We start from the raw sequence: 250,824 nt of genomic DNA, 5'->3' as shown, positions 1-250,824 counted from the left end.
AGTACAAGCTAAGATGGCATGGAAAGATCAAATACCAAACTTCTCATTTTTTTGTAGTTCTCTAGTTGCAGACAGCAGTGTGCTATATCTTATGGGGAGCATGGGAGAAGAGGACTCATGAGGTAATGGGGACAAAAAGTTAGTTTAAAGGAGTTTGTAAACTGAACAGTTCAGCAGACTGAGGTGAATCCTAGGCTATGATAAAATTGTGAGCTGGGTTCTGTTCATATGGGTAAAATTTGTAAGTTGTCTTTATTTCAAGTGAGAAGTCTGAAGGAAAAGGAGTCTCCTAATGAACATTTAGTGCTCTCCTAATATATTTGATTGAAGTTAACAAATCTATAAAGGCTGTATAAATACTAAACCTTCACAATCTGAAAAGATGTGAAAGGATGCTCCTGTAAACACTTTTAACTTGAGATGGATAAAATAAGTGCTTTGTGTATACTTCTGAAGGTGTACAGTAAGCGCTCAAAGTATTACAGAATGTGACTGCTCTACTGCAGTCTGAAACTTCAGGGGAGAGATGTTCTGTTACATCCTACTAGCTATTTTATCTGTCTACCAAACAACAGACTTTGTGGTTCTATGATCTTTATTTACAGCACCCTGCTGCTGCGTAAGTGCGGTGTTGACAGAGGGAGTCAGTAAAATGGGAAGATGAGGTGCTGTATTCCAGTTCTGAAATTGCATGTTGTCGTGCATAAAGTGCACAGTGAGTTAAGCCCTATTTCTTCAGTCCTGCTAAATGAAAAAGAAAAAAAAAGTAGCAGCCTTACAGAATAGTAGTTTTACAATGGCCTGTTAGTGGTGGTGAAGCAACCGCTATCTGTACATCAAGTATACATAGTAGTTCTAAGCTTCCAAAACCATTCCTTAGCTTGTAATATTTTGTAAGAAAGCATGGTTTATCTTGCCTAAGAATCAGCTTAGAGTTCTATTTTAAAACTACAAAATATTTATATGGCCCTACCATCATATATGTGCCTCTAACAGAAAATGCATACTAGCTAAACTGTCAATAACTGCATCATTGCCACGAGAAGTACTTGAGATTTCACTTGAGTCTTGACTGGTTTTGACCAGAGAAACCTTTTATCCAAGTTGTTTTCAGCATGTTTAATTTAAAAGGGGAGGGGGAAAAGGGAATTTTTGTATATTCTTCACAACTTTCAGTTTTGTTTACTTCTGTTAATGTATACTTTTTGACTGAATTGGATTTTGCATTTCATATATTTGTTTTGAATTGTTTCTTCTTTGCCTTGACAGCATCATAAAATTATTTAAAGAAAAGACCCTTAGTCTTGCTTTAACATACATAATTTTTAATACCTATTGTTAAAGGGATGCGATCAGATGAGGCTCTCGCGTATCTTAATTTTAACACATCCATCTTAGTACAGAACTTGATTTTGCAGTTAATCTTTCTTCTCCACATATCCTGGTAATGATGAATCAATCCCTTTAGCATCCCCTAGTCCTGGGACTGCAGATGGTTCAGCCTGTAAGAACTACAGAAATGCCTTTGTTCTGCTAGCCAAAAGCTATAAACATTGTCATTTTCTAAGTATGTTGATGGACACCGGCAAATCTAGAAATGGAGAGACTACCACTAGGCTGTTGTGTCTCACAGATGTGCACTTCTTGATGCACTTCAAACTGGCATGTAAGTGCGTTCCTGTATTAGCTGTTGGTCCATAGCACGCAGCATTGCTTGAATAAACAGTGTTAATCAAAACAAGGACATTTAAACTTCAATTTCAGTCTGAAAATGCTTCCTTAGTGACATTTTTCAGAGATCAGTTATTGATACCCCAGTCCCTAATGTTTTCTTTCCTCCAAGTACTTAACTTTTGTCAAACCAAAATGATAGGTTAGGAACATGACTTCAGAGGAGGCTGCTAAAGAAGTTCCAGACAATTACTTTCCCTTAAAGATTTATCATTACCTTTGTAATACAAAACAAGTAATTGAATCTTGGGCTCAAGCATGATGTGAAACAAGAAAATTCAGTCTGAGAACAGCAAGTCTGGAAGAGTTTGGTCAGGTAAATATTTGGATGTTATTTATAGTTCTAAATACATACCTTTGTATCTATACACACACACAGCTGCTGCTGTTTCCGTGCACCTTTTTTGAATGTTCATTTCCTAATATATATTCATAATAGGAGAAATTCAAAACTGTTTTGGAACAGAAGCGTGTTCCATTCATTGTAATGTAGAATGTGAACACAAGTTACTGGAAAAGGTTTGCTAGTATATTCATAGGTTCTATCAGTACAGAAATTGCAACTTTTTCAGGTCTGGAAGAAAGAAACACTTAAGCATTTCTATCTAATTAGTTACTTTAACAACACTATAGTATGATTTTTTAGTAGAAATATGGAAGTCACAATTAGTATAAGCACTAGCAGACTCATTTGTGTATCCCAGAACATTATCTGCTGGCAGCACCAGTGCAGGCAGCCCAGCATTCTGCGTGCCGTCTGAGTGAGAGACTATTGGCCAATATTGCAAAAGAATAGTTACTCATTTGAGAATCCATTTTCCAGGCAAATCTAGTGAAAAGTGATAATTCAGATGTATTGAGAATTACATACTCATTAAGTTTTTTACAGAAGTATTTAAAACCATGATAAGAAGTATATACGTATATATATATAAATAGCTGTTTTAAGTTAGATGTATATAACCTGTATTTAAAACTTCACAGCTATTTCTTGCACTAATTTTTTAGTATTTCTTAGATGGAAAAAACCTATGTTGACACATACTCAAACTAATGTTTGGAAATAAGATGTTGGGGATATTTTGGCAGGTCTAGACTATAGAATTGTCTAGATTATTTCATTGGAACTACTTACAAAGTAAATGCTAAACACCAAGACTAAAAGTCTAGTCCACAGTATTTGTAGCTTCATCATGTTTCTTTTCTTTTTGCCTCAACTGACAAGGCATCAGAAAAACTGCTTCCTGTCTGCAGGTAGCGCCTTGTTTGTTCAAAGGGTCAAAAAGATTAAGTATGGAAGCAATGAAACAGTTTTACTGAGAGTGTCTGGTTTCAACAAGTGTGGAAGTTTGTGCTGTCTTGTCTCTAGGGAACTTGATGGAGCGTCTCATACATCACACTGAAGCAAACCTTCAAAGACACGAAGGGCTGTGTCACGACAAGCCCTGAGTTGCCAAGCGGTAAGTGGCCGGGCTCCTGAATTCCCCTTCTGAAGCTTGTGACTAAGAAATACTCATGGGGAGGGCTGGGCAGAGTTCACGAAGCAGCTGGCTTGAGGAGATGTGCCAGGCTCTCTCCGTTCTCCTGAGTCAAGGAGACATGCAATGCCAGCCTGGTCCCAGCCTCTGCCGATAGCAGCGTGGAGAAAGGAGCACGGCCCATGCTTGACTTCTTCCCTCGGAACGACAAGCCCTGCTGACATGAAGAAAATGCCAGGCAGCCTCTTCTAGGCCAGGAGCCAGGACTGCTTTGTGGCTAACCCGCTAGGTAGGGCTTGCAAATATCCCCTTCCCCAGAGACCCGCAGTGGAGGAGGTGCTTTGTTTGGGCCAGCCTGTGCTGAGCAGGTTTTGTGGCTGAGGCGGCAGCGGGTAACATCAGGCTCACAGCCGTGCTACAGGGAGGGAAGAAGCAGCCAGAACTGCTGTGAAAACCAGCTGGTTTCAAGCTGCCTTGCCTAGTAGCAAGATGGAGGACTAAAAACATGATGCATGGGAGAAAACTGTTCAAAGGAGCCCACTGAAGGAGCGTGTTCAGGGACAGTAATTCCCCAGGCCAGCTAAAAGCAGCAGCGGCACCGCTTTGCCTCCAGCCATAGTGGTTGTCAATGCAATCTGGTGGCTGGATTCACGTAGCCTGCACAATGCAAGGCTCAAGCAAACAAAGTCTCCTCAAAAACTCTAGCTCTGGTTTGCATCTCATTGCCACCAGAATAAACAAGGAGCTTCTTTAAAAAAACCCACATAGTCTAAAAAAATTAATTATGCTAGGCATCAGAAGGGACTGAAAAATAAATGCCTGCCAGGGACATGGTTGTGAAGACAGGAGAATAACAGAAACATCAGCACCATGAACTAGGTGCAAACTGGCCCTGAATAGAGAGCTAACTGGCTGAAAGTTTATAAAAACAGTGCAGGGCTTTGAGGTGTGGAACTATTTTCCACAGGGACTCTGGAGAGCAAATTCATTTTAAACATTTTTGAAAGACAGCCTGGTTGGACAGCCCTCCTCCAGCTGACAGCCTTACAGAATTCTTTAAAGCCAGTGTTGAGGCTGTGAGACGTAGCGCATACCAAAGCTTGCCTCCAGAGAAGCATCTGAGACCTTTGCTGCTGCCTCCAGCGAGGCCACCATCTCACCCGGAGGTCCATCCCAAGCAGGACTGACCCACTCAGTTCCCGCTGGAGTCCAGGCATTTCCCAGCACCTGCTTCTCTGAATACCAGGGACAAAAATGGAGTTGTTTGCATTCTCTCTTTCTCCAGCCCGCTTTCATTTAAATAGATTCTGGTGTGGGCTCTAGCAAAACTGTTGTGTGAAAAAACAGGTAAGAAATACATGCATAAGAATTTCTTACACACTTTTTATGCATAATATTTTTGAGGGCTTCGATATTTTTTTTTAATTAAGTTTTTTTTTTTTTTCCTTTTCAATACTTTCTTCCTACTTAAGCAATAGCTGTATGTAGACAAGGGTCAAATCTCAGTGGCTTTACCTGGAATTGCTTCAGTGTTACAAAATACTTAGAAATTCTTTAGCTGAAGGCGTTTTTGTGAATAAATACAATCCTCCTCCCCCCCACCTCAGTTCAAACACATCCTACTTCTTCTCAAGTGGATTTCTCCCAGCACATAAGAGTGGTATCTGAGGGCAGACTTGTTGGATTTGAGAACTCTATGCAGACGAGTACATTTCTTTACCTCCTTTATGCATCACCCATTTGCTGCTCAGCTCTGCCCTCTTACCTCCTACTTCCCACCAGACTCTCCCCACCTCTTGTGACTGAGACCTTTTTTCTACGCAGCTTTGCTGTTGTTACAGCCATCGGATCTGCATGAGAGCGCTCATAGCCTGTACTGTACTAAAAAGCCAATTTCATGACACACAAGGAAAGATACGAACAGCAAGACAAAAATAATCTGTGCAATTTGTAGAATTTCAGCATTTCCATTCACATCGTGACCTGATTTATCTGACTTGAGGATCCATCTGTTGTGCTGAGATGTTTTCCAGCAGTAATGACTGTTGGGAGCCTTTCCTAATCTTCTTTCAATTCCCAACATATTTCTTTCCCGTTTCTGCAAGGACAAACATTTATTTATAACTCTTTATTCTTTCAGCAGTGAAGAACTACACCCTAGGCATTGCAGTAATACAAATAAATACTCATAATGAGCATCTTGGGGGGTCAAAACCCTCCTGTGTTTTCTGAACACTTTACCCACACTGTGGATAAGGGTGGCTAAAATGCTGGGAACTACCCAGTGCAAAACCCTGCAGTGTCCCCCAGCCAGCGTCGTTTAGAAGCCACAGGGTCCAGCGGGTCCCATCACCCTTCCCAGGGTGTGCAACAGCCCCAGCAGTGAATTTAGCAACTTGCCCCTGTTTCCAGCCTCAGGACCTGCAGTCACCTCACACACCACAAAAATAGCAGCCTACCAAGTTACTTGTGTACATACGAGGGGAGGGGAAGGAAGTAATAAATCGGACTCTTCTCCCCGTTAATCACACAGTGTGGTACCACCTTTTTACCACATTGCTCCTCAGGAGTGGCCCAATACACACCACACAGCTGCAAGTGCATCAAAACCATAAGCTACAGTGCATCAACAAACCTATCTCTACAAAGTCACTTCCTATCGTAGGTAAAACCAGCCATCTTCATTCTTGCAGTGAAATCTAACCCCACTTCTAAGGAAAGAAAAGAAGAAAGAACCCATGTAAGCCACTTGTTTCATATCACATAGCAGTGTAAAAGAAAGACTGGGCCAGGAAACTAATCTTTTTACCAATTAAGAGCACTTCCATAGTTTAGGCACATAGGATATACCTATACAAAGAGAATTTGCCTTTTATATCTCGTATTCCTGAAGACAGAAAGAGCATTGTTAGTCCAGGACTGAGCAGAAGACCATATAGCAAATACCAGACTGTATTGTCTGCATTAAAAACATTTTTTCCTCCTTCTTATTAACTGGTAAATTTGTGGCTTATATTTAGATTAGCAAGCATAGCTTTTTGCAAAGACATCAATATTGTATTGTTGTCCATAGAAATTACAATTTTTAAACAGTATTTTGAATCTGAATACATTCATAGTGAGATCAATAATAATTTAAAATTTTTATTCTACCATTTTTTCCTCCAAAATGCCATATGAATTATACATTTGAGTTTAATAGGCAGCCTTTGAGGAGACCATTAATTGAAACGTTCTTGCAGCAATTAGCTTTTATCTGCTATGGATCAGTTCAATATTTTCTACTTGAGATAGAAAGTGGTAGTAAGTTTGCCCAAGTAAAGGCAAATCCCAGCCAAGATAAAGACTTGTAAGAAAAGCAGATGCCAGGCAAAACCAGTTTTCTTTTTTGTACTGTCTGCACCCCAAAACACTTCTTGATATCCCCCCATAACCCTCCTCTTAGCTTGCCCTAGCTTGAGACAGCCCTCAGCTGACCAGTTTGTGCTGAAGCTTGCACTGGGCTTGCCAGTGTCTGGGATAAGCTGGAAGCATTAACTCCCCACTTTTAAAAACATTACCTTCATTGTTTGCAGGAAGCATCAAAGTATAGCATGTGTCACTGATTTACTGTCACCAATCCCCTTTAAAGCTTCCAAGCACGGTGAGTTAACTCAATAGGTGGGTCCCCAGCTGGTATTGAACTACAGAAACTACTTAATTAAACAGCAGATTTCCAAATCTGGGTTGTTTTGATCGTGTTGATTGCTCTCTGTGATGGCTTTAAAGGTACCACCTGAAGTCCTAAAGGTCTAATTAGTACCTGAGTGTCCCTCTCTGAGCATCAGGTGAATCACGGATTGTCTCCCGGAAAACACTAACTGTTTAGGAGTGATTTATTAGGACCCCTCCTGTTACCTTTGTTTAAGAAAAAGTCAATTTGGAGGGATCAAGGAGCCCTGAAGCATATGCTGCATGTTCTGTTTCACTATTTTTATGCCTAAATTAACAAGAAATGCCCTAGTGTATACGATGACATGGTTTTGCTGCATTTATCATGGATCTCTGAATGTTAAATTATTAAGGTAGCAGGTATTCAAACTGTCTATTATCTGTGCTCCTGAACACGAACGCTCCCATACTGAGAGCCAGCACCAGGCTTACTTCTGCTGTGGGCAGGTTTACTATTTTTTGTCCTATTAATTGCACTGCAGAACATACCTCACTGTATATCCTCATAATCCACAGACCTGATAAAAAATTCTCTTTCACTTTAACTAGAGTTTCACTCTGTCATCACTGGCAAGAAAGGAAATAGTTTCAAGTTAGTTTCTCTAGAATTAACTTCAGGCTGTCAGATAAATACCCCTTGCAATCTCATGTTTCCTTGCTGAGCCCTGGAGGAGTCAGTGAAATGTAGTAACACGTGCTGCATGGTTATGGGATATTTTGTGGAGAAGCCAGGAGAGATGTTACTTCAGCGCTATGGTTTATGGCACAAAAATATTTAACAGGCTCTCCCAAGAAACGCTGCTTTTCATCAGCTTCACAGCAAGCAGAGAGAAAAGCCCCTGGTGGATAATTGCCCTCCTCCTTTCCTCTTACGTGTTCGCCCTTCACCTGCAAGGGCGGCAGCAGTGTGAGCAACCAGGCCTGCTTTGAGAAAATCCCAGTTGCCAGGTGCTGTGCAGGTCACCATGATAGCACATGGATGGGCCAAAAACGGTCCGTCACAAGAACCTTCTATTAGCACAGGAAAAAGTAGCAGCTTGATAGCCTTTGTCCTTACTGAAGGGACCTCCAGCATTCCAGGATCTCAAATGGTAACTGAGCAGCATCCATGGTACCACATCGCAGGAGACTACCAAAATGCTATTTTTCAGTGCATTAAAAAAAAAAATTAAAAAAATTCACACTTGCCTTCCTCCTGGGCAGGTCCCTTCGCCCTTGGCTCGGGGCAGGCAGCCATGCTGCTGGCAGCCACTAGAGGATGCCCCCAGGGCGCTTGGGCGGCAGCGGGTCAGGTTGGTTTGGGTCTGGGCAGAGCCTCCCGGTCCCTCTCCTGGGGCTGCTCCTTTCTCACCTGTGGCGTTAGCACCCACGCCATCACACACCTGCAGTCACTTTTGCATCGCTGGAGGTTGCCTGAGGTTAATTTTGTGTTGCTGTGGCAGGTGGTGAGTGGAAAAAGGACTTTCCCAATAGCTCTGAACCTCTGCAGGGCAAGGGGGGTGGGGGTGGCAGGAAGTGATATTTCCAGGTGAGGAAAACTCCTAAAGCACTGGAAATAGCAAAAGCCCAGGATCTGTGCTCCCTGAACGGCTGTGCGGCAGAAGGAGGAAGGCCGCCGTTGAAGAGGAGGGTTGCATCCCTCCTTTTCTGCCTACTACAGTGTGGAAGCGGGACCAGGCTGCAGGTCACTCAGCCAGACCCCGGGGACCCCGGGGTGCTTCCCTTACACTGCTAGTGACAATGGCCGAGGGTCCCTCCCCAGCTGCTCGGTGGGATTCCTCCCTGGTGTAAGCTCCCGGGACACCCAGGCAGCCCCGCCAGCCCTGCTCTCCTCCCTAGCCCAGCGATTAGCCCATAAGCTGCTCATGTCAGCTCGCTTTTTGTAAAAGCACCTCTAAATTTCACCCCAGGCTTTATTTATTGAGTTTCTCTGAACTTTTCCTTTCTTTTTCCCTCCTGCCAAGGCCCGGAGACAGTACGAGCCCTGGAAGTTAATAGAAAATGCCAAGCTTAGGTTTTTTAGGTCACTGTAAACTACACGCTTATCTGCTTCCAGAACACATAAGCCACGGGATGTCACCTCATGTCAACACAGAAGGGTAAGGACTAGAAAGATGGTTTTGGCTGTAGATATGAATAGGTCAGGATCACGCAGGCGATGTATATTTTTCCTGTTTCCCCAAAGGATCCATACTCTTCTGGCAGCAAAGGTCTTTTTATATCTCTGGATTTTCATATTTTGCCCAGCAGCCTACCATAAGAAAGCACAAATCTACTAAATGGTAACATGAGGGATTATTTCTACTCATCTGTTGACAGACATTTCTCCAGATTGGATCAAATGATTAAAGGTATTAGAATGACGTCTTGCAGATCCAGATCAAATCATTTGAAACCTTGAGACTGTTTCTCCTTTGCTTGGAAGGAACTACCAGAAATAGTTGTAGGTGCTAATTGCCCATTATTCTCACTAATGTGAAATTGTTAATTGGGATCCTTAAATATTTTACTTGCTCAAATCCTGACTGGGGGAGCTCAAGATGGAAGGACTGTGCAGTGGCTTGCTTCCCGCCGTGCCGTTCAGGGTCTCCTCCAACGCCTGAATGGTTCTTCCTCCAGTTGCTCACACCGAGAAGAGGGGTCCAGGCTGTGAAATCTTCCAACATCTCACATTGCAAAGATGGCACTGATGAAAGTCAAATTCAATCAGAAGAAACGGGTAAAACTAGCACAGGGACTATGGCTCATGAACTGGTTTTCAGTGTTTGCTGGAATCGTTGTTTTTAGCATGGGATTGTTCCTCAAAATTGAACTCCGGAAGCGAAGTGAAGTGATGGACAATTCTGAAAGCCACTTTGTGCCCAATTCTTTGATATTGATGGGTATATTATCCTGCGGCTACAATGGTTTTGCTGGCAAAATTTGTTATGATTCTCTGGATCCCGCTAAATTTGCCAGGTGGAAGCCTTTGCTGAAACCCTACCTGGCACTATGTTTCTTCTTTAACATACTTGTTTTCTTCATTGCTCTGGTTTGCTTTCTCATGCGGGGCTCTCTGGACAGCACGCTGGCCCAGGGGCTCAAGAATGGCATGAAGTTCTACCGGGACACAGACACCCCTGGAAGATGCTTCATGAAGAAGACCATTGACATGCTCCAAATTGAGTTCAAATGCTGTGGGAACAACGGCTACAAAGATTGGTTTGAAATTCAGTGGATCAGCAACAGATATCTGGACTTCAGCTCCAAAGAAGTGAAAGAGTAAGTGCCGTAGTGGGGTTTGTAGTGCATAGTACCGTTCATACTAAAGAAATGTACATCCCAAGAGGCACTGGCCAGAGGGGGTTTTGTATACAAGGGGGTTTTGTTCTGCTCTTGCTTAATAAGGACTCCAAACGATCAGCTAGATGGCTTCCTCCCCTGACAAATTCCTCTAATGTTATCCAGAGCCTAAAATACAAAGCATATACAATTCTCACTTTTACTCAGTGCAGCGTGAACAGATTTAAAGTAGTATTTTTTACTCTTTTACCTCTTTGTAAACCCATTATGTTGAGCCACACCTACCTACTCCCAAAACTACAGGAAAGTATCAGAACTTCACTAATCCTAAAGCACATTTCAATGTGGACTTACCAAGTTCCTAAAACAAGACTTCCCTGGATATATACTGTCAATGCCACTTTCAAAACTCCAATTAGGTATTGGCAATTAATCAGTCTCATGGAAACAAATAGGAACAGTAACACTTTACCAATAACTTGTGTTTTAAATCCTTAAGATTTAGAGTTTGATTTTTATATTCACTCCATGGATTCCTTCAGCACTGTGACACTACCGTTGATGTTCCTGGCTTTGCACAGTGTCCCCGGTAGCCAAAGGCATTTTAAGTTCTTCATTGTGTAAAAACATGTGCAATATATATACTTGTGCCTAATTTTTTTTTAAACCTCATGAGAAAACAGCACTAGTTTCCTCTGTACAAACCAGGACAGATTGTTGACCAGAAATATCTTAATGGCTCTGATGTCAGTGCCTAAAGAGGCAGTAATCTCAAAATCAGGTTAGGTGCCGTAAGCACAAGTAAGAAATAAACAACGAGAACAAAAGAACTTCTGAAATTAAAAACTGAATGTTGAGCACAAATACCCACAACTTTAAAAAAAAATAAGTACGAGGGGAAGAGATCGTTATTCAGAGTTCTTTGGGAACATCATTCATTAGCGTTCATGCTCTGTGGTTGCACAAAGGGTCTTGCAAACTGGAAGCAATCTGCCTTCTAAATATACTGCCTATGTTAAAAATGTCTGAAGTAATTTTGTAAAAAGCTTTGTGTATCTCTTGGGATCCCTGCCTGACTGTGTAAGAGTTACTTCATGTGTGTGTCTCTCTGCATATTGTTTTGACTTGCTGGGTGGTCTGATTGTTTTTGCAATTCTGAACTAGGACGTTATAGTGAAAACTGTTGCAGGCTTAACCTATTGCACTGTGGGGTTATAACAAATACATCACTATTTAATAAGGGAGTATTTGCATTGCGAAGGTATGCCCATGGGTATAAATAACTACTTGAAAACACCTTGCCAGCATTATATGGAGATTTGAGAGCTGTAACTTAATCCACCAGCAGTGGAAGGGCAAAGCACAGAGGCAAAACAAGGTTATATTGCCCTTAATAACTGATGTCTTGTTTGGGACTGAGACTCAGGGCAATTTCTTTGTACTACTCAGGCAGGAAATAGGCCATTAAAAATCCACAAATGGATGTTAATGAGTCAATTCAAGGTTTGAACTACGCTGTGGTGCACAATGTCTGCTCACCTTCCTGGCGCGATGTTCCGGCCCCTTTGAAGTCAATAACAAAGTTCTTAATTCCAGGGAAGGTGGGAGTCTATCCCCAGCAATGTGATTCTTATATTATTTGTAGAACGAAGGCCTGATACAATCTCTCTGAAGCTGGTGGAGCATTTACACATCACTGGGAATTAGACCCAACTCAGAGCACACTTTGCACCTGGAAATAAAACCTCAACTGCATTTGGCATTTAGGTATATTTAGGTCATGACTGCAAAGTGGAATTTTGCTTCACCAGGCTGTCACAATCACCTCTCTCTCTCTATGACACAGCTGTAAGATATCCGTATAGAAAGCTACAAGTGACTCTCAGATGTTTTTTTCACCTTTCTGGGTCACTGGGGCTCTCCATTCTGTCATTTTCTAAGCAAAATGGCATTTGTTAGAGTTGCAGTCCTCTTATCATAGTCTTTTACAGTCTCAGTGGAACTATTTGCCTTCTAAGTATCTCTCATCTAAGTATCTCATAAGGCACCAGACTGAATGGCTGTTTATGGAGAGCAACCACAGTCTTAAATGAACAACAGCTGGGGAGCTCCTGCAACGACTTCAGAGATTTTTCAGCATCCTGTTGCTGAAGCACATTTCACGTTTTAAATGCTGGCTATCTTCCCAAGCCAGGAGTAAATGCACAACCCCTTCCTGGAGCTATTATCATCCAACAGAACCTATTAGGTTTGCCAGATCCATGGTCTGGCTGAATATGGTGGGTCCTAAGGCTGTTGCGGGTCCTTTTCCAAGCTCGGGTCACCTCCAGCATCTCCCTTCCACCCTAACTGTGCTGTGATCACTTTTTTCTGACTGCCCCTCCGGAAATTTCTCCCTGCCATTTACTTTTCTCAAAAAAATAAGTTTTTTTTTAAGAAGTGATCTGGAGGGTGCATTTCCATCATGAAGAGTTAATTATAGATTTGGTGTAGCCTTGACATAGAAAACGATTTCAGAGAGGAAAAACACCTGGGACAAACACTGCTATATGAACAGAGGATGCAGAGAAACGGCATGGCCAGGAGGCACGGTGGAAAATCTGTGTTGCCTTTGCTTTCCTTTCTCGAGCAAGTTTGCTCCGGTATATCTTTATGTATGTGTGCATATGTGTGTGTATTCATGCTTCCTTCTGCCCTTGCCCATAGTCGGATAAAAAGCAACGTGGACGGACGGTACCTGGTAGATGGTGTCCCTTTCAGCTGCTGCAACCCCAGCTCCCCGAGACCCTGCATCCAGTACCAGGTCACCAACAACTCGGCTCACTACAGCTACGACTACCAAACAGAGGAGCTCAACCTCTGGCGCCGGGGCTGCCGGGAAGCCCTCCTGCACTACTACAGCAGCATGATGAGCTCCATGGGCGCCGTCGTCATCCTCGTCTGGCTTTTTGAGGTAACTCTCTCCCCCCAGCCCCGCTTTGCTGAAGCGCCAGCTCTGGACGGGCAGAGTGTTTTTCAGCATGGACTTTTAAGTTAAAGATCAGATCTATTTAAAATAAATCATCCACCATGGTTCTTTGGCAGAGAAAACATCTAACAGTGAACATCTGCGTAAAGCCTAAAAGGTCCCAGGCTGGAGACACAGCTGGGAAGCATGGGGGGGGCTGTTAAATTATGGACTGCCCCTTCAGAGCAAGGGGCCAGAGCCTGGAGCATCCCACGGGAGGGAGGGGAAACAGGACTCATTTTCTGCCAAATGCAGGGTGGAGCGTGCAAGGGCTCAGTTGTCCAGATGCATTAATTTCACATGTGTCACCATTAGTGGGGAATGAAAAGTACACAAAGCAGCGCATCGGAAAGAGATGGCAGTAATTCGTGGGACAGAAAGTGCAATTAAGCAGTTTATGTGCTGATGAAAATAAGACCTAGAGCTGTGTGCAGTGTCCAGCTTCAGGGCAGCATTTGGTTTAAGGTCCTTCATCAGCTCCACCAATGTTTTTGGTCACAAGAAGCGGTTTAGGTGAAGCAGGTGGATTAATTTTATTTTACTCTGCTTCCTGAAACCATAGTCCATATGCAAACAGGTGCCAACACTGCCCAGTGCAGATGTTTGTGGGCACCATAACCCAAAGTGCAGCTTTGCTGCTAAAATACTGTTCATCCAATGTGAGGAAAATGCATCCTTCTGCCCCTGGGAGATGGCCAGTTTTCTGGCCAGGGTGTTTAATCAATGCTAATACGCAGGGAGCGTGAGCTGGCAGCGGCACGAGGGCTGGCGCGTGAGGTGCTGGATGTGGAGGTAGGGCAGGACCAGGTGGGGAGTGGGGAGGGTGCAGCTCACTGCGTGACATGGAGGGAGCAGACCCTTTTGAACCCTTCAAAAGGCAGCTGCAAATGGCATTGCCTGTTTTAAATGGTTCAGCTGGGTGTTTAAAAATTTATATGAACGCAAATCAAAAAAAAAAAAAGATGCATCGTATTTTGATAGAAGCACTGGCCTACACCCTTCCAGGAATGAAGATGCTTTTTAGGAAATAAACACCTACCCAAATAATCTGTGAACTGGAAAACATATCATAAAGTTACTTCATGTTGTGTTATTTTTAAAATAACTGCTCCACACGGCAGAGAAATGTACTGCCTCCTTGGAGTGCTGTTCTGCTGGTAAGAAAAGAAAGAGAAGCTCGTGCCTCAGCTCAGATTCAAATGAAGAGTTCTTGAAGAGAGGGGAATTTCTGCTGTATATGAAAATCAGAAGGAACTTCAAAAACTCAGGGGGAAAAAGGCACAGAAATACTAATGCCAGCAGTGAGAAATCATGACTAGGAACCTGTAACATTCTGACTTGTAGGAGATTAAAGACATTAACATTAACAGTAGCGATAAAAATACAGTATTTTATGTCTAACTCTTCAAAGTACACCCGGGTATTTTTTTTTCAACCTGTGGCATAATGAGAAATACAATATTCTCTGTTTTTCTTCATCTTTTTCCAAATATAAGGTGAGATTTTTTCTCAAGCAATCAGAGGACTCTCAGGGCAAAGCTTTAAAGAAATATCACAATCCGAGGTTATATTAATTGGCCCTCCTGAATATTTATGACTTGCCTGATATTCTACCCTAAAGGGTCTAGATGTGGGTCTCCCTCCACTTTTAAGGCAAACTTTGAAGGGAGGAAGCAAAGCAGGAGGCAGACATTCATTTAGTCCCCCTTGAAATACAACCACTTTCTTTGAATTCCAGTCAGGTAGGAAACAATTTTACACTGTGTAGGAGTGCGGCAGAGGTCCCGACTCCTGGCCGAGGTAAGGTGCCGGTCTGACCGGGGTGCAACCCAGCAGGCGGTTAACGTGCTGGCCCTGCGCTTCTCATTTTCCCTTTGGCTTGCTGAGAAGTTACAGAAAAGTGCCAAAGCAGAGGAGCATCCTGGTTTGCTTTGCAGCTGGAGCCGCTTTGAACTCAAGCCAAGCAGTACGGACACAGCATCTCCCCAGCAAAGCCCTGCTGGGAGCCGGCAGAGGACTCTTCCAGCCGGGTTGGTGGTCCTGAGGTGTGGGAAGGGGGACAGAGCACGGAGGGAGACACTAATCACAGCTGTTACTTCGAGCTGTGGAAAACTGTAACATGCCAAACAGGTGTAGGGACCTCAGGGAAGACCATTTACGTCTAATGTTTCTATATTAGGTGCAAGGGAGAATGAACCTATTTTGAAGTATCAGAACTTCTATTGGAAAAAAATGTCGTGTGTCGTATTTTTTGGTAATTACATTATTAACCACATGTTGCTTTTACTAGCAAAAGCTGTAGGCTTCCCATGAGTGACAACTGGTCATGAGGGGGACAAAAAAAGATCACACCCTGCTCTAGCTAAGCCGCCTCAGGCTAAACCCTGACAAACAGATGGGCTTCATCACAGAAGGTCAAGCGGAGGAAGCCTGGCTGTCTTCTCGACCTGCCTCAGCCAGCAAAGAGGAAACGAGGGGTTCAAGGATGCCCTGGAGAGAGAATTTCAAAACGAAGGGAGGGCAGTAGCCATTTCCTCAGATCCTCCAGGTCCTTCACCTGTACAAACACATGGCTCTCGACAGGTCACAGCTACTGCAACAGCAGAGACCCTGAGATTCACCTCACATGTGGTGCCACAGGGAGCCCAGCACTGAGCTCCAGGAGGTGGGAACCCAGGAGAGCGATGAGACACGAGCGGGAGGTGCATTGCACCTCACGCACTGGAGAGTGAACTCTCCGCTGCATTGAATACCAGGGGTGAACTCCCTATAATCTCCAAAACCAACCCCCAGGCAGCAGGGACCCCCCAGAAGGACAGTTGGCTCTGCTGGCACAGACCGAGGGGCTGAGCGTGCTGTGGTGCAGGGGGATGCACCAGCCCAGCCTGTCCATGCCTAGCCCTGGAGGAACACCGTGGCCTTGTTCTTCCTGCCGCTGTAAAGCTGCTGTAAAAGGACAGGAGTGTCATGATGGTTTGTCTCTTGGCCAGGGGAAAGCATCGCTCAGAGACACCGGGCTGGCTTTGGGACCCTGATGCCCAGGCCTGCTCTGCTGGGTTGTGATTAAACACAGGTCTGCAACTCAGAGTCACAGACTGGATGAGTTTGGGAGGGACCTGTGGAGATTATCCCATCCAACCCCCCTGCTCAAGCAGGGCCACCTGGAGCTGGGTGCCCAGGACCATGTCCAGGTGGCTTTTGAATATCTCCAAGGAAGGAGACTCCAACATTTCTCTAAGCAGCCTGGGCCAGCGCTCAGTCACCCTCACAGTGAAAAAGTGTTTCCTGACATTCAGAAGATCCTGCATTTCAGTGTGTGCCCATGGCCTCTTGTCCTGCCGCTGGGCACCACTTAGAAGAGCCTGGCTCCATCTTCTTCACACGCTCCCTTCAGATACTTGTACACATCAATGAGATCTCCTCCAAAGCCGTCTCTTCTCAAGGCTGAGTGTTCCCAGCTCTCTCAACCTCTTCACACAGCAGAGGTGCTCCAGTCCCTTCACCATCTCAGTGGCCCTTTGTTGGGCTCCCTCCAGCATGCCCACATCACTCTTGAACTGGGGAGCCCAGCAGTGGACGCAGCACTCCAGCTGCGGCCTCACCAGCGCTGAGCAGAGGGGAAGGATCACCTCCCTCGGCTCGCTGGCAATACGTTGCCTAATGCAGCCCAGGATACCCTTCCCCAGCTTTGCCACCAGGGCACGTTGCTGGCTCATGTTCAGCTTGGTGTCCACCAGGCCCCCAGGGCACTTTACTGCCAAGGTGCTTTCAGCCAGCTCCCCCCAGCACATGCTGGTGCCTGGTGCTGTAACTTCCCTGGTGCGGGACTTCGGCAAAGCCAACGGTCTGAGGCTCTGTGCTACCATGTAGGAGACAGACTAAATGACCAGACAGTTGTCTCCAGCTTCCTGGACTCTCATCCAGCAGAGAAGGCAGGCTTGGGCCAGCGGAGGTGATGAGAGCCAAATGTTTTGCACTGCTTTTAGAAAATTTCAACCCAGGGACCCAAAATCTTTCTAAGCAAGATTTTTAAGAAAATGAAGTCTTACACTGAGAGAAAATGTCATGGAACCTCATCTGAGGGCAGTTCAGCTGCTCCCTTCTGCAGAAACACCTTCCTTTTTTAAAGCATGACCATATTCAGTGGCTTAGAGCCACCTAGGAAGCCTCAGCTAATTCTGCTGTCAAATAGTGGAACTTGGCCACCAAAACCAGCTCCTGCTGACACGTGGTGAGGTGGCACAAGTAGAGAGCAATGCGGAGGCATCTTTTACATCCAGTCCCATTAATCTTTACTTGCAGCAGCCTTAATATGAATGATATGAGTCCCATGACTGATGGCAGCAAAACTGGGACTCAGATTGAAGGGAAGATGTCAAAGGCTTTAAATCCCAAGACTAGTGTGATGGGATTTGTCACTTCTTGTGGCTTTTGTTGAATAGTGTTTCAACTGATTTAAGTCATCATCATACTGGGTAGATCCACAACAAAAGGAGACCATTTCTAGATTCACGACCATTAGAAACTTCTTTGAGGGCCAAGGTGTGGCAAGTCATGCATTCCTATGTTAAACAGGATGAAAATTTGCCTTTGGATATGGATGTATTTGATGAAGCTTGTTTGTTTGACCAGTGTTTTTCCCTTTCTAATCTTGAGTGAAGGCAGAGAAACATGAACATCTGAAAATTTTGAGAGCAACCAGTGGTAGCTTTAGTCTTCCAAGAGTTTGTAGACACTGACCATACACAAGCAGGATGACCAGGGTAGATAGGCTAACGAACGGTCCACAGAAGCACATGCTTGAGCAGCCCCATGAGCCCAAAAATCCAGATGTGAATTTTGCTTTGGGGCATGCTGTGTGGCTGAATCCCAACTTCAAATCTGCCCAGCTACCTGCTGCTGTAATCCTGCATGACAGTTTGCAAGCTTCCTCCATCTTTAATTCAAAAGCCTCCAGAGAGAGCAGCACCTTGCAGGTCCAGGGCAGCTCCCCGGGGGCCTCAGCTGTGCCAACAGGTAAGCAACACAGAGGGATGCTGGCCTCTTCAGCCATTAGTGATTGGGAGGACCAGAGCTAATCATTTCCTTGGGAATTTGGATAGGATAACAGAGGCATCATATTTCCCTTACAGAACAAATCCTATGAGGACTTAGACAACAACGAGTGGTCTCAACCCTAGCTTTACCTAGCACACGAAAGACTAAACTAGTCTTGCTGCTGCCCCATCCCAACCACCTGCTCCACCACCTCATCAAGCTGGCTCTTCTGGGTCCTGCCTTTTCTTTCCTTCTCCACTTCACGGATCAATCACTTCTCTTCATAAGCACCACAACAGTGCAAGTCAGACTGTTCTGCACGGTGCTAGAAGGCAGAGCACTGGTGAAAAACTTTCTCTCTGGAGGCAGGTTTGGAGTGTCGCTAGTGTCAGGGGTGTTACACTAGCATAACAGAGTTGAAGAAGTCTCAGTCAGGGCTGCTGGGACTGGTGAATATTTTATCAGAAATAGAAATTTGTTTTGTTCTAGATAGAGCCAGTGAGAGATGCAGATCACCTGCTCCCTTGCTTTCCTTATTTGCACATACCTATATAAAAACAAAACCAGAATTCAAAGTAGACAAGCTGATGGCTCAAACCCTAATGCTGCTGTGTTCTGCACAGTTGCTGATTCATTAATATCTCTTGGATCAGATTAATATACTCGCCACACATATTGAAGTCAACATGAATTAGAAATATTTAGAGTTAAACCAAAGTGGATATTGTTGCGCACACAAACAGCTTTACGGACACGTAGTGCACAGGAGCAGAGGTTTCATCAGCATCTCCCAGGAGGTGCCACCCCGTGAGGGGGTACGTGGTGTTCACTGATTTCAGACCTCCACCGTCTCCTTTCCTAGTTGCAAAGGGACATTTTCCTGCTGCCAGCTCCCCTTCAGCCCTCTGGGCCCCAGCTCAAGGGGGAAGGCTGCCCAGCATCTCCTCTCATGTGGAGGGTTCCTGCAGCCCTTAAGCTGTACCTGTGTGGTGCCTTTAGCATTTTGTCCACACAGCCAGCCCAGGCTGCTCATAGCGGAGGACGGTGAAGGTGTGGGCAAGGGTGTAAAGGTTTGCCTGACACGCTCTATCTTTTCCATTGCACGGCGCAGATATCCGTGATGGTTGGCTTGCGTCTCCTACAGACCTCTCTGGAAAGCATTGCAAATCCTGAAGACCCTGAATGTGAAAGCGAAGGGTGGATCCTGGAGAACAGCCTGAAGGACACTTTGAAGTCTGCGCTAGAGAGTTTGAAAAAGATTGGAAAGTTCAATCAGGTGGAAGCAGATGCTGAAGGGGCTGAAGGAGGGGAAGGTGGGAAGACACCAGCCATCACAACAGTCAGTTGAGCTTCTAATTGATGTAAGATTGACTTTTTATCAGAGAGGAATCAAAAAAACTGAGAATTGTGAATAACTACATTTTAAAAGCTATGTATCAACCATCAGAATACACATTTCTACGCATACTTTTTTTTTGTATATGGGCATATACAACATAGTGCACCTTGGGATAATACCTTTACCACAATGTGAGTACACCATATCCGTATCTTCTTGGGGAAATGACCTCACTAGGACTTGCAATATTCACATGTTCCCTTAACAGGGACAGTTAGTTTTAACACAAAAAATAAATTGCTGGCATCACAAGGTGATCCATTCCATCTTATTTTGAAATTGAAAGTGGAATTTGAAAAGTTAGCATCTTTTGCTCATGTTGTTTTATCAGCATACTTTATGTACTTCAAATTTTAAAGACAGATTGGTTTTCTGGGGAATAACGTGTTAGAAGTCAAAGAAAGCAGGATTTCCAGAATTGTTTATAACTTAGTATACTGGTATTTTGACAAACCTCTCATATACTGTGATTTTTGTTAATGTGCTAAGCAATGGTATTTTCTGCTGTATTCTTAAGGTGTACATAGAACAAAATGCAAACTTATGCTGAGAATTTACGTACTAAGCAAAAATTGTAATTTAATGAAACAGCACAAGTATCACGAAAACAACATTAAGGTAAATTTATGGGGTTTGTTTCTCAGGGTTTTTTTCAGTCTGTGTATCTTGAATGAGTGTGCTGTAGACTTATGCTTCACCTTGTATTTAAACAAGCAGAAGCTTAGAAGATTCCTCTTTTAGTGAGTGGAATCAATGCTATGGGCATGTGCCAGTTCCAGTTATTCTTGACATTTTTAAAAGTATGTAATCTCATAATTTGCCCCAGAATATTCAAGCCCAACTATTTGCAAGACAAGGAAAAAAAACCCAAACCCAAACAAAACTAAACAAAAAAAGTCTTCCTAGAAATAACACTTCAACTGTTATTCAGGGTCCTAGTAAATGGGTACCATTCATCCACAAATACATCAAACCTCAGACTTTGAGGCCAGGGAAAAGTAAATTTACATCAGTACCCAGTGTGCAAAATTTTACAAGTTTCATTTTTCTTTATCAGTGATAGGGCACCCATCATTCTATCTTTTACGTTGAAGGCACACTTTGCATATGCTGCCATCTGTCCAAACATACTATCGTAGCTGGAGGACCCTATTCTCATATACAAAGTTGGAATAAGACATGGAAGTAGTTTGCTCTGGTGTGCGGCCTCTAGTAAGGGCACAGAGTGTCATCTTGAGTTTAGATGCCAGGTAATTTCAGCTAAAGGGAAAGAAACCCAAGAGAGCAAGCCCCAACCTCCTGCACAAACGATTGCAGACATCCCAGTCCCTCGGCTACAAGCCCGGCACCACACTTATTTCTACCCTGGCTGTGCAAAACCTCTGCTTCTCTGCGGCATGCCCGGGAGAGCTTTCTCAGAGGGTCCTTCCCACCTGGCTGGTGGTGGCTCTTCAAACGCAGCCATGTTTGCAGCTGCCTACTCATTGCACAGCCTGTTAGTTTTCATTCTTAACTTGTGCACTTGCCCCAGCAGCACTCAGCTCCTCTGGCTTTTGTTCAAACTCCTTCTAGGCTGGACAGGCCAGTTCACAGCAGATCAGGGAGGGACATGTCCGTACATCAAGCCATAGTCTACACCTCCGTGGCCAGGCTGTCTTGGGCCATCTGCACACAAGGTTTGATTTTGACAGGTATTCATGGCATCCTTTCACTTTTTCAAAGCTGGTCAAAGCTTTTAACTTCAGTTACCATTATGGATTTAGTTACAACACTGAACTAAAAAGTCAGCTCTCTTCTTTTGTGTGTAAGATGGACTAGAACAAGGGCACTAACCTAAAAGCCAACTTGCTACTCACCACAGCCTATCATTTACTGCTTTGCTGAGGGCCACTCTGCATGGCAGAACTGTACAAACCAGACCAACTCCTTCCTTCTCAGGAGGACATCACTACAACCAGCTGTTCCTCTCAGCTGGTCCATTACAGAAGAACAGGATTGTGGATGGCGCACGATGTGGCCACATATATCAGAGAAGAGCTTTTTGGAGGAGTCACATATGGGTAGGAGCTGCACTACAAGGATTAATTACAGTTTTTCCTTGTGAGGCTTCCATGTGCTGTGAGCTATACCGGTTACTTGAATAGACATCAGACTTTTCAGAGACCTAGATTCATTGCTGCCCTAGAAATCTGGTTTAGGCCAATGATTTAGACAGGATTTTCCAATTATTTGTGGTCTCCCTTTTTATTTTTTTTATTTTTTTTTTTTCCCCAGTCTATTGCTAAAGCAACATAACGAATCGTCAAATTATTCTTTCAATGCCACACTGGAGAAACCAGTTCCCAGAGCAAGAGTCTCATGGTATTTAGCAGGTAGAGAGACCATCTGAGACAGGTTTATGAAGAATAGTTTTGGAATCAGGGGTTTGTACAAATAAGAACAAATAGTGTATGTGCTAATGCCGTATAAAATAAAGCCTCCTGGTTAATGAAGATCTTTATGACATCTTATGATTACCACAAGATTGTAATATGACTGCTTTGTAAAATATTACATGTAATATATCATTCATCCAATCTTACATACACTTTCTTGTGACGTTGCAAATGCTGTTCTAGATAAAGATATCTCTGCTGCCTGCAAATGTAAATTTAGGTATTAAAAATTGTATTGCAAGTAAAGAATCTCTTTAAAGAAAATGTTTAAATATATACAATTTAATACAGATTTCTTTAATTTGCGTTACTGCTGACTTTTTGCTTCTGAATTCATTTTTTGGACCCATTCTATGTGATCCTATAGGTGGGAAGCCTCTCCCCACCCCTTATATAAAGCTCTGAAAGAAAGCAAACTTTCCTCTTCTCATGTGCCCAGCTAAGCTCAGGATGTGCACACAGACCCCTTCATCATTTGCCTCTTACTACAAACAAACTTTGCTGGGCCATTTTAGTGGTATCCTCTTGTAGTACATAGGAATTAAAGCATCTTCACAGGCCTTGACTTCTAGACATGCTCAACAAGTGAAACCACCAACATCCTCAGGGCCCTTGAAAATCAGCTAAACTGGGTTTATAACCTCTTTTTCCCCCCATTTAAATCTGACTTGCAACAGACATCCAAAAGAAAGCATTGTTGTTGCTTTAAATTGAAGACTAAAGCTCATGTAGTCAAATCTGCCTGCAGCAATCCAACAACTTCCAGAGCTGTGCCCTCATTTTCAAACTAATAAACTTCAGAAGGATGTGAGCTTAATTCATACAAACCAGGCCACTTCTTTTTAGGTACCTCCATACGGATTACCGGCTTAAATCCCGGTACCCAGATCTGAGAGCCAGCCCAAGGCCTCGAAGTTTCAACTTTTAAGAAATATCATTTCTGTTTTAAAAGAAATGACAAAAAGTGCGTTATTTTACTGGTGACATTTATTTGAAGGGGCACAGAGCATTCACTAAAGTGTTTTAAAGGAGGAAATATAAACAGCTTCCTTAAAGCTATTAATTCCCAAGTAGCCTTAATACAATTGATAAGATTAGCCTCCATGTGTTACATGAGCTCGGACATTCTGTAATACCAGACAAATGCATGTGTGCAGCTTAGCAAAGAGCATGGGAATGCTATATCGGGCTCGCAGGCATTGCGCGCTTGCCAGCTAACGGTCAGGGAAGATTTTCAACACTGATGTAAAGAAAAAGGGATCCCGGCAAAACAGTTACTTGTTTCCACCGGACTTGTTTGTTTTGTAAAAAAAAGCCAAACACTGCTTTTACCATAATCAGTGTAAAATGGGGACGGATCCAAATGCTTATTTAAAAAAAAAAAAATAAAGAGCATTATTAGAGATTAGTTAATTAAGAGATAAGGCCAGAAAAATAGAATGGAACCATGTGATAACAGCCCCCTGTGGGGAGATGAAGGCTTAGGCAAATTTATTTCTGGTAACAGCAATGCACCTGTCTCAAATCCAAAGTAATGCATACATGAAACTTTTTAAATTATTATTATAATATCAGCCCTACAGCGTTCAGTGACTGACTGAAACACTGTAGCAGTAAAACACTTCTCTCAAAGCATCTGCGTTTGCTGACCTGAATTTTGATCCAAAGCACAATTGTGAGGTAGGAGAGCTGGAGGAAACCCTGGCCTGGAGCTCAGGTTTGTGGGCTCTCCATGTGGGCACACCACTGCAGCACCCCTGCCCAGGGAGCGTCCCCCCCCTGCTCTGCAGTCACCCCCTCAGCGCAGTGCCAGAGGATGGGCTGAGCAGGGCTCCCACCCCCCATCCACCAGCCCCTTCTGAAGCCATACACGCAGAACAAGTCTTGCCTGATTAACCTCTTTCTACTAGAAAGAACAGTCCATGAACATGAGTCAGCTCTTCAGTTCTTTACAAGGCTCATTTCCATAGTGTTGTTCTCCAAACCAGTTTTCCCAGAGCAAAGGGCGGTGCGGGAATCAGAGGTACCACTCAACCTCAGCAGAACAAGGACGAAAGGACAGGTCTGCAGCCAGGCCACCCAGCTCGCACACCCTACATCACACGCACAGGCAGAACAGGGTCAAGCATCACTGATCAGAAATGGGGAGACACGGGCACGACTGCAGCTGGACGGGCGATGAGAGGAGGAGACCAAAGCAGCAAGTCTGAGGCACACTATTCCCCGGACTGACAGTCTTGTTAAGAGTGTGAAAATGAAGGTTAATTCTTGGAAAAAACCTACCCTGTAGAGGACACTTTGAAATATACAATACAAAACTTAGCAGCATCAAAGAGCTGCCATCCCTCCCAGCTGTGCAACCCTCCCAGCTGTGCATCCCTCCCGGCTGGAGACACAGGGAGCCCGCTCTCCAGCCAGGCAGCGGCACCAGCGTACCCAAACTGGCAGGAGGTTGCTCGCTGCCTCCCGTTCGCAGACACGAGGTCCCCAAATGCAAAGCTTTCCTTGCAGGAATTGCTTTTACCTCCCCAGCTGCCCAAGCAGCCTGCTCAGAATGCAGCACAGCTCTGCCTCAGGGAAATGCTTTTCCAGATGGGTGCAAATTTTTCCATTTGCGCACACGTTTCCTCTGATACAAGTAACAGACTAAGGTTAAACAACACAGGTGGAAAATGCAAACAAGGACAAGGTGAATTCACAAGTTCATATGAATGAATCTTTCATTAATTACATAAATTAATCAACAGCAGAAGTAAGATTGATTTTTAATGCTGCCGTAGGCATATTTTAAGTAAATTACGTCAGTGTTTCTTATTTGCACCCTTGAATTTTAAATGTAATTAGGACCTAAAATGTAAATTTATTCTATACTTGTCTGCTTGGTTTTTTTTAATTATTATTATTTTAGAGTACTTCAGATTATTCTTGAGATTAGGTCATGTTAAAAATGGATTAAATTGATTTCAGGAAGCATTCTGTTCAGGAAGAGGCTCTTATTGGTATGTCTAGATTTCAAATCACGATGACTGCAGCATGTCCCTGACTCCAGTGGGATAAATGACTTTCTGTCCCCTCCCTCTTTGCAAGCTGGAGCTCCACCAGGAGTGCTGCTCATGCAGGTACGCATTCCCAGCGCCACGTACCCTCCTCAGGTATTTCACACAACTAGGTCTCTGCCACTGGGGAAGACTTAAGAAGTGGATCTTGAAGCTCTGAGAGCAGGAAACAACCCCATCCTCCTTTCACTACAGTCACTGCCCCTGCAGCCCTGGGAAGCCACGCGCGCCTTGCTCGCCATGCCTGCAGCCGGGCTTCCCACCCTTGGCATCTGTCACGCTCCAGAGCAATGAAGCAACTGTGTTGATTCTTGGGTTTGCCATCTTAGACAGACGTGACACCTTTCAACACCTGCTTAACTTTTATTCCACATCTGCCCAAACATTTGAAATGCTACCCACACTGAAAAGTTTTATTTCAATATCTCACATATGCCGGTATTAACAGTAGTCACACCCTAGCCTCCAAGCTGAACACCGCATGCTTCTGCATGCTTGAAGTTCCACACACATTGCTATCACACATTTAAGTCTCCTTTAAAAAAAAAAAACAAAACAACAAACACTCAAAATTCCTTATTTTCAAGCTCCATCCTGTTCAAGCTGACAGTAGAGACAGAGGGGAGCTTGAAGCCTACACTGTGAAGTAATACACAGAAAAAGAAAATTTAACACAAAGTACTTGGTTTCAGGGTTCACGCAATGTTCTGACATTGCAGCTACTAGAGCACCTCATGAATTACCAAAGCTTGACATGGAAAGATTTCTAACACACAGACGAGACGCCTGACTATTTCAACAGCATTAAAAGGATGCCTAAAAATTACTGCAGATTTTTTTTCTTCTTCTAGTGTATTTGGTGCCAAACTGCACATTTTTCCAACAGACTCTGATAGAGTCATTGCAAGAAAATGCAGGCTCCTTGGAGCTGTCTTTATGGGAAGCAAACATTACCTATTGCAGGCATCTCTGGTTAGAGGACACCAGTGAATTACGTCAGTGAACATATTGCTGATCTCCTTGCCTTATTTTTATATAACCTTTTCTCCGATTTATTAACACACTTTAGCATCCTCCTTCTTTAGAGTACTGTAAGTACAGAAATGTTTCACACATTATCCCTCAAATATGTGACTGATTTCAAATCAACACCTTGGTTTTGTAAGTCACTGAAACATCCCTCAGTGGTCTGCACAGATGCCATCACTAACCTGAGCTGAGTGGTCCCACCCTGCCTGGGGCTCACTAGCCCCTCTGGCTTTCCTTGCAGGATCCTACACAAAGGACAAGCTGGAAAACTTAACACCTACGAGCTCACACCGTCTGGAAGAGACTGTGAAAATACATATTTACAAGCTGATGAAAAAGTAACATTTAATCATTGCTGTCATGGAGATGATCAGTACTTGCCATTTCTTAGCTCCTACACCTGATGCACTGCAGAACTCCTCATAGTCTCCCTCTTCTTTCTTCCTCCATCTGACAAATCTCTCCATCAAGACACAAAGATGTAAGATTTGGGCATCTAATGCTTGCAAGCTGGGGGAGGGGGAAAAGTGGCAGAGGAAGAGGAAAAAGTATGAATACGCAACAGCCTCAAGGTAAGAACATGCAAAGCAGTTTTTATACTTGGTACAAAGATGTGTGGAAGAAATGTTAGAACTGCTACGAATGAATATAAATAGAAATGTACGTGTATGAAACAGCAGAAGAGACAATTGAGCAAGCCTTTGAAGAGCAGCATGTGTAGATGAACAGAGATGTCACTGATGGAATAAAGTGAGTAGATGCTGAGACTCGTGCTGTTTGCACCCAGCCCAGGAAGCCTGAGCTCCAAATGGCCACAGTACTGTGGACTTCTCAGAAGCAGACCTGCACTTTGGTAACAAGAGGGAGGGTATGAGGGTATAGCATGTTGTGCATGCTGTTCCTCCTCACATTGTTGCACACTAGCCAAGGCACCCCAAAACAAGGCAAGACAACAGGCAGCCTCAAGATTTAGACAGGCCAAGTAGGATACTGAGGCAAACCACCACAGTTACTGCTGAACCCCAATAGGTGCAAGAGACCTTTCCAAAAGCCAGCCTGCCATCACCACCCAAGTGGTACACAGGGCGGACTCGGCAGCCGTTGCTCCTGTCCTTCATAGCAGTAGCTCTGACCAGACCATCCGGACACACGCAACTTGGCTCCTGTGGGTGTAAGCGTGTGGGTAGATACACTGAACTTGAAAAGTTAAACAAGATAAAATCATGCCGTTCCGTAGGGTCTCAAGCTGAAGCAAGAGGATGTTTTAGCACAGAGCTTCCACCTGTCACCATAAACACACAGCCGCTTCTCGGGGTTGGCTGGTGGCAAGGTGTACTGAGCAGCATGGAGACACTCCCTACGTGTTCGGAAGGTCCATATTCACAGGGCCCTGCTTTGCAAAGCTCTGAACTATTTCACTGCAGCTCATGTTGCTGTATTATCAGCCTGTAAGATGTTTAACAAAGTATGTATTGATTAATGTAAGGTAAAAATAATATCATTGACAGAACTAGCTCAGTACTGCTGCATGTAAGTCACACCTGAGTCAGCCACCACACACTCAGCCGACTCTCCCAGAAAAGAACCAGGAATCACTCTTTCTCCTGACCATTGTTAGCCTCAGAATAACATAGTCAATGATAAACCCCTTCTCCCTTACTGTAAAAAGCTGTCCAACAGCCTGAAGAGCACAGCTCGGCGGGGCTTTCAGTCAGGCCTTGGAGGGCTTGCCATGAACGAACTCCCAGAGCCTGGCCCGGGGGCACGCGCTGACTGCCCGTGAGCTTCAGCCAAGCCTGGGAAACCCAGCTGCCCCCCTGACGTGCTGTTTGTCACTGTCCCTTACCCAGCGGCTCAAACTTCCCCGTCAGCAAACCCCCAGACTGCATGGGCCCTGCTGGCTGGCAGCAGGAGGCTCCAGCTCCTCCCGGGCTCTGCCTCCACGCTCCGGAGCTGCCGCGGCCTGGGCTCACGCTGCAGCCCCAGCAGCCAAGCAGGCAGCCCGACTTACGTTATCCCAGGCCGATAGCAATGCCCCTCCATCAGTCACTGCTGGTTCCCCAAACCAACAAATGACACTCCAACAGGGTGAAGCTGCCTTCTGTTAACTAGAAGTTATCAGCAACTGGAGATTAAGGTGGGCTATCCACACCGCCACCCCTTCCATCAGGCACTAATCGATGGAGAATTTCTGCCTAAGCAATACCTGTTTGCAATGTTCTTACTGTGGGACTCTTCCCACCTTGACTTGAACGTAGCCCAAAAGGAGAAGCCAACTCTCCTCCTTCCCATTCTTCTAAACATTCAAACCCCATGAAATAAAAAAAAAAAAAAAACAATCAATCATGGTAAGGAGAGACATTTCCCTAGATACAACTTGTCTGTAAGACTTCCCATCACTGGTAAGCATCCGTTCTGTGTGCCTGTCCCAGATCTGTTGCAGCAGTACCACACAACCCGAACCAGTCACCCAGGGAAAGGGGACAGTCAGATGGTGACTTGCTAGCTATGGACACCCAGGTGTGGCTGGCAGGCGCTCTGGCTGTCGCCGCTCCTGGAGCACCTAGAAGCATTCGGGCAGAAGGCAAGCCTTGATAGTAATGGAATTACATTGTTCCCATGATCTCCAACCTTCTCCCCATGCAGGGTCAAGCAGGACGCTGGGACACTCACCATAAGGAGCTGAGGAACTGAACAGCTAACAGTAGAGAGTTGGGATTCCTCCCTAAGTCAGTCTTCCTTTAATGCCAGTTAAGATGTAAAAAGCACCATCCCACTCCCACTAAGATGCAGGATTAGCCAGGTAACAGTCCTGGCTCACCAAAAGCAGAGCAGACTGCAATATGAAAATATGATCAGAGACCCACAAAGATCAACGCAGTATTTCTTACTACGATCAGAGGGAGCCTCCCGATCCTGGCCATATACAAAATCATTTAAACGTTGGGTTAGTTTAAAGGCCTCTGTTCCTCTTTCACTTCTTAGTAAATTAAAATTGCTGGCTGTAAAAGCACTTTCTCTGTACACTAGATGTCTTTAGAAAATCTTTAAATATGATTTCAGACAACACCCTTGTAATCAATCTGGGGAGGTGCAGACTAGGCAGACTGCAAGGTGGACAGCAATCTGGCTGCATTTTCAGGCTCAAAGGGCAGCAACACACAGTTGGAAACCAGTTACAAGTGGCATTCCGCAGGGGCTCATATTCAAGCCAAAACTGATTAACAGCCATATTTGCCCTTATATAATCCATAACCTCAACAGTGGAATGGAAATACAGAGCCACTACTACTTGCCAAAGGCAATTCCTAGAAAAGAGAAATCTCTTAGAAAAGGAAATTCCAGGGCAGAAGGGAGGCTGATTGCATACTTGGTTGATCATAATGGGACCCTACTTCCTTTGTGCAATTTAATCTTCCAGAAAGGAAAACAGCTGGGATTTTGTGCTTGAAGGTACTGGCACAGTAAGTCAAGCATCCAGCTTCTCTACACGTTGTGGTCATAAAGAAAATTATCACAGTTATGGAGCTTCTAAAACAAAACACCAAGTCACATAGCATAAAATAAAATGCACCTAAAATGAGGTGCCAGGGCTGGAGCATGGGAGCTGGCATGGCTTCATGTCAAATGTAAAACAACAGAATAGGGTCTGTGCGGCTGCACGTGCAATGTCTGCTGTCCCAATAAAAGAAGTTAACCATATAGTGCAGGAATATATTGAACACTTCACTTCAGGTTGTTCCCAGTGCTAGAGTGGGAAATGAGGCCCAAATTTTAGTTGCTCAGTCATCAGCATGCAGATTAGTTGGAGGGGCATAGAAGGAAGCTGTACGGAATTGGGGGAGCACTGAAGATGCAAATAGCTTGAGAATCCACAAGGGCTTTATCTCAGCCAACAAATCCCCAATAACATTTCAGATGAAGTAGAGAGCTGTGGGGAGCACTGGCTCTTGGCACAAGTCAGAAGGCATCAGCTGTTTATCTCTGTTATGTACTTGATCCATCACAGTAAGAAAGAACCTCTTATGGCAGACTGGGGGGGAGTACAAAGTGTTATCCTGAAGTAGAACAGAGTAAAAAACATTACTGATGTGAACCTCAGCCCTCAGCCCTTTATAAAATTTACAATCCTTTAACAAGAAGATTGGTATAGGTCAAGAAAGGTTTAGCTGACTGAAGCAAATGACACTAATAATATAATCATCTTACAGTTGTAGCTGGGAAACTGCAGATGTTGCACATCCAGGTATTTCTGTTAGTTTGTGATTAACAAGGTGACACACTTGAAGGAACAAGATCAGCAAAATTCTAAGAATGTTTAAAAAGTGCTTCTTGAATGTCAACACCAAAAGCATTTACCTGATACTTTCACCTTTGTATTCCTTTATGACGGTTTCAGGTTTGGGGATTTTATGTTTTTTTTGTTGATGGGGTTTTTTTCTCTTCTCATACATATAACGCATTCTAGATTGCACACATAATCCATAAATATTAAAGTTATAGCCAATTTATTACAGATAGTATTTCCCTGATACTGAAACAATGTTATAAATATTTCTACATTAATATAAATACATGCAAAACAAATCAGAAAATAGAAGTCTTCAATAAAGAATGACTAAATTGCAAAAAATGATAAACTGTGTACTTTGCAATTATTTGTGGTTATAACATTACCAACCTATTCAACCTCACAGTCTCTGAGAATCACCCCAGAGGGAAGAAAAAAAAAAAAATCCTTCTTGCTGTCAATATTTTGCTTTGCACAGAGAAATCTGTCAGTATCATCAATTACCTTTTTAATATTATGCTTACAGGAAAAGAGTTTTTCAATGCAGTTACACATTATTTGAAACCATGGCACACAGCTTAAGAAGCAAGACTGCAAAGGAACAGTAATGTCACCAAAAAAAGTGTCATTTCTAAGTACCATGCACAGAAAACTGTTGATGTATCAACCAGCTAAGTAGGGGAAGGCAGAGATGAAACATTAATGTCATTTTTTCCTGCAACTTCTGCATGTCTCTCTGTAAAAAGTGACAGCAAGATTATAAATGATTCAATCTACAACAGGTAATTCAGACATGAGTAGCCTGTACTGCTTTTAAGAAAAGGAAATCAGCATTGGCCAAGTTTCTTTATTTCATACTTCACATCTTCACTCAATACTGTTACTGAATGTTTGAAAAATTGTCCTGTACACCATGAATATACAAAATTTATCTGAAGCATTAAATCTGTAAAAATAGAAACAATTCAGTCAGACCAAGTGTAACTGAAGACACAGCAGACAGTAAAAGGATTGCTCATCTGGGCTGAAGACGTAGTCAGAAAGCAAGACTTAATCAAAAGAACCACAGATTATTAAGGAAACAGAACTACATAAATTAAAGATTTTACTAATTTGTCAGAAGATAGAAGAGATAAAGGTAATTGATTTTATTTTAAATCAGTAAGCATAATGTCACTTTTTAGAGACACCTTGGCGGTCTAAGTACATACAACTAGAAAACTCACTGCCTTCAGGCACCCTCATATCAAGTGCAAATCTGCGCAGTTATAGAATATATTTATAAAATATACTATATGCAAACATCTTTACAGAGCTTTAAATCAAGCCAAAAAGTAAATATACTTGATGGGACAACAGAAAAAAAAATTAAAAATTAATGCAAAAATGTGGGCAGTGTGATTGTGGCCCTTCAAAGCCAGAGGAAACCATTCATTTTGTCTGCAACAAAAAGGAGATAGGATTTGCACCTTAAAAGTTGACTGTTAACAAAAATGAAGAAAACATCCTCTGCGCTTCTGCAAATTAACACAGAATTAGCTTTTGTGACATTTTACATATTGTTGTTGTCTTAAAATATCTTCTAAAGACACAATGTCAACCCTTGAATACCAATAACCAATCACATAAGTGAAAGTGAAAGGGTTTCCCAGCTAAATTCAAATTACAAACTACGTAATTCTAAACAAGTGCAATGCTCTGGAAAAAGCTTTAAATTAAATTATTTTACTTGTAAAGCTAGTGTTAGGTTTTTTTTAGTTAAAAAACAACCGGAAGCAAGAAAGCTGCAAGAGTACAAATGACAAACTTGTTTTAGGTAACACCAAGTGAAAGAGTGAATTATCCACTGATGCAGACAGAAACACCCATTTGCTACATTATTTGCTTCCTTACTTCATTCCATTGCATGTACACACAGCTTAAGTATTAAAATGCAGAATAATAAATAAAACGGCTCAGATTACTAGCAAGGGGCAAAACACAATCCGTAATTGTGCTCTATCTAGTTTCTGTTTCAGCAGTCTTTTTCTCTTGCAGTTTATAAGAAAAATCATAGTCAGACTTCCAAAAAGAGTCATTCTTTTTTTTTTTTTTTATCAGAAACTCAAGTTCATTTGCCCAGGTTTATAACCCAAGACTTTTCTGTGAAGGAAGCACAGTGCAAATTATATGACCAATCAAACTTGCTTACATAGAAAGAAGTTTACTTGATTAATGTTAACTTGGTATCTTTATGAAATACATTGTAAAACAAAGATTAAATAACAGGACTAGGTTTGTGGGGTTTTTTCCCCCCTCAGGCTTTTTTCCTAATCCCTCTTTTGAAAAGCTTACTGAGTTACAAAAACCTTAATAAAGTTCCAGTCTTCAGCAGATAACCACTATAAATGCTGCCAATCAATGCCAACTAGTGTTTGATTCGCTTCTTGTGCATGTCCAATTTCCTCCGTGATACTGTGCTGCTGCCAGAGTTTTTGAATCTTTTTAAATCGTTCTTTGCACAGATGTAAGGGATTCCCACGTCTGAAAAGGAGATAATACTTATCAGGAATGATAAAACACTGCAACTAAACACAAACACTAAGGCATGACATATTAAGTATTAGATAACCCTTCAAAATAGTAATATATTTAGATAACCCTTTAACTTCATTCCCTTATCAGAACCAATCAACAGAAATTTGCATTAGTAAACCGGAGTGCTACCTTGCATGGTTCCCCACCCTTATTACTGCTCAATGGTTCCCTCCAGCCTTTGGGAATCTTATGGACACCCCACCGAAGTATGAACGCAGGTTTCCAGCAATCTTTCCATGCTGAACAAGTTCATATTCTATGGTTTTGACCAGTTTCAGAAGTAGCAAGCATTAACAATATGAAGTTCCCAAATTATTCTCACGGGAAGCAGAGGTAGGAGTTAACACAAAGAACTGATATTAAATAAAATACTCTCATAGTATTTCCACTTGGTATTAAATTAACACACATACAAAAAAAATGTACTATATACAAATAAAATTTTCAGCTTCAGTTTCTAAGCAACTTCTCAGATGTTAAAAAAATTCAAGTTTTTACACCTCAAGACGAATGTTTGTAACGTGGGAAAGATCTTCCATTAAATATTTTTAACCTAACCCCCCATATTAGTATTAAAATGTCTGAAGGTATTAAGACGCAGCACCAATGTCAAAATATAACATTCCCTATATAATTAAAATAAAAAGATAATGTAGAAAGCATATTTTACAAACCAGACAGTTTTCAAATTCCTGTCTTTAAAAGATGTATTTTTAAATATTTACCTGAGTCCCTGGTCTGTCTCTCCATAGTCATCAAGATAAGGAGGAGGATAAAAGCAGCCCTTTGTTTTCCCAGCTAAAAATAGCACCTGACATTCTCGTACTCTAGAGAGAAACACAAGGAAGATTTTGTTTAGGTGAATAGTTTCATAGACACAGCTTTTCCAACTCTCACCTACTTTCATTTTGTATAAATTGCATGTACAGATTTTTAAAGGACTTTTTTTTAACTGAAGATCTTATTCTCTTCCTGTTATAACTTCTTCGTAGCAGTTAAAAACAATGTAGTTTCATGTCATATTATCTGCAGTCTGTGTGAAATACTACACACAAACATGGTAAGAAAATAAAACAATTTCACTTCTCACTAATCCTTGCCAAAGTGAAAAATGGACATTATTCTAACCTTTCCTTGTACGCAGGAAGACTACTAAAATGAATTCTCATGTTTTCAGCAGCAGCAGCAAAGTCAAGATATTTACCTTTATTGTTTTGTAGTATTTGAGTGGAAATAAATGCACAGAGAAAACAAATTAAAACTCAGATTCCCTATGACACTTTATCTTCAAAGAAACAACCTCTGAACCTTATACCAAAGGAAGAGGAATACTCTAGTTTCTAGGCAATCCTGTTACTAACAAACCACCCCTGCAAGCTCACTGCTATAACCATTCATTTCATGTCTACACACACCACCTAATCTAGCGATAGAAGTACAGGTGTTCAGTTCCTTACCTAAGGAATATGCCCACTCCCGAACCACAAGTGTACGTATGTGCAGTACAGGCTCCAACATCTTCTCCTTCTAATTCAGTTTGACAACAGTAGCTCTGAGAACATAGCATGGTCCCACACACAAGGCACAATGTTGGGGCTCTGCTTTTATCACCACCTGATTTTGGACACCTTTTGTTAGGCAGAGGGGGGAAAAAAAAATAAATCCATTGTATGTATCAACTCTAGATGGTAAAAAGATTCAGAACTACTTTGGAACATTTATACAGTTAACAGTTATACAGATCCTTGCAATTTCTATTTCACTGAAATACACAGCAGCTTTGCTGGAAGAGACGACTGTCAATTATGTGCCATTAACTTCATGATTCTATAAAAAACTCCCAAAGGCTTTCAGGTTACAGGTTTCCCAGGTCATCAAAAAGAGACTACTTTAGTGGTCCTCACTGTAACTGCATACAACTTACGAGAAATTGGATGCTTGGTTAATGAGGCAGCTGTAGTCGTCCGGAAGGTCTATTAATTTGTTGGATTCTCTTGCATAGCTAGAATAAAGCAATCAAATTAGACACTCATATTCCAACGAATAATACACAGTTATTTCAAACTCATTCATGTTTTCCTTACTCATCTAAACAGCATCTGTGAATAATTAAATTTTTAAAAGTTTTCCTCTTCTCTGTGATTCATAGAGTAAAATGATAGCACATGAAAAAGGAACCCACACCTCTCAACTATACCGCCTCCAGGTTTCTTAATCATATTTTTATGGATTTGAGAAAATGCACAGGCAGAAAGTCAGAAAAATTCATGTCATATGCATGCTTTTAGCAAAATCTCATGATGAGGTTATTTCAGATTTAACTGGATATTTGTTCTGCTACCTTATCAGTTTGCTTTGTGTTTTCCTTTTGTCACTAATAATTAATAGAAAATATTCTGACTCTCAGGTTCAAAGAACTTGTATCCTGAAGAGGATGAAATACTCATGCAATGAAAAGGACCTATTCGATAGCAAATACTTTTATCTTTAGAAATAACAGTTAAAAATTAATTTTTTTGGCAGATGCTATACATACACTACAGTTTAATAATCTTCAACTCTAGGAATAATACAAATTAAGACTGTGAAATGCAAATATTAAGTTTGTAACAGAGGCAATGTATAATAAAATACTGAGAGAAAAAAAATCACTGTCAAAATAGACATAATCTTGGGAAGAGCAGTTAAGAATCAGCAGAAGGAACACATGGAAAAAACCCAACAATCACATATAACAGGAAATCAACTATGCAATCAGAATATTCTTTCTGTATATGAAATTCTGTTAATACCCTGTTTAACAGATGAAGTGACAAATTCTTATTTTTGTCACTTAGCCTTGTTGTCTGCACAACACTGAAAGATTGACTTTATGTATTCAGCATGAGAGATTAAAATGCAGAGATGTTTTTAACAACAGCACTTTGAACCTTGTATTAATTTATAATTATCTGGATAATTCATAACTACTATTTTTACCCACCCTTCATAAAGAAAAACACCCCAAATACTTTTCCACGCCCACTACATATTAAATGCATTTTGAATTAAAAATAATTGCTTAGTATAGTAGAAATGTATGAAAAACAAATTTTCTTTTTAGCAACTGACTTGAGTGTTGTTTTCACTGAAGAATTTGGATTCTTTAAAAAGATAATTTAAAAAGCTCTTCAATGCCTGGCATTTTTAAACACAGATTATATATGTCTTCTAGCAACAGCGTATCTTTTGAATCAGAAGGTACAAATCTACTATAGGAAACATGAGAAGAAATGTTATGGCCTCTGATTTCTGCAGATCAGCCTAAATAAAACTATACTATTTAACTTTGCCTTCAAAACTCTACCAATTTAAGCAGTATTTCTCTTCTCTTACAAAATTCCCAAGGTCTCTTTGCTTGTTCCCTAATATCTTTGTCATTCAATAAAGCAGAACTGAAACTATGGTATTATAAACATCCTTTAGAAGAAGTATTTGGAGAAAACTACAACATTAAAGTGTCTCTCCTTTCTCTGCTTAAAATTTCTCCATGTTTACCTGATAGCATTTCTCTTGCCTTCCAGGTATCTTTTCACTTCATTGTTACTGCACCAGCTACAAGAAAGAAGAAAAAAAAAATAGGCTTTTAACATCAATGGATGATAGTTTTCAAAAGCAAATAAGTAAAAAATCCACAGTACATCTATTCAATAATCTCTACAACCACAATGATTTCTTCCAAAACACTTCTTTCACAAATGCTTTTAAAAGTCTATGATTCACTTCCATATATGCACTCCTGGGAGAATACTTGTATTACTATCTAGGTGCAGGATTCTTTATTCCATTTATACACAAAAAGGAAGCCTACAGAGGGTGGAAGCAAGACCAGGTAGCCTGGGAGGAATACAGAGAAACTGTCCAAGCAGCCAGGGATCAGGTTAGGAAAGCTAAAGCCCTGATAGAATTAAATCTGGCCAGGGACGTCAAGGGCAACAAGAAAAGCTTCTACAGCAATAAAAGGAACACTGGGGAAAACATGGGCTCTCTCCAGAAGGAAATGGGAGACTGGCTACCCGGGACATGAAGAAGGCTGAGGTACTCAGTGACTTTTTTGCCTTAGTCTTCATGGGCAAGTGCTCCAGCCATACCGTCTAAGTTACAGAAGGCAAAGGCAGAGACTGGGAGAAGAAAGAACCACGTGCTATAGGAGAAGATCAGGTCTGAGACCATCTATGGCACTTGAAGGTGCACAGGTCCATGGGCCCTGATAAGATGCGTCCATGGGCCCTGAAAGAAGTGGCTAAGCCGCTATCAATCATATGTGAGAAACTGTGGCAGTTCAGTGAAGTACGCACCGACTAGAAAAGGGGAAACATAACCCCCATTTTTGAAAAGGGATATAAAGACGACCCAGGAAACCACAGGCCAGTCAGCCTCACCTCTGTGCCTGGCAAGATCATGAAGTAGACCCTCCTGGAAACTATGCTAAAGCACGTGGAAAATAAGGAGGTGATTGGTGACAGCCAGCACGGCTTCACTAAGGGCAAGTCATGTCTGACAAATCTGGCGGCCTTCCACGACAGGGTTACAGCAGTGACAGGTGAGGAAAGAGCAACGGACATCATCTACCTGGACTTGTGCAAAGCTTCTGACACTGCCCCGTACAACATCCTTGTCTCTAAACTGGAGACAGTGGATAAGGAATTGGCTGGATAGTCAAAGAGTTGCAGTCAACAGCTCGATGCCCAAGTGGAGACTGCTGATGAGTGGCAATCCTCAGGGGTCCATACTGGGATCGGTGCTGTTCAACACCTTTGTCAGCGACATGGGCAGTGGGACTGAGCACACCCTCAGCAAGTTTGCCAGTGACACCAAGCTGTGTGGTGTGGTCGACACGCTGAAGGGAAGGGATGCCATCCAGAGAGGGACCTTGACAGGCATGAGAGGTGGGCCTGTGCAGCTTGTGAGCTGCATCAAAAGAAGCGTGGCCAGCAGGTTGAGGGATGCGATTCTCCCCCTCTACTCTGCTCTCATAAGACTCCACCTGGAATATACTGTGTTCAGCTCTGGAGCCCCCAACATAAAGACATAGACCTGTTAGAGAGCAAGTCCAGAGTGGGGCAACAAAGATGACCAGAGGGCTGGAGCACCTCTTCTCTGAAGACAGGCTGAGAGAGTTGAGGTTGTTCAGCCTGGAGAAGAGAGGGCTCTGAGGAGACCTTACAGCAGTCTGACAGTGCCTAAAGGGGCCTGCAGGAAAGCTGGAGAGGGACTTTGTACAAGGGCATGTCACGACAGGACAAGGGGGGATGGCTTTAAACTTAAAGAGAGTAGATTTAGATTAGATATTGAACTGTGAGAGTGGTAAAGCAATGTAACAGGTTGTCCAGAGAAATTGTGGATGCCCCATCCCTGGAAATGTTCAGGGCCAGGTTGGACGGGGCTCTGAGCAACCTGGCTAGTGGAAAGTGTCCCTGCCCATGGCAGGGGGGTTGGAACTAGATGGTCTTTAAAGTCCCTTCCAACTCAAACCACTCTATGATTCCATATTTAAACGAAGCATAAAACCACAACAACTTACCTTTCTATTAATGTGTTCAGAATCTCACTATTTTCTTGAAAAAGGCAAGTGAGGTTGTTTGGCAAGGAAAGATAGCTACATAAATGTTCAAACTGGTTTGTTCCACTTACTGTTGGAAAAAAAAAAAGTGCAATTCTCATAATTAGATGTTTTAAAATGATATTATCTACAATAAATGAAATTTAGCTCTAAATATAAAAAGCTATCCCTTCTATTTTTTAACTGTATTCCCTCACACCGAAGATTTGGTACAAAGTATGAAAGTGCTAGTAAAGGCAGCAGGCAGCTATGTTGAAAAGCTGCCAGTAATGAAAAGCAACTTTCCTCAAACGTCCCCCCAAGCACAGTTCAAGCCTAGTCGTGTAAGAACCATAACAGAGAGTTCAATGGCCTTTACAAATTGGTATGTGATTGTTTTAATGTCATCCATTAAATGGCTGCTTTGTGCTCCTTGGAATCTGTGCCAAAACCCCAGACAGGTGGTCAGCGACAGGCAGCGTACCACAGCCTCAGAAATACAAAAATTGCAAATACCTGCAATTTTAAACTCTACTAAAATATGTAGGACACAACCACCAGATTACCATATTTATACTAGTCTATTGGTTTGACTCCGTGGGCCTCTGCTCTCCCAGCTTTCAGGACAAAGAGTACCAGTACCTCTTCCATGGCCTCTTTTGCTCCTGAATAAAGAGTGAAGAGCATTACAATAAAACCTGTGCTCACTTCCTTCTCATGACCAAGGGAATGCTGTTTCACAATCCCCAGTAAAACACCAGAGAAGAGCAATACAGGCCCGTTGTGGGATCAGTGGGTGGTGAGGGAATGGGAAGGGAAAGCTGAACACCCAGTACCATGGCCACTGTCAGGACATCCATCGGTGGCAGGGACCTGCAGGGCCATGTATGCACCTGGAACTTGAGGATTGTAAAAGAAGGTGAAGTAAAGCCTTCCTCTTCCCCTTTCCTACAACTGACTCTATAAAGACCCATGGACCTACTGTCTGGAAGTACACATTTGTAGCTCATCTTTAGAGTATTGGAAACAAAGAACTCAAGTGGTCACTACTGGTCCAGACCGTGAACTTGGAAAACCTCACTATAGAAAATCAAAGTTCAGGAAAAAGGTTTCTTTTCTTTTGGCCCAAACGCTTAAGTATTGTGACTGTTAAATGGAAGCGGGGGGGGAGGGGGAAAAAAGAAAAATCTACATTTTAAACACTATTTGTCAAGGAAACATTCTACAAGTACCAAACCATGAAGACACCCATGACAAGAGACAACCACTGTTCTCATATCATCTCGGCACCAAGTATCAGACTTCGTTTTAAACATGGGAGTCCTGAAGCAGTGTGGACCTACTTACTATCAACATCTTCAGATTTACGTTCTATCCCTACATATCCCATAAGAGGAGGACAGAAAAATGTTACTGACATCCATTACTGGGGTGTAACGTAGCACAGTGTATTTATAGTTATGAGAGATACTAATTCCCAGCAGATGCTGATTTGAATGAGATCAGTGCGAGCAAAAGCAGGTCTACGTGAAAACAGTAATCAATAGGAGATTTGAAATAATCAAAATTTCACTTTTTAACAGAAGAGCATCAATTTCTGTTTTAAACAATCTAGAATGGCATTTGACTCTATATTAAAAACACGTTACTAAAAGTGAAATTATTTTTTCCCAAAATTTTCATTATGGAGATATGGTTCTGCACTGGTAACAAGCCCACATTCATTGCATCAGCTTCTTCAAAGGAGATATTTAAATGTAATTTATTTTGTCCATAAATATTTGTATCTTGAAAAGCTGACTTAACACAAAGCAGCCAGTACCTTGAATTTCTGAGGGTGCTGGGACTCCATTTAAGTAATGGAAAAACAAAGCAGAACATCGCAGGAAAGGCATGATTCCAGCTTTTAGATTCCTCCACAGGTGCCAGCCTGAGGTAATTTCTTTCAAGGCACTTAAGAGAACACAACAATAAAACAAAATTTCAGTTTCAGAACTACATTTAGTAGGTCTTCAGTCATATTTTGTATTATATTATGACTTCAGTTGAAACTAGTGTTATGCAAAGTGTTTATTTCAAAGTTAACTCCAAGAAAAACAAAAAAATAGACTCATAAAAATGTAACCAACTGGGATGGTGACAGTAAACAAAGGAAAATTTTGCACAGAAATTTCAGATCCTAACAAGTTTTCTGTACTCGGACACCGCCAATTGCAGATTTTACATATCTACAAACTAATGAAAAAAAAAAATGTCCCAGAGCATAATCTTCCTGAGCAGGTACCTTTATGAGCACAAAGGAATTTACAGGAATAGTTACTCAAAAATTGAATCTAGTAGACAAGTGGATAAAGATATCTAGCAGATAAGAAACAAGACACAAGGGTTCCCAAGTTAGAAGTCTCATCTTTGATAGCATTAGTATATAGAACTCTGTCAGTAGTTAATGTTGAGTCCAGAAGGGAGAAAATACTCTGCAATTTTATCAAAAGATTGCACTTTTACCTTCCTGTACACTGGCAAAGATATTTATACAGTGTAAGCACAGCTGCTTCCTCCTCACTGTTACTGTTTTCTTGATCCATGCCATTCTCTTCTGAAGAAAAAAGAAATAATAAGCAAGTTACTTCATATATACATGTTTATACAGCAAGAATGTATTTTTTTAAGTTTTGAGAAAAAGGCCAAAACTAAGTGAAACATTCCACTGTACTACAATATGACATACTGGGAAGAAGTTTTCTGCTGCATATCTTACATGGTAAATTTATGCTATTGTCAATTCCAGTGAGGTGCTGGTTTACTCGTTCAATTGGTTGGCTTTCTTAAAATACTTGGTTAGAATTCTTCGCTTTTGGCACACTACACCTTATCCAGTTCCTCTGGCCAGGAGACACGTTGATTCCTAACCTCAATAACTGCAGCTTACACATCATACAATGCCCAAGCCAAGTCTCTGCAATAAACACTTCCAGGCACTGTTCTATTAGCTGGAAAGCTAGGATTCACGGCTAGCTGTGCTCCAAAAAACCCTCTAGTGTTTAAGCAATAAAAGCTAAAACCTGAATATTCATGAGCACAATTTATCAGTATTCTCTACGGGCTGAAAGAGAAAGCACCAATGATTTTATTTTACAACTGTAAACTGCATACATTTACCAATAGCACCTTGGTGTTTTCCATGTACAGATTTGAGGAATTACTTCAATAAAAGTTGAAAGAAAGTGGCATTACCTGTTGGTGAGGTAAGTAAAATCTGTATTATGTGTGCCATTGTGACAAGATGAAACAGGTGAAGATCTCCAGTGCCGAGACTAATCCCTGAAAAATCCTGACAATGTATGGCAGGGAAAGAAAGCACCAAGCTTACCTGTAAAAGAAAATAAGAAAGTTGGTATATTCCCTTTCTTTTTGAATCTTTCCATTTTCTATGCTCATGCTGCAACTATACCCTTTTAAGGCAGCATACCTTATAAGGCTAATTCTGAGGTTAATTAGCCAGCCATTATTTAAGGGATCAATGATTAACTATCAGGGTGGTTTGGGGGTCTGTTTGTTTGGGTGAGGTTTATTTTTTCCATTTCTTGTCTGTGGTTTGCTGGGGAGGGGTTGGTTTTAGTTTGGGTTTTTTAACATCCAAAGAATATACATTCCACCTCATTTTAACTATTTATAGATAAGGACACTTGAAACAAAAAGAGTCTTTTAAGTTGTATTAGGTAGTGAAAAAATAATAAAAACCCAAACATTCTGAAAGGCTCCTTACCCAGAGTAAAGAGACACTTTCCAATTAAGTTTTTTACACAGTGCCTACTGGATCAAAACATTATTAATACATATTATGGAATACTTACCAATAAATGAAACATGTCAATATCAAGTATGCAAGGAAGATTTCCATTTTTTTCATTAGGCACCAGTGCTGAGTATTTCAGAGAGAAAAATAAATTTATTAGTTGAACATTTATATATGAAAAGATTTTAAATGTACTTCAGTTACAAAATGAGAGCCATCTCCTTGGTTTATATGCTTAAAAGTACTTAAAATACAAATGTACCTGTTTTGGCCAGAAAGGTGTGAATTCAACAGTTGTTCAACATTATTGGAAAAGACGCTTGCCTACTTGACTATACTGTTTTGAAATGAAACAAGCTCAAAGTAACACTAACAGAGTAAGTGCTGCCATTCACTACCCTGACAGTGACTGACTTTCATTGCTTAGGTTTCCAGGGGGAGATGAAATGAGACAGTATCTGAAGCTCTGACCCAGAAAAAGCTCAAACACTAGTGACTAAACAGAAACACTAATTGTTGACTGTTGCACAACTGTTCAGAGGAAAACAAATTGCAGAGGTTAACTTCAGAAGGTTCACTAAATTTGCCTCATGTAAGTCATCTGCCTTACAAACTCAAAAATACATTGCTGAAGAGTCTTGAATCCATTTTTTTTGATCTCTAAAAAAACTAGGTATTGGTCTCTCCATCTCTGAAGTGTTCATATTCACAGTAACCACAAAGTATTAACCAACGCACTCCAGCTGACAACAGAAGTTCACACTTAATAAATTTCAAGTACCTCCATCTAAAGCAAACAAAGTGTCTTGAAAATTTAATAACATTTAAAATAACAATCAATGAACAGTTGCAAACTTCTTTACTCCAAGCAGTAAAATCTGATTTACCATAAAAGTTTCAACTGCAGCTGTAAGAATAATTTTACAATGTAGCTACAAGCACTTAAGCTGCCAAGTTTAAAAACACTACTACAGTAAAAAATAGCCTCATCATAACAATTTAAAAATACTTCAGCTGAAGACTGCCTTGCTGGCCAAAAATTAACAGCTGAAGATCTGTGACATTTTGAAGCTATTTCTATTAGCAAACATTTCACCAGCACTCATATTTCAACTGCTTTTACTTTTGTAACCGTATAGCCACAGAACACAACCCAAAAGTGTGAAAGAAACACAGACTCAAGTTTTCAAGAAAACCCAAACCATGCGTAACACCATATACTACAAATTTCCAGTCAAACAAGCTAGCAACATTTGCTTTTCTGCTTCACACAGAGAATGGCTCAATCATTACTGCTACAAACTGCCAACCAAGTTCCTCCCCATAAAGCTCCCAACTGTTTGCTGAAGTAGGCAGTATCGATTTACCAGTAATTTCAGTATATTAATTCACTTTGAGAGTTTCCTGTCTCTACTGACTAAATTTAAAATTATTCCATTTTATAGTATCCTTTCAAAATAGTCCTCTCATGGATAATTACTGTATTACGCTGAACTTCAGACTTCTCACCTATATCTACAAATGTTTTACACTTGGAACATTTTGGCTGATCTCATTAAAATTCTCAACTAATACATGACATTACATAGTAAGTCCTGTCTTACCACAAATCCTAGTTTTCAAAGACAGGGAAGTTTGAAGATATATTACAGTCCTCTGCAAAGACCCTATTTCCTTTCAAAACTATATTGTTACATTTCCTCCTTTTTGAGGTTCCAGCCTATCGTTTTTCTTCTGTGAAGGACCATGCTTCCTTCTCCTTTGCTCTAGGTATCTTTCTCAAAGCAGTAATATAAATGCTGGGAAGAGTCAACAGAACTCCTCTGGAGCAAAATATGCGTGGTTCTCTTGAAATGTATCTTAGAACTGCAGATCAAAAGAAACACCTTTTTTTCCCCACAGTTATGACAAAATACGTATAGGTACAGATGGGAAAATACAGGCTCTTGGTCTATTACTTAAAACCAGTACATAAAACAATACTCTCGTAATCAAGACTAACTATCTTCCTGTAAGCATTTTTCTGTATCTGTATCTTTGAAAAAAAACAGCATAAGGTGGTGACTTACATGCTAAGAGAGTACAAAAGTGACCCTGTACTGCTGAAAGAGATGAAACTGTCCAGTGAGCTGCTGCAAATCTTGTTAATGATGTAAGGCAGTCATCCTTTAAAAACAAAGAAAAAGAGACACTGCCACAGTTAACAAAATTCCTCAATATGAAAAGGTCTTTTGACTTACAGCATTCTTTTTAGGCTCCTCAGCTGTAGTTTATGGGAGCAGTTTGAGTGTCTACATTATGACAGATGTTTATGTTTATGCAAATATAGGAGTTACCTTTGGTATTCTTGACTGTTACCATAAGAAACCCTGGCCTTACTAAAATATGCATTTATAGGAAAAAAAAAAGTAATAGTTTTGCTAGATTTGATTTTTCAATAGGTTAATAATTAGATACTAATTGACTAAACTGTGGGATCCAACAAATAAAACTATCAGATAATCATAACTTAGTATTTAGATATTCTGCATTAAAGCATAATTCCCTCTTTTTCCATTGATTCAGAGAGAAACTGCTACTTCATCCTTACCTGTCGACAAGGTAAATGACCAAATAACGGTTTATCTTCATCAGCTAAAATTCGTTCTGGAAAAAAAAAAAAACAAACCCCCCAAAATATTTCAATGCTGTGAATTTAACTGAATTCTGAAATGCACATACAAATGCGCAAAGACGTGTAGATGTGCCACTGAGGGACACAGTTTAGTTGTGGACTTGGCAGTGCTAAGTTAACAGTTAACCTTAAAAGGGCTTCTCCAACCTAAACAATTCTATGACTCCATGAAAATGAATACATTAGTACCTATAGTCTGTATCGTGTAAGCACAGCTTCCCCAGCACATTATAGGTACACGTGGATCTTCTTCATTTGGATGAACCTTCAATCCTACTTTGTACGTAGCTGTACCAAAAGTTGTCAACATTTCTTTTATGCTCTCAGAATAAGGGTTCCTGAAACAAAGAAAACAGTATCACTAATTCATTATTTTCTCCACTGGCAGCATACTACTTTTAATGATGAGCATTCACCCCAACAGCTGAACACCTGGTTTCTTAAAATTTGAGAACTTCAGAATCTTTCTTTGAATCTGGTATTCTGTAACCTCTTTTCTGTGACAGATACACTCCCAATTATTTTTTGAGTAGTTGACAGGAACCAATCACATTTCTTAGTGTTAAGAATATCCAGTCTTCAAAGATAATATAGTTAAGGCTAAATTAAAAGAAATGTGTGTGACTGACAGAAAAAACCTGTCATCAGCTGGGACAGGCGTCTTGCATTCTTGTGTGCAGCTGGCAGACAAATGTCTGTACCATGTAATGAATTTTATTACTTTCTCCTCAATGGAGAAAGGATAGACTCAAATATAAGCCCGCTGTAATAGCTGAAATTACACATCAGCATACTCTCTATTTCATAGCCTTTCTTCATGTCTTACTTGTAGTGCTGAGTTACAATGATGAACCCTTCACACAGTTACAAGTAATAGGGAAACAAAGCTTAATCCTGATGTCAAAATTTATACAACTGCAGCACATTTATACAACTTTATACAATTTTACAATTATAAAATTTTATACAATTTATACAACTCTGCACATCCACTTACCACATCCACCTCTGAAATTCTACTGCATTATTTACTACTTGTGGGTTGGACTTCAATGGTACCATAAAAATAGGATCAACTTTTCTAATTAAAGGAAAATTTATGTATTTGTCTTAATTGTTGCGACCTTATAGCACAGAAGTCACATTCTATTTTCACGTTATTATTTATTGATGAATTTTTAATGATTTATGAAGATGTAAATACATACTTCGGTTTGAAATCTGGTCTAAATCCTTCCGGTAATTGCAGCTGATCCATTTTTTCCAAATTACCAGAATTGTCTGTACAAACAAGAACAGAACACTGATTATTCACCAATACATAATTTTTGTATTATAAAAAGGTGCAGGAACGCATCACCAGAAACTGAAATTCCAAGCTGTTCTCACCGCTTTTGCCACCATCTCTCAACTCCACTGTGGCAGAACCAAAACAGTTGGTCTTTTCTATTAATATTATAACATTTTCACATACAAATTTACACATTTCTTCAGACTTACTTGCACAGTCTTCATCTCGAAGTAAATACAGCGCTTTTATTTGCTGGGATATTGTTTTGATCCACTGAGTTAAGTTTGGTTGTCCTGAAAAGTCTAACCTGTCCAAAAATATATGTAAACAAAATACATACATTAGTTACAAACAAACTATATACAGAATTCGTATTTCATTGGCATTCCATGTACTTCCATTTCTCAATATGCTCTTTTCTCTGCTGTCCATATATTCCTCTATGTTCAGTTCTTTTCCTGCAGGTCCTACACTTTACTGCCCTTTCACACTCTAAATTTCGTACTATACAATAACCAAGGAAGGTCCACAAATGAAAATATACAGATGGGCAATCCATTTGAGATTATCAAAAAAGAAGATAATAAACATTTTTAAAGGGGTTTTTGGGGTGTGGTTTGTTGGGGATTTTGGTTTTTACATTTACTGAGAACATTTACAAAGCAAACAGACCTGTTAAACAAAACTCTCGGTGGAGGAAGCAGAGGAATAACGGTGTTGCTTAAGCATTCACAAAGTGGGCAAAGGAATTCACCATTTTCTACATCGTAACTTGTGTGTACTCGTAATCTTTGTTGTCTTCGCTGCTCTTTTGCTTGGACAGCATCAAAATACCTTTAGGAAAGAGCAAGATATTAGCAGCAAATTATTAAAGCACTGTTTAACATACAAATTCATCAGTTCTCCTGAAAACACCATTTTGCCTTTTCCCGGATATACATCAGAGAATGATCTGAAGGAAAAAGCTCTACCCTCTGATTGAAAGTATTACTAACTGCAGGCTATCCCCAGTTTTTGGCAGCCAAAATCCCCCAAAGTGCTGAAGTTGACTGAGCTATTAAAAACGTGGTTAAGTCTGAGCTGTAGCAACTTCCGTTTAGGAAAAGAGGTATAGAGGAAGTTAAAGGATTAAAAAAAATATTCTTTAGTTTCACATAAAATGTTAAGGGAGGTGCCGTAAGCGTTATCCATGTGCATATTCCATTACAGGCCACAACACAGCAGCAACTGGAAAACCTGGTGGCTGATCTCCAAATCCTATATGAAAAGGAACCGAATTCACTGCTTTACTAAACGTAACTGCTATTCCAGAAGCCTCTGAGATGGTTTAGCACACACCCAACGATGACCCAAAAATGGTCTGAAAACAGGCATCTAAGGACATTTCTAGGAGTTAACAGCAACCACATGGGACTGTACATGAGCTACACAAGAAGATGAATAACACATCTTCAGTGAGCAGCGATATCAAAGACCACATACGAAATTTAAGTTTACTACACAGTAGTAATTTGGTCATTAAAATTGGTGCAATTAAGCAAACTGATGGCATGACATGCTATTTGGACTAAAAACTTAAATATGGGTTTTTACCTTTGCCAACAATGAGCATGCATAATATGTCCACAGCTACCAGTGTGTGTTCCGCATGACAGATCTGGGTGCATGAACAACGGGTCATACTTTTCTGTATTTAAAGTAAAACAAAACAGCCTTCAAATAAACATTTATCAAAAGAATTAACTGCACGTCAATGTTACTGCATTTGCATAATTATTAAACTTTATCACAGAAGCATAACTCATTTAATGAAGTATACTGCTAATCCACAACTTAAACTGTTCAGATCGTTTACAAATATCATGCAATTTTGTTTTGAGCATGTGTACCATACTGAGACTTCAAATCAAGCTTTCAGAGGTACTGGGCCCTGGCAAAAGTCCCCAAGAACTACCCGCAGGAGTAGGTTCAGTACCATTAAACAATGACTCTAAGAGCATTAACCTTCAGAGCGAGAGTGCAAAACGATTCAGTGCAGAAATTTTCTATGTGTTTACATATATAGAATCAAGATAAACCTTTGTAACAGTGCTACAGGTCACCGTGATGTGTTTAACAAAACTACCTAAATCTCAGCATTTTTTTTATTATCATTAAGAGGCATTTCAAGTTATGTACCTGAGAGGAAAGAAACGTGTATCTCGTGCTTTTACAGCCCTACATCAACACCTCCTCTCTCTATAATGTTACGAGTGTAGTTTAAGAACAAACACCTCTGCTAAGGGTTTTTTAATAGTTACAAATAATTTGTCATAAATGGCTGGCAGAACATTTAAATAATGCCTTGCAGTGATTTTACACTATTTAGAACACACATTTCTATCTCACTAGAAGTATGGGAGTTTCACCACTGATTACAATGAAGTCATTCACAATTATACAATTAACGTAAGAGGGTGACACCATTTCAAAAGAAAGCATGCAGTTGTTACAGTGACTCCCAACATTCATTTAATATTAAAGACAACTATGAACACTACTTACCAGGGTCTGGAGTAATTTTGTTTCTATTTTTAGACAACACAGTTGATCGCTGAATAAATGCTGCCAAGACCATAGCCCTGCTGTCCACTTTAACTTCTTGTTCCTCCTGACACAATATACACATAACAACCTGTCTGTGTTCAGCTACTCTAGTTTGCTCTGGTCCCAAGGCTGTGAGTTTTGCATCTGAAATTACAGGGCTAGAATATTCAAAGAATACTGGTGAGCAAATTATTTGAAAAACATTACAAATCAGATTATGATTTAAATGTGATTAATGAGCTTTCTAGCTTTATTATAATTGCTTTCTCAACAACAACCAGTTTTGGCATTCATACAATCCCTGTGTCCCCAGAAATAGACAGTATTTTCCTGAAAAAAATCATACCTCACAGTAGTATTGCCCACTCCAGTTTAACACAGAAACTACATCTGCAACTCTCCATCATCATCTACTTCCTCCCCAAAATCATTAGCATGCTTCAATTCGTATTTCCACCTACAAGCAGATTTTCTTGGAGATCCTGAACAGACGTATAATCAACTAGTTCCAATTCACTACATTTAATAGCATAGTCTCTTCATTGTTATTAAAAATTTACTGGATGATTTTAAACAGGCAAATAATTTTTTTGTTTATGTTGAACACAATGAGGGAGGAATCAATATTTATCCCACCATCTTGTCAGAAAGGGGGAGGAAAGAATTCCATTACTGCTGCTTTTTTGGTCTCAAAAACTTACAAATAGTTTTCCATCAAGACTAAAAAAAGTGCTTTTTTAAGCAGTATCAATAGGACAGTCTCATGTAAAAGTTAAAGGAAAAAATTGAATGAGATTCCTTTACCTATTTTCATGTACTCTGGAGGTTGAAGTATCTAGCTCCTCCAAAGTTTGCTGAAAGAGTTCTTTGTTTTCGTTAATGAAGTGCCGTTGCATCTCAGACATCTGGGCCATGATCTTTTCCCTGCGCAATCTGGCAATCTCAGCTTTTCGCTTCCTTTCAGCTTTGTCTTTATCACGTGAACTCTGAAATTGTATTGTTCACTCAGTCATTATCAAAATCTTGTTGCAACAGACAATTTATTTTAGCAAGTGTTATCTGTAACTGATACTAACCTCCAAACAAGGAAAATCTCATAAAAAGAAAAAAGCAAAGTCTACCAAAAAGCTATTTTTGTGCCCTCTTTAGCTCCTGTTCAATGCCAGGTAGAACTGCAGAACCAGAAAGGTACCTCTCCCACTCAACCTTTAATTGTATTTTGTATTTCTCTTCCCTTTGAGCATTCATAAGAAAAAAAGGTGATTGACAGGTCTCATCTCTAGTGCTGCTCTTCCTCTGTACTACCCATGTTCCTTAATGTACCAGTGCTCCAAGGTCTTTGTGTGGTACCTAGAACGTCATGTCAAGCTAAGAAGACTGGCAGAGCCTATCTGGAATGACCTGCATGGTCAAAATACATAGATACCATTTGTTTAACAAGTTTCCATGGAGTCTGAAATTACGGGAAGAGCAGAATCATTAAATGCTGTGATCAATACTATGAACCATTCTAAGGAGTCAACTTGCAAAAGATTTGGAGACTACAATATACAAAGCAAAGAAAAACAGTCCACGGACTCTCCCAATAGGTCTTTCAAACAGATAGGTATGACCTATAAGCTGTGAGACAGCATTTCAGAAATCACCGATGTTTCCCATCTTTGATTTAAAGCTGCAATTAAAAATATAGTCCTTTGTTTGTCACAACCCAGACCTGTTCCAGATCAGCTAACTGTTACAGCTTGCTTTTACCTCCTCCATAATATTTCCTTCTGTCTCGGCCACAGGACTTGTAGAAGAGCTTTCTCTGAGTTTCTTAATAGTATTAAAAGTCTGTAAGAAAAAAAACCCAACACTTAATTTGTTTGCGACGTGAATATTACTATGTACACTATAATGCTGGACAGATAACTCAGTGTTGGATTCTAGAAGAGGGAAAAAAAGTAGGTAACACAAATCAACATGGGAAATCATCACAATATAACTAAAGTTTAAAAAAAATATTCCATGATTTTCAACAATTACATTAAATAGATTTACCTTCAATATCCATCTGATCATGTCTTTGTGTACTTCCAGATGAGGTGCATTTTGCAGTGTTTCTAGCATAGCTAGTATACTAGGGGAATTATTGGGTGCCTCTCCTGGTCCTGAGAAAAAAATTTATGTAGACAATTGACGATACTGTTACCTGGCAAACTAATCATTCACTAACATTAAAACCAACACAAATCAAGAAATAAGACTTTTATATGTTCAGCAGCTGAAAAATTCCTTCACCAAATAGGCACAATATGCAACTTTCCCTCCTCAGCAAACATTTTCATGAGTACACTCTAAACCCTGGGAAGTCAGAGGAAATATTCTTAAAAGTCTTGCTCGTTGACTATATTTTCTTACAAGACAAAAGCACTGTATGTGCTCCCTGGCTGTTTTCATCTTGGGAGCTGCCATGTAGAACTTCCAGTATTTTATTTCCAACCTATTTGACACGGAAGAATCATACCTTCCGTGTCTCAGCAAAACTAGAGGCACTAGTCAGAGGATACAAAGGAAAGTCAAGATTGGAAGTCCCTTTAAGAACACAACTATGGATTTTGCAACTGTAGCATCTGATCATGTATCGTGATCATCACCAGCACTCTTTGTTGAAACACTACTTAAAAGATACTAAGAATCAGATTTACCAGGAATTACTCAACTTTTGGATTTCTCCTCTGGAAAAGGCCTTTAGTATTGTTACTATCATAGAATCTACACATATGTAAAGCTTATAAGTACAATCAACTTGGTAAAATTTTGATGGATAAACAAATACAACCTTCCAGTAAAGACTGTTTCAAAATAATAAAATATGAAATACTGGCATTTTCAGTTGCTTAAAATTTGCTATACATTTGAAAAGAAATGCATACTTGATATTTTCTGAGTGAAGGTAAATGTTACAACGTTCTCCTCACTGAGATTCTCTAGATGTTGTTTTTCTTCTTGTAGTGCCATTCCAAGCAAATGCAAAACCTAGGTAAAAGTTATAAATTTTAGTTCTTTCCTTAAATACTTCATATACTTCTTTATACAGTTTGGGTAAATCACTAAGAGACAAGCAAGTCATATGGTAAAATTATAAAATAAGAATATATGTGAAGTTATTTCTACATGCATAATTCCAAAGATGGATTACAAAGGAGTAACAGCGTTTGTTTACAAATGCTTGAAACTTTGCCAGATAAAAAACACATTATATCACTTATATCTTTCTGTTTGCTGTCCTTTCTAGTGAGCGAGAAGTCTGTGCTTCTTAGCTTTCTCCCTAGCAAATGCACGTTGATATCGCAAGTCTCTGGACAGAAGCATGATGCACACTTTAAATCCTTTTTTACATACAAAATTTAATGGAAAAAAAGTTAACATTATTAAACTAAACTTACTCTAAACTCTAGCAACATATTTTAAAACAGTGTTAGCTTTTAGGTCAGTAAAAAGATGTAATCTCCTTGAAGTTAAAAATTGAAATTACCCTATTTGGCACTGAAATAGTCTGAATGGCATTTTAAATCTGAAATGCTTAAATCTTAGTGGTGACCTCTGTCAAGCTGTATCAACCACTTTGCCACCTCATACAAATTGGCAGGATGCTCTAGACAAAAAGCATTAGTGAATGCCTGGAATCAACACTGAAACCTGTGTAAGGAGAAAAGATAATCGCCAGAAAATCTGTAGCACAACTGGAATGCAACAGCATAAGTATCTACAATAGTGGTGAAACCTGATCTGATTCTTGGAAGCTTTTAAAAATTGTTTTAATAAGTAACAGTCAATTTTTCCTCACACTACCATATCTATCTAACAAGGTCTCATCAGGTATGGGCCACCTCTTCCAGATGTCTCGTATCAACTTTTGTGTGGCACTTCCAAGACAAGAGTGGTTGACTGGGGAAAGATGCAGTCCAATTGCATGGCACCAGTGAATACAAAATGCCATGAGCTTCTGAGCAAGTGATAGATTCCTAATGACTCGCACATGTTTGAGAACAACACAAAAGGCACTCAGCTGGCTGAGCATGTTTTAGTTCAGTTTCAGAAAAATAAAAATAAAATCTTACTCTATTCAACCAGTTATTCCAAAGCCTAGTACTCTCACATTACCTAAATGTAACTACATTCTTCAATTTTTGCGGCGATATGTAATACTGATACACTGTTCCGTTTTCAACTTTGTGTTATACAGAATTGCTAATGTTAAACTTAGCTATAAAAAGTAATAAACAGTAAGACTGAATGTCAAAAAAATTAATACTCAGTTTCAAAGCTGGTGTTTCACTGCAAAATGTTATTTAAAAATCTATCAATATTTTCGAAAAGTTTGGATTTGGACACTAAACCAACAACCCTGACCAGTATGAGCAGCCCTTTGACAGCAGTTCACCACGTACTTCTGCAGACTCCAAAAAGTTACCTTCATTGAGAACAAAATCTACAGTAACCCTCCAGGTTTCTAACAATCATTATAAACAGTGAGGAACAAACAGCTCAGTTGAGTTTCCCAGAACAGATACATTTTCAAGTTAGAAAATTATTTTCTGTATTTTATGATTTTTTCTAGTAACTTAGTCTAAACTGAAAGTAAGCAATGTCAAGAAAAAAGCTGACATGCTTTATCTGAACATGCAACAACTCAGATAAACTGGTTCTCTACCACAATAAACACAAACTATTTCCACCAATTCAAGCAGAATTCTTCCCTCTTGTGTGCATCCCATTAGAAATTCACTTCTGTCCTCCACTGATTTTTAAAAATATATTGCATTGGAGACAGGGGTTTCCGTAACCTTGTCTAACAGAAAACACCATTTATTTCTTATTCAGAGTATTCTGGATACGTTAGATACCAAGTACACAACCCGAATCTATAAAACCACATTAAAATGCTAAAATACATATTCTTTCCTTTAACATAAGCATAATTTTAAATAAGGAGACATACCCTTTGCAGCATGGACTCTGACCAGGCATAGCCATTGTGTTCTACTGCCCACTGCAGTATAGTTCCCATAATGCACAGCATGATGTCAGATTGCAAAATATTAACCAGACTTGCAAAAAGTGGGCAGAAAGGAGGAAGAACTGGCGGTGGAAGTGCTGAAAGGGAAATTATGTGTTTGACATTTCAGCATCTCTAAAATTTGCAACACCCATATAAAATGGCCAACTTTCAAACAGCTTAACCCAAGACAGTACACAGCTGCTTGGCGAGCAGTATCACAGGTAACAGGCTGCAACATTCAACATGGCTGGCATGTAACAGGAAAGCCAAAGGAGTAAGCTGTTCAGAAGGCTGGTTCCACAATAGATCAGATTCCTACCTATAACCAGGGAAACGTAAGGGAAACTGCTACATTTTCAACCAATTTCTGGCTAGCCCCAAAAGAGGATATTAGTCTGTCAGGGCAATACACAGTTTGATAGGTGCTTCCCATCTTCTCTCAAAGAAAAATACCTGTATCTTCTCTGTTCTGTCTTTTCAGCTTTCTTTGTGCTTCCTCTGCCTGAAATAGAAGAATGAGGCCAATGTTACCCAAAAGCTGTACAAACATAAACCCAATAAAAAAGCACTGATGCTTTGTTATATTGTTACTGTTCTTTTCCCTTCTTCCCAGCCTTCAATAAAACAAGAAAGCTTCCATGCCTTTTCAGTTTGTCTTACATTCTACTTGTAAAGTAGGGCATGCATCTTCAAAATTAATCTTTCATCTTGAGCCACCTTGGATTCTTTTTCTAACATAAAACTGTAAGACAAGTCTGAGCTAAAGTGGCAATTTCCATAAAGGTAAGCAAAAATACAGATTGTTTGAATATTTTCAGTCAAATAAGATGTAAGGGAACACGCAGACAAGCTCTTCAAGGCCCACTGATTTCAACAGCTCTGTATAGGACATGGGATCTGGTGGCACAGAAGTCACTGCAAAATCTTGGCTGAATTTTGTTAACATTCTCAAATATGTTGACTTTAGAAGTTAACTCTTAACCAGCTGATAATACTTCTTCACAAAATTAAACTTTGGAAGAAAGACACAAAACAAACCCCAGGAAGTTAAATTCCTAGTTACCTTTGACTGCTCTGCCCTGGAAAAGTGATAGAAATACAGATTGAAGTTCCTGGTGCACTCTGGTTTCAATTCATAGAGCCCTCTGCCTGTTAATCCAGGTTTCCTACCAAAAAAAACAAGCAAAACCCCCAAAACTTATGTTTATTGCTTATTAAATTCCAAGCATAAATGGTTAACTAGAACAGCTAAAAAACTATTCAATGGGTATTCTAGAAATCAAATAAGTGACAGTATTAAGAATGATGCACATGAATAAAGCCATGGGAACACACCATGATGCAGCCCCCTTTATTCTCTCATTTTCACTAATACAGATTTTCCATTTTTAAAGCTGAAATATTAGAATAAAGGGAAACATACTTGAAGCATGCCACTTCTTCAATCACACTTTCCATTCCCGTCTCTCTGTTTTCCTACATTGAGTAAAAAGGCAAGACACTGTGTTACTGTAGTTCTTCGAATAAACACATTCAAATATCATACAACACTAGATACGCATGTGAAACAAATGTAGTACAAAGTCATTATACTGGCACTCAAGAGAACGCTAAAGAATGGAACATAAAGATACATTCAGGACTACCACCTCTGCAAAAAATATTTTTACAAAATCATGATGCCACCCCAAAATTTGGATTTTCAAATTGTTCAAGTTTGAAGTATTTAGAACAGTGAAAATGTGGAATTTGTCCCTGCCCATGGCATGGGGTTGGAACCAGGTGATCTTTAAGGTCCCTCCCAATCCATACCACTCCATGATTTCAGAATTTATCATTAGAAGTACTACAACTATAGTAGATTAGCTTTTCAATTTTGACTGTCTTTGGAAATCATGTTTAAAAGATTACTTTAAAAATATTCTAAAAAAAAAGAAAAAAAAAAGCAGCGCTTTGCTATCCTACTAAACTGCTCATACCAGCATTCAGATTAATGCTTCTGTCCATGCAAATTAAGCATTTATGTTACACAAATCATTATACTGTGCCTGATTCCATGCCATTTCAATTATTGTTAGGCTTTAAAATATAACAGCTTATATTTCTGGATAGCTCTCACAACCCACTTCCATACATCTATTCAGGGTTTACAAGCAGACTGCAGAGACTGCTGGCCAGATGGCCTGATAAGATACATATTAAAAAGAGAAAAGAGATGAAGAAGCTCTCAGAATCCTGCCTCTTTCATATGCTGTTTTTTCTTCTATAGCTCTTTCTTACCTTCTCCATGACAACTATTCATCTGTATTCAAGCTAACCTTGCTCTTAGGATAATCGTGCTGCTCCCATTCCACATTAAGCAGCATAAACTTCTGTAAGAAAATTTTTCAGCAGTCACCCTTATAAAGTTAGTTTCTTCCACCCCACGTTACTTACATCTTCAGGTAATGCCTTTACCAATTCACTGTGAGCCATTGGCCTGATGCTCAGCTGATGGATGATCTCTCGTTTGATTTCATCTGTTGCATTTACTTGTCCTATTCCAGGACTGAACCTTTCCCCTGTAAAAATAAAATATTTTTTTTTTTTTAGGATTTTTAGTATTTATCTATCTTCTTTTGAAACTTCAAGGAAAAGTATGGGAAATAAATGTCTTCTGTGGTATCTCGTGTTCACCTACCAGTGTTCAAAAATTCATTACATTAATCTAGTGCTAGTTTCATGGCTTTTCTCCTAGGAAAGGAGTCAGAACTACATGAAGTCCAAAGTACAACTGCATTTGGGATGACAATGAAGAATGCTTATTCCAGACCATTCAAGAGACTAAATTTTGAAAATTAAATGTATTCTGAACTTACCAACAATCATTATAATGAGGTATAGCATCTCTTCTATAAGAGTGTTATTTTGTTGAACAACATCCTGAATTAAAATAAACAAAGAAACAAATTTACATTTTTCAATTAAGGGCAGACGAATTATTCCATATGCTGAAAATATTTTTTTCAGCACTTCAGATCATTGCCTGTTTTCAACCCTTAGCACTCCCAAATTAAGCTATGCTGACATGCAATCACAGTTGCCTTAAACTTCTTAAACAATGCAAAAATTATGCATCGGTGACATTTACCAGTTTGACAGGTAAAAATATTTATGCATATTTCAAACTGATCAAACAAAATTAAAACAGGATAGGTTTTGGTTTTTTAATCAAGAAATTGCAGTGTCTCAGTACAACAGTATCTGATACACTTTCACAAACAAAACTGCAGATTTTTTATTGCAGTAGTACAATAAATACCTTGTTAGTATTTTCTGTGCTAAATCTTTTGCCATAGTCTGGAGTACTAAATATCTGATACAGTTCAAAGCGACTCAGCATTATCATTAAGAAGTGATTTGGATCCATCATAGACACACCTGTCTATTAAAGAAAAAAAAAAAGCATTATAAACCGAAAATAGATTGGGGATTATTATAAAATATTTATATATTTATATACAATGTTCACAGTACATTCCTTATGAAATTCATTCCTCTCTCTATTCTGGGCATGAAGATGTAGTTACTTAAGTTTAACCTCTTAGGACTCCAATAGCACAAGTGACTGCATGTTTGACAAGCAAGATCCAATGCTTTATCAATAATTTCTGACACCCTTTTAAGTGTAGAATATTCAGGGTTATTCCTTCTGTCTCAAATACTCTAAATATAATTCAGTGAAAGACTTCTGGTTGGTTCATTTTTCTCTACAATCCTGTTCCCACTGGCTCAACTTTTAGAAGGTATAATACCACTTCGTATATAGCACAAAGATTTTAGAAACAAATTCCAATTCTCAACACAACAGCTGAAGACTTTAGCAAGACTTCCCAAACCTTCCTAGAAAGAATACTAATGTTTCAATGTAGCCGCAAACATTTACTTCCATTTCTGAAAACTACTGGCCAAAGATTTTTCTGATTATTAAAGAAAGTGTATAAGCTAGCCCATTACAAATATTTGTTCTCAGTTTACAGCTAATGGGACCATCTTTAAAACAGAATAATTTTCAACAAAACTGAATGATATCCAGCCGAATGGGCAGCTGCAGGTGATTGTTAAAAACTAGGGGCAGATCAAGCCTCAGAGAAACACATCTGAAAGCAGAAGTAACTCAGGACATATGCATCACATTGAGCATTGCTAACTCTAGGTAAGATTTGAGTGACTTCCTGAAAAAGGATTTTGCTGTCTACATGAACTATGCACCTGAAGCTGCAAATTTTAGCATTCATCACCCTCAACAGATAAGTAATGCATCAGACCTCTCTGTGTCAAAACTAAGTAGACTGCCAGATTTGTAAAATTTCTTCTGAAGAAAAAAAAACCCAAACCCATAAACTACTATTTTTCCAATGGGGTTCCATTTTCTATCCAGCGTTTTAGACACAAACTTTGAAGGGAGGGAGAAGAAGCAACACATACATACAGTACATTACTGAAGACCTGCAGACTCACACAGCTGCCAGAACAGCACGACTCAGTAATTAAAATGTTACATTCTTGAAGATTTAGCATTACATACATGTTACACTGAAAATTCTGCACTTCCTACAGTATATTTAAAAAACAAGGATTACAACAAAGGTATTTCCTTTATAAATGACCCCATAAAGACACAGATGCAATAAAAAAATATAAGTCCTTCCACAAAAATTGACTTTTTTCCTTGTCATCAGAAGTTTCTGATGGAGCTAAAAACCAAATGCACACGTATCCTGAAAATGCTCGATAAGAATGCAAACTGCTACAAGTGGTTACCTGAAGCATTACTATGTCCTTGTCAAACATCTCCCTCCTGCACTTCACATTATGATAGTAGTAAATCTGAAACAAAAAACAAACCACAATAATTAACAAACATAATATTTAACCTAAATTGCTTTTCATTCTGGAAAAATAAATTTTGTTATATAGTATTACCAAACAAAAAATGTATCTGAGCTTTGAAAAAAATTATACATTTGTATGCAAAAAGCATTTTTACATACCACAAAACAAGCACAATTGCTGGCCGGATTGTATCGGTCTAACATCTAGATTGCGAACTCTTAGAAGGAAAAATCTTGGGCTACGTTTTAATATATCTATTTGTTTACCACTATATATCTGTTATATACTGCAACATATCTACTGTTTACTTGAAATTCACAAAAGAGAAAGCCCTTGCAGTTGGAGAAATGTTCTTTCTTTGCTCCTCGAATTGCTCTTAAAACATTTGAGATAGGACCTTTCAGGAATTGCCAGTTTCAGCAAAACATTAATATTGTGACGGAATCATACTTAACCCAAACCATCCTGGGAGTGAGCTCCACAGGACCACACCATGCAGCAGCAACAATGCAATCACTGCATGGCACTGAAATGTGGGCAAGGTTGATTCTACCACAACTAAGCAAAAATAAAAAGGACTGTAAAGTTTCTACCTGGGACTGGGAACTATCTTCAGCGTGCTAAACTTTCCTTTAGAAACACACCACTTCTCACCAGGATTACCTGGAAGAGAGCTAGGCATGCCTTCCCTCTCTTCCTCACAGATATAGATGCCCATTCCTGTCTTCTGGGAAAGTATCCAAAAGGAGCTGACTGAAAATAAGCTCTCCAACACCAAAGGAAAGAGAAAGGACTTCCAGGCTGTGGGAGCCATATTACCTAAACTGAACTAGGCTCTTAATTTTCCTTGGTTTTCGGCATCTTGAAGTTAACAGAGACTTATTTCTCCACCAAAAACTATGGACACTGCTATAATTGTGCATAGCTAGAGCTCCTTTTCCTTTAATAATGGCAATAAAGGACATCACTTTATTAAGATCCTTTAGGTTAAGAGGCAAGAAAAATGTAATATGTTTAGGCAGCTTAATTCAGCCTCCTAGTACACATGCATTGCAATTATCTAGTGAAGATGGGGTCTTGTGGGAGGGAAAGAATTTTCTTGCACATAAATCAAGTTAACACCTCACAGAACTAAATCCTATTTCTGTTATAATTATGTCTTGCTGAGAAAATTACTTTAGACTATCACCGTGGTGGGTGGCACTGACACTACAGTACCCATTTTATAGTTTTTAATGCTTGAAATACCCAAGACCTAATTCATACAAACACAGAGAATGTAAGTTTAGAGATGGATGGACCTAGTCTCCAGAGTATGAAAGAAATATGAAAGATAAAAGCCAAGAAACACTCTGTTCTATGCTGCTTCTAATGCTTCTGTGTGGTCTTTGGATTTCAACTAATTTATAAACATAAATGGTAATAATATTTAATAGTGCATATTTGAGACACTTTTATGTGAAGGTTATGAATGCACTACCGAAGATGCACAGATCTAATTCTGCACTTCATGCTGCTGGCTATTGGACAGTCCACAGCAAAAAGGCCAGGAGTCATTAACTGTATTATACTGAAACTTCTTTGTGCACAGAGCACCAAGTTCACTGAGCACTGCAGCAGCCCTGAAACAAAAAAGCAACTTCTGACTAAGAAATCAAAGACCAGTGCAAAAGCCCAAATTTCAAACGATGTGAGTGCTGATATAAGCCTCCCTCACATTGCCTTCCATAACATTTATGTAAGTGACGTTTGTAAACTACAGAAAGGGGAGGTTCTGAGATCCAAAATCATCTTGGGGGAGTTATCAGAAAACAGTGATTCTACAGCTACTATGCACTTACCTGATTAACAAGAGAGAACCCATTTCTTCTCCACATCCCTGCATGTACTTGGGCACACAGGACTAGGCATCGTAGAGGATGTTCTATTAACATAGGTGGGCTAAGTTCACTCTGCATTAAGAAAATGAGGTATTTTGATATATAAAGAGAAAATAAAACAGGACTGAAATGGAGGATTATAGTTATGATCATTAAAATATTTTGGCATTAGAAAACAAAGCAAATCCAACACACATATTACAGAAGTTTGATGAGCCTATTCACAACTTATCCAATTGTTGTTAACCAACCTCACGTTCTGTCTTTGCTCCACAGCAGCAGTCCACAAGGGCTTTACTTTATTCTTAAAAACAGTACATTTTGTATTTTAGAACATCAACACTACCAATTTAATAGCACTGTCATTTGGTTTCTTTCATTTAAAGGTTACGTACTTCTTTGAAAAGACACTGAGATTTCTTGTCCCAGTTATGTTTTCTCCTTTTTTATCTTATTCTTTTAAACTTCCCCTTAAGGAAACAGTGTATCAATAAGAACATGCAGGAAGCAAGAAATAGCTGGGGAAGAAAATTAGAACCTAGGCCAAGCCAAGGACAAGGAATCAGATCCTGCCAGGAGTTCCTGAAAACAGTTTCTACTACAAAAAGAAGATAATGCATGAAGAACAAAATACCAGCCTTAAACCTGAGTCTTGTTATTTAAGAGAGCAATACCGATCACTTATGCTCCGGTCATGAATATCTAGGTATTAATCTTTCAAGAGGTAATTTTTTTCTACTAAAGAGAGTCTCTCTGAACAGAATTCATAGCAAAAAGGTCCTTTGTTTTATTACATAATATCCTACACTTACATGACCAATTTCACGTTCAGCATTAATTATATCTAATGAATAAACTACATTTAATTACGTACCAGGGGTAGCAGCTCTGGAAACTTATATGCCACTTCAGTTTTACTCAGCAAAACATGCAAGCCTATATAAATACATGAAACACATACATAATATTACACACAATATTTTATGTAATTTGAATAAGACAAGAAAAGGTTATTTAATTTACTATTGGACCATTTTCTGGATACAGCTACAAGTCAGTCCGCAGATTTATCACCCTGGAGCTACACAGCTATTTCCTGAAGAGACATATCATAAAGCATACATTTTAGGAGAATTAAAGTCTTCCCCTTGTGTCTGTATAAACTTGCTGTGCAAGTGAGATTTTTGACTTTTGACTGTCATGTCCCCTCAGTGACAGCCAAGAGTCTATCAGGACAAATTACAGACAACAGCTACCTCATCCTTGCTATCAGCCCTTAGTTATGAAATCCCTCAGGAACTCCTGAATACCTCATGGGGCCCCTACAAAATATTTAAGAGTTTTCTAGTTTGCTTAGTTTTAAAGCTACAAGGGTTTTGCTTAAATATTCAAACATTCAAAGTTATTTGAAAGTGAGCTGCATAGTATTTTGCCTAAGAATTCTCTCTTTCACTTCATTACCTGTGAATTTATCATATCACTTTCTGATTAGTGAAATTCATCAACCTTTTTTCAACACAACTGTTAAACAAGATAGGCACAATATAAAGAAAAAGTTATAGCTTAATTTTCTGGTGACACATCTGTTTGATAAATCTGTTGTCTAACAGAATGTTTATTAGTCTATTCCATCTGACAGCTAAACATATTTCAAAAGTCAACTACAGTCCGTATTTTGTTGCATTTCTTTTGCGTCACTCAAGTGGCAAAAGCAGCAGTAACTGCCAACACACCCCCAGTCACAAATCCAGAGGGATGAAACAATCTCCCCCAGGCCTGAAACAGTAACAATTTCTCCAATGCTTGGGAACACTTTGCCTAAAGGCTATCGAATAGCAAAAAAACAGCCAAAATGCATCCTATTCAGGCTATTGTGTGGTTCCTTATGTACACACAAATATAAATCATGTTTATACAACATTTATCATTTCCTGAAATATTTTAAGTTAGTTCATACCTGCAAGTAAACGAGAAACTGGGAGATGAATGCTAACTTTTTCCTGAGAAACACAGTATCTGATGGTCTCAACTGAATGTCCACACATACTGAGAACAATAGGCTGTTCTCCATCAGTAAAACCACTATGACACTGCATCAACACAGTCAGGCATTTCTTGTAAGCTTCAATCAACACTTTTTCCTAAAGGAAAGATCACAGTTTACAGAGATTATGAAAAAATAGAGCTCTGCAAAATAATACAGCCAATGTAAAAAAGTCTGACGGGTTTGCCGTTTCTAACTTTATCAACAGTCCTGCAAAATTAAGATAAGGAATCCAACAAAAAGAGCTGAATTAAGGGCAGCACAGATTGCAAAACTCATACCAGTATGTATGATTAGAAAAATACCCACTATTTGGGTTTTTTGGAGGAGGTGTTCGTTTGTTTGTTTTGTAACCGATATTATGGAAACTTTCTGAGCAACAATCATATTAGGCCAGTAAAAACTGCACATTAATTAACAGCAAAAGATTAAAGCCAGCTTGAATATAAAATATTCTAGGATCACTTGCTCTACGGCCGTATTTTATCATGCTGAAGTTCTGGACTCCTAAAACTTGAAACACTTCACAGAACGGAAACATGATTTATGATCAGGCAGCATTTGGTAGATCAAGGGCCTGCTCCTCTCCTCCCTCTTCTCTGAAAATTATAATATGACAGTGTTGTGACAATCATAACTTCCAGATGTGTGACAGAACTCTCTCTGCAGTATTTTTTAAAAGGCTTAAGCACATTCTTATGAATTGGTCAGTTCCAGCCACAAAAGATGTATTTACATACAGAAAAGATTTGTGCTTGCTCAGCGAAGATGATCTTCACTTATGGTGGAGTTACATGTTTAGTGCAGTTGTTACACATATTAATGCTTGGGTTTTTTTCCCCCTTCATATATTCACATGGAAAAACAATTCAGAAGGAACTTACATCTAATGCACACCAGTCCTGCATCATTGATATAACAAGCGTTAATTTCATCTGCAATGTAAATGCTGCTTCCCATTCTGGTTCCATTTCTATGTGTTGTCCTACTTGACGAGTTATTGGATCCATACCCTAGAACAAAAAATACATTGACAACATTAGCGTAAGTGTGAGACAGTGGTTACCTGTTCTTATAAATATATTGTTGCTTCAACAAGAAAAAAGAAGCTTGGGACTACTTGAAAAGGAATTATACACATCAAAATAACAACAACAAAATGAAACAGGAACTGGAAGAGAAGAATACTGATACAAGAAAGGTTCTGGATATGAGCATGAGCTCTGTTTATTATTAACACCTGCAGAGATTTTAGTAGTATAAGCAGTACAACAACATTTGCATATATACATTATCTTACACATACATCTTGTTTTTTGAATGTTATTTTCTAGGGATGTGCTATTAAATGCAGTTAAGTACTAACTAAAGACTGGGTACTACAATACCTAAGCAGCTCTTGGCGTAAGAAGAAAAAAAAAAACCAGCATGATCTGAGGATTACAATATATATTCAAGAGGTTATCATAAACAGACTAATGAAAGCTAAGTACTGGAGAAAGGTACACTACCGAAGTACTGAAAAATGGGAGTGATTGACTTATACCTTACTGACTGTACAGTCAATTTGCCCTTGTAAAAGCTGCACTGCTTTTAAAATACTGCTCTTAAGGTAACATAGCACATGAAAAGGCTGGGGGGAAAAAAACACCACAGTGAAGACATCTATTTGTATGTCAGGAACTATATATTCCTCAATACAAGGAGCAACTTGGCTGACACTTAAGGAGTAACTGGAGTTCTCACTATGAAGGAAAGTTGGTTAAGCCGGACCAGATTTCACTCAATTAATTGTCTTGCCTGTCGCTACAATTGCAAAATATGCCCAAAATTATAGTCTTCTTTTTGAACCACTGTTCCTTTTTATTGCCCTCTACAACAAACTAAACTTAAGAAAAGTTAGGTGAGAAGTTCTGTTACAGGAAAACAAGAGAACTCCAAAAGTTATACTGCACTGAAGTTATAAAAAGGAGAGTACATTAAATTTATTCCATTTTAGTATCATGATAGCCAACTTCCTGCTTTAAATTTGCAAAATTATGCAATTCACAGATTTACATACCTGCATACATTTGAGTAATTCTAAGAAGGCATCAAAACCCTCTAGGAACTTGTGTCTCAAGTCATCTGACCATTCAGTTGGCTTACTTATCAACACATACCTGGGTACATTAGAAAGATGCAGGTGTTAATTTTATTTTCTTTTTTTCCCTCCTCAGTTGATCAAATCAGCACATAGTTAATATACTTACTTGAGATCCAAAATAAGGCTCTGAACACGCCTGAATTTGAAAGCCTGCAGAGCAGTGTAACGTTCAAACTGAAACCTGCCTTGGATGTCACGGTGCCTTAAGTGATCCATAAAAGTTTTGATGATAGTGGTCATGAGATTTTCTTCTGTTATTAGCATTCGAGCCTATGCCAAAGTACATTGAAATTTGCTGTAATTAACAGACACATCTAACAAGAGTTTCACACTGCACCATGAAGTTTATAAAATACATGAACTTTTATCCAAAATAGTTACATCAATAATTAAAACAGAAGAACATGTTGAAAGCCAATCTTCCAAACATTCACAGAAAAAAAAAAAAAGCAATCTAGCCAGAAATTATCATAACCCAGATCTCTTTCTTCAGATCCCTTCCGTACAGAAGTTTGACTATGGTTAGGCTCCTGCTAACCTATATAATTATGACACAAGACATATGTTATTACGTGTCTTATAATTAACTTGAACCTCCCTTTAAGTATGTGTTGTCTCTTCTCATATAATTTAAGTATAAGCCCTTCAGGGGAGCGGCAGCTCTTCTGTTTTCTGTTTACAAACTGTCAAGCGCTGTGGTGAACATAGCGTCTGCTGAACTACTAAGGATAGGTATAGTGCAATTTCCACATGGAAATTACGTGAAAAGACTTATGATCCTCCTCAAAGGCTACTACATACATCTATGTGTTATAGGAAACAAAATCAACAGGCATTGCAAAGTCTGATGAAAATCATCTTCCATGCCCAACATAACCTAATACAACCCCACAACAGAGTAGGGGGCACTAAGAAGTTACTTCCACGTCCTACTTGTGAGCTCTTCCAGAACTCCCCCATTCTGTTGGTTCTCAAAGGAAAATGGGATGAGTCTTGCAGTTCTCAGGCCTCATGAGGATTTTATTGTGTGACTGGTAGATTCAAGAAGACTGGCCACTCTGCTCTACCTTAACACCACTGTGGTTGTTGACTACAGCTTCTGGGTTCTACAGTTGCTAATAATATTGCAAAATACAGTTTCTAAAATGCTACTGCAAGGGGAAAAAAATATTATCTAATAGTTCACATTTTCCCCCAAAAAATCACCATGAACACAACCATCAGTCCTCCCTCAAACCAAAAAAAAACCTCAGTTACGTGAGAGCTCAAACTCTTAAATTACTAAGATCAGTTTGAAAATGTTACTGGGGGGCAGTGGGGTGGTTTTACATTCTTCCACTTACTCATTCAGTAAAGAATGAATGGCTCTAAATATATACAAAATAATTCTTAATTTATATGGTAGGATCTTATTATAATTACTTGCACATTATCAGTCTATTCCATCCTTCTACAAAACAGCCAAAACCAATTTGCTTTACTTTTTTTGCAGTTTTGAAATAGAAAACACACAAAAGGGACACTGTAATTATTCTCCTCCAAGGAAATGTCTGAAATTACATCTTAAAAAAAATTCATGTATTAATGCACTTATTCCACCACTCCATTTGCCAAATGAAAAAATAATAAAACAACCATCTGAATAACAGTAATAGGTTAAGTCTAACTGTAAGTCTAAATATTGGCAACATTCTTATTGACAGTTTCAAAATTAAAAAAGGTAACACAATACTGCCCTGAACCATGGAAACAAAATCCTGAGGTCCTATTGAATTCCCATGAATAACATCCACCACTACAAAAGTGAAAAACACCTTTGCTCAGTATCATGACTACCATGCTACTACGGATTTTTAGAGCTGAATTCGGCTGATTAAATTTGGAAGGATACAGAAGCATTCATTTTTTAAACAATTCTATCTGTGAACATCAGACTTTTATTTCCAGTACAGCTCCAAACTTGTCTTTGCTTGTATTACGACCTAGACAAATCAAGACTTATTTGGAGACCGGAGGAAAAGAAGAAGTTTCCCAAACAAGGATAATCTGGTGAAAGACCAGCAGAGTCAGTGAGCTGGGAGAAGTAACAGTGGCTGAAGCACTGGAACAAAAATTAACTGGAAACCTGAAAGAAGGCATTGTCCAAGTCCAGAAGCACCAAAGGAAGTAGGGAGTATCATGAGACAATTCTTTCTTGCACTTGTATTGACTGGAAAATTACCATGAAGTGGATTATTTATAAAACTGTACCAAAACGGTATGCCCTGAAACGATGATATGCAAACCATAACGTAGATTTCTACAAACAGAAACTGTGGCTCAGCATGATGAGGAATTTAAATGTTACGTGTGTGTGTTTAAATAAACATTTAAGTATCTTTCTAAAAAAAGTAAAAGACAAACATAAAAAGAAAAACCAAAAACACCCAGCCTACTCTGGGAAGTCATACTCAAACTGTACAATGCGAATGCTTTAACTCCTAAACCCACAGCAATGCATGTAAACAGCCTGACTGCTGTGCAGCAGCAGCGCCCTGCATTTCCACAGTAACATTAAAGATATCTGCAGTCTCGATTCAAGAACCTTGAGTGGCTTTTAACAAATAAAGATTTCCTTTTTTGGTCTTTCAGTACTTACAAGAGAAGGCACTGTGAATATCTGTATCGAGAGGTCAGCAATTGAGAACTCTCTGTCGTGGTCATCTTTCATAAAATCACTCTGCAATCGCTCATAGTTCTATTAAGAAGGAGGCAAAAAAAGGCAAGGAGTGCCAACTATCAGTTTTTAAAAGAAAGACAGGCACTACTCACCAGAGTAGGTACAGTGAAGAGTTGGACAGACAGAGCAGCCACCGATACTGCCCGTTCGTGATCATCCTCCATATAATCTCTCTGCAACTGCCGGTAATTCTAAACAACAAGGGGAAATTCACCTCTAATCCACACTGACCTGATTTTTTAATTTAAATGTCTGCTCTGGGAAACTTTAATGCCACGATAAAGGGAAGAGTAGCTCTTACAGATTATTATATAGATATTTTGTACAAAGCACATGACAATTTAATCTGCTCACGCGTGAGATCTACTCACTCTCATTCTCACAACAAAGGCTGATACTTTATTTTCTACTCCAAAAAATTAATTGTCTTCAGCAGAGTGAGCAGAATTTTGCACTGCTGATTTAAAGCATTTCAAATACTAGTTACTGCAGAAATACTAATCAGCATAACTGAATTTCAGCACTATTTCTGAGTAGTGCTGTCACAGCTTACACCTCAATAATGAGAGGCAATAAGCTCTTAAGAAGTGATAGCCTGCACAGTTGACGGTGAAGACAAAAACATGTGAACTGTTTTAGTTCTGGGGAGCCTGGAAAGCTCATTTTCTTCCCAGGAGATGAGATACCATTATAACTAATATTTTGAAGACAGAAATAAGGTAGTCAGCATTTCATTTCAACTTTTCGCTTCCAAAAAAAAAAAAAAGGAAAAAAATTCTGGATAACAGTTCATTTGAAGCACTGTATGCTAACTAAACTCTCCTCGCTAGACAGTTCAAGCATTTATATGGCTCTTTGTAAGAAAGACACTTACTCTTGCAAAGCGGATAGCAAAAAGTTTCTTGTATTTCAAATCCATAAGTAGACTGCTCATGAATAACTGGTGATACACATTTCTAGCTCCTGTCAAGAAAAATGAATGAAATATTGCATGTCACTATTTTCTATCAACATATTATGGAAACATTTACAAAAGTAAACTTTTACAGAATGAGCTAAGTGTGCATCTCGGAACAGAAGCTGCTTTAAGTCTGTCAGATGGTAGCAAAGGATGAAGAAGAATACATAAAACAAAATTCTTCAAGTGGCATTATTTATTACTCCTGCATAAGATAACACAGAGCTGTTGAATAAGAACATAAACCTTCAAATATAAGGCAAGTCAGGCAAACAAGAACAGAACTCTATTCCTCCTCAGGGTAAACATAGCATTTGGATGGCCCAGGGAGGGAAAAAAAACCCAAAACATACTATTATGAGAAGCCGGAACTGCAATAAATTTTACTAGCTGTAAGCAACTCTGCAAAATAATCAGTTTAGCTCTCTGAATTTCTAGTCTGTCTGAGCAGCATCCCAGAAAATATTATCAATACGAATGAGAATTGACAGTATGTAGCTTGGAAACATATGCATGTATGTACCATTTCTTTCCATAGGTCATTTTTAAGTCAAACACCATTATGCTATTAATGCAGAGTAGTTATGGAACAGATAATAAAGTAGAGAAATACCAATGTTGAAATAGAAATTTAAAAGTTACTCCTTGCTTATATGAAAGACATTATCCCAAAAAAACCTGTATTAAAAATGTAACAGTCCACAAAGCAGTACCTTTTAGATAAAATTTATTGTTAGGAAAAAAAAAAATAAATTTGGAGTGCCAGGAACTCATTCACACAAGATAAAGGCATTAGATAAACATAACCTAGAAGAATAATTTTCTCCATACGACATCCACTTTCCATCTTACTTCTTTTATTGCTGCTTCAAGAAGTTCCAAAACAGACCACAAAGAGATGTAACTACTCGCTAGAATACTGGTACCTCAGAACTGAAAAACAACAAAAGATACTGGAGGAGGGTAGCAATCTTCAAAATACTATCTTCATGTTTAAATAAGGAAAGGACATATATATATTGCATCATTCTCTGCCTTTTCTTTGTGCTTCTCTTTCTTACATCTGGCCTTACATGCCCTTTCACAGTACCAAATCAGACATAAAATCCATAACAGAAAAGAAATTAGCCACCTCCACTTCCTCAAAATGACAACTTTCTAGCCAATCCCATTATGTCAATTAGGCTTTAAAAAATTTAAGGGTTCTAAAATAACAGAACAGTCATTTTTCCTGAATGTTCTCAGAACGAACACTTCAGAATACATCATGAACATAAACACAAGTCAATGCAGAAAACCTCTGCCTTATCCCTTAAAATGAGGCATTTTGGTAGGTAAGCTATAGATGCTGACATCCTATAAAGCAGACAACCCCCAAATCAATGTTTACTCCATTTCCCTTAACTATCACTGCCATCTGCATATTCAAGTCAGCCTTAGTTTCAGACTACTTTGAAAAATGAGATCTAAACCCAAACCCATCTCCAAATGGTCTCCTTCTATCTTCCTTATATGTCTTCAATATATTTGGAGTGCATCACGAAGGGACAGACTATAACAAATCAAGCAATTCTATCCATAATATACCACAGCAAAAATGATCAAACATTAGCAAATACAATAAAGGGAAAACTTTTATGCATGGCATTCTTTAGTATTTTCCAGAAGTTTGAGAAAACTCACCTTTCCACAGTTTAGAATCATATAGCATCAGCTTATCCACAAGAGAAGAATTTTCACCATCTGGCCCCTCCTGTAAACCAACCTGGCACAATATTCGACGAAGACCATCTTAATGAAGAGAAATTATATGTTAGTTATAGCTTAAGAAAACCTTGTACATTATTTTGACATATTGGGATTTTCATAAGACACAGTAGAAGCCATAGGGCCCTCTTTTCCTTGACAAATGAGTAACACTGCTCATACTTTGCTGACAGAAACATAAATATTTTATACCTTGCAAGCTTCAGGCTAACCTTATGGAACATTAGGAACCTTGTGAAAATTGCCAAACACAATGATTTGTTTCAAGGTTATCAAACAAAAATGTGTTTCTTAAAAGTGCTGCTGGCTTATTAATATAAGAAATAATTATACAGCAGGCTATTTTTCCACGTTATATTTTTCCTGTTTAGAGTCCTATCAGAAGGAAAATATAATTCATACATGAAACGACTCATACACTCATAGATGAGTTTTTTGTTTACACTTCTTTGTTGCTATTAAAGCCTATCTACATATTTTTTTTCTAATGGAAAGCAGTAATTATTATATGAACATGCAAGTTATGATATGCTTGCAGAAAAGCCTGCACCTGCAACAGAACACAACACAGGAATGCTCATATTAACCATGTTCCACCTAGCTCTGCACTGCAGGTAACGTATATTAACTAACACAACTACATGAGTGACACGCGAGCCCTTATTGCTGCATGCCACTCAGCCATCTCAGCTTCCCAGGCAGAGCTGCCAGTGGATTAGCGCCAGGTGTATCATACCATGCACTGCACGGTGCAGTTCTATACAGTCTGAACTCCTATAGCAGTTTGGGGTTGGGTTTTTTTGCCTTGCAGAGTTCCATTCCAACCAGGGTTATGAAGGGTAACAAATTAAGGGGAACTACTGCATTGTTCAAATAATGACAAACACGTGTTTATTGCTGAAGAAATTACATTTGCTAAAATGGATGTGGTAGTGAAGCTTGTGATAAAGTTCCATAGTAAGGTTTTTCCCTTTATTCACTGACAAAGGTTTGACACTCATTTCACAGCAATCCTCCAACCTAACTTTTCGGCACAGCAGAAAACCCCTCCACCTGCCAACTGCTCTTTGGTCAGGGACATTTAAGTGTAACCACCAGCGTAACTCCATCAGCCCACATTACAGATGAACGGTAACAGGCTGTATAAAAGACTGAGCAGAATCTAGATGTTTGGGTGTGTTTGTCAAAAAGCTAAGGGAAACCAACTTTTTCAGAAGCGTATTTCACAAAACCAGACTGCAGAGTATACTGCAAGACTGCAACCCAAGCTGTGTAAGGCACTTCAAATAACCAAGCACGTAGGTCACAGACAAAACGTACGCATACTGCTTCCTGTCAAACATTATTTTTGCGCTTCTGAATCATAAAGGCCACTACATTTAATGAAATGAACTCTGCAGAATTTCAGAAACACTACACACACACGAACTAACATATTCAGGTGGGGTTTTTTTTGCAGTGGTAACTTAGTGCTGAAAATTAGTGACTTTGGCACCTGGCACAAATGACATGGCACAAAAATGAGCTTAAAGAACATGAGAAAGACAGCACCTGCCTACAGGTTACACTGAAAGGAAAATTCATCTCAGAAATTAAAGATCGTCATGACTCTCCCTTCTATTAATACCTATTATTTGCCAGCAACACTGGCAAATAGTTGCACAAACTGCTACCATAACTTTTCAAAAGTTTGATTTACATAACTTTAAGTAGTCTTATGTTTGTGTAAGTTAATTTTTATCTTTCAAAAAAACCAAAATGATATAGAGATCCTGTGCCTGAAATCTTGGCTACTTTTTTAACTATCAGTCTAATAAAACATACAATCTCTGAAGAAATCTTGCACCTATATAAAACATACATGCAATACTATAGCCGAGTGTGCTTTGCTAGTAATTCTTGTTAACATTTACAGATACACAGAACACAAAGTGCATTGGAGACTGTACCTACACTTCTACATATCAGTAGTTTGACACATTTTCCTTGTATTTCCCCTCATGTGCCACATCTTCACAACCTTATGATTCATCAGGACAAAGGAAGAACTCAAACACTGAGCCTTCCCATGAATATGATACCATTCATCTTGACTCCTTTGAAGAAACCTCTTTCTAAATGTCTGATTAATGCTTCGTTGGCTTCTATACTTACCCAAAAACCTCCACAGATCCTTGCATTTCCTCCGTTCTACTTAGCAAAAAATCTGAAGCAATCACTTTCATCATCATTGATCAAATTACTTCTGAATAATTTTGTTTTATCTAATCAGGTTATTTTCAGCTTACTGCATCTAGGGACTAGGTACTGAAAAATAGCTTATTGGCATACAGCATTTGACAGCGATTCTCAGCTTCTGTTCAGCAGCAACTAAACAGACAACAGCATCCGAGACTGTGAAGTAAGATTTCATATGGCAGTCAGAACTCAGAACAGCACTCCAGCAAGAGAAAATAGCATTAAGTTTGACAAGTTATTTATAGCTTTCCCTTATATATATATATATATATATAACATATCTGAAATAAGTAGACAAAATTGCTTCAGGAATTCAGTTTGCCTCACAAATGCTCCCCAAGTTATCTCAAAGAGTTCAAGTTTGCCCACCTGAATATCCAATAACACTGCCAAGCCAAGTTAGGAGCTTCAGACCAAAGCTCTGATGGGCAACAATAGATGAATGCATAACTTGTACTTTCAATGGCTTTGTCTGACGACTGGTATTTCTCTTAAAAAGAAAAGGAAAAAGGAAGTAATGTATATTTAAGTGAGGACTGCATATATTTCTGTGCAGAAACACAGCATTCCTATGATTGTTTTCAATAATTTATAATATTAATTCATATTCTAATTGCTAACGCCTCCTTAAGGAAGGAAAAAACCCAAGAAAGTCTAAACTTTGTTTGCCCTATTAATATTTGAAGGACCTTATTACGCTGTATCAACATATTTAGGCCACTTCATTTTCCACTTTTGGCCTCTTATCAACGTACACACTGATCTGCTGCATTTTACCGATAAGCAGTCCCACGTGAAACCTAAGACAGCTATGCACATTTGTTCTTCACAACATGACATGGAAATCACACAGCCCACCAAGGGAAGAAACTGATTGTCCACCGACTATTTTTAAAAATACAAATTAAACACACAGAGTTAAAACAAGAAAGCATTTCCCCTTATCTCGGTGATGGAAACCTTAATAGACGTTACATGTAACAGCCGTTTCTTCTTTGCCTGCATAGGTGGCAAGTTAGAAATACTGCACAACTTTATCTTTAAAGGTGTGTTAATGTCTTCGAAATACCTTAAACAATTAAAGGCTGGTAACTCTACTTGCAGTATTTGTTTTTCAGTCGAAGCGGCATTATACATGAACTATTTATTTCATGTGATTAAGTACTGCACTGCAGTAGTTAAGAAAAATTAACCAGAAAATATTATTTCCATGTTCTTAACATGGAAGAATCTTGAAATATATAGATATTATTAATATATATATACACATCTAAATACACACGTGAAAAATGAAAGTGTATTTGTAGTTTCACACTTGGATTCAATCAGTAGCAATTTCCATAGTTGTGACTATGAAAGACACAACTTCATACTGTAGGAGAAAAACTAAAGATAGTTTAACTTCACTGATCTGAAGTGACATGCAATTCTAAAATATTACACTTGAAGTTCCTGATCAAACTTTTGTTTTCTGAAAGGAAAAGTAGCCTAGGAACTCCTTTCTAGAAAATGGTGCAAGGCTGTCCATAGTAGGAAAAAAAACCCAAAAAACAAAACCAACCAAAAAAAAAACCAGCATAAAGGTGAATTTTGAAATTTTGAAATGTCTACTGTGCATATTGTAAATAGTATCTCCAACACTGTGTATTATTAAAATATAAACAGCCATTATGGTAGCAGTATCACAAAACTTCACAGCAAAGCCTCTTTTTGCTCAAGATGAGGCAAGTATGTAGATGATATTACTTACCACTATTACTTACCACTATTACTGATTTTGCTTGATCACAGTACTGAAAGTCTCCATATCGAACAGACCTACGTCCCTTCAAATTTATAAAGGAGTAACATTACCACCAACTTCTAAACAAGAAGTTCAAATGCTGTGTTTTACATTAGCATAAACAATACAGTAAAAGTTTCAGATGCACACTGACCACTCTTTCATGTTAGTTTCCTTTTTGAAGTACCGTATATAGTTACATACTTGCATTTCCAAAATGCACCCTGTACTTTTTAAAAGAAAGTAAAATTATATCACATAAGCAGTTACCTCATATCAAGTTTTCTGTGTATAATACTGTTTTGAAGATGTAACCATCACACTTCTTTTATTTAAAATACTGAAAACTTACCTTCAGTACTAATGCATTGATGATTTTGGTAGAATTTAAGATATTTCAGACATGTCTATGCTTTTCAAAAAGTAGATATTAAAAGGTAATTGGATTTCTAAACATACATCTAAAGCACTTGGTTTATTTCAAAACATTTCCAGTCTTTCTGCACTGTCAATACATAAATTAAAATAGATAGTTGATTCAATTTATAGTGTATTATCAACAGAATAGCTTACTGAGATTTTAGATCTGGTGTGATGCCAAATCATTGTTTCAGGCATAACCTTCTCATGTCTTTTACATACATACACACATGCATATGTATATATGCATTAACATACGTATTTATAAGTAGGACAGGGATCAACAGTAAGGGAAAATCTCCAAAGCACATGATACAATATGCAGCATGTGCTCAAGTCAGCACATCTTCAGGAATCAGACAGGAATCTTTTGGTTACTGATATCACAGAAGTACAGTAGTGATAATACAAACTCAAAATCTAGGTCAGTGTTAAGTAATATACAGTGGTTATATTTCCGTTTCCACTGAGCTTCCTGAAGTACTTTAACAACCCAAAATGAAACTCTCATTGCCATTTTGGAAGAGACTTCCTCCCCCCCCAAAAGACATGAGACAACAAAACCATATAAAAGGAAGCTCATTTTCACAGCACCTGCTTAACAGCCTCACAGAACCAATAACAAAATGAAGCTGTCCCTAGAAAGTGTCCCTTTCTTAAAAAAATGCACACAAGCCACAATACAAGCACAGCTGACAGTGCTTACAGGACTGACATATTAGTTAAAATTATATTCAGCATGTAGTGATTCTGAACTCATTGTTCTTTCTAAACACTGTATGAAATGCTTTACCTCTTCCTGCAATTATCATCTGACAATTATGAAAAAAAATATTAAATTTAAAAAAATCCACAAATAGTTCCATAAGCACTGAAACAAAAGCAGTCAATAAGGGATTTTATCCCTCACTGGCTGTTGATGGTGTTGACTGGTGTTTCTTTGAGAAACATTTTGCACGCTTGGAGCACATATAGGGGCTCCTTCAACGTCAGCTCCCTGGTGCACAACAAAGGACGAGCTAAAGCTGCTGCCTGTCCTTGACAGAGGAGTGAGAGACACCCTGCTGTCTACACTCACAAGACTTACTGGAATATGGTTACACTGAAACATATATTCAATATTAGATCTGGTTTGGATTGGCCAATGAGTTAAGAAGTTTTAGAGTGGCCTGACACACAGGGCTTAGTCACGTTACCCACAGCCTTTGGGAAAACAAACTACAGTAAGTATAGTCATATATAGTAAACATTAGGGTAACTATAATTAAAAGTTCTAGCAATTAATGTACTTACATCTCTGTCTACTGTTGTTGCAAAACCAATAGCTTCTTTCTGCGTGCAGTTGACAGCCTTCTGAAGAGTATAAATAACTTGTTCATAGGTATGGACTTCATCATTAAACAACATGCAGTAGTAAGTGTCATTCTTCTCACTTCAAAGCAAGAATTGAATTTATATAATTCCAAGTAATGTAATAAAAAAAAAATAAAAGTCAACTTGTAGTTTCACCAAGTTTTCCACCAAGCAGGGAATCCAAGCCTGGGCTTCCTTTGCTATATGGAACATATCTCAGCAACTTATTTGAGAAGGACTGACCACCCCTAACTTTTATAGGAATGTGCATCTTTCCTGCAAAATTAAGTCCAAAATGACAAAAGACAATAGTCTTTTTTATTTTTAAGTCCAAAATCTTAAGACAATACTTAAGTCTAAATATTATTTTTGAACATCCGTTGATTATGAATTAATAGTTTCCTACTATGGAAAACACATTTCCTTCCAGTGCAGCTGTGCTCAATACATTCCCTCACAGCTTCTTTGAGATTTCACCGGTCTTGGCATAATTTCACCACATCTGTTTCCCCAGTATTGCTTAAAGGTCCATCAGACAACAAAGACTTGGCAGTCTCTTAAAAAATTCGAACTTCACAATCCTCAAACCCACAACTTACTACGCTTACATAGAATCAGTGCAATCTTTTGATTCCCATCATTTATTTACACAGCATTCTTACTTACACAACATAAAGTAAGATACTAACAAGATGTCACAAATGAGTCCATAACTACAATGCCGCAGTACACCTGAACATTCTGTCTGATCTGTAATAAGTGGATCACTAAAAGTACAAAATACTTTTACCATCAGAATTTCAGTAACTTTGACCATAAGAAATTAACCTGCCACTTATTTCACAGTATTGTATTTTACTAATACTTCCTTTTCAATACTAAGAAAATTAAGGTATAATAAGGACATTGTTTCATCATTGCTATGGAGAGAAGTGGGCTGTATAATCAAAAATGTAAAAAATATGAGAAAACCAAATCTACTGAAATTGTTTTAGTCCATTGTCTAGAAAAAAATCATGACAGTTTTAGGAAAGGCAGAAAAGATACTTAAAATCAGAATTTGCTTTTTCTATTGTAATTATCTGCAGGCCTTTAAAAGGTAGAAGACAAACACTATACTTACATCATTTCTAAGCCAGGCAATTCATTTTCCTTTTCCCAAGTTAATATATCTACTGCATATTTAAATGTGATGGCAAAAATATTATAAGCTCTTGCCACCATATCTTCTGGTAAGTGCACAAGAGGATCCTGGAAAATAAATATAAATAGCAATTGAGAAATTAAATGACATTCAAAGCAGAAATCGTCAAATTTGCACCTCTCTGTCAAAGACAATGTAAGCATCTTTAATGATGTCTTTCATTAAATGATTTTACATTTAAAAGTAACAGAGTCAATAATCATCCTGTTTTCCCAGTTCTTCACTGACAATCATCAAAGCAGTAATCTCACATTCAATATCTAAATGTTAACTTGCCTCTGGTCACCCACTTAAATTTTCACACACTTCTCCATTTTCATTGTTCCCACTTCTGCATACCTTCAAAGATAGTTCTTCTGAAGAGCTTTTAACCTAAGGTGTATTAAAATCTGTTTTTTCTGCGATGCCTTCAAAAACATAATTGGAAATCACTGCATCTTTTGTTCCACTTACCAGTATTAGTAAACTGCAGAATACAAATAACTATGCATCTACTGCCTTGTTTTATATGTAGCACACATTTAGAGACAGTCTTACCTATCCAAGCTTATACAACATCCAGGACACTGGGATCATGATTTATGATGCATGTCTCTTAATTGTTGTGGTATATAAATAATTAAATGCCTAAATGTAACTATGTATTTCATGATGATCTGCCCATGTCTCAGCCTTGTTCAGACAGCTGTTGCCCTTTTTTATATGGAACACGTACCCACTTGTGCCCATTCCGCACTCTCCAGGGTACCCTTCATTTGACATCTGCAACAGCCACTATAAACTCATCCTCCTCTCTCTGCCAGAGCAGAATGGCTGCTGCTGCAGGTGGGGGAACTGAGATGAAGAGGGGGAGAAAGAGGAGTGCTGCCTCAGCCTGCAAAGTCAAACTGACTACTTTTTGGAGCAGTAAATGAGAACCACCACCAACTCCCAATCAGGTAGTACAGGTACCACTGCCATTTCCTTCCAATCCGTTTCAAGGGATTTGTTTGTTAACAGAAAATATTAAAACTTCTTCTCTGAAAGGATTCTTCTTCTACTATTTCACATTTTTGGTGTTCAGAATCCCTGTTCTACAAAGCTGGAAAGGGAACACTACGTGCCCTGCCAGTCACCTAGACATATACTATACCTTGGGTCACTGACTCAACTTGTCATTTGATATTTTGAAGTATGTGTAATTGCTTGCCAATTAAAATACCTAACAGTAGCCCAATCTCTGTTTTAGGATTACCCAATACCAAATTCTGTGTTTCACTGCAGTTTATTTGTATAAAAATCGCCACAATAAACTTTTCAGAACTTAAGTCTGTGTTACCTGCAGAAGGCCCTTGACAGTCAGCAATTCACCTGTACTAAGTTTATCCACCTTCTCCCCAAGATTCTTTGGGAATATTTGGAAACTTTTCAGGAATGTTACTAACTGCCATTTCTCTTTTTTGGCTTCATTTAAAACTTTTCTAGGGTACGGAGAACTATCAGTCACCAAAAGCAAAGGCAAACCTTAAGCAGCAGCACTGCCTCTGTTCCCAGCACCTTCAACACAGACACACATCTGGGCAAGGCAGGAAACAAACTCCAATAATTCTCAAACAGTCCTTGGCCTACCCTGAACACAACACCGCAATAGATCTCAATCCCCATCGCTCACGGGGAAGAAACACAAAGCCCTAATGTTTCTGTCAGTAACACTCACTGTGTGAGTATCTTTGGACACAGAAGTAGCAGTCCACCCAAGATTTCAGAACAAGAGTTTTCTAAGGTTGCTGGCTAAGGTAAACTGGCATGTAGATCAAGTGGTGAGTCCATGCAGAAGTGCTAGCCTTAGGGCTGAAATAGTGAGAGAAGGACCACTGCGACTGCAAATACAGTTACAGTTGCTTCACTTAAACCATCACATCAGCAAAATTACTACAAAAATTTGCCTGTTTTCCCTTCAAAAAAATCTCACACAAATTAATTACATAAGAACATACACAAAGGGTTAAACCAGAAGCTCAACTAGCCACTCACACCCCCGAGATGAAGTAACAATACTAAGGGAAGAGTATAAGAAAAAGAGAATGCTCCTCTAGGTCTCCAGCAACTCAAGACGCTAATACTTCCCACACCAAAGATGGTACCTGCAATTTTAAATGGCCATTGATCATTTTTTCCCCTCCAAACATGTTAAATTTCCTTTTGAACTATATAAACTTTTAACAATGGTGCTTTGTAACAGTTAGTCCAACAGCTTGAGTTCATACTGTAATAAGTAGTATGTCTCTTTGCATTTAGCATGTCCAAGTAGTTATGCTATGAGAAATGGTGAAGATATGTTCTCTATTTACTTTCTCCATACCAAACAAGATTTTATAGACCTCTATCTTATTACATCTCCATTATGGATTTCCTGTAACAGCAAGCTATTTTGATTTAAAAAATCTGTGCACTTTACTTTGGTAAGAATCGGAACATATGTTGCACAGACAGCTTAATTTGGCTTCTTCATGCACATGATTACATACAGATTTTTTTTTCACATGGCAGACTCCCTTCACCTTTCAGAGTAAGACAGAAAAACAAAGAAACAGAACTAAAGCTGCAGAGGCGACCAAGAGCATACAAATGGAGATATAGCCTTCAAGTGGAAAATGTCATTCTAAAGAACTCCTTAAGTTCGACGTTAACTTTGTCTAACATAGTGTGGTTCAAATATTACTACTAAATTTCTTCCCATCTCCCATGCATGGTATACAAGACCAAAAATAACCTCATATGAATGATTTATACATATATACACACACACACAGATAACAGTGTTTTGAAACATGCCGCCTCAATCGTTACTACCTCTTCTTCTGCAGTCTCTGAAGTGTTAAGTTCATGCTTTTGACAGTAAGGACCTTCCTTCCAAGCTTCTGTATCACCACAGTCACAGAAACCTCCTCCACCTGATGTTGTCATCTGAAATTATTTTTAAAAATGAACCAACAGTTCATCTGAATATTCATATACATACATGCAAATTCAGAAATAAGTCGTTATAGCTGAACTACAAAAGCATGTTCTAACCAGTACCCTGTTAAAATAGCACAGTGAAACCATGTCTGCACTTCCATGACAGCTGAAAGCTCATCTACTTCATCAGCCTGCATGTGCCAAAAGAAAAGGAAAAAAACCGCCAACCTTCAAACACCCACATTCTGCCCCACCTGAAGGCTGTGGGTTTTTCCTGGTTTTCAGTTTTTCAGAATCTATTACTTGCAAAGCCATCTGTACTATCTCAGATTCTCACATTTCTAATCTGAACAAAGCTAAACTGTTTCATATAGGACTATTACACAGAGAGAAAAAGATACCTTGTTTACAGTAGAAGGAATTTACAGGCAACACTTAAATTGTTTACGTAAGTCTTACTAATCACAGAGAAAAGTATTGGAAAACTGTTATATTTACACTGTTTTAATAAAATTTATTCTACAGCTAAGACCAATTTAGTCAAGTGTAATGATACTCTTTTTGAACCACAACTATTAGCTGATCCATAGAATTCTTTCACCTATTTTTGGCATATAGATCCATTCTGTACATACTGTAGGAAGTACCTGTATCAACAAAATTACACTTCTGGACATCACCTAGACTTGTTAATTCACTAAGCTTGCCAACTAAAACCTACATACAAGTATAATGATATCAGCAAATTGGGTTGGCTTTCTTGTGGCAAGTTGTTGTGTTTGGGGTTCCCCGCCCCCCCCCCCCCAAAAAAAAAATCTTAGTGGTCACTATAACCATGCAGTGATCGGATTTACATTAACAGCAGTGCAGTATTGTCAAACACAGATTTACAGAAAGGCTGCACTGGTAATTTTCACTTAGCTTCTTAGTTTAAAAACACACCAAGGCCCCCTTGGTTTTGTTTGCAGGGATTTTTTAACTAATCTGTACTACTAATAACAGTATATTACTAAAAACCAGCATCTACAGTTTTATTTTCTGTTTTAACTTTATGTTTAAAAACAAGCAAAAATCCTGCTATTGTACAGAATTTGATAATTCAGCTGTTTAAATGAAGCAAATTGTAAATAAAAATGGTTTCTTAATTAAGGATTTTAATATTTTTTGAAATCAAACATCAAGGTCAAAGCAAGTAAAAAAGCAGCTCTAATGCTGTAAAATTCACTAAAGGGCACATGCTAAAAATAACATACATTTGTAAACTTAACTCTTGCGCACAGAATTTAATTGCTTAATATTTCAGAAGTGTTAAGTTTCAGAATGTACACAGATCAAAACACTCAAGTACTTGTGAGATTATTTCAGACATAATTCAAACCTTGTGTTCATCCAACATTTTAAAATTATGTATACATTCTTAAACGTTAAACAAGGAGTTTCATACACATACAAAATTATAAATGACTACACCCTATATTCCAGCAGTATTACTAACCCTGTATCGGTGCTCTCTATGAATGCTTCCAAGAAAGCACTCCATGCATAACACGCAAGTTGGGTCAACCGCACAGTCTCTGAAAACAGCAACAAAACACACACAGAAAAAGAAAAAGGGAAGCATTAAACAAGTAGTTTTTCCTTTAATTACACATTTTACAGCAGGTAATTTTCAAATATCACCAATATGAACCTTATGACTAATATATACATTCTTCTGAAAGACAAAAGGGATGGCTTCCAAGGAAAGGGAAACAAATGAAGGAGAAAAAAAATTTTATAACAGAGGAGGCTTTAAAATATTGTCTGGGTAGCATGTATATTTGGGCAATATAGCCATTGCCTTCAAGAGGTGAGAGAAGTATATAAGCAAGTAAACAGATGAATTATAGAACACAGTACGGACAGGTAAACGGTATAAACTCAAGCAAGTTCTCTCAAGTACAGCATTAACAATCTACAGTCTCAAGCAATCAGAGAAGACATCTTTTTCACTGAACACTGGGAAGAAAAACAGCACACAACAGATTAGATCAAACCTCTGCTTCTAAGTTTAGCCCTACAAGCTCACTGAAGAGGTCCAAGATCACAATGTTGTCAACCAGGAGATAAGAGACCGTAATAAGGTCCTGTCTACAAGCACTGCTATATTAGAGAGAAGTAATATTTCTCTCAAAAGGGGCTAAACAAATGAATGATAGGATTATGATTTACATTAAGTGTCTCCCTGAGAAATACTGAAAACACATGAACTTGTGTAATGCAACTGACTTCAAGGCACCTCCAGATTAAAGGAGCCAGGTTTTGCAATGTAAAAATAACTACCAAGAGAATGAATGCCTTATGATGGTTATTATTAAAACAAGAATTCAGAGAAAGAACTTTGTCCAAAACAAAATACCAGCAATCTTATGAAATATTATTACCAAGAATTCTCTTAATTTCATTTCAGCAAATAAATTAAATCAGGTGATCACTGAAAGGTAATCTGGCAATCATGCCTAACTATGCATAAAGTACCATTTTCACATTCGTTTTCTCCACAGGAGCCATTAAAGGTGAAAATGGCAAAGCAAACTTATACAAAGCTCTTCTGTTTCAGAATAATTTATGTTCATGGTATTTCTTTTATTTTAATTATTAAAAAAATCAAAACCACATGTTGCAACAATATGCCTACAGGATTGGGTAGATCAGTTCTACAATATTGGGTATCGATTCTTCAGAGCTCTAAATGTGTGGCAATGTACTTACAAACCCAGTACCATCTGCCAAGAAGTAAGAGTGCTTATACCTAAACCAGAGGCAAACCTTTTAAGTTTCACAACTGGACAGAAAAGCTACTGCTTTTAATGTATGTCATGGACTCAGAAAACAATTACTTTCTGTATCCCACAAAAGTTTAATTTAAACTCTCATTATTCTTCATTATCAGCTATAAGTCAAAAAAAATTATTAACACACAACAGGAAATATTAATGGGTTTATAGCTACGTTCAATACCTAATCAAAAGATGAGAGACTCCATCTTCACAGCAGCAACAGCAAAAAATATTTTGTATTCACTGCTGATCCTGACTTGAGCTGAAGATTGGACAAGATGGCCTACCAAGGCATCCTTTCTAATCTTAATGACATTATGATTATATTGCTGCGTTCAAATAATTTTTTCTACTGAAAGAAAGACCCTGAGTATGAACAGTACATTCATTCTCTAAATCCTACACCAATGGATTGCATTTTTCTATGTTTTCATCATAACTGACAGTATTTGCAAGGATATACTTTAGATACTGGGTTGTTTCTCTTGAAAAATCAAGCATTCAGTACAAACTAACAGAAGTCCCACAGTTTTCATTAGTCCATTTGAAGAGTATTTGATCATTAACACATTACTTCTAGGCTACAATGCGATTTGACTTAAAACACTAGTTCTGCGGTTTGGTTTTTTAGGACCAGATTTCACGGAAATCCTTTTTATAGCCTCTGATATTCTTCAGTCTCCCTACACAGATCTCTCCACTTTTTCACAGGTATGAAGGAAGACCCTAAGAACACCTGAGAGGAAATGGAGTTTTCTTAGTGGTTGAAAGTATCTAAAGTACCCATCAGTTTAATCCCATCCACCTCCAAATAACATGTCTCAAAATATTTGCAAAACTACCTATTCTAACTGATCGTTGAAATAGAAATGCAGAAAAGGCAGCTTGCTGAGTTAAGTGTCTCAAGTCCGCCCTGAATCAGAACTTCAGTAAGGCCAATAAAGTACCATCTTTCCAGAAAAGGAGAGATCTAGACAGTAAATTCTTCTATAATCATCCTCTCCTTGTAAATGAAGGAGATGGAAAACCAGAAAAATAAACCCTCAGAATAAGACAGATGTTCCCTCCCCCCATCACCCCACCAAGTGTTCAAGTGTCCAAGAGAGTGGTAGGAACCACACAAAACAAGAAGAATCTGTGTGAGAGAGAGTACAAACTCAACTACAGATGGTTCAGGAACGAGAACATGATGAGTATACAGCTAGCTAACACACTAGCTTAAAACTGCAGATTTTTTAAATACTTGTAATTGGTTAGTAATTTCCTGTCCTCTTTCAGGTAAAAAGGTATTTTCAGAGAGATCTAGAGATAAAGGTAGGGAAGGAACAAGAAGCTGGTACGCCTGTTTTAGCATTCAATAGACTGGTTTATCAGGTCATGGGAAGAGGTCTAATATACAGGAATAACAGCTGGTATTAAACACCTGCGTTACACATGCATACATCTGACCACCTACTTCTGATTAATGCCCTTAAATCACACAGTTCACCCCCCATTTTCTTTATCTTTTCTTTTGTGCAGAAAACACTCTACATTATAGTAATTAATATTTTTTCATTTACAAATCCATAGCACGTTAATTTTGCCCTGGCCCCACCTGTCATGAAATACTGCAAGATTACTTTAAAAATACATTTGGGTATTAACTTTTCATTAGGCCAGAATATTCTTATCAAAAACTGTTCATGACTTCAGATTATAAATACTTCACAATGCTAAAGTTGAACTACCTGCAAGAATATGTCGGCTCTCCCACTTTAAAAACACGGCCACAAAGATGGGAAGGTTTGTTCGCTTGCTCAAGCTTTGGAAAACCAAATGCAGGATCTTCGCCACAAAGATACCATTCCATCGGTCCCAGCAAAACGTGTTGTGCCAGCATGTCTTCTCTCTGTGGGGCAGGGTTAGGACCCCTGCAGTAAATTTTTGGTACATAATAGGCCAGATGCTGGTATACTTCCTTCTGAAGGTCATTTGCTTGCAGCCATTTCTTTTAAATTAAAAGGAATAAGAACACAAATTGATCATTAATAAAAATACCAAACATAGTTCTAACCATCAAGATGAATTTTTTTATTGCTAAATCAAAAATCTGAAATGGTATTGCAAAACTAGAAAGCCATGCTTCCTTCTAAGTGCTAAATCTAGACAATCTCAGAAGAAAGACATTCAGAATGGAATAATTTGATAATCTGCTTGCAAATTTTATCCTTTTGACACACAAAATGCTTTTCAAAACCACAAGATTTGAAAGACCATATTTTTAAAAAATTTCCTCCAGGATGCATGACAAGTGAAATATCCCAACATTAGCTGTGACTTTTAGGATAAGCCCTAGATTGTGCTGATTGCATTTCTCTGGAGTGCAGGCTGATGCTGCCAGCTGGGGACACAGAGCAGCACCAAAAAACTGGAGTTGGCAAGGAACAGGCAAAGACAAAAAGTACAAGAATGGCAAACACAGCATTAGGTAACAGTCCTCCTCTCATTTAATTTCAACAAATTACTTATGAAAGGGGGGGGGGGGGGGATCTCCCACCACCAAAATAACTTCTCTGAATTGCTATTTCAAGTGTGGTGTTAGATCCATGAATTCTTGTATAAAGTTTGCATGCCAGGGCTTTGGTAGCAGGGGGATACAAGGGTGGCTTCTGTGAGAAGTTGCTTCCCCTGTGTCTGATAAAGCCAACGCCAGCCAGCTCCGACAGACCTACAGCTGGCCAAGGCTGGTAGCACCTCTGGGATAACGTATTTAAGGAGTAAAAAAAACCAAACAACTGAGCAACTGCAGCCAGGACTGAGAATATGCAAGAGCAACCGCTCTGCAGCCCCCCAGGTCGGTGCAGGACGGGGGGCAGGAGGGGCTCCAGGCACCGGCGCAGAGATGCCCCGGCAGCCCGCGGTGGAGCCCACGGTGGGGCAGGCTGTGCCCTCAGCCCATGGAGGTCAGCGGGAGCAGATCCCCACCTGCAGCCGGGGAGGACCCCACGCCAGGGCAGGGGGTGCCCAAAGGAGGCTGCGACCCCGTGGGAAGCCCACGCTGGAGCAGGCTCCTGGCAGGACCCGTGGCCCCATGGAGAGAGGAGCCCAGGCTGGAGCAGGGTTGCTGGCAGGGCTTGTGACCCTGCAGGGACCCACGCTGGAGCGGTCTGCTCCTGAAGGACGGCACCCCGCGGGAGGGACCCACGTGGGGCAGTTTGTGAAGAACCGTGGCCCCTGGGAAGGACCCATGTAGGAGAAGTTCATGGAGGACTGTCTCCTGGGGGAGGGACCCCAGGCTGGAGCAGGGGCAGAGTGTGAGGACCCTCCCCCTGAGGAGGAAGGTGCAGCAGAGACAGCGTGTGATGAACTGACTGCAGCCCCTGCTCTCCATCCCTCTGCACCGCCGGAGGGGACGTAGAGAATTCAGGAGTAAACCTGGGCATGGAAAGGAGGGAGGGGTGGGGGGAAGGTGTTTTTAAGATTCAGTTTTATTTCTTATTATCCTACACTGATTTGATTGGTAATAAATGAAACCAATTTTCCCCAAGTCATGTTTGTCTTGCCTGTGCCAGTAATTGCTGTGTGATCTCCCTGTCCTCATCTCAACCCACGAGCCTTTGAATATATGTTCTCTCCCCTGCCCAGCTAAGGTGAGGAGCAATAAAGCAGCTTTTGGTGGGCACCTGGTGTCCAGCCACGGTCAACCCACCACAATTCTCTTAATCAGTTGTAAAAAACAATGTTGACAGAGCATTTAAAAGCCAAACCACTGTACCTGCTATAAGCCACTGAAAAACTCACAGCTCTTTCTAGGTTTCTTTTTTTCCCCTTGTATACATACACAAAGTAAAAAAAAAAATCCCCTAGGACAACATTTGTTTTATTTCTGCCTTGTGGATTACAATTTTATAAAGATTTAAACTGTAAATTAAGGCTGCAAGGTTTTTATAATAAACAAACAGGAGCAAGCGCGTACTGCAAGCATGCACTGATTAAATCCTGCGTTACATAAACAGCCTTAGTATGCCGTTTCTCACTCTAAGTATGACAACCAGATACCCTCTGGCAACTTCAAAGAATTTAGAATCAACCTAAAACTGTACATGAAAACCAAGAATTAATTATACCAAAATAAATGCGTTTGGTAACCAAATCTTAAAGCTTGATTTACTCTGAATTATTTATGACTTACTCTAAAGAACTTGTTTGAGGCAACACAGTTGTAGTAAGTTCTTCAGGATACAGACATAGAGTCAGCAGAGTATTTGTACCATTTAAGAACTGCTGCATTTTTGCCCTTTTTAAAAATACATCATAGTATTTTCATTTTCTAGACTACGTTTTCTAAAGCAGAACTTCATATTAAATAACCCTTATTTGTCAGTACAGCTCTTTGTAAATAATATGCTTTCTTCACTTCTCTTTTGCTAAATTTGACTTCTTAAAATCATAATCAATACACTCAATCTTTCTGTATTTATCTAGCTTTGATAGTCAAAGCCCAGATTTTTTCCAAGAAAGTCCATGGGAAAAGGTTGCCAAAAAGCCTTATCCAACAATCAAGAAACATATAGATAATCTCACCATTCCCACCAGGACTCAAAAAGTACCACACAAAAATGAAAAAAGTAAAGTTTTCATTACTAAGAATTTGATTTGGTTTTTCTTTCTAGTTCATTAATCTTTTCCTCTCCTTTCCAATTAGTAAATGAATTTTTAGATTATTTTCTAGGGCATATATTAGTTACTATGCCTGCATTTTTCTCAGCAAAATACCTTTAATTTCAGCCTTTTGATTCAGCAGTACATTAGTAATTTCTATCTAGAAAATACACAGTGCATATTAGCTATGCTACAAGCTCAGACAAATACCTAACCAGAGAAAATTCTTGTTCCTCGAGTAAATGGCTTTCCCATCCCCAAAATCCTGGGAGTACTTGCCTGAAAGTTAGGTGTGGCAACACTGAACATCATCACACCTACAACTCTTTGCAGAGCCAGTTCTATACACAAAACTGTGCATATAGTTTTGAAAATCAGATCCTGGCTAAAAGAGTATCAGAAGGAAGTACAACCTACTAGGACACAGAAACAGATGTCACTCCAAGAGCTATCAGAAAAGCACTAAGTACTGTTACGCATGTCAAATTTTTACTAGATATATATAAATATGCAAACATATGTTGTGCTGCCTTTCTAAATCACTACCTGGGAGGCACTGAACTCCAGCAAAACTACTCAAAACTTTGGAATTTGTTCTGTAAAAAAAAACATTTTGTATTTAGGCAGGTCTTCAATTAGTATTTGTCTATCATCTAACCTGAAGTCATATGTAAGAAAAGCTAATGTTTAGCTCTCCCAGGAGAGGTTTTTATTAAAAAGGGAAGTGTATGCCTCTTCACTTCCTCCTCCCTCAGACTTACTCTCCTGCAGCAATTTTTGACTGCCCTGGGAAGAAAACCAAAGAAACCCCAACAAAACAAAACCAAAAACATCAACAGAAAATTGATCAAACAACATTTTATGTAAGTAAATATCTAACGGGCCATCAGGGTTTCTAACAAATCCACATCTAAGAGATACTAGAACAAAATATATAATACAAATAAGCCATAAAAGAACACAGTTTACTGTTTCAAAAGCTAAAAGGTAGAATTTATGTTTTTCTTAGCTACACAAATAGATACTTGTATTTGAGCAACGTAGGCTCATGTTCTGTTACAGATAATTTATTCTTTTGATCGCTGTTCTTTGGCAGTTTATCGTTAAGTTGTTGCAATGAGAAACTGAAGCATAAATTGCTGTAACTATATCTTTGGACTGGCACTTGTTTTGTTAATATTGTGCTATCAACAAAGTAATGCTATAGGCAAAGGAAGGAGAAAAAAACCGCTAAAACCCAAGTATGTTGTTTACATATACAATCAGGCAGTGCCAGCAGCATTTAGCTGATAGTGCACTGTAGATATGAGTGATAGATTTCAGAATTGTAAAAATGAGAAAGAACTGACTAAAGTTAAAGTTGTACCTATAGTGAATTCCTAAATGTGTTCCACTTGGAGCACGTTTGCCTGGGGGCTACCTACAGTGTGACCCCAAAAAAACCCCACATTTGTTACTCAGGCAGACAAGGTAGTCTGGGCTGTTTGGACTACTTTATGAAGTGTTTGGTGGAATTACTGGGTTTGCTGTTGAGGGGGAGGGAAGACTAATCCTGGAGCTAAACTAGCTATGACATAGCTAACTATGCACATTTGCCCATCTAATCATACCTTCGACTGCACTGTAGATACACCAGCACAATCTGAGAATTATGTGAATTACAACATTGTCTTATTTTCTTTTGGAAAGCAGACAATATAATTCTCATCAACACACACACAGCCAGCTCTTTCAGGTCTTACCCTACAGATACACACACAAGCAGTCCCAGGTGCTGTCTCAGTATTTTAATGTATAAATCCAGTTCCTTAAAGGCACAAGCGTCTATGAGATGTGGCATTTATGCCAGAAATAAAAATTTATCTGAAAACTTTACCCTCAAGACTTCAGTTCCCTTAAAACTACTCTTCATAAAAGCAGGAAAAGTATATAAGCAAAAGTAGATTGCTCCAAATATTACATTGATTTTACCAATGTTTCCTCTACAAACGTCCCATTCCAATAGTCCTGGGCTTAACTAGTGCAAGCTTTTGCTAGAACTGCATCTTAAATACTGGGAAGAACAGAAGAACCCTGCAATGAAACTTCAGCACTACCGAGCATATTTGGGGTCACGCATCCACCTAAACCAGCATCCACCTAAACCAGCGAGGGGATGGGGGGTCTTCTCTGGACGAGGAGATGCGAAAGGCAGCAGGCGAGGCCGGAGAACCGAGCCCGGCTCTCTGGAGGAGGCGAGGAAGCAGCAGAGGACGGAGCGAACACACCGAGCCGCGGCCCCGCTGCCCCCGCCGAGCCCCCGAGCGGCGGGGAGGCGCGGCCGCCCCGGGCAGGCGGTGACCGCGTCCCGGCGGCGTGCGGGGAGCCACCTGCGCCAGCCGGAACAACAGGAAAAGCCGGCTGCTCGCTGCCATCCATTTCGGCTACCGCAACAGCGACGCCGGCGACAACAGCGGGCTACGGCCGGGCACCGGCGCCCGCTGCCGCCCAGGGGTGCCCCTGCGGCCGGCCCGGGCGGCGACACCCCCTCACGGACAGCCTGCCCGCCCCCCCGCCCCGGCCGCAGCCTGGTCCCGGGCCCAGGAACGGCCCCCGGCCCTCCCGGCCACGCCGCCGGCCGGGCAGGCCGGTGCCGCCCGCCGGCCTCGCGAGCCCCCGCTCCGTCCCCGCCCCGAGCTCTTCTCGCCCTTCCGCCCCGGGCCCGTCGCCTCACCACGGCGATCTCCTCGGCGGAGCACTCCAGCAGGCTCTTGTCAATAGCCTGCACCTCCGCCTCCAAGTCCGCCGCCATCTTCTCTCCGCCCCCCCGCGCCGCCGCCGCCGCCGAGGCAAGGACGCCCGGAACCGGGCCCGGCCGGCCGCTCAGCCCGGGGAACCCACTTCCGGCCCGCCCCCGCCCGCCTCGTCACCGCTCGCGGGGCACTCTGGGAGTTGTGGTCTGCCCGCCGCCGCCCTCTCGCCGTCCTTCGCCCTTCCCGCCTCCTTCGGCGTGAGGGGATGCCCGGGACCGGGGCATCTCCGGCCTCGCCGCTAAAGCCGGGCCCGTGAGGGCGGGGGGGCTCCGGGACCGCCCGGGGGGCCCCGGCACCCGGCGTGGGTGGGAAGGAAAAAAACCTGAACGACGTGAATCGGGCAACTACAGCTTTAGGGCAAATGTTACAAAGGGGAGAGGGTATAAACGCTGTTGCTCTGCCGCCCTCCACCCCCACTTCCCACAGGGGCCGTGTGCCGCTCAAGCTGTAGCACAGTAGCAGCTCAGCCTGGCCTATCCCAGTAGAGCTCCAGGTTTGCAGCTCCAGGAGAGCCTCACCACCAACAAAGCCAGCAAACGATGATCCTCAGTAACCCTGCTCCATTTAGTTCATGCAGGCTCTGTTTCTTACAGTGTCTTCTCAAAAACCTGTTGTGCCACTGTTGTACCCAGGGGCTGCTCTGCCCGTTGGCACTGCACCGTTGCAATGACAGCTGGGCCGCCCAAGCGCCTGCTGGGCTTTGTACCACACCTTCCTTTGCCTGCTGGAAATGTCTGTGTGGACTCAAGCATCATGCATGAACTAAATATTATTTCCACCTCGCACCCTCTGTCGGCCTTCACAGAGATAAGGACCCACCCTACAGGAGCCTACCCCGGCAAATCCTGCTGAGGAAGAAGTCTCTGCTCCAGACAATTTACACTCCCAAGTCTAGGCGGTGCATGGGAGGGGAATAAACAGGCAGGAAAGACAAACCTGAGTTGTAATCGCCTGAAGCACGAGCCAAAGATGGCCATAAATGTTACCTTCGCCAAGCAGTACTAACTTAGAACAACTGTGCCTTGAAAGCAACTTCTAGTTCACATCTTATGTTCCTTAACAATTTTTAAACATTCTCACAGGAGGTATGCACAGTTGGGCTTTGCCTTTTCTTGTCTCATTTCTCTCTTCTTCCTTCCTCATTGTCCCCTCAGCTAATATTTTAAATACCGAATTATCGAAGGGAGATACATTATCTTATATCTGTCCAAGAAGTAACAAATACATCTATGGCCATATGTTAATATAAGAAGGTGGGCCGCACGCCATTGCCTGGCTACTCTCAAAGAGATTTAACGTTCTTTGCATCAGGGGGCAGTAGCGCACGCTCACACGTTCGTCATACTATATCAGCACTTGTTTCTGAAACCTCAAGGGTTTATAAATCATTGCCTTTACTTACACGCTGTGCTTGGGAGTTCTGGGGAATTTTGAGATGAAGGGAAGATACATGTCTGGAAAGACTGATTGTAAGAGCTGAGAAAATTGGGTTTAGCCAGCGCTATGTGGGAATCACAGAATGGGAAAAAGATGGCCTTTAGAATATTAATTTTACCTCCTAATAGGCTAAGAATAAGGGTAACTTCCTTTTGTCTGCTTTTACCCTTAAAATATGCAGGCTATGTATTTTTATTGTATTTGTTTTTATATCATTAGCCACTTTTTGAGTAATTGTTCTTAGAACACAGAAAATAATTATATATTCCTTAGAAGATCAGTAAAGCCCTTGCTGTTTCTCATTCATGTGCTGTCGATGCCTAAGAAATGCAGAAAGAACATGATGCTTCTTTGGAACAAGGCAGAGGGTGAAAGAAAGCTGTATGATTTAATTGTCTCTCCTTCTGGGCTGCACGAAGAAAATGTTAGAAAAATCCTGGGGTTTAGTAATGTGAAAGGCATCTCTTTTTACCTAGAAAGGTGAGTGACCCAAACAGAAATCCGGCTGCAAAGACATTATTTCAATATGAGCATGACAACTTCCTGGGTATCATTTTTTATAACTTTGGGTAGAACTTTCCATAACTTTTAGCCTGTGCCATTAACTTCATAAGCAAAGATATTATTCAAATTCAGGAACAATAATTAAGGTTGAGGAGACTGCCTTTATCTTCTGCCAAAAAACCTAACTCTTCCCAGGTCTATTATCAGATAGAAATTGGAGAAATGAAATCTGGAGAATTTAATGTTTCAACAGTGTTAACAGTAAAACTTTATAGCATTTGTCTGCTCTAGCTGATATGCTTCTGGTCTCACCTTGCTTTTAAAATACAAGATAGCCCACAGAATACTACAGACTATTGTCATGAAAGACGCAGATATCATCTATATCTCTTTCGCCTCCTGACCCATCTGTTTAAGCACTGTTTGCCTCTGTCAATAAAACAAACAAACAAAAAAACCAAACAAAAAAAACCTAAATGGCACTTCGACTGAGGGTCAATTAACTTGATTATGTTCCGGTATTTTTAATAAATGTCTCATCCATTAAAAATGCAAATGAGTAGGCATAATTGAGCAAATATTAATTGTGGCAGTGGAGATAATGGTTCCTTTCTAAAAACTGTTTTAGAAGGTACTAATGAAACAGGATCTTTCACACTAGAACACTGCCTCTCGATCCCAGTCTAACAGAAGTCACCAGTGGCAGCCAAGCTGAAGCCCAGCTGTTTTGAAAGAGAAAAGGCATCCAATAAAGCATGCTCCAAAGAAGTGCCCTGCTTACAGAAATTATTGTTGTCTTGGCTGAGTACTGCTTGAATGTGATCATCTTCAGGGCATGTTGCATTTGTGACTAGGAATGGATGAAGTCATAAGGTAAAGGGATGATGGAGGGAAATTTTAAGTGGCTGGTTTGCTGGCGTGTTCATTGTACCTTAAATGCAGTCAATTTAATATCACTGTATTAATTTGAATATAAATAGAATACTGTTGTGTATCTAGGCTGCAGGGAGAGATGTCTTCTTTATAGACTCAGAAAAATAAAATGCTATTTAATTTTCTCCCCATTGATGGAGTTTTCTGGCAATCATTATGAAAGGCAAGTCTTGTGAGAAGGATTCAGAAATTTTCTGTTCTCTGTGAAAGGTTCATCTCCTGATACTGTTAAAAAACATTTTAAAAGCATTTGTTTCCTTGTTTGCTCCCTAAAACAATGCTGTAGTTGTAACTTAATTTCAAAGTTTAGCTATTAAAGCAAATGATCGGCATTTTTCTGCATTAAGTTGATATTATGTAGCTATATCTAAGATTATCTCCTTGCAAAGGCGCTTGTATTTCTTCAGTCTCCCCTAAGTCAGCAACCTTTTCCACCAAATAAAGAATGTGTCAAAGTGTAAGATTCAGGTTTATATTTTCAATAACAGTAATTTTGATAAAACAGTTTGCCTAGCAGATACTGAATGACCAAAGCAGTTATTTTTACATAGCAAATATAATTTTTAAAGCCATTACCATTTACATGGTCTCCTTCCCTTCCTCTTCAGTGCCAGATGAGGTAGGTTTGTAGTCACCATCTCCTGCATTGTCTTCAGATAAATTCAGATGGTAATTCTTTTATTTCTGTACTGCCGATTCCAGTGACAAATTATGCTGACCAAAATAGAATTTTGCCTGTGATAATGTTAATTAAAAGATGAATTGTGAATGAGGTGAACAATGACACCCAGAACTTGGTGGATTGATAAGACATAGTTCACTAAGCAAGACATTATTCAGAACAAAAGAGCACACGGTAATCTGCAAACACAAGTTATTTTAGGAATTAGGTTCAGAATTAGAGTATTAAAAATACTATCTGACAAACTGTAGGCGATTCTTTGTTCCTTGGAGGCACTAGTGCTTTAATATCAGCCCTTTTAGCAATATATCAGAATAACCTTATTTCTTTTCCCTGCTTTGTCATTGCATGATCTTAGATTATAGGTGTATAATACTCTAAACATGATGTCAAGAAAAATGCTTAAAAAAAGGTACTAAAAGCAGAGCATATTGCATGATAACAGTGAACGTAGGAGACATGATGGAAAGCATAAAGATACTGTGGCCATCTTCGTGTCTGGTGAATGCTCTCTGCAAGTCTAGCAAAGGCAGTTACATAACTGATTTTTATTGCATTAGGCAACAGCAATATTGCTAAGCAAACCGATGGGCAGAATTAGAAAGCTTCTTCCACAGTGGAAATGAAGAAAAAAGACTGAGGAAGGGTTCTCATTTAACATCCAGAAAGAGGGCAGGGCAAGAGGGTGTGCATCTTCATTAGTGGATCATGTCAGGGTGACGACATGAATTATCCTCATCACGCAGTGTCTTAGAAAAAATACAGTGCAAACTGACTCTGTGATAATTTTGTTGCTTTCTGCAATGTAACATGTCAACAGCATAGAGCTCAAGCTGGTAAGTTAAAATGCCAACCTCTAAAAGCGATTTAACAGGAGCTAAGATAATAGTAATGAGTTGTAGAGGGGGGGGAATAACATGGGAGCAAAGGAAAAGAAAATACACATGCAAAAATGCGCCTGATCTCATTTGTTTTCACTGTAAATTCAGAACACTACTAGTGTATATGTAGACATAGCAGTTAATACAAAGAGGTCTGTGAGCTGGTACAAAGAAACCCTACGTTCGTGGCGCATGGGTGGTCAGCTTTGACACCTAGGAAGGTGCAACTTGAAATTTTTGCTGTAGCTAACCCCCCACCTATTCACTGATGCCGGTGAACATACAGGCTTGTGTTGCAACTTTCCCCTTAGCGGGCCTTTCTTTCATGTGGTTGCCTATTTTTCATGCTTGAACAAACTTAATTATTCTTGAGACTTCTGCCACTTGTGTTTATGTGGCCAACAAAGTGATGGGAGGGAGGGTATACAGACAGGTAGCCACCCATATGAAGTGTAATTGTATATGCTACGTTGCTGTAGCATCGGACTTTTAAAACCCCAGCACTAAGAAAGCGCAGTCACGGGTATTTGGCATCAACTGCAGCACAAGAAAGTGCATTGTCAAAGTTCAGAGACCTAAACCTGTTCTCATGGGTGTAGGATGTGGTGAAGTAGGCAGGTTAAGCAGCGCTGCTCCAACCGAGGCGGACCTTCTGAGTCATGACCGCGTCTGGGTCCGGAGCAGCAGAAAAAAATCTTGCTTTTCCATATTGGCAGCACTAGGTGGCAATGCGTTGCACAGGCATGGCAGTGCAGAAGTCCTCTTCTGCTGCTTCCACTCCCAGCCCTCGCCAGCTCCCACTCGCTCCAGTCTGCAACCGGAAGGGTGTGGGCGGTGGGACTGGAGCAGCCATCCGACTTCAGAATTTTTTTCTCTCAAATTAGGCTTTAACTACTTGGTGACTCGTACTTTGGAAAATTCAAGACATTTTTTGAATGTCAGGTGTTAGAAGACGAGAGACATGATGTGAAAGACGTGTCTGGGGGCCACGGATGGGGCCTGGGGTGGTGGGAGAGGCAGGAGAGAGAGAGAAGCCGGAGTGGCCAAGGAGTTGCCCGCAAAGGTGGATGGCAGGACGAGCGCAGCCGCAGTCATCCTGTGGCAGGAGAAACTGGAGCAACCTCCTCTAGCAAGGCCCCCAGCCTACAGCATGGCAGAGGAGCTTCTGGGTGTCATGAACAACTGGACACTGCGATGGTGATGCTCAACGACATTGCTTGTTCTTGGCTGATAGAGACGAGAACTGATTGTGAACCCCTGGAGGAAGAGTTCTGGGCTCCATTTGAAACCGCTTTTATGTGTAGTTACAGAGGGGATGCACAGAGGAAATGGGAACGTACAGCCCACAAGCAAAGGCAGGGTGGATGAAAGATTTATCTGGGAATATGAAAATGCTTTGAACAAGTCAACTAACTCTTCTTCTTTTCCCCTTCATTCGCACAACGGAGCAATTTTAAATTAGAACAGGTTGTAACAGATTTAATTTAGATCACCATGGTGCCTAGTGTAATGCTACAGCATTTTCTAGTTTATCTTTTCCCCTGATTTTAAAGGGCTAAACAGTTTTTAAATTGTGAATTTGTTTTAGAATGTATGGCTGCTAGACAGTCCTAACCAATTAGAAATTTTTTTACCGCACCATGATTAATTTTGTTAGATAAAACTACTGAAATACAACTGAAGGTAGAAATAAAAAGCATTTAAGTGCTGTACAGCCACAATTTACTCTTCAGAGATGCATTTAATGCTGTTTCCAGCAGAACAGCTTCATCCATTTTCCAAACATTCATTTGTTTATTTCAAGATTAGTCTCAGTTATAAACAGACATTAAATCACCTCCAGGCCCTAATACATTGTAATGAAGTATTGTAAACCATGTAGTATGTTGGTTTAAACAATGTAATCAGAAGGCAACAAAACCATTTTCTCCTGGTTCTTGCTGGCTCCCTGACTTCTTCTGTCTGTTCAAAGAAAAGTTCTTTTTAGTCTGTAAATGTCAAGGTCAATCAGAGGTCAAGTTTGTGCTTTTGAGCTGTGGTTCCTTTCAGGTTATTGGCTTTGTTTTATTACTGAAAGGAACCATCCATTTTGGCATATAGAGCAAAGAAGTCATGTAATCCTATTAAATACAAAACCAACATGTACAAATAATGGTGAGGGTTTGACAACTGCACAAAAGCCCCCTTTTTCTGCCCACGGTTAAGCCTGCGCTGAGTAATTAATGGTCCTTCTATGAGCCTGTCTACACTGGGAAAACTGCCTAACTAGTTTTCAAAACACTCACTTGAAAACGGGTTACAAGCACAGCTGAGAGCCCCTTTTAGGCAAGCTGGCATCTTTCTACTGCGATGCTCAGGAATGGGAGGGGGAAAGAAGCAGCTACCTGTCGCCTTCCATCTCAGAGCAGAAAATTGCACAGAAGGAGACAGGCACAATCCTAGGCAGAGGATCCTTGGAAGCAGAGAGACTTGAATTAACAAGGAAGAAGGAGGGAAGCATCTGCAGAGAGTTAAGGATAAAAGGAGGTACTTTAAGTTACTAGAAAATAAAGTTGCTTTGTTGGCAGTAGAGGGAAGAAGTGGAAAGCCAGGGTTACAGCACACAAGTTCAGATGTAACTGAATCATTATGTACTACGCACAAAATCTAAGACAAAAAAAATTAACTACAAATATCTCGCTGATTTCCTTATGAAGAATGCTTATGCATAGGGCAAGCTCAGTAGAAGAAAAAATTTGGAAAAAGAAACAAGGTATAATCAGAGGTTAAAATGGAACAAAGAAAGCATAGGATAATTTAAAGAAATCTGTCCTCACAGTGGTATCTACACAGAGGTAATCGAGGGAAAATGCTGAGGATTTTCATGTTCAATTAGTTATGAACAAATGTAAACCATGGGCTTGCAGCGCTGTCAGTTCTATGTGTCACTTCTTTTGGGGACAGTCAACTGCAGTGCGTGAAAACTACTGAAGCTGTGCAAAACCCCCTTTTCAGAAACAGCATTCATAACATTATTTTCGCATCCCTCAGACAAACATATAGGTTATCACAACCTTAAAATCTCTGTCTGCTGGCAAGACAAGACATTACCATCCTGGAGCGTATGCAAGCATATGAACCAACTGGATCTATTACTAATAAAAAGAGATGAGCTGATTGAGAGTGCAGATTGCAACTGCAGATAAGATGAAGAACTGCATGAAACATAGGCAGGAGCTGCAGAAATGAGCACCAAAGCAGACATACAATTGAATATAATAAACATTACAGAAGTGGAAATGGGAAGCAGAGAAATCTACATTACCCAGATTGTGAAGCAAGCCTTACAAAAAGCCAGACAGTAAAAGTTTCCAGCCTGTCATATCGCAAGGTCAGATAGACAACAAAGATGCTTGGAACTTAAGTGTGGAACAGGTTTAAGATCTTCAGATAGCCTTGTGATAGGAAGGGAACAACACTGGCACATGGCTAGGGAAGGACCTCCACACAGGACTGCTCCTTCAACACAGACTCAAGAGTATTTCAGCAGACACTTCAGTGAGAATGGCCTCGAATGGTGCAGTCTTAAAACAAGTCTGGAAGAAGCCTCACTCAGTCCTGGGTTTGCTCCCTTGGTTGAGTGTATTTTAAGAAGGCCACAGGTTCACTATGCGTAATTAGGGCTGAATTTATTTTCTTGTTCTCCTTTGTTCCCAGCGCATCACTCAAGTAGTGCAAAGAAAGTGAAATACACCCACAACTCATCTGGGGATTTCCTCAACTGATACACAATCAATGTGTAATAAGCATCTTTGCCTTTCTCTGGGGTGCAGAGGAATTATCAGTGTCTCAATCTTCAGCTATCACTAGCTGCTAGATTAGTCACCTAGCATGGTACTCAAAACAAAAAGCCATGGAGCTGTACCTGTCCTCCCAAGGGGGTTTAGAGGAGATGTTTGCAAAGTAAGAGGACATATGAGCTGTAAAATATATACCCAGAGAAACACAAATGCATGCCTTGTCACTGTTAAAATTTCTGAATAAAGGGAAATGGATTCTGCAGATGAACACATCAACTAAAGCAAATGTTGATTTCAGAAACCTCCGTTCCCTCCCTAGATGTGACTCTCCACATATCTTCAAGCTTTTCTAGCAAGCGGGCAATGCTGTGGGTGCTGCAGGCTATGAGATGAGCCTTCTGGTCCATAAGTTATCCACTCGTCACTGGTGGGTCCCCAGGGAGCTCTCAGATATCAGAGGACACATTGGTACTACACATGGCTAAAAGAAAACTTTGGTGACTTTTATAGGAAAATTCCACACTTAGTGACCCAGAAGAGAGGGTTTTATTTTTTCCCCTCCGAAAACAATCTCATTCCCAATTTATACCATAAGCTGTCTTCTCAACAGAACAGACCCTGAAGTCTGAGACCTTAGCCTCACAGACCTAAGCTTGCATCTGGAGCACCACATGGAGATTGTTTGGGGGATACTGTGTTTAATTTCCCAACTTCCATATTTGTTTAGAGGCTCACAGGTCATTTGAATGGGATGGAGGTAGTTTCTTCATGCCTAGAAGCAAAATCAGTCCATCAGAAAGCATACTATAAGACTTCACGTATTTACATATCCCTGGATTTACTTGTCATCTGCTGCCCTTCAGCTGCTGCTGGCAAAACTATCTCAGCTATAGAACAAATTGGTTTTCCTCTACTGTTAACTTTGTTAACCTGCTTTATAGGGGCCCCTTGCAGTTCCCTGTCTCACTGCAGCTATACAGTAACTGCATTGCCTTTTCTGCTTTCTAGTTTTTGGTGCAGCTTTCACCTTCTCAAGTGTTTTGGGGCCACTAAAGAAAACCACTGAGACAGAAATGTAAATGTGCTTGTCTTCTATTGTAAGTGCGTTTCCATCACTATAAAAATGTGAAACGATACAGCTTATTTCAATTTGATGGTTTAAGTGCCTTAAATCACTATAAATAGAATATACTGTGTACATATTGGATATACAATATGAGTCTAGCTATGTTAATTAATATTATTTTTTAAATCATGACAGCTGCAACCTTGCAGCTTAAATGTGTATCTGCCCACTGTCACATATGTAAGAAACAAATAAGTAAGATGCAGCAAGACCTAGAAGTGACCGGTATATATGACTATAACAGACTTGCATAAAAATTCAGGTTACAGTTCTGAATGGGAAAGTTCAGAGCAGAAGTAGTGGATGGTTGTTTTCTTTTAAACTCCCTCCACAAACCCTATACAGGGTATATTCAACTCTGCATAAAATCAGAAAAATAATTTGCTTCTTTGCTGAGGAATATGAAATAGAATACTGAGAATCTGCTGAAAGGAGGGCGATATGATGACTGGGATAGGTCTGATCAGAGATGGCCGCCTGAGCTCTTTCCACACAAGATGCGGTGTGCTATTGCTAATATCATATCCACTTCTGACAGAAAAAATCCTGAAAAAATAACACTGCTGCCATTGCACTGAAGTTCACTACATACACTGGAAAACTTTAATCTTGATCTCAGTTGTCAGCATAGACTTGGACATGCTGCACATTGTGGTAGGGAACCACACTGACTTATCATTTCTGTATTTCAGTATTATCCTTCTGTTACAGAAAATGATTTAGATTAACTGCAACTTAAAGTTAAGATGTCAGGCTTCCTTCTACTCTCATCACACATCTTTTCCATAACTGTTTAATCTTTAGAAAATTTTTGCATGCAATCGGCTTCATTTTTCCTTCCCGTACTCAAAAGTACGGTTTCTCTCATTCAGCAAACACCTCAGAAATTAGTATAGCTCTGTGTAACAAGCCATCCTAAAGTCTCTTTCTGTATATGTCAATTTTACCGCATAACAGATTTTCAAAGTCAGGAAAAAACAATTCACAAAGATTGGTGGGGGCATTCAACAGAAGTCGTAGGAGACACTACCTTCAATCTGTCACTATATTTCACTGGGTTTTAAGCTGATGGTGTCTCTGTCAAGGTAGTTTCCGTTGAATACTGTAATTGACTTGAATCTTTGTCTGCAAACAGGACTATGTATTTCTTCCCAGTAGTACATCAGCAGGACATTTAGAACAAGGTGTTTTTCTTTGTACAGCAGTTTTCAGCTGTTACTACCGGGACTGCATACAAAACCAGGAGGATAAAACTTCTTGCACATCAGTCAAAGCTCCAAACATTTTGAGTTGAGTGTAAGACTGACTTGAAAAATACTGGCCTGCCTTTAAGACACAGCAAAATGCAAAGACTTAGGAGACTTGGTTTCATACTTTACCTCTGTCACTACTTTCCTAGATGATGTTGGACCACCTCTGTTCCCTAGTTTACCACCTGTAAAATGGGGACTGTATTACTGGCCCCTGACTGTAAGACACTCTCAGGCCTACTTACACAAAAAGCTGTAACAGAGTGAGTGGTTTTAAAATTTAGAATGGCTCAAACCACACCATTAACTTAAAATCTGGGAATTATTAAAAAAATAAAAATATGAGATTTTCTCTTATGTTAGTTTTATAAAGATACTTGAGTTTTATATGTTTACGCATTCACAATTTGCAAATTTATAATTTATACAATATGTATATATAATGCTCATTTGTAAATTTATAAATATATATGTCAGTGTATTTTATAAAATAAAACATTTCCTCTTCTCCAACATGTGAAAAAGCCACACAAACTGGAGCATTGCTCACTAGGATGTGATCTCACAAGATGGGCCATGTCACTGTATCTCTTGTGTGCACATGTACATTCCCACAGATTATTCCTGACAGCATGATGATATATGGGACTTTTCCAAGAGGAACAGGAATGGACACAAACCAAATGAAGCAAGAATGTCCCCTTTAAAATTCCCAATGTCTCTAGCTCATTTTCCTCTCTAGCTTGCACACAGTTGCAAAACAGTGATAGCGTCATCAAAAAAAAATCTCCAAGTCGTCACTATTTGTAACTTGCCTGTCTGTAACTTCTTTACCAAAACATTCCGAAGCACTTTACAGGCTTTAATTTGTTTCAGAACATCCCTGCAAAGCAGCATCGTACCTCCCATGTGCCCAGCTGCCGTGAGAGCCAGGGAGGTCAAGGCTGGGACCCACCGAGGGCTGCCAAGAGGAGCCCCCATCCAGCGGCACCCAGCTCCATCAGCACTGGCCAGAGCCCCAGGGGCTCAGCAGCTCCCACAGGCTGCACCGGAGGAGCAGCTCATCAACCAGCTCATGGACAGGTGGCTCTAAGCTTTGTTAAAAAGTTCCCTCAGTTCAAGCTGAAAAAAAACCCAAACAGCGCATGTGGACTTCCAGAGCTGACTGTGGTGTGAACAGCCACACGGGTTCACTTTTCCATTATTTTTTTTTTTCTGTCCACTGCCTGGACTGACCTTCTTAAAGAGCATCTTATCTCCTAGATGCAACAGTAGCCATGGCTTCATGAAAATGCAAAGCTATTTAAACCGGTGCGGCTGCAAATCCCGCTTTTGGGCTCAGAACCCTGCCTCCTCTTCTGCTAATTGTCTGGCTGACTCAGTGAAGCAATTCAGGGAAAAATTACCCAGGGTTTCTGCTAGCGCTGGGGGGGATCTGGCTCACCAGGGAAGCGGTGAGCATCTGCGTTGGGTGCAAACAGAAGCAAAACCATGCAGCTGGAAGCAGTAACTTGCAGAGGGGACTGCAAGACCTCAGCCATTGCAATTTACTTTGGTTTTAGCCTTCATGGAAAGAGACCCAGCAGGCAGGGCTTTCACCAGCCGTCTGAGTGACAGCAGCATGCTTTCGTACTCTCCTCTCCTCAGCGCAATTTCTGCCCTATTCCTTATGCTGTGCAATCAGCAAACTGATATGGCTGAATGTGAAGAATTAAAAAAAAGTCTTACTTCCAGGATTAGTTTTCAAATGGTGGTGGCACGGTCTGAGATCAGATTCAGAAATCCGTCACATCTGGGGTCAGAGCAGCTGCTCCACTGGGCAAGAGGCCGCTGGGACCAGAAGCACTGGGATGCTGCTGGTCTGACACAGGCCTCTCCTCACCCAGGCGGTGGGAGCCACCATAGGGAGGTACGCAGCAGTTCGTAGTAGCTGGGGTCTCGGTGCATTTCTACTAAAAATTATTCAGCTCCATTTCAACCTTGGCCATTGTTCATACCTTGCAATGGACATGGTGAGAAGTGACACCGAAGAGCACAAGCTCTTTCATCCTGGAAGCTCTCAATGTCCTGAGCTTCCCTGGGAGGGGACCTAAAGGGGGGAAACACCATACTTGAATGCAAGGAACATCAAGGCAAGAGCGGGGTTGCTCACATGACCTTCAAACAAATCAGAGACACAAAGTTTCTTGACCACAGATGTATCTGGAGTAATGTATTTGCTGATCTGTGAGCAAGCCCACCACCAGCTGTTATTTATTTATCTTGTGTTCAGGTACGTGGGATGCTGTGGCTACTTTCCTTATGATGCACAGGGAATGTGATCGCAGAAAGCACACGTTCAGCTTTTTAAATTATTCTGATGCTACTAATGCCACTTCTGTAAGGCCCCGGTGTTTCTTTAATGGGAAAAAGACAAAGGTAAATGAATGACTAAATCGAAGGGATTCAGGTGATACCAAACTAATTTAGAAGGGAAAGAACCAGCAATGCCATGCTGCAAAACTCACAAATTGAAACGACAAACCAAGTTCAAACATTTAACCAGGAGGTGATTGGTAATTACACCACAGAATGACTGGTAGCAGAGGGCATATTATCCATTTCTTGAAATTTCTGGAATGACTTTTTTTTCCTGGAAAATTAACTAAGCAGGTAATAATCTCAATTACAAATACTACAGTCCACATTATGTAGGATGTCAGATTCTAAGACCAAATTTGCTTCTGATTCTAAATCCTCTATCTGTACACTATATGTCTCAAAAGCTCCATTTTAAAACAAAACTAAGCCTGTCACTGGTTTTGTCCACCCAACTTAGATAATTAAGGTCTGATCATTGTTTTTTTAAGATAACATCCACAATTCAAAATTCAGCTGGAAACGGGCATCCAAAACTGAGAAACTGGATGGACATCCGTATTTTGGCTGCTGTGACTTCGACCGCTAAGAAATGCGATTCACTGAGTCTTAAGGGGTTTTAGTTTAAAGACTCCAGCTGTTGAACAAAGGTATATTGCCTTCCACTGCAGTCAGACTATGTTTTTCTTCAGCATTGTCTTTCTTAGAAAGCCCACAAATTCAAGGCAAAGAGAGCCTCCTTATAAGAACTGAGACATTTGGGAAGATAATGACACAGCAATCCTGTGTCGGAAAGGAATGAACCACGAGGATGATCAGAGAGCTCTGTCACTTCAAAACTCCTCTAATTCTTTCCTTTCCAAAGCAGCCCCGCTTAGAAAAAAAATTAAAATGCATTAACCTCTAACAAAAATCTGACAGAGCGATGGCAGTTACCATAAGACAGTTGCTCCTTTTCTGTTGTTTGTCAGGTGTGGGAGGTTTCGGGAGGCAGCTGAGCCGCCCTGCCAGCTTGCTGCTGCTGCTGCAGGTGGCAGCTCCCCAGGCCCACCCTGTCCCGTGTCCCCCCCAGGCTCTCCTTGCGCTGCCCCTGGCACCCAACTGACCCCCCAGGGAGCTCGCCAAAATGGCAGGAAATTAGCCCAGAGAGGGCACAGCCTTCTGGCTTGGTGAGCTGAACCAGCTCCGCAGGGCAAGCCAGCGGGCAGGGGAGAGCAAGGTTTCCCTCTTCTGATAGCAGCCGGCGGGCGGCTCGGCCGGCCAGGACCTCGCCCCAGCTTCAGGGCTCCCAGCGCTCACCCACTTGCCAGCCATCACCGCCAGAACCTTGTCAAACAACATCGCGACAAGCCCGTAAAATTATTCTGAGGTTTAACGCTGAAATAGTAATATGATTTGTTATTCAAAACGGGGAAGTTTGATACTCAAATCCTTGAAGATTAGAAGAAGGATCAGGAAAACAGAACATAAATTAAGGCTTTGTGCTTTTGATGGAGACCAATTCATAAATTGCAGGATAAGTACAAAGAATGCAGTCTGGCTATAGCCAGTCCCCACAGTTGTCTTGAAACGTCCAAAGCTAATAAACTAGTTTCTCATTCAGAAGAGTTTTGTGTAGCTAAATTTAATGGCAGAGTAAGACGGGCCCCATTTTATAGTATGTCAGAAGGCTGCTTGATAAGGATTCTTTGTTCAAATTTTAATTAGACGTGCTTCTGTTTTGAGAGCTACAGCACAAACCTGCGTTTTCCAGGTAAATCAAGTAACACCTAGCTGATTCAATATAGATTTGTTTGTATTGATTAGTTGGACAAACCGAGAAGCTGAGACAAACCTAGAAAGACTGCGTTACATTCCATTGCTTATTTTCAAAGGTCATTTTGGAAATCACCAGTAATATGGGCTACTCTGGGTTTCAGGCTAGACACAAAAAACAAACAGAGGCAAGACACATGTTGAGTTGTGGTTTTAATTCTATTTTCCACATAGTTTATATGACTTAGGACTCCAGCAAGCAAACAAGCCAACCATTGACTCCAAAGCTCAGCATAGATTTTGCATAGCTCAGCACGGAGAAGTTAAAATATCTGAATGGTATTTTTCACTTAAGTAAAAATAAAATTAGAAAATGACTAGCTGGTCGGGAGGGCTGGGGGTGGGTGGTGGAGAACCTTTCTCTTAACATTTTAAAAAACTGAGACCTTTGCGTATAGTACAAAGGAGTTTAATAGCCAATGGGTGATATCATACTTCTTTGCTTTTGCTCTAATCTACACTGTAAATCAAAACAATCTCATAAAAGGTTAAATTATTAAGAACAGTGGCCCAATGGAAGTGTCATGCAACCAGGAAACCAGGATGACCATAAAAAGAAAATGAGGCTGCTGGTAACCATTATAATATAAGGCTGAATCAGAAATGCTAACACCAAAGACCTTTTTCTGTTCCAGTTACAACCCTTGAGAGTTTTGTCTGGGTTTTTTTTTTTTTTTTAAACCTCTCTGAAGGCAGAAGTAGGCCCTATAACCACCCCCGTTTCAGTTTCTCTCTTCCCAGCTATGGCTTCTTACAGCAACTTGTCTGTCATTGTCCGTGAGCTTAAACAGAGCACAGCATAAGCTCCATGCATCACATATCTGTCCCCAAGATGCAAAATCCTTCCCTGCAAGGGAACATTTTGGTGCAATCTAATGCAAATTCTAAGCTCAAGGGAGGCAGGGCCTATGAGGTATTTTGCCAGAACATTTCTGTAGAATGAAAGGGGGGAAAAAAGAAGAAAAGCTGATGATTTAAGACTACCGGTGGCAAAGATCAGTGACCACAGGAGCAAGTTCCTACGAGGCTCGCCGCATTAAAGAATTAACTTCCAAATTAACCCGGAGCGCTGGAGCCCGGCTGGGGCCGCGGCAACCCCCGCAGCCCTTCCCCGCGCCGGGCGCACGCCTCCCGGCTGGGGGAGCACCCTCACCGCGGCGACTGCCCGCCTCGGGGCTGGGGGAGGCCCGGCCGCAGCCCCCGCCGCCCCCGGCCCGGCTCCCCGTGACACCCCCTCTGCGGCCGGGAGGACCCCCTCCGCAGCCCCTCGGCGGCGGGGAGCACCCTCCTCTGCAGCCCCTCGGCGGCGGGACCCCCGGCAGCCCCCGGGCTGGCGCGGCGTCCGCCCGCGGCGCCGCTGTCACCCCCCGGCGCCGCCGCCCGGGCGGGAGCGGGAGCCGGCCCCGGCCCCACCGCCCTGCGGCATGCGGCGGCGGCGCCGGGAGCCCGCGGCAGCCCCTCTCCCGCCTCCCGCCGACCCGCGGCCCCGGCGGCGGGAGCCGCTGACAGGTCGCCGCCGGTGGCCCCGGCACCTGCGCTGCGCTCGCCGCCCTGAGAGGAGGGGCTGCCGGCGAGACAGCGGCGCGGCGGAGCAGGAGGCGGCGGCGGCGCACGGCCGGCGGCGGGCCCCCGGGGGCGGCGGGCGCCCCTCGCCCTCGCCCTGCCGCGGGGCCAGGCGGCCGCGGCGCCACCGACACCTTACTTCCTGCTTCGCTACCCAGGGCCAGACCCATCGCGGCGGAGGGATCCCGCCGCCTCCCGCAGCCTCCTCCCCCTTCTGCTTCTGCTTCCCCCCCGCTCCCGCTCCCCCTCTCCCCTCTCCCTTCTGCAAGAGAATAATTTGACAGCGATTTGCTGACACCGGGATTTTTTTTTTTTTAATTTTTTTTTTTTTTTTTTCATCACGGACTCGGCAACGCAGCGCGGCGGGAGGGGGAGGCCGTGGCCGGAGGTAAGTGCCGGTGCTCGGAGCCTCCCCCGGCGCGGGGCGGGGGGGGTGCGGCGGGCCCCCGCCCCGCTCCGCTCCATGTGCCGCCGCCGGGGTGGGTGCCTGGCCGCGGGGCCGGGGCCGGGCCGGGGGGAGTATGTTTCCTGGCGGAGCGATATTTGTTTACAGGATGAGAGCCGTACTGTAAGTGAAGTAGGACCGAGCCCGGGCAGCTCCGTAATAAATTAATATCGCAACTGCTCCCTCCTCGCCGACACCGACATAAGCCCCGCGCCCGGCCCCGCCGCTCCCCGCGCCCGGCCCCCGCGCCTGCACTTGTTGCAGACTCCACGCCAGGTAGGGCAACGCTCCGCAAGTTTCATTTTTGCAGGAGCTGGGGCTGCGCTGGAAGGGAGGAAAAAAAAAAGGCGGGGGGGTGGGGGGAAAGTTTGCAGTTCACTTTCGGTCTGCAGCGCCGAGTAGGCGAGGCCCTGCCGCCTCCTCCTCCTCACCGACCGCCGCTCCCCGCCGGCCGGCCGCGGGCAGGGAGGGGGCGCCCGGGGCGGCGGGAGCGGGCTGGGGGCGGGCGCGGCCGCGGGGCGCTGCCCCCTACCTGGCCGGGCGGGCGGGCGGGCCGGTCCCGGGCGCCGCGGAGGGGAGGCGGGGAAGGCCGGCACGGCACGGCACGGCTCGGCGCGGAAGTTGTCCCGCGGTACCCGCCGCGGCCCCTGACACGCGTGGCCGACCCACGCGCGCCTGCGCCCCGCCGGCAGCGGTGGCCGTGTCAGCCGGTGCGGGACGCGGAGCCCTCCCCTGCGGCCGGGCGGCACCGCCGGGTGCGAACTTCTCCGGGAGAAACGTGGCCGCCGCCGCCTTCCCGCGGGAGGGACGCGCGGCGCGGCTTTGGGGCGCGGGGGGGCTGCGCTTCCCGGCCCGGCGCGGGGGGAACGGATAGGAACTCTTAGCCAGATGTTTTAAATAGCGGAGGGGTGATTTGCAAGTAAAATTAATTGGCAGTTAACCAGTTAATAAATGGATAATGCCTACTCATCCCTCGACTGACTTTACCGGAGCGGTTTTCGCTTGTGCTGCGCACCGGCCGGGCTCGGCTGCTGGCGGTGCGCGCTGGGCGGGGGTCGTGCTTCGTCCGGTGACACCCGCCGGTGCCGAACGCCGGTCGCTGTTGAGGTGGTGACCGGTGCGGTTCGTGGGTTTTTACTGGACTAATACGATGGGAGTAAAATAAATATGTTGACCCATAACTATTTATGGAAAACATTGCACGTGCTTAACTGTGCAATGAATGTTTTAGGCGGGTAGTCACAGCGGGTGAAGTTTTATGTCATCACCAGCTGTAATTTTACTGTAAGTATGGGAGGAGGGGAGAGTTCACCTGGTGAGCTTGGGCCTGGCCTGGGCCACCGTCCTGCTTGGGCCACGGGCCCACCGTGGGGGGCTCCCCTGGGGACCTGCCCCCGCGGGCAGCATCATAGTGAAGTGACCTGTCTGCACCGTGTGTGTGTATGCGTGGACCATTCCTGCGTGTGGTACATGCAGCTGTTTGCTGCCATGGCTTAGCTACTTGGTGGTCTTCTTATGATGTTGGATTGGATCAGAGCGGAGTCCTTTCCTTGATGAGGCGCGTCTATCAGGAAATAACCCGTTGAACTCTGTTATTCCCTGAAGTGGCGGGGCGTGATGTGCCCTAGTGGGTATATCACCTCTTCTAAGGCTTGTGCAAGGTGGGTATGTTACCTTCTCTTCTAAGGCTTGTGCGAGGCATGTACTTGACACAAAGGTGTTGCTTCATCAATGCTCTATGCATGCATGCGTGGCATGAAAGTTAAGCTATGCAGCCTTGCTTAAAAAAAAAATGTTCAGAATTTAGGTGAGTGATTTTTCATATGAAGAAAACGTATGCATTTTTCTTGTACTTTGGAAAAATTTAGGGCTTAGATATACCCTACTCAAACATTTTGGTGGAAATAAACGCTCTTATGATCAGTTCTGCTACCACTAAGCAGCTCACATTTCTGAAGTTGGGAGACTCCAGTGAGGAGCTGAGCAGCATTGTCAGCGTGGTCGTCAAAGCAGTGTATCTTGAAGAGCCAAAAAATCTCCAATACAAGTAATGTACTTCACTGTGGAAGCTGGCCGGAGCAAGGAGTGGAGAGTCAGCGTCTCAGTGAAATGAGGCCAGAGCTTAATCACACTGCTATCAATGTTATGTCCTGCTGTTGGCATCCCTCCCTGGGGGACAGGGATGAGGCTAGGGAGTAGCTAGGTAGGCATCCTGCCTCAAGTGTTTACATCACTCCCCTATGGGCCAGCATGAGCATAAATAAACCACAGTGTGACTAACTTCTCTACTACCTAATATTGACTCATGTTGTATTTGGATAGACTGAAAAAAGCCTCTGATGTCGTACCCATTTAGTTTCCTCCACCTTTATGTTACTGCTGGTGACCTGTCCCTTAAGAATAGTATGCATTCAAGACCATAAAGCCAGATCTCATTTCAGGTTTGTTTCGCTTTTGGGTAGTACTCAAGTAGCCTAGGTAGATAAAAATAATTCCTAGATTTAAACTCTAAACACTGTTACTTCTCTTCCTCTGGCCATTTTAATTCTTCCAGTAGTGTAGTGAGGCTTGCCGTTATAAATTGAGCTTGTAACATGGCATCTGTCAGAGGGAGTACGAGAAAAGTCTAAGAAGAACAGTCCTGTAGTGTACTGTAGGTTTCCTAAAGGAGTAAGATAATATTTTGCTGTGAATATTTTAATTTTATATTTTTGTTTGTTCTAATCAAGCAGTGAATATGTCGCTTAAAAACTTCCTCAGCAAAGTGTTCAAGGAGGCTCTTCTCTCCCTTTCCCAATGCTGTAATGGGACAGTAGTAAACTAAAGGGAGGGGGGGCCCTGCGATCTGTAATGTCATCATGAATTTCTGATGCTGTAAAGTCGTGTCTCCTTATGATGTGTCATAATATCTTGCAAGATAAGGCAGTTAGATTTTAGTTTCCTTAGAAATACCTTTTAAAAGAAAAGAAAAAACACAACAAAACCAGCGGTGTTCGAGAGTTACAGAATAATTGTTGATATGGAAACAATTTGTTTCTTCCCCTTGCGTTTTTTTGGGGGCTGCATAGCTTCCAATGAAAAACTATCATCAGAATTGTATTTTTTTCTGTTCCTAAAATTACTGAATCCTGTTGCCTCTCATCTGCTTGGAAGCAGAAGCATCTTTAAGTGCATCTATGAATTCTGTGTGGCACAGCTGCCACGCACTTGGTTATTTACCTAAGGTGAGCAGCACCAGTGGTTGCACTGACTCCCGTGGCACTGCCTAGAGGAGTACAGTTACTGTGCATGTGAGTATTTGGGGGGGTGGGATGATGAGGAGTGAGGGCTCTGCACTTGAAACTAGAACAAGAAAAGAAGGCAGCAAATTCCATACGTTTTGCTGCATTTGAAGTTATAAAACCTTTTCTTAACTTGTCCAGCTCTGAGAAACCTATTATTGTAATCAATTGTGGGGCTGTGAGGGGAAATCGAGCCTTCTAAGATAAAGACAAAAATAGCGCATTCAGATATATTTTAAGAAAGGCGGCTCTTCCTTCAAAGAGCAGGGCTGAGCGTGGTTCAAAGAAAGGTAGCAACAATTCTATTAGGTTTGGTTTGTTCTTTAACTCTTCACTTGAATCCAAGCAGATTTAAGAGATCTGTTGAATCTGCTTTTGAGCAGCGTGCATTTATGTGCCAAGTTACCTTGCAGAGCCTGGGGGAGTATTTCCCCTTGGGTCTGGAGATGCTGAGAATGGGTTCTTGCACCATCATCTCCTTGCTTGCTGCCACTGCATGTGCGTCTCTAGGTAGCGTGTGGTTCAGCCAGGCTGGGAGGATGAAGTGACATAGTCGGTGAATTACATCGATGCTGCTTCTTGTTGGATATTGGTTTCTGTGGGCAGAAGGAAGAGTATTTTTGACAGTGGCTTATTTTCTCTCTTTCTGGCTTGGCCATGTTGCTGCATGGCGGTGGGGGTGCAGGCTCACCTGGCCCTGCTCAAAGCAGCAGCAGAAGGAAAAAAAAGAGACATTGATTTGTGTGGGGAAAAACTGGAGAATGTGCTCAGGTTACCACCTGCTGCTGCAGAAACTAGAAGGCAAATACATTGTTGATGTTACTTTCTTCTTGAGAGGATAATGGTTTGGGGAATCCAGGGCATGCTTTTAATATGTGCCCTATTACCCTATAATAGTGGTTTGTTTTTTTTTTTTTAAAGTTTAAACTCTCCATATTAGATTGGGGATGTTGCAGGGTTTTGGAGGAGTTGTGTAGCGTTGGGTATATTTGGAGGTTCTGAGTGAAATGAGTCTTGCGGTTTCGGCTTACTCTGTAACACAGATAACGTGTCTCTCATGAACAGCCCACCTAAGTTTTTGTAGTTGACTGGTGATTTGCTCTGGAAAGACCCAAAATGCTGATATGATGCAGGCTCAAAAGATGGTTGATTTTTATATATATTCTTTTTTGTTTGTCTTTCTCCAGTTTGCAGTTCAGATTTTGTTAGAATTTCACATGAATCGCTGATCTTCAGCTTCCCATCGGCTGGTCAGCTGAGCTGGGGTAGGCTGTGCTCCAGGCACTTGGCCACGAGTGCTGAGTTTCCCTACCCCATGAATTTGACCTTTCTAAGGCAGCCATCCTGGGCCTTATCACAAATTTTCTCCTGTCTTTTTAGTTCAGCAAGGAAATGGTTGCTGTATTTCCCCTCCCTCCCCTCATCAACTGCTCATGGTGAGATTCTTGATAGAGCCTGCATTGTGATATGTCCTTGAAGTGCATTACTGCAAGGTTTTGTTTTGCTTTGTTGTTTTTGTTGGGTTTTTTTTTTCCTCTTCATGTTTAAACTTCATTGCATCTGTAGCAAAGCAAGATTGTTGTAGATGGTCTTTTTTAATATTTGGGGTTGGTTTTTTTTTCCCATTTGTCAAAAATCTCATGTTCAGTAATGAGGAAAAGCTCAGATTCCAGTACTAAAACCTCCAGCTAACTCTGGAGTGTAAAGACTGTAAAAATATGGATTGGGGGAGGATTGCCCCAGCAAAACCGATAGAAGGTAAATGTTAAATTATCAGCAGCGCTTTTTAAAAAGGTCCCTGATGGTGAGAGGTTTTTGTTCACGCTGTTTGGCTAGAACAGGGCTTACCAGGACTCTTAAAGGACAGGGTCCATTTGAGATGTGGAATTTATATCAGGTACTTTCTGTTTAAGTGAATATCAAATCCTAAATAACTTGAGCATGAGACTGTGGGGGAAAAAAGTACTCAGCCCTGTGAAGCAAGGGGCTATTAAGTTTAAAATTTGCTAATGGCTGAAGTTCTTTGTTTATAAAAAAAGTCACTTGACTCTTAGTTGGCCATAAAAGATGCTGTACAGACCCATTTTTGTCTTTGTTCTCCACTCCCCACCACACACTATTTTCATTGATGGGGAAGTTTCATTTCCTTTATTTATATATTTTTAGTGTATGTGCGTTTGGGGGGGTGTTGGGGGAGGATAGGAGGGAAGTTTGTGTTCTAGTTTTTATATTTAAAAGAAAAAAAATAGTGAATGATGGTGTGTTTGGAAATTACCTTAAATACATTCTCCCCTTTAAGCCAAAAAATCTGCTGGTAAAGTAGTGCATATTAGGGGATTGAGGGGTCTTGCAACACTTCTGTGTGGGTAAGAGTCCCATCTGAGTTCCAGTTGTACTAGCAGAAAAGTGCTTTTCCCAGTATTGTAGTGTTTCACATGCCAAATCAAAACTGGAAATGCCTTTTCTGGGAAGGTTCTCTATTTACACTTGGAGGGTTATGCCAATTACAGCTGCATTAGTAAGGCTTTTTTTTTTTTTTTTTTTTAATTTTACACTTGACCTAAATAGTAACGTCTTTCGTTTTCTTAACAGAATACACTCTACAATCTTGGCATGTAGTTTTGGACTGGTCAGTAGGGTAAACCCTGCTGTCCTATGGCACAAATGAATCTGGGCACTCTTGTAAGAGTATGATCTTAAGTGGGTCCTAGTGAAATGAATGCTGTTAAAGCTCTGCATAAGTTGAAATAGCCCTCTACTGTGCACGCAGAATTGAAAACAAATTTGTGAAAGTTTGGAAGCATAAGATAAGATGCTATTAATACACATTTTCATCAGAGGCTAGAGATTATTTACTCCTTTGAACGGTGTAGCAGTGCATGAAGAAGGAACAGGTAAATGGGGTTCTTTGGCAAGAGTCTGTAGCTGCTGCTGCTGGCAGTGCTGCCTCCTGGGCTTGTACCACCAGTGCTTCATCTCTGCTGCTACCCTGCTCTCTCTCTTTCTGCTAGTACAGAAGATGTCCTGGTGGAAGATTCCATTTGTACCAGAAAAAACCTTCACCCCGACTAGTAAATAGTGTCATTGTTATTTCATAAGCAAATTTGCTAGTTATTTGCTCCTTTAATGATAAGATTTGCATTGTTAGCAAAATAGCGTGTATTAAGTAAAAAATGGTTGCTGACCAGCCTTTAAATGGTTCACATCTGCCACAAGTATGAATACTTGGAAGACCCTACCTAGCTAAACTGAGCTTTCTTTTCCCCAAAATGTAGGTTGTTGAAGCCCTGAAATATTTAGGATATTGATTTGGAGTTCTGTAAATATCTTCCCAGTTGCTTCTTTTTGGTCTACCTCTTCTATGTTTTGTTTTGTCCTGAGCATCAGAGCAGGGCTTACCTTGCAGAGAGGTGCTGGTCTTTCAGTTGGCTACACGCTGCTTTCAGCAGGGAGAGGGCTGCATGGTGCACTCTCTCTGGAGGCTGAAAGCATCACCTTTCTAATGGCTTTTAGGTCGCAGCACAACTTTAAATAATGGGCTCTGAGGTCATTACCAAAGCTGTGTCTGCTGAGTGCAGGATGCTGTAGTCACCTGAACTGAAGGTTTCTGTCATGTGTAGCTCAGCATCAGGTGGAGCAGTTTTGTTGCTGCATGTGCCCCTAATATACAGGGGGAAATGAGTAGAAGTGGTCCAGATGCTAACTTGCTGGCTTGCTTCTTGGGGTTTGTTTGGGCTACTTTTCAAAATCTTATGTTCGGTGTTGCAAAGGAACCTCTTTGTATTTTGATAAAACAAAAGAAATGCTTAACATTAAGCTACGTTGAATAGTACAGCTTTGCAGGAATGCTGGTACTCCAGCTGTCTCTTTGGCCTGCTATGCAGTTTGAATTCAAGTGAAGGTCTCCCACGTGGTTATTTGCGTGTGTCCTCCTATCTCTGTTTTGTATCTGCAATTTCAATGTGTGCTTCCAGAATTATTTTTGCTCATTTCCAATCATTCCTCAAAGATAATTGGCAAAAACCAACAGGCTGGTTATGATTTTACAGCAGTAGAAGGTAGACAACTTTGATCTTCTTGTTAAATGAAATTTCTTCATGTGTGGGCTGGGTGTGTAGTGTGTTGATTTAGTTTTTATTGATCAGTGTAAAAACGTGAATTCAGCATCACAGCAATGGTATTAAGTACTTGCAGTGATATTCTAATGAGTTCCTGGCAAAAATAGGGCAGAAAACCATCTCAGAGACTGACGTGCTTTAGTGGTGAGATGCTGAACCAGGATACTTCATATAAAAGGATTGAGTCAAGCTGTTTGAAGTTTCAACTTTCTTTGGCAACACAATTGCTGCGAGCAGTAGCATGCCAAGCAGAGCAGGATGCAGCCTTTTCTGTAGGCATCTGAGTGTCAGAAATGGCATGCTTGCCTCTGTCGGGAAGGACTTTCACCCTCCTGATCATGCCAGGATAAGACAGATTGTAGGAACCAGGTATCTGCTTTGTTGGAGGGTGTCTCTGAACGCAAGCAGTGAAGCACTGATTACCTTTCAGTCCTCATCCGCAGCGAACCAGCCCCATGTGTTTCAATAAGCCTGCATGGCAAAGCATCAGGTACAGAGCAGGGGGGAGTGGAGGGAGGTTTCTAAATTAGCAGACAATTTATGTCTGGAGAAGTGAGATTCGTATTCATAACTACATTAAACCCATATTTCTGAGTATGGTAGGGACACATCTCTGTTTAAGGTGGCAGTAATTCCTCTAAGCCAAAACATTTGCAGGAGCATGGGCAGTTAGCTTCTCCCTCTCTTTTCTATTGGTGCTGTGTCTCCCAAGACTGGAAGAGGCTTTTCAGTCGCGGTGATGAACAGTAATTCTCTGTATTTTTTCATCAGGTAAGCTTGTTTTATGCTGTCAGAGTTCAGTAAATTGGTATCTGAGCTGCATGGATCATGATGAAAAAGTATTGCTGCTGCCTGCATGTGTTTGATAAAAGTAGAAAATGAGAAGCGAAATTTTTCTGAAGTGAGGAAAAGTGGGTTTTTTAGGACTATGAAATTTTGAAAGAGCTGGTTCATAATGAACTTTAATACTTCTCTAAAGTTGCTGCTATTATAATGAAAAAGCATGAATAAGAGAATATGCCTTGCAGGTAAACTGAAAAAAGGTTTCACCATTTATATGCTTGAAAACCAAAGATGCATTGCAGAGGATGAATTTTACCTTTCATTTTGCTTGTAGTAAAAAATTAGTCTTTGAAGTTAAAAACAGCTTTAGATTTAAAGAAATAATACACCTGAAAAGGGAGGTGCACAGAAAAAAGAGATTGGGTTAAGTGCTGTTTTGTTAATGAAAAGAACCTAAGTTAAGCCAAATGTGGCTGCCTGCGTAGTAAGGTACTGCTTAACATGAGCGGGGGTGATAAAATAAGGTCCTAGCAGACTTTTATTTCAACGATTTCCAACTTTCAGAACTTTTCATCTGGATGTTGAATGCCCGTATATAAACAATAGACTAATACCACAGAATTCCGATAATTTATGAAAGGAGCCATACTTCTATGCTGGAAGTCTGTCAGCGTATGATCCCTAGGCTAACTACTTGATCGTTAGTTAAAGTAGGGGTTCATTAAAATAACATGGGCTCATGTGGTTTTAAAGACTAGCTCTCAGCCAGTAGGCGATGGTCCAAAACTAATAAGGTTGCAATGCAGACGTTGAGGCAGTGGCACATAGATTGCTGCATAAAGCTGGTTGATGGAAAGGCTTGCTGTTGGGCTAAGTGTGCTTAGTATTGGCCAAATTTTTCAATTTTTACTCATTCTGTAGCAATGCCTGCTCATATTGTAGTCAGTTGAACTACCTGTGTGACTGTTTGGAAGAAGGTGCAAGGTTGGGTCTGTTTGTGAATGCAGCTTTTTGGTATAATTATTTTACTCTGTAATAATTGTGTTCTTCTGGTTGAAGAATCATAATTACAAAGTGGGTGATAGGCTTCTAATTATGTAAAGAAAATCCTTAAATTTAAGCCCCTCACTATCCTTAGCATAAACATCTTTTTTTTTCAGGTAGAACTTTTACTTTCAGGTTATTTGGGGAAAATCCGTACTGCTAATTATGTAAATTGCAAGAAACAAGAAAAGAGAACAAAATAGCAGGGCATCTTTTTTTAGGCTTCAGCAAATGCAAAGTCATATGTGGCCATTCCAGCTATCTATAGTATATGCCTGTGTTCTGCTACTGCTTTTGTTACCGGTAAACCAGATCACTTAAACTGAGCATTTCTTGCAGGCTTTGTGCAATCAGATTGCCAAATGTTGGGGCTGGGAAGTTTGTCCAGTAGCAGGGTCAGCTTGTGTGCCCTTCCTGCAGTACTCCTTCCTTGCATGCACAGAAGTTTCTTGCTGAAAGAAAATGTAGGGCTTTTTTCCGCCCCCCCCCCCCCGCCTGTTTGCTTTTATGCTGCTGTTGAAGGCAAGTCCGTGTTTTTTAGGTCAATCCTGCACAATAGCAGTATGGTTTTGTACCTGCACCTATTTCCTATTAAGGCAATAAGAAGCTCTCCTTGAATGAAGGGAAGGCAGATTTCAGATCTGCTTGCAGATCAGAGAGAGAAGAGAATGGAAGAAGCGGTGTTCGAGTGAATGAACAAACTTTCAGGCTGACTCAGTGATACACATACAGTATACGCTGTAAAGATTAGTCACCACTTACTGTAAATCTTTCTTTATGGTGCTTGGTGGGCATGTGCCTCTAACAAGCTGCAGTTCCGCAAGCTTTGTGGACTGGGAATGCAGGTAAATGTTATTTCCACAGTATTTTCCCATTGAACAACAGCAACAAAACCCAGTGAAACCTGAAGACTTGTAAATTACTGAGCTAAAGGCAAAAGAAATCTTTTTGTTATCTCATGGTGCTGCTATCTTAATCTGTGAAACTAGTAGGAAAGTGAATACATTATGCAACAACTTTTTTTTTTTAATTATTATTTAGGAACCTGTGCTTACATGTTATTAGTGCTGTTCTGCCCTGTCCTGTGCAGGTTGGTTTTATTTTTTATTTATTTATTTTCAGTAGGTAGGTTTCAAACTGCATTTGTGTAAAACACCAATTTACATGATGGTAACAATAACAATTACATTCAAGGATATTCATCTGTTGAAAACACTATTTTCATTTGCCAAGCAGAAACTTTGGGTAAATTACCCTCCAGGTTGAATTTTCTCATAAATGTTCTCTAGTTATAAAAGTATTTACTGGCAGATAGATATGGATAGCACTTAAAGCAGCGTTTGTAGTAAGGAGTTACTTTGTGTGAGAAAGTGTTGGGGTTTTTTCATTTAAAAATCAAAAGTTAATATTTTTTTTTAATGGTAAAATTACTCTGCAGCCTTTTCTGAGTTACCTAGATTCGGTAACTTTATTTTTTTTTTTGTTTTTCTTTCAGTAATTTCTTCTCTTTGGCTGAAGTTTTATTTTTTTGTTAAATTCAGCTGGGCATCTTTTATAATTCTTAGATGCCCTTTCTTTCTGATCTTCACCTGTTTTCCTTGGCTTGTTTAATCTGTTTGATTTTATTTAATCTGAGAATTGTTAATTTCGCCCATAATCATACCAAAACACCTTTAGAGTTGTTACAGCAAGTTTTTTGGTTTGTTGTTTTTTGGGGGCTTTTTTTTTGATAGTTTGTTTAAAATTACTTCCTCCATAATAGTAAAAAAACCCCAAACATCTTGTTGAAGAGTGAGAACCAGACCGTCCTGGCAGGGCTGGTGGGAGGGCAGCTGTGGCTGCGTGCCTGTACAAGTGGCTTGGCTCCCTGCTCTCCCAGTGAGCTGATCCTGGCACGGGCTGGGAGCCCTCTGAAGAGTGGGAATGAAGGCTTATTAAGTTTTTGGGTTATCTCACACTGTTTATTTGAAACGGAGGCCAAGCCATTTACATATCTCTTGCTTCTTGGAGCTGAAATAAAGGGTTGTTTTTTGGTTTTTTTTTTTTTCTTCCGTTCACTAGTCTGTGTGTGGAAATGACATCACGCCTTACGTCAGCCATGGTAAATTCAGAGGGATTTTTCTCCTCCCTGTTGGGTTATTGAGTGAGCATTAGCTCTGTGCTGGGAGTCTTCCCTTGCTAACTGTGGCGCATTGATAACTTAACCATAAACACTCTGAATTTTGTACAAGGAAGAGAAATAAAAGACCTGGTCTAAAGACTTTGGAAGTGGTTGGGAACGTGCACGCTGCTGCCGTGCGTGTGGCCGGACGGGGTGACCCCCTAAGGCTGTGCCGTCCCGGGGTGGCCGGCGCAGCGTGCGGAGGTGAGGGCCGGCGTGCGGCCTGTGGCCGGGGCTGCTGCCTGGGCCTGGAGCTGGCCGCTGCGGCCTGTCCCCTCAGCCCTGCAGGTTAAAGCCTCCTGCCCTTGTGAGATCGGGTGGGTGTTTGAACTAGAGCTCTTAGGTTGTGCCCGAGTGATCCACACGCAAAGCTGAGCTCAGCAGCAGGGAACAGAGCGCCTCGTCTCTACCAGGAGTGCCGAGGTGTTGGGGCTGGCGCAAGGGCTGCGGCTGTGGCAGAGCGTGGAATGGAGGCGCAGGGCTTTCCTCGGAGAGCCTGAGGAGCTGGGAGGAGGGAAACAGAAATCAAATTACAGTTGACATTTGGAAGAGTTGATTGCTGCCTTTTTTAATCATAAAGCAATTTTTAAAGTAAGTCACTTCCCAGTGGAAAAATAAAGACATGAAGAAGAGAGAAGTGAGAAATGTGTTGTTGAATTTATGCATTTGAATGTATCAGGCTTGGTGCTGTGATGGTGGTGGTACAAAATGTGCACAGAGACAAAAGCAAAAGGATAACAATCCTCCCGACTCTCCTCTTGCTAAATTTCCAGTCATAATGTCCTATATGCAGAATGTTTTTGTTTGTCTTTGCTGTTTTGGGAGGTCTGAGGAAATAAGGAAGGGACTGATCTCAATTACTTTAAAAACCAACCAAACAAAACCCAGTGAAACAAACGCACCTGTTGCTGCAGTTGACATGGAGAGATTTGCCTTCTGGTCCTGTGTCTTGCCATGCTCTGCTGGGGGAGGAAGGTGAGGAGACCTCCGGGCACCTTCAGCGGGAAGGGTTCCAGGAACAGCTTTGGATCGGGCTCTTGGCATGCAAAAGCTATGGATATCCATTTATACTCTTTGATATTTTTTTTTTTTTTGGTCTCTTCTGGCTCAGCTTTTCTTCAGTAGCAATGGAGGAGAAGGGGATGGAGGGAGATGTGCTGAGGGATACCCTGGGGGGGTGCGTGTTGGTGTTACTTGGTGTTACCCCGTGTGTGCGAGCGGTAGGTGCTCACACACCCGGTGGAGGTGGCCCCTTGGAAGACTGGTGAAATTACTTGTCCCTTTTGGAGCCTGTGAGGAGCACTTCATCGCTGTAGTTACTTGTGTAGCCATATGCTATTCTTTTTTCTTACATATGTTCTCTGATAATTATCAGTAGCAAGTGCCTGTGAGCTGAGGCGGAGCAGTATTTAAAAATCAGACGCTTAATGGGGATAAAGAATTGTGTGAGGTTAGTGCCAGCACAAAGGCCAGGGAGAAACTGTTGGCCTCTGAAGGTCATGTTCCTCACAGAGCAACAGCATAGTTGGTAGCAGTCTTGGTGCTTCAGCTCCACAGTTCCCCTGCAGAGAGAGGTGCGACCTTCAAGAAGGAGTCAGGAGGTCTGGTTTGGAGTCTGTGTATCTGGTTTGGCTGAATCATGGAAAAAGCACCAGCCCTTTTGGTGTGTGCACCAGCCCACAGGAACTATATTGGACATGGCATTGCATGCCTGCTTGGTGTCTTAGGTGGTATGGGCTGGTTGGAGATGTGACATGAAATCTCTTGTTTGGTAGTTTCCCACTCTTTGAACTCACCTTTCCCTGTATGTTTGTTTGGTATCCTGAGATATTCTGGTTGTATTGCAGGTTGCTGTTGCATTGCATGCGTGTGTATTAGGTCCCCATTGGTTGCTTCTGTGATAGTAATTGTTGATCTTGTGTCTCCTTCCATCATCTGAAGAAAAACCACTGAGATGAAGATGTGGGGAGAATTTTAGTCACCCTGGACTTGGAACAATGAACTGTGTCCACTGGAAATCATTCTGGGGCATTGCATGGCCAGAATCCCCCAGTATTCCCAATACTGCTGTCACACCACCTTCACATCCTCACAAAGAGCTCTCTGAATTGCTATTCCTTTTGCGTAACAGTGGGGAAACTTATAGCTTGGTGTAACAGATTTCTAGGAGACCGACAATTCAGAAGTATCTTATATTTCAAAGTGTCAGGGAAGACATAATGCCCCTAACATTCTTTTTGTAGAGGGTTTGTTGGTTTTCTTTTTTATTTTATTTTAATTTTTTACATTTCTGGTAAAGAACTAGTAAAATATAGAGCACATATGGAAATGGCAGACGTTGTTGTTGGGGTTTTGAATTTTTTTTGTTGTCCTTGTTTCTAAAATTAAGCACATGGAATTTGCAAGATCCTGCAAAGAATTCAAATGATATTGCACAGTCATGTGTTCAAGGAATCTTTTTAATTTAATCACATATATAGCGAACAGATCCAGATTTTAAAAATTACATTGTAGTAAGGAGAGACAAACCAAATGGGGTAAAGACAAAAGACTGCTGAGTATCTATGATTGTACTTATTAAGTTTAGGTTTTGCTGCTGGCATTCTGTTGTTTTTCCTTTTTTTGGGGGGGGGTGGGTGGGGGTGGGGGGGGCGGGAGGTTGTCCTTCATGTTCTTCCCTGTGTAAGAAAGTAACCTGTGGTATCAGCTGTTCTGCTTATGCCTTGCAAAATGTTGGTAACTGAAAATGGGGTCACGTGAGCAAAGTAGGTCCCTCGGTGTGTCAGAAAACTAACAGTGCCTTTTTTCATGTGGGTAAGTTATGAACCCATTACACTTGCATTCATGCACGTGGGTAGTAAGTTTTTACTCTGCCACTGTATGTTTCTTAGTATGTTTCTGAGCTGGGTGGTAGGAGGAGTAGTGATCTCACAGCTTGACCAGAGATGCACCAAATTTGGGTTGGCGGGACAGTGTTCTGATGAGTTGTCTGACACAGGACCCCATAAGACCAGCTAACTGTATTAACTTATGCTAGCTCTTGCTGCGTATACACCATAAAACCCCCTTTCTTGAATGTTTTAACTTCTGCACCTGCAGAACCTAGGCTAGACCTTGGAACTACTACAAAACTTTTTGAGGTAATTTTGGTGGCATGTCCTATACCACTTCAGAGCAAGCGCTGCTCAGGTCAGACACTGAAGTCAAGTTTATGCTTTGTAACTGAAAAAGATGTGCAGCACGTGATATACCTGTATATGATAGTCCTTTAATAGTTTCTGACACTAAGTTTAATGAAGAAGTCGGAGAGAGAGAGAGAGGTGCACAGAGAGTGCAGATCTGAAAAGCAATGAACGCAGGCGTATATGCATTATATTACAGTTGTTTTCCCTCGGGGTTTTTGTTATTGTTGTCCGTTTCACAAACTGTGAACCTGTAATTTTTCATGTTCTGTTCTTTGGTCCTCTCTGCCAGAGAGACTCAATCTATCATGTTAAAAAAAATCAATAAAAGGTCTAGAGGTTTATTTATAAAGTAGAGCATGGAGAGAGGGTGCAAAAATGCCATTAAAATGGCAGTTTAGCGTTAGCTACATCTCTTTGGGACTAAGCTCCAATATTTTAAACTATTAAAATTGTTACAAGAGTTCTTTCAAAGTACCACAAATCACAGTAAAGCTTTCTAGTTGAAACTTGCCTTTATGTAGCATGCTGGAATTCAGCATATATATGTTTTTGGAGTGTCTGATGCTGCCCTCAAACACCATTTTAGCATACATTTTAGAGCTTTATTACAGTTAATAATCTTACAGGTTTATGCTCATGTGAAAATACATGGATGCAAGAAGTAAGAATTTATTTTCCTTCAGAAGCATGAGTATATCTGTCTTTGTGCAGACACAGCTCTTAGCAAATTAATTATTTCTGAGAAGTCTGCAGGCTTCTAATGTAATTCATCAGGATTGCCTGGCTTGGCACATGCTACTTTGTCAGAGGAACTTACAAATTCAGGTGGCTGTGGGTTATTTTATGACACAGCAGTTTTCACCAGTGATGTGATGGTCATCTACTCCACATTTCCAATCCAAAGAAATAAATATGTCCCTCTGCTCATAAATGTGATGCTGAAGAGTTTATGGGGTAGTATCTGTATTAAACCACTCAAATATCAGAAGCAGTATTTTGAAGTGTAAGTTTTGCCTCCCCCCAGCACCTTCTGACTTGTTTTAATAGCTGAAAAAGATTGATCTTGAAACTATTGAGTTTTAAATACAAATGGCATTGTATGATTTTGTGTTGTTACATTCCTTTATCCTGGGACGAAAAGAATTGTCAATATCCTTAATTTACTTCCAAAAATGCCCAGAAAAAAAATTGGTGAATGCTATTTGGGCCAAAAGCAGGCTTTTCCATCTCCAGGAGACAGCACAGACTGCCGGAGAGCTTGGCTCTTGGTAGGAGCTGTGGGAGCAGGCTACATAAATGAACATGACAGAAGGCAAAAGAGAAACTCCAACTCACCAAACATTTGTGTGTGGTATAAATACGCACCTGTCACACAGTCCTATTCGTGCATAGAACTCAATAACCCAATCCATCATTCCTGCATTATTCATCCATCAATTTTTCATTTTCTTGCTAACCCACAGCCCACTTGTAGCTTACTTGCCACCATTGTTTGTGTACATTTTCCCCTTTCCTGGCTGTATGAAATTGGAGTACAGCAGTGATCCCAGCAAGCTGAAAAAAGTAAAGCTATTAACATGGCCCTTTCACTGTTAATTAACATCTGAAGTTTCAGAGAAAGGGACCTAGCCTGTGTAATTACTGTGTGGTTAAAAATCTGTGGAAAATTCATGCTGGTGCTTGGAAAGTGAAGATGCAAAAGTGAAACCACTAAAGCTGAAAAGAATACATATTTTTCTATGTAAAGACAACTAAAATGTGTTTTGCAAGGTGCTTCTCAGTGCAAAAAGGAAAGACTTCAGTTTTGTTATACAGCTCTGAGTAGAAATGATTGTTAGCTTCCCTGCTTGTGAAAAAACAAGCAAGTAGTATTAGTGAGGGTAAAGAAGAGCATCATGGAGTTCCCTTGTGAAGCCCTTGCAGTCTGAAGTCACCAGCCCCTCGGAAACCAGGGTTGCAGGTGTGTTAATTGGGTTTGGCCAGATTGTCATTGCTGCCAGCTGAGGCTGGCTTCCCAGCTCAGCTCTTCTGCCCCAGCTCCTGAGCTTGCTGTGGCCAAGGAGGGGGACACATTGGCTCCCTCACCTCTGGGTGCCAGGCAGTGCTGCTGTGCCCGGACCCTGTGCCCAATACCACAGATAGGGAAGGGAGACTAATGGGAGGTGTGCAAAGAGGCAAATGAGAGAAAGAAATGCAGACCAAAGCGTGAGGCTGAGTCTTTTGGAAGGCATTTGTTGGCAGTGATATGGAGGTTGCCTGAGACTCTTTAGGAAGGTTGATACCATTGTAGAGAAATGAGGGTCTTCTCCTCTAGTCATCCTGAAGCTCTTGGAGCTGTTGTGGAAGTTACTCCCAGCCTACGTCTTTGTTCACAGAGCAGCTATCCACCAGGCTTCTGATGCCCTGTGAATTCAGTCCACTGGCTTCCACTTCTCCCCCTCTTGGTGCTGGCTATGTTTTTGGGTTACCGGGAGGCCTTTCTGCGCAGCTTTCCCTCTGTTTCTCGCAGGATTGTTTTGTTCTTTTTGTCATCCTCTGTGAGTGATCTGGAAGTGTGTGAGGAAAAGCAGGTTTTTGGTGCTGTCATTGAGGACCACAGGCTTGGAAGGTGTGCTGAGCTGGCACTGCAAACAACTGGTATGTGCTCTGGGTAATGGGTGAGATCTGTTGGATTAGCTGAACAGCTCTGTCTTGGCTCTGGATCGTACCCAAAATTAAGCTGCTCAGGTTTGTGTAAGGGGTAGTTACTGAGTGCTTTAGCTCCTAAAATTTCTTTGGGAAGAGCACTGCCTTTTGCTGGCTGCCTGCGGGGCGAGTCCACTCAGACATGTACCTTTCACTGCACAGTCTTTTTGCTGGGGCTGGGGCATGGACCAGCTCCTGGAGGAATCACCCATTCCACCAAGTGAGTTTTTCCTGCTGTGGTAATTTGGGACCCTCCTTTCCTCGGGGGGTGGGGTGGGTGTGTGTGTGTGTGCGGAGGGAAAGAAGAAGCCTTTTTTTGTGGGTTTGCCATAGGGAGGAGGTGGTGTGTTTTAGGATGTTGTGCTGACCCTCCTGAGGTAAACAGGCTGGTGACTGGAAAGCACTGTCCTTCTGCAGGTCTGATCCCTTACAGGCTGGTGGTCTTGTTTGTGTAACAGCTACTCTCCAACACAATTCAAGAAGTCACCATTTAACCAAAATGGTGAAGTCATCTGGTTTTGGCTTTGAGGAATTTCCCCACCAGATCTGATCTGTTGGTCTTGCTCAGGTTATGCAGGAATGTCAGCCTTAGCCCTCTGCTGTGCCTGGGGCTGAGCCTGCAGCGACGGGGAAGGGCTCTCTTGCCTCTTCTAATCTTTCTGGCATAAGAGAGGAAGTGGTAGATACCAATCTTCTTCTCTCCACATCCTTCCACGTGTGTCTTGCTGGTGGCCACCCAGGCTGTCCCCTAGAGATGCTACTCTACCATGATTAATTTCCTGACTTCTATTTTGAAAATGCAATCATCAAAGTTGTACAGGTCAGCTGGGGCAAGCTCCAGCCGCTTCTGTATCTGAAAACCTAGAAAGCGTACTTCAGGGCAGAGGTGTTGGGGATGGGTTCGGTTTTGGGTATTTTTTGAGAGTTGAAGACAGGGAGGACAGTAGCGAATGTTGAGGATTTTAATAATTTGGGTAGCTTGATTTCATATTCAAGACTAAGGGCATTGGAAATAGGTGCAAACTGCCAAGTATGAAGACGAAGGCTGTGATAGTTAAAAAATTATGGTGTTAATTGTAATGCCTTAAAAGCTCAGAGTCTGACTGGTGAGATGATACACCTGTCTAATAAACATTACCCTGCCTTTCCTCTGCTGTTTATAGAAATATTTTTTGTTGGTAATTATTTTGTGGACAGCACTACTTACGTGACTGTGCGTGTTAGATATAACTCTGGTTAAACTTCCTTGAAGAAGTATTTTAACTAGTAGTGTACAAGCATGTGAATATAGCCAATTCTTTATGCATTGTTTTCCCAGCTATGAGAATGTTCCAGTTAAGGAAAATACAGACTTTTCACAGCAAGTAAATGCTACTCTAGGGAGAGGATTTTGTGTTTTCTTGTGTTGGGTGCTCTCTTTTTGGAATGTGTGTGTTTTAAGAAAGCTAACGGAATAAAAATCCTTGCTTGGAAGTACTGGTGATTTGGTAATGTAAGGTTAGATATTTATATTACTTCTATTTATTGTGTGCCACCTGTTTAAAAACAAACAAATTCTAGTTTGCATTTCATGGGTGCATAAAACTGCACATGTTGTAGAATACAAAGCACAGAGCAGAATGACAGAAGTAAGCTTTAATTGTAGTAGATGCTCCAAATTAACTGAGGTGCCTGGGGAAGCAAATTTAGAAAGACAAGAATTAAGACAGGTCCCTCCTTTATGAGTAATTCAAAAGTCAGGAATCAGCTAGAAGTAAATCTTTAAGGCTAGTACAGTTTCAATATGTGAAAACCATTTTTACCAGATCTTGCATTTATTGACAGAACTATAAATAAATGCAGGATAATTTTACTGAGCTCTGTGGAGTTTCTGCAGATCGTCACCAGCCCCATCATCAGTCCAACAGCTCTTGGAGTCTTGCCTCACTTCCTCCTTGGGTGGAAAAGCCAACCCAGTTCTCAAAAACTATGGGGAAACAGGGTATTAATCTTAGATAACAGAGTTCTTGATTTTTTGTTGTCTGTCTTTTTTTTTTTTTTTTTTCTTCCCCTTAAATTGGAAAAAAACCAAACCCAAAACCTTCCTGGCAGATTGTTTCTTGGGAATGCTGGGAGAAATGGTTAACTGAGGAGTTTTCTGTTACCAGCCTTAGGTCCAGTGTTTGACTCCAAAAAAGCAAAATATAGACTGACCCTCTCGCCTGCCCCAGCCTCTCGGAAACCTGCCTGAGCCCTGCAGCCAGCCCAGCCTGAGCACCCGTAATGGGGGGCTGGAGCACAGGAAAGTTAGTGGTTTGGTAAATGAAGTAAAAGGGAAAGTAAAGTTCCCACTGTTTCAGTGTGGCAACCAAGAGAGAAGCAATAGGCTTGGCTGTACGTTAGTCTAAAAACAGGGTTGGGAACTTCCTTGGATGGTATGAACTTGGCTTTTTTGCAGGGTACTGCTTTTTGATTGCCTGGCTCTTTAGGAATTGTTTCATTATCATTTAATCTCAGGGAAAAGTGCTACAGTCAGTTACCTAAAGTAACATTTTTGTTAAAGCCTTGCCCCAGTGTAAAACATTTGAAGCTTAAAAAGAAAAAAACCCCAAACCACAGCCCACTTTTTTTCTTTTTTTTCCCTTCTTTAAAATTGTCTTGAAGATCTGACAGCAAGTTGTGAAATGGTTGTGACGCTATCTTGACTTAAGCCACGAGGTATCTGAGACTTAAGTATCAAGACTGAACTCCAGGGAGTGCCATCATGCAATAAGCAGACCAGTCAAACACATCTGAATTGCTGCCTACTCAATTTAGATGCTTTCTGGGGCCTTCTACTAGGGTTTTGCAGGATTGGGACCACAAATTAGCTTCTCCATACACTGCAGGTGACCCTTGGCTGAACAGGGTAAAGAAAAAAAAAAATAGCATGCGTGCTCATGGAGACAGAGAAAGTAAGAAGGCAGCTGGCCTTTAACTCCTGGCAGCGCAGATTTTATTGAATTGCTGTGAAGAGGCTTTTGGTGAGATGCAAAACCGACTTGTCCTAGCTTCCTCTGCTCATCCCAGCACTGAAGTGCTACTGTGCCCGTCCTGTGTTTCTTGGGTTAAGAAAAGTTAAGCGAGACAGCAGGAAGGGAGGATGTAAACTGTGCTTACTTCTCGGAAGGAGCAGGAAAATAATGACATCACTGCTTCCCCCCCCCCCCCCCCAGCTCTGAGCAATCTTAACATTTATGTAGCTGTTTTCATCGTAACTATTTCATGAAGAAAAAAGTATATATTCTGTAGTGCTTGATGTGGTCATATTCTTAACTTTTTACAGTGGTGGTTTATACAGACATGGTAACTGCTTTGAAATGGTATTTGTTTTATTACAGACCTGATTAGTTGGGAGGAAATGGGAATTACAAATTTTAATAACAAATTTAATAAGTACTGGTAGTGTCTTCCCCCCCCCCCCATCCGTTGAAATGTCTTCTTGCTTTTTTTTTTTTTTTTTTAATATGGCATCTATGCATGTTATCCACTGAAATAGTGTATGAGGCAGTTGTAATTCAGCGTTTTGTGTGGTAATCCATTTCATCAAAAAAGGACTGTGAAACTTTTAATAAAAAGTTTAAAAAGTTCCAAAAGTTCTGGCTCTGGAATCTCACTTTTTTCTTATGAAAATTTTGCTTGGTGTAATTCTTTTCAAGAGGTTCTGCTGCTTTCAGGAAAAAAACGATGCTCAATGAATATCATGGGATAATACAGAAGCCTTTGTAGGATGTGCACTGACCTACCTAAGAAACCCAAGAGAGGTAATTACAACCTTTCTTAGTCTACATGTAAATGCACTTTTGGAACGTTTTTCCATGCAAAGAATGTGAAACAGTTACATTTTGGAATGTATACCTATATGGAAAATGGACTGTAAAACGTAAGATGCATATTTCAGGTGATTTTTGATGAGTTCCTGATTAAAAAAAAAATAAATTATAGCATATGAAATTATTAGGCATTTTTACTAGGGTGTAAGAAAGATTTATGCTGTAATTTATGCTGTAAAATATTGCTGCAACCCAGTTTACAGCTTGACAAATCTGGTTTTATAGGGCTGAATTATAAGGGATACCTCATTATTTGAGGGGAAAACTTTATTGTTGTTTTTGGCACCCTGGTCTCCTCTTTGGTTGGGATGTGCTCTGCAGGAGCTGCTTTGGGCAAGATGTCTCAGCTGATGGTTTTTCAAGGGAGCTGTGCAGGATGAAGTCATAATTAAGGATCACATCCTGGCAAGCCTTTCTTACCACATGTGGTCACTGATTTCAAGTTGAATGCTTGCAGTCCTCATTGCTCCTCTGGGTCAGAATGTAGGTGTTTAAAGCATGGTCTTCTACTTTATTGTCAGCTATTCTTTACTGATAGTCTATATCAGATGTTGTCTACTGATAGTGTATATCAGGTAATGTATATACTGTATCTGTAGCTAAACAAAATACAGCTACACCAAAATTACAAGTACACTGCTGGCCTTTTTTTTTTTTTTTTAAAAAAAAAAAAAGCACCTGTATTCTTTCCTTCTGCACACAGACCTCTTGATTGCCTCTTGCTTTAAACTCAAAGCAAGCCCTGGTACAGTGTATTTGGAGTGTGATCTGGCATTATGGCTTGCAGCAGACAGTAGGGAACATCACAAAATTCCCATTATTTGCTCAATTTAGGAAGTCTAACCAAAATTTTGGGTAGCAAATACGTCTTCAACCATCTTTTGAGACTGTGGTATTCTTACGTTGTTCACAGGTTCTTAGTTGAGAAACAACTACAAAAAAGTTAAGTTTGTGCATTTGACTGAACTGAAGAGCAAATTTTAGCTGGAAATAAGAATCTCATTACCTTATAAAGAAATACTGTGTGAGGGGTTTCTGTTTCCCCTGCTGCCCTGGCATGCAAAGTGATTGATCTTAAGCAAATTATATATACTTGTAACTACAACCATATATGCAGACATATGAGACCATGTGACAAAGGAAAACAAAAACGCAGGGTTTGAGCTCAGCCAGTAAATATTCTGGGAACCTTTTCTCCTTGTTCCTGGGAGAGAGAAGTCTCAGCTTCGCCTGATGCCGTCTATGTGCTACCTGGCCCTGGTGGCTCCACAAATGCTCTTTCTAATGTGTTGTGCCTGCCACGCTGGAGGAGTAAGGCATTGCCGGATGGCTTATGTGGTCAGGTACAAGTAACAGATGGAGCATTTACATTAAGATGAATCTTGTATTTAATACTTAAAATTACTTTGTGGTAAGCACAGCTTTAGAAGTTTAAGAAGAGTCAGTTTGGTGTGTGGTGAATGTGCAGTATGTTATGTGCTTAGCTTCAACTATAAACCATTTGCTGAGTTTTAGTGACTCTGATGTTTAGCCTTTGCCCCCTCCCCCTTTAGACATCAGTAGCCAAGTGTTTTGCCTCTGTATGTAGCCTCAAGCTGCATTTTTCTGATGTCGTCATCAGATCAAATTATTTATAAAATGAGGACATCCTTTTGGACCTCACGTGTAAACAGTCTTAAATATGTGCACAGGCAGTGAGATTCTGGTCTCTTTATCCATAGCTGAAGCCCAAATATTAATAAATACTAACATTAAATAGTGGGGGGTTTTCCCCCTCCGAAACTTTTAAGTTTTTCCTTTAAGGCTCAGATTTCTTCTCTAGATTACCTGGAGAAAAACTTCCACCTTGCCCATGATCAAGTTGCTGGTTGCAGTATGTCTCTGCTGCCATGATTTATCATGAGTTACGGTAAACAAGTGAATTCTTTCGGAGTGGTTCCTAGTGGCCAGGTATTAGCGTAATTGAAACCATGGCTGCAATTGCTGACGCATGTGTTTGAGGGTAGGATCTGCCATTTTCGGGCTGTGTGATGACTCCAGGTCTGTTAATTTTGGAATTAATGGTGAGATCTGGAAGCCTGCTGCCAGCCCACCGAGGTGCCATTTAAAATTTCCTTGGAGCCAAGTGTGGTATTGGACTTCGCTTATATGTAAGACATCTGAACAGGCTACAAAGTGTTCCTCTTACAGTAGGGATTTGGGGGTGGTGGGGAAGGACTCTCAAGATCAGGCTGGTGTTGCCTCAGGCCCCTGCAGTGGGGAGACACTCTTCTTGTTCTCTCTGCTACATCTTTTTGCATGCGATGTGCTGGAGTCCTGGGAGGTGCGCATCGGAGCGTTTGCCTTCAGCTGGAAGGGGAGGTGGGAAAGCAGGAAGCAGGATGCTGTAAAACAGGAGCTGAGAAAGGTACATCTTACATAGGTTTTAAAGGTACTGACTGCTGCCAGGGCAACTTCATTTGTGTGTTTGTTTTAGCTTTCTGGCTTTCTTTTTTGGCTTTTTTTAACAAAACTTCTAACATCTTCTTAGCCAATGATGGCAAGCTTTGCAAATCAAAGTCAAATCTGAGCATAGCACTGCTCTTGAGTGAGCTGTGCTAATCTAAGATGAGCTTCTGTTTCCTGCTTAGAGCTTCTCCCCCGTGCTCTTGTTTGGCACATGTACAGTACTGCGTGCTGACAGACACCTTTGAGACACAAATCAGTTAAAGAAGTGTATGTGGCAGCAACTGCTCCAAGCTCAGTATTTTGTGTGCTTATTGGCTACCTACTCATGGTTAGGATGCAGGTGCTCGGAGTTAGGTAGGGTAGAGAGGAGTTCTACATTTGAGCGTTAACATCCATAACGGAGTGGTCTTGGGTCCTTTTTGTGTGTTCCCGTGATCAGACAAAACATGTAATCCCCGTAAGGAGTCATACAGTGCAAGCGTGCGAGCAGAGTGTTTTGGGTAGCAAATATGTTGAACTGATACCATTGTGAGTAGGTCAGCTCTGTGGTTTGTGTAAAAGCAGCACCTTCAAGACCCTGTGGTCTCATCTTCCATCAGCAGCTCAGTGGCTGACTTTCACTTTCTTAAGGGTAAGAGAATCGATAGAGAAGAGAATTTGCCATCGGTTCTGGCTTTCTCTCTACATTTTCCCAGACAGTTTGGCCTCCACAAATTGTACAGCCTCCCTTTTCTCTGCGTGGGAGAGTACAGACTGCTGCTCACGGCAAGGGGGAGAGATTAACATTCATCTGTTCTCTCCTCGTTCTCTTTTCCATCCCGTGGGCATGGGAGACTTATGAATGTACCATACCGCTCCTTTGGGGAGTGTTTCTGCTCATTGCCCTGGTGACAAGACCACAGAGACACTGGTAAGGTTGTGTGAGTTTCACGTTGCTGATTAAATAGGCACATGAAAAAGCAGAGTGCAGTAGCTCCCTAGAAGAGGTCAGAGGGGAAGATGGAAGGACCAGCATAAGCCTTAGGTGTTTTGCTTGCAAAGAAAGAAATCTCCTTTTCCAGAGTCAGGCGCATTGAGGGCTTAATGCAAAGTCTGCCTCCTCACTTGGGTCTCTCATTAAAAGTGGTATGAGTTTATTTTGCAAGAGCTCTTCTCTGAGCAGACATATTTATGCTTTTGATTCTTACTCTGTGTTTTAATGTTGCGCGTATAGCCAGGAAATCTGATAGGGAATATAGAGAAACAAATGTTTAACCAAAAAAAAAAAAAAAAAAAAAAAGGCTTTGCTGGTGTGGAAGCTAAAGCTGATACTGTACATGCGTGTGCAGTCATAGCGGTAGTTAATAACGCTCAAATGCATGATCAGGAGATTCAGTTTCACTTTGGCAGGGACAGGCAAGGTGTCTTGCAAACACATTTCCCCATAGCCCTGCCGCAAGGGGACCTCTCTGACAGCGTTGCCCTTCGGTGTGTGTTTACCCTTCACAGAAGATGGGTACAGAGGTGGGTGCATGCTGTGAGGCGTGATGGATCTGCTCACATCCACTTCCTTCTGTGTGAACACCAGCCTCAGGCTGCCTATGCAGAAAAAGCGGTTGTCCCCTTGTCGCCAGTATCTCCTGCTGCTACCAAATTAGAGGATTTCTGTCAATTAACAGGCATTCTGTCTGCCCACTGCCCCCCGTCTCCTGCCCTAACGCGGAGTGGTTGATAGCATTTACTAATTTACGACTGTGGAAGGTTTGTTCTCAATGAACTGCAATCAAGAGATCTTGCTCCTCCTTAACTTAGTAGCCTCTGCAGGAAAGAAGGCAGTGGGCTTCTTCCCATCCTTTCCAGCACTACCTGCTGCCTAGTGGGATGTGATGAGCCAAGTGCCACCACCACTGTGGCCTGGAGGTGAGAGAGCTGCTAGCGTGGATGGTGGCTGCGAGAACTGCAGAATCTGGGAAGTCTTAGGAGTGCTCAACCAACATCTCACATGAGGCAGTGGAAGGGTACCAATGCAGTGGGTTTTTGACAGATACAGTGAAAATTTTACCTGGGGTAGCATGCGTATTGCTGACAGTGGCAGGGAATTTCTGTGGAGCGGCTTGTTGAACTTCTAGAAGGATGTTACTAACAGGCATCAAGTGTGGTGAGGTCAGTACAAGAGGAACAAAACCTCCCATTCAGGTAAAAGCAGGGGAAGGGAAACACTGCCATGTGTGGGACTGGTTCAGGCTAAACTGGTCTGTGCAGTAGTTTCTGCAGCTCTTCAGAAACACGCTATAGGGTTGAGCTTCTTAGCTCCAACAGGTCTACGTTCATGTTCCGGTCAGGCTTTGGGAAAGCAGGAACAGCACCATCTGTGTCCCACTTCATTTGAAAAAAAAAAATAAATTAAAAAAAAATTTTTGAATGCCAGCCATCTGCTAATATTACATCCAAGCTCTACCCCCATATCTGGGGGCAGAGGAGGGAGGTGGTTTCTGTAGGGGGAGGCACTGTTTGGAGTGGGAGAGCTACCTGTACCTGGAGGTGCTGCTGGATCCAGAAACCATCAGAGGAGCATGTGCAGGATGGCCTGGCATCTCTGTCCAGCCACCTTCTGTGGTACTGAAACAGTCCTGCTCAGAGAGGGTGAATCCAAGTCCCACCCTGCTAACAGAGTCCATGGCGCTTGGTTTACGGATCATTAAGAGGAGATTTGAGCATTTCTGTGATGTGGTTGCAGAGTAATGGGAGTGGTTACGAGCCACTGCGTTGGTGGCTGAGGTAAAAAGACAGTCGTTGCTTTTTGCTTGTAGCCTGGTCATCGAGTGTACAGTGTTTTGGAAACAGATCAGGTTGTGGTTTTCTACAAGTTGGCTATTAAAATAGGCCCGCTATCTTGATGGGAACTAACACGAGCTTTCAGCCAGACTCAGGAAATGAACAGCCTCTGTTCTCTGTAATTCTTTTCATCCCAGATCTTTACCAGCAAATGTCCAGTGAGTTTCGGTTTGCTTATGAAGGTGCTTTTGCTGAAGTCAATGTGTCATTTTTCTGTGATGTATTTCTGTCTTCCTTTCTTTTATAGAAGCTGAGTGCAGCTTCTGTCGTAGTAGCTCTGTGTGAATGTGAACACAAGGCAGTAGAGAGTTAAAATAAAAAAAATCCATTAATTAAAATATTTACATTGGAAGCTGCAAAACATTTACTCTTCAAGTAAAACAAACTTCCCCATTGTTCTTGCATGATTGCTGCAGTTTCTCTGAAAATAGCCAGGAAGAGGTTGTGTTCTGAGGAATTTTACTGGGTTGGCAGGGGAATAGGAGGGTAGGGATACTCAAGTGGGCTCTTGGTCAGTGTCTCTCTTTTGTTCAAATTTTTGTCACATGGGCAAAAGATCTCTTCTTCATAGAAAAAACAACAACAAAAGAATCCCCACCCCCACCCCAAATGGTGGAAGTATATTGTCATACTGTTCTGGTAATGCAAAAAAATAAACGAACATCAGTAGAAGATGAGAATGGTATTTAATGGTTGAAAGGTTTATTTATAGTGCTTGAAGTGTACACTTAAAGGGAAAATAGAGAAGCATCCCTGAGCAGGCAGTCTGGACCCTGGCTCCCAGGCAGCCCTTCTGGCTGGGGACTTAAGTGCCACCATCCCCATTTTGCTGGCAGGGAAATGGAAGTGCAGCATGGTGAAGGATGTCACCTTTCCCTGGTGCTGAGCACCTGTGGTTCTGGCTGGGGTCTGTTGGCATCACGGCTGCTTGGTGTCCAAGGAAAATGAAGCGAGGGTGCAATCTGGGGATGTCAGACCACTAAAACATAATCAGGTTTTTTGCATCTAGTTTTGTACTTTAGGCACAGGGATACTGTCAGTAGCATCAGTCCAGGACAAGTAAGCAAACATGAAAACTACTTGCTTCAAATCCTTCCCTTCCTGCCATATCTCTCCCCAGATAAGTGGACTGAAAAATTAAGGGTTGGTTGTTTTTTGATTTCTATTGGCTTTTTTCTAAGTAGTATTCTCTCATACAGTGTACTCTTTCACATTTACACAGTTCTGGCCTTTTCCATCCTGGCACTGGACTATCAGGCTTCTAGGGCTTGTGGGCAGGATGCTGAAAAGGCTAAAAGGGTGTGTGGAGGGATTGGTAGGTTTGATTTTTTTAGATGCTTGATTCGCGTTTCTCACTCTAGGCAGACTTACGCTTTTCTAAGTTGCCAGATGAGAGGTCACACTTCTGCCCTAGTGACTTGTGGACTGGCTGGATCGCAGCTTTATAGATATATATATATATATATATATACACACACACACACACAGAGACTATAACTTTGCTTAATAGTGCCATAGAAAAGCGTTTGTTCAAGCCCAAGTCTATCGTGACTGAATTTTATTGACAATTCCAAGATTGCAGTTTTGTTGGTTAGGTGTGTGGTATTGTTTCCTCTGATCCTAGGTATGCGTCATGTTTACCTATATTATAAAAACATCTTTGTTTCATTGAAAGGTGGGTTTGTAAAGGTGTTAAGAAATTATATGTCCTTGTTCAGGGTAGGCATCATTTAAACTTGTGCATGAGTGCTTTGTTCCATCTGTTTCTTGCATGCTTTACTGTATTTAAGAAAGGCTGTGTGCTGACAGTTTCTTGGCCTGGAGATAAAAGGTGCTGCATACCCAGGTTTGATACACTGATGGAAAATTGTCTCCACGATGTATAACACTGCTGTGATTATTTCTAGCCATTACCATTGGTTTCATTTTACAACCATTCACATTATGTAATTTGATGCTCATTTAATTTAATGAGAGGATGCTGCAGACTTATTTATGACTCGGCAAGACAACCTGTACTCTTTGGCCACCTCTGTTATCCTTGCTGAAGGAGGAAAAGTGTGTTTCTTAGAGAACATGTTACAACATCTTTAATACCTTTATATCCAGGTTTCCCAGATTGCCGCAGACAGGAGGGTGACTTGCCTGGGGTGTAGATTATACTGGAATGGCAGCAGAAGTTTAACTTTTTTTTTTTTTTTTTTCCCCTTGAACTGTTTATTAGCCTTTTGTGGTAAGGTTATCAGGAGGTATTGATGGACTTTTCCTTTTGTTACAGATGGAATTTTATGACTTGCTGGATTCTAAATAGGACGAGGAGATGTGTCTGATAAGGTAAGAGAGGGTAAGATAAACATGTTCTTATACAAAAAGTTTCAGTGTTTTGCTGTTTGGGTTGAAGATGACAGTTTCTTTCCCTGACAGAACCCTGCAAATAATAGAGAGATTTATTTTTAAGTTGCATGTGCTTCTGATCCTCAGAGCAGAGACCATCTCTGTTCTGTTCAGCTTCTGTCCCAGTCCTTTTTCCTGGTGAACTGATGTACTAAGTCCAGAAGACACAAACGCATGCCTTTCCAGGCATGGAGGTTAGAAAGATTGTTCATACTTATCTTACTATTTTAGAGCTTTTTATAAAGTAAGAGATGAGGTAAAGAGGGGTTTTTTTAGTTCAGTTTTGAGACAAGCCCACTTCCCCCCCGACATTTGAAAAGTAAAAAGATCTGTGCTTTAAAACTTTTTTCCTGTTGCAGTATTTTTTAATTTGCACTGCTTTTATTAGGACAGAACGTATATGAGTAGAAAACCTCTTAAGTTTGAGTCTGAAATGAGTGTTTGAAATGAGTATTTGCTGTCACTAATGCACTGAAGGAAGGTATAGGCTTGCTGATTTTTTTTATTATTATTTTTTATTAATAGCAGTGTTTTTAAAAGGCAGTGTTTAGTTTTTTTTTTCTTTTGGTTTCTGGTTCAGAGGCTTCCACTGGTAGTGAGGAGTTAGATGTCTTTAAAACTCTTAGGTGTTGGGACAACTGTATTCAAACAAGACACAGCCAAACACAGTAGTAGTATTACATAGGATTGTCAGTCTTCCAACCTATGATCTGCCCTGTGACTGTCCAGCTCATTAACTTACATGTTTAATTTTGTCTCCTCTGTCTTCCTGAGTGCTGTGTCATTTACAGGCCTCAAAAATCCCCCATGTTCTTTTTGGCTGTTGGTTGGAAAATGTAGTGGAAACAGCTACACGTCATTATGTGTAGGATTACCAGGATTAAATGACTTCTTTCTTGGATTGAGAGATTTAGTTCTTGTAGACAGTCTTGGGATATTTTTCTCTTCCCCTCCCCTCCCCCTTTAAGTGCTGTTTGCTAAGTAGAGCCACCCTTTGGAGCGTGGCTGCCCAAGCAAGAACTGAAAATTTTGAATGGCTCTTGGCACTGTGTGGAGCATGCATGCATCAAAGGCTTGCTTGATGCTTAGGTTTTTTTGTGAGTGTTGGGCATTTTGTCCATTTGGACTATCCTTTTTCATGCCACTGTTGAATCATGTGAGGAATATTTTATTTAAAGGCTTACTCTCTACCCAAACGTGGTCTTGTGTGTGTATAGTTGGTGAAATAGCTCTTCAGGTGAGAGGTCTTGCAGTCTGCAGTACTATTACACAAAGCACTTTGCATGCATACCTCATTTGTTATGTAAACGAGCTTCTTCACTTGCACGTGTTCAAACCAGTCTACCTATGCTCCAAGAATGAGTAATTAAAATTGCTTTCAAGACTTCTTAGAGCGTGTTCAGCCCAACCTGCACTGGCACCCCTCTGTGCACAGGCGGTTCAGCTGCTGTCCCATCGCACGCTGGCCACGGGCATCGCTGCGGCCGGAGGCCCTGCGGTACCCACCGCAGCATCGCTGCTGGCGTGCCTGTGCTCTCGTTGAAAAGCAGCATGGCCAGGATGGGATAGGGCTGTTTTTTCTAGCAGATTCAGTTGAGTGAAAAGTGTATTTGTCTGGTGTCAGTGTGGTGCTGGGGACTTTAGGTGTGCATGTGGGCCAGCGTTTTAGTCATACTTATTCAGCTGCTAGTGTTTTCCTAAGATGCTACTCCTTGCGTACTATATGTATATTATATAGCATATAAATCTGATATTACTTAATTTTAAGTACTGTTCCTTGTGAAGCAGATACTGATAATAGAGTGCTGTAACATGGGCAGCTCTTGTGGCACAACAGCTGGATGCTGTTGTACCGTCTCTCCCAGGGCGAGCTTGCTCTCCCCTCGTAAAACAACCATCAAGGAGGCTCTGTTTCTAGCAGGTTCTGCAGCCTGAGGCCACGACACCTTCTCTCGCCGCAGCTTTATTGCCAGCCCCAGGCATGTACAAATTGTGAGCCAGATCCATAGCAATTGCAGGACTGGCTTTAAAATGAGATTCTAGGAAGAAGAAGTAGCACTTTCCACTGGCTCTCATCTTTTGCCTCTAGAAGAAAACGTCCTGTCCTCATTTTGTGTGGTACCTCCTCGTGGCTGAAATGAATCCCCAGCTATGAGTGTGTGTCACTCTCCTTCCTCTGAGGGGCTTTGTTTATCGCTTCCCCAGCAGCCTGGGCTGGAGAAATGCCATCATCTCACTCCCAGTCCTCCTGTGTCACAAGAAGCACCTGACCTGGTTGTGCTCCTTCTCAAGGCCGAAGTTGTCAGGTGTCCCTCATTCTTTCAACTACCCCTTACTACTATGGCATCAGTGTTATTTTATTCAAAAACATTTATTTTTTTAACCTTCTGCTCCCTTTCTGCATTCTTTCTCCCCATTTGCATCTGGGTTTCTATCCTTCCAGACAGGCATCTGGATCCTGCCTCACATGTGCCCTCAGGTTCTGTCTGTGTTTTCCCTTGGTTGCTTACAATTTTCATGGATATTTCCTGACCCCTTCCCTGCTGTTTCTTCTTCTGGGGAAGTATTCTGAAGCATTCCTGTGTTTCTTGTTGCTGTTGCAATTAAAGGGGTTGCTATCTTTTAGTCCCATTTAAAGCAATGAGAGATGGTCCAGTCTGTCCAGGGAGTAATCTTGCTTTAATCCTAGCCATGGTGACTTCCTTGTAACGGCTGGCTTTTGGCATCCATCCTTTTGATTGCGTGACGAGGCTGAATAATAATAAAAAAAAGAATAATAGCTCTTTTAATATGCCTGAAGCCTAATAATGATGAAATTATGAGACTTGGCAAGCTTTCAGCTGCGTTGATAGGTGCCAGACCTCTCACCCAATATTTTCTTTTCCTTCCCCTGTATTTCCCTGTGCCTTTATCTTACTTCCTTCCAAGGAACCTGGGGCCCTTATGAACTGCAAGTCAAGTTTCACATGAGGTCTGCCCGATAGCTCAAGTCATAAATATAAAATCATTCTATAAGGCCTAATCTATTTTCAGAGGTTTGTTTATGAGATAAGGATTACTTTGATCACTGAAATAGCATTGTGTCATTTTTGGAAGGAAATGACTAGGAAGTAACTGTTATCAAGCCTATTTTCACCTGCCATTAGCTTGGACCTGAGGAATTGCAGCTCCAAGGTCACTTGCCTTAACAGTTCCAAATTAGGTTGCCAATTATTGATTATCTGAAAAACTGTCGGTTGATGTATATTCTGTTATTAATAGCTGTTAATACACTTTGGCAATCTGTTTTGCAAACATTTTCTTGTTGTTCTTTTTTAATGAGTCTTGGCAGTGAAAACCCTGGTTTAACACATGCAGAACTACAGTAACTCATTGAAGTATTTGTGGGGTTTGCATTTTTGGTGTGTTTTTGTTTTTTACTGGGAGTAACACTTGATTTTGATAAGACCAAATTGAGGTAAAGTCCAGGAATGATTTCTTTTTAAACTGGCACATTGTGGATTCTTCTCGTGTTAGTGCATATCAGTGCAATACTCTTGTATCACTGCTAGATGAGTTTTAATAACTTCCTTTGATGTTGCCTATGAATATTTTTGTCTCCACAGAAGTCATCTTAGAAAAACTTCCAAAATAAGAAAGCTAATTCAAATAAAACAGTAACAGGTAATTTGAGTTTCTTTTCTTGTATTAATAAGCTGTTTTGTCACAATAGGAGGAAAGTACCTGGAAAGCACAGGGAGGAAAAATGGGAAATCTCTCATGCATAAGGAAAAGCCTCTTGATAACAAAGTTTGGAGGGGGGTGGGAAATACCTACATAAATGTAGACATCAAGGTAAATGCTTTTCCCTTTTCTTTTTCTTCCAGAAAATTTGAATATTTGCACAATCTGATGTTGCAAGTTGTAAATGCTTAACACTTCTAAAAGAATAAATTACTTCAGTGCCTGAATGTGTAGATAACTTGTCAGCTTCAAAGGATCAAGTGAGTTGGAAGGAATGTCTGGATAACTCGGTATAGGCAGGTACCAAGCAGAATATAGGAAGCAGGGGAATACATTCAACTCATACGGCAGAGGCCTAGATATAAGTTTACATTTAAGATTAATCATGTTATGAAAAGCAAGTTTCTGTGGTTCTGCTTTTAATGTAAAAGTACAATACTCACTTCCCCCTCCCCATTGCTGTCGTGCTGGGTTTCCCAAGCTGCTTGTTGTAAGAATTGTGCTACTTCTATAAAAATTGAGATGGAAAATAAACCGATTTAATGCTTTTCAAACTACCTTTACAAAAAAGGCCACCTTTCACTGTAGAATATCCTCAATGTGAGCCGGCCGGTTCTGTAAGATGTAAGTAGCTTTGCACTCTTTGACTAAGCAGTTAAGAGAAACTGAAATCAGTACTGTAAAATGCACATTAAAGCTGTAGGGCTAAAATGGAAAGAGATGTTTCAGCTCTTGCTTGGGAAGTGAACTGATCTGAAGTTCCCCTCGGAGTACACAAAGCACAAACAAGACCGGGTGTAGTTTAGCATTGCAGTCTGGGATGCGTGTTGCCCATTGTTCACCCCACCCCACTTAGTGAGCCAATGCTCACAGGTACTCTACCTGGCAAAAACTACTAGTTTTGACTTCTCCCATAGGGTTATTTTTCTGACCCAAGTTCTCTGAGCTCCAACAGGCACGCAGGCACGAGGGAAGTGCCAGGGCAGACACTCGGTGTTGTGGCTGCCCCTTTGGGGTGGTCACCCACCAGAGCAGGTCTGCGGGGTGACATCACTGCTGCTGCTCATCATGGACTGGATGCACCCTTCATTCTTCCTTTTCTGATGGTGGTGGCGTGACTGGAGCTTGTAGGCGTGGTGCAAGGCGCAGGTGACCCTCCACCTGGCAAGTGCACAGGGTACCAGCTCTGTGGCTGCAGGGCAGCCACCAATTTCAGTGTTTGAAAATGGCCCTGGCAGCCAGGAACTTCTAACTGCAGCTCTGCTAATGACTAGTGTTGTGGTTTTGGGCAACTCCCCTGGTTGTCTTTGAGTCAGCTCCCCTGTCAGTAAAAAGGGGATGATCCTCCTTTGTAACTTACTGTTGAAATGATTAATGGTTGTGCTTTAGAGGTCAAGGTCCGTCCATGTAATGTTGCCATTGGTATGGAGAGGCCTCTCGGCTTTTGCTGAGAAACCTTGACTCCAAAAACACAACTGGTTGTGGGGACTTGTTTGGCTTTTTTTTTTTTTCCTCCTGTTAACTTATGAAACAGATCAGATTGACTCTCAGTACTGAAGTGTTAACCACCACTACCAACCATTTCAATCTTGGCCCCCTCTCCTCACCTATTCCTTCTTCGCTGCAACTCCCTTCTTGACTGTCCACTTCTCATATCAAACCTTTCCTAAACTAATTCAAGACAGGGTGCCAGACAGAGTTAAAAGGGAAATTTGAGGTAGAAGGTGAAATCCTAGCAGTGAGGCTGAGGGTTTGCCACTGGTGTAGCAAGATAGAGACATGTTCTGCTTTTTTCTCTGAAACCCACTCTGTGTGGAGGCTGTGCAGTTTCCAGGCTCTGGCTTGGTTGCCAACCTGAGATGTGCCAGTAACGTGCTGGGTTTTTTTATACAAAAAAAAAAGTCTAAAAATAATATCGGGGGGAGCCCAGTAACTGAGAAGTTGAAAACTTCACATATGTCATTAAACTTAACTTAAAAGCCACTAGATATTTAAATTAAAGGAAAATATTAGTTAAGGTACCCAGACAAGACTCGGAGAATGGCAGGAGCTTGTTTGCTGTTGATCTTATGCAAAAAATGTGCTCTTTGGTTCATGATCGACCTCCAGCTGCTGCTGGTAACTTCCTGCTCCTGTTGAACAAATGAGCTGATGTTAAGGAGCTGAGGGCTTTTGGGTCGTGGGGTTGTATGGGGCAGGCAGCTGTCCGTGTTCCTGCTGGGTGGGTGCCTGTCTGCAGCCCAAGAAGCAAAGCCAACTGTAACTCGTTTCCTCTTCTGATTGTCCTCTTGGTGCTCAGTCAGTGTGCCTTGAAATTACAGGGACTACTCATGACTTGTGGGCTTCATAAACACCACGGAATGGGCTTTATAGTTTTAGAAAACATATATCATATGAAATATATTCATAGACTTCTGTTCTCAGAATAAGCCTTTGGTATCTGTTCATTCTGTCTTACTAGTGCAGACCATGAACTCTCACTTGGTAATTTCTACAGTCCGTAATCTCTGTTGTTACATTAGAGATGCCCGTTCCTGACTCTAAATGACAGGAGGAGACATGTCCCAGTTGTAAATTACAGTAATTTCGCCCCAGGAGAATTTTAGGCAATTCTGTTCTGTGCTATAGAAATTCTTAAATGTTTTTGTGGTTGTGGTATGTATGTGGTAGTACTGCATTTTTTTTTTTGTTTCTTTTTATCCATGGAGGGACGTAATATAGTACATCGTCCAGGCATTTTTGTTTAATGCAAGTTGCTATGAGTTCAAAAGTGTGGAGAGGAAGAGGTGGCTATCGTAAGCTCTGGTGCTCAGGTCTGCCATGAGTGATTCTACTTGGAAACCACTTCATGTTAGCCACATAAAAATTTGAGTCTCCAATTAACATTACCTAGAGCAGCAGAGTGGTGGATCACAGTCTGTCCCAGAGCTCTGAGAACATCTTGGATACCCTGAACTGAGGCTGTGGAGAATATTCTGATAGTGCCTAGAGAGCAGCTAGTGCTTCTGAAGAGATGTGCTCCAAGAGCCATACTGGTTGGAGTTACCTAAATGCATATTAGGTATTATAATAGGTCTGCATTTCTGAATAGATAGCATTGCTGCGAAGTGGGGAAGATGTAAATGCCAGAGGAATTTTACAGGGTTTTAGTCAGCTGGATAAGATAGAAAGTGGTTCTTGAGGATACTGCAGTTTGCAAGCTGGCTGTCGGTGAGTTTCTGAGCATGCTATGCATCATATCAGTCAACTGTAATTATGTACAGTCAGACAGAGGAAGTGGATTCTGAACTCTTCAGAACTTTTTCCTCTGCTCAGCAGCATCTTTTTGGGGCCTAGTTTTGGCTAATGTATTCTTTATCTTCTGAGTAAATTTTGGTAGAGACATTTAGCCATTTTGTCAGTAAGTCACTGATAACCATTATCCTCTTTGATAAGCAAAATATGCAGACTTTTTAAACTCTATATAAGGTGTATTTTCTGAATCTTTAGCTGTTCTTGTGGTATTTTCTTTTCTGAAATGAATAGACCAGAAATGCATGTTGCCCTTGCTGTTACTGTTCTTTAGATAATGCTCTCCCTCCCTCCCTTGCCTTATACAAAATAGTGTTCTTATCCATCCAGAGGCTACATTTCCTTGCTTAGCTGCACGTTTGTGCAGGAAGTTTAGCGTCTAGATTGTGTCTGCCATGACCTCCAGTCTTTTTAACAGGATCGTTGCCTTTCCAAATGCAATTCCCCAAGGGTAACTCCCAGTTCTTTTTATATTCTTGGGAGTTTGTAACTTAGTGTTATTGCTGTATTAAAACCAGCTGTTCAGATAAACTACACCCAGCAAAAAATCCACTTTACCAGAAAGTAACCTGATTCGGTTTTTGCTTACTGTTGCTCCAGGTTTCATGTTCTGTGCAGGTGACAAGAAGTGATTTCATATTTTCTTTCAGATCCCTGGTAATGGCAATGGACAGCATCCCAACAGGCCCCCAAAACATCAGAGGGAAAATATGAGAGGAAGTGGGGTACTTGGTATCATTAGAGATAACACTGACAGGAATTTGAATCCCTAAATTGAACTTCTTGTACTTTGCAGTTTGAGTTTGTGTGAACATAATTACAGCTTTGAATTCTTTCTTCTAAATATTGCATGTATGTGGGGGAGTAGATGTTTTGTTTTTGCTAAGTAGCATTTTCTAGACAATTGTATTTGTACCACTTGTGTTCTTTTCTGAAGGTAAAAGTTAATGTCGATACTTTTTTTTTTTTTGGTCTTGTTCTTATATGAGGTTAAGTACCAGATAGTTGCACATTTACCATCAACTAATAGTCAGAAGGTACAGTCTCGCAAAGAACTTGGCTAAAACTAAATGAATAGCTTTCAATTTCCTGTGGGTGGGTTTTTTGTGTGTGTGTGTGCACTGCTTACCAATAAGGAATAGAGCAACTTCCCTTTTCTGAGAAGCTATGTTGCTAGCTTTTATACTGTTGAAGTAATTTTGTTAAACAAGAGGAAGAAAAAAAATTTCATAAATTGTCCAAAGGAATTTGTCTACAAAGTGTGCCAACAGGGTTGGGTCTGTTTTTCCTCCTCCATTTTATCAGGAGGAAAAAAACTTACTGCTTTAGTACTTCATTAGCCTTTTGCTTTCACATTGCTGAGCCTTAACAGTATATTGTTTTCATTATTTATTGTAACAGTTGCCTGTGAGTATGGTATTTGAACATACTTCTTAGAGATGAAAAATGTCAAGACCTGTACTTCTGTAGGGGCGATGTACACAGCCTCATTTTACGCATCTCACTCTGCCTGTTTCAAAACTTTTTCCTCTGCTCAGCAGCATCTTTTTGGGGCCTAGTTTAGGCTAATGTATTCTTTATCTTCTGAGTAAATTTTGGTAGAGACATTTAGCCATTTTGTCAGTAAGTCACTGATAACCATTATCCTCTTTGATAAGCAAAATACGCAGACTTTTTAAACTCTATATAAGGTGTATTTTCTGAATCTTTAGCTGTTCTTGTGGTATTTTCTTTTCTGAAATGAATAGACCAGAAATGCATGTTGCCCTTGCTGTTACTGTTCAAGTAATCTGCTTCGGGCAGCGTGGGAAGCCTGTGGGGACTGGAGTAATGGTGTCCTCCCACCAAAGCCATCTTCTGATGGTCAGGGAACACTTCGTTTGCTCTGTCTGTTGTAGACTCAGGTGAATTTTACCTTCAATAAATACTACTGGTGTCACTTTGATCCTGTGCGTTACTAGTTAGAAAACTAGTGTTATTCTAATGATGGCATGCATTTTCTTACACAAAGGAAAAGTGTACGCTCTTTGGCCCTTATCTTGGTCTGTGCTGTTAAAAACAGACAGGCAAAGGAGTAGACTTGACCGTGTCCCACTTAAACTTTCTCTGGATTTCTTGAACAGACAACTTGAAAGAAAAATCATCTCCTGTCCCTTTCCTCTCTGCTTTCTTCAGCTGGCTTGCAGCTTAAAATATCGTCCCCTTCTCTAGCTTTAAGGAGGGGATGATGATGAATTCTTCACTAGAAGCATACTCTGACGTTGAACAAGGTACAGCATCAGTCCCTGTAACAAAACTCTAGCTGAAGTAGAGCTTTTTGAGACAATGCTAGAAGGATATCCAACAAGCTTTTAGTGATTGAAAGACACGAAAAATATGCATGAGATGCACCTGTGTAGCTTGCTGTGTAACTTTTTCCTTTGGTGATTTTTTGGATGGGCCGTGCTGCCTAGAAGACTTCCCATTTCTATGAAGAGAGGCTGTTAATGCAGGCACCCCTCAACAGCTCTTTATCTCTACCAACTGATACACGCGAGCGCCATGCGTTGCTTACTCAGAGAGACCAGCTGTTGTTCCTCAGTTCTGGTTTGAGGATTGGAGCCAGATGAGGGTGTGTTCTTGTTTTTCCAGTTTCCAGACATGGTGCAAAGGAACGGAAGGGATGGGATGGCATGCTCAGAGTACCCTAGTGAAGGCTGGAGTCTTGAGATGCTTTGTGGCTCTGACTACTTGACACAAAAGGAGGCACAAACGTTTGTTTAATTTAGATTTCAGCAGGCACTTAAGGGCTCTCTGTAGGATAACGTGAAGTTTTGACATTGGTTTCTGGTGAGACGTTATTGCCTGAGGTTTGATTAAAAGTAGCAATGGCCACTGTTCAGAGAAAACCATAGCTAACTGTGGTTAATGACAGTGTATTCTCTTGGGTTGTTAAAGTACTTCTATTAAAACAAGAAAGAGGGCTGTGTGTCCAGATGTAATTTTGATGGATCCTGGTGCAAGCATCAAAACAAGTAATGCTCTGGAAGCTCTAGTGAGTCACGTACAGTTAGGAGCTCCTGCGCTGTCTGTCATGCAAGGCAAGTTCACATTTGCTTAGCCGGCCGCCTTTTCGTGCGGGAATTTGGTTTTCACTACTGGCTGAATTTGAAATTCTTCCCTTTCATTTTCAGATGTTGCTGTACTACTAATTGCTTGTCCTCTTCCATATATGTTTATATTTACTACTTATTAAAGAAATACACTTTAATGTAATTGTATAATAGTATCTGAAGAATAGTTGAAGGGGTAGGGACACTGACCTTCTGTGTTCTTTCTCTCCCTTTTAAAACAAATTGAGGCTGATGTGATACCATACTAGCACTCTCGCATATACAGGGAAGCTCTTTCTGAAGACCAGACCCTGAGAATATTCTTTGCATTTGGAAGGGGTTAACAGTAGCTTTTCACGTTCAGCCAGTGTGGTTGGTATCTGGGATGTAGGAACAAAGCCATGCAGGTTGTTGTTGGTGAGAATGTTAAATAGTTTCCTTAGCAGGTGATGAACTTCTTCCTTAATGATTTAATTACTTAATCTCAGGAGATCCTTGGGGAAAAAAAAATACCTGGGAATTTCTCCCAGAGACTTATATAGGTGTGGTAATAGAGGAAGGAAGGGATGACTTCTTTGGAACATAGATGTGGGGCAGGAAGCACCGGAGCAAGCATTGGCCAGAAATGCTGAAATAAAGAATGGATTTGGAAGGTGGGACATGAGTTCTGGTGGTTAGCCCAACAGCAAGTCGCTTTAGCTGACTGTACCTCTGAGTTTCCATCTGTGTCAGATGAATTATGTGTCTCAGAAGTACTGTGAAGGTGCTAAATTAATGCTTTCAGTGGAAGATCACAGGATGCTTTGAATAAAGCTTTACAAAGTGCACAGTGTTCTTACTATTAATACCAAATAGTTTGTGTGTATCTCTTAAATGACAAGGAAAATGAAATGTGCCAGATTTGTGAAGCTAGAGGAATGTTCGCTCGTTACTCTGAAAGAGCTGGGAAGTACAGATGGAAAAGGGAGGATTGAAGTCTAGGTATGGAGGAAAAAAATCCCATGGACTGTCATCATGGATGTGGTTTTGAAATCCTTCATCTTCTTGCCTCGTGTGTGTAAATCAGCTTTGTAGGTGGCTGAGCATTTCTGAGCAGGTCAAGAGGGAAGAGAGTGTTCACCAATGCAGGGTAACGCACAGCAGAGGAAGCAGCTGCTCAAGCTCTTTATTTGAAGAAAACGTGACAAACCAGGAACTGCTATAATCCTGTTCTTAAATAGGAAATACATTCAACCACAAAAGCAAGTGCAGAGCTAAGTGACTGGCTGGAACCTTTATTAGAAATCTGAAGTTACAAGAAACAGTCTCTCGGCCTACTTTTGCTGTTTGGATCATACTTCAAAAGCTGCAAAAAAGGCCAATGTGCAGCCTGCCAGCAGAATAACAATTAGCAGCATTTTGAGCTCTGTGTCCACAGTAGGATTTTCCTTTGAAGGGATGCCTTTATCTGCTCTGCTCGGCGTCACTGAGATGCAGGCACTCTTCATAGTGGGGAGGGGATCTTTGCTGTCCTGGCCGAGCTGTCCCAGCTTCGGGGAGTCTCTGTCTGCCTTGCCCGGGCTCTGCTTCTCTGCCACAGGCTTGATGGGGGCTTACAAAAATTGCTTTGTTCGCTTGAAGCCAGCTCACAGAGAATGGGAAAGATTGATGTAGTCTCAGATGGCTGGAGCTTCTTGCTGTATTTTGGTTATTTTGGTTGGTAACAGTGAGGTGTGAACTTCCTGTGGGCAGGTGAGAAGTGAAAGCCCTTGGGGTACTAGCACACTCAGACATGAAGAAACTGCCACCCTTTAACTTTGTGATGGAGGTCAAAACCCAGGAAAAAAAAAAAAAACAACCCAGCACCTAAACCCCTTTTACTCAGAGAAATGAGCCCTCAGCTTGGCTGTTTAGGCACTTCTGATGGACAAGTTGGCCATACTTTGTTAGCTCTGACCAATGAAACACTTGCTTTTTAAATGAGCTCTAGTACATATGTTCTTAGCTAATCAGGTAAATATCCTAGGGAAGGCTTTGTGGGGAGGGCTTTGTGGCTAGCCATTAGTTCTGTTGTTGAACTAGGCTTCAATAAATGGGTGCGTTGCTTTTGCTTAAGGAATGCTAACCTGAGGAGGTGTGTTGAAACTTCTTTGACCTTTGTTAAGAAGTTCAAGCTCTATTAAACTTTAGCCTAGTAAAAGAACGCCTTTAGGTCTGCATTAGTGTTTCCATCCCTTAAATAAATCCATGTGAGGAAACCAGTGCTGGGTACTTGGGTCTGGCAACTAGACCCCTGCTTTTCAAGACAGTCATCTCATCACGGCTGTAACATCAACTAGCATCCAGCTCTGTTGTGACGAGACTCTTCTGCCCCTGCTCCTCTGTATGCATGCTACTTTTCCAGGACACCATTGCAATGCTGGTGCTGTTTCTCTAAAAGATGAAATTATCTTGCTCTGGAAGAGCAAAAGCAGTACAACTAATTTGGTACCTTTTTCTATAAATATTACTGCTGTTTAATAACGATAGGAATTCTCCTTTTGAGCTGAAAGCACGAGAAGCACTATGTTACGGTGAGTTGTTTTGACTCAACTTTAACCATAGGGGGTTTTTTTTTTAGTAGTCATTAAATACTTTATTGTATATGAAAAAAAACCCCAAAAACATTTATGTATTGGAAGAATGAGTATCTGATATGACAGCATAGAGCAAAAGTTTATTATGCATATACAGCTGAAATAAGTTAACTTGTTTAAACTGTATTGTAGACACAATGCTCCTGCATTTGAAAAAGTTTCATGACTCCATATAACCATATCAACATGTTTCCATAGTTAATTTCCAGCCTGCAATTGTATTATCTTTTGTCTAATGGAACATCATCATATTAAGTAAACTAATAACCATAATGTTCATGTTGCTGATGCTTTATTAGATACTATATTACAAAAAAAAAAAAAAAATCAACAAACCAAAACAACAAACCGCAATCTTGCATTTACTTAACCAGGATATGTTTTAACTCCTGAAGCTTTTCTGTGAAGAGGGAGGGAAGTGAAGGTTACATCTAAAAATACTGTATCCAGTGCTCAGAATGGACCAGCATACAGCAGTATGCTATGCTGCTGCTTGCGAGGACATCACATATGCACCTAGAGCTCTTCAGCACTTTTCTGCAGAGGAGCACATTTTATGCTGGGTCTTCAGTCACATTTATGTATGTCTACGTATATGAAGCAAATACAGAAATAATGGCAGCGGGTATAAGTGGCTGATGAGGTGATGTGATCATTTGGAAAGCGAAGGGAGAAGCAACTACGAGCCTTTAGTTGGTAGAACTGAGATAATTTTGAGATCACTGATAATTACACTGAACAAAGTTATTTCTTCTGAAATTTCAAAATGCCACCAGAATCAGGGGTGTGGCAAATAATGGCATGTCCTTTGTCCCACAGAGGATTAATTTCCTTTTGGTATGGACTTACTTGAATAGTATGAATGTTGGCACAGACCAGTCCACCTCCGCCTACCATGCAGAGGGAAGGGCTTACTACATGCTAGAGAGCAGTTTACATTGGAAGGGAGCTGGGGTGATGGTAAAAAGCTAACAAAATACAGAGTCCTTGCAGTGCTGCTAGGATATGGATACAGTCTTTGGATGCAAAATTCAAGCGTCGTGTAGGAGTAATAGTATTTTGCGAGTGTATGATGACGGCACAGGATCATTACTGGAATGTGGAGTGCAGTTCTTATGTGCCTGCTTTAGAAAAAAATGCTTTACAAGGTGGTGGTGGGGAAGCTTTAGAGAGCTGAGAGATTGATTACAGTTGGAAAACCTGTTTTACTGTTAGATTATTATTTTTCTCTTAATAAAAAGCCTAGCATGCTTACTTTAAGTCAAGTGGCTGAGTTGTATTTAGCAAATATCTATAGAGGAAAGTAAGTACAAAGCTCCTCAGTTTAGTAGGAGGAGGTGTAATGAGATTGAGTATCTGAAAGTTGAAACCACATGAATCTGGGCTAGTTGTAACACACAAATTATTAAATAGGATAAATTACTCACTGAAACAACTCCCTTTAGACGTGATGGATTCTTGATCACTTGCTTGTGAGTTAAACTGTTTTTAGCAAAGGAGTTTATTGCTGAGTGTATATATGTTCTGGACTTTTAACAAGTACTGTATCTGCATGTAGGTCTGTGCACACCTTGGGTAGAAGGTCAGGCAGGTGATCACAATGGTCTGTTCTGCTTTCCGGGTCTGTGGGAGGTGGGTGGAGACCGCCTGATGCTGTGAAAGGGTGTACCAGCCAAGTCTGGTGTTCATGTGCATATTTATTGCCGGTACCATCTCTAGTAGGCTGGTGAAGTTTTCTGTTTTATTATTTCTTTCCTGTCTTTGACATATCTGCTGGGTTTTGAGTCATGAATCAAAAGAGAGAAAACAGAATTGAAGTCCTGCCTGCCTATCCATGTGGAGAGGGGCATCTGTGGTTAGAGCAGGGAGAGTTCTGAGGGGCTTTTGTTGGGTTTTTTTCAGTAGCTGGGGGTTGGGGGTTTTGTTATGCTTTTTTTAATTATTATTGTTTTTTATTAGAAAGATGAAAGGAGTCAGGCAAATGCAGCTTTGCATCCATGCAGGTATCCTGATGGAGTGAAGAATGGTACAAATAGAATAGAGAGGAAAATGATCACAAGTTTTATGCAGTTTTTGCTTGATCTTTTGGGAAATAGGAGAATTTGCATGGGTCGTGGAAAATTAAAAGCTAACACACTAGGGACCTGCCACTGCTAGGTAGATTTTCCAGATTCATTCCATATCAGTAGCAACTGGACTTCTTTTTTTTTTCTCTGGTTACTGTTTGCTTACTTAATGTAAAACAAAGTTGGTTATAATCTCATTTAAAATGGAGGGATGTTTCCATTGCTGTGTCAAACTCCTGGCACTCTTTTTTGCAATAAGCATTGCCCTGTGTTTCTGCAGAGACGGTGGTCACTCTAGCTGAGTTTCTTGCCCGCCTCTGCATTTGCCTCGCAAGGTCAGAGCGGAGGACACAAAGTAGGGCTGGGTCCACTGCCCAGGTGCAGCAGTGTTGCACAAGTGGGCAATTTGATACTATTTACAGAGCCAGCAAGAAAATTCATATGTGCAATTCAATGTCTTAAAAACAAACAAATTGCACTTCTCGTCCCCACAATGGCAATGCTCGTGTGGAAGTCTACCTAAATTGTGTTGGTGGGGAGACTTTTTGTGGAGAACGGAGTGTTGTATTTCTGTGAAAATCCAGTGTACTTGTTGCGTTTGCAATGTTGTGGCAGAACTCTGTTTCACTGAGTACAGGGAGCTCCGTGAGGATGGCAGAGAAATGCCGTTGCCTTCACTTCTGACGTGTATTGAGTGTGAATTATTTATGGAGTGTTCTGTAGTATATTTGTAAATAATGAATTCTTTATGGCAGGACATCTGTGTCTGTGGATCCTGTATCACAGAAATGGTTTTCTAAGTACACTTTATGATAAACGTGTATATCCCTTTTCCCAGGCTGCCCTGTAATAAATTACTTTTGTATTCTTGCTATACCTGTTATCCATTTTGGTGCTGACTCTTAAATGATACATAGACAGATAACATATGTAAAATTTTGTGCTGTGTGTTGTGAGTTGATGTGGTGTTAAGTTCATTTTCTAATAAGAAGTAGGTATCTTTATATGTAAGCATTCTGATTTTTGTGCAGTGTAAAAATCAGGTTACTGGAAGACTTAGCTGTCATATAAGTTTGCTTCTAACTTTCCTGAGGAGTACTAATTTTTGTAAGCAGATACTTTTTTTTTTTTTTTAAATTTTCTTTTAAATAGTAAGAACTAGCGTTTGGTTTTGCCGCTGGTTTGTGGAGGTAATGAAAATGGTAACAGTAGTGTGCAGTTCAGAATGGTCATACAAGAAATGTGGGATGATTGCCCAGTTCAGCCCAGTACGTGACTTTGGGGCTAACCTCTTCCCTTGCTTGTCTGTGCAGTTCGAGTAGGACTCGCTTGAAGGCTTGATTGTGGGACCCTCCTTCAGTGCATTCCTTAACAGGACCTTAGCAGAACTTCCCCAGCTGGTGGCACAGGAGGAGCTGCCACCTTGGGGAACTGCAGATTGGGGTCCCGCTGGTGGCTGGCTGAAGGGGTTGACCTTAGTTGTGCTGACCGACCCACTTGCACGGCTGTGCACTAAAACAAGCCACTGAAAAGATCAACAGTTGGAAAAATGGTCTTTCCATGAGGAAAAGGCTGGTTTGTCACCCAGCCCATTTCATTAACCTGTCTTTTCGTCTGGTCCATGGCTGGATCCTGCTAGCTCAGAGGGGGCAGCAGGCTGGGGTCGAGGCTGAGAGCCCTGTGGGGCAGACTGGCAGCAGGGCCCTGGGCAAGGTGGGGGGCTGGTTGACCTGGTTGCTGGCCAGCATGGTCTGGAGGCATGTTTGGAGCAACTGCAGAGGGAGCAGCACCGTTACCATCTCATCCACATTTGCTGAGCCACTGTGATGTGTTGGCTACAGTGCCACGTGAATGAGGAATGTGCCAAGAGAGGGAAAAATGCTTTAGTTTTGGTATGCTAAAGAAAACAAAGGAATGCTGTATGCTCCTTTTGCAAAGAGGGTGGGGGAGTCTTCCATTAAATTACCTCCTGCGTACCCTCCCTCACCGGGAGCAGTGTGTCAGCCTGGTCCTCTGCCGTCCTCCCCTCTCCTGCCTGCCACTTCTCTTTCCTTCCCCACCCCCTCCCCATAATTACTCTCAGGAACTTACCAGTTTTGCAGCTACTGTACTAGCATAAGCTTTTTTTAATACCCTCAAAAAGAGAGAGAAGTTAATGCCGGGTGCCCGCCTGCCCCTGGCGGCTGCGGCAGTTGCCTAGCAGCCGGGAGGCACCGGGGGGAGCAGCTCGCCCCTCCTTGGATCGGCTGCTGATAGAAATGAGAAGACAGTTATTACTGGTTAGGTTCGTTAACAACAATTTTTCACACACACACCCCCCTTCTTCTTTCTCCCCGTCTCTCCCGCACGCACATACAGACGCACACTTACCTGCCTCTGCTCAGCAGTTCCTCACGAGCTGTGAGATGGAGTCATCTGCGTTCGCAACCCTCGCTGCTCACGGCCTCGTGTGAATTAACGCAGTAACCGTCGCAGGCAACTGTGAGGGCTTAGTCCGCAGTGTCGCAGACATACTGCATAGACGTTTTAACATCTCTTGGAAGAGTGGGGTTGGTTAGGTGCTTCAGCTGACGAGGTCGTGGTTTTGCACATTGGCCTCTTACTTAAGTTTTCTGTTTTTAGTTGCAGGATGCTTGGTGCTTCTTACCTCTCTTCCTCGCAGGCTCGTGACAGAGGAGCTGTGCTCAATCTTCCTGCGGTAGCTGGAGAAATCTCCAGCTTTCAGCCCAAGTTGTGCCCTCATCTGTTACCAGGACTGGTAGAAAAGAATGCCTGCCCCTGCTTTGGCCACGGTGCAGGGTGGCTGAGAACTGGATGGAGGGTGGGCTGTGACTGGGGAGGCTGGGGTATGTCGGATTCCTCTGAGGCTGTCCAGGGGAACAAAAACACCCCAGAAACGCAGTGGGTGGCCAAGGATAATGGTGTCCGTTAAACTGCCACAGTGGCTTCGGTGCGCGTGAGGGTTGGAGGCACGGGTCTCTGAAAGAGAGTGGGTGCCAGCATGTCATTTGCGGAACTTCAGCTTGTTCCAGAGGGGTTTCTGTGAACTTGAGCTGGAGAAGAAGGGATTAAGAATTGCCTCTAAGCCCTGGTGTATCCAATTAACTAGATCACTGCTTATCTCACCACGGCTGTAAGTGCCAGTGTAATGTACTGTTTTGGAGCAGGGACTGTCCTCGAAGAGATACAGCTGGGAAGTGTCCGGTGCAGTGGGATCCCTACTTGGTCCTTTCTGCTCTAAGGATGTGTATTTCTGATGGGCATCTCTGATTTCAGAGGAAGTGTATGATGCAAACAGAGAAGCTGCTGCCTGTAACAGTCACACATGAGCCAGTTTCATGTGTCATTATACTCTTCATTTTAATGCAGATTCCTAGATAGCCGTGAACCTAGAGTCAGAGGAATGAGCACATGATTTATATGAAGAAATATCGTGGGTAGTGCTTGGATTTTCTTTTTAAAAGGCTAATTGTGTTAATTTGCTTGAGACACAATTATCTCAATGGGATTGATTTGTTTAATTAACTTGGGATGCCTGCAGGTTAAATAGTGAGTATAAATAGAAGGACAGTGGGGAATGCATCACTAATGTTTGTATTGCAGAAGGATTGACTCATATGTAAATGAAGTGCTGCAAGCCTGCCAGGCTAACCTAGTTCTGGGGTGGTTTCTAGATACAAAAAAAATCTCTCATGCTGTCATGCATAACAAGGGGCTCATACACTCAGGAATAAGTTGGTGAAGAGTGTACACTAATGGCAAAAATATCTTGATCCTGTTGTAAATACCTTGCATATGAGCACTCTTGTGAACACTGTGAAGGGATGGTGTCTGAAGGATGTGGTTTGTGCTGGACCACTGCGATGCCACTGGCCTGATGCAACCAGCAGCTTCTTCAGTGTGTCAGCCCTCTTGTGAGAAATGAGTGCAGTTTCTTGTTCCAAACATAGCAAAAATCGTTTCTGAACAGAGCACGCAACTACCCTGTATCTAGCATCCTTAGGCTGAAGCCTCCTAACAAAGCTGTGTATGTTCCGTTGTTCCTGGCTTCCTCTGCTTTTCTGTGTGGACATACCACTCTGCACTTCTGCAGACGATTAGGTATCTTAATGGACCAGTTCTGCACCCTGCGTGTGTGTACTTTGCCTACTGTTGGCAAGGGCCGTACCTGATACTTCAACATATCCTTTGTCCTAAGGTGGACAGTTGTGTTCAAGTCTCAAAGGGAAAATTCTGAGCCTTTTCTGTTAGTTCAGTCCTGTGTCATGAAAATATTACATCCTGCAAATATAGAGAGGACAGGTGAGTGTTTCTGATCTTTCCCCTACCTAAAGTAAATTACTTGTCATCATGAGCTATATAAAACTGTAGTCTTTATCTGAACCTTTGAGGTCTTCGTCATAGATTGTGGCAAAATATTGCACAAACTGAGCACTGAATAAAAACAAAATAAAAAAAGAACAACAGAGCACTGCCACAGAACCAAACCAACTAAACAAACACACATTTCCTTTTAGCAGCTTTAAGCGTGTTGCTCTTTAAGAAATGTCCTTGCTTCTGCATGAGTTATAGGAGCACTGTAGTCTTTTTTTACAGTTCTTTTTTTATGTCCTTGATAATTTATCCATCTCCTGTTTGTGTGGTTGCTTCAGAATTCTCTGTCTCTTTTGTACAGAAATCTGTCTTTGTCCTGAATTATTCTTGTCCCCATTTTCTGAACCTTTTACTATATCTGCTATCTCAAGAAGAGATCAGATAAGAGCTGAACACAGCGCTGTGATGGAGAACATGCTTCTGATTTATGCTGTGGCACAACAGTTGTTGGTCTTATCCTTTAGATAATCATGTGAATGCATTCGACTTCAAAATGGAAAAAAAAAATATTTCTAAGTTGTATCTTTGCATATCTAGCCATGTTTTTCATTTACTTGCTGAAGACTTGACTCAAATACTGAGTTGCTCCATAACTGTTAAACCCAACAATCAGTTCTGAGTGCTTCACATTTTTCATTTAAATGCACTTTGCTTTTTATTGATCTGCAGTGGATTTTGTTTGCCCCTTGGCCTGGCCTTACATGGTTCATCTGGAATTCTTTCCAGTCTTCGCTGGTTTTGGCCAACTGTAAATAATTTTGTCATCTGTGGATTTTTTTGCTGCTGAGGTTCTTGGGGGATGGGGAGGGGAGAGGACGTGTTGCCTTTGTGTCTTTGCAGTTCATTGAAGAATATATGAAACACTGCTATCCCGATATAGGGCTGAGGGCATCCCTCCCTTGATCTTTTTTTTCTTTTTGCTTTATTGAAAGCTGCTTGTTTTGTTACCATGTATTTTTTTTCTGTCTGCTGCTTTCTAATCTGCATAAATGCCCTCCATAATAAACCTCAATTTTCTTAGTATTGTAAAAAGGATTTTGTCAAATGTTGTTTGTAAGTCCAGTTCCCAGCCTTTTTTGGTTTGTCAACATAACTGTGGATTTGAAATACTTGAACAGTGAAGAGGAAAGTACAGAAGTGTGTATCTGTTGGAGAAACTAGGCTGGGAAAATTGTATCCTGTCAGAAATATTTGAATTAAGCGCGCCAAGCCTGTAGCTCTTCCACCTTCAGGACACTGTTGTTCCAGCCTTTGTTTGCATTGCTCCTTGTTACATCCTAACCCTTGTTTAGGATCAGACAGTTTTGAATGCAGAGAATTGTTTCAGACTATTTCCAGTGATTGTCCTGCCTTATTTGTCTACCTGAAGGAGAGGTGTGGTTTGGGTTTATTGAGAGGAGGATATGGTTCTCGTAGCAGGTCCCTGAGCTCTTCCACCCCTGCCTCCTGCTGAAAAGATTCCCTTTCTGTACCTGTCACTTGAAGCCAAGACATCTATATGTGTTTTAGACTGCTTATGAAAGTATTGGAGCCCTCAAGTAATGTCGTACTGCTTCCACCTTGCAGTCAGCCTGCCGAGTGCTGCTGCTCTGTTCGTGACATAGAGGCTTCAGCCCTCCTGGTGTTTAACATAGGTGGTGGTTTGCCCTGGCTTGTAGATGCATGTCTCTCTGCTGCCTGAAAAGTGAGGTTTACCAGGCCTTTGACTAGAACTAAGTTTACCAAGTGATGCCAGCTTACCTTTTCTGAGTAAATACTACAAAGGCGAGTGGTAGGGAGCCTTTGTGACTCGCAGCAGTGACCTCCCAACATCTGTGGTTGTTAGAGGGGCCTGAGTGCTGTTCACCTGTTCTGGTTGGCGTAAGATGGCAATACCTGAGCGTGATTTGAGCTCCGTTGAAGGAAACATTGCAAAGAAAATATCTTAAAGTTTCTTTGAAGCTCAGGAGTTAAAGAATAGCAACTTTTCTTCCCAAGACACAATTCCTGACCCAGTCATGTAGATTTCACTTCATTGATGTAAACCAATTTTGGTTCTGCCTTAAAACCACTCTGGGAAAAGGCCCTTGTACTAGGCTTCAGTTTTGTTTGTGTGGGGTTTTTTTAAAATCTGTTACAGTATTGAAGTATTAAATAACTTAATACTGCAGGAGTTTATTCTTTCCAGTCTGTGGCTTTCCCTGAGAAAGAGTGAATACCGCCGCCTCAGAGGCACTTTGAGAATGATGTTACAGAGACGCGCAGGGATGCACACCTCCCCAAACAGCTGTGAGTTCAGCTTTGAAAGTCTGGAGTGGTGAGGGGGTAAGGTTGTGGAGATACACTACGCTGGTCTGACTGGAGACAAACATTTTGTGTTTAACTTCAGAAATCATGAATTACCAGACTTTTGTAATGTACTTATTTTACATGTTCAAAAGTGTAACGCAGGTGTATTAAAAATGTATTTTTCCAGTGCGTGTTACTTCTAAAATACAAATGCCTCGCACAGAAAAGATGCAGCATGCCTTTCTACAAAATTACAAGAAAGTTTCTTCCAGACTCCATGGGATGGTTAACTAGGGCAGTTCTGTTTGTTCCTTCATATTATCTTGAATCGGGAAAACGTGGCACTGTGGTTGGTGCATTTAATGGCCTTGCAGATTTCTCGAAGGTAGGTTCACATATCTGTACTGTAGATTATAGTAGATTAGCATAGGCCAGGTAAGGAAAACTGCTTGAGACACACATTAGGTGCTTCAGAGGAAGTGAAATGAAAGAGAAATTGTGGTTTTTCCACTTGGAGTGGGCCCTTACAGAAATGCAAACTGAGTAATGCAGCTGGATGGAGAAGCAGGCTGCATGTGCTGCAAGGGCTGCCTGGGACAAGGCAGTGCCAGTATGACAAACGGCAAAGGGGCTGGAGATGGGCTCTGGAGTACCCAGATTCAAATTCTGGGATTAATTTTTAAAAGTCTTCCAGGACAATGTTGTGAAACTGTCAGGAACCATCACGTATGTGAAAGAAAAACTAGAAAAGACATCAGGTAGAGAAAAACTGTCAAGAGAACAAGGATGGCCTGGAAAAGGCTGAAGCGAAACGATTTTGGGTTTAGATATGACAAAGGCTATATGTTGCTGCACTTGAAGCCATGCAAAGCCCCAACTGTCTTTTTACTGCAGAAATGCTTTTATTTTTTCTTTTTTTTTCCTCTGGTATTTTAGAAAGCCATATTTCAAATAAATTTGAATTTGGCTTGCTTTAGTCTTTATATTGTTGACATTGAGTTACCTACTTACTGGATACATGCTTGTCATGCAGGCCATCTAAGGTGCCACCAAGGGATGGTATCCTTGAAGGACGTTTTCCATATGGTCCTAAAAATAATCCATTCTGAAGTGGAATATGTATTTCTCTGTATTACTTTATAAGATTTAAATATTTTTTTTTCCCCTGTTACTTTCACTGAAGTGCAGAAAATTGGTTACTGAAAGACTGAGTAACAAATTGAATTTGTGCATGTTTTAAGTAACTTTCCACATTGAGTCTCTTGAGATTTTTATCTCTGTATCTGCAGAAATGTTAGTGAAATTCATCTTGGCCCAAGATTTTACCAGGGCAAAATCTCAAATGTCTGCATTCATTCTCTTCGTCCTCTTCTCCAGTTCCACACCAAGTTGTGCTGCTTCTCCCTTCCCTTGGCTGTCCTTCCCAGTGCTGCTTGCCCAGATGGGTTTTGGCTTGGGGTGCACAGGTACATCAGCTTCTGTCAGCCAGCTGCTGTACTCCTGTTGTGTGTGCATGGTTTTCTGTTTGCCATAAAACAACTTGTTTATCATGGCTGGTGTGTAGAGACTGGAGAAGCTTCTTAGCACTACATAATATTCTGTGTGAGGGGAGGTGGTTACAGTTAGGAATAACTAGTTCATAAAGTAGGACGAAGCTGTTTTTACAGGAAAACTTGCTCTATTTTGCATCTGTTTCTTTTGAGTGATGAGTGGAAAAAAGTCATGATTTTTGCTCTTAATTCTGTGAATTCCTGTAACGGTCACAAAAAAATGTGACTAGAATTTGCAAGATTATTGAAGATTATGCAATGGTCCCATATCTGTGAGCAGTTCGGGGAAAGAAGTCACTGCTACTTGTACTGTCACTTAAACATGACATGAGAGAGAGACACTTCCCCCCTCCTTCCTGCCTCCTTTTATGTTCTTTGCAACGTGAATACACTAACATCTATTTGAAGGTTATTTTTGTCACCTAGGCCTTCTCCTTCACATCTACCTCGGAAGCAATGCATGCATCAGAGCCGCATGTGTTTGTTTAATCTAAGGAAGAGCAAAACCCTTTCAGATGACTGCAAAAGCAGGAACAATTGTTTGCTTGAGAAAGATGATGGCCTGCATTTGTTTATCTCACCTTTAAGGTGTTTTGTAATCGCTATTTCCCAGATTGAAAAGATAATTTCCTAGGAGATAATAGTTATTAGATGCAAATACGGTGTGAATTATACTCACATTAGTCACCTTGTGCTACAACAAAGGAAGAGAAAGAAAATGGATAGTAGTCCTTGTTCTGCAGGGTGAGGGCCCTACAGTTGCCCAGAGGCAAATAAACAAAATGGATAGATACAATAGAGTAGAAATTCACCACCACCACCCCCCCGCCCGCCTCAGCTCCACCACTTCTGGTTTTGCATAGATGTGATGGAACTGTTGTTTTGGAGTGTTAAATAATATACATACTTACATAAGAACAAGCTCTATCCCTTTTTTGTGGGAGTGGTACTGTGTGTTAGGATTATTTTATTATTTTTTTTTTCTTCCAGACACACAACAGCAGCTTTAAGGGCTGCTGAGATTCTTGCAAAATTTCTTCCTTATGATGCCGTCCAGTGGAAAAGGCCAGCTGCTCAGTGGCGTGTATGTGCTGTAGGAGGTGCAGCTTGGGCATTTGCTATATGCTGTTCGGCTTTTGCTACCACGGTGGTCTAATAGCACATTCGGCGCTTTGGTATGTTCAGTGGTCATTCTGATTTAGGTGGTTCTCGGGGGTGGTTTGGTGTGGGTGGGCAGCTCTACGTGTTTGGAGGGTTTTCAGCTGGGTGCGTGGGTGGATTTGGTGTGTTTGGGTATTAAATACAATTCCAGAGGTGGCACTCTTATGGTTCTCCAGCGTATTAGCAGGAAAGTATTGGATCTTTGCTGTTTGCCTTGCAGAAAGTTTTCCCTGCTCTGTGTGTTATACCATCGCACCTACCTCATCACAGCCTGCTTTCTCGTAACCTTGTCTTCGTTAGCGATGCATTGTAGCCTAGCTACAAGCCAAATGATGCCTGGTCCCTGAAAAGCTGATACTGGCTAGTTATGAAAAAGGTTTAACTGAACTTATTGCTGTTGCAGTTTATGATATAAACTGCAGAAGAGCGGTATCAATACCAGGATATTCTGAGTTGCCAGAAGTTTAGGCTTCTGACAGAATCGGCTAATCTCATTAGGTTCCTGACTTCATTAGGCCCCTTTGCAATCAGTAGAGACAAAGGGCCTTTTCTTTAGGGCAGCTCAGCAGGAACTGAATTTCCATGCTCTGGGTCGCTTTCTTTTCTGTAAACTATTTTTTTCTTTCTTTCTTTTTTCCTCTCCCCCCACCTCTTGGGTTTTTTGGTGGCTGTATAGGATACCTGGAGGGATGAGCCAACCAGACTTGCGGTTGTATCTGTTGCACCCACAGTTGTCAAGTAGGACATCTTCGGAGGGCGGTAATGAAGGCATTGATCTGAAGTCCTTTTTAAATAGTTTGCCTGGTGCAAAATACTTTTTACAGCCTTGAAGGAATGCTTACATCTTAAATACATATACCTGCATTTCTTGCTTTTCTAAATGCAGTAGGCATTTGTGAACCGATAGAGATACAAGGTCACCTCCTGAATTTCCTCGCTGTTCAGAGCAAAGTACAAATTGAAACTACACGTAGTTAAATGGGCTGCAGAAAGTGACATGCATCACTTCTTTCAGGGATGTGCTTGCTAGCGTATGAGCGTCTGTATGCAAACAGATCCCTTCTGTGCCACTAACAGCTGTTGATAGGAATTTTCTATGATATTAGAAACTGCTTCAAAACATTGGGATGAACAAGGGCCCAAGACATTGTTGCAAGTATTTCTTTACTAAGTGACCTGGCAAGCCAGAGAGAAGAGCATTTGAGAGCGTGCAGGTGTTTGATGCAACCTCACAAATTTTAAAAGATGGAAAACTTTGTGTCTGTCATGATTTGGAAAAGTGCTCTTAAACCAGACAGAATTTATTTTGTTTCAATTTTTAAAATTACAAGAAAAAATATTATAGGAGTTTTTCCCCCTGTCATGTTACACTTTTGAGTAAAATCGTAACAACTTGGGGCTAGTAGCTGTCTGGTGGAAGTTTGTATGAGGCTGTCCTTGTAGGGAGCGGCTGGGAGAAATAATGTGTGCGAATCTGTGTGACCCTTGTTATGGAGCAAGCAGGTCTGTCGATTGTTACTGGAGTTGGTCATTTATGGCTGTAAACTATAAACTGAGGGGGAGAAGCATGCAGGTGGTATAACTCCAACTTGTGCTGTTGTCACTGGTCGAGTCTGTGGGGTGCTGCACCTTAACCCCGTCACCAGCCTGAATTTGCTGACAAACATGAGATGCTTGCTGCTTGAACATGCGAGGCTAATCCCTGGTGAACCTGCCCCGGTTTCAAGGAGATGTTTTAGCGTTGTTGAGAGACCTGAACTTGCATGTCACCTGCTTGCGTACACCAGTTTCTCCCACACATGCATCTTTCTGACTGTCTCCTCCATTCCTCTCGTTCACCTCCTGTAAGTTGCTTTAGCTGCAGGTAGTGCAAAAGGAGCTGCCAGGGCAGACCTCAGTGTTGTCTCCTGGGGCTCTTCACTCTGTCCGAAGCCAGTAAATAAGGACTTGCTGAGCACAAAGGACAGATTTCTGTCTCTAGTGGTCACTTCTTGGTTTTGAGGGTGGAGAGAATGGCTTTATGTTTTGATGGAACGTATATTTAAATTACTGTTAAAATGATATTTTGGGAAAGTTGTTTATATATTTATGGAAAAAAAAGAGATATTTTAGATAGTTGAGGTAAATGTAGCTGTCAAAGAATTTATTGAGTCCTGTGGTCTTTCTGAATCCATTTGACGTGATCATTATTCACTTGCACCGTTTGTTTCCTGTCTCATTATGTAAGTTAGCAAACCACTCTAGGGTTACCTTTACTTGTATTTGCATTAGAAATTGCACCATGAAAAATGTTCTCATTGGGTTGCCTGCTGCTGAGCCAGGAGCTGTAAATAAAGTGGAGAACCACAGAACCATTATAATTAATGTACCCTCTGGTTTTTCTTCTTCTTTTTTTTTTTTCTTTTTTGTTATTGCCACAGGTATTTTTTATAAGGTGGACAGTTTCTCTTCCTCCTAGTTATGCTTAACTTGAAATAGTAATTTCTTGCTGAACCCAGTGCTCCTGACCTCTGTTTGACGTTTATAGCTTTCTGCAGGTCTGCCTACCTCTGATGCTCTTGGTGTTTCTGTATGCTCTTCTGGGTGAGTGTACAGTGCTAGCAAGACTACTTCAGGCTGCTTCCCCCTGATATTTTTTTTTTTTTTTTTTATTACAGAGTTCGCTTATGGAGAAGAACACTTTTAGATAGGACTAAGGAAAGGTATTTTGTGGGAAAGCATCTGTGTGAGCAGCTCGTGATCTGCTGGCAGGTGTTACTGAGAAGTGGTTTGCTGCTTGTGACTGGGAGGGTGGGCACATTTTGCCACTCGTGTTTTAATGGAATACTCCATCTGCTGTCTAGCCAAATCTGTTTCTGAACGTGAAAGTTTTGTGCCAAATGTAACATCAAATCAAGGGAAAAGAGGTGGTGTATTTTCTTTAGTACTCCATAAATGTTAAAACCCAGCGTGTCTGAGAGGGTGGGCAAATCCAGATCTTTCATGTATCTGGTTCTTTGCTTATTTTAAAACAGCAAATACATGTAATTCCAGTTGGTTGTTAATTTGGAAACGCATAGGCAAGTATTCTTTTTATCTATAAACAGCTGCTTTGTTGGGTTTTTTTAGTTAAGTAATTTGATACTATCTGCTTTATTCAGAGTTCTCATCACAGACTATCTAACCTGTTAGATTCCTGCCTCTTGCGATGAACGTTATTTTTACCCTTTTTGCAAAGGCTGGTGCTATGCAACTAAATAGAACTTGGTTTTATTTTTTCTCCCAATGTTAAGGAGGTGCAGCAAGTACGTAATACATTCCTAAGATTCAGAATTAATAATACTCATGCGCTTTTCTCTAATTATCTGCAGTTATAATTTTTAATTTTCTGATTCTGTTCATTGACATGGTACTTTTTTGTTAGATACGACAGTAATGAATCATTTGGCAAGTTGTTTAATTCATGTGGATGATTTTTTTTTTTTTTTTTTTTTTTTTAAAGCACCTGGGTGGGAGAGGGAGAACTCTTCTTACCACTTTGCTAGACTTAGGAGTAGAAGCTATGAGGATCTTTCCTTCCCCCTGCTTATTAGAAACAAAGCAGATGCTAACAGCCCTGTGAGGCCAGACTGGCCCTCTGTGGTGATCCTTTAGGCATGAGAATGGAGTCAAAAGCCTGAATTCTGTCAGGACTTTCCATCTTATCTAAAGTCTTTCAGTTTAGGACTTCCCAAAAGATACATGAACCCACTGGAAATTGTGACATCCTCAAGTCCAGAGCAAATTCCTTCTGTTATTAACCTAGTACTTGGAAGACAATTTGTCCATTTGAGGATACGTCTAAAATGAAAGTAGAAATGAGCCTACTGCCTTGGTAAAACTTTATTTCTAATTCTCGTGTTCTTAAGAGCCTATAAGAAGCGCAGAAATAGAAGTGAGATCTGGAAGAAGTAGGTGATGATGATTTATAGCAAATGAAAATGTTCAGGTAATATGAATGAGAGAAGTTTCTTGCTGACTTGGTGTCCTATGTTTGGGGGCATATAAAATGTGCCAGTCTCCTGCTTGTGTGAAAGATCTGTATCTTGGTCAGCAGACCAGTAAAGTCATGTCCAGAGAGATCTAGTACCATTTTTTTCCCCAGATCAAATGGACTGTGTAACCCCCTAAAGAGCTGAAAATAGTGATCAACCACAGATTGTTAGAGTGAAGCTTATGTTTGTTACCATTGCGCAGACTGCACTCGCTATTCTTTGCGCTTTGAAAAGGATGAAGACCTATGAGCATTCCCAAATCTCATCTTCCTCAAGAAACTCATCAGAAGCCTCAAATTAGAAAAGTCTAAGGTCTGTCCATCTCAGGATTTCATGTTTTAAGTAGTCCTGTGTTGTCCAGAGAAAACTGCTGGCAATGTATGTTTTACTGTAAGAGAAATATTTCAGTTCAGGACTTCATAGTCCAGACTAGCGAACAAATCATCAGAATCTTATTTTCAGGTTCTCCTGACGTGAACAAGTGTATCTACTAGAAATAAGGATATAATCATATATCAGTTGGATCTCCAGGACCACAGTCTGTAATTGTACCCTGGTTTGCTGATGAAAGTCAAGGGGCTTCGCTAGCTCCCTCAGCAGTGCCTGCATTTAGCTGCACACAAAGATTACCAGAGAGATGTTTTTCCTCTTACACAAACACAGAAAGATTGTCGTCATTCATCTTCAGCTCCTGATGTATTTGTGGCCTGCAGTAGGTCATGTCTGGAAGGAGAGCACTCCAGCAGGCATCTGAATGGAAGAGCAGCCTCCAAGCTGTGGCTTCTGTTGATACACCATGGACAAGAAGAGAAGGCTGGAGCTGGCTAGAAGCAAGGCACGCCAGACTGAGGCTTGCTCTGTTTTCAATGGTTGTTTGCGTTGTGCAGAACCACTGTAATAGTATTTGAGACAAGGCCATTAATCTGTGTGTCAGTGGGCTGACTCAAGAGAAGGTCTCTGGGGAATGATGGCTCAGACTTGCAGGCCTTCAGAAAGTGTCAGAAAGTTTGATAACTCAATCATAGGTCTCCCTGTGATGGAAGACAACTTTATACCATCTCTGTCAAGAGGGCAGGAGATCTCAAAGGAGCGCAACCTTATGGATGGTCCATTCAGACCATTTCAGCCTTGCAGAACTCAGTGCCTGGAGTTGATGAGATTACAACTGAAACTTTCAGTGTGCAGAGGTTTTAGAGTCCACTATTTAATCTAGACCTGGGTAGAACTCACATGTAGAAGATTGAGAGGTACAGCTTTTGAGATAGCTAGGGATTACTGGAAAATACACCAGCAGGACAGTATGGGATCACATAGGCTTATCTGAGCCCTGCATTACCAGAGACATTAGCAGAGTCCTGCAGAGACCAGAGACAGGGGAAGATGAGGTAAAGAATGTCTTAAGGTCTTTCTGTAAGATGAACTTTCTCTGGGCCAGTGCTTTGTAGAAAAACTAAAATGAAAATTGAGTAACGGGGATCTCAATATTTAAAAAATAAAATTAAAAAATTAGTCTCACTGCAACTCTTCACTCTTCAAAGATGGTCTGTAGAGATTCATGTTGTTGTATTATCTGGTACGGCATCTGATACACAAGACTTTTTTTTTTTTCCTGCAGCTTGAACTTGCAGGCCGGGAATGCTAAGAATATGGCAGAAAACAGTACTCCTTCAATTTATCTTGTGTCTCTCGTGCAGCTAATACTTATCCAGAAGGCTTGTCTCTGAGTCTTCCATAAGGAAAATTTGATTTTTTTTTAAATTTTTTTTTTTAAGTAGGACCATTGCTTATTAAAAAAGAAAGTGTTGTTTTGTACAAGCCAAAATCCTGTTTGAGCCTGATACTTAACATCTGAAGGCAAACAAATGTTTATACATTAGGTGTTTGGAGGCAACTTGAAACCATATATGCAGTACTTTCCATTATAAATTATCCATCCTTCTTATTGTCTTTTAACTGAAGCGTGGTAGTAAATAAAGGAACAGAAGTAAGGTTGCACATACATTGGGAGAAAATCCTTTCACAACGCTGTAGCCCTCCCCCTGAGGTCTCTGCTTGAGATCTTTGTCAGATGAGACTGCCATCTGAACACCTACCTACCTCATGCTCGTGCAGGTTGATGTTTTCCTCCTTTGGATGCAGTCTTGGGGGAGGGCTGTTTTGGAATGCCCCAGTGCTCCACTGGTTTGGTCAGCGTGTGCCTACCGTCAGCCCTGCTGCTGGCGAGTCCTGGCTCCCGGATAGCGCCCTGTGGTCTGTGCAGCCTGTATGCTTTTTTAAGATAATTCTTTTATCTTTTCAATAATATATCCATTTTCAAAAAAAGTAACGTATCAGATTTCAGTATCAATATTCAATAACAGCTATTCAGTTCACTACTCAGTTCCTAAGAGATGCCTTTCTTGTGCCGCAGTGTGTTACATCAGCGCTAACCCACCCCCCCCCGCAACAAACCACAAACAAACCAACACCGCCGCCCCCCGCACCCCTAACAACCACCACCTCGCCACTCTCAAGAGGAAGTTTTGCAGCCTGCACCTAGGTTGAGGACCGTGAGGTTTGACCAAGAGGAATAACGGTGTTTCCTTAACAGGATTGCTGGTGTTGCACCATTGGAGCCAAGTACAGGGGAGCAAGGACAAGGCGTAACATCTCTCCAAGCCCTTCAGGCCACCCAGTGGTAACAGCAGCCTGGGCTCTGGAAGTGTGCCACCATGCTTTCCGAGTGGGAATGTTTTTTATCAAGGGAGGGGTTCCTGGAGATTTGTGCCCCTGTTCTGTCTTCGCTTGGGTCTGGCTATATTGAAACTTTGGGGAGATCTTTAGTTGCTTCCTCTGGGTAAGCAAGACTGCAGCACTGCCTGCTGAGGTTTGGTTAGTATTGCATGAGCTGCTTTTGCTTTTGACTTGGTCACTGTTTGCAACGTCCCTCGCTTCTCATTTCTACCGCAGTTATTTTTACCTTCTGTTTTAATTGGGGGTTTTTTGAAGTCGACTCAGAATCCCTCTTCACTCCCCTTCTATAGCCCCAAGTTATGTTTGCCGGTATTTGTGGTGAAGAGAGTTGTTAGAAATGGCGTTATTGGTTGTGTATTTCAGTCGGAAAGTCCAGAGTCTGAACTAAAAATACCTGAGGATTTAGGCATTACTTTTCAGTTCTCTGGTCCCATTGCTTGTAGCCACTGTTTCATGGGCAGTTCCCAAGGATGCATCAGTGGGGAGGTTAGCATCCATCCTGCTTAGAATTACACATTACCTTTCTTGTCAGATCTCTTGAGTAGATGCTCCAGAGAGGCTTGAATCTGCTGTAAGTGAAAAGTGAACAGAAGGGAAACCACGAGTGTGTCAGCACCACCATCTTCTTTCCAGAATCCTGTGATAAATCAGATAACACTGTTCTGAGAATTGCTTGCTTACTAATTATTGAAGAAACATTTTTCTTTGTGTCTGCAATTAGCATTTCAGCTTGAGTCTAGGGCTTGATGATAAATGAGCCCTGTATGCCGTAGGTTCAGTAAATGAAGAAAAACTGAAGTCTGTGTTTGCTTACTCTCTTCCTCCATAAAACAAACAAAAAACTGAGCCGATCTGTAAGTAGGAATGGTGTCAGAAATTATGTGGTCCAAAGGAGGAGGTTGGTTTTATTTTTATTTCTCCATTTCCTCATCAGGTGGCTCACAGTATATGTAAACAATACAATAAATAAATACTCTAAGTCCAATCTTAGCTAAGATAACCATGGAGAAATTCTGTTATGCGTTTATAACTCAGAAGATAAAATTGCATCTCCTGCAAACTGGTAAGAGAATTATAGAATAAGTCTTTAAAAGCATGATCTGGCAGCCTAGATTTCCAGATAGCACACTCTGAAACTTAATATCCACATAAAACAATTGGTGAAAAATGTTGATGTAAAAATACTGTATGTTCATTTGAGATAACAGTCTTAGAGAGCGAGAGAGCAGACTGAAAAGGTAAGGCAAGCTCTACGAAGTGGTACTGAGGTTCTGTCTGCTGTGCTGGCTTGTGGAGTTTGAGACTCAGAAGTTGATACGTGGGCATCTGAACAACACCGTGTCTGAACGCAAGGCTTACCCAAGCAGAATTTATGCTAGGTGTGTTATCTAGTTTGTCTAAAGATGCAGAGTTGTTCTGAAGATGCTGGAGGTCTTTTGCAGACTGTTCAGAGAGATAATTCATAGAGGCTTCTGTAGATGATACCAGATGGGAAATCACAGATTTTAGCAGAAGTTTGATGTCTCAGAGAAAGAGAAACCAGTGAGCAGACTGGGGAAGGTTATTCCAGAGGGGAACCCCAATGACTTGAGTAAACAGGACTTCAGAATATGTTCACTACTACCTCCTAGCAACCAAAACTTTTATGAGGTTCAGCTGGCACAGATCCACTTGCTTGGAGGGCGGTTATGCATAATTCATGCTAAATTCAGTTCACTTTGGCCTCAGACAAAATTGGGACTTGAAGTGAGAGATGCTCCTTGAGCTCCCTGTTGCAGAGCCCCTAGTTCCTTCACCTTTGTGCAAAGCACTGTGCCAGGACACTAGTTGGGTTATTGGGGAAATGTGGGCAGAGCCTTTTGGTTCTTGAGTTATCTGGGGCAATAATTCAAGCTCTATCTGTGACAGAGCTGAAAATTGTATGAAATGATCAAGCATATATTGCTCTCGGTTGGAAGTGTGACGCTTGGTAACATTCCAGTAATTCTGAAGAATGACTTGGTCAACTGGCACGTAAGGTAGAGCCATAGATGACAAGCAAGTTTATCACTTTCTTCAAAATGTCTCCTCCGTACAATTCATTCCCAGGAGAAGATCCTGTGGCGTAGTACTGTGCCTGCTGTAGAGAAGGCTTCCTCCCTGGTGCTTGTTATGCGCTCTGGAAACTCCTTCCTGTTGTTCTGCTAAGGAGCAAGCTGGCAGTTGTGTCAGACGTAAAGGTTTAGCCTTCAATTTATTTAAAAGGCCCTTTCCTTAAGGTGGCCTTTTATTCTTTTTTTTTTCTTTTTACCCTGCAGCTGTCCACAAAATTAAAAAAAAAAAAAGGCAAAAAAGAAAAAAAAACAACAAACCAACAAACAAAAAACCCCAAATAAAATACCCACTGGCCAAATAATTCTTCTTAGCCTACCTGGGCAGGGAGACATTATTCTGATCTATGTTTCTCTGTTTATATTTCTCTCAGGTAAGCAGGATGAACTTCCTCCTTGCAGAATTACACGTGTTTACTTTGTCACTTCTATATCAATAAAGTACTTCTGTAAAGTACCTGTGTGCTTTGTCACAGGTTTGCAAAATTGGAGAGTGTGTCATGCATTTTGCATGGGCAATACCTAGAAAACAAAGTTAGAGCTGCTGGGAACATGCGTGCTCCAAAATTGAGGTTCTTTTCTAAGAGATATTGTGAAGCCAGTTCTGAAAGCTTTAGAGGTTGTATATCGGTACCTGTAGGGTAAGTGGGCAAAATCTTTATTGCTTAGCTAGAAGACCTTTTGGGAGCATTGTTGTTATTTTTGCAAGTATTAAATGCAAAATCTGATTTTGATACAGAAATGTGTCTGTGAGTTGCACTTAGCCATTCTCCCTTGCTTGCAAGCTGAAGGCACCATGGTATTAAAAAGCATTGTCCTTTCCCCTTTTCTGTGCTACTTCTGGTTACATGGAATACTAGGAAAGGAAGCTGAGAATCTGCAAGTACTACCTGCTCTACAGAAAAGTCTACAGGGGAAAAGACTTCTATAGGGATGGCTAAGAGCTTTTAATGTAATGAAGAAGAAAATACTCAGTGGAGCTAATACTCGTGAGGATTAAATTCTTCACAGAAAGTTGAGAAAGCTGCTGAGTGTCAATGTTCCTCTGAAAATGGTAAAAGTAATTGTGAAAGCTGAGTGGTGTGGCATTTAATTATGTAAGGAACCAAAGGGGCTAAAAAATAATAACCTGGTATATCAGAAAGCAATTTAAAATATAAGCTAGGGAAAGTGGAATATTTCTGTCACAATAAGATGAATTCTACCACTGGCTGCATTGATTTCATGTCGCAAGTTTTGTGCCAAACAGATCTGTAACTATGGAGGCGAGGGGGGAAGAAAAAGGCATACTTTTGTTCCCTCGACCTCCCGAGCCAACCCATTCCCCTTCTCAGCAAGAATGGTGAGAAAGATTTGGATAAATATACAAACAGGACTTAAGAATTTAATTAGCTCTGTTGGTCGTTCAATCTCCAGTTGTCTGATTTAATTGTCCCTTTCAAAGGGATCATTTGAAGCAGAGCTCCATATGCTCTGTGAATGTCAGTAAACTGAGCTTGTTAGTGTACAGTGTGAAGGCCAAAGCTGAATTCTTGTGGGTATTCACAGCCCTTAATAAATAGCGCGGCGGTGCCGAGGAGGAATCGTTCCTTACGCCCACTCAGCCTTAAGATGTTTCCTTTCAATTCAGAAATGAATATTCAGTTGAAAAGTTGTTATACATCTTGTGTCTTTCAAAATATTCTTGGCACTGCATAGGAGTCTGTCTGCAGAGAGGTGGAATGGGTTGGGTGTGTGGTTTTTTTTTTTGGGGTTGTTTTTTTTTTTCCCCCTCCTACCTTCTGCACAGAAGATCTGGAGCCAAGCAGTAGCTGTTAGACTTAGGTTTGCCTGCTGATTTGTTTGGGGTCAGTTGGTTGGGGTTTTTTTGGCCTGGCAGTGCTGTTCCGTGAGCTGTGGAGCTCCTGCTCCATCTTCTTGGGGCAGGGATGGCATGTTGGTATGGCATGAGAGGTCTAAGCATTGGGTTGTCGGGCTCTTGACAGAAGATCTTCCTGTGAAGTGCTCTCAGCTCTGCCGAACTGGAACAATTAAGGCTAAAGCTCATTATGGGGAGTGCCTGCTTGAAGCCTTTCTTTTTTATTTTAGTGATTGGGGAATTTAATTTAGGGGAGTGGCTGTTTTCCAGTAATTTTGCAAAGGGAAAGAATAGTTTGAGGGTTTTTTTCAAGGAAACAGGGCTGTTTATTGATGTCATTTTTGGCGATGATTTTGTTTGAACAATTTCAGTCACCTCATAGTTTTAAGTAAGGATCTGAAATTTTGCAAGAGTGTAGGCTTTGCATATTAAGAATAACGACAAGAAGCGCTGGCTGAAATGCATTGCAGGAGAACTCCTTGTACTGAAAGGCTGGATGATAAAATGTCAGAGGAAATAGCTTGTAGATAAACAAAAGCAATGCATGTGGGAGGAGGAGGCGGCGGGGGTCACAACGCGGTGTATGCCCTGATGGGTGCTGCACCAGGTGTTACTGCTCTTGAAGGAGACTTCGTGGTCATCCTGTAAAAATGGCAGTGTAATGATGAGTAAAGCAAGTGTCGGTACGTGTTAATGAAAGAACAGAAAATGGAACAGAAAGCATAAAATTGTCGCTGTGTAAGTGTGTGGTGCTCCCCTGTCTTCAATATCATGTGCAGCTCTGGTCCTCACTGTCTTCCATCTCTGCTCCCCCCGATCCAGAAAATGTAAAGAGGAAAAATCCAAAGTACGGGATAACGGATTGCCACCAGGAGTCCTCAGTCTGGAAAGAGCTTGACATGGAGGAGACCCATAAAAATGATGAATGTCATGAAGGAGATCGGGAGTGAGTGTCCAGTGGCCTTCTCAGGAGACAAGCATGGAATGAGTATGTGAGAGCCGTGAAGGGGAAGATGGTGGTTTCTCAGGCAGCTCTGGAGCTGTCAAGCTCTTGCTGCATGGATGCTGTCTGAATTCAGTAAAGAGGAACCAAGAAATAGTTGTGTGGTGGGAGGTGTAGGTTGTGGACCTGAGGGAAGAGAGCTGAGTAGAGGCAGGGGGAAAGGAGGGAAAGGAGATTGGTTAGGTACCAGAGGAGTGACCCCTGGCATGACAGAGAAGAAAACGTACCTTGGAAAGGGAATTGGTTGTGGAGGGAGCGCTGGCTTAGGGAGAGAAGGGAAAGGAAAGAGGCAGATGAGCGCAGGAGTTCCAGGAATGGGCAGGCAAACCTTTGCCTACCCCACATGCTTGCTTGCAGGGTGGGGATGGAGACAAGATTGTCAGAGTGTATCTGAGGTTCTGCCATTGGCAAATGCCTCTCCAACTCAGATGAGCATCATGCTAGCATGCCTTCCCCTTGTGGGTGACAGCCTGTCACTGCCATAATTCTTCTTCATTCAACTTGACTGGTCTGTGTAGGGGCTGTATGAGACTGACAGAAGAACCGTTCCAGGTTTTAGGCAATACTATGTAATGGAATATCCTTTTTAAATTACACTACACAGGTAAGATATTAAGCCAGCCTCTTTCAGATTAAACAGCAGAAGGAAAGCATGCTTTTTATAACTCCATTTTAGCCTTGTTTTACGTAAATGCACTTCATGAGAAAACTCTAAGCTGCTTTTATATTTTTTCTTCTCAAACAAAACTCCTGTCCACCTTGGTGCATGTGATGAATTTGCTGTGAAGAGAAATTAAACTCCTGTAGAGGGAGGCTGTGTTGAATCCCCGATTCCTTTGTTGTGCTTGTTTGAAGTTTCATAATGAAAGATGGAAGGACTTGCAAAAAAGAGTATTTTCTTCTGAGTGGGACAATCTAAGGCCCTGCCTGAGGGAACCGGATTATATTCTGGCCAGTGCTGCAGAGCAGCCCCCTGATGCAGTCGCTCACAGCATCTGGGTAGTCACCAGTTATGCCTGTGGTGGACTCTTTTGTTGCGAACACTCCTTGGTTTTGTGTGACTAGTAGGCATCTGACCAGCAGCTTGAGTCAAAACCACTTTAAACATGATTTAGTGTTGTACAGTACCTGCTATCTGAAGTGTTGGACTCTACACGTGAAAAACTAAGAGATTTTGGAATTCGCAACCTATCTGTGCCATAGCGTCTCATCTGTAAGATGCACTGTTTGTCTAGATTTTCTCTGGGAATAAATGTCATACAGTATTCCTGAAACATTTCAAAGATGAGCACATAAAAATAATTTTGCGTGCATGAAGCATCCTGTCCTTAGAAGAGAATTTAAATTCCTAGAGTTCAAGGAAGGTGCAACCAGAAAGCTGAGCATTGATTAGGGAAGGGCTACAAAATCATGAAGTTGATGGTTGAGAGGACTTCCAGCGTATGGGGAGAAACTGCTCTGATGTAGTTGTGTAAGTGAACCAAAGTGATGATAACATGATTGGATTGATGATGATGGTTCTGGTACTATCAACTTTTTTGTTCCTGGTTTTGTCAGTTGATATTACAGTCTTTGTTGGTGTTGCTTGTTTAATACATGTATTCTGTTGCTGTTCTTATGTTTCTTGTCTTAAGGTGGCTTACTTTCCCCTTTTCTGCTCCAAAAATAATTGAATACGGTTTAATCATGACCAACCAATTTAGATAACAGGATGCTCTCAGTCACCCTTGTTGGAATAGAAATAATGACAGATACAGGGGAGAAAGCTCCTGTGTTTCATTGATTTAAAGTAGGTGGGGCTTATTAATTTCACGGCAAGTTTATCAGCCAGTGTTCTTGTATGGTTAGGTAGACAGGCAGCCACTGGGCAGGAAAAGAGAAATCCCCCAAAACTTTTTTTTTTTTTTTTAACTCTCTCGGAATTATATTATGGTGGTCTGATGGTCATACATCTATAGGAATATGAGTTCCCAGTCTTCACACTTCAGTTCTTAATGTCAAATGATGAAAAAGTCTATCCCATTAAATTAAATATAGCTATTCCAGATGGTTATATGTCCAACATTTCACTGTCCTTCACTGGGGGATATATATCTCCTCATCTTTGATCTCTGTTTTTCTTTTCATATCTAAAATCTGCCACGCAGCAGTGGGGTTCCCTCTGGAAGCACGCAGCCTGTGCCAGGCACGCTTGACCGACCCGTGGAGCATGTGCGTGGCCTTTCCTTGGTCTTGGTGCTGTAGCTCTCCATGGCAATCAGGTGGCCAAGGCAAATGTTCTCCTTGTCCTAACGTGCTGTTAGGCCTCAGAGCAGTAGCAGAAGTTCAGGAAGGGCATCTGCATCTCAGGGCACGGTGTAGCCACAGCGGAGGCTGGAAGACCTCTGGGAAATGGCTCTTCACAGCGACCGGCAGCCAAGGGCAGCTGAAGTGTGGCAACAGAAATGCAGCCCCCAGGCTGCTGCCGCAGCCTCAGGCTGCAGGTCACGCAGCCAGTACCAGCGTTTGTGCTATTGCTTCTGGAGCAGCACTGTGTCTTTCTGCTTCTCCCTAAATCTGCTCTGCGAAGGTTTCTGCAGGACTAATTCAGCCTTCATCTAGAAATCTTCCTCTTGTGTGTTGTGGTAACTTGCAGGTAGGTGGAAACTTTGAGTTTTTGAAGTGCAACGTGGCTGGACAAAATCCCCAGGCTTTGGTGTGTTGCCTAGAATTTTACCGCCATCCTCCATTTTATTCCTGGAAAAATACCTAGTTTAACTTTCAGCGTGAAGCTTTGCTGATCGATACGTTACAAGCATAGTAAAGTTCAAGAAATTGCCTCCATTACTATCTTGAGATGAGAAATTGATTTAGCTGCACTCTCTCTCTGCTAATTCGTCTGTGCTTTACGTTGCCATAAAAGGTATTATGTGCTCCTTATTTTCCAGCAGTGTCATCAATCCTAATGAAGAGAGAAGAACGAAAATTTATATTGTGTGTGTGGGATAGCTGATCTCTGACTTAGCTCTTAATTTGTAAATGTTGCCATAGGATTCACTTCTCGGCTTCTCCTTACTGTGCTTCGGTTATATTCAAAAAATCTAGGAGCTGGGATGGGAGCAAAACTGAAGAATATGGCAAAGGAATATAGAGTTAGATTGCTTTTTAATCTAAACATCAAGAAATGAGATGCTGATTAAAGTTTAATGAATGGAATTAAAACCCCATTTGTGAATTTTCTGTACTTTTTTGCAATGTTTAGTCCAGCATTAATTACATTGGGACTGGTTTTGTGTTTATCAGCCATCAGTTCACTGTCTCCAGCTCTAAAAGGCCCAAAGTTTTATTCTTTAACTATAGTATTACGTATGAGAACTTTGCATGTATTTGCTAGTTTACACACAACTGCATATGGGTGGTATTGTAGCTCTGATGATGGTGGTGGTATAGTGGGAAAAGTAACCAAAACAACTAAGAAAAACAGGAAAGGGTTTTCCTGGGCGTTCCTGTTGTTGTTTTTCCTAGTGTTGATCAGCCTAGCCTCTGTAGAAAGCTGTAAGGGATGGTTTGCCTGCAGAATAGTTTGGCGTTTTTAGGTTTAATACTAGTGTTTGTTGTTCCAGAGCAGGTGGATAAATAAAAAAGAAAGCAAAACTATACGGAGACTTGGTCACTGCTTATGATATAGCAGGTTTTTTTTGGTTTTTTTGTTTTTAATTAAATTTAAACATCTTGGCAGATTCTAAACAGGTGTGTTAAACTGGGGCAAAAACCCTCCACATTTTCTTGTTTGGCTCCACTGACATTAACCTCGGGTTTTCCCTGTGTCTCTGAGTATTTCCTGTTACAAACAGAAAGCGATGGTGTTCCCCTGCCAGTTATCAGATCCAATATGCCTGTTACAGACTTCAAGGTGTTAAATGCCAGTATAAAAAGTAAGTTAGGTAAAGCATTAAGTGTACATGTGGTTTTATTGAAACCTGTCTTTATTTCAATGAAGAGGTAAATTCATGGGATTTGCTGAGGAAAGCCGCCAGCTGATAGGATGCAAGCAGGTAACAAAGGATTTGCTTTTGGGGATGTTTGTAGCATTTCAGCTTACATTTGTAGCAAGATGTGAATGCACACAGGTGTTTGTTACTGGGACTCAACGCAGTGTTGTAAACAAAAGCTCACCTGGATATAAGAAAATCCGTGTGTCGCTGTGCAATGCTACTAGCGTTTACCATCAGCGGAGGTGTTCTGTTGAAGAAAGACATTCTGGGCATGTCAGGCTTTGTAAGGAGCTCTGCTGTCTCTCGTGGTGCATGTTTTGGTGGAGTAGGTTCGTGTCTGGATTGTGCCGTGGACCTGTCTGTTTCCCATGGATTTGGGGGGAGCGGAGGCTGGCACTGGGCAGGGCAAGGGAGCTGATTGGGTTCATCTCCCTCATCTTGCTGGTGAGCTAAGGGAGGGCATTTTTTTGTTCTGTGCAAGGAACTGCTGGACTTGTGAGGCAGCTTCTTGCTATATGCAGTAGTGTCACGATGCTTGGGACCTATTATCGGAGATTTTAAAAGAATTTTAACAAGTGAATCTAGGATGAAGGTGAGAGAAGGAGAGTGCTGATCGAGGTCACTGAGGTTATCTGTGCCCTTCTTCCACAAGCAGGCATTTATACAGTTTCTTCTTAAGCCTGGAATGACTTCCCAAAACCTGATAGGGCTCGATGCAAATGAAGCGTTTCCTGTTGATGCAGGAGAGCTATGGACTGCACCCTAAGCTTCCAGGCTTGTTTCATAGAGTCATAGAACACTGTGTTGGAAGGGACCTCAAGGATCACTGGTCCCACCTTTCTTGGCAAAAGCACGGTCTAGACAAGAGGGCCCAGCGCCCTGTCAGCTGAATCTTAAGTGTCCAATGCTGGGGAGTCCATCGCTTCCCTGGAGAGATTATTCCAATGACTGATTGTTCTCATGCTGAAAAACTTTCTACTCCTGTCCAATGGGAATCTCCCCAGGAATAACTTGTAAATATTACCCTTCGTCTCTTTCATGTGACCCCCTGAAAACAGAGAGTCTCCATTTTCGTTGTAGCCACCCTTTAAATACTAGAACATGGTGATAATGTTGCCCCTAAGCCTTCTCTTCTCAAGGCTGAGCAAACCCATTTCTCTCAGCCTTTCCTCATACAGCACGCTTTTTGCGGCCTTTCTCTGGACCCTTTCCAGCCTATGTCATCTTCACTGTATAGTGGGGAGCAAAACTGCGCACACTATTCCAGGTGTGGCCTAACAGGTGCTGAGTGGGATAATGACGACTTTATCTCTGCTGGTGATGCCCTTGTTGATGCAACCCAGCATCCTCTTGGCTTTCTTTGCTGCAGCAGTACGCTGTTCACTCCTGTTGAGCTTGTTGTTCACCAAGACCCTCAGAGCTGCTCCCCAGCCGGGTAGATTGCAGCTTGTGCTGCACTCGTGGATTATGTTTTCCCAGGTGCAAGACCTTACATTTGCCTTTGAACTTCATGAGGTTCTTGTTAACCCACTTTTCCAGCCTATTCAGGTCTTCCTGCAGGGTGGGTCTCCCTTCCAAAGCATCCATCTCCCCACTCAGTTTGGTATCACTGGCAAACTTTGTCAGGGATCGGTTCTGAAGATATTAAACAGCATTGGACCCAGCGTTGATCCTTGGGCAACCCCCCTTGTGACAGGTTGCCAGTTTGAATAGGAGCCATTTACCACCGCCCTTGGTGCGGCCCGTCAGCCAACTCCTACCCACCGCAGACCACTTGTCTAGACTGTAATGCACTGGTTTCTCTGGGAGGAGGCTGTGGAGAAATCCAGGTAGACAGTGTCCGTTGCTCACTTCACATCAGCCGAGCAGGTCGCGTTGTTGTGGAAGGCTATCAGGTTTGTCAAGCACCATTTGCCCTTGGTGAAGCTGTGCTGGCTTTTCCCAGTCACGTGCTTCATTTGACTTCTGATAGCCCCCAGGAGGATTCGTTCCATAACTTTCCCAGGGACTGAAGTAAGACTGATGTGCCTATAATTTCCTGGATCACCCTTTAAGCACTTGTTGTAGGTGGGGGGTGACATTAGCCTTCTTTCAGTCTTCTGGGATGTCTGCCGATCTACATGATTCTTAAAGTTTATGGAGAGTGGCTTTGCGATGATGTTGGCCAGCTCTCTTAACACCCTTGAATTTTCAGGGCCCTCCCTAAAAGCTGTCTTGGCAGCAGCACCTACAAATGCGTTGTTTTCATTTAAATCATTTAGGATGCCTTGTCTAGATATCTCTTCTGCACTGGGTGACAGCCTGATTGTATCTCCCGCACCTTTGACTTCCATGAATCCCTCCCTCCCTGACTGCTGTACCTTCTCTTGTTTGTGTGATGCTCGTCATGTAGGTTGCGTGCTCTGGGCCAGCAAATTTTTCTGTGAGAGCACCCAGGCTGTCTTTGGGTTTTGTCAAAGCAGCGTAAGATGCTGTGAAATCTTTACAGTCTCTTCAGTAGAGGCACCATCTTGTTTTATTTATTGCGTCAACATAACACGTTCCTCGTTTTGCACTAAATGCCAAGCTGAGTTAAGAACAAAAGAGTAATTTACTTGTATTTCAGTCTGTAATTTGAAGGATGGACCATGGATGTATCAATCCCAGAGATTTGACAATGAAGCAATGTCTCACTGTTGGTGTAGGAAAGAGGTTCTTCAAGGGGGTTATAGTGCTGATAGGTGTCCTCTGCAATAGTGACTTGAAGAACAAAGCGTGGAGATACTATATTGAATAGAAGTTAGGATTTGGTTATGATACAATAGGAAGTTTATTCTTGCAGATCTGCTTGTGGTTTGGGGCAAGGTGGTGGTATTTTCTAAGATAACTGTGGCGGGGGGAAAAACTAATTTCCATTCTCTTGATTTATGTTTAGATACATGATTTTGAGATCACAGAATGAAAGCAGCATGAAATGTTATGGCAAAGACAGCACAGCAAGATACAGGAGTCTCACAAACCCTCAAAAATCAGGTAATGTTCAGGTAATGTTGCAGCATCGTATGTCCACTTTCTATGAGGCTGGCTTGTTTAATGAGGCTGAATGCTTTTTGACTGTCTTCCAGAATTTAGGCTTTTGAGTCTCTGTGGCTTTATTGATGGAATCCTCAGTTATGACTAGTTGTGTGTTGGCTCTGTCCTGTAAAACATCATTTTATGTACCTACAATATGTATGACACAGGAGATCCCCACACATATAAATGTTTTTTTAAAGGACTACCTCGGCTATATTGTCTCATACAAGCAAAGTGGACATTACCTTAATTAAAAAAAAAAAAACAAACACAAAAACATCTATGATGGTCAGCTCTGCATAGCCACTGGATTTTGTTTGGCTTTGTTGCAAAAGTACCAACAAGAGGTATTTGAGAGGGACTGACTTCTTGGAGGATCGTGCAGCAGCATTTCTGAAAGCTGTGTCCTTTGGGGGAGACACTGGGCTCCAAATAGCTGTTCCCTCTCAACTGAAAGCATTGCCATATGCTATTTTCCGCATACTGCCGCTTCTGCCTTGTTTTTTTAATTGTTTATCTGTCTTGGGATGTTTCCTTCTTGCCTGTTTTTGCAAATCCTAGCATATGTTCTCTGACTGTTACACAGCATTTACAGTTACAGAAAAAGGCAATCGCATTACAAGCTTCAGAGTATAAACAGAGGTCAGGAAGAAACTGATTCAGTGCATTAGAAGGATGCTCACCTTATCCTAAAATGTGGCTGTGGTCACAACAATAGCTGATGGATTGATGTTTGAGGGGAAAGGCACGAAAATTTCCCCTCCTCCCCCAAATCAACAGCAGAGACCAGAGGTTGTAACACAGCAACATAAAGTAAATGGGCAAGGTCTAACATCTCTGTCCCAAGATCTTCATGCCAGGTCTTGTCATGTCGGCGGAACTGGGATCTTGCTGGAGAAAAACAAGTCACTCAGTTCAGTAGTAGAAGTAAACTAAAATATAAAATCGAGGGCGATTTTGATAGTAGGGCATGTTTATTTTCCAGGAAGCATTTGTGAGTATTGCCCTTGATGTAGGACTCAGCGGAAGGTGTTACAGTTTTTTTCATCTAAGCAGTCAGTAAACCCAGATTGGCTGAAGAGATTTCAAATCAAGTTTCATAGGCAGCTTTAGCCTTGATCAAATATGCAGTAATATATTGGTGAATATTAAAAAAAATCATTGTGTTTATCAGAGATGATCAGCCTCTTTAAGCTGTCTCCCGTACGCTCTTTTTAGTTGTTTAGTCATGGAATATGCAATTCATGTGCCCTTCTGGCCTTAGTCAAGGTTTTTATTTTATTTTTTATTTTTAATCAGTATTGTGAGGAGACCACATCATTTTATATTTGGTATTTTTATGGAGTAATGTGATAGCTGCTTCATACACAGTTCTCAGAACCCTTCAAAGTACCTCAAAACTGTAATGCCAATTCACTGCCAGCAAAGATAATCAGATTTGTTGAAGCAACCTTCTTCATTTCTTTGGGACTCATGGAACTGAATCTCGATTGAACTAAATTGAGTTAATGGCTTTATTTAGAAATTAGCCTCCTCTTCTTGAATAACCAGAGTTCTGTTAGTTTTGGGGAAAGAAAGTTTTCATTAGATTACCAGTGCCTCAGAATGCATTTTCTACTTAGATCAAAAGGAGAGGCAAATGTTTCTGCTTGTTTGTCTTCCTTTCTCCTCCCCCTTTTCTAGAGGCTTTCCTTAGATGATCAACTGTTGGTTTTGCTGTTGTTTTTGTTGCCTTTTCTTAAACATCATTGAAGTAGAGAAATTGCTCGGTTCCCCTCCCAATGCTGTCATTCCTCTCCCCTCCCCCAAGTCCAATGTGTTCTTTATTAAACTGAATTAGGACATTCTAGGCTCTCTTAAAGAGTGGAAATGGGAACAGCTTAAATGAGCAGCCACATGAGACTCAGCAGCCTTTCCAACTGCACTGCAGAAGGAGCTCAGCTGCAAAGGGAATGATAATTTTTGAAGGATTTGTGCAACTGTTGAAGAATTACCAGCATTAATATTAAAACGTAGCTAATCTGGTTTTCCCCTTCCAAGCGTGTATAGCTTTCTCACTATGCTTGCTATAAAATCAGCGTGCTAAATACTTTGCTTCCTTGCCATCCTCTTTTAACTTCTGCAATTATTTATTTGCTTGTGTTCTCATATACTGAAGTGGGTATGTTGTTGCTGTTGGTTTTGCCTAATAATGCCAACCTTGAGGTTTGTATGCAGATATGGGTGTGGATTTGAGATGTCTGCTATTCAGAGTAAGCCAAAATCAAAGTGTAGTAGAAAACATATGAGCAGTTGTATCGAGGATTGGGGTGAAAAGGTTTTCAGCCCTGTAAGCATTTCTCCTTGAGATAGCAATATGGATTTCAAGGACCAGCAGTCATTTTCTGTAGCTATTTCGGTGTTTGTTCTAACCAAAATAGCCACGATCCTGATACCTTTTGACCCTTGTTTTCAGTCTCTGCCTCTCTTTATTTGTATATCAGATGTCTTCAGGGTTTCTGTAATTTTTTTTTTAAAAAAAGGTAGACCTTTGAGTTGTCTTCTCAGCCCCCTTTCCCTTTTCTCTCTGTTAGTTCACTTAGCTGCCTTGCTTGGTGTTAGAAATTATTCATTCTGGTTTAGCCCTGTGCTGCTTTTTTTCATGTGCGTATTTCCTGTGCCAAAAAAAAAAAAAAAAGGGGAGCTGGGGTTTCAACTGTGGCTACACAAAGAGTTATGGAGGCAAACCTGGTATCTAAACAGCCTGCAAGAGCACAGGGGTCTCTGAAATATGTGTCTTCCAATTCTGTGCTTCTCAGCCATCCAGCATTACCGCAGTCATTGCATCTGAAGATGCAGGGGTAGTGCCAGCTTTGCTCCTCAGAGCTGGGTTTGAGTAGTGCAGGCGCATCTGTTCTTCGGTAGCACTCTCCATGGTCTTTAAAGCTACTCTTCTTGGCGGGTTCTTGGTGGCTGTACCTTGGTAGTGCCCAGCTGAAGATCGTGCCTGTCTGTGCTGTTGCTTAAAGGCTGGATTATAATCAACCTGTGTGGCAGTGGCTGGAGGTAGCATCAGCATTGGCAGAACAGAGGCTGTCAGGGAAGGAACTGTTGTATATTCCTGTCCTAAAGGAAATCAGAGAGCAAGATGATGTGAATGATGGCTGTCTTGATTTTGGAAAATAGCTTAGCAGAAGATCTCACGGTTCTGAATAACAAAACAGGCCAATAAAAACATGCTCATAAAAAAGGCTAAAAGTTGAGTAAGATAAATCCTGTTTTGTTTCTATTGAAGCTAAGTGTGGGGAAAAGAATTGAAAGACACTTGAGAAAGCCTTGTTTCAGCCTGTGTGACTGAAGGGCAGTAAGGCATGATTAAAGCATACCTGCAGCGTTGGGAGAACGCACAGCAATGACACATTTCTGTAAGCAGGCATGCCTTGAGTTAAGTGTTAGAAAAAAACAGTTTAGACTGCTAAGGGTGGTGGTTAAACTTCCTTTAACTGACTTGTTGCTGTCCTGGAGGGAAGGTCATGAGGAGGGATGGTGCCCCAGCGAATCAACATGTGCTGATACTGTTGCTTGTGAGTAGCTGCAGGTGCTTTGTCCTGCAGAAGCTGTTTGAACATGGAAATCTCTTGTATCTGCCATCTTAGGCAGTTGTCTTTTTTTTTTCAGACTAATTAGTCAATAATCTATAAGAGCATGTAGATTTTTGCTTGAAATGACAGCTGAAAACCGTGAAGTTGGACAGACCATAGGATCCAATTCCCTTTTGATACGCAGCCATGCAACCTACTGAGATGGCTTACATCACTGCTACAATAACTTTATGGCCTTTTAATGAGTCTCCTTCCTGGAGACTCATTAGCTCTGCTCTCCTACAGTCTTTTGTCACCCCTCTCCATCAGCTCGGTTCTGAAACTGGCACTGGCTGGCATTCAGTCCTGGTTTTGCAGCATACCCAGCCCAGCTTTCATGCACTGGCTGACTTGGAGTGGATGTCTTGTTCTGAAATTTATGTGGATTCAGACAGTTTGACATTGTGACTGTGGCTTGATCTGTTGTTTACTTGAAAAATTCTGCAGGTTTCAACTTCTGTGGTGTGTGATGGGAGCTGGGAGGGTTTTTTTGCTATAACTGCCATTTCCTTGATATTTCACTGCCTGTCGTCTGCTCTAAGTTCTTCTGACTCTCCAGTGAAATAGCTTATGAAGGAGGAAGATCAGATCCCTTTTACTGAAGACTGATAATTTTGGAATATTCTTCTATTTCATGTTTACCAGTATTAAGTTACGGCAAGCTTCCAGGAGAGACTACTACTTGTATTGCCTTACAGTTCTTGTGTTTGAAGAGGGATGCAGTTGGAGTGTGTAAAGGCATTTCAGCCAGCTTGGCATGTTCTCTGGCTTTTAGTCTGGAGAGTGGGGTTGTGCAAGTTGCAGGGGACCACACTGAAATTATGAGAAAAGAGTTCAAGCAAAACCTTGTCTCTGTTGAAATCAATTAACTCCCATTAGTTTGAGTCCAGATTCCATCCATAAACTTAAGTAGGGTATTTCTCTTTCTAGGCAGTCTACAGAAATGTTTCTGTCCTTCTGCATTTGTTTTCATGTTTCTTTGTAATGATTGCATAATGGGGATATATCTGTAATGTCAGAAATGTAATAGGTTAAGTAGCATAAATGACTTGGGAAGAGAAGAAACGCAGAACTGCAGAACCATTGGTGCTTTAAAACTCCTGCTGCTTTTAGTTGTTTGATTTAACCATTTAGTAGTTAGAGTTGTTGTTATGATAAATTACAGTGATGGGTGTTTAGGCATGAGAGATAAACAAAAAGGAGAAAAAGCACTCTTTTCTTCGTATCATTGGAAGAAATAGGAAATTGTTCAGTATGCTGCCACTGGCTTCTCAGTTGGCCAGCGACTAACTTTGGTGCCCTTATAAGCTTTAATGATGTCGTGTACAGGCTGAAATACTTTTAGATTTTAATCCAACAAGAAATGTATACTGTTAGCGTTTTGTTAAAGCTGATGGCAAATGCTCAGTGCATACAGCATCAAGCCCTTGGATTTAAGCCCATTCAAGTACTAAAAAAAATAATCTGGTATCTAAGGGACTGGTTTATTAATGATTATGCTTTTATCAGTGTGCATTTCTGGGCTTTTTTCTGTGTTACCTGAAGGTAGAATAACAATGCTTTTTAAACATTTGCACTTTTCTCCCTCCAGATCAATGATGCTTTTGAAAGGAATGTTTTCATCTTTATTTTTTCTTTTTTTTGAGGGGGAGGGAGAGGATTGCGTGGTTTAAAACAATGCAGATTTTTTCAAATGTGAGTCTCGTAATGACTGAAGTTTTCAGTCCTTTTGTGACTCGATTGGTATTTTAATACAGTATTCCATTACAATTTTTTGAGATATTTAGAAATGTTTCTCTGACTGTGATAATTCCGTAATCTACGTAACAGACAGCAGCATGTCCAAACTCCTGAACTGGAGGGGAGTTGAGGATGCTGACGGGGAAATTTTCTATAAGCATTTATCTTTTTTTTTTTTTTTTTTTTTCTTTCCCCTTTTTTCTTTTTTTTTCTTCCCTACTGAGGGAGAAGTGGGGGAGAGACATTTCTGCTAATAATTCTGATATAAAACCTTCTTGACTGTTTTCCAGTACCCTGAGAATTGTGACAGGTAATTCCCCCCCCTCCCCCCCGAAAGGGTACAATAAGTGGAATTTGGTGTATGCCTGAGGGCTGACATTTTCTCTGGTGACCACAAAACTGGCTGTGCCACCATGGAGCTTCTGCCTGTGGGAGGAGTTAGGGGGTCAGGGGCCTGGCTAGCTGCTTGATTAATTTTTATACCAAAATCATGTTGTTTGCTGCCTTAAGAATAAGTTCTTACTCCTGAAATTCTTTCAGTTTTGTAATTGTCTCCTGGAGACACTTACTTACTCTCTCTCTCACTGGTTTGTAATACAGTTATTTCTTGTCCTTTGACTAATACTTGTCACTTCAAACTTCAAAAAGAAGGGCCAAAACCAAGGAACTTGGTGTAAATTACAGCGCTGTTAATAGGTGAAATGGGGCATACCTCCTATACAAAAGGTGTATTGACAGATCCAATAGTGCCCTGTTTTCATGGGAAGATGCATTTAGAGCATCTCAGCCGAGCTTTCTTAACTTGGCAGGCATAAGGAGATGCGTAGTCCTGTGCAGGATCCCTCTCTTCCTCTAAAAGTTTATGGCCTTTCAGTGTGAAATATTGCACAGTGTTTCTTTTTTATGCTCTTTGAATGTTTTGTGGAGGCTTTGTTTAGTTTCCCTTCATAATTTTTAATAGGAAGTCTTTGAAGTTGGATTGTGGCTGAAAAATCTTATTGGCAGCCTGACCATTCATTGTTGACTCCTATCTTTTTTTTAATTGTGCATCTATAAAAATCTGGAAGGGAGTGTGTTCAGAGAAACTGTGAAGCAATGTATATTTCTGGAAAGGGGAAATAAACTTGCAATTATTCTCAGCCATTATTTGTCACGTGAAAATGTTACATGCTAATGGCTGCAGATGGTTTACACAAAAACTGTACACACTGAAAGCCCTCCTCATTGGGAGCTATCGTTTTCTGTCATACATTATGCTAGAACGGAAAAGGTTTTTTTATCTGCCTGCAGCTATGTATTACCCTTATTTGCTGTTGCTAGCACAGACCTCGTTAATATGCATCTGGCAATGGTTAAAATTTTCTCCATCAGTGACTTTATATTTATCCATCTAGATGAAGGATTCTCCTAAGTTTGAAAAGGTAAGGCTATCGGTACACAGGAGTCTGTGGTGGAAAGCATTGCGTTTGGAAAGGCAGATGTGAAGGAGGCAGAGTTAAGGTTATGGTTTAATATTTTTATGCTCTTGTTAAAGTTCAGAATCAACTTTTATGTGAAAATGTATTTCTGTGTGTGCAGGCATATTGTACCTCTGTGTGTGTGTGTCTTTGTAGACACGGTGATTGCTTCATACTGTGGAATAGTAAAACAACCCTGTAATGTGCCGATGTATTTTGTTTTATTCATCAAAACCAGTACAGACATCTGTAAAGTGTTAGTCTGAATTACAGTTTATATAGTGAAAATGACAAATGACAAAGGGTTGCATTCGGTATAAATTAGTGTGTTAATAGTGCAAGGCAAAGAAGGAAGGGTAAGAGGTTAGAATACAAGTTGGAGTTCAGAGCTCCTTATGTAAGGTGAGTGATCAGAAAAATTTCCGTGGACTGGTTTAGTCTTAGCATTAATCACATTTCACGCAGATGTAGCAAACAAATCTATGTGCATAGATGCAGCTGGGAAACTATGCTTGTGATTTTTTTTTTTTTTTTTATATTGTCACAGCAATGGACATTATTGTTGCATCTTATTCTTCAGTGACTCTTTATTTTCATACCACCAGTGGATACCTCATGTAGATATCCTGGAGTCTGTGAGAAGCTGTGGAAAACTCTGTGCAAATCCCAGATTGCAGTTAACTTTTCTGTATGTCCTGTTAGATGCTGATATCTGAATACGGTCAGCTTTGTTCAGAGCTGTGGTTTTCTTTTACCTGCTTTTTCAGGCCTTTGTGGAGGCATCTGTGGTGTCTATACTACTTGATTTTGTGTTATAAAATGGGCGTGTTTCTTCTGACAAGAAGGCTGTAACTCTAGGAAGGTGACTTGGCTTGATAGTCAACTCTTTGGCTAAAACTAGTCATGAGAGAGCATTATGTGGCCAGCTAAACCTGCTTGAATGTTCAGGTACTTTAGAGGACAAAACAGTTTTGAAGAATAAGCCTTTATTAGTTTGCAAAATGATTTTATCAGAACACTAGAGAAGAGGCAGGATAATGGGATGAGATGAAGTAATCTAACTGCTCTGGAATAACCCAGCTGCTACAATTTTGCATCTGATTATATATTTCCAACTAGGAGATTTTACAGTTGCTTTTGAGGCCACAACAGCAACAGTTTATGCAGAGCCAGCACTTACCTTGTCTTTCTCTTACTCAGCAGGTGTCTGGCACACTGAATCTATTGATCGGTGTAGGATTTGTGCTTTGGTTCATTTATTGAAGATGTGAAGCAACGTCAAGTCCGAGATTGGAATTACTGACAGACTGGAGGCAATCTTAAGTCCTTGTGATGCACATGGACATGCTGAATTATAAGTAATTCTAGCTTCTTTTCCCCTCCCCTCCCTTCCCCTCACTCAGCTATCTCAGGGTTCATAGAGATTTCAATGGTTCGTGTGCCTGTAAGTTTGGAACACAAGTGACCAAAAATGGGGGACCAGGAATTGTATAAAACTAACCATACTGCCAACAGCAATGAGAACTTGTACTACCAACAGCACCAAATGAACTCCCTTCCATCTCTAAATCATAGCTATGGGACATCTGTTATGGATGTTCCCCAGGCATCCCCTCTCTCCCCCCAGTTTCCCCAAGATTCAAGAGACAGTATAGCTTTGCCTGTAGGTTCAAAAAGTCTTGGGTCAGTGGATACATCTAGACAAACCAGTTGGACACATTCTGGCTCAGGAAACCATGTCCCAGTGAGGAACAATTTGAATAATCAAAGCGCTATGTGGAGCCCCCTTGGGCAGGGGGAGTCCCATGATGGATACCAATATTCTTACTCTCAGCCCAGTGAAAATAGATCGCAAAAAATTACCAGTGGGGTCCTGCATAAATTGGACTCCTTTACACAAGTATTTGCTAACCAAAATCTGAGAATTCAAGTCAACAACATGGCTCAGGTTTTGCACACCGAGTCTTCAATGGTGGATAATTCTGGTGACAGTGCGCTCAGGCAGCTGCTGTCCCAGAAGCCAGCAGCTGAGCAACAGCCTGTAACTTCCAGTGTACAAAGATACCAACCGGTGCCACAGCAGACACACCAGAATTTTGCAAGCACACAGCAAAAGCAACAAATGCAAGTCATGCAGCACCAACAGTTGTACTACGACTACCAGCAGCATTTATCACAAATGCAGATGCATTCTGCGTTTCAGCAAGGACAGACGCACGTTCAACAAATGCAGTCCCAGCAGCTCTTACCGCAACAGATGCAGCACTTGCAGCAGACTCAATACTATGCTCAGCCGCAGCAGGGACATCAGCGGCTCTCGATACAGGAGATCCAGCAGCAGCAGCAACAGCCAACTCGGCAGCAGCAGCAGCGGCAGTGTCCAATGCAAATAGCTCAGTATTACCAAACGCAACCTGTTATGCAGCAGTTACAGCAACAGCAGCAACAGATGCAATTGCCGCTTCCTCCGTATCACAGGGAACCAGATCCAAAGACTATGCATGAACCACACCAGTACTCTCAGGATCCTGGTCATCCTGTGCAGCTTATCCAGTTGGGAGCAGTGCCTCAGTATTGCTACCAGGATCCCCATGAACAGTACAGGCACTTGTACCCACAGAGTTTACTGCAGCAGCAGCAAGATCAGCAGAAGCAATACCCAAGTGAAAGCAGAGTGACATCTCTGAACTCCCATGTTGGCCTCACTCCACCAGAGACCACAGAGGATCCCACACGGCAGGAAATTAATTCTGTAGGTAATGCTGTTCCTCATCGAACTCTTTTGCTACCCTCGGGAGTTCATCTGAACAACAAAAGCTCTCAGCAAGACTCTCCCAGCACCACGTGGCCTCAGGTAGGCAGGATTTTAGGTCCATGCTCAGCTGAACTTGTTTTGCAGAAGAGTAGCAAGGTGCGGAAACGAAACTGTTGCAGAAGAGCAGGGAGGTTGGGATGTGAGTGATGGGCATCACTGGGAAGTTTTGGGGAACTGCATTAGTAGACTTAGGTCTGCCTTGCTGGGTTGGTTTGGGGCCAGGCTGGCGACAGCACAGGGCTACTGCTGCTGTGGGGCTGCTGCTTCCCTCACGGGAGTCTTTGGGAAATTCTGTCCTGGTTTCTGGGGAGGAGGGGCCCAGTTACAATAAAGTGCTTTTGCTAATTTTTCAACACCTGAGGGCTTGATTGTTCAGGAAGAGTTAGTCAACTCCCTGTTTCCAAAAGTAATACCTGGGTCAGAGCAAAGGTTTCAAAACGGCAAACAGGTGAGTGGAGGAGAACTTGCACTATTACACTCACAGAGGACTGATTTGGTAGAGATGTGTAAGGCATTCAATTCAGAGGCTTTTAATATTAGTAAAATCATATGCAAAACGCAAACATAATCCTGTGAGGACCTTCATTTATGCATTAATATTTCCTGAAAAATTATTTTCTTTTTTCACCTCTTCCTCCTTTGATAGCAGGTGCAACTGTCAGATGGCAGACGGCAGCCGTTGTCCCCAGAACAAAGGTATTTTTAAAAAATTTCTTTTGTCTTTTTAATTTAAATATGAGAAATACAAAGGAGTGCTGCAGCTTAGAGGGAGGGGAATGTACTCTGGGTAGGTAAGAGTCGTTGCTCTTCTAGAAACATCTTTAGCTTTTAGGATTTAAGTTTGTGTGATTTTTCACCATCCCCCCCCATCAATAAAATGAAATAAATGCATTGTCTTTCAAAAAAGAAAGAAAGGAGAGGGGAAAAAAAAAAGGAACCAAAGAAAACGCAAAAGCAGGGGAGCAGTTTGCTCTCAATCTTGCATTTGTAAGAGAAGGGATGATGTGTGGTTTGGATTTCTATCTCTGGCAGCAGGGATCTTCTGTTTTTCTTAAGGCCTTGCTTCTGAAGGGCTGAGGTGTCCTCCGGCACAGTTGTCTACCATAAGTAGGCGCATTGGGTCCAAGTACTTGTTAACTGCTGTCATGAGTGGAGAAATGTCGGTCTGTCATGATAGATCTTGTGGGTTCTCAGACTTTTCTATACAGAGGGCCATGCTTTGATGTGTCCTACTCAAAACTTCCTTTCTCCTCATCTTGGGAGCAGCTGATCTAGGTTATTGCCCACGTATTCCACAGTACTCACCCAGTGCTTACTTGTGGTTTCGTAACCATCTAGCTGTAAAATTTTGATTTCCTTGACTAAAAAGCTTCCTCTGCAACAAAGGGAATGTGCCAAATTAATGTCTCTTCTTCTGTTCCATGCTATAAAAAAATGAAAATAAAAATAGTGGCCAGAACAGAGAAACACTTCCTGAGAGAGCTGATGCGAAGAACAAGCTAATGTGTTCAATATGCTTGAAGGAGTTTAAGAGTTTGCCTGCTCTAAATGGTCACATGAGGTCACACGGAGGAGTAAGAGCATCTCCTAACTTCAAACAGGTAGCAGTCTGGTTTACTTCAGTATTTGGCGCTCTCCTTTCCATGTTGATATTTGCTTGCTTTGCCATGCTTTGCTTTGCTGTCAAAACTTGTTCTTCTCAGCGCTGTTTTGTTATGTCATACCCTCCGTGAGTAGAAATGCGCATTATTGTGCTGGTTTGTAGGCCAGAAGTCTTGCTTCGAAGTCAGAGGCAGTGGCAGAAGACAGGACAGCATTTGTACCTCTGTGTTTCTCTGCACATTACAAAAACACTCTACAAAGTTGTGTCAAGAAGGTCTGAATTATTTTCCCCTCATGTTTATTATATTATAAATATCAGAAACATCAAGTCTTCCTTATTTTCATTTGGGCTACTTGGATGACTAAGGGATGTTTATTGGAATCCTTCCCAGGCTTTAGTTGAAGGAGCAGGATTGTTGAGTCTTTGACAGCTTTCTTCCCAAGTGTTTTAGTTCTGCAGGTATTAACAAATGCCAAACCAAAAATGTGGGTTTGAATTGTTCTGCATAAAAATAACTTGCCCTGCCAGACAGTCTTCCTCTGTCCTGGTATTTTAGAAATTCTGTCCTAATGGGGAATACCACGGGAAGGCAAAGAGCTATCAGTTACACCATCTGTGTCTTTTTTTTGGTGGGTGATGGAGAGTTCTGCCTTTATAGTGATAAAAAGAGCACGTGTTTATATCCCCTCCTGCAAGTTACCTTGTAAAGATGTTTAATGTGTTTGTTTATCACTGAGGCTGAATCCTATGTAGGAGTCATGAGTAATCTGCCAACTTCATTCAAGGCGAATAAAGAGTCCAGGAAGCAGCGCTGTTGTGTGTTTTGTAACCCTGGCCACTTATTTTCAGCCACGGTGCATACGTTGCGTGGTGTATCGATCCAGAAGTAGCCCTCTCTCACTCGGGCTGAAAGCCTTTAATTGTCTGTACAGGATGAAGGAGAGAAACCACCACAGCAGCCGCTGCCAAAAGAGGGGGATAGCCTCGCGCCCATCGTCATGCCAGTGTCTGTCCCTGTAAAGCTTCTGTCACCTGAGCCCAGCACGCAGCCCTCTGCCAGCACTGCCACAGTCAAAGACAAGCCTGCCAACTCTGTGTCAGATGATGAGATGCCCGTTCTCGTGAAGATGACTTACTCTCCACCGTGCAGTCCAAAAGTGGCCAACCCCTGCTCATCCTCTGTGAGTGCTGCATATCTTGCCACTAACTGTGCTGTGCTTGTTAAATCCCTTTGCTTATAGTGCTGCTACTTGCTGAAATGTCTGTATTTTAGAATATTTTCTGGGATCTTAATGATGCCTAGTAAACAAAAAAGGCTTGTGGCATCATGGAATTTCTTTCTCAGTCATTTGAAAATACAAATTTTCCCTTTGCTTGGGGAATCAAGACATCAGCTGAAAATAAATCATTTGAAATTGGAATGTGATATTCTTATCCCACTAGAACAAAGGGATTTAGTATCTTTTTGCTGTTATTGTCTTTTCCTTTTCAGGCTGCTTTGTTTTTCTGTTATTGCTTAAATTCAGCAGGTTTATTTCTTTCTGTTTTTTAAAGTCAGATATATGTGCTTCTCATTTCAGCCAAAGATGGGAGAGCACTGTGCAGTGCTTGCTTACAGTGTGTGCTCTAAGCCAGTATGAAGCTTGCCGACTCAGAGTTTTGCAATGAAGTCATTTTCCCCTTTCTCTTTGCATGCATCAGATCTAAGAGTTAATCACGGGGAATTCTGATATAGGAGAAATAGCTATGCTTAGTGCTTTTATTTCAATCATAAAACTGAAATTGTCAGGCAGCATGAGGAATTGATGAATACTTGAATGACACATGAGAATGCTCTTTATTGTTTTCTTGAAAGAGTCTTGGAGGAAGCAGTATTTATTTCACGTACCAGTGTAGGGATAGATGCTGCTTGTTCCTTCAAATCCATGCTTGCAGGCTACACCATGATAAGAGATTACTGGGGAGTATAACTACTGTATGGTATTATTTGTATAATGCAGAGCAATACTCTTGTGATTTTTTTTTTTCTTCCCTTCTTCTCATGAGGCTGATGGCCAAACAAGAGGACAGCATATACCATCATGGGTGACTCCTTATAATATTCATGTATTTATCACCCCTCTCCCGACCCTTCACTCATAAACACTAATTTTAAATATGTAGTACTTTAAAAAGTAAAATATTTTACTCTTTTCCTTTTAGAAAGAGGTTTTACACATAAACTTCCACTTCACTGTGGAAGCCGGCGTTTCACAATACTTAGCTTGTAACTCAGCAGTACAATTTTTCTTTTCTATTTCTAGTTTCTGGAGAGAAAAGGGACAGTCTTTTCTGAATCCTTGAGCTCTGAGTGGGAGATCTTCTCTAGAGACATCAGAGTAGGTGGCTTGGGCTTGTGTATTTCTGCAACGTATGTAAAGTGACTGTGATTAAATCTGCCAGTGTTTGGCTAAATGCACATTCATTCACTCAAAATCATGCTTGCAGTCTTTGTTATTGCCCAAGCAAACTAAACTCATGCAGTTTCCTCTCTGGATCCTATCTTTTATGTAAGCAGTAGTATTGGAAATGTTCGAAGATCAAAAGATCTACAATTCCATCTTCCTCTGTGAGGAGATTATGCCATTGGAGACTTTTTGTTTTTTTTAAATACCAAAAAAAAAATATGGAGTTGTGTTGCATTTATTTATACGGTGCTTTGAGCTGTCCAGAAAAGCTCCCACAAAGCTCATAGAATCAGTACAATTAAACAACAGAAGAAAACTAAATGTTCAGCAAGGCTATAGGACAGTGAGCTGAAGCCAGCGGTCAAGGGAGGTTCGTCAGGATCTACCCAGAGTGGATTTATCAAGGTGTGGCAGCAGGGCTCACAAGGATGCCTTCGGTCTTGGATAATGGGAACCAGTTCCTGGAGCTTCAGAAAAGTGTTGAGGGGATTCTGCATTGAGAGCCCATGGACATCACTATCTCCCTTAATATTCAATGTGGTCTTTTTTGAAAGCAGTGTTGGCATAACTGCGCTGAGGCTCAGGTATACTGTAGGTGAGGCAGCACAGGAGGTGGTGGTGTGTAGGACTTCTGAGATGCTGTCTTGGTTGATTAGTTTGCTTTACATTAGTGAGAAAGGAGTATCAGCTCTTTCACCTTTAAAGAGCAAACCAAAATGAGCCCTTAGTCAAAGACTGGGATCTGGCCTGCTGGGGTTTTTTTTTAGATGTTGGTTTGTTTTGGTGTTTTTTTTCCCTTGAGTTAAGGGTTTTATCCCTTTTCTCCTTTTTGAACACTAAATGTTCACCATCGTGATGGACTATGTCTGTGATTATAGGTAACCCTCATCCTTTCACTGTTCTGAGTGTCCGTTATCAACCAAATTCTCTGTAAAGCTGCATTTTGTCCTGCAAAAGAAAAACTCTTCCAAAATTTAATTTTTTTTGGAGACAGAATGTCAACAGCTGTTGGAGAGGATACAGCCATGATCTAACAGAGAGGACAGGACCTCTGTAATCAAAAACATTTCCACAAGCTGGAACATATTAACATAAGGGATAAAGGGTGACAGTGCTAATGCTCCTTTAACATGATTTTTATTGGGTGAATGTGATTCTCAAGAACCACCCATGGTGTAAAGATGTATGTTGTCTAAACATACATTGTAGTTATTTACTTTATGTAGTAGTAGAATTTACCAGATGATGCAGACATTCTGGAGTAACCCTGTCTGTGAAAAAATTTATTCTGCTTTCCAAGTTTATCCTAAAGAGGATCTACAATCTGGACAACTGAAAACAGTATATTTAATAAATACTGTGTTCATCTACCAGCTTCTGTGTGTTCTTAAAGCACAACCTGAGAACCTGGTTCTTCCCACCTCACCCTCCAGAAATCCACAGATTCCACACTGGCACAAATTCTGTGCCTCATTGTTCTGTGGACTGTAGGGATTTATTGCTAAATGATTTTTAGCATTCAAATTCTAGAATTCTAGGCATGTTACAGTGTGTTCATTTCCCAGGTGGTCATCTACTAGCCTTTTTCTTCCAAGGGAAGAGGAGAGAGTTAAGTTCAGGATTCGTTGCAGCTGGACTGTACTCAAGCTGATGGGAATGTAGTGATAAGAGGCAAAGAATTTGAATTTATTACATTTTTCTTCCTATCCTGCTGCTGAGTACTGCAGTAATTTCGCTGTGCTTGTGTCCTTCGTAGTCAAACAAAATAAATGTATTGTAAAATATTTCATATAAAGTTTTTAATAAACTGTGACTGGGTAATGAAGTAACTCCCAACAGCCTGTGTGTGTTCAGTGGGAATAGAAGTGCTCAGGGTGTTCAGGTGGAGCTGAAGAAGGGTGTGGGAGACTTATGGCCTGGGAGAGCTATTCCCTCACCTGCAGAAGCTGAGCAGCCTCTCCATGTCTGTGCCTGTGTCTTTGACCCAGGGGCCTTGCTGATGGAGGTGAGGATAATTTGTCCTTTTTTTCCTCACTCCCCTGAGGTTTCTGTGTCACACCAGATAGTGTACTGGCTGGGCTTGTTATGGTGGTATAACTGCCTGGTGGTAACAGCTTTTCTGTGGCTGTTGCCCTAACCTGTAGGGGTTTGTGTGCAAACCACATTTAAGCATGCCTAAATACTAAAGTTCAGTGTGTTTTCATTTAGGAAATTAGCAAAAAACCTCATCAAAGTGCTGTAAAATTGGAAGAAAACTTCAAACCATTGCAGGACAAGAAGAAGTATCGGCACAGACCTGAACCTCTCTTCATACCTCCTCCTTCCTTCAACTTCAGCATGTCCCATTCCGGTGCAACCCTGTACCAGAGTCAGCTTCGCTCTCCCCGTGTCCTTGGAGATCATCTGCTAGACCGGACGCATGAGCTCCCTCCCTACACTCCGCCACCGATGCTTAGTCCAGTTCGGCAAGGGTCTGGTCTCTTCAGCAGTGTTATCACATCATCTCATAGCACCTCACATACGCAGCTGCCACTTACTCCACTGACACCTACTCCACGGGTGCTCCTGTGTCGGTCTAGTAAGTATTACATTTACAGAGTGGCAGTACATGCTAAATACCGCTGTTCTCTCTTCTGGTGTTACCGCATTGATGATTTCTACATGTGCTCACACACACAGCTGGTTCTGCTACTTCACAGGAAAAGTCTATCTTTATCAGGGTTTTTGCCTTGGATGTTGTAGAGCAGGGGTCCTCAAACTATGGCCTGCGGGCCAGATACGGCCCCCCAGGGTCCTCAATCCAGCCCCCGGTATTTACAGAACCCCCCGTGCCCCACCCCACTGCCGGGGGTTGAGGGGGGAAACCAGGCAGCCGCAGATGACTGCCTGCCACTTAATCTGCGTGCTGGCCCCCTGTTTAAAAAGTTTGAGGACCCCAGTTGTAGAGGGTGTTAAAGCATAAAGTGAACAGAGGAGCCTAACCAGCGAGTAAGGTTGTGATCTTTCAGTGTGGTCTGCCTCAAGAAAAGACCACTATGTCTCATTGCATCTGGGCCTTCTGAAGTGGAGGGAAAAGACCTGCTTTGAAACATGAGGTTCATTTTAAGTATTTGTCGTTCAGTGCTTCTCAAGAAAAGGTGGTCAAGACGGTAGAAACCTCTGCAAGTTAGGATATTTGTTACCTTTAACAATTCAGACTGCTTCAATCTAAATATTGATAAAAGGTAGTTTTTGTTTAATAGACTGGAGTAATGTTGATGTTAATAGGGAGGTCGCAATGCAGCCCAGGAGATGGAGCATCAGCTGCAATGCAGTTGTTACCAAAATACACTTTTAAACTCAAACTCCAATCTCTGTTTCAGATAGTATCGATGGAAGTGTAATTCCGGTGACGCCTGGGCCTGGAGAACAGACTGTTGAACCGTAAGAAAAATAATACTGTTTTTATCACTGCTGTTGTAGACTGGCTCCAGCCTAGAGCGTGTAGCCTGAAGTGTTTTGTACTAAGCAGGTAGCGTTCAACTGCTTGAAGTCATGTTGGGCTGGACGCATTTAAGGTTGTTCTGGGTGGTGGCTGAGGACACTGAGAGCGAAATGGCTGTGGGAGACGTAGATGTCATGGCTCAAAAACGCAGTAGGAGAGGTTTGGTGGGAACCACTGAAGCTGAAACACTGTATGGTTAGTGATGGCTGGGAAGAGGGCCATGAGGAAAAGAGATGCCGATCCAGTACTCTTGCTTTTATTTGTTATATTAACTGTGAAGTTTTGGAGAGGTATTACCTTCTAGGTTCTCCAGAGCAGACTGAAAACAGGGTTGTCTCTTCAGCAGTACTGTCTCTTTCTGCTCTCTGCTGAAGAGTGCCCTTCTCTGTGAAGCAGAATGTTACAGTTTCCGGCATCTCCCTCTTTCCTAGTCAGCATATATATAAGCTAGCTTAGGTTGTCCATAAGATATGTTGTCTCAGTATAGTTTAAATTGTGTATCAAAATATTTGTTTGCCCCCAAGAGACTGGTGTTCTTTCATACTCAAAATACTTATCCCGCTGAGACTAATGCATTGCGTAAAGCAATCTGACACAATTTCCTGCCACTCCAGTTTAATAGAAGTTTTGTTGGAAACAAAGTGCATGCTAATGTGACTTCTGGTTTTTCTGCATGTTGTGTAGTTCAGTACTTATTTATTTGTCTTTATAGGCGAATCAATATTGGGTCCAGATTCCAGGCTGATATTCCTGAGCTGCAGGACAGATTGGTAATGGAGAGAGATGTGCACAAGGCTACTTTGGTTTGGAAACCGTGGCCAGAACTGGAGAACAAAGTCTTCCAACAAAGAGGTACAATACTTGCTGTTTTAGAAGTTCACATTGATTTCTCATGTGTATGCTGTACCAGATGTTCCAGAGAGTATTAATTACTGAGAATGCAGACCAAGAGACCAGAACTGCATGTTAAGGTTCACAGTAACAACATAATATAATGGCACTTAAAGGGAAGTCTGGGTGAACTGCTTTCTGGCAGCCAAGGGGGAAAGATCATTGCTGAGAGGTGTCTTTTTTGGGGGGACTGAACTTCCTGGTAAGGGCAGAGGTCACAGGTGAGAGGCAGCTGATGGCTTCTGGGCCTGTCCTGTGACCATAAGTGAGAGGAAATATGATGGGCTCAGTGGCTTCTGCCAGTCCTGAGAAAAGTTTATTTATTCCTGCTTCCCGCATGGTTCGTTTAGGCTTCTCTACCCTGGCTGGAGCCTTCTTGGCACAGCAACATCACTGGCCTGTGCAAACCGCTGCCCCACAGCAGTAGCCTGTCCCATCCCAAGGGTGTGCTCTGCAAATCCCGTCACATCCCCTTCTCAGTGAGTGATCCTAAAACCAGGAGGTGAGGTGCTGGGGAGAGAGAGTGTGAAAGCTGCTGCCCTGAGCTACATTATCGTTGAGTGGCGTTACAGAATCCTTGACTCTTGATGGTTGACTGACAGGCTACTGTATTAGCAGTAAAATGTTGACTTGTTTCTGACAGTGGAAGACCTTTTAAATATGAGCTGTTCCAGTGTGTTACCTGGTGGAGGAACTAACTCAGAATACGCTTTGCACTCTCTCTTTGAAGCAAAAGGAGATATTATGGTAAGATAAGAAGCTGAAAGGGGAGATACGATCCTCTTCTGCAGATAAATTAACATGCTTTATTAAATGGATTTAGATATGGTTATATAAAAATAAATTTCTGACTGATTTGCAGTGATGCTTTAAACATCCTGTAACATTTTTGGGGAATGACTTTTTCCCTTTCATTCTTTAATAAATTTAAATTTCAAAGCAGTGTCTCTCTGAAGGCTTACTGTATATTTCATATAGATAAGATTACTTAGTTTATAGCCTTGGGGCTTTGAATTCTCCTAGTGCTTGCTCCAGCCCTGATATTTCACAAGCTTTATGTTTGGTCACAGAGACCTTAGTCCTCTTCTAGCACTTACAAAAAACGTTTTTTGTAGCAGCATTCACATCTACTTATTTGTTCAGAACTGTAAGGTAATTGCACACAGTTCTCATATAAATAATGCATTTCAAATATTTGCATTGGTTTAGTGATGGAAATGTTATTAGCTAGGGCAAATGTCCATTTTGCCCAGTGTTAGGGAAAGACAAGGCCCTGCACAGATTCCTGGAAAGTCAATTTAAAACAAAATGCAGCAGAACACAGCACTGAAATGAATCTTACAGGATTGTCTAATACAGTGGGTTTTAGCTTGTGTCCCAGTTTCCTTAGGCTGTTAGCTGTATCTGAGAGGTCTGAGACAGGTGACTGAACTTACTGCCAGGACGTGACACTTGCTAAACAGAGGGGTCTGTATTGTCAGGGAAAAATTTCAGAGATCCACAAATCACCTGTCTCCCTGATGTAAAGGAGGATTAACACTTGCTGTCATTCCTCACAGATGTTGACCTAAACAGATATTCCAAAAGATTTCATGGTATAAATATTAATGCTGTCAAACCAACCATTAAATATTAGTATTAATTAACACCATCAAATCAAACACTATGAACATATTTGTATGTGGCAAGCAGAAGGGAGGGAAGAACTGGAAGTTGCTAAGTAATAGCTGCATTTGTGCTAATTAAGGCAGGACAGGTGTCCATTAGGCGCTGTTCTGTGAGGTACAGTGTTAATGTGCCTTGGAATAATTTGATGTGATTTTGTATGACAGAAAAGAAAAAAAAAAGAGAGAAAATTAATTCATATCCTTGTACCAAATAGTCTTCTAATTGCAGTTGTATGTAGCAGCTGACTGCATTTGCTAATTCTGGTTTTTCCTGCTTTTTAATTTAGGTTGCTCTTGAGAAGCTGCTGTTGAGAAAGCCAGTGAGATTGAAGTGTCATCCTTTAGCAAATTACCACTACGCTGGTAGGTTTCCTTGAGGTCTCTGTATTTTCTGGTATACGGAGTCTGAGGCTGGCGTCCCAGGCTAGAGAATGGGTTCATGCTGCACTCTCTGCTGTCTGCTGCAGGGATGACAGCATCTAATAGAGGGGTGATGCGGACAGTGCTGAGTGGTACCTGGAGCCTTTTGTTACAAGTTCGGCAGTTTTTTACCTGACTGATGATGTACAGAAACTTTGCATCCATGTTGCTACATAGGGCCTACAGATTTAAAACTGCCTTGAGTAATTTTTTTTCCTCTTTCAAGCTAAAAATTAATTTGTTAATTTCCTTTGAAAACTGCTGCTGTTTGTAGATTATAATTTACTAGCAGTTAGGTCTTCATTTTCTGGTATGTAAATATCTACTGTCATGCCTTCCTTTTGAGGTGATGGTGCATGATAAATGAATATGATAATTGTGAGCGTCCTTCCAAAGAAGCAGTGCTGTAACTCTCACTCATGTCTTAGTACTGGATTCAGAGCCTCTCTTTGTGTGGATCTAGCCTAAAAGAAACGCTTCTGGGATGGTGACTTCTGTAACAAACACAGCAGGAGCTGCATTTTGGTGATGAAGCAGAAGTGACCTGTGAAATACACAACGCAGTGTTCAGCTCCTGGACTTGTGTTATGTCATCTAAGCATAGCTGGCAAATGTCTCTCCTCTGCAGCCCTCCACGTTAGTGCTTAGTGCTTTGTAGTGGCTAACAGCTACTTGGACACACAGAACAGGGTTTTACCTAAGTGATTTAAGACTTCATCTCTAGTTTAGGCACAATAGGTAAGCCAAGAATCTCCCAGTGGTCAGTCAGTCACAATGTTGAGGGTCATATACTCATTTCCAGTTACAGCTGTTGTACAACGTAAGTATAGAAACAAGCTACTGCCTGGCTGTAGCAGCTTAGTGGAAAGACTCCCAACTAACAAGGACTCTTTTGTCACCCAACACCTTAACCCCTTGGCCTGAGAACAAGAACAGAAACATGTTTGATGGCAGTTGATAATAAGTGTGAACATATGTGAAAATCAGGTTTGGAGTCTTGTCTGGGGGAGATGCCTAGTGCCTTTAACAGCTCTGTTGCAGTCCAAAGGATGGACGTGGGGGTGGATGGAGAAGGAGGATATCACCCAGGAACTTTGACTAGGGTCTCTTGTCTGATGACACCAAATCATACATGTGAACGGCAGCTCCCAGGGCATGAGAGCAGGAAGATGAGGAGATATCCCAGCAGCCTCATCCTGAATAAGCGATCTAACTAGCAGAGCAGATAAGAAAATTCTGCCTGTGTGGCAGAGGAGGAGGAACAGACTTTACTGAAGTAACTTCACAGTAGTTTTGGAAAGTGTTTTATTATGATGTGGAGAGGAGCCAGGAGAGACTGTTTCATGCTTCCTTTCCTGTTTAAGAAATAGGGATATGTTGTTGTTCACAGGTCTCAGTGCTAGATAACGAGGATTAGTGTCATCTCACGTGAAAGATTAAACAGAACAATCTCACCAGTCTGGATTTTAAGTACCATAAAATAACAAGACAAAGCATTACTTACTAATGCTTTTGAATGCAACGTGATTGCAACTTTTATTGACAGCCAAACTCTAGCACCATGCAGCAGCTCTTGAATAATAGTTATTTGTGGTTGATAATCAGCTACTCAAGGTATATGGAAGTTTCTTACAAACTGGTGCATGAATAGCTTAATATAACTTCAAGTAGCATTTGTTTGGGTTAACTCTTTGGGCTTTCTGCTCCCTATTCAGGAATCAGCTTTCAGGCACTGTCCTGTTGAAAGGCGGAATAGATCGAATGGCACTGCCTCATGAGAATTAGCTGATACCACAAACAATACATAGCCAAACTCATTCTTAGCATTGCCCTCAAACGAGGGTACAAGTGAAGGGTACAAGGGCTTCTGAGGGAGGCAGGTTGTAAACTTGAGGCTTTTCTGTTGCGTGCCAGGAGAGCTGGGCATGCTGACCCCCAGGGCTGGTTGGAAGAACACCCTAATGTCTCTGCCCTAATACTTTGCCATCGGTATCTGTCAGGATGGTGTTTTCAGGAAGAGAGGGGGAACAGTGTATCTAATAGAAGAGGAGCGCTGATGTAAATGCTTGAGTTGTTTTCATTTGAACAGTGGGATTTCTCAGGTCTGAATTTGAATTGCAGGAGAAATGGTCTCTGAAATAATGTTCAGGCAGTCCAGAAACTTCTTGTACATGCTGTGATAGGGTGTGGATCAGACCCAGCATATGCTCTGTGTAATGAATTTGAGCCACCTCTCAGGGGGCTCCCTGGGTGTAGATGTAGTCCCCTTGAAACCCACAGGTCAGGCCCCAGAGACCCCAAATCTGAAGGTATTTATTGTCAGTTAATCAGTGTAATAACAATATGGCAGGTAAAACAAAATGTAGAATAAAAATCTAAACATAAAGACCAGCTTTAAAATTTTATCTGTGTTCCAAAGTCCAAAATTCTTTCCTGCTGCATTGCAGATCTCTCTCTATACATGTTCTCTATATCTCCCTCAAGCTAACAAGAGCAAAAGTGGTTTCCCAGCAACCAGAGTTAAAAACAGCTTTCTTCTGTTTCTTTTCCTACACAGGATTTATTCTATTAATTAGGTTACTTCCAATTAACCCGCATAATCTTATAAGGGTCTCTGCTAATACCACAGCTATTGGGGAAACTCTGTAAGGCCTGAATCCTCTGTTAGGTGTACAATAAAACTAGTTCATAGAATTGATTCTATTTTTTGGGTTGGATGGTGGGGTTTTTTTGGGTTTTATGTTTGGGTTTTCAGAAGGGTAGGGTAGAGGCAGGAGAGCATGACTAGAGAGGTTTGCCAAAAACAAAAATTTTGTTGGTGTTGTCATGCTTTTTGAAGTTACATTTTGGCATAGTAGAGGAGGCCCCTGGACTGAATCAGTGCCTTTACCCCTGCCCAAAGGGAGGGTGAATGCAAATGACTGGCAAGTGGTGTAAGAAGGGAATGACACTGGTTCAGGGTGGGAAAGATTCAAGGCCTGACATACTGATCTTCAGGTAATAACAGAATAAATAAACTTGTGGCTTGAAGCTAGTGCCTTTCTCTGATGCTTAGAGCTTTAATGTAAATCTCTGTGGAAATAACTAATGCATGCTTATATCCAGTACTGGAATAGCCTGCAGAAAAGGTAATTTTGTAGTTTTCCGCATATGAAGGTGAGATACCTGCTCTAAGCTTGTGAGCCTGGGAGTCAACACTGAGAAGAAAAACATTTACAGCTAATAAAAAAAAAAATCTATATACTTTTTATAGACATAAGTAACCTGTAGAGTTCAATACCATGCATGGTGCCAAGGCCAAGTTAATTGAATTTGGTGCAGAGGCAAGCATTTCTATGGAGAATAGTAACATTGACATGAATATTAGGGATTTCTTTTGATAAAAGTTTTAGATGAATCAGAAACTCTCAGACAGACTGAAGTAGAATCTTCTTAAAGTGTAAGTCATTTCAAAGGCATCCACTTTACGACTTCTTGCATATCCTTCCTTTAATATATGTAATGCTGCCACTCTTACAAACAGGGTGCTGCTTTGATGCAGTAGCGTAATCCTGTGTTTCTTCTCTTTGACTTATACTGAGGAAGCATAAATTCATTTCAATTTAAATGTTGATTTCATCTTTTCATGGGCAGTTAGGCTGGTCAAGCAAACACAGAATAATGATATTTGAAAGTTTTATGTACAGTTTCCATTAGATGATCAGAAAGCTCTTTGTGCATATTGCACATTGCTACAATCTCTGTCTACTTGTGATCTTTATCACAGAGGATTTAAGTGTTTTACCTCAAGTTGTACAAGTGGAGAGCTGCAAAAGGACCCTGTAAGAGTTATTGTCTGGAAAACAAAATGATAGATGAACTTCTGCGTAGTTCAGTGTAAAGCAGCATATATAGGAATAAGCAACGCAAGCTTTACATATTGAGTTCTGTGGTGATACTTCTCAGTTAGAATGAGACTTTGAGATTATAATGCTAGTTCTGTGAAAGCATGAGCTCTATATTTTACAACAGCTAAAAATCCAAACAATTCAAATGTAAGAGATAGAGAACATGGTGATGCCGCTGTGCCAGTCTGTGGATTGCTTATATGTTGACTGTTACATATCTTCCTGGTCCCTTTGTCCCTGCAGGAATGTTTTAGTACTGGAAAAGGTTCAGAGAGGAACAGCAGTAGTGACCAAAGGTGTGGGAGTGGCAGAAGAGACATGCGTTCCTGAATAGTATGGAGCTGATGGTTGAGGTTGGGTTTACTTTCTCTTGAAGAATGGAAGGTCATCCAGGGAAGCTACTGGGAGTCAGGAAACAGAAAAGGAGGTGGCTCTTCATGTGGAGGGTCTACTGATCTGTGAAACTTCTTGGCAAGGGATTTTTTTTGGGTGTGAGAAGTTTAATTGGTTGAAAGGAAGAGTGGGTCAGCACTTACCAGGATAATTACTAAATAAGGAGATTGCAACAGACTCAGGAAATCCCCTGTGCCGAAAGTGATCAGAGGTTAGGAAGAATTAGGGAGAGGCATTGTAATTGCTTCCCCTGATCTTACTGTTCCCTAGGCAACTGCCTGTGACTGCTGCTGGAGATCAAATGCTGCTTAGATGGTCTTGAGGTCTGAGTCAGTACAGACATACTTATATTTGGGTAGCAGCAATCACTAGCATGTGCTTGAGGTTGCCCAGTTTTTGTTTCAGATACTACATCAACATAAAGATAGTGGGGTTCAATCGTTTATAATGAATTCACTCTTCCTTTTTTTTAAGGATCTGACAAATGGACACATCAAGAAAGGAGGCTGTTCAAAGAGGCACTGTCCACCTACAGCAAAGATTTCATATTTGTACAGAAAATGGTAAGGCTATTTCTGTTCTGTCAATTGTTTTTTTCCATTTGCTGAATTCTGTTCCCTTTCATCTTCCTTCCAGTGCCAGACCAGCTTATTGCAGGCATAGAGCCGGCAGTAGTTACGAGAACACTAATAGGAGTGGTATATTCATTCCATTTGATTGTTTCTATGTGTGCAGCTGCAGCACCAGTAAAAAACAGTTAAAATTAAATTAAATCTGTTCATCTTGTTATTACATGTAAAAGTTTTCAGATCTGGAATCACAAGTCGTGGCATTTTATGTGTAAGAGAAGTATGGTGCTCCACTATCATCTTGGTGTTCTCTAGCCGTTTGTTAAAAGGTGCTTGAGTCACTGGCACTGAACCTTGCCCCAGAAAGGGTTGATGCCTGTTAAAAAAGGAAGAATGTGTTTGGGCTTAATTTTAGTGTTCTGCCACAAAGCGGAAGAGACAAGTTGTACTCATCTTGGGGCAGAGTAGGTTACTTGTTAACTCATGCTGAAAAACATTGGCATTTTTGGGGAACCATGTCTTAATTTCTAGATTTCTTGATGGTATTGTACACTTGAGCTACAAAAGTATATTCTCAGTCATTTTCTGACTAGAGAATCCCAGAGAAATGTACTGAAATATTCAACACAGATTTGACTGAAAAACAGTAATGGAATTGTTCTACAGGAGTATTCCTGTTCTAGTCAAACTGTCTGGACTTTTTTGGGTGGGGTTTTTTTTTTTTCTCTATTTGAATTTTTGAGAAATAAAGCTTGTCTCTTGGAATATGTTAAAATTGTGTTGAATGAAAGCAAAACATTGAGACTGGATTATTTCTGCAATTACTTAAATACAGGTTAAGTCTAAGACAGTTGCACAGTGTGTGGAATACTACTATACCTGGAAGAAAATCTTGCGTTTGGGACGGAAACACAGGACACGTTTAGAGAAAAAGAGAGAAGAATGCCTGGTAAGTCTAAAATACTATGAAAAGGTTTAACACTTGATAATTTTTGTATTTATCCTGTTACAAGGAGAAGGTTGAACACAGATCTCTTCCAACTTAAATTACACTGTAATTCTAAATTCTGTTCTGTATGAGCATTCTGTAACCTCAGCTACACCAAGGTATTGTGTTCCTGGACTGTAATGGCATAAAATTGTTTTGACTAGTGCATTATCTAACTCTAGTTCAGCAATTATGGGCTTTTGCTACTGGTGAATCAGGTAAACCACTGGACATTATGCCTGCGCCTGTGTGCGCACCTGAAAGCTGCTCTCATATTCTAGTACAAATACCATTTACACAAACTGGCAATGCAATTCTTTGTGTTCAAGGTATGTATTGCTGGTAGTCAGAGTAGTTTTAGGAGATGTGGGGTTTTATTTTTAAATAAGTAATTTAATTTGAGAATATAGCATACATTGCCATTCTAACAGCTGGGGAAGACTATTGTACTTTGGTATCTGTAGATTCTTGGAACCACAGCTCTGTAGTAGAGATGGTGGGTTTGAGCATTGCAGTGAAGCTGCATGAGCTATAGCTTGACTGTTAAGGGGTGGTGGTTCCAGCAAGACCAGAAGTTCATTCAGGATGGGGAAAAAATACTGAAACCTGGACACAGACTTGACTAAGCAATATGCTGTTCCAGTACTGTCTGTGTCTTACTATCCAGTACTGTCTTTGACCATATTTTATAGTATTTCTTAAATGCACTGTCTATTTCAGACAAGTGGAGAAGAGGAAGTGTTAGAGGAAGATGAGGAGACTGAAGAAGACAGAAAAGATGAAAGGGAAATGCAGAAGTCTCCTGACCCACCAGCTATCCCTCTTGTTGGACCTATAGATCTGCCTGCACTTCAGAGTCTTTCACTTTCTTCATCTTCCTTCATCTGTGAAATGCCAAACTGTGGTGCCGTACGTGTGTGTGGTATATTTAATAGTAGGGGGATTGTGTACTAGGGAATTGTGATTTTGGAAATTCCTGGTCAATAATACCTCCTGAATATCTGTGGACAAATCATTTTGCCTGCTCTTAATTCCCACCTCACAACATATAGGCAATATGCTGATCTGTACGTAAAATTGAATCCCGAGATGTAGAAATACTATATGGTAACAGGTCTGACTACCTTTTTGTCATACAACTGTAGTAATAGCTCACCGCTTTGTTTTATTATGACTAAGTTTCTTTAACTCTAGTGGGATATAGCTGAGAGCAAGCAGCATTTAAACAAGCAGATTATATTAGACGTGTACAGTTGTTCTGTTGTAATATGCATTCAGCATACTTCTTTCTGAAGTTCCTGTTCCAGTGCAGTATTTCTTGGTTTTTATTTTTTCTTTCTTCCCTCCACCCTACTCCCTGTCAGGTGTTCAGTTCCCGACAAGCACTGAATGGCCATGCTCGCATTCATGGAGGTACTAATCAGGTGACAAAACCACGATGCACCATCCCGGGCACTAAGCAGAAATCTGGTACGCAGAGCGGATACTGCTCCATCAAGAGTTCACCTGCCCACAGCACAACAAGTGGTGAGACTGACCCAACAACAATTTTTCCTTGCAAGGAGTGTGGCAAGTAAGTGAATATGACTGTATGCAGTACTGCATCACATTTGCCTACTTATATTCCAGATGAATAGTGTTGTGACAAACTCTTTATGTTTGTTCTGATGGTGTCAAAGAACAGTTTCCCCTTGGATAATGTGTCCTCTTACCAAAACCTTCAGAGACTGGTTCCATGATGTTTTTGATTCTTCCCCTGCAGTATTTACTCCAATTTTCCTGAAGCCATTTACTTGCTGGAATTTCTACATCTGACAGTCCAGCTTTCTCCTTCATCACAGATTTGCATGTGACAGTGGGCAACTTTCTCTGTGTTTCTGTGCTTGAGCTTGCCCATCTTAATATGGGATTCTTTTCCCCTGTTGTGCTTAGTTTCACAACAATATCCTGCACAGGGAGAATTAGGTTGCACATAGATACTGAAGCAACTGTGGGAGCTACAAAGTACTTCTGACAGAGTCAGAGTAGGCCATTTTGATACTGTCAGGATGCATAAATCTGGTAGTCTGTCCCTGAAATTCTCACCATGGCATCGCAGACTTCACTGACTTCTATTTCAGGACAAGGAAGCAAATGTACTGATAAGTTGTTGAGTCTCTTTTGGCTCACTTCATCAAAAGCAATGCATTTTTAGCTGATTTTTTTTTTTCCTTTAAAATTTAGGGTATTTTTCAAAATCAAAAGCCGCAATGCTCATATGAAGACTCACAGACAACACGAAGAACAGCAAAGGCAGAAGGCTCAGAAAGCTGCTGTGGCTGCAGAAATGGCAGCCACCATCACAAGAACTACTGGGCCTGTTGGGTGTAGTTTGATTCCTCTGGATCACATGAGTTTGGTTAAACACGTTGGAAATGTCGGTGACATTGATGATGATGTTGTTCAGGAGCTGGGTGATGTCATGGAAGAGAATGAAGTCATGGATGCTGACCTTCTATTGGATGATGAAGATGCAGATCTACTGCAGGATGATGCTGAGTTGTAAATAAAGTTGTTTGATAAAGACAGCTACTGAGCACACCCTGAATGGATCATTCAGGAAACCTGGACTGCTCCTTTGCTCCCCATTGATTGTAAACTACCTGTTGAAAATGAAATTCTTTTATCCAGGTCTAGGAAAAAAAAGAAATCTGCTTTTTTCCCTTTTTTTTTATTAATTTGTGTTTTGGGGGAAAAATAAATAATTGGTACAAATATTCTTACAAGGTGTTTTTATCTGAGCTCATTTTGCTGATAACTTCCAAGGCCACTAATTACAGAAGTTCACAGTTCTGCTATCACTTCCCTCCAGATGGTCCCGGTAAGATCTTTAGTCCTTAACTCTTCCAAGTTTCATTTTACCCCAATTACAAGAATTATCTTCATACACTTTCGATAAAAGTGTATTTTTTTTTTTGTGCCTATACTGGATCACTTCCAGCATTTTCTAGAGACTAAATGTCATCTCTGCTAAGGAAATTATTACATTCTTTGTCTTTGTGCTGTCATTTTAAGGGAGGTGGAGGAGAAAAATATATCTGATTTTACTGTGAAATACTACAGACGATACAGCCACTCTTGTAATTATCACAGTACTTTTTCGGTTCCGTCTTGCCTTAGTGCATACATCTTAGGCTATTCATAAAAGCGTTGGTTACGCTGTACGTCTTAGAGCTTCCATTTTAGCAAGGTTTTGATCTGCTGAATTTAAAGTGACCTGATTCAAGGATTGAGGAAAGATGATCATACTGTGGTTCACGTCATCTGATGGGAACACTGAATCAGGAGCACCACCCTGGTAATCAGATTGCACTGGAAATATATTTTGCTGTGACAATGAATCACACTTTTGAATAGCCATCTCGGTGGTTTTAGAAGACTGCATGCTCAAGCAGTGCAGCCTCTTGCTCTCTCACCAGGCAAATACAGGGAGACATTCTTGCCCATGGAACGGAGACTGATGGAGTACATTCCTTCAGCGCAAGTTAGTTATTACTTGTAGGCATGAAATGTAACTCTTGTGCCATTTTCAGTCCTCCTCATTACATCAAACTCAAATGTTGTTTACTTAGTAAAACATAGTCCAAAGGTGATTTGACATGGCTGCTTGATTGCAGTTTCTCCTCCCTTAAGTTCACGTCTACATGCTGCGTGTCTAACACCATTTATATAAATTTAGATTTGGTTCTCTAAGTAAATAGCATCTCAGAAGAATTGTACCTTGTAGAATTAAAGAATTCAGAAAGAACCGGAGTTAGGTTGAATGGACCTTTAATTACAGAACGTGAATACTGATTTTAGAGCTTTCACAGGTAGCAGCACTGATTTTCTTGTGAATTTTGCACAGTAGAAGAGTATTGCTGACTTTATGAAGTATTTTATAAGATCGATTTCAGATCTTCCAGATTTAAGAGTTGTTTGGGGTTTTTATGGGTTGGGTTTGGTTTTATTGGTGGGTTGTTGGGTGGTTTTTTTGCCACGTTCCTAACATCTTAAGCAGAATCTGAGAGATGGTGGGTCTTATTTTCTACTATCTTTCTTCCTTGTATAACTATGCAAAATGAGGGTAAATCACAGTCCTTCTGGATAAGGAGTATCGGACCACACAAGTTCAAAACCAGTGGGACTCATTGGCGGAGAGGTGCCTTCTCTGTCACAGCCAAACGTCCTGAGGTTTCTACTTTAAAGTTGAATGTTCTGATGCTGAAGAACAACCCTTCAGGAGAAATCACTTCTCAGTTTCTGGTTGGTGAAGTTCCTGTGTACATGGTTGGTTTTAGTGTTCTGGGGGGTTGTTCTAGAGGATTTTTTTAGTTGGTTTTGACCAGCGGGTGGAATTTTGCTCCCTCTGCTGCATGAGGGATGATGTTCTTAATTAGCGTACTTAGAAGATTTAGGAGATCAGGCAGCCAGCCTCCTTTTCTTCTCCAAACTGCCAGTCAGCATGCTCCCCAGCAGTTCCTGTCCATGCTGTGACATGTTACTTGTACAGGGGTCATGCAACCCAGGTTCAGCAGACTGGGTGCTCGGCTGTATGCTGCCAAACGGATCCACTGATAATAAATCTTACAGACTGTGCAAGTCGTAGTGTTTTGCAAAGTTGAGGCTTTTGAGAGCTGTAACTTGTGCTGGCTTTTAGAAAAAGCCTGGCAGAGTCTACTCTTTCTTTTCCAAACTTGTATCATTTCGAATTTTTAAGGATCTTTCTGAGAAAGGCTGCTTCACTGGAAAATGGTTACATGTTTTCAGATTCCTCTATTAATGGGAAAAAATTGAGCGTTTAAGCAAAGTGATAATTGAAGTCAGAACAGTGTGAAATATAGTAGAAACTTGTGGGCTTGATTTTGAAGAGCAGCTCTGTATTAAAGAATCTACAGTGGAACTTTTCTAGCAACAATTGGACAGCTATCTGTGCTAAACCTAGTGTATATATAAATACATATACACCTGGTTCTGTAACATTAATTGGGTGCTGTTTTGTTGTTTAGCCAAGAAGATAATAGAACAACAACAACCAAAGAAGTTACTCATAAAGGAAAAGAGGAAATGCACATTTCTTAAGCAGTACAGAATCTAGGCCTCAAACGTTGACTTCATTATTATTGTTGCATGGGCTGATGTTAAACAGATGCTGTTCTGCCTATTTGTACATAAATCAGACAGTTTTATTTCAGAGAAGTTGTTTTATTGCTGATGGTTGATGATGGGAAACTGTTCACTGTTGAACTTAGTCCTCTTTGATAAAACCTGTACATACAGAAAACATATTTTATGAGAAAAATCTTATTTTCAATATTTAACTGTTATTTTATTAGAAGATGGTTGTAAATATTTTAGGTTCTTCAGTGTAAAAAGCAGACTGTAACTTTAGGTGGCAGAGGAAGTAACAATAAAAACCTATACATTTAATATAGCTTGTGATCTATGCTGGTTTCAGGTTCCTGCTGTTAGCATTTGACGTGCACACAGCTTAATTTCAGGTTACAGTCTACCTGGATGTGTGCATTAGGGTGGCTTAGTGACACGAATTAGTACTTCATTTCCTTTCCTTTAAATACTTGGTACGGATGAGAACCTGTGTTGTAGTATTAACTGTTATTTGTATGTGTAAAAAGAAAAGGGTTTATATGATGCTTCCAGTTATTTATGTACTTCGGTAAAATACAGTTGGCTGGGTTTTGCTAACAGGCTTATATACCTTTCTAAAGTATTTCTAAGAGGTGGAGAAGGTTAAAAACTAGGTTCACGTGTGTGTGTTTTTTCAAAGGATTCCTAAATCGTTCTAGGCAAGAAAAAAACCAAAATTTTTACAATTTTTATGTATTCACTGCTGTACAGTTGGGTGGGCATAACTGTTCTTGGCAGGAACCAGTTGTAGTAAAAAGCGTTCTCAGGGGGAGAGAGCTGAAGAAACCTCCTTTACCTCTCACCTTCACCTCCCCGGAAAACAGAAGCAAATAACAAACCGTCACTTAACCCTGCCTCGGGCTCGGAAAATTTAGCAATTCCCGCTTTCTGCCCTACGGCAGCGGGTCTCCCGTCTGGGAGAACGCGACGCGGAGCGTATGTGAGGGGAGTGGGGAGGGGAGGGGCGGCCGTTGGCGGGAAAGAAGCTGGGGCGCGCGCCGAGGTCGTTCACTGAGGAGAGGCGCCGTCCGCGCCGCGGCTCTGCCGGACGATGCCGCAGTGCCCCCGCCTCAGCGGGGGGTGCTTGATCCGCCATGGCGGCGGGGGCGCTCGCCTGTCGCCTGGGTTTTCAGGGGGGAAGGGGTGGCGGATGAGGCCGCTCTTCTTCCGGGCCGTGCGCTATGGTCAGCGGGTTGAGGCAAGATGGCGGCGCGTTGGCTTTGTCGGCGGCTCTGTCAGGTGGGGCGTGTGGCTGGAGAAGGGACGGGTGAGCCCCGTTTTCCTTCTCCTTTCCTTCGGCGGCTTTGCTCCTGAGGGGAAAGGGAGCTGGAGCAGCGCCCCTCGCGTAGGCTCAGCCGCACGGCTGAGGGCCGGTGCTCGGCGCTGTGCAAACCCCACCATCGCGTCGCCGGTGCGAGCTGTATTGGAGCCGGCCTGCCCGCCTTGGTGGGCTCCCGCGGGCAGCGGACATCGCAAGTGGTTTCCTTTTGGCTGCGGGAGGGTTGGGGTCTTACAGCGCGGGGCCCGTGCTCAGAAGTCGTTCCTGTAGTCGTGTGTTTGCGGCGGGTACTCTGGGTGTGAGGGATGATGGAGAATAGATGACTTAGATTTGGAGGTGATGCGCCAAGCCTGTTTGTAGTCTTAAAGTTTCAAATCTTGAAGTTGTAGCGTAAAAACACAGGGAAACTCTTTATACTACCGCTGTTTTCTGCAGGTTTTGATTTCTCAAGAGCGATTGCCATCTCTCAAGCTGAGGAAATTTGATGTTAGTGGCTTCCTCCTCATTTTCTGAAGCCCTAAACTCTCTCCTATGTATGTGCTGTATTCTGGACTTGCTTATCTTTCAGTCATCTGCCTCCTCCTGAGAACTTAGGCATCTCTCAGCCAAACATAATTAAGGCTATTTTGTATTAGGAGAGGGGTAATTCTGTTATTAGGAAATTGAATTCTGTTATGTTGCAGTCTGAGTGTCTTTTCCACTGTCTGTGAGGGCCATTAGCAAAAATGCATCAAGTATACATAAATCGGAGAATGAAGTAAGCTGTTAAAATATACTTTACTGCCTGCTGGATACCATTATTACTACCTGGGGTATTCAGTATATCATTTTGTCAAAATTTGCACAGAGCACCTTTAATTTTATTTTACAAAAACTTTTGACTTGATGTGTACCTGCATAATTAGGAATAAAAGGGATGGTACGTGGTGGGAATAAGATGTGCAATCATAGAATATTGTAAAGGCTGTGGGATAGAATTCTACTGGTTTATCATGTTTTGTTTTATTAATCTTTATTACATGAAGAGTGAAACAACTTCTTTGTATCCAAACCCACATAACACGATGTGCTACGAGTGTGTATATCTTTGTGTGCACATGATAAAACCATATTACAAGGTCAAGCAGTTAGAAGTACAAGAATACATAGCAGAGACTGCATACACACAACACCCCCCCAAAAAAACAGGTACAACTTTTAGTTACGGTTCCAGTCAGTAGTCTTAGTTTGTCATCTGGGGTCAGGTTCTGTGCCATATACTTGCACACACAGTTTAAGCCTTTCAACTGAATATGATCTTTTGTGCCCGTGGGCCTGTCTGCTCCCTGGAGTGGTGTCAGGTGGTGATGTTAGTGTATTTCATATTAGTGTTGAATGAAAGTGACTCAGTATTCTGAGTGCAGAGATAAAGAGAACTGAGCTGCAAAGATAAAGACAATTTTATCAGATGTATTTCTTTAATTTTACATATTAAGGTTCAAGCAGTGCCCAACATGAACTTTAAAACTTTCTGAATTGTTATCAGCTATAGTGGCAAGTATTCAGTGCTCCTACCTAAAGTTTTTTATTGGCGTCATGCACTTAAGAATGGAACATTAGTGCTCATTTGGGAACATCTCTGTTTGAAAGGCTTGCCTAAAGGAACACATTGAGCTGTGCTCTCCAGTCAGCTTTGTAAACAGGAAAGTCTCCTACCTCTTCTTGCGGTCATCTTCCTATTGCAGAATTTGTAGGATAAGTAGTGAGTGAATGAGGCAGAATTACTTCAGAAAACAGTTTCATTCACTGCTGATATATAATTAATAAATAATGCATACTGGAGAAGGCTAGGGACCTGATAGCACCATGTAATTAGTTATACATAACCATGAGTGACTAAATTAAGATTACCTGAAAAAGTGTCAGTTCTGGCTGTTTTCTGATGTTTTGATTGTAGTCACCTGCATAAATCATGTGCGGGGTATCTGTCTTCTCTGTTACAGTGATGACTCCAGCACCTCTGAAGTAAAGAGTATCAGGGGGCTGCATAAGTAGCTAGTTTTCCTTCAGCATTCTGCTTCAGCCCAAAGTTTCTCTTAAGCAAGTGAAAGTTCTGGCTCCCGTGGTGTTTTTCCCCCCTCAAGTAGCCTATAACTTTGCCAAATTAAGAATTAGTGGAAGGAAGCTAGAAGCCACGTAATACTCTGAAGGGAGTGATTATTCTAGTATGCAAGACAGTAATGTTACATCTTGATTAACAGTTGTATTTCCTTTTTTAACACAGAAAAGTCATGTTATCTTTTAAATATGGTTCATTTACGTGTTAGAAGTTTTCTATTTAAATGTTCTTTTCAAAAGAAAAGTGTTCAAATCACAAGGAACTTTTTGCTGAAAAAAAGGAAAATTACCAGTTAAATTCAAAAGTTGAATTTTTGCATTTTAAGATACTGTTTTCAATTGCATTTACAACAGCAAGTTCCACTTAGGCTTGTCACTTGATGAAACTAATATATGTTGTACTGTGAAAATAAAGGGAAAATATTATCATGTACAGAAATGATATTTCATGCCACCCAGAATACATTTTTCTGCTAAACAAAATGCTTTGTGATTGCTCTTCAGGTGCCTTGTTAGTAATAACTGCATACTGTTATAGCGTGCTCTTAATGTGTTCCTTTTTTTAGGTGCTGTGAGTATACTAAAATTCATTTCCATGCTCCTGCTTTCCTGCATTTTCCAACAGATCAAGCTTTCTAGTTTGGCAGATCAGTACCTAGGAATGTGTTATGCTCTGGTGTGCAAAAAAGTAACCTTTAATAAACCTGTATTAACTGGCTACTTTCCAGCTTGGGGAGGAAAAAGCTATAACCTATTTGTTTTATACAGGGATCACCTTTTTCTGTCAATTATGCAAGCAGAATTATGCAAAAGCAGTGTTTTCTTCTGTAAGTATCAAAGGCACTCCTTATTCCCACTTCTCCTCCACACTTCCTAAAAAATCCAACTTTTAACAACTTATTTTATGTTTCTCCTATTACCACATTTCTAGAAACTCTGGCTCGATGGGAGCACGGCTGGCTGGATCCCATGTTGATGCACAGGAGCCTAAGACTAATCCTTTGGTAAGTGTTTTATAGAATGGTATTTTGTATATTGTCTTAGTAACAGAGAGGGTGTACAGAAAAGGTAGAATTCCTTTATTGCAGCTTTGTTAAGTTCTGTCTTAATGACATCAGATTTGCTGTAGGGAAAGAAACGTTTGAGATTATTGGGATTTGAGGGTTTTTTTCTTTCCCTCCACCCTCCCCAGCAAGATTTCTGTAGCTCTCAGTTGTCTTTCCTCCTCTGTGCAGCTGTAACTCTATGAAATACTAGATTTTTGGCCACATCCAGTTCGGTGCCTGCAGCAGCTTAGCCAGCCTAAGGCCTTTGTCTTTGGCTCGGAAGCTGGGAGCCCCAGGGCTGATGAGTTGGGAAGTTCATGAAGGCATGTGGTGGGTATCTTGCTTTTAGAATATGAATGCTTTGATTTTTACTAGGACTTCAGAAACACATGCCCTCTCTGTATAATACATGCAAGCAAGCCAAAATCTTACAGGCAGTATTAGATATCCAGTGGAGATCCAGCCTTCCTGTCATGTCTGGTACATGCTGGATTTACTATGCTAAACTGTCTGGGAGTAAACTTGTGGGAAAAATCAGTGCTTCCTAGACACATCAAGGGTTTTCAGATGATCAGTGAGCACAGGCCACCAGTGTTTGAAGCTCTAACTAGAATTCATAAATTTTTAACAGAAAGTCGTAAGTTTTGTGCCTGTACAAACATAAAGGATAATATGCCTGGGGAGTTTTACTGTGGTTAAAGTAGCCTTATAACTGACTTAGTAAGGTGAGAATTCTGGTTACTTTCCATAGTGTTCTAGTTACTGTCCATACCCAAGTGAAGTCTGAGAATTCAGGTATTGTGGCACTGCAATTTCAAATACAAATATTGCTGCTCCAGACTTGCTTTAAGAATGAGTTTCATTCTTGCCTTTGCTATTGTTGTCCTCATATTTATCTGTCATTCCCTTTCCTTTTCTGAGAAGGAATTTTACCTAAATGTTCAGAAGTTAGGTATCTCTTCATGCTTTTGCCTTCCCTGGTAAGAGTGAGAACTGTCAGTCGAGGTAGTACTGTCAACCTCTTACAGATAAACTAAAATAAGCAGCTAACAGTGTGTGGGTTTTTTCCTCTTCTACAAATGATGTCCACAGGCTAAGAAAATATGCAGTGCGTGCATTAATTAAGGGGAGCGTGGAGTGGTAACTCATGTCCTTTCTTTAAAAATGCAGATAACTATTTCAGATGAGCCAGAAACGCTGTACAAGAGATTGTCCCTTTTAGTTAAAGGCCACGATAAAGCTGTGTTGGACAGCTATGAATATTTTGCAGTACTTGCAGCTGAAGAACTTGGCATCTCTGTTGAAAAAGTGTAAGTAACTGATCTGTAGAGCGATGTGGTGTCAGATGTTTCCTACTTAATCTGCTGTAATTCAGATTCTCTGCTTAGACGTATTTTTTTTTTTTTTTGGAAGAAACAGGTATAATCTGACATTTTTTTCTCAGATTATACGTTTTAACACTTCTTAGATGGCAGCACAGTGATGAGAAAGGAGCAGCAGGTCTATGCTCAGTGCTGCCATAGATGAAGTGCATTTTAACTACCTGAAGGATACTGACAGTACTTTAAGTGCAGTTATCAGTGCTCTAGCTTCCCTGAAACTAATGCTAGTTAATACCTGAGTATTAACCGTGCCAATGTGGCTTAATAATAAATTGTACCGGTGTTTAATACTTCCTTGTAGGTCTAAATGTCAAATAAGAACAGGGATTTCAGCATAATCTTTCAGATAATTTGTATTAGCATCTTTTATATAAAATGACATATTTTTTTTTGTGCTTTGTTCAGACATAAACCTCCGAAGAAGATAGAACGATTGACACTTTTAAAATCTGTACACATTTACAAGAAACACAGAGTTCAGTATGAAATGAGAACACATTACATGTGTTTGGAGGTAAGAGAGGTGTGGGGAAAAAAAAAAGTATGTTCTAGGTGCACAATCTAAAGATGTTAATAGATGTTAGTACAGGAGCGAGCACAGACTTCCTATTTACTTGGATTGGGGAACAGAGTGCAGGAAATGGCAGAAAAGAGCTGACCTAGGTACATCAAATGTGACACAAATTATTCTGAACGTACGGCCTACGTAAGTTTTGGATTTAAAGACTGATTTTGACCATCATCTTAACAGCTGAAAATTATTTAAAAATAAGGTAGAATTGAGGGTTATCTTTATATGTTTTATGCTCTTGGTTTCCAGGCATTAGTGGGATGGGAACTTTGTGAGGAAGGAAGGAAGGTGTAGCTAAATTATTGCAACTACCAGTCACTAAGGGTTCTGTTCTCTTCGTGAGTTTGTCTGATGTTTCTGAACACACATACTTTTGTCCTATGCAACATCATGTGGCAAACTAGAACTGCGTGGGGGATATACAAGAAAGGAAGTGTATACAAACCACTAGCTTTACAGCTGGTGACACAGACTTCTGTACTGTTTAGAACACAGCTGTGGCTGACTTTCTTAGAAGAAGCGTTTGCTGTCAGCATTTTGTGGTTCCTGGGTGTCTTACTCTGTATTTGCATAGTGCTTAGCAAAATGGGACTTTGCTTTAAGTCCCCAGACATCAGTGCAGTACAGATGTCTGCCCGCAAACCATAAGCACTATTTCTGCCATCCAGAAGAAACTAGAAAACCAGTAATTCAATGGAATTCCAGAGTTGCAGGATTTACAAGCTTGAACTCTGAGAGTAGACAAAACCTGGTAATTCTTGCATAACCTGTAATTCATTTCATCTGATACCTGTAGTGTTAAGATCCACCACTTCCATCATAACCAAGATGTGATCACAGGCAGTATGCACAGTTCTGCGGAGTTCTTTTTATTACTTCATACTTGCTTGAGAACTGTGTGCTGCTCAGCTGCCTCTGTTCAGTATTATGGAAGCTGCCTTCCTGTGAGATGTCAGGTCCCATAGCAAGAACTACAAAACCTAGAGCAAAGTAATTTTTTTCGTATTTGAACTGATAATAATGGTAATTCATTAAAAAACATTACTTCTGTTTTAGTTAAAATACCTAACAAGCAGTACTGCTGCAGTTTACTTGGAGTATGTTCAACGAAACTTACCTGAAGGGGTTGCAATGGAAGTAAAAAAGGTGAGTTTCTACCTGAAATTATTAACTGTTATGCAACTAAGTCCTGAAGCAAGTACCAATAACTACTGAAGTCTTGAGAAAGTTAGCAAGACGAAATGCCTGTAGTTTGAAAGGAATATTTTCCAAGTACTGTGGTAAAGCAGCTGCATTGCTTGAAAACGCCACTAGATGGCATTTGTAATCGGATGAATATTCCAAAGCAGACTGAAAAAAGCGGTTAGATGTTAACTACTTGGTATGACAAACGGTTGCTTTAATTTCCTTTTAGACTAAGATAGAGAAAATACCTGAACACATTCAGGAGCCAGTCTGGGATACACGACCTCAAGTAGAAGAAACTGAAGTCAAGTCATGAACTCACCAGGTACTTGGCTCCGATAGTGCTGAAATTGGTTGCTCCCATCAACCTAATTTACTGAGACAGTCTACTGTTAAATAAAAGTTCTTTTATAAAGTAATTATATAAACTCTTGTTTCATCAAGTTATTGGTGATCATAATTCCAGTACATGTAGTCTGAACAACTATAAAGTGGTTTGATGTACTCTGTGATCAGGAACTATGGTAATTTATAATATGTTTGTAGAAAATTAAAATTTATTTTTATTCTTTTATATATATATTTATAAAAATATATATATAAAAAAATTCTCAATCTCCTTTTGATACTAAGTGGCTTCTGAATTCTGAAATACTTGAAAAATCCTCTTTACACTTAATGTGATGTTTAATGTTATGGATGACAGAGATTGTTACACGTTTTCTGCTATAGCTCCTTTGAAGTAACTGAATCCCAGGTGTACATACAGCTTGCATATTAACTTGTAGTAAGTCAGACCCAAGATACTGAGGCATGCTGAGACTTTTCTACATCAAGGTACTTGCCTTTGTGTAGGTTCTAGCTGTTACCAGGAAAGGAGTGATGTATAGAAAGAGGCAACAGATAAGATTAAGGAAGGATAGACTGAGAAGAAGGAAGAAATTAACTCCTCTTGCCCTTCACATTGCTTCAAGCCAGTATCTTAAGTTGTGCATCTTTATTATACACCACGGAACAGCATATAGTAAATAAACCAGCATTCACCTTTATAAGCTGTATGCTACAGTCCATGGTGTAACTTACACTGCCTAAGTAAGCAAAATGGTTTAAAGTTTAGCTCCCCATTTACGCATTTGGACAGGAAAAGTGTGTGATCAGTAAATTTATTCCTATTAAAAACCTACACTGAAATGAAAAAATGGCATCTCACAAGGGAAAAGGCAAAAGTAAAAGTAGAAAAGCTGGGATGAAGAAAAGCATAAAAGTGAGTTGATGCGCTGATAAGTGAAATGAGATGAAAGAATGAAGGTAGTAAGATAGCAATGAGGAATCTGTTTTATGATCAGATTAGTGGAGTTCTCTAAAATAAAAGAAGCGGCTTTTATAAATTGTGTGTCTCTGGAACATGTCACAGATAAAAGTGATGAAGATGCACAGGTAGCAGCAGCAGACTTCTGCTGATGGGGTTTAATCATGGCTGCTGACAGAATTAGGTCAGCAGAACAGATTACAAATAATTCAAGCTTTTTGTCTTGGTTTTCTTTCAAGTGTTACTGCTGGAATCAAAGACCTTGGTGTGTAGAAAATCTGTAAAAAGAACACTGCTGGTGATACCATGCTAACAACTAGAAGCTGCAGCGTAAGTTACGTGATTTCACTTTAGAAATGCAAGTCAGCTAGCCACTTTGTTAAGACTTGTAAGTCAAGGGAGTGATTAGCAATTGCGTTTCATTTAGAACAGAGTTGCGGATGGAGAAGCTGTGGAGAGAGCCTCCGGGAAGCCAGGTTCAGCACTCCCTACTGTGTTCCCCTTTTCCCCACTGCAGGTTCAGGCTGTAACGCCCGGGGCGATCCATGCACCGTTGCTGAAGGCCCAGTGGGGGCTGCCGGTGGTCTCCCCACCATTGCCTGCAGGGGTGAGGGCCCCTCCGCCCGCTGACCCCCTGCTCCCACCGGTGGGGATGACTTTGGAGTGCCAGGCGCGCTCTGTGTACACCCACCCACCAGCCCTCTGCTGACAGGAAAGGGACACAGCCTGGAAAGGGTGCCAGTGCCTGGTGGCGGTGGCTGAGCTGCCTGCCCAGGTTACCTGCAGGCAGTGCTTGAGCTGAATTTATTGTAAAAAAAAAATAAACCAAAACTAGAAAAGACATAACCCCCTCCTCCCCACAACAGGTATCCCAAGTGTTTACAAAAATCAATAGCCCATCATAGTTTAGGGTCATGTGATATTAGTCACTGGGACTATTTTTTTTGCTGTTGCTACATTTTCTCTGAGGAAGAGAGATCTAATTTAAGAAAAGGATTATCGTACCGCACCGGGTGGCTACATGCTCTCCAGTCCTATGCGATATCGAGGTCAGTGCTGCTTTACTGCCTGTGCCTCACCCCAGAGAAGCTGAGGTGTTAATCTCCTGGGGGGCACGTCTTCTAAGACACGCTTGTGAACAGCAGCGCAATGTTTTAAGTAGTTCACAAACAGTTTAATCCTGAACACCAAATGCTACCCTCACACAAGGTGTGGGGAGGAGGGAGGGAGGAGCAGTCCCAGGAGTCTGATGTGTTTGAAGGGTTAAATTGAAATCAGGATGAAGGAAAAAGAAAATGGGGTGACAGTAGATACTGAGCTACAGGCCCATGTCTTGTAAACGGGTAGAGAAAATGTAGCTTCCAGCAAAGCTCTGAGGATCACGGGTCAGTGGGGGAAGATGCTGTAGCTCCGGCAGTGCCTGCACAAGTGTGCCCTTCGCAGCGTGCCTCTGGCACAGGGGATCGGTCTCGGCAGGTGAGGCTGCATTCGGATTATTACCGCTTCTATACCCGAACAGAGATCAGAAGTAACTTTGCATTAATCTATTAATGCTGAGGGAATTAAAAAAGTTTTCTTCACGTGAAGCTCAGAGCTTCCTCTTAATGACCGCTTCCCCCGCTGGAACCTGCGCACCGGGTGCCCCGTGCTTGCGTGGTCACGGCCCGGGTGCGTACGGGAGAGCGTCAGGCTGGTAACGCCCAGCAGCCCCCCGCCGCGGGACAGTGTCACGGCGGGACCCCGGGGCACCCCTCGGCCGCCACCGAGTCGCCGTGGCTTGTGACCGTTGCGGGAACGCCCAGTGGCCCATGCGAAGCCCCAGGTCACGGCGTGCGTTCCGGGATCCCGGCTGTGAAAACGATTTGGGACCTGTAATCCCCGCCGATACTTCGCCCCCCCCGCCCCGGCTCGCCCGCCCCGCCCCGCTCCCCTCCACGGGACGCTGCGGCCACCTCTACCAAGCGCTGCCTGGCGGCGGGGCGAGGCTCGGCGCGTGCCCGGGGACCTGCCCGTCGCCTCACGGCTCCGCCTTCCCCCGACGGGGCTTGGCACGGCACCCGCCCCTGCCATCCCCGGGGCGGTGCCGAGCTCCGGGCCCCGCCGTGCGACAGCGGCGCGACAGCAGCGTGCCGTAAAGCGCGGCGGGAGCGCCCCACGCGGTGGCCGCTGCGGCCGGCATGGGGAAGCGGCGGGGTGAGCGGGAGCTGCTGCGCAGCCTGAGCAAGAGGCAGAAGAAGCACCTGAGGGAGTTCGGGGAGGAGCACCCCTTCTATGACAAGTGAGTGCCTGGGTGGGCGCGCTGGCTTCCAGCGGCCGCCGGGAAAGGGCTCCCCGTGGGGCCGGCTGCTCCGGGCCCCTGTAGCCGCGCTCAGCCCGCGGGCGGCCCGGGCGGCGGCTGGTCCCCGCCGTGCTTTCCCCGGGCTCCCTGATGGGTGTGTGTACTGGGGGGAAGCGGGACGGTGCACGCTGGAGCCGCGCTCGGTGCCGGGCTGCCGCGGTGTGCCCGTGCCGGGTCCGCAGAGGCTGCGAGAGCAGCGCTGGAGCGGTGCGACCCGCGGCGGGCGGCCGGGCGGGCAGGGTGTGGGGCTGCCGGGGCCAGCCTGCGGGCAACCGGCAGCCACGTCCAAGCCCGGTGCGGTTCGGTGCTGCCGCAAGGCCCGGGAAGGCGCCGCCGTGCCGCCCGCCCGGTTTAACGCAGCGGGCGGGCGGCCTTCGTCCCAGGACCCTCCCGGCCTGTGTCGCGGGGGCGGTAGGCAGAGCCCGGCCCCCGGGGAGCAGCCCTGTGCCTCTGTCCGCTCAGCTCCCGTCTTTTGGCAAAAGCTGAGGTTAGTTTAAGCCCAGCTTGTACAGCGTCTTGTTTGCAGAACTGCAGCTCTAGCACTGGTTAATTCCTGCAGCGGCGTCTTTTTCCCACTTCACAGGTCAATATTTAGTGCTAGAGGTAAGCTCTTGTTCTGTCAACCATGTGTAAATTAACCTTGTAATCACATTCCTTTGAATGCTTCATTTTCTGATTAAAGGCAGACTGTACTTTAAAACAGCTTGCTTCTTGATCAATTGTAACGCTTGAGCACCTAGGGTTCACATACAGAGCATAGCATCATCTGAGAGAGTAACCTATCAGGGTAAGTGCTGAATCTGTTTTCTTAGGGAGAATCGTGTGGTGCTTTGGTTTTAAGCTTTAACTTCTTTAAGACTCATATAACTTGTGAGTTTCCTCTCCTTATTTCTTTCATCCTGTGTATACATCACTGACAGAGTAATATATTTCAGCACTTTCCTTTCAGGGTTTCTGGAAGACCAGAAGCAACTCAAACCTGTGAACTGGTAATATATTTTTATTTCTGCCTTTCTTTCACCTTTGTGAAGTTCAGTGAAGGGGAAACGCTCAGCATTTCGCATTACCACCTTTTTCAGGCTGATTATGTTGTTCTCTTGTTGTTGTTCTCTCTGTAATCTCAGGTTGATTATGTTGTTCTGTGCTTAGGAGAAAAAAATGAATGTGACTTCTGTGTGGCTCTGAATTGTTTTCTACAATGTTAACTCAAAGCTGTTATACCATGAGAGGGCAGAAGCAGCAGGAAATACCGTAGCTGTTCCTGAATTTTTTGCATGTTACTTAATCACAGTGAAAAGTAAATCATACTTTTAAGTTGTTCTGATAATGTTAATAAACTTAGTGTTGCACAAGTTAGGAGGTGCTTCGTTCTGTCTTGAATGAAGAAATATGTTAATGCTCATTCCTCTTCTTCAGGTTGCCAGTGCTTTACTTTTCTTTCAGTCAGGATTTGGTAATCTCCTTTATCATCAGATTAAGAAAAGACTTCAAAGTTTTGATATGGAAAAATTAATTCTTCTGGTTCATTTGTTTCCTTTAGCAATTTTGTGCATTGATATTGTATTAGTGATTTTTCCTTTTTGGGCTGAAAGGAACTAAGAAAGGAGTAAACAGTGCTGCGCTTATACTCCTGGTTTTGCTGTAATTTTGGCTATAACTTGGCACGCTGTCATTGATTTGTGTGAGCCTGGGACAGAAGAGGCTCTGAGTTTAGCTTGTGTGAAGCTTAGAGCTTTACAGCTGAGCCAAACCTGACTGACTCCGTGGTGGGCTATTGTCAGCTGATGGCTAGTGCACTTACTTTCTTGAGAGCAAGAAGCATTTTCAATGTACTCTGTCCCTTGTATGTGTGCCTTTCTACAATGGCTGCTCTGTGTGTGGTTTTCTTAGGAAAATCCAGTGCCAGTTCAGTAAATGCCTTGTCTGTGGACATCAAATGTACTCACTCAGCTGAGACTGAAGGAACCAAATTTTGTGGTGCTCTAAGTCAAATCAGTGCAGAATGAAGCACTTCAGCTTGTCTACCGAGATGCTTTCAAAATCAAAATGGAAGTGTCTGGCACCACTATTTGCATAAAATGGTGGGTTTTGAAAAATTCCGTTGCATTTGTGTAAAGGTGGGATGGGAGAGTGAAAACAACACTGGAACTGGAGGTGAAGGTATCTGCCTGTTGCCTAATATAGTGTTACTGTTGTTGCTGTTACACTCGTGTTTTCCCTTCCAGTCTGAGAATTCTGACAAATCGAGTGCAGAAAGTGATTCAGAGGCTGAAGTGGAACAGGTGTCTGTGTATCACAAGCTCCTGGCTACCCTGAAGACCTCTCCTGAGTCTGAGAGTGAGGAAGAAGAAGATGAAAGCGAATCGGAAGAAACTGGAGAAAGTGAGACAGAAACGGACAGCGAAGGGTCCCAGGAGACTGGAGAAGTAGATGGAGGTGAAGAAGATAAGAATGATGTACCAGAGAAGGAAGAAGGTAGTTTGTCTTTTCCCATGCTTTGCTAAATGTTGTTTCAGTTAGAAGGTTTGAGTAACGTGTTTTAGCCAGAATCCTGGTGTAGACTGGCTTGTTGGCTGGGTGCTCTTCTGGCTTGGAGACTCTGTTGCTCTATTGTGGGTGGGAGCAGCAGCTGGTGAAGGATTTAGCAGAGGAGAGGGTAGCTGTGCTCATTTTCCAGCAGACAGCTCGCTGCTGCTTCCTCAGATGTTGTTTGTGCGGCAGCACAGAGGAAATCCACATGGAGCAGCATACCAGGGGTTCTCACCCACTCATGGGAGATGCAAGCTGTTCTCTCGCACAGCATCTGGCTTGGCTACTGCCATCGAGAGGAGGGAAAAGTTTGCCTCGTAGCAGAGGAAAGAATATGTAAATTTTAAGGAAACCTCCTTTATGGTGGGGCAACTTCATTCATGAAGTCTGCAAGGAAATTCCAGGAGAAAGGAGTCAACTTTTTATTATTTCCAGTTATTTGGGGTCTTTGGAAACTGAAACTTACGTTCCCCAAATAGGTTATTTATTTAATTTTCTCTGGGGAAACATATGTTGTGTATTATGTTACATTTGGCAGACTAGCCAGAAGTCGTCTTTGCTGTAGAATACAATGCCTACTTTAGCTTTTTTGAATAGAGTATAGGGAGGAAGAAAAATTGGTAACTCAAAGGGAACAGCCTGGCTAGCAAGAGGTGCCTACAAACAGTAACTTTTCCAGGAGAATATAACCTGTTTCTCTCTCTAACAATTCACAGCTACAGACACAGCAGAGCAGACACGTGGCCAGGAGCAGGCTGATGATGCAGGTGCCTCTTGTGACCCAAGTCATGGAGTAATTGGGGAGTTTACTGATGTGAAACACGAATCTGAATTTAGCTTGGAAACCAATTTCATGGAAGAGGAGAGTGGAGATTGCAATGCTGATAGGAGAGACAGCAATTCTTCACAAGCTTTTTCAGAAGGTAAAACACAGTATGTTTGTGTTTAGTGGTCTGCCTCTAGAGGAGTATCTGTAAATGTGTAAATTATCAAACACTGTAATGATAACGCTATGTAGCGTCTGAGTTCTGCTACATTATTCATTGTATTGCCCACATGTGAGCTGGTCCATAAGGGACGCTTAGTGCTAATGCAGATATGTAGCTGAACCATTTGTTTTCTGTAGCCCCTGTGGACTGGGATTCATGCGTAGTTCCTGTTATGACCGATAATGCTTGAAATATCAGGAACTGGAAATGTGTGTGGAGAACGTTATCTTGTTCTGTTGCTTTAATAGTAGTTTAAAAGGGTCGTGTAATATGGAGGGCCCTGTAAGCGTGCATTTGACTATGGGAGATATTCTTGGCACAGACAGTGCAGGAGATAATCACAAAGCTGACCTCTGAGGGCATCCTTCACAACTCAGTGGAGTTTCTGGAATTGAGATTCTGGGAACCTTAGGGCAGCCACAGTAATTTAGACAAATGCTCAGGGCTCTCTGAATTTTGAAGGTTATACAGAGGAGTCTGAAGGCACATGGCATCAGCGGAGCATCTGTGTGGTATCTTTTAAGGGTGTAGCCCCGAATCTCATCACTGCAGTGCGATGGTGGGTGCAATCTGAGCTCCAGTGTTGGAGGCATCCCACCATGTGTAATACAAATAACTGTGTGCACGGGTGTGTGATCGTTCAGTGATATGCCACACATTGGCACTTGCAGAGCTTCCATTCGTATTTCATGCTCTGTGGTTTTAATATCAGATGGCATAGTTTGAGAGAGAGAAATATGTTTGTAGCATCCCTAGTGATGCTGGCTTGTCATCTTGGAGCAGCAGCTGACATTAGATCTGGGAGGCAGCCTAGTTGATACATGAAATGTGTGGAAGCATCAAAGGGCCATGTGATAGAAAAAACAGCTCGTTCTTGTTACCATGAGAATATTACTTAGGCTGTTGGTATTGCATTTTAATGAGAACCATAGCTCTCCAACTGCATGTAAAGTATCCGAACAGCTTTGTTCAGCTTAAAAATGATGCACTGCTTTTCAGTGGGTTCCTGTAGCTTGGAAGTGGCTTTATAATCTAGTACAGAAAATGAGTCGCCTAAGATAGCAGAAGGGAGATGAATTTCTGCTCTAGTCTGAGGTCACTAGTATTCCTGCAAACGCTTCATGTTGGTTTCTCTGCTTTATCTGACAAATGCTGGAATCAGTAAAACTCAACTGAAGAGAGAGCTTGTATTACAATTAAGTAGTACTCTGTTCATTTGCCTTGCTGGAAAGATTTTCTCAACAGTGCCATGATCAGCAAATGTCTTGACTTTTGCCTGGGTAAGTTGTAGGTAGGCTAGATAGCCATCGACAAGTGCTAGTGTTCTCTAATTAGTTTTCTTTATGCAGTGAGTGCTGCTGTGTTGCAAGGAGTGTACAGGGTTTGGCTTTCAAAATAAGCTTTGCATGTGGCTTTGTGCATGCCAGTGTCTTTGAATATAATATGATTTTACAGTTTCTTGCCTCTCCTTTCCTTTCCAGAAAGAAATGCTGATTAGATAAGTCAGACTTTTGCTCACTTCAGGCAATTTTTGCCTCCCTTCCCCCAAACCCGCCTAATCTTTCTGTGCTTTATCACAAACTGTATTCATATCACTGGCCAAAGATGCAAAGCTCTGGGCCAGAAGCGTTTCTAAAATAAGAAGGTCAGTAAGTTCACTTGGGTCTTTACTATTGACAGCCTATTTCACCTGCAAGGGATGGATGTGTCAGAGCTTAAGGCAGAAAATTGCCACGATGTTTTCTACTACATATTGCTTTCCTGTCCAACATTTGTTTTGTGATTGAAAGTTCTAGTACTTCCATAAGTGCTTTTTTTTTTTTTAAAGCAATCTGTCAAATCTGTTCTCTCTGTTCATGTAGAGAAAATCTGACATCTTTTCTCTCATCTCCAAGTGCTTTGAAATAACTAGTTTTAACTGTGATGTTGGCCAGCGTGGAAACTCTTAATCTCATTTGCAAATCCATTCTGAAACTCAATTCCAATATTAGCTACAGTAGTTCTAAGGATATTTTTGTTGTTGTTGTTATAAATAGATCCATTTAAACAGCACATGGACAAAGAACTTGAAGAAAAAGAAGTAGAAAAAATGTCTACGCTTCCTAAAACTTCAAGTCAAAGCCAGGTAACATTCTGTGGCTGTCCAGAGTTTCTAAAGATGCCTGGATGAAAATAATCCTTTTTTTATACAAGTGAAATAGACTCAAAATGGTTACTATTAGCTTGTGGCACTGGAAACATCAAGATTTTGTCACTTGCTGAACAGTTTTCTTGACTTAGGGCTGAGCGAGAGTTGAAATTTAAAGTCTGCTGTTATATAGGCATGTGACGACACGTGTGAAAAACAGCTTTGGAGTTTGATCTGTAGTCTCAAACCCACAGGTTTTTAAGTACACTTGACAGCGGGTAGCAACCGGAATGGTTTCTGAGTGGTAACAGCACGATGCCAGGGATCTGTTCCGCAGCTGAACTTGTGAGCTTACCGTGTACAGTCCTAAAAGTACTTGTGATGCACTTTCACATTGTTGCTTCGGGATGGCTGTATCTCTGTACACATTTACAAGCCAGTAAAGGGGAGTTTAATACTTACATTGTTAATACTGGAAATAATAGGTGAATTACAGTATCAGAAACGCACCTCATTACTTGAGAGACAATATTGGTTTTCAAAATACTCATTTTTAGACAAACCTTTGCTTCCTAGCTTTTTCACATTTGATTTTGTTTTGGAGACTTGCTTTGCATTCTGGTCAGCCATATGCTGGGTGACATTCATTGGAAGATATCCAGTGGTTAGTCAGTAAGAGAGAAAGTTGGGATTTTTGTAAAACTTTATTTATTTTTCTTTTTTGGACTATGATAGCCAAAAGTACCAGTGCCACCTGAAGCAATGCATAATGTATCTTTATTTAACTTGGTGTAGCTAGTATACAGAGACAGATAGGGACAACTTGCGTGGCAGAAGGCTTACAGTTTAGAGTTTTCCCCTACTACACTAGTAGTTTTTGCCCTTAAAATCAGACAGACTCCCAACAAGATTTCATTTAGCTACTGATTCACAGTTTCCGGGTTTAGTCCCTAATGGGGTTTTGTTTCCATCTTTAACCAAAGTACGTACCTCAGTGTAGCTGACCAATAAGTGTACTCCAGGGTTCTCATCTTGTCCCTGGTTTGTACCACTGATTTGCTGCATGGGTTAGGCAGAAATTCCATCCTTCCTCTTCCTCAGTTTTGTCATCTGCAAAATGAGGATAGTTATAGACATGTCACTGCAAAATAAATCCAGCTCTACTGAGCTCAAGTTTATTGTTATTTACCCTGGCAGACTAAAAGAGATTGCACGTTGGAAAAATGGTTTCAACTGGTATTATGAAAAGATGATTTCTCAAATTTCATTAATTTGATTAAATTGCCAGCTGTGGTGATGTGCTTTTAAGTGTATGAAGTTTGGTACATATGATTCCTGAGTTGTTTTTTCTGTTGTTGGTTGGGTTGTTGGTTTTTTTTTTCAGTGGCCAAGGCTGGGCCAGCTAACATTTTCTTCCACTTTGGAGAAACACAAAACTTTGAAAGCAGACAAAGAAGTTGATATGAAACAGCTTTATCTTCACAAGCCTTTAGAATTCACTTGGCCAAAAGTGAATAAACAATTTCTGTCCTCAGTGAACAAAGCAAGTGATCCATCTTTTAGCCCGTTACAAAGAGAGCTTTTCTGTATCATGAATACGTACCGGGACTTGTTCTATCCAGAAAGAAATGCCTTAACAAACGGAGAAGAAATTAGGCATGTTTACTGCTTGCATGCCTTGAACCATGTTCTGAAGGCAAATGCCCAGGTGCTCAGCCACAATGCCAAACGAAGAGACCAAAAGCCAGGGGCCGATAATGATGACTACAGGGATCAGGGCCTCACTAGACCTAAGGTAAGAGAGCTTTGTTAATGTGATTTCCCCCATCCCCACCCTGGCCATCTGGTCAGGCTGTATAAACACCCTGGTAGTTTATCCAAAAGTATTTCTGTTGCTGCTCTCCCAGGTGACATGTACCTGGGCACGTGCTTTTCCGCATCCCTTTGTCCTGCCTGGAAGTCATCTGTTGTGGCCAGATCGCAGGCAGCACCCTGTGAGCAGCAGTGAGCACTAGGTTGTTAGCCAGCCCGTTTCTTTGCTAAGCCATGGGTTTGACCTTTTTCTTTGTGCCCCTATCACTACAGACTGACATGTCACCTGTTCCTGCCTCTCGTTTCTAAACCCACCGGTACAGAAAGGTGCCTCCACATTGAACTTCAGTGTTAGTGCAGGCAGTATAGGCTGTCACCCAGTGTGGGATGTCCCAGAAATTTTTTTTGGCCTTAGCCATCTGTAAGGACTTGCCTGCGTGGAAGGATCCTTCTGTAGCTGGGAGACTTCAGGGAATCCCAGCACTATTACCAAGGCTGCCTGCCACAGTTGGTGAGAGGGCCTCAAACCGAGCCTCCCAGGATTCGCAGCATCCTCTAGTTGATAACCAAGTGGAGCCAGCTGTGGCTAGCCTGTCGCTGGTGGTGCCAACCGCCTGTTGAACAGTTTCAAAGTTGGGTTTCAGTGTTTGCTGCATGCCTGGCAAACGCCTTTGGTTTCTGTGTTGACTCCCCAGTTAGATACTTACATTTGAGTGCTGTGCAGAAACTAGTGCCCCCCGTCCAGGAGCCAGCCACAGACCCTGTCTGGGTATTGTGGGAGCTCTTGCTTGCTTGAGGGTTAGGAAGAGCAGGAAGAACATGCTTAGTTTTCAGTTCCCCTGGGTGTGACATGGGGAACAAAACTGAGCTGCTGGCTAGTACAGCACATCCTCCCTCCTTGCTGCACATCAGAGTTGTTTTGTTTTGATTGTTGGGATGCCCTGTGGGTGCAGATCTAAGTCATAAAGTTACTTAACACGCAGTTAACTGTGAACATTCATATTCTGTGGATTATTCTGTTGTAACTGTTGATCTATGCAGGTGCTGATGATAGTGCCCTTCAGGGAATGTGCTTTGAGGATTGTGCATATTTTCATCAGTCTTCTTGAAGTGAATGACAAAAAAAAAATAGATGTAAGTAATAAAAAGCGCTTCAAAGGGGAGTTTGGCTTTGACCCGGAAGAGAAGCCCCCCAACCTGAAAAGACCTGAAGATTATGAAGCCGTTTTTGCTGGCAACATTGATGACCACTTCAGAATTGGTAATGACCTACTGAACAGATGATTTTTGTCTTGTAAAAAACTGAGAAGTTACAAGTTCTTCCTAAATGTCTAGGAGCTGTCAAGGGTGGAAATTCTGGTGAGACTCTAGGCTCTGCGGTATTCGTGCCAGTTTTGCACTGGCAGCTTGGATTTCTCTGAAAATCTTTCCTGCTTTGCCAGAACTTAAAAAGGAAGAGAAAACACAAAAGTAATTATTTTCTACCAAGCTCAGAATCACTTAAAATGCAACGATTCCTTTATTGTAGCAGGACTGTCCACACCTGATTTTAAAGAGGATAGCCTTGATTGTGCAGCAAATTCTTTCATGTTATTAAAAGAAATAAAATCTTTGGGGTTTAATCAGCCTGTTCACAACGTCCCTTGTGATCAGTAATGGTTGGAACAAAATTCAAGCGCAGTACTGAGCAAAGCAGTTTTCTACTGTACTGCCCATGGTTTTCGTGAAAGCAAAGGTGTAGCCAGCAAGTAGGACTGTTGGACAAGTAGCAGATTTGAGACTTTCATAATACTATAATCTCATGCTGTTTTAGTAACTCACTATGCAGAGAATTAGCTAGTGGCTTGGTTTCTGGAGCTGCCATGATGAGTAGGCAGTTCTTGTAACTTAACTTGACAGATCAGAGGCTTTTGAAATTACTGCCCCTTGAAAGATAAATTGGCATCCCAAGAAATTTAATGGTACAGTGGAAGGTGTGAGTGGGTCCCACTCAGTCTTTCTTCTTTCCCCAGTGCATGTCTCTTGGGCTGAGAGCATCTTACTTTCAGTAGCGTAATAATTTTCCTTTCAGTCTTCTCCCATACCACAGTCTGCTGGATCCACTTTTACTAGGTGTGAAGAAATGCTTGAAGAAACTTTGAGTGCTGTTCATTACAGAAGCAAATCATAGAAGCAGAATAATTATCCTTTCTAACTGTGCCTCACACCCTGTTACTTCTGCACAAAGATCTAATTTAAAGCGCATTTGTTATGCCTTACTAAAACCACCATTTCACATTTTTAAACAGAAAAGACTTGATGTTGTTAAAACTTATATATGCTGTGACAAGTGATACCTTCTTCCTGGAAATTCAACCAATTGTGCCTGCTTTTTTGGTCTGTGTTTATCATTGGGTTACAGTAGATAGCAGGAGGGGTCCCTGTTGCTGTCTGTGTGAAATTCTTGCCTTCAGCTGTGCCCGTGATTGCTGGCCTCACACAGAGAGGGAGAGAGGTTGAAGGGACACCTTTGTTGGGCAGACTGCAGGGGGTGGTTTGAATAAGGTCCAGACTAACTGGATTTTTAAGATCAGAAAGCTGTGGGTCCTAGCAATGTTGCCACGTAGTTATGACACAGGTAACAAATTCCTTTGATTCTTTCCTTTAACATGAGAGGTGATGCATAAGCTCCTTCATCATGTACACCACAACCTGCTGCCTGAGAAGCCCTGCCAGGGAAGGTGCAAGACTGGTTATGCTTTCAATCACCATAACATGAAGAACCTTTTCCTTTTTTTAAGTAGCAACTCTTGTGGCCCTGTGAATGCAGGCAGTTTATACCCAGGAGGTCCACAGTGTATCTTTCATGACAGATTAAAGTGTTACTGTAGTACCTAACAGCAGAGACCAAATCCTAGGATTTAGGGAGAAAGGAGCAGTAAATAGCTTCTGCTATTTTTTTTTTCTTTCTAAAGTTCTTCAGCCCCCTCATCCTCCTTTTTAGCAGAAAATCACAAAAAATGTGTTTCAGTTAAAAAATGTTGTCCAGGCTATGAAAAATCTGGAAAAAAGTACTACTGAAAGAGTTTGCTGAACTTCATGAAAATCTGCCAAATGCTTGTCAAATGGGGGTGGGGTGGGTAAGCACTTTTTGGGGAAAGAAGAGTTTCAGACAGATTGGTTTTGTCCAGCTGTAATAGTTAGTTTGTGTTAAAGGGGAGGAAATGTAGGAAGTTATGATTACAGAGCCTGCTGGAAGAATATGGTTGATAATTGACTTTAACTAAGAAAATGCTGTTGGTTGTTGTTGGACAGGGGTTGCGATTCTTCAAAAGAGTATGAGACTGTATGCACCATTTTACTCATCAGACATCATCATTGCCTCTCCCCTGGGTATGAGGACTGTTATTGGTGCAGAGGGGGAGAAGAAGAGAGATTTTGATTTTCTGTCGTCAATAGAAATTCTCATAATTGATCAAGCGGATATTTACCTGATGCAGAATTGGGAACATGTTCTGGTGCGTTTTCCATATGCATTCATTTTTCTGTTGTACTGTGTCTTCTTAGTCTGATACAACTTAGTTTTGGCAGTGAGCAGTATTGCTATTTTTTATTGACTTGATTCCAGACACGTATGTTTGTTCCTTTTCCTTCCTCCACCCTGATGTTTTCCTTATACTAAGAATATTCCTTCTACAAATTTCGGTAGTATTCGGCAGCTTTCTCTATAAATCTTAGTATTTGGTGCTTCAGTAGCGTATTTCATCAGAGATTTTTTTTTTTTATTTTGGACAGTTTTAATAATCTCACAGAATGAGATAATGCTGATTCTTTTAATCACATGTGGGAGAAAATATGCCAGCTGTCTGGCTGCCCGGTGTCTCTCTCAGCTTGCAGCCATGTGAGGAATCTGTACAGCCTAATTCGGGTTCCTCCAGAAAGTAGCAGGACCTGGTGCTTGTCTCTGCTGTCTGCAGAGATACTAAGCATTAGTTGTGTCCAAATTTAAACAGTATGAGGATTTTCCTGTACATGTTGTGAAAATAGAGCTCTTGGATTGGGCTGTTACGCAGTAATACCCGTGCTTTTTGGCTTTCCGTTAATAAAAGTTTGAAAAGTTGGGATTTTTTTCCACATAGAAGCATCTTTGAAGTACCTGGGCCAGGCATTTTGACAGCATCATGTTACTGTACATTTTGAAGGAGCCCAGAAGGTGTCTTGTTTCCTGGGGAGTTTCAGGAAAGGTACGTGAGCCTACACAATATCCAGGGAATGAGTCCTGGAGTCTGTTTCCAGGTTTTTCCTTTGGGTGCAACTGCCAGCCATGTGGTGGCAGGGATTGCCAGTCCTAGGCATCAGTCAGTGAGGCCAAAATGAGATTGATTTCTTCACTTGCACCCAGACTCTCCCTGAATGCAATGGGAACCGCACCTGGGCTTCTTTTAGCTTAGAAACCTTGGGCCCACTGACTTCAATACAAACAAACATCCCATTATACTTGTCCCGTGGGAGAAGACTGGCAGCAAGGGTTACCGTTACTGATGACTAAAGAGATGGTACCTTTCAGTTCTGTGGCAGGAAATCAAGTAAATTATTCTTACTGTGGTCAATAAATTCCAGACAGTCATGCCTTGGGAGATCATTACTGTTTTATATTCTGTGCTGTCTTGCTTGTACCTGCCCACTTTGTGCAGTTAAGGCTCTTGCAGCTTGGGTGCAGGCATGTCAGTAGCAATGCGTTTCCATCTCTCTGTGTAGCACCTGATGAAGCACATTAACCTGCTGCCTCTGGATTCCCATGGGGTAGACTTCTCCCGAGTGCGAATGCTGAATCTCAATAACTGGTCCAAGTACTACCGCCAGACGCTGCTGTTCAGCGCGCTTCAGGATCCCCAGATCAACTCTGTCTTCAACAAACACTGCTTCAATTATGTGGGGCAGGTGAGTTCAGAGATAAGCTGAAAGCCTCCTCTTAAATGCTGGTGGAAGGCAGGGGAAGAGGAACAGAAATCCCAACACATGGAAAAATTCCATAACTCAGTTGCAGAAAGACTGTGCCGGTCACTTCCATTACCCACGTATTGCAGTCTGCATCTCCGTGATGCTGTATGATGATTTCTGATGCTGTGCCAAAGACACGAAGAACTACTCTTCTTGCAGCAATACTTTATTTGATGCTTTTCTTTCATAGGTGGCTGATTTATGTCAGAAATCAGATTTCTTAATTTGACACACACCAGTTACCTTGTTTATTTTGTTGTTAAATGGAGGGTTCACCTACTTCCTTTTTTTTTTTTTTCCCTCCTTCTGTATAAGCAGCACTAATTGTTATTACTTTGAAAGAAGCAGGAAAAGTAAAAACCTTAGTTGTCTGTCTCAAATACATGGAAGTCAGGGCATAAGCAGTGGCCATGTATATTTAACATCTGGTATGTGTATACGTGAATATAGTTTTGTATTGGAGCTTTTTTAAAAGCAGCCTTGTGCACTGCTTGCAGATGTGAGTTAGGAGCAGAAAGCTGACTGGAGCGTGGCTGCCTTTGAAACACTGCTTCCCTAAATGTCCTACTTTGCTTCTCACAGGTGGCCGTACGCAACGTACCGCTCAGTGGCTCCATTAGCCATGTTGTGGTCCAGCTTCCTCACGTGTTTCGGAGGCTAGAAGCTGAAAACTCAACTGCTGTAATAGATACAAGGTACTCTGTGTTCCAGACTATTTTGCTATGCCCTAATGACTACAGTTTCAGATTTAGTTGTGTACTGTTCCCTGCAGAGCACAATGTGACTTCACCGCAGAAGTACACCTTCATTAGTCTTCAGATGAAGGCTGAAGACTGCACAGGTGGAGGGGAATACTGAACTTCTCCTTGCCAAAGGCACTTGAGAATAAAGTCTGGGAAAGGAATACTAGTCTTTACCATAACTGCAGTACTGATAAAGCCTTTGCTTTATACCTTCTACACGTATAGAAATCCTGTGAAGTTAAAGAATTATTTCTTTAGTCATAGTCAAAATATAGTCAAAATCTTCTGTAGTCGGTTCTCTGATATTGTTGCTTGAGGTCATATCAGTACTGGAAAGATAAGCGTTAACTCTGGTTAAAATATATTTGTTTTCTTAACTGAGGTTTCGGTTTTTCATCGACAAAGTGTTGCCTGAGTACCGCGATGCCATCATGTCACACACGCTCATTTATGTTCCATCGTATTTTGACTACGTGCGTCTTCGTAATTACTTCAAGAAAGAGGACCTGAATTTTACTCACATTTGTGAATACACTAAAAAGGCTGGTGTCTGCAGAGCAAGACGGTTCTTTCTCAAGGGAGAGAAACAGTTTTTATTGTTCACTGAGCGCTTCCACTTTTACAAAAGGTGAATAGTAGGCAGAGTTTTCCTCTTGAGTTGAATGTGTGCTGGTTTGGAAGTAGAGCCTGACCTTAATCATAGTTGGGCTGTATTGCTTTTTTAATCTGTTGCATCCCTCCAAGGACTAATTTGACTGAAGTAAGAGCTGTTGGTTAATTTTAAAATTTTTGCATGTTGTCAGCAGTCCCTTGCAGAGACTCTAATACTTTGGTATGTACAGGGCTTTATTTGGGAAGGTTAGTGCTGCCAAGTTCCACTGATGATAGGACAGAATAATATAGCCTGCAAAATGGGATTCATTGTGCCTTTTTATTGCGGCACAGATGAACACGAGTATTACACAAAATTCTGGAAAAGGATAATGCAATACAGCAAGCTGAGGCCACCTGGAAAATTCGCTATGTCCTGACTGGAGCTATTTAGAAGTTCCTAATGGAACAGGTTTTTTCTATTGGCAGATGTTTTGGCAAATACAAAGAGTTTCATGAGGCTCACTCTGATCAGGCTTCACTGTTTTAAAATCCAAGCTAAAGAAGCTGAATACTGCAGAAATTGGTGGTGGTCTGTACTTCAGAGGAAGTCATTGTACTTGGCAGTATTAGATATTCCTCCGCTTAAATTCCACATCTGTGTTTAGTTTTCAGTCCATGACACAGTGTTTGTAGAGTTGAACTACAACTGGCATGCATTGAAGTTGAAAATTGGAAGAATAGAGGACTGGTGTTTTAACATGTAGATTTTGCAAAAATGAGCCACAAAGTTACTTTTTTTTTTTTTTTTTCCCCCCCCCCCCCCCCCCTCCTGCTACAGGTATACGATAAAAGGTATTAGGAACCTCATTTTCTATGAGTTACCAACATACTCCCACTTCTACAGTGAGATTTGTAACATGATGAAGGCTACGGACAGTGGAGTGGATGCTACTTGGACCTGTACTGTGCTCTACTCCAAGTATGATGCTCAGAAATTGGCTGCAGTGGTTGGCATAGATCGCACAGCTCAAATGCTACAGTCCAAAAAAGATGTGCACCTCTTTGTTACAGGAGAAAATGAATAAGTGATATTGCAGACTAGACAACTGGATGGACCTGACTTGCGTTTTACTCCTAATGCACTTTTTGATGTTGCCTTTTAAAAAAGTTTTAAACTTTTTATTCCCTTTCATTAAATATTGTGTTGAAATTGTTCATACAGTATTAAATTTTGTATTTCAGTACTTTGTCCGACAAGAAACCAAGGATGTCATTCAAGAAGGCAGGAGTTGGGGAGTATCTTCTGTATAGAAACAAAATCAATCCAGAACTGCTCTTGTATATTGAAAAACTCACTCATCAGTAAGGATTGATGCTGTGACTGAGCTGCTTCACTTCATTTTCAGGTGTAGCAAACTCACCTTCTTTTACCAAAGGCAGCTTTTTCCTGTAATCTAGGGGAAGAAACATGCCCAAGTGTTTAATGTAGTCAATATTTTGTAAGCCCCCATAAGGGAGGTGCGGGCGAAGTCTCTTCAGCACAAGCCTGTTGTTGAATGAGAGTTGAACTTGCTTCAACCTGACATGTGTGAGAATCCATGAATGTGCTTGGGTAGGAGCTACGGTTTTGCAATTTCCCTGGAGTGACCTAACTACCTCTGCCTCCTATTTACAACAGCCACTCTGGCCGGTCAGTTTTACCAGGGATAAATTTTTTCCAAAGGAAAACAGAGGTGAACTTGGCCAGGCAGATGAGCCTGGCCCTGCCTGGCCCCACAATCACCAAAGCAGTGCAGAGTACAAAACCAGCTGGTGCAGCTGCAAATACCTGTGGTCTCATATCACACCATGAGTGGGCGTTTGTTCCTTTGTTTTTTCCTCTTAATGGTTGCTTATGGACAGCATGGAAGTGTCGTGATGCTGCCTCTTCTTTCTTTTCTTCCAGTGAGTCAAGGCTAATGTAAAAGGAGCTAAAAGTAGAGAGATTTTATAAGCACGTGCTAGGACTGTGGGAAGACCGTTCTGTGGAAGGAAACCTCCATCCTCTGATAAGCTTTGAGGGAGTTCTTGTCTGGGAGGCTTACGTAAATATACCAAAGTGAAATAAACTCCTTGAGTAAATAATTCTGAACAATTTTTAATCTTATTTTTGATTCCTATATTTCTTCTGTTAAACTGGGGGAGTAAGCGAAGTCCTGACATCAGACATCATTTAGTAGACATGCAAATCCATGCAGTTTCTAGCTTTGCATTTTAAGTAAAGACTTATGTTAAATTAACATATCTGCCACAGCGCACAAGAATTAAGAGCCAGCCACAGCAAAGTTCTTAGGAACATCTGTCTGCTGTACAGTAGAGACAGCAGTAGCAGCAAACAAGGGTTTTTCCTGCATGGCCTAGGGTTGACGTAGGAGAATTGTGGCTGTGCATATGAAATAGGATTAAGGAATTTTCTTCCTACACCAGATGTACTTAGCGGAGATGAATAGCTGACCTCTGAGGAAGCTCAAGTGGGATAGCTACTTAGGGAAATAACACGATGCAGTGCAGCTACTGTTTAAAGGAGCAGCAAGAGTTTTGTGCCAGAGCTTTAACTATGCAAGGATTTTTCTGCCCCCGCTGAAGTTAATGGTGAAGTGCCTTCGTGGGGGTAGGGAGGGCCAAATTGTAGTCTGAGACCCTTGCAATTTATATCGGCTACCTGAGTTTGTTCCTAAGACAAGCATACTTTGAAATGTGAAATGTATATACCAGTGTTACATTTTTAATGTTGATTACTAATTATAACTCTCACCGATTTCCAAAGTAGTGTGTGAATGCCTCTTCACTGCCTTGAGTTAGTGCTCTGACATGCCGGCACAAAGCTGATGTGAGACTGCCCTTAGCTCATGCATGAGATTTTTGTCCTGCCAAAATCTTACTTGCTTTAGTAGGGAGCCTCGTAAGCCAACACTAGAAGCCCTGCCCAGGAGGGCACGCTGGCGGGTCGGGCAGGTTCGGTGTTACAGGGAGCCTGCCCCTCCACTGGTGTGAAGGGGCTTCTGTTCCCAGGTGCTTCCTCCTGCCCCTGGGCTGTGTGATGTTCCTGCGCCTCGGGTGTTGGCCCACTTGGTGGTGGAATCACGGTGAACTGGGGAGATGATTTGGTCTTGTTTAAAACTTCTCCTTTGCTCCCTTTTTGCTTTATTTTAAGAGTGGCTTGGAGATGGCAGGTGCTGAGGTCAGAGTTTGGCCCATCCTGGGTATATGTTTGCAGATACTGGTGCTTCGCTTGCTGGGGCAACTGCTGGCTCCAAATGAGAGAGTGGAGAGCCCATCATCCAACGCATTTTCCTGACTGTGGCTGTCAGGGAGGTGGCTGGACCTAATGCGTTCTTGTGGACACTCAGTTTTAGTAATGGAATGTTTACATCTGGGGGTTGTCTGGTTGGGTTGTTTTTTGTTTTCTGGTTTTTTTTTTAATTGTTCAACACTTTTTAAGAAAGTTCAAGTTCCAACACAAATGGAAGAAGAAAAGACATTAGGAAACAATGTTTTACAGGCTTTTTTACTTGACAGCAAGTAAAAAAAATAACCTTGGCACAGCAAGTTTTCTGCAACTTTTTGACAAGCGTGCACCAATGATGAGTAACTACTCATCTTGAGGAAACAAATGTAAAACAAAATCCTGTTGATTTTGGCGTCAGTACCATACCTTTAAGGGAGTGATTATGTTTCTTAAGAATCCTTTTTTTTGTCAGTGTTTCAAGAGAATCTCAGGGTGCTGAAAACTAATCTTGTATTCTTTTTATTTGTGAGAAGCATTGTAATGTAGCGTGAGAGCTGACTGCCTGGCATCAGGCAGACAGCTTTCCAGGCACTGGCTGCTGCCGTGCGGTAGTACCGAAGCATTAGCAGCTAGCTTTTGGGAATTCAAACCCAAGGGTAAAAATAAACTGGAATTAAGATGTTAAACAAGAATTTCTTTTCAGCATTTCCTATCTCAGGAAATCCTACTAGTTGATGACTAAGAGAAAGACATACATGTCTCTATAGGAAGATTGTTCTTCCAGCTAACGAGCTCATGTTGGAACAGCTCCTTTTTTCACTGGTAAAAGCCTAATCAGGATAATAGGTTTGTTACGTTATGTTGTTCCTTTCAAAGATGACAAAAAGGCAATGTGTTTTGGGGGTGGTGGTGGTTGTTGTTGTTGTTGTTTTGGGGTGGTTTTTTTTTTTTTTGAAAATGTGTTTGTAGGGTAAGAGCCAGCCTTCTGCTGCTGACTGTATTAATGTGGAGGAGGGAGGGAAACGTGACCTGGGGACAGCCTGCCTCCAGTGCTGGGGAGCTGCCTCCTGCAAGGGGCAGGCCGCTGGCTTGGCAGCAGCCTTGGGAGACACGGGGCAAATCGCATGACAGAGAAACTGGAGCATTCTTGTTAACAGCAGCAGAACTAACAATCACTTTACAGCTGTGCTGTCACAGGCTGCCTGGTTAGTCATGCTCCCATGGCCTCAGCCCCAGGAGTTACCTGCCAGGGTTTGGGGGTTGCTTTTACTTAGTGGCCAAGTGTGTCTGATGAAACAGTTTGTGTATGTGGATGCGCGAGGGGGCTGTGCAAAGGGGGAGAGGGGTGAGGGCAAGTGGAGGACAGCAGACCCTCCCATCAGAGAGCTAGCCCAGTCAGGGACCTGCCCCACAGAGGGCTCCTCTCTCTGCACTGGGAGGGAAGCAGGTGCCCCAGGGAAGGTCACTGGGGTGAACCTTCATCTCTTCCCCTCCCCAGAGATGCCGGGTGACCCTTAATCCCATGGAGGAGGTGCAGGTACTGCTGACACACTGGCAGGCACCGGTGCTGGCTGAGTTGTGCCCCGCAGCAGCCCAGGACCAGGGGGACACAAAGCCAGCAGACACCTGGCTGCAAAACCCTGTACGGGCTTTATGGTACGTGCATGTTACTGCAGCCAGCCCATCCTGGTCAACACGAGGCTTTTGCCCACATTAGATCCAAGATACAGTTCAGTCCCCTGTAGCTTTAAATCTCAGCCTCTGTGCTGAGCTTGACAGTAAAGGGTAATTAATTAGTACAGGGCTGGTTACATTGTAATTAACTATTAGCTTCAGCTGTGCTTGGGATTTGCTTGTTTCATCAGGTGGACTGTGAGTTATGCTGAGACCACCGACTCTTGGATGGATAAACAGCTAACAGGTATGAGCTGGTCATGTGAATTTGGATACCTGAGATGGAGAAGTTGAAATGGCTGTAACGCTGAGCGGTACTTAAGGAATAAATGTGTGATTATGTAAGAGAGACGCAGGAATCCTCAGGAAAGGACATGAGAAAGATCAAGGTAAGGTACAGAGAAACAACAAAACACAGGACAAAAATAGGATGGTAATCTTGGAGCAGTTGACAACATAATTATGTTACTGCAACTGAAAGCAGAAATCTGGCCTTAGTCTTTCAGACAAAACCAGCAAAATCACACTGAATTTTTACATGCTGCACGTGACGTTACATTTCCTAGTCAAACTCTTACCTGATACTGGCATAAATCTAAAGAGATGTTGTCGGAATTGTTTAAACAGAAGTTCATTAGGATGCTGTAAGGTCTCTTATTAGCCTCTCTCTTTCATTTATGAGAAGGGAATTTGGTAGCAGGGGCCATAATTGAAAAACCGTTGACGATACCTTGGTATTACTAGCTGAGAAGCAGCAATCTCTGTGTTATTTACTTGCCCCGGGTATTAGGTTTCAAAAGCCCTCCTTGCCACTTAATTAATAGGTTAGTAAAGAATGAAAATTTAGCTTTAATAAATGCATTTTTTTTAATCAAAGCAGGAAAAGCGGAATCAATTTTGTTGCAAGTCATGAGCATAGACATCAAATGGATAAATGGGAACCAGTTAATACAATTTATTTGGACTTTTCCAAGGTCTTTGGGAAGCTCCTGCGTTGGGTGGTTCTAAAGAAGGTGTGTGTTTGGTAAGGCTGAAAGGATCTTAGCAACTCATCATAGCAGAAGGCTCTTAAGTTATTTTAGTGCCATCTCCTCTACTGACCATCTCCGTAGCACGAGCTATTAAATTTCCCTTTCCAACATTATTCTGTGTGTTGGTCTGGGCATTCCCCCTATTCGTTAGCTTAATCACATAATTAACACTCTTTAGCCAGGGAAGGCATACCTGGCCTTGCAGCTGTTTGGGGCTGGGGTCAACATGGTGGACCTGCTCATGAAAGACCATTGGAGCATCAAGCAATAGGTGATCGGTTGAGGGAGTGCCTTTTTCAAATGAGACCTTGTGGGTTCCTCTGGCATAGCCAGGGCTGACACAAAACTTGAGTAGCTGGGGAATAAGCCAGATTTTCTGACTTTTCATGTTTTTCAGATATCACTGAAGGAAGCACTGTGACTTAGAAGGTAAAATAATCTGTACTTAAGTACGGTCTCACTCTTTCCCAGTTACACTAAAGAACATGATTAAATTAACTGAAAAAACAGCGGTTGAAGTTGCGGGTCTGTAGCTTGGCTTACTGCTGCTCTGCTGCCTGTTATCCTCTCTCAGAGCAGGGGAAGAGCCAGTGGCAATGAACACCACCTCCTTCTGCCATTCCAGATCTTTCAGGCTGCTTTCTGCTTTGGTTCTCGCTCCCCTTCTCCTGCATTGCTATAGTGCACGGAGCTGGGTGGCACACAGTTAAATGCTGGTAAGATGCAGCTAAACCAGGAGGAAGCCCCAAAGGAATAAATTAGTGTCTGAATTAATTCCTGCTACAAGCTGGAAGCTTTCCAGTAACTTCAGAGGCTGCTTGCGTGAGTCCAAAAGAAAGAGGGATCGTTCAGAGATCACATTACAGTGCAGGAGCTCTCAGAGTACTTATGAGCTTTGTGAAACAGCTCACCTTAAATGCAGGCGCGGGTGTGTTTTGTGGAATTAGTCCATGGGAGGTGGGGAGCCCGTAGGCACAAAGGAGACCATGTGTCCTCATGGACGAGAAAAACTGAAGCAGATGTCAGAAGCACAGTAAGGTCCTGTTTCCAAAGAAGGGAAACTCTCCAAATGATAGTGCTCAAAATTTGAGCATGTAAATGTGCCACACAAGCTACTTTTGAGGGGGAAAAGGTAACAGGGAAAGTCTCTCTTGATTACTGGAAGAGGTCGCACGGTGTGGGCAGGTCCCACACTAGAAGGGGTCCCACAGTAGTTCTGTGAGTGCCAGGGGACAGGGTGTTTCTGGGGGTGCAGAAACAGCCACCAGTGTGAGCAAAGAGCAAGACAGCGTGACCGATGCACAGGTACAGAGCACTAAGAGAAAAGCTTCCCAGGGTGAGAAGACTTGACTCTAGGAATTTTGCTGCACCTTTTAGAGGTACAGAACAGACAGTGGAACAAACTTAGATCCGGGCATTTTTCCCCCAGCTTTGTGAGAGGCAAAGCAATTAATGGGATAAAGTAACTTTCACGTGAGCAGAGCCTTGAGATACTTTTTCTCCTCAGTCAGATACAATTAGGTATCCGTTCTCTTCTGTTGACTTCTCCTTCAGAGAGGAAAACAGTGAAGGGCCTCCCTCCCCCTGGAACACGTGAGATCTGAGGTTAGCGCAGAAGGAGCTATGAAGGAGTGTGCAGATGGAGCCTCCACCAAGCAGGGGTCAAGCAAAAGTGCCACCCCTCAGCTGTCACCCATTTACAATAATCAGATCTACTGCCAATTTAGGGATGGTTACAGCACAGCAGGGAGGTCTGGTTTTGCATATGTATTGCTTTTTCTTTTAATTTCCCCCTCATCTTCTCATGTTTCTTTTCTTGAAGGAGGGGTTCAAGTAGAATTTGGCAATGCAAGTAGATGTGGCACAGAAATTTCACCCCTGCTGGTGCAACCACAGTGGTTCTGCTCCCTCTAAAGCGAAGGGGAGGAAAGAGCATCAGGACTTGCCTGTGAGTTTTCTCAAGGATTCTCAACAGTCGGTGGGAGACTAGGGTTAGTCTTTTCCCAGTATTGTATCTTGCTAAAGCCGTTGAAATAAAGACAGTAGGTGCAGAGAAGCATCAATGATCACATTAGCTAGAAAGCTGTAGCTTTAAACTTCTGGTCTTATGCGGTTATTTACCAATATATTTTTTCCTTGCTCTAAAGAAGTGCAGTGTCTTCAGTGGGCAAAACGCTGACACCTTGCATTTGCAAGTGATGAGCAAAGTGTCAGGACTTTTCAACAGGGTATGGAGCATCTAATAAATCACTTTATTAGGCAAGGTTTAGAGCTGTCAAATGTAAAGGAGAGCATTTTGCCTGGACTCATCTTCTGCATGAGCTTTTCAGGTGCATGTGTACTGGTAAAATAAACACATGCAGGACTCCCAGCTTATAGAAGCAAAAAATTTGAGATATTTGGCATGACGTGTTTCGAACTCTTTGGCTCCATCAGTTTTTTTCAGATCTTGGATACAGGGGCTCACAGAAGGCAGGCATGGAGAGTCCCTTCTTGTGGTTTCCCTCTCCGGGTCCTCTGGCTGGGAGGTTCTGGGACGCCTGCTTTCTCTTAGGTGGCCTACCAAGACCTGCAATGGTGTGTAAGCTACCTTTGCCACAGGAAGGGGCAAAGCAAGGGGTAGACTATGGAAGTGCCTCCAGTGCATTTAAGGTCTTCCCAGTCTCAGTGTGGACAGGGAGACGGTGGTCAGTAATCGGATCTTGCTCCTCCTGCTCCCTGGATCTGGTCAGAAGGCGCGTTGTCGCGTATGTTCTCATAATAAGAAATTATGCTTCAGAAAGTGGCACTGCGCCGAGGAAACCATTTGAATGCCAAGGCAGAAGTCAAAGGCTAAATCAGCTTTTGGGGATCTTCTCTTACCTGTGGAGTGCTCGGCTCAGGCACTTCCTCGTGCTGTGCTCCCTCTACCCCCACCCCTCCTGGCATGCGAAGAAGTTTCCGACTGACCTGTCAAATGCGAATAATGATGAGAAGTCTCAGTGATTCATGGCTAGGACACGCGGAGTGCTCCGTTCTCTGCTCGTACTGTGAGGCAATTAATGCAATTTGTGCTGTTTGGCTGAGTGAACAGTTTGAAATGAACCATTGAGCCATCTGTTCCTCCAGCTGACATCAGGCGCGTCGAGCGTAGCAGTTAGCTTTTGCTGGGAAAGAAACATCTCGCTGTCATTAAGGAAAGTTCAAGAAAGGGGGGTGGGGTGGGTTTGTTCTTCCCCTTCTACTGTCTTTAAAATAAGGTCGCTCTTTCATACTTTCTTGTGGCTCAGGCTATGTGTCCTGGTGACTTTTCTGGCCTCTGGTCAGTGTCTTAGGAGCAGGGAATGGCTACACGGAGCACCTTCTTCTCTCGCTTCTTCCGTGCTTTTGGGGAGAGGGAGGTGCTCAACAGGCTCTGGGTTTTACACAGTTGTTTTACTCTTCCCTTGCTCTGTTCATCTCTGTGTGCTGCTTTCTTGAGCTGAGGAGTTCAAGAATCAACATCCCTTGAAACCAGCTCCCATGAAGCTTTTCAAAAGGTAATTTGGAGGTCATATTTCACCCCCTGCAATTATTAAAAGATACCTGCTACAAGAAAAAGTCATTCTCTCACTAGCAGTAGGAAGACCAGGAAAAGGCTCGGCCTGTTTCTCAATGGGAAAGAAGTTCTATCTACAGAAGACCCTGAGGAATTGGGTGTTTGATGCCTGTTCTGCATTTGTGCTCACGGAAAGAGAGTTACGGGGCACAGACAGCTAGTGCAGCTGATCTAGTGGCAAAGGGATAAGGTGAGCCTAAGGCTTAAGAGAAGACTTAAGCAGACTTTTAAGATTAACTAGGCCTGGTGGACTGCATCCCTGAATACGCAGAGATGGGATGCAGGATTGCTGAAAACTTATTTTGGACAGGCAAGACACCCACAGACTGGGAAAAGGCTAGGACGGTGACTGTCTTTCAGAAGAACATCTGTGGGAAGCAGAGCAAAGTCAGGGAATTTTAAAGCCTTTACATCAGCTTGAAACTCTTAGGACAAATTCCCAAAAGTGTTTGAAAGCGTCTACAAGAGAAGTGGCTGATTAAAAATAAACTACATCACACCAAGCTCATTTCTTTCTAGGAAAGGGTGGCCAGAGAAGAAACCACAGGTGCTTTCTATCTTGATTTGCTAGGCTATGGCAGTCCAGCACGACATTCCCGTTAGAAAAGCTAGGAAAACACTGAAAGGCCCGAGGGAGGGGTTTGATGCCCAGCTGGACGGGTAGTATCCCTGGAGGGCAGTGGTGGCAGCCAACATGATATCACAAACTTTCCATTGTGGTCTGTTCTGGAGCCAGTCTTTTAGTGGGTTTGTTAATAGCCGCTGCTGGACAAAGGCCTATGTTTATTACATTTCCAAATGATACGAAGCTTCAAGGTCTTTAAAGGGCAGGATTTGGGTTCAAGATGTTATCAACAAACAGAAAAAATGGCTTGAGAAAGAAGGGGAGGAAAAAAAAAGAAATTCACCTAGGACAAGATCAAGATCATGGTCTTAGGCTGGAATAATCAAATGCACGATACAAGGTAACGAAATACACTGCTTAACAAAAAGATCTGCAAAACCAGAACAAGGTGGTATTGTGGACCACAGATTAAACAGGAGTCTACAGTACAATGATAGTGGTAAAAAAAAATATAAATCTGAGTTCTTTACCTTTACAGGAGTATAATCTTTAGGACTTTTGAAGTATTTCATCCTGTCTTCTCAAAAACATCAGACCTTATCTGGCCTGGAGTATCCACGTAATTTGGGACACTGCATTCAGAGCACGTGTGGGCCGCTTAGTCCAGGGAAGACTGGAGAGCAGAAGAGGTGACTGAAAGGAGAAAAGCTTAGATCCTCAAATGCACAAAATCCTGTTGCAGAGAGCAGGAACATTTGCTCTTTACAGTGGATAGGGTGAACAACATGGAAAATTAAAGTTCAAAATTAGGAGAAATATTTTAATGGGGATGTTACGAAGGCACGGGACCTGACTGCTCCGGGAGCGGTGTTTGTGTGAACTTTGCTGCCTTCTTGGCACAAATAGAAGCGAAACTGCTGCTGCGCGCATCACCACAGGAAGAAAACTGCACACCTGTGCCAGGGGGTTCAGAGAAATGGGAGGGGGGGTGTTTGTGTTTTGAAATGGGTGAGTGGGCAGGGACCTGAGGGCACTGTCGGGCTCTGTCCCCTCTGCCCCACCCCAGGGTTCAGCTCCCTATCCTGCTGCCCTCCTCCACGGGTGCCCCGGGGCTGAAGGGCCCCAGCAGGGGGACGGGCCCCGAGGTCCTGGTGTGCCCTGGTGGGGTGCAGCCTGGCAGAGCGCGGTTTGCTCTCTGGTTTCTCCAAGGGCACCTGAAGGGCTTGGGCTCTGGATGGGGTCAGGCGGGTGACGTCCCAGGGAAGGCCATTCTTTGAAGGTGCTCACTGACCCACTGTCCTGCCGCGATTGCCTCAGCAGTGTTGCCTGAGTGCATGCCATCTCATGGTGTTGGACTTCCCTGTTTCCAGGAAAGGACAGACAATTTTAGCAGAACAGCTTTTTGTTGGCGAAATGAACCAGGATTATTCCTTTACTGTAGAAAGCACTTGTGCTAAAGGGACAATAATTTACCCAATTTAATGGTTCATTATCCCACGTAGTAGAAGAAAGTGAACTACTATCTCAAGGAAATAGATGCTACATTACAAAATAATGTATTTTTAATGCAGAGTTTATGTTCTTCAAGCCCTGTGCTGTAATGTTTTTCATATACCACGAATTGCAGCCAAACCAAGTTACGTGGCTCATCTCTGTTATGTGATCATTTCATTTGTTCATAATTAGTATGTCCTACATCCTGCAAACCCAAGCAACAGCATCTGAGAGCTTTTTTTCTCTTTCAGTAGTCAGTAAACAGGCATCTGGCTGAGACATGCTTGGCATTGTTTAACCAATAGACAGTTGTGTTTTATGGGATTGTGGCACACTGGGCCAAATTCCAGTCCCGCTGGAAATCCCTGGTCCCACTCCAAGGAATTCAGGATAAGGACAACAGAGACACTGGGGCCCAGTGTTTTTATTCTGGTAGGTGTATCCATCCATGTCTTATTGACAGCTCTTTGCTGGTCTATAGGACATTGCTCTAAAGCTGTTGGCTGTTCTGGCAAGTACAGTGTGGGCTTAGGTGCTCCGTGCCAGGCTGAGACAGAAGGTCATGAGGGAGCAACTCAACATCTAGTAACTAGCTTACTAACTGATCTACTAACTAAAGATGGTGCTTTTGTTTCCAAAACCTGTTTCTAAATAGCACCCAAAGATATTTTGGCTGCTTCTGCCCTTGGTATTTCTTATAGTACATGTAATCCTTGTACCAGTTTATTTGGTGAGCTGACCAGGATTCCTTAACAGGCAGCACATGACTGGAAAATGATGAAGAGGCCAACTGTGCTTCCAACTCGAGCAATTTAGGATGCGTTTTCACAATTGTCTATCTATTTTAGTAAAAAAAAAATAATGTAACCAACTAAGTAATATTATCCTCCTTTTGCATAGGTTTTATGTTATGCATTGCACTTAGCAAGGTTTTATACTTCATTTTACTTGTTGGAGGTAAACATCCCCTTATAATCCATGCTTACTAAACAACTTTTCCAAAATCCTTTCCCTCGTGTATTTTACAAGGACATCATTGACAAAGCCACTTGTTCTCCTGTTTGAGGCAGGAATTATCTCTTTACCTTTTAAAATGCATATGCTGCCAGGACCTGCTGTCCAGGTAAGGGATGAACATTAATACGAGAGGCCCCTTCTCCCAGGGTATATGAGGCGGGTCCCTGCCCAGGGCCGAGGGGGAAGCAGCAGGCGCCAGCCTGAGCCCAGCTGGGGCAGCCCTGGTGGGCAGCTGGGACCCCCCGGGGGGAAGCACTGCTGGAGCACAGCGGACAAGAAGACCTGGAGCCGCCTCCTCTCCCTTTCCCTCTCCTCTCCCTCTCCTCGCTGCTGCTTCCCACGCTTCTCCAAGTGACAGAAAATTTTCATTAAAAGGAATGCTGGATTCCAAAGCTCAGCTTCCTATTTGCATTCAAAGCCATTAATGAATCTATTTCATTATTTGAAATTTAAATGGAAATCATAAATTTCTCCAGAGGAAGGCCAGGAGAGAGCTGGAGATGTTTTGAATGTCCCCAAGCTCCTCGAGCTTTCTCGGGTTCATGGCTTTCTAGTGCGAACATGGTGATAGTTGCTTGCCAGCTAAATATTCTGTATGTTGCAGGAACATTTTTCTGTGAGGGCAGATGGTGTTCGATTGATAGTCAGAATAATACATGAACAGCAGAGATGATGTGGGTTGATTAAATAATTAGCATACTGTGACATTCTATTGCTTCACTGTAACTTAAAGCTAGGTCAAAATGTTGATCTATATTGCGCCTCCCCTCCCTCCTTTTTTTCTTCTGGTTGCTTTTACGTGCACTCCAAGGGAAAGTTTTAACAGAAATTAAATCATTTCTTGTTAGCAAAATGTGAAGATTTATACTTGGCCCTGCATGTTACAGAATAAAAGTAATAATATAAAGGAAACTAAATTTTGCTAAATGAATTTAGGTTGCCAGGCAACCAGTCATACCCAGTGTGGGATCTACTCGAGCGCTATTGAGAACAAATGGTTTAATACGTGGCACAGATCAGTGTTTAGACCAAAACAGATGCTCTCAGGAAGCCAGGGCAACGAGGACTAGCAGGAAGACTGAAGGCTGGTTTTCAGTCACCGTGTCCGTCTCAATAGCTCTTTGCCTTCGCGGTTCATTTGCACGTCCACCACAAGTCTAATTAGTTAATCTTATCGACTGTACCGCTTCCTGTGCCCCTGCTCTGTAGTTGTACAATAACAATAATTACAGGCAGTTTGCTGTCAACCGAGGAATAAACATAGAAAACATGCCCCTCTCAGCAGGGATATCATTAATCACTAAATACAACCCACTGAATTACTCATCCTCCTCTCTAAGTCCTGTTATCTATTTTGGGGTTTTGGAGACTTTGTGTGAATAAAAATGAAAAAGTTGTCCCTCTAACAAATCAGTATCCTTTAAAACGTTAGTGCTGACTAAAAAGAGAGCAGTATCCTTGGCTGCCACGTAAACAGTGGCCAGGGCGTAGGGTAGAAGTTCCCGTGGTGCCTCACGGGTTCGGGTGGCTGAGGCTTTGGATGGTGGTGCACCTCCACCAGGAAGGAAAATGAAAGAAATGAAAGAAGTTATCTGCTGCTCGGTCATTGTTAGTGCTTTCTGCAGAGTAGTCGTCTGGGTGTCCCCAGTGCTCAGCTCTAGTGTCTTATAATGTCTGGGAAGAGGCCCACTAAGCTGGTAAATCTCATTTTCTTGTTTCACTATGAAATTAATGTCTTGCTGCTGTCAGTCCTGAAGGTGAGGATCAAAATTTCATGTTTGAGAACAATCATGGCAAAATTGACCAGGGGAGGCAGTTCCTGACCTCTGCCAAGGTGGGCTGACACGGTGAAGGAAGAGCAATAGTGCTCCTGCAACAGCTTGAGAGAATTAATGTTCTCGCTCCAGCATCTATCTGGAGAAAAAAGTTTAGTGTTTCTGTGTCAAAGTGCTGCAAAAACAAACCGTATGAGAAATGCTTATGTCAATGGGTCACCCCAGAGATTAGACTTGGAAATCAAATTTCTTGATATGCTTTTGCTACTTTGGAGAACAAATGTTCAAAAGTGATATTAACACAATCCACTAAATTTATGTTGGGTTCTCTGAAAGATATTTTAATACAAATTCTATAGTTAACTATTTTTAACTATTTCAAACTTAAAATATTTGTGTTGTGTGGAAGTAAGAGTGTCAACTAAAATTATTATAAAAAGAAACCTTGCGTTTACAAATATGTATTGGCAAGGAGGAGATTTTTAATGGAAGAGGACTGATGGAGCCTTCCACTCTGCAACTCACAGCTCAGATCAAGACTGATTTGCCTCCTCCTAAAGTCTGCAGAACCTTTTGCTCCTGTGGTATGTGATGTAAGAAACAGGTGCTACTCCTGAAGACACCTTCTGCCTCCCAGATTTCTGGGTGAACCTTTATTTGGAAATTATGGTCTTTGATTCCTGTCCTAAACTGTTAGTATAATACTTGCCTTTTGTGCTAAACAGTTGCTTTGTTCTTCTAAGTGATCAAATTCCAATGCTGGGAGAAATTATTCCAGTATATTCCTGTTTCTCTTACAAAATATCACATAACTTAATAAATGCATAATTTTAGGGTCTCTGGGTAATTACTGCTATTATTATTTTTTAAAGTAGCTTATTAATACAAGCAGGCCAGGAGGCTGGAATTGTTGCCAATTTACGTCCTCCCTGCTCTCAAACTCAAGGAATGCCATGACGAAGAAACTGTCTTACTTGAGTAGAAACCCACAGCTGCATTTCAAAATGTAAGATAAATTGACTTAGATCGCATTTCATTTACTTGGTTCATTTATAAAATGCACTTGAAAAACATATTTGCTTAATGTAAAAGCTCAAAGTCAAATAAAGAGGAATGGATTGGATGAGAACAAACGTTTAAAAACTGGATAAGAACAAACATTTAAAAACTGGCATCCAGCTCAGTCACAGGCTGCAAATTGAGAGCCCTCCTAAAGTTCATATTCACCACGTGAGTTATAGGACTAATTTTCTCCGTACCCTAATGGAAGGAAGAAATGCAATTACATTCAGAATCCTCAGCAAG

The 250,824-nt window shown here is 41.6% G+C and overlaps 5 protein-coding genes across 18 annotated transcripts; 4 read left to right on the top strand and 1 right to left on the bottom strand.

The window, feature by feature from the left end:
* Positions 1-9,073: 9,073 nt before the first annotated feature.
* Positions 9,074-22,398, top strand: PRPH2 (peripherin 2). Its single transcript, XM_056356743.1, has 3 exons — positions 9,074-10,181; positions 12,909-13,155; positions 19,358-22,398. The coding sequence occupies exons 1-3, from the start codon at positions 9,601-9,603 to the stop codon at positions 19,592-19,594; spliced, it is 1,065 nt and encodes a 354-aa protein (XP_056212718.1). The 5' UTR covers positions 9,074-9,600; the 3' UTR covers positions 19,595-22,398.
* An 8,258-nt stretch (positions 22,399-30,656) lies between these two features.
* UBR2 (ubiquitin protein ligase E3 component n-recognin 2) lies at positions 30,657-90,660 on the bottom strand. Of its 2 annotated transcripts, none has more exons than XM_056357147.1 (47): positions 90,509-90,660; positions 84,882-85,141; positions 81,828-81,906; positions 80,225-80,338; positions 77,312-77,439; positions 76,129-76,267; positions 74,396-74,458; positions 73,002-73,122; positions 70,311-70,418; positions 68,544-68,632; positions 67,762-67,860; positions 65,057-65,220; positions 64,867-64,966; positions 63,689-63,817; positions 62,718-62,901; positions 61,635-61,696; positions 60,722-60,832; positions 58,809-58,874; positions 57,307-57,429; positions 56,864-56,927; positions 56,442-56,566; positions 55,429-55,481; positions 55,069-55,171; positions 54,459-54,507; positions 53,946-54,100; positions 51,877-51,979; positions 51,002-51,111; positions 50,714-50,794; positions 49,766-49,947; positions 48,920-49,119; positions 47,969-48,062; positions 47,048-47,209; positions 46,585-46,682; positions 46,293-46,365; positions 45,274-45,422; positions 45,001-45,056; positions 44,480-44,576; positions 42,469-42,536; positions 41,849-41,984; positions 41,120-41,210; positions 40,437-40,567; positions 38,597-38,705; positions 36,571-36,627; positions 34,958-35,035; positions 34,491-34,661; positions 33,759-33,860; positions 30,657-32,979 (listed from the first exon to the last, which is right to left on the bottom strand). In XM_056357147.1, the coding sequence occupies exons 1-47, from the start codon at positions 90,584-90,586 to the stop codon at positions 32,838-32,840; spliced, it is 5,256 nt and encodes a 1,751-aa protein (XP_056213122.1). In that variant the 5' UTR covers positions 90,587-90,660; the 3' UTR covers positions 30,657-32,837. The 2 variants fall into 2 exon arrangements, with proteins under 2 accessions (XP_056213122.1, XP_056213121.1); XM_056357146.1 differs by lacking the exon at positions 67,762-67,860 and adding an exon at positions 67,589-67,687.
* A 16,571-nt stretch (positions 90,661-107,231) lies between these two features.
* TRERF1 (transcriptional regulating factor 1) lies at positions 107,232-207,735 on the top strand. Of its 11 annotated transcripts, none has more exons than XM_056357816.1 (18): positions 107,237-107,303; positions 107,469-107,636; positions 136,009-136,064; positions 178,850-178,947; positions 187,007-188,660; positions 189,268-189,317; positions 190,072-190,222; positions 191,157-191,405; positions 194,880-195,249; positions 196,034-196,094; positions 196,868-197,007; positions 197,690-197,793; positions 199,001-199,076; positions 203,888-203,976; positions 204,818-204,931; positions 205,691-205,879; positions 206,335-206,543; positions 207,194-207,735. In XM_056357816.1, the coding sequence occupies exons 5-18, from the start codon at positions 187,278-187,280 to the stop codon at positions 207,513-207,515; spliced, it is 3,507 nt and encodes a 1,168-aa protein (XP_056213791.1). In that variant the 5' UTR covers positions 107,237-107,303; positions 107,469-107,636; positions 136,009-136,064; positions 178,850-178,947; positions 187,007-187,277; the 3' UTR covers positions 207,516-207,735. The 11 variants fall into 11 exon arrangements, with proteins under 11 accessions (XP_056213797.1, XP_056213791.1, XP_056213796.1 ...); XM_056357821.1 differs by lacking the exon at positions 107,237-107,303 and adding an exon at positions 139,730-139,787 and having other exon boundaries at positions 107,317-107,636; positions 187,010-188,660; XM_056357818.1 differs by lacking the exon at positions 107,237-107,303 and adding an exon at positions 139,730-139,787 and having other exon boundaries at positions 107,317-107,636.
* Positions 207,736-211,157: 3,422 nt separating this feature from the next.
* On the top strand, positions 211,158-218,115 carry MRPS10 (mitochondrial ribosomal protein S10). 3 transcript variants are annotated; one of them, XM_056357828.1, is made up of 7 exons: positions 211,158-211,403; positions 214,281-214,339; positions 214,444-214,516; positions 215,729-215,868; positions 216,346-216,454; positions 217,568-217,657; positions 217,926-218,115. In XM_056357828.1, the coding sequence occupies exons 1-7, from the start codon at positions 211,188-211,190 to the stop codon at positions 218,010-218,012; spliced, it is 774 nt and encodes a 257-aa protein (XP_056213803.1). In that variant the 5' UTR covers positions 211,158-211,187; the 3' UTR covers positions 218,013-218,115. The 3 variants fall into 3 exon arrangements, with proteins under 3 accessions (XP_056213803.1, XP_056213804.1, XP_056213805.1); XM_056357829.1 differs by having other exon boundaries at positions 211,223-211,375; XM_056357830.1 differs by lacking the exon at positions 211,158-211,403 and adding an exon at positions 211,851-211,948.
* Positions 218,116-221,126: 3,011 nt separating this feature from the next.
* On the top strand, positions 221,127-236,503 carry UTP25 (UTP25 small subunit processome component). Its single transcript, XM_056357826.1, has 12 exons — positions 221,127-221,283; positions 222,293-222,332; positions 223,569-223,818; positions 224,589-224,795; positions 226,898-226,986; positions 228,374-228,784; positions 229,843-230,062; positions 232,096-232,298; positions 233,539-233,721; positions 234,364-234,476; positions 234,907-235,152; positions 235,957-236,503. Exons 1-12 carry the CDS (start codon positions 221,183-221,185, stop codon positions 236,201-236,203), a joined length of 2,310 nt encoding a protein of 769 aa, XP_056213801.1. The 5' UTR covers positions 221,127-221,182; the 3' UTR covers positions 236,204-236,503.
* The last annotated feature ends 14,321 nt before the right edge of the window (positions 236,504-250,824 follow it).

This window comes from Falco biarmicus, chromosome 12 (genome assembly GCF_023638135.1).
Source record: "Falco biarmicus isolate bFalBia1 chromosome 12, bFalBia1.pri, whole genome shotgun sequence".
NCBI classification, from domain to species: Eukaryota; Metazoa; Chordata; class Aves; order Falconiformes; family Falconidae; genus Falco; species Falco biarmicus.
Note: the sequence above shows the minus strand (reverse complement) of the source record. Positions and strands in the feature narration are given on the sequence as shown.

Excerpts from the sequence above, each read along its gene's own strand:
- PRPH2 (XM_056356743.1), top strand. The coding sequence starts at position 9,601 with ATGGCACTGATGAAAGTCAAATTCAATCAGAAGAAACGGGTAAAACTA. Across the intron at positions 10,182-12,908 it reads AGCTCCAAAGAAGTGAAAGA|TCGGATAAAAAGCAACGTGG; the intron begins GTAAGTGCCGTA and ends CCTTGCCCATAG. Across the intron at positions 13,156-19,357 it reads TCCTCGTCTGGCTTTTTGAG|ATATCCGTGATGGTTGGCTT; the intron begins GTAACTCTCTCC and ends TGCACGGCGCAG.
- UBR2 (XM_056357147.1), bottom strand. The coding sequence starts at position 90,586 with ATGGCGGCGGACTTGGAGGCGGAGGTGCAGGCTATTGACAAGAGCCTG. Across the intron at positions 49,120-49,765 it reads TCCAGAGTACATGAAAATAG|CCCTGTAATTTCAGATGCAA; the intron begins GTAAAGGAATCT and ends TGAATATTCTAG. Across the intron at positions 36,628-38,596 it reads CTGAACACATTAATAGAAAG|CTGGTGCAGTAACAATGAAG; the intron begins GTAAGTTGTTGT and ends TCTTTCTTGTAG.
- TRERF1 (XM_056357822.1), top strand. The coding sequence starts at position 187,278 with ATGGGGGACCAGGAATTGTATAAAACTAACCATACTGCCAACAGCAAT. Across the intron at positions 189,318-190,071 it reads CCGTTGTCCCCAGAACAAAG|TGGCCAGAACAGAGAAACAC; the intron begins GTATTTTTAAAA and ends AAATAAAAATAG. Across the intron at positions 205,880-206,334 it reads AAATGCCAAACTGTGGTGCC|GTGTTCAGTTCCCGACAAGC; the intron begins GTACGTGTGTGT and ends ACTCCCTGTCAG.
- MRPS10 (XM_056357828.1), top strand. The coding sequence starts at position 211,188 with ATGCCGCAGTGCCCCCGCCTCAGCGGGGGGTGCTTGATCCGCCATGGC. Across the intron at positions 211,404-214,280 it reads TGTGGCTGGAGAAGGGACGG|GGATCACCTTTTTCTGTCAA; the intron begins GTGAGCCCCGTT and ends TGTTTTATACAG. Across the intron at positions 217,658-217,925 it reads TTGCAATGGAAGTAAAAAAG|ACTAAGATAGAGAAAATACC; the intron begins GTGAGTTTCTAC and ends ATTTCCTTTTAG.
- UTP25 (XM_056357826.1), top strand. The coding sequence starts at position 221,183 with ATGGGGAAGCGGCGGGGTGAGCGGGAGCTGCTGCGCAGCCTGAGCAAG. Across the intron at positions 222,333-223,568 it reads CAACTCAAACCTGTGAACTG|TCTGAGAATTCTGACAAATC; the intron begins GTAATATATTTT and ends TTTCCCTTCCAG. Across the intron at positions 230,063-232,095 it reads TGATGACCACTTCAGAATTG|GGGTTGCGATTCTTCAAAAG; the intron begins GTAATGACCTAC and ends GTTGTTGGACAG.